The sequence below is a fragment of the Bactrocera dorsalis genome, chromosome 2, assembly GCF_023373825.1.
Source record: "Bactrocera dorsalis isolate Fly_Bdor chromosome 2, ASM2337382v1, whole genome shotgun sequence".
Classification (NCBI taxonomy): Eukaryota; Metazoa; Arthropoda; class Insecta; order Diptera; family Tephritidae; genus Bactrocera; species Bactrocera dorsalis.
The window spans coordinates 31116596-31404953 of record NC_064304.1 but is presented as its reverse complement, the minus strand read 5'-3'; the positions used below and the strand labels follow the sequence as shown (position 1 = coordinate 31404953).

Sequence of the window (288358 nt, the reverse complement as noted above, 5' to 3'; positions counted from 1 at the left end):
CTGAACAGGGTATATTAAGTTTGTCACAAAGTTTGTAACACCCAAAAGGAAGCGTCGGAGACCCTATAAAGTATATATCGTCACCTGAAATGCAAAATAACGTATCATCAAAAATTTCGAAATTGAGTGTCTTATTGATTACGCTTCACTACTCCAAATTACAAACATAATATGACACATGTTCAAAATTTTCAGATTCTTAGGTCAGATATAAACCAGTTTTAACCAATATTAAGATTTTGTTTCACTCATGTTCCATTTTATTTTGTGTTTCATTCATGCCACTGTAAATTTTCGAAAACGATGTTACGTTATTTTGCATTTCAGGTGACGATATAAAGTATGTTCAGCTGAGTCGATTTAGCCTTGTCCGTCTGTCTGTCCGTATATATACGAACTAGTTCCTTAGTTTTTAAGATATCGTTTTGAAATTTTGTAAACGTCATTTTCTCTTCAAGAAGCTGCTAATTTGTCGGAACTGTCTACATCGGACCACCATAACATATAGCTGCCATACAAATTGAACAGTCGGAAGCAAGTTCTTGTATGGAAAACTTTCACATTTGACAATGTATCTTCATAAAAGTTGGCGCAGGTTATTTTCTAAGATAATAATGTAATATACGAAGAAATTGTTCAGATCGACGTTGACATGGTATCTTCACAAAATTTAGTATAGATTATTTTTTAAGACAACAATGTAATCTCCGAAGAAATTGTTCAGATCGGCTTACTATAGCATATAAGTAGCTGCCATTAAAACCGAACGATCGTGGTATCTTCACGAAATTTTACATGGATTACTGCTTAAGGTAATAACATAATCTCCGAAAAAATTGTTCAGATCGGATTACTAAAGGATATACATATCTTCCATACAAACTGGTAATATATTTACTACAAGAAATACACCTGTGAAGGGTATATTAGCTTCGATGCAGTCGAAGTTAACGTTTTTTATTGTTTGTTGTGTCACTTTAGAGCACACTAAAATGGGGTTAAAAGCGTCATTTTCTTTTTATTGCAATCTTAAATAAGCTTTCATTGTTTTCGAAGAATATTTGGGATATATATTTTATAATATTGACCTTTATCAAGCTATACAGAGCTGAATTCTGCGTAAAAATAAGCTATAATTAATAGTAACCACCATTAGGATCACCCTATATGTTCTCTAACACTCAGCAGCCATACATTTAAGTAATCAACTATTCATACGCATTTTAATTAAACCAACTGCAAAGTTTTACGATTATGGTAATTACTTTTAAATTGCCAAACGGCATGCAAAACAACGACCCGCAATGGGCTGAAATTCTAATGCTAAGCAGCAACTTCATTTCTCAAATCGACAACATCGCTGGAGGAATAAACTTTAAAAGCAGCAACAACAGCGAAAGAAAAAGTAACCAAAATAAAAAATAAAAAAAAAACTTTTTAGTGCTGCGGAAGCAAACGCACTGCTGCGAATGCATTTCGTTAGACAAACACAACAACAACGACACAGTAGCAGAGCTACAAGCCTTCTACGGAGAAATGTAAGACACTAAAAACTACACGCGTAAAAGGAAAAAATGATTTGCTCAATGAACTCGCCGGCTACGGCAACCGGCAGCGTGCGGCAATAAACTTCACAGTTTTATTTACTTTTACACGAAAATGGCCATAAAAGCGATTGCCAACGGCAGCAGCAGCTTTTCTTTGTTGCATGGTAATTTTCAGTTGCAATGCAGCGATGCAGTAAAAACAGCAACAACAACATTTGTAATAAAATAGAAGTGCAACGCAGCATAAAGCGAGCTGACGGCACGCTGAAAAGCGCAAAAGCGTGCGACTTCACCTTAAAAATGAGGCTTTATGCGCGCTGGCCCCCTCCTGGACTGGAGGTACAAAAAGTCAAAATGTACAGGAGGCAGATGTCGCGTATGTATGTACGTATACATACATTTGCATATTCGCGTATGAATGTCTACGTAAACTGCCTGCAGCATTGTTGCGGTTATTGCAGACAGCCACGCCCACATCCTTCTTGCGAGTTATTGCAAGAACGACAGTTGCTCATACAAGTAGTTTAAGAAGAAGATATGCATGCGCATAAGTAAATATTAAGTAATCACAAAACTAGAAATTATCTATTATTTCGAAAACCTTTCAACGCCACTCACGCACTCATCTTCTTCCATCTCCCTCAGCTGCGCTGCATTTGCGAATTTTCTGCAATGGTTTGCCATGCAAAATCTTGATTTACATAAAAATTGCCAATGCAAAGCACAACGGAAGCGCGGAACAACAACTCTGCTGTTCTGCAGCTGTGAGTAACAGCGCTGCTTGTTTACATAGCACACATTTGTTGCTGCAACAAGTTCTTTGCTTTCCATATATGGCGCATGGTTATGTAGATTTCACAAATATTTGTTGTGCTCATATTGTTGTTTCTTTTCCCCCGTTTGACCCAACTTTGTTGTTTGTTTAATTTCATTATATCACTTACTATACATATTTTCTTTTGCGCTCCTGCTTTTACTTGAAAGGTAAATATTAAAGGTACCGTTCACCGTTGCACTGCTGCAATTCCAAGTAGTGCATACATTGTGTCGCCGGATATGTGTCGGCACGTTCGTTGGCGCTCGTGTTTACACTCATATGCGTCTGTTATGTTTACATGCAGTGCAAGCAAATTCATGCACATACACGCAAACAAACAAAACTAATTAGTTAATCAACATTGCAGTTGGTGTTGTCTTCAGGTGTGTCACAAGTTGTTTGATTTACGCCGCGTATTGATTGCAATTAATTAAAGGATTTTTTTCGTTAAATGCACATATGTATATACATATGTATGTACATATGTATGTATGTATGGACACCAAAAAAACTTCAAGTTAAAGAGAATTCAAGTCATGGAACGAAATTTATATGAAATTTGACTTTTATTGCCAATTCAAGAGTTCGAGTTATAGAAAAATGAAAAATATCCAACATTTTATTATTGCTTGCATAAAACAATGTCGACAGAAAAAATGTTCAAAATATAAACAATCTTTTATTTGCCACAATCACAAACAAAAACATGAGACTTTAAGCTCTGCGTATAAAGTTAAGCAATTATTACCAAACATATAGTACAACCAAATATTCCGGTCCAACGTTTCAAAAGAGAACAAATAAACAATTTTTTTCGAACATCGTCATAACAAATACTTGTAAGAGTTTTGTCAACAATGCATTGTGGTATTTATAAACAATTGCTTAATTGCGACGAAAGCTGGAGAGTATAAAAACTCTTTGTTGTGAAATTAATTTCAAAAAATATCGGTTTGCTTTCGTGTTATTTGTGCATAAATATACAGAATGTAAGAACAAAACTAATAAAATTTGACTGTTATTCTTAAGAGATGAAATATGTATGGGGAGGATCATATTTTCTTTTAATTGTACATAATTGGTATTTTTCTTTAACTTTATTCTAGTTGCCTGAATTCTCGGCATTATAATTGTTTTGAGAACAGTCAAAGAGGGAAAGAACGCATTTAAAACTTTTAAACGTTATTAAAGAAAGTTTTTTTTTTAATTATACAATAAAAAAAAAAAATAAAAAATGTGTTAAAATTGTTGAATAAAGATAAAGATAATATTGGAAGAACTAGGAAAAATTTTGATTTTTGAAAAATATCAGCTTCGTGAAAAGACTTACACTTCAGAATATCGAAATGGTTATTAAAATTCTTATTTCTTCGATCATAACCTGACAAACATACCTGAAACGGTCGTGTGGAAGAGTAGCCTATCTCGTGTCACCAGTTTATAAAAACTTACTCTTAAAAAAAAAAACAATGATTGAAGTTCTTGAACTGATTTCGTTCAAATAATTTCATGTAACCGTTATAAAAGTTTATATGTACATATATTTTTATTTATAACTAGTATATAGTAAATAAGAATTATGTTCTGAATTATTTTTAACTAAAAAAATATTATGTTTCTTTATTTCAGGTAAGAAAAGCCGTATATTACAACGTTTTCGAAAACAAATTTTAAAATAACGGTATGTTTCCATAATTTTTTTACACAAATTTAGCAGTTCCGTTAATCTACAAACAACTTTATCACTTAAATTATATTTAACACTGATAAGTAGTAGTTACAGGCACCCAATGATTACTCACATAAATATATCATTATTTTCCTCTGCAGTAAGCTTTTAGCAAAAATTGTATGATTGCACAAACAACATATAACAACGTAAAGCCAATTATTTGAAAGCGTACTCATAAATCAAATAAACTCTTTGACATTTATAAAATACCAAGTCGCTTGTTTACTCTTGCAAACAATTTAATTTAGCAAAAAATTCGCGCATTTCGCATTCGCACCGCTTAAACTTAATTATTTCCATTCATAAAAAGCAACAAATAATCTACGCTGTTATTGCCTAACTCCAGCAACATGCCTCAGCAACATTTCAGCCCGCAACATGGTGCAACGCAACGAGCGTGTATACAAACGCATGTACATTTGTATGTATGTGTGTGTGTGTGTACACTCGTTCGAAATGTTCAATTAACTGCAGTCCAGCATAATTATGGTTTTTATTATCTTTTAATTTTTTTTTTCATTTAATTTTAATTTTTTCTAACATTTTTCGTGAGTGCTCGTGAATGCATATATGTATGTATGTATGTGCATTTGTGTTTTTGAAATATAGTGTGCGCGCATTCAGTTTTTGTTAGTTTTACTTTTGATTTTCTTTGCCGTAATGCAATTGAAACGCACAAAAAAACATGTCTTTCTTCCTTTTCTTTTATGTTGACATTCCGAAAGTAGTTGTTCCACACGTGAAATGCATTTTACAGTTTAATTATCTGATTATGATTATTTGCTGGTTTTGTAGAGCATACATACTTACATACATATGTATATTGCTATTTAATATTTTTTAATAAAAAATATATGTAATATTTTCATTTTTATTTGTTATTGGTCTTTTTACTCCCTTTTCCTTCTTTTTTCTCATATCGTAATTTTATTTTCGTGCTTGTAATGAAGGAAAGTCTTAATAGTTATTAGTTAAAAAAATGTGGCACACATTAATGAGTGGCTATAGATCTCTGGATTTTATCGAGGGTTGATAATCTATTAAAATAAACAAAAAAAAAAAATTTTTAAAAAATTAATTATTGTGCGCCGCTTCCATTCGATATAATGATATGTCATTAAAATATGGTGAAACACACATGCCTAAATGCTACAAAAGCCCCTGCCTTCATCAGTGGTTTTTTTTCTTCTCATAAGACTATATAAAACTAAAATACTAAAAACGATATCCCTGAGTTACAGCTGATCTGTATATATACGGTTTGTCCGGAAAGTAATAGGACTGAGTCGATTTAAAAAACAATGTGTTAAACCAATCGTTACAGTTCTTTAAAAACTTTCAGAATAGGCTCCTTCTGCGACGATGCAGCGCTCCGAGCGCGATTTCCATGCAATGAAGACATCACGGAAGGCATTCCCCAGAATTGCCTTCAGAGCAGAGCTGCATTCTGTTTGAATCCCCTTTATCCTTCCTTTCCTTTCATCGGCCTTTTCAGGCTAGGAAATAAAAAAAGGTCCAGGCCACATTTGGGCTGTAAGAAGCGTTGTGATGCCGTCCTTGGTTAGGTAGCTGTTCACAAGAAAGGCGGTATGAGACCAAGCATTGTCGTGGTGCAACTTCCAATCGGCTGCGATGGCTTGTCGGTCCCGATTGACCCTTCGTTTGCGTCTCTTGAGTAGTTGAATACTTAGTCGACGGTCTGAGTTCAAAACTTTGCGCACACGAGTCACATTGTCGGTGTTTGTCGAAGTCGCAGGTCGCACAGCACGGTCTTCATCAGCGACTTCCTCCCGAACCTCTAAAAAGGCCAGGTGCCACCGAAAAACACCACTTCTTGCAACATCTGAGTAAGCCTGCTTGATCACATCAAATGTCTTTGTTGCAGATTTACCGAGTTTCACACAGAATTTAATCGCGTACCTCTGCTCTAACGAACGCTGCATTTTCGACTAGCACCACTCACAGAAACGTATATTATTATATTCTTGCAACATGTTGCAAAGAAGTAAGAAGGAGTTCATAGATGACCATTCACCGAAAAGATGTAAAGTACAATATCATAATTAAGGATGTAAAACTGTAATTTGATATAGAGTTTCGCAGCAGCATGGGCCCCTGGGGTCAAAAAACTTTGAACAAGCAGAAACCAGAGTCAAAATTGGACGATGATTGATATTTGATATAGTACTTTTGTGGGTTCAGCGACACAAAACCGCTAATTTGCATTTAAAACAAAAAATGTATGTAATCATAATTAATTTCATAAATTGGCTTCTTTTTTCCCGATTTCCTATGTCAATGAACATGAAAAAAGTTGTCGACCAAACCATGTTCATTGACATAGGAACCAAATTCAGGAAATATGATTTCATATTAAACACATTAGGGGTTTATTGCACTTGCCTTAAAAGAAAAAAGTTTCCCAATAAAGCCAACAAGTATGTTATTAATTCATTCATTATTTTTTCATTCATTATCCAGTATTTATTGCTAAACGTAAAAGCTGAGTGGCCGAATTATGGGTAGAACACGAAACCACTTATCTTATTAAATAAAGAAAAAAATGGGTCACAAAAACGAAACACCAAAACATAATTGGCAGCCAGTGTTTTACGAGGAAAGAGTGTAAAAAAAGAAATAATAATAATACCTAGAAAGTATGTATATATGTATGTATGTGTGATGAATAAAGAGGAAAAAATTGCTAGTGACAGCAAGCATGTCATTTGACACCAACAATTTGCCTTCTCCTTTCACCAGAACCCCAAAGTGTTGATGGGCACAAATTATCAAGCGACCTGTTACAATTATGTACTGCATATGTACATATGTACATATATACACCTATCATTTTACTTAATTTTAAAAGCGTGCTACAACAGTTCGCATCATGCAGCTTTTGTAGACACAAACATACATACACACACTCGTGCCGCAGCTTTTACCGACACATACATACATACACATATTCTTATCAAACATTTGAATTCTTCTTCGAAACTACAACAAAAACTTTGATCTGAACAAGCTTGAATCACAGCACAAGCAATCGAAAATTGGCTGCGAAAATGCATTAGCCGAGCTGGTGCACTGTGATGTGCGTTGTTGCTTTTTTCTTATTCGGAAGATGCGCATTATGAGGCGATAACTTTGTTGGCACTGAAGGTTATCGAAAAATGCCACTTTCATGAATCGAAAGTAATAAAAATTTAACAAAAGCGTGCGCTCATTGCTCTTGATGTTGCGTTTATACATATTTTGTAAGAATTTTTCACTTCATGATTTATTTACTTATCATATACTTGATTATTTATACATACTTATGTATATAGTATAATGAATCTGCTGACAAAGTCAAAGTCAAAGCAATTTTTAGCTTGGTGATGCGAGACGAATGCATACATTCTCATATAAATCAAATAAGTTTGGAGCTTTCATGCTTAATTCTGAGAAATCTAATATTAGTAAGCGGAATTTGATTTTTATTTCATCATGTGTCTTACAACTTATTTTTTATACCTTTGATAGAAGAAAATATTTTATCTTTTTATAAATCCTGCTTGTTCTGTTAAGGAAGATAGGAAACTGGCACAAAGCAAAGGTATAATTTTGAGAGCAAAATATATTGAAAAACAAAGTTGTACAAAAAAGGTATACAAAGTCCAAAATAAAAAATTAACTATGATTATTTAAAAAAATTCAATAACGTCTACGAAATTATTTAGCAGCTCTGCGAAAACCAAAAGCCTCTGATTTCACTTGTCTTCAAAAGTTTTAATATTATTAATAATAAAAGTAAGAAATATGTCAATTTTCGCTGGCGAAATATTCATTTACTTGACAATTTATGTTCACCTTACAAACATTACAAATTATTGTTATTACATTTTACCAAAAATAGTTTTGAATTATTGACAACGAACTTCAGTATAATACGAATATATGTATTTACAACGTGACGTATGCTTGTAACGGGTGATTTTTTTGAGGTTAGGATTTTCATGCATTAGTATTTGACAGATCACGTGGGATTTCAGACATGGTGTCAAAGAGAAAGATGCTCAGTATGCTTTGACATTTCATCATGAATAGACTTACTAACGAGCAACGCTTGCAAATCATTGAATTTTATTACCAAAATCAGTGTTCGGTTCGAAATGTGTTTCGCGCTTTAATTTTGTTCAGCGATGAGGCTCATTTCTGGTTGAATGGCTACGTAAATAAGCAAAATTGCCGCATTTGGGGTGAAGAGCAACCAGAAGCCGTTCAAGAACTGCCCATGCATCCCGAAAAATGCACTGTTTGGTGTGGTTTGTACGCTGGTGGAATCATTGGACCGTATTTTTTCAAAGATGCTGTTGGACGCAACGTTACGGTGAATGGCGATCGCTATCGTTCGATGCTAACAAACTTTTTGTTGCCAAAAATGGAAGAACTGAACTTGGTTGACATGTGGTTTCAACAAGATGGCGCTACATGCCACACAGCTCGCGATTCTATGGCCATTTTGAGGGAAAACTTCGGACAACAATTCATCTCAAGAAATGGACCCGTAAGTTGGCCACCAAGATCATGCGATTTAACGCCTTTAGACTATTTTTTGTGGGGCTACGTCAAGTCTAAAGTCTACAGAAATAAGCCAGCAACTATTCCAGCTTTGGAAGACAACATTTCCGAAGAAATTCGGGCTATTCCGGCCGAAATGCTCGAAAAAGTTGCCCAAAATTGGACTTTCCGAATGGACCACCTAAGACGCAGCCGCGGTCAACATTTAAATGAAATTATCTTCAAAAAGTAAATGTCATGAACCAATCTAACGTTTCAAATAAAGAACCGATGAGATTTTGCAAATTTTATGCGTTTTTTTTTTAAAAAAAGTTATCAAGCTCTTAAAAAATCACCCTATATAAGTATGGAGCAAAACGTAAATTATACACTTTCAATTTCTTACTTTTGAGGCGTGCTTTTCATTAAGCTTTCACAAGTTTATTAAAATTTATCATTATTTCGAAAACGAAAAATAATGTTCTCCAACCAAAGCGGGAAAACAATTAAATATATCTGATATTACTTGGCAGGGCACAAGAGGCTTTCAATTATGTGAATATGTATGTAGTTTTTTCTTGTGCTTTCAATTATATGGTATGTATGTTTGGACTCATGAGCACTCGAATGCAATATTCAAATTTGCTTTCACTTTTTCCTTTTTAACAGTTGCAGCAATTTATCATTCTTCAGCACTCTTTCGATGGTTTGAACGTGTTCTTTTTCATATAAAGAACTCTTTATATTTAAATGAATCAATGTCTCGTTACTGATTGTGTTAATTGATAAAGAAGTGTTTATGCAATTATGGCTTCAAAAATAATCAATTTCGATATTTTATTGTCAACTGAGGCATAATTATGCATGACTTGGCAATTAATTGTTGAATTATATCTTTAATTGAGAACAGTTGGAGTATACATTTGGCTTTGTGCAGTTTGCAGTGGAACCACTTGAAACCTTAATTACAGTGAGAATATCGAAAACTGCATTCAAATTTGATCTTGATAGAATATTTTATGAAAAAAGTATAATTTTCTTTCTCATAACTAAATCTAATTGAAAATTCGTGTGTAAAAACACATTCATCAAAACTCCAACAGAGAATACATAAACCTTTTTAGAAAGCAATGTAAAAGCGTCAAACGAAAAATGTAGGTGCGCCACAGTAGAACGAAAAAATGTAGGTTATCTTTGCGGTTACACCTAAATGGTACATACACAATTTTACAAGCACCAATTTACAATGTACACAACGAAAGTACATGCTCGAAAATGCAATGCGAGTTACATAAAAAAATACTTCTATTAAGGTATATTAAAAGCTATGGCATAGTCATACGAAATGTTATTTTGATTTTAAGATAAGCGCATATGTTTGTTTTCACAAGCAATACAAACTGATAAGAAAGACTGCATACACAGTTAATTTTGCAATCGCTTACGTACGCTGTTGTTATCGAAGAGAAGTTTTAGCTTCCGCGTGCAGTTGTAGAGTCGTGAAAGGTGTGAACTTTTTAGTTATCATATTTCAAAAGAACTACCAAGAACAAGCTTCAATATCAATGTAAGTATAAGTGTGTTTGCCCAGACATGTTTATATATGTATATAAATTCGTATATAATATTATAACACCCATAAGTGGGTCAATTGGTGCCATGCATTTTGTCAGGCAAATTAAAAAATTTTTCCAACTCAGTCATTTGTATTGTATGTAAATATGTACATAAATGTGTGTATGTACGTATAGAGTATGAGTTTTTTCACCTTTCTGTTTTTAATTGATTAACGCAAAAACACAGTTAACCCCAATATTACAATTATTATTGACAATAATCAGAAAATTTTCTTACGCCTAAACACTATTCAAAATAACAAATGTTCCAGCAAGCCATTACTGCATAAGCTTTAAAATATTGCATTGTTGTTTCAATAACAAATGTTCCAACAAGCCATTACTGCATAAGCTTTAAAATATTGTATTGTTGTTCAAATATACAGTGGTACAGTTTTGAAGCCCACTACAACCAAAGCAGCGCTGCCACCAGCACGCTTCTCTGCCCAAACGGCCATTTGAGAATTGTGCAAACATGTTTACTATTGTTTTTTCTTAAAAGACTTACCTTTTATGAAGATAATGTTGAAATCCATATTATTAAATAGCAATTTGTATAGTAAGCACTCATTTTTCATTACGCTTTAACGCACAAAGAGCGCTGCCGACTTTTGTCTTTGCCTGCGCAGCTCACTCGCGGCACTTTCATGCATTTTCAGCAATTATTTTATTAAAACATCTTGTATTCATATATTTTCACTAAAAGACACTTAGAGGATTGATATTTACCATAAAACAATTAATTTATTCGATATTAAAGCTAAAATTCACTATTTTCACAATTTTTTCACGAGCGCGTCCGAAATTTTTGCACAACAGTTGAAATGGCGGCGGAAACGGGACATCGCATAGCGTTGTTTTTGTATTGTTGGCTTGCTGTTTATGCTGTTCACAATAGAGTGGGAGAATGCAAAAATTTAGAAATTTTAAATTTTTAAATACGTAAAGCATAAATTTATGTTTATACTTAATTATATACAAATAGTCAAGTATTGATGGAATTAAATTTTAATATATACGCATTATATATTGGAATAAAAAATATATAATAATATTAATTTCATTAACATAATAAACCGAAATCTTTATTTCCAAAATTTTGTTTTAATTTCAATATTATTTTTGTATTATTTAGTAAAAATATTTTCTCTCAATTTAGTTATTTGTTTACATATTAACAAAATTCATAATACTCTATTACTTAACCCTGTTGAATGTTGTCTAGACCTATTTCTTCACCATGGCAGCACCATTTTTGTAATTGCCTTGTCCTGTTTCCGCTGTCACTTTACATATTTCGCATTTATTTCCGATTCGCGTGTGAAAATTGCGAAGCTCTGCGTTTTGTATAAAAAAAAAACTGTGAAATTAAGCATTAATATAAACATAATATTTGTTTGTTGTGCGTTTTGCTGTGAATTATTATATAGAAAAATTACTTCTTTGACCAAACTAATATTGCTTCGAAACTGGAAAGTAAAGCGTTCTCAAGTGCTACAGATCAGCCGAGACCTTGAATATGAAAAAAGGTTATAATAGGACTTCTCGCTGCTAAAAAATCTACCGCGGCGCTAGCTAGATCTTTTTAAAATGAAGAAAACGGATTAAGGCCTTTTGTTGCAGCTTCAAACATGGTAACTTTGTAGAATACAAGTATTGTGTAGTATTATAAATAAGTTAGATTTAATGTAAGAAATTACGCCAGAATAAGGACCTGCGTCCTGGGTAGTAGCGACAAATACTGTAGCTTTTTTTAAACTCGTTAATCTATATTTAATCTCACATGGTATATTTCGAAGGAAAGGATGTGAAACCAAAGTGGTCCGACATTTAATAAAAACGATTTCTACTAACCTAACTTATTGTTCGATGTAATTTTGGCTAAAAAGTTTGAGAGATTAAGTTATCTATATTCGTTTTTTTTTAATTCCTCCACTATTTATTGAAATAATAGCAAATAAATAATAATAATATACTAACACACTGAATTGAAAAGTACGATCGATGACAATCTCAAACAAAAAAATATATTAAATGCACCATTTTATGATATAACTCATCGTTATGCCCGAGTGCGTCAATGTTGCACTTGAAAAAGCTCAACTCTTGAGTGAAATTGATCGATGCAGTGAATTTGTTGCTAAGTGCGCTGAACACTTAGTGGAAAGCAAAAATTGCAATTGTCAATCAACAAAACACCAACAAATGTACCGCCCCAAAACAAATGCATTTATCGCACTTTCATGTCTACAATGGGATTAACTCATTGTCGCATGCACCCATCCGAATTCCGCTGCCATCAAATGTTGTGCGGTGTTAAAGGGGCAAATGCCATTTGTCAATCAATTGATTGCATTCCACTTTTGTTTTACAATTAACTTTTTCTGTTTGCTTCATTACAATTTCACTTGAATGCACGAAAAGCGCATAAAAATTAATTTAACTGCACTTAAATGGTAAAAATAAACGTGTGCCTGGCGCCTGGCACACGGCTAAGGTATGCACAGTGTATCTGCACAAAGGTTCACATTAAATTTAGCACTGAAAATGAATATATACATATTTATTTTTTGTTTTGAAGTGCTTAAATGCTGTAGTTTTATTCAATTATTTAATTCTAATAAAATTAGTATTCTCTGAAATAATTCTACATTCGCTCTGTTTACTTTTTAAATTAATTTTGAGTACAAAATTGCGCCTTTAATTGCAACGTAAATTATGAGATTATATTATTCCTCCATTTGGCTTTAATAAATAATCGTAAAAAACAATTATTAATCGATTTTTCTTCACTTGTTGCACTTCTGAAGCGCCAATGCTGCCAGTTAATTGGTTTATATTCTATGTAAATATGAAGGCCGTAGTAAAATAAGAAGCGCAAAAGCTAAAAAATATAGAAAATTTTAAATCGAAATCTTTAAGAATATAATTCATACAAAAATATAATTAAATAGTAGTTCAGTTTGCAAAACTTTGTTTTTCTCTATTTCAGTCCCACAAATTACAACTGTATGTAAGTACAATATTTGCCCGCATTTGCATTTTCGCTGAGAAACAACAAACGTTTTTGTTTTCAAATAAATTAAATTCGTAATGAACCGTATTAAAGAGGACAAATTGCAGCATACTTTATCATTAGTTACGGAATGCATGCCAAAGCACTCTTCAACTACTCGTATTCCATCTACATTCAATTCTTTTTTGTTGCAAGAAATTGTGAATAAAAAAGTAATATAGATTTTTATAACCTTCAAGAAAAATCACGCATCGGTATTTTAGATGTTAGCAGAACTTTTGGGCTCCCACTAGAATAACATACATATATGCCTACTCGGGTTATGGTGAGTCATTCTGCACCAAAACCACATATGTACATATGTATGTATGTATGTCCTGTATTTTTGTGAAATACACTGTAAACACACTATATGTTGTTTAGCACTTTGAACGTAAACAATATACATTTTTAAAAAGGCATTTGGTGTTCCGTGTTATCTTCAAAACATATAAAGTTAGATTTATTGATATGTTTTAACATTGAAACAATTATTGCGTTTTTTTAATTTTAATTTAAATATTTATTTAAGAGAATCGTGTAGAATAGTATTATTCAAATCCATTACCCATCTGAAGCTATGTATAGCATTTTCCTATCTTTGTGGCAATTTGTTGAAAAGAACTGAAACCGACTTGTCCGCCAAAAATTATTCAAGTCAATGTTTGATACTAATATGAAATCCGTTTCATGGAGGTCGTTCTGCATCGACCTGAACGCATGATAGTCCGAATGGGCAGGCTCTAACCTATAAGACAGGAGAGACAAAACTTTCAAGTCACTTTTTTTTCAAAAGATTTTTTTATCTTGTAACTTAATTAGAGTGATATCATGATGGAATATTATTGCTTCGTGTCTAGTCGAAAATTTCGGGTGTCTTTATCGCTTCAATTTGTTGAGTTGTTGTCGGTAGAGTTCCTCATTAATGGTTGAACCCAGTTTCAGAACCTCATAATATAGCATGCAAATACAGAGCATTATCTTGGCGTCATGTCTTCGCCGTTGATTTGACTGGTCGGACAGGTTTCACATATGATAAAATTTTTTCGAGCTCTTCTTGTGTTTCGCAACAATCTTCATCGCGTAATGCTTCCAGGTACACAAATGCAAACCTTTTTATCCGCCCAGCATGTTTTTCGCCTTCCAAACTAAAATCACTACTTTCAAGTCTTGCAAATCACTTTCAGATATACCATATTCACCATAAACCGATGATTTTCGGCTGCCAAAATAATGAAAAAGAACTCCCTGCAAAAACACTTTTTCAGGCACAAAGTTCGCCCACTTAAGTGAAAAAATAGCATATACTGAAAATGACGCACAAGGACAGTCGCTTTCCTACGCTTCTCTGGAATATTGAAACAATGGAATAATAACCAAGTTATGGCCTTCTCGTAGCAAATCGAACGAATATAATAAACTTTTAATTGCGAATATAGTGTTTCATCCAAATTAGCCGATTACCGATTGAAAACAGGATTTTCGGGACATTTTACTATTTCACTATCAAAAGGGTAAAAAACAGTTCAAGATAGGCGACAATTATGTGATGTATACGAAGAAGATTGTTGCAATATCGTTCTTGAGTATGCACCACGTTCTGGAAGTTCTCCTGAATTCAATGTGGATAAAATAAAGTCGTTAGTCGATGCAAGTCGTCGAATAAAACCTCGAGAGATTGCTGAAAGAATACATTTTTTTACGTAACCGTTCACAAGCATATGAAACGTTTAGGATTAATTTCGAAGCTTGAAACATGAGTTCGTCATGATCTGACGGAACGAAATTTGCTTCGTCACATTAACGACTGTAATTAGCTTATTATAGACGTTAAGGGGTTACATGAGTTTCCTCGGGTAAAAAACAACCTTTTTTTAAAATTTTTTCATAAAATTCAATTTTTTATTAAAATTTTAATTGTTACAAACAAACACTATTAACAAAGGAATTCTGAAATGTTTGAAAAAAAAAAATATTTTAAACTCTGCCATTGCGAGGCCATATCGGTGAACCCTCGGAAAAACGATGCGCCCGCTTTGGCAGGATGACTCCTTGCAGGATCATCTAAGGTGAAAAAACTTGCTTTAATTTGAACTTTAAATTAGAATTTGGACGAAGAAAAAAAACTGAAAATTAGATTTTTAGCAGACATATTTACACAGAAAATTAAATGTCAGTGAACATTTCGCGACATTTTTTTTAAATAGTTGTAATCGAAAAAGAAATCCATCGTCCAATCCTTTAAGAATAGTATCTCAAAGACCTCTCTAAAATTTCAAGATCGGTTGAGTAGTTCTCGAGAAGTCTTTGTAACCGACTATCAAAACACAGGTACTAGCCTCAAGCACACAAGTTCTCCAGGCTGTATTTTCGAAAATATTACTCGGATCAACTTAAAGGACAGAATTTTAAAGGTATTATAGAATTTAATTAGACAATAACAAAAATTCGATTTTTTGAAACTATTTTTTGATCCATTTTTTGAAGCTCATTGTTACTTGCGACTAAAAGTGAGATGATCATTTTTATTACTTAACAGACAGTAAGATTTCAAAAGGATCTTTTTTTTAAGTTTTTACCCGACAATACCACAATTAATTGTTATTGTGATAAACTGGACAAATTGAGTGATGCATTCAAACAGAAGAGTCAGAATTGATCAATAAAAAAAGTTCGATGACTCGCCAAAAGCTTTTGTAACTGGAATAGTATGTGTTGTCATACTATTCTCCAGACTTGGCACCTTCAGACTTATTACTTGGAGTGGTCTCTGTAAATTTTTTTTATGGCAAAATCTTCACTTCAAATCAGGATGGTAAAGCATTTGGAAATTTTGTGAAAATGGGAGCAGTCTTATGCCTGAAAACTGCAAAATGTTTTGAATCAAAATGGAGAATAATAATGTCATTAAATTTTTTACACAATAAAAAGTTTTTGTTTAGATTCAAATAAGCTAATATTATATGATTCATATATTCTTAAAAGCCTTCAAAAATTGCAGTCATAATAGGCTTTGCAACCTCTCGACATTACTAATATGTATTGCTTTGAAAGTTGAAGAAGTTCTGTAATATTCTATGGCTAAAAGTCAATTAAATACCAAATAAAATATATCCCCCTTTTTCTCATGAAATGCATTTTGACTATAAATGTAACTGATGCTGGAGAGATATTTCAGAATTTCATATAATAGCCATCGAAAAACGGAATCGAATCTTCAACTATAAATATTTATTTATTTTGTTCTACGATTTTCAATTTTAAAACTATTATATTTATTATTAATTAAAGTTCTCATATATGTACTTAAAAAATAAATAGCAAAAAAACTAACTATAAATTTTTGCAATATGAAACATTTCCAACACATCGCAGCGAATACTTATCGGCTGATCACCTCATGGAAAGGCCTTTGAACCGTAAATATTTGCAATAAATAACCGCGCTACTAAATGCCGTATATTTATAGATAATGCTCACTTCTGCAAACGTGTGAAAAGAAGGCCCGGAACGATACACCACAATACCCTCTGAAAAGCGTCACACTCCTAACCACCAAGCTCTTAATTGCTAATCAGTGATCGTAAACAAATAAAGTGGCGAAGGCGTGCGCAATTCTTCAGCACTTACTCATTAGCCTGCATCGCTTGCAATTACATGTAATGAGTCAGAGGCTAGTGCAATGAACTAACAGCGCAGACTACTCTACGATCGATTTGCAATAAGGACTTTGCGTCGCGACTGTAATGCGAGAGCGCTGTGAGTTGACAGGCGTAAGCAGGCAAAAAATCGCAATCGTACGAGTAAGGTGTTCGATTTCAAATCGTGCTGTGTACCTACAAGCATTCCGATTACCGTAATTTGTATAGAAATATTGCAGACTGTTCTGTGGGTTTTTAAATTATATGTATTTATGTTTTTTGTAGGAACTTAATATGCGTGTTAGCAATGCAAGTTTCTTTTGTTGTTGCTTTTGTGGTGTTTCTCCAACCGTAAGAAATGCCACTAATGTCAAGATCAGCACTGCAAGACGTCTTGTCATCATCTCAATTACATTGGTGCGTGGTTAAGTTATGCGCCACCACAAACGTCTACAATCGCAGAAGCACACCTACTTATGTACATACATATATGCATATTATTTAATTGTAATTATATGGAGCTTAGACTTGGCAGATGTTGGGCCGAACTTCTCTCACGAGCTTTTGTGCGGTTTTGTTGCTTCAAGGGTAAATATATAGACTATTTGAAGCCATTATATTTTGTGGTTGATGATTGGAGGATTTTATAAAAACCGTTTCTTGTCTTCTTTGCCTTCCGAGAGCTTTCAAGGAAGCAATTTTCATAAAGTTTTTAACCAAAACATTGAATTACAAATCTGCTGGTTCTCTTTATCATACCAAACTCAACTAAAGCCTTCGACATCTTCCCATATGCACATACTTACCTATGAGACTTGAATTGGAACACGCCTCCATTGCGCCGGCGCAGACGATTATCATATTTACTCGTAAACCAGTGGTCGGCATTTCATAGCAAAATTTTGCAAACTAACTTCACACGTACGCTTACGCTCTATCGTTCAGTCGTTGTCGAGCCATCAACGAATTAACATCACGCAAGACCATAGCGCAAAACGAAATATGCCCTGCGAGAAATATTTTATGGTTCTAAATGCCTTTGATGCCATGCAATGCCTTTTATGTTCCAAGTCTTTTAAAGATAATAGGGAATGTATCCTCAAAAGACAATTTGTTATTATGTTATATTATACTATTAATTAATAATTAAAATTGCTTAATTTTAATTCCAATTTCTCACTGGGCTACTTTTTTTTCGTTCTCACCAACACAGTGACAGATCCTCTCATGCCGACCACTGGCGTAAACACATATTATATAAGTACAGGGTTGTTTATTTCGCATTATAAAAGCAATTTACCGAGCCATTTTATATTAGCTCAGCGAATGACTTTAAAGCTCATATCCCATACATTTTTTAATGACCTTTAGTTCGGCTTTGTTCGTGTAAATGTTGTATGTGTGCCACTTAAATTGCGCTTTGTCTGCTTTCCCGAAACGGAAACCGTCTTGACTTTGAACTTGAATCGATGGTGAATGGCAAAGAACTCAATGCCCAAATGTTTGCGATGTCGGCAGACAAAATTTATTTTTTTTCTATCTTTCGTGGTTGTAAGTTTGTACGTAGGTAGTTGTTGGTTAAACGATTGTTCGGTTCGTTGGCGCTGCAAAACCAATGAGGCGTTGAATTTTTCGATCGGCGGTGTTTGATAGCATCTTTCGTTGCTTTTTTTGGGTTTTTTTCATTCAAATCTTTGACTCATTTTACCTTTCGTTAAATATATTCATATTGGCTGTTTATATATACATATATTTTTTTTATAATAACATACGTATATATGTAAATAAATCACTTTTATGTTGTTTGTGATTTTATTGATTTTTGGGCGTTGCGTTTCCAACTTCTGTGAAAAAGAGTTTGAAACCAATTCAAGTTTAATTTTGTTTTGATTTTAACTTTTGTTTTTTAATTACCGATTTAGCCGAATTATTTCTTAAGAATTGCGTGTGAGCTCACAGCTTGCAGTTTTTGGCGTTAGTCATTGATTGTCTTATGATCTTAAGCCTCTTAAACACATTTGTTTTGGTATTTAGCAGCTGTGTTCAAAGTTTAGACCTTTTGACTGGGATTACGAGAAGATTTATCTCAATATTATCAGTTATGTGTGACGAAAACAAGTATTATAATCTTATATTGTATTCCGTTTTAGTAAATAATTGCTTTTTACACAAATGTTAATGCATATTTTTTGCATACAAAAATTTTAAAACAAAACTGGGAGTTTATTTTATATTTATAGATTTTTCCGGTTTTAGTTTCAGCAACTTTACGGTCCAGTATTGTTTTTTTATGAATTATTATGTTAATTTTTCATTTTTACCCCCTACTTCTGCTCGTTCTTTACTTTGCTATATTTCAAGAACTTACTGATAAAAGTGAAAAAATAATTCAACACTAATTCCCTACCCCACTTACTCCTTTCCATTGATACGCACACTATTCAAATAGATACTAACAGCGCACTTTTTTCCATGAAAATTTTTGTGTTCTACTAACCTTTTTGGCAACTCTCATACAAATTCATCCACAAAATCTTGTTCCTCACACATTTGTTTCTTCATCTTCATACTATTTTCAGCTATCATTAATTCCAATACTCATTCGGCAAAATTTCAAAATCCATTCTCGGCTAAAAATACAACACCATTAAACACAACAACACAATTGTCACCAAACAAATTGCAAGAGCAACAACAAGCAACAATGAAAAATTCATCACCCCCATTGGCATCACCAAATTCATTTCGTACGAATCGCATTGCTTCGGCTTGGCAGGATCTCGTTCGAAAAGTGCGAAATTTCGATTATAATCGCGTGAAAAATATAAAAGAACATTTTCATATCGAATTCGTAACGAAGGAGAAATTTTCGGGTATGTTATGGTAGTAATTGGCAAAACGTAAATTGGAGAAATAATTTTAAAAAGATTTAAGTAGTAGTTATTAGTTTAGAAATTTTTATATAATATAATATTAAAAAAAATATTTTTCATGTTTTAATTATAAAACTTGACTATTTAGATATTTTTTTTTTTTTTGTTTAAGAAAAAATCTAAATGATTTAAACTTTCTCTCGAAGACCTCCTTAGATAAAAACAAAAAAACTGTTTCCAATATAATAAATATATGATCAGATATTGCTTCAAATTTAATGGGGGATGTTTATTATCATTCGAAAGAGCATTCTTTGGCATTTCTTTTTTGAAGATTATTTTTTTTCAAAATTTGACCGCGACTACATCGCAGATAATCCATCCATAGAATCAAATTTTCGATGAATCGTTCAAGCATTTCGACTGGTAAATGACACGAGTGATGTCTTACTCCAAGGCCTGGATCGAAGCTGCATTGTCATTTGGACTTTACATATCCCCAAAAAGAAAAAGTTGAATGATGTGATATTACACGATCTTGGTGGCCAGTCAAACGGAACAAACCGTGAAACTAACTTCTCATACCAAACCCTCGTTTCTTCTGTATTAAATGACAGCTCTTGAACATGAAGAGCATGTTCAGCTTCGTGCCAAATGTGGCAATTTTTCTTGTTTACATACCCATTGAGCCGGAAATGAACCTGATCGCTGAAAAAAATTAGACTCGATAACGCTGGATCTTCTTGGATCTTTTCAAGAACCCATAGAGCGAAGCGATGCCCCTGAGAAGCAAGCTTAGCAGCTTCAGTTCTTGCACAAACTGTATTTTGTACGCTTTCAATTTAAGATCTCTACGTAATATACGCCAAGTCGTTCCATATGTTAGGCCGAGTTGCTAGCCGAATCGACTCTCCATGGCCTTCGTGTACACTCTCAGCTATGGCTGCTATATTTTCTTCACTTCGTGCTGGACGTGGTCTATTCGGTCGAATATTATCCAATAATGATTCTCATTATGGCGTTACGAATAGCGCGCTCAGTATGACAATTATGTTGACCATTAGTTAAGCGAAGCACGCGAATCACATTCTTTACAGAACGTAAATTTTCGTAATAAAGTTGTAAACGTCGTTCAGTCGTAAGTCTTTCTATGATGAAATGTCAAACAATACTGAATATCATGACAGCTTTTCACGAGTCAGCCAAGATTTGTCAGGAGAAGGCTATTGCAAAGTACGTCTACATGGATCACCCGTTATGCTGTAGTTTTCAAAATTGTATATTTAAAAGCATACGATGTGAGGCATAAATCAAAAAGCTTTTAAACTTTCGTTTTCAGTCCGCATTTTAAAGTTCTTATTACCTCTGGAAATTAGTATATTCACTCCCCTAAAAAATTATATTATTTAAAGATCTCAACACCTAGTTCTGCTCGCACTCATCTTTTAGTTTATATTTTGCTGCATTTAAAGCTGGACAATAAACACACACGGGCGTACAAAATGAACTTAAAACAACATTTAGACGCTACCCAAAAATACCTTATTAATGCATTAACCACAAATATTTTTGATAAATTTTCATTTCTGCTGTTAGCAACAACACCAAACGCCGCGCTACTAAATAATAATAAAAAGTGGCCAGCAACTGATGGAAATAAAGCATTTTTGTTAGAGAGGAATTCAATCAAATGCGTGTTCTTTTCGCTTGTTTGCTTTGTGGCATTTTGATTTGTTGAAAGCACACGTGCAACTGGCAGTGCATCAGCGCACGGCATCTCCACCATTTACATTTAGCGTTTAACGGTAGTTTGTGTCATGCACAAGCCACACATACGCTGCCCCACAAAATGCGCTGTCTGCAACATTTCTTCGGAAAACTGTGCTGCGGTTGTGGTTTCTATTATTCGCTGCTGAAGGTAAATGCAATTGCAAGAGATCAAAGCGCATTTTATCCTCAGCAGCAGGCAGACAGCATAAAAGACTTGTCCAATATACGCGTACAAACCTACAAAGCACAACACACCACAAATGTATGTAGTGACAAGGTGAGTAAGGCTAAGTGCATAGCGAAACGGAGCGCAAGGCGAATAAATCTGCTGACAGAACTCTTGCTACAGCTTTTCATTATATACGTTTTTTTCTGACATCGTAAGGTCTAAAGTCTCAGAAAATTCTTCAACGTATTTTGTCTAAAGTTTCTCTAAAATCGTTAAGCCTAAAACATACCTTTTTGAATGTACCTAAGTTATGGCTTATATCCTAGTTACCTATGCTTCACTGTGCACTTAGCCTAATGTATACAAGAGCAAATGGCTATTGGGTGCGTCCACTGTTGCCATGATTTAAAAATTGGACCGCATTAAATTTTAAATTAGCCTTTGACTAAGCGGTCACAAGGGAAAGCTTCGATTTGTTAGCATTAATGTGAGAGTTAATTGAATATGACAGACTATACTATACATATTTTAGTATATATGCACATTAATAGTCAGGGCCGCCGAGAAAAAGCTGGACGCAGGGATAAAAAGGTGAGAGCCTCCTAAGAAAAGGATTTTTTCTAATATTTTCAAAATGTTATTAATTATCTTCTGACTTACTACTTCACTGCCTTTGAAGTACATAGTAAGTCAAATACGACGTAGCGTCATGAATACTTTTTAAGCATGCAATTTAAACTCCCCCAACCTTTGGAACGTAAAAATGAACTTTTGAGCTTTGACGACTGCGAATACGTCGGTAATTGTCTGGAACTCCAGCTTCTTGGCTAGACACAGTGTGATGAGTTTTATCGATGAAAAACCACTAAACGAATGTGTGGGAAAAGTCGATAAGTTTATGTCCCTCACTGCGACGAATCTTTTCTTCATTCCACAGTGTCAAGTATGACGTAGAAAGAATTTTTTAATTCTTTATCTTCTTTACTGCATTCTCATAAACCTCTTCTTGTATGTCGTTTCTTGCTGCTGGTAACATCGTTTCCACATGCTAGAAAATACGAGCCCCTTCGAGAACTCCGAAAGAATCGCCGCCGAATCCCTAAACTATTTCAATCTTATATAAAGGAATTGTTTTCCGACATTGCCATATAAAAAAGTGAAAAATATTACCAATTTATTTGTACATATAATTCGATGTCAATATGTCTGATTTAAGTTAAAATCCGTACACAATTTCTCACTAAATCTAAGTTCAGAGTCCAACTGCTTTCTTCAGTGAGCAAGTCTACCAACACGCCTGTGTCCAGGCCGATTCCTATCACACTACACCTACTTGCTCGTTAAAATTCCGATTTACAATGTATGTAATGCTTGTTTGGAGATAATATTCGGCCAACGATTGCTGAAGGATTACCAAGCTAACGAGTTGACGATAACAAAGATGAGGGCATTTCACGACTCGATTACAATAAATATTTGTTTATTCAGAATATATGTTTTGCTCTTGCTATGTAGTTACTTGGAGATCTAATAGGAGAGCTAAGTGAACATCTTCTTCAAAAATCTTCAAAATTAATACATTACCTCCCCTTTTCAAATGACAACCTAATCCACTCCCCGTACAGGCTTGATGCTTTCTGTTACCGCTAACGAGGCCCTGTCGAATATATACTCGATATATGTGTGTATCCAATTACCCCCACAGAGACAATTATGTTGCTTACGTGTTGACCTATAGACCAACTGGCAGTACCAGAATCAGGATACGGTCCGAATGCCGAATCAGTCATACATTTTAATCTACATGTTTCAAGAAACCACAAACATACATAAATAATGGATCCATATAATAGAAAAAAGTTTTAGAATATGAATAAAATAGTAAAAAAAGTAATGTTAAGGACAAATAATATGCCATGAACATGTTATAGAGATTAGATTCGAAAAATTTCTGTGGAGATTGCACCGTTGCCTTGGACAATAACCCATTCCCAATTTATGCTATAGCATTCCGATTTAAACGATTTCTTCGGAGGATGTCTTAGATAAATGAGCAGCTTCTTGGAGACGGGTGCAAATTTTCAGATCGATATCTCCAAAATTTTTATACCGATAGACATCGATAGACGATAGGACATCGAACTTAACCCGTCATTCGGATAATTTATATATACATACAAGTATATATTAAAGGGTCTCTGACGATTCGCTTTGAATTTTACAAACAGGGTGGCAAACTTTATTAACCATTTTAAGGTATACAACTTATTACTGTTAAATATACTACCGAAGTAAGTAAAATACATGGAAAATGAATCACCTGGATATCAAATTTCTTCACTTTTTCGCATAAACCATTTCCTTAATTTTTATTTAGATGCGACTGTTGGTAATGTCATTCAATTCGCAGTATCTTGCATACATTAACCCAATTTCGAAGCCAATGCAAATCACTTAACACTTAAATTGAACACATACATAACTACAAACTCACATTTTCAATTTATTTTAAATAAAAAATAAGTAAAATAAATAGCAAACAGAGCTTCGCCATACTTAGAATTTACTTGGAATTTTTATTGACTCGACAAGCCACACTTCGGCGCAGAGTGTAAGGTGTGTGGCGTGAAATTTAGATGAGCGATCATAAAAGTGCTGTGACTCAATGCCTATGAATTCAAATTTTGGTCACGTTCTCACAAAAGTGGAGATCTGTGTGAAATCGCTACAAAGAAGTCTTTGGAGCAAAACCACATATTGAAACCAATAAAATCGGGAAACAATCAGTCCGAACGATTATACGTATGTTAATCAATGTGTGTTAAAGTCGTTAAATTTAAAGAATCTCGATTGTAGTTAAGGCTTTTGTTGTCCCATTAAGTAATGGTTCTATTTACTTCGTACAATGGTTAATCAATTTTATGATTCCGCTAACAAAACTGTTTTCATTCAAAACTTTCTACACAAATTGAGAGCACTCTCTTGCGATCATTGAATGCGGTGTCAACGTTCAACCACAAATTCTATTTAAACAATATTCAGACCCACTCACCACATGTGAACATTAAATGCGCGTATTTGACACACTCTTCCACATTCCTGCATTCAATTTAAGTGGTCTCAACGAGATCGTGGCACAATAAACGGGAAAATGGTCGGGTTTCTATTACTAAAGTGGCTGCTGGCCGAAAAGTCAATGCAGCACGCAGCCGGCGTCAAGTATTACGCATATTGCCTCGGTTGGCGGCTCACCAGTGGGCATTTATGCCTCCTGCAATTAGCTAAATTGCTGGCAATGCTGAGTGACATGTGGTTTTGCGGGTGAGTGCGAATAATTTCGTACTAATTTGCGTTATTAACGCCTTCAATTCTCTCCTTATCGACAGCCAACATAAAAGTTATATTTATTTGTGAGCTTTTTAATTGAACGTGATTGAGCAGCAATTAAATGTGACGCGGGAATATTGCATAATTTACGGTTCATAGAGTAGTTGCCAAGTGAAACTTAACAGTTTCCGATTAGTTTGTACTCGTATGGGGCTTAGATTGTGCGAGAAATTACAAAAAATCAGCCTGCTATCAGTCCTCTATATAGTATAAGTCAATGTAAAAATGAAGCAGTGACAAAATAGACTTCGGCGAAAATAAATGATCAGGAGCTTAACAATCTTAACGATGAGAACATTGTTGTTATCATATAACTTATATATATCGTGAATAATATTGGAGTTAAAGAGTTAAAGAAGATGGATCGCTCATGCGTCGAAAGAATATCTAACAATGACTCATGTTCATTGACCACAGAAAATGTTGTTAGAATTTAATCACGAGGCTTCAAAAGCAGTGGATTCATTCATAAAAACAAAGCCATAAGGCATTGTTTGGAAATGTGGAACCGATGAAGGCACTGTGTCTTAATATTTGGTAGTTGAAAAAGTGTTTTCGTATTTCTAATCAAACTTCAACTTATTTTTTATATTTATAATAAAGTTTATGAACCAAATACATACCATTTTGGTCGACCACTTTTTGCCATTTTTCCCTATAGACATTATTCCATCAGTGTAAAACTTTTCAGATTTCTCAGCGAAAAACTGCGGCAAGTAATTTTCTCAGACTTCTTTTGAAGCCAACTTTACTCCATTAAGGGAGTTCTGCATTGACCGAAACAAATGGTAGTCGGATGGGGCAAGATCAGGGCTATATGGTGGATGCATCAAAACTTTCCAGTCAAACTCTTTCAGTTTTTGTCGAGTCTTCAAAGATGTGTGTGAAAACGAAGCCCTTTCTGTTGATCAGTTCTGTCCATTTTTTTTTCTTGCTTCAATCTGATTAGTTGTTGACAAGAAAATGTAGAATCAATCGTTCGACCAGGCTGGAGCAGCTCATAGTGGATGATTCCTTTCCAATCCAACCAAACACTCAGCACAAACTTCCGAGACGTCAATCCTGTTTTTTCGACCATTTGTTGAGCTTCACCACGCTTGGGCAATGATCTTTTTCGCACGTTATTGTCGTATTCGATCCATTTTTTGTCTCCTGTTACCATTCGCTTTAGAAATGGTTCGATTATATTTCGATTTAGTAAAAAATCGCAGATGTTAATTCCTTCCATTAAATTTTTCACAGATAATTAATTTGGTACCCAAACATCGAGCTTCTTTTTGTAGCTAGCCTTTTTTAAATGCTTCAAACCCGTTTGATGATGAATGTTAAGTTTCTTAGCGATGTCATGGCTTCTTTGTGACGGTCCTGGTCAACCTTTTCTATAATTTCTTCGAGAGGTCGACCAGAGCGAGATGCAACTTTCCCATCGAAATTTCTTGAGCAGAAGCAAGCGAAGTATTGTTACAGGAACTGATACAGCATCGTCTCCGTACACTTAACAAATTTCACTGGTAACTTGCGTGGCATTCTTCACTTTTTTATACAAAAATTTCAAAATATAGCGAATTTCTTCCCTATTTTCACTCAATATTGAACAGCTGTAACTATTTTCAACTTCCCCGAATTAAATATATTTTCAGTTAAATGAGGCCCAAAATCTCACCTTTTCAACACTATATGGTATAACACAATGTGATTGGTAGCACTGGAGATATACTTCAGGGATATCTATTGACAAACTACGAAAAGACTTTTTCGACTATCCAATACCATAAATCATTTCCAACACAACAACATTTTTTGATATAATGACTATGTTTCATGGACATATTTTAATAAATTTTACAATAATTAACGTGCCCATGTTAAAATTTTACGATATCAGAAAACGTTAGTACGTGAAAAAATTGAAAAAAATTGTTTCACAAGAAAATTACTTATAAAATAAACATTAAGACAAAAAAATATTCGAATATGTAAGCTCTCTATTTCAGAAATATTTTCGAAAGAAATTTTTTTGAAAATTTGGCTCACTCCTTTAACAGGTAACCTTTAATAATGCTTTTCAGTCACATAAGTCATATAAGTATTATAATATATGTATATGTACTTTTATTAAAAATTATATTTTTTCAACCAATTATCATACTTATCTGTATTTTTAACAATATAAACCTCATAACTCTTATATTACCTTTTTTATATTCATAAATATTCTAATTTTCCATTTAATTTTTATTTTAGGTGGCCAACTGAAAACAAAAAATGGACAAAAATATGTATTCAACGGTCCACCGTCGGGCATTTACGTGACCAGAACATGCGTATTCTTCACCGCGATAGTGACGGTTGTGGCGCTCATCTTCACCATACTCATCACATATTTCTTGACAGCCAACTCCATGACAACACCCAGGTGAGTATCAAATGCAATATCAATCAATACACACCACTCTGCAACGCATTCAAACGTGGCGCTGTTTTTGTTGTTTCATTACGATTTGCTGAATATCAATTACAAAGTCAATCGACAATATTCGAACCACACGCGATTCGTGCGAACGTTGAACTACTTGTAGTTCGCGATATTACAATTTCATAACACGTGACCGCAACAATCACTGTTGCAACACCCATTTATGACACTACCATATATATATACATATGTACTTGTATAATATAGTAATATATACCTAGAGAAAGGTATTGATATCACTCGCGGTATTTAAATCGAAGTGGAAAGTGTGAGAAATGAAAATTTACATCATCAACTATTTTACACTGGAGTCCGAGTCAAAGAGCATTTCTAGGGTGTGTTCTTTTCTTTTACATATTATGCAGTTAACTAAAACGTTTTAGCGCATATTTCTTCTTCGTTTTTTAACGCCATTTCTATTTAATTAAGCTGTAACCTCGATTGGACAATTTATGACATTTAAGGTTAGTCACTTTCTACGAAAGGTTGGTTGTTTGTGGGCGGTAGTTTTGGCTTTCATTTTGCATACAGTTTAGTTGTCGCTGTTGGTAGTGGTTGTGAGTTTACGTATGCAAAAGTGAATTCAGTCAAGTGACCCACATTTTAGATCTCTTTTCATTGTTCATCCAAGGTAGCGAAAAAAATTGTTTCCGTTGACAAAAATGAGGCGTGTAGTTTGAGCAAATATCAGTAGTCATTTAGAAAACAAGAGGAGAAAGAGTATAGGTGGAAAAGGGTAATTACTGTTAGTTAATTGACAGGATAATGAAATATTGACTTTGTATTGAAGGAGCGCCTGCTTAAGAAACGCAAAGAAGTCAAACAAAATGTGATGCCAAGGCTTTGTAAATACATTTATGTAAAACGGCTCTTGCAATTTGTAACACTTGAAGGTGTGGGATATGTTTGAATATATATATATATGTATTTGAAGAAAAGTATTATTGTAAATAAGTAAGTTCAAGTTTAACCGAACGTTTTATACTCTCGCAGCTCGCAAAGCCGAAAAAAATTCTTTTCGAATTTCAATATGTCTAATTTTTGGACCAGATCATGTTGTAATTCCCTTCTTATCGAATATAGATTTCGAGCGTTTTTCATTTCAATATCACTCCTTAAACAAAAACAACTTTCACTATATTAAAGGAATTTCTTTCTTTCCAGCTGCTTCAATGGCAACTCAAATAAGAACTCACCGCCCTTGGCGCTGTCCTCCAATTCGATTGGCCCACAATACAACAGCACTCCAGTGGCGACGGCTAGCATACTTGGCACGGCACCACATACCGCCAGTCCCATATCGAAATATGGTACTACACCACCAATCGCGCCAATCGGTGATATCAGCTTACCACCAGAGCATGACATCCTCGGTGCCGACAAGAGTAAAGCAGCCGATAGGAAATTGCAGCTACACGATGGTTGGAGACCGCTGCATTACAAGTAAGTACATGAGTCATGATGTTAAAATTTTATTATTATTAATTTTATTTATTAATTATATAGACCAAATATATTTTAAGTGCGAATTTCAAGGGCTTATCAACACAATTTAAGGTTTTTATTTAAAATTCCATTACTTTTCAAATTCCATACTTTACTCATATCAAAAGAAGAAAAAGAGTTTGTTTGCTTAGTTTGCAGTTGGGCAAGCTTTTTGAGATTATTAGCGAATAGTATCAAGAAAACCGCAATTAACTAAATGAATCATGTGTGATAAAATAAAAGAATTTTGATTTTTATACTCTTGCAGCCAGTTGCTACAAAGTATTTTAGTTTTGTTCACCTAACGTTTGTACGTATCACCTAAAACTAAACGAGATAAATATAGGGTTATATATATGCATGTATAAATGATCAGGCTCACGAGAAAAGCTGAAATCCGGTTGACTGTCTGTCCGTGCAAGCTGTAACTTCAGTAAAAATTGAGATATCTTGATGAAACTTGGTATGTGGGTTCCGTAGTACAAAAAAAATCGAGTTCGTAAATGGTCGTAATCGGACCACTGTCACGCCCACAAATCAACACTCAATACAATTTTCCATGCACTTGGCATAACATTCGACCTTCAGGGTCTTCAGTGAATGACTTTAAATGACGCAATCTCGTAAGCGGGAGCTGAAATCAGTCACAGTCAAACTAGGCTATTATATCTAGATTATAGTGGTGAAAAACGTATGAATATTGTGCCCAGAAATCTGACCGTTTACGACGAATAGCTTCATGTAAGTGTCTCCAAACAGCCAATTACTATTCCTTATGGCTCATTTCGTCGTCATATTCCAAAATCCACATCTCCTACATATGTGTTCGTTGATTGTATTGATGATGTACCTAACTAGGAATATATCCCACTTTAATGCAATTCGCATGAATGAATGCCGCCTGTTGTTTGACACCTTAAGAGCCTGTTGCAGCTCTGCTGTTATGATATCAAATGGCGCCGTGGACTTGAATGGTTTGAACGACTGGATCCCGCAAGTCATATGCCGCTTATCCACAAGGTCGGCAGAGACTGCGGCATCTATTTATGGTACTCCAAGAGGTACCTCTCCTGGATATGTATTGCTCAGAAAGGGAGCAGCAGAGAGCATTTTAAGCCCATCTTCACTCCTCAACACACGGAGATGCGATTATTGGCGAGGTTACTCCTGAACGAAAAGGGTTTATGAGGACCCTCTACATTCTCGCAGAAGCTGTTCCATGAAGTTCTCTTGACCTTTCTTGGAAATCCCATTGTACATACATAATATCGTCAGTTAACCCACTCCATGAGCCTTGCCGAATATTCGCTTGAAATATACTCCAAGTTCAGAGATTTGTACGGCCCACCAGGGAGATTTTCTTCTGCCCTTCGGTGTTCTCAGTGGACATAAGCTCACCAGTGCGGTTTTACACGTCGAGCTGAAGACTTCGTTTTCACGTCGAGTCTTAAGGCTGACATTTTTAGTGTGGCTGCTTAGTCCACCATACACGATTTCTGTTTTAACACTTCGAATATATGACAAATAAGTTTCAACTGAGTAGAAAACGTAGAAATTTTTGTGTATCTGAATATCAGAAATTAAGTCCATTACTATAAATATTATTGGCTTCAAGGCCCCGGTCGATTTTATGATCCCAGTATCTCCTCTAAAGGTATAAGAAATAATTTCTTTGATTATTAAAAATCTCTTAGATATATAAATATCCTAAGGTTAGTGAAAAAATTTTGAAAATATTTTTAATCCAAGCGTGACCTCCCTATTTGGGCTCAGGTCCAAATATGTAAATAAACAGCAACACCATACTCTTAAATAATTCACAGCAAGAAACTTAACGCAAATACATACATATAACACTGTAGAATCGCACAGTTTATAAACACCGGTATCCAAGTGAACACTAAATCCAGTAGCACCAACGCGTCAAATGAGCTCAACAGCAGTCACTCGAAATGCAACAACAAAATACCGCGAATTACTACACAGCAACGATCTGAGCGCATAGATAAGAAAAAGAAATGTTGCCAACATCCACAACAAGCAAAGCTCACAAAATAACAAAAAACAGTTAACAAATACAATCAGAATTACAAAAAAAAACAACTAAAGCGACGAGAACAAAACGAGATATCAAACAACCCGACATAAAGTGACAGACGGTAGCATTTGCCTTCGCCGCGTTCGCGCAACCATTGTTGCACTAACGGACGTGGCGGCACTGGCATACAAAAAACAAAAGCAAACACACCGCATGCATGCGCGCAATTGGCACACAAACGAACGTCATTAATATCGCAGATGCACGCGATGCCACGCGTTCGGAATGCGGTGCGGCAGCCGGTGTGAATTGAATTGACTTGAATAACTATGCAGTTGAAAAGCGCCAGCGCGGCAATAGAAATTATAGAAATCGGATGGACAGACCTGCGTTGACGTTTAGCGGCCGACAGCGGCGTAAGTCGAAGGCGTGCGGATCAACGCGCTTCAGTTCAGAGACAGTTGAGTTGAGCGTTGCACTAACGCCTTGTGCCTTGTTGTTGCGCTGGTCAAATCATTGTTGCCTCTTGTCTCGTACATGTTGATCTCTACGCTTGTGGTCTCGACGCGGTTCTTGTGATCGTGCCGCGCCGAGTCAACGCGTCAGTCCACAAGTGTAATCGGTGATCAGTGGAAGAAGTCTGTTGGTTATACATATGAAATTGTGGCATGGCAAAGGAGAATGCGGCATTTCCTGGTTTACAGCAATTACATATTTCAAAGCGTGCGAAGCAAAGTGATTGTCACTCAATCGTGTTGACTCTGTGCGTTTCGCTCGCTGATCGCTCTTCTATTGATCGTTGAGCGGGTTAGAGGTGCAGCAATGCGTTGATCGTGAGGCTTTCGTTTCTAATTCGATGTTGCAATGCGAAAGCAATCAGAAAATTGCAAAAATAACAAGAAATGTTGATGGCAGCTGGTTTGCTGTTAAACTTGTGTGCGGCACGTGCGTCAAACTGTATGTAATAGCGGTACTCCACACTTCATGTGCCATTTCGAGCGTTTGATCGCTCTCGCAGAGACTTGTTCCTCACAAATTGGATGATGCTATATATTTAAATGGGGGTTTGTCTAAGAGATTGGGCCTCATGCATAAAAACGAGTAAAAGCGCTGAGTTGAGTCAAGTGAGCAATTGCTCGTAAGTTGAGTTCGATCAAACAGCAACAGCTCTTACTCAATTTCGTATGCATAAAAATGAGTTCAAACCAATTACAATTACTTGAGCAAACTGAGATCAAACCTCTAAGCGCAAACATGTCGTCAAGTGGAAGTGAATTTGAAGTAGAGCTAAAAAATAATAATAAAATGGAAATTGACGATATTTCAAATTTTTTGGTTGACAAAATAAAAGAAAATAAATATTTACTAGAAAAAAGTCAGTTACCAAGCATAAAAAGTAAAAAAAACAAGCAATAGAAATATGTGTGAAAGAAATTTGGCAAAAATTTGGAATGGAACTGTCGGAGAAAAACATTATAAAAAAAATAGCACACATGAAATGTCGGGTTAAAAGTAAAATAGACATAAATAAAACAGGCAATAAAAAGATTATTTTAAAAAACTGGGAAGCAGAATTATCCTCATTGCTTTGTTCTGATTCTAATCCCTCAACAAACAAACTTCCTGGTAAGTGCACCGTTATCAAATTTATTTGTTTATTCCAATTTTGTTGTTGATTTCGCTCTTCGTTTATTTTTTTACAGTTCATCTCTTTCTTGGAACCAATGGCGACAACTGTACGCTGTCTGTCAATACATTAGAAGAGACATCAGCAACAACAACATCAGAAACAAAAACAACAGTAACATCAGCAGCAAAACAGCAAAGAAAGCGCCGTTGCACTGATAGCGACGATCAAACTGTAAATTTTTTTATTTTATTTTACATTTTGCTATATGTTGTTTATTTTTGAAGGTTTACAAAAAGTCAACAGCAATTTTGAGTCGTTATGAGACTGATGAGACAAGGGAGTTAAATTTTCAAAAGCTGCAGAGGCTTGTTTTGTTAAAGCAAAACAAAGTTCTTTCCGCAAAATTACAGATTTTGCAAGAAAAACTTGTGGAAAGAGGGTTGGAGTTCCATGAATGATTACAATTACTAATATATAATGAATTAATATTATATTTTTGTACATATGTACATATTTTATTATTATTTTTATTCGTTAAATAGTGAATTACATTTATTTTGTTTTTGTATAAAAAAGTGGATTTTATTAATGTTAATTGTTTTTATAAACAAAAAAAAAAAATAAAAATATTCGTTTATTTTAATTTGATAATAAATTTGCGATCATCCGCCTTTTGTTTTTTCCAGCTTCTGAAAGTCTTGTCGTTTGTTGTTCGATATAATTTCCTAATTGCCATACATCATTATTGTTGTAATCGTCGTTGATTGGAATGTAATCGTCTTTTAAAAATTTAGCTATGTTATGTAAAATGAAACAACTAGCTATTACGTGAGGCGCCAGCTCTGTCGATACACGAATTTTATATTGAAGTATCGAAAATCTTTGCTTCAATTGCCCAAAACACCGCTCTATAATGACACGTTCCTTTGTAAACACTTTGTTGAATTTTTTTTCTAATTCAGTTGTTGGGTTCCGGAATGGTGTCATTAGCCATGGACATATCCCATAGCCCTCATCCCCGAGAAGTAATGCATCGTTTGTTACACTTTGCATTATCCTACATACCTCGCTGTTTCGTAGGATGCGTGAATCGTGAACTGATCCAGGCCAGGATATGTCAACGCTAGTAAATAGTTCTTTTGCATCGCAAGTGGCCTGCACATTTATAGAGTGGAGTAGAGCCTTTTCTGCAAATATATTCGTCGCTTTGATTTTTGGGTTTTTTTATTTTTATGTGAGTGCAATCAATCGCTCCAATTGCAAATGGAAAGAAATAATTTGCTTGCCATTTCCTTTGAGCATCTTTTATTGCATCTCCATCTTTCGGGAATTTTATCCACTCGCTTGCTTTAGAAGATATAAGTTTCGCAACTTCCGCAATAATTCGCGACACAGTTGATTGATGGACACCAATATCTGTGGCTATACCATTTTGAAATCCAGGATCTGCACAAAATCTTAAATATAGTCGAATTTTATCAACGTTGCTGAGGGCACCACCACGTGTTTCTTCTGACTCCTCAAACAAATAATTAGCCAACCAGCAGATGCTACTATCATCAAACCTATGTATTTTCATTTTATTATTAATTATATAAAAAAATAATAAAAATAAGAATATAAACCTGTATAATTTTTTATCCTCACTTGCTAAACTTGTTTTACGCTGTTGATAAACTTTTGGATTTCTTTGTGGCACAAAATATTCAGCCATGATTCCTTTTTAGTGTACGCGAGTCAACTATAGGCAGCCTCAACAAAATTTGAGCAAGAGCTCACAAAAAAGAGCAAAAGCTTGTTTTTATGCATATGAAAGTGAGCACAAGCTCATCGAACTTAGTTCGAACATAGTTCGAACTGAGCATGACGAGATCAAACCTGAGTAGTGAGTAAAAGCAAATACAACAAATTTTATTATGCATACGACAAGCACCTTTTACTCAAAAAATCGAGTCAGAGCAAAAGCTCACGTTTTATGCATGAGACCCATTGTTTTACAAAAAATGTCGAATTAATTATTTAAATTATCATGTCACTAAAACCAACGTGCGAAATGGTGAATAGAACATACTCTAACCTATATATCCGGAATAATACGTATTTAAAGGAAGTTCATGAGGTGATTTCTTTAAAATTACTTTTTTAATTTACGAAAATCTTCATTTTTATGCAACGCAATTTCAGTATCGTGGGGATGTATAGGATTCAACCTGAGTAGCTTCACATAGAAACAGTGAGTTTACAAATGTATATAATGGTAATGCAGTCGAAGGAAAACTGTCGGTTCTGAGACCTTACGTCGAAGAAACCGGCGCATGTATACCTTGAATGCCCAGTAGTTGCTGAGAAGGTGCAAAGTCTTCGAATTGACGTATCTGCAAAGGAGTATGTCACCTTTTTTAACTGGAGAGACATATAGTATGTATAAGTACAGGAAACCAAAGTCGCAGATCTTACTTAGTTTATTGCATAACAACTATGTTGTCACTATGGAAGGACGAATCGTTGGTGACTTAAAGAATATAAGGCCTTTTCACGCAAAACGCTGTCATCACAAAAGTTAGAGAGATTGCAAGAGAGCTCGACATTTCTCCCAAGTCCGCTCGAATTATTTTGATAGATACTTTTGGTAGGAACAAAGCCATCGAGGGATTCTCAAAGAAGTACGAGTATGCCACCTCCATTAGCCGCGTTTTCAGGCTTCCTTAATGCTATTTGGTTAGATGAGGTGAGTGAGGGGAGAACAGAAAGAAACAAAAACAAACTTGACTTAAGCCGTTTTAACAGAAATATTAACAACCACACTGGCTCCATATTTTGCAACATTAGCTGCAGAAATTTTCTTTTTCAAAGACGACAGTTGACAGCTGACAGATGTTTGACGCGTTGCGCCCAAGCTCGTTAATCAGACACTTCGCTGGTTGCTTTTATTATAAGATACTCGTACTGAGCGCGCTTGCTAATTGATTTAATTAGTTAATGCTTATGGCAAAAATAAGTTGAAGGAGCAAACTTGTTCCTATGTGCTACAGTTTTATACATTTTTTATTGAATATATGTACTTAATATATGTAATAATGTATATAAGTTACGTTATAATAAATTAGAATTATTTGCATATTGCCGTACACCTCATGACTACCGCTGGCAGATCTTTCAAACCATAATTGAATGAATAATTAAAATCCGTTACGACTTTCCATTATTGCAAATTTACAATTGCTTTGTTATTGTTTGTGGTGGCGCCTGGTGTTTCCTATGACTCTATTGACTATTGTTGGCTGTTGCATTCACTGATGATCGCATGCACCGAGGCGGATTTTCAAAGCTTTCAAACACAAAAGATTCTATATTTAATGACGCTTGTCATTAGGTTGATATACACGAATTAAAATTTATACATACATATGTATATGGACTCATATATAACGTCGATAGTTTATTCGGCGTCATTGGCTTTATTGATTTATGGGCTAATTGTTAGTGTAGGTGCCAAGATCGCTGTAAAATTTCGTTTTGCTTTTCTAAGGTACAGAGATAAGCAAATTGAGCTGTAATATTTTATGCACTACATATTATACATATGTATATATTTAATAAATAAATATATTTGCATATCTTCATTAGCATTCATTAACAAATATTATACAGAAGCACATTGCCAGTTAGCTTTTTGCAATTTTTTCTCGCAATTGAAAGAAAATGTAAATATATTGGATAGTCGAAAAAGTCTTTTCGTATTTACAATCAATCTTCAACTTTTTTTTTTTATTTATACTAATAAATAAATAAACAAATATCATTTTGCCATTTTTCGGCTAGAGACATTATTCCATCAGTGTAAATCGAAAGTTCGAAATTTCCAGAATGGAATCGAACGTACCACTGTTGTTCTACACGAACTGATACAGCGTCGTCTCAATTTCATTAGTGCCTTGTGTGGCATTCTTCCCTTTTTTATACAAAAATTACAAAAATCTTCATTATTTTAACTCAATTTTGAACAGCTGTAACTTTCTTCCAACTTTTCCGAATTTAATTTTTTTTTTGTTAAATAAAGCTTAAAATTTCACCTTTCCAACACTATATGGTATGACACAATGTGATTGGTAGCACTGGAGATATACGACCGCAACGACATTTATTGACAAAATACGAAAATACTTTTTCGTGTAGCCAATATTAGTGTAGAGTTTAAGGAGGTTTGGAGATATGACCAACCTCCCCCAAAGCTAATTCCGTCTCCTTGCCGCGCTCTATACTGGGCACTGCACGCTCAAGAAAAACTTGATCAACAAGGTACTGTGCAAACTACGGGTTTTGCGCGCTGAAACTCCAGAACACCTGATTCTAGATTACCCAGCATTTTGTAGTAGCAGGCTCAAGGCTTTTGAATTCATCTACGTCAACAATCCGTTCATCTACGTGGACAGGGATCTGCAAGCTACTGAAATTGTTCAGTATGCTGGATCTTTGTGACATGGGAGAGGGCACAGTGCAAACCCTCAATTATTTTCTATCTATCTATAGTAAAGTATAGAGTTTGACCAAATTAAGTGGAAGCTTTTTATTATTCTTAAAATTTTTGGAACCAAGAGAGTATATGGCTTATGTTTTTACTCTGAACAGTGTATATTAAGTTTGTCCCGAAGTACAAATTTCAATTATTCACTTACTTTTTTAAAGTTAAACAAAAAACACCACTAAGCATATAATATAAATATCTCTTTTCAGCATTGTGATTGAGCCGAACATTAAAACCGCCACCAACAATGGTAGCATTACCATTGAGGTACAACGTGACGCCAATATCCCTACTCTGCTTCCGATTATTCTTGATGTGCACAATATTTCCATTTCGAATGTGCGCGTCATACGCTCGCCCAGCAATGACTCAACCAGCGATGAAATCGAATTGGATTTCGATGGTAAATACGGTGAGAACAACTCATCCTTTGTGGTGGCCGTTAGTAAAGGTATTGAGGATGAGCGCGATGTCAAGTTGATTGTTAGCATGGATTTTGTTAGTCAGATAACCGACACGCTTCAAGGTGTGTACAGAACAAGCTATACGAATTTGGAAACCAATAAAATCGAGTGAGTATAAAGAAGAATAAAGTTTTTCATATATAAATATTTATTATTTACATTGTTCTCTCTCCAAAATTCTTTTTACGACAGATGGATGGTCAGCACGCAATTTTCGCCCGTCGATGCTCGGCGCGCATTCCCTTGCTTCGATCGTCCCGACATGAAGGCAAACTTTACCATTACTATTATTCGCGATGACAAACTCGGCATGGCGTTGTCTAATATGCCGCTCTATCGTAGCTCGTGAGTTGCCCTTCTTTTTTGTCATAACTAATCGTCATACTTATGTATGTAATGCAAATATTTTTTATTGTTTCTTGTTTTTAGTGTACACCGTCCCGGCTTCACGCGCGATGATTTCGTAACGTCACCAAAGATGCCCATCTACAGCTTCGCCTTTGTCGTCTCCAATTTGGTGAAATCTCATTATTCCGACTTGGATGCAAGCCTAGTACCGCGCGTAGAGATATGGACCCGCCCTGAAAATACCGAAATGACAAATTATGCGTATTCAATGCTGCGAAAGTTCCTGCCCTACTTCGAAGATTATTTTGGCATAAAGAACCGTCTGTCGAAAATCGATATGGTGTCGATACCGGATTTTGGTTTTAGCGCTATGGAAAATTGGGGACTAATTACATTCAGGTTAGTTGACGCTTGGTATAAACGCTCAATATTTCTTTTAAGTTTTTTTGTACTAAATAATCTGCGATTTTTGTAAAGTCCTTAAGTCCAGATTGCCTCTCTTTGCAATGTTCGAGGTACACTCAAAAACTTCTGACCTCACTCTTTGATTTTCTGATATAAGGAATGCTATAGTATACTGAGTTTCGCTGAAGCTTTGAGATAAAATGAACCTCCAAGGAAATATTTTTAATTATCTCAAGATTTATGTAATAATTTTTTGTGGTTCTATAAGAGTCGGTGAATATTAGGCTTCTATAAAACTGACACCACATATGATCCTTCCTGGACAATTAATATAATTATTATATCCTTTGAAATAGGTCTCTTTTGAGTAATGGAAAAAATTTCGAAAGATTTTCATTATTGGTTCAAGATAGAGCAAAGTTATATGACCACCTCTGTCATCTCTCTAAATCTACCAAGATCATTTTCGAGTACTATTTTTGGATGATCCACATTATATTTAGGATGACTCACATATGACAATTGTTATAAGTTGAATGACCTTCACCGAATTCCCTCCTCTTAGTCAAATGCTTGAGTTTGAACTCTGTTTCGGGCTATCAAAGAGTCATATTTTAAAAACCCAGTTTAAGCCGGTCGGGCTGAAGCATTTGGTTCTAAAGATCTACTGTTGATCCTATGGATACTAGATTTCCATAAAACGAATGTACTTTTTATAAACTTTCAGAGATTCCGCTCTCCTCGTGCCCGAAGATCTTGATCGTGCTTCTTCGTCAGAACACATGGAACATGTTGCCCAGATTGTCGCACACGAATTGGCGCATCAATGGTTTGGCAATTTGGTCACACCCAAATGGTGGGACGATCTTTGGCTGAAGGAAGGTTTTGCCTGCTACATGAGCTACTTGGCGCTGAATTCCATACGTCCCGAATTCCAAATTATGGACACTTACACCATCTACGAATTCGGCGATGCCATGCAACATGATGCCGACAACAGTTCGCATTCCATTGCTTTCGATGTGAAATCAACAACCGACATACGTCGCATCTTCGATCCGATCACCTATTCAAAGGGTAACATACTGCTGCGTATGTTGAGCTCATTTGTGGGCGATGAAGCCTTCCGTGCGGCCACACAAGATTTACTGAAGTCCTACGCTTACGACAATGCCGATCGTGATGTGTTGTGGGATTTTATGACACGACATGCGCATGAGCGTAAGACCCTGCCCGATAGTCTGCAAGTGAAAACGGTAATGGATTCATGGATAATGAAACCTGGTTATCCCGTTGTAACCGTCGAGCGCCGTGATGCTGATCTGGTGTTGACACAAGAACGTTATATGTTGCCCTCGCGAAATATGTCGGATGACAGCCGTTTTGTTGTGCCGATTACCTTCGAAACGGATGAGCTACGCAAGGGCGACAATATACCTACACATTGGATGTTGGAGACTGATCGACAGATTGTCATAAGCGACGCCTTTACCTCGGAAAATAATACGGATAATGTGGTGTACGTGAACTTGAACCGTCAGGGTTACTATCGCGTCAACTATGATATGCCCTCATGGTTAGCATTGAAGAAAAAATTCACCACGCTTCCCCGTATCACACGCGCACAACTTTTGGATGATGCTTTGCATTTGGCGCAAGCCGAGTACTTGACCTATGACATACCGCTGACCTTCCTTATGGAGATCTTCACAGCCACCGATGACGAACTACTGTGGCGTGCAACGCAACGTGGCCTCAATTACCTCATCTATATGCTGCATCGCGAGCCTGCCTATGAGACATTCAGAGTGAGTAAGCGTAATTTTCGGAGTTGAAAAAGTGTATAGCAATCTATTTCCTACAGGCCTTTATGAAATTCATTGTACGCCCCGCCTTCGACCGCTACGGCTTGAATGAGCCGGACAATGAGTCGCACATACAGTTGCAACATCGCGCCAATATTGCGCGTCTCGCATGCAAATTCAACTACGATCGCTGTACAATGCCAGCGCACCGGAAGTATCGCGAGTGGATGGCCGATCCCAAACTCAATCCGTATGTGCTGTGCAACTGTTTAGACTTTTAATGCAAATTTAATAATATTTCTTTTTACAGCATTAAGCCAAATTTGAAATCGATCATTTATTGCACGGCGCTCGCTGAGGGTTCCTTCCAGGAATGGTATTTTGCTTACAAACAATACAAACGCACCACAAGCGCATCCGAGAAGGAACAGATCTTAACATCTTTGGGCTGCACCACAAAGCCATGGCTGCTCTCCAAGTATGTGATGGAAGATCATGAAATAATTTTTTTTTTAAGAAATCTTCCAGTCTCAAATACTTATATAAAATATGAAATTCATTTGCAGATATCTAAATATGACCATCGATCCAACTTCTGGTATATTGAAGCAGGATGGCGCTCGCGCTTTCCGCGCCGTTGCTGAGAATCCGATTGGTTACGAAATTGCATTTGATTTTCTGCAATCGAAAATCAAGGAAATCTCTGAATAGTAAGTTGAATATTGTTTATTGTGACATTTGAAATAAGAAAGTTCTGGTTAAGTTAGCCAAGACTCCTACTTTCGGTAAGACCCCTTTTTCAATTTGTACATTGGCGTTCGATCTTCCATCTTCGAGGAGGCATCAAACCATTCTAAAAAAAATAAAATATAAAATAAATTTACAAACGAGCCTTACTATTAAAGCTGTAGAAATTAACGGTAAAGTGTTAAAATGTGAAGTTGGCTGTCAAAAAATTGTCATGAAACAAAATTACTTAGTGAACGACCCGTAATATTTAGATAGATCTAAAAATCTGCTCCTATTTACAAAGAATTGATCCTAAAATACCGAATGTATGTTTTCTCCGCACATGAATAGTCTTAACATTCATTCAATACACGTTTCTCTGTAACTAAACCCCATCTAAATAGCTAATTTTCTGGACAAACATTTAGACGCAGCACATAACCTCACCTATAAACGGGTTTCAATATTCTTTACTATGTTTCTGTCGAGATCGTCGTATAGAAAATGCAAGGATTTTCCAGTGATGGTCACCTTTTAGGATGTTGGCCGTACCCCATTCTTGGCAATCTCGTCCACTATTGCATTTCTCTCAATGCCCTTTTTGCCCTGGCACCCAGTAAATGTGAAGTTGCTTACTTCTGGGAAAACTTTCCACTGCTTCTCTGCTTCCTAAGCAACTTCTGGCCGATATGCGATACGAGGTTACTGCCTTGATTGCTGCTTGACTGTCTACGTCGATATTGACTCTGCAATTGCCTGCAGGTTCATTATAGGCCAGCTCTACTACTTTCGCAATAGCAAAGACCTCAGCTTGAAATATACTGCAGTGGACCGACAACTTAACTTACTTGCGTTATGCCTAACTCTGGACAGTATGTTCCCACATCGACTCCATCATCCATTTTCGAGCCATTCGTATAGATGTGTGTTGCACGTAGTTAACACACCTTTAGGCCAGCCATCTTTTACTATAACCCGTCCGCTTCGTTCGCTTATTATCCATTATGTTAAGTTTTTGATTCGGGGGTCTTTAACCCATCTTTTAGACCTACCGCCAGGTACCTCATTACTAATGGCCGTTGTATTAGCCATTCACCAACTTCTGAGGATGCATATAGAGCAGTCCAACATAAGGGGATAACACCCATTAACCAGTCAACACCCGCGCGGAGGATACAGCTAAGAAGAATTTTCCCCGACCGATAAAGCATTATAGCGTTCCATGCGCTTATTCCTTGTTTTTTGTTGTGGCTGGCTTCTCGGTCTTGGAGAGTCCATCAGATCTTTCCCCTTTCGGAAATCTATTCGTGTTCGCATTACAAATTTGTTTTGCAATTAACATTCTGTAAAGATCAATGTTATCTTAACAGAGGGCATCCAAGTATATATTACCTTTTGAAGCATGCTTTCAGGCGCGAATGTGACCATGAATGATCTTTATTTTGATAAAAATTGAGTGGATTTTATTCTCATAGATGCAGCAATAATAGAAATTAGAACAATTAATTATTTTGTATGAATATATACTGTTGATTTAAGATATTTTAAGAATTGAAGCATTGTAATTGATATTGCAATCGTTTCTGTATGAATTTTATAATGCAGACTGAGATTTATAGATACGACTGTGAAGAAAATTATTGAGAAGTATGCGAAATTTTTAGAAAACGTTTATTTTTTTCTTTTTTTTTTTGAATACGTATTTAATCAAAATGTTTAATATCGAAAATCGAAAAATTTATTTTGAAAAATATATACATATATTTGTAAATCTAAGAGTGCTAATTATGCTTAACGACTAACATACCCTTTCCTCACATTTCTAGCTTCGGCGACGGTTTCTCCACACTCACCGAAATGATCAAATCCATCACCACCTACATGAATAAGGAATACCACAAAGATCAGCTGCAGCAATTTGCCGATCGTGCACGCAAACTCGGTCTGACAGCAGTCGAAGAAGCCATCGGCTTGGCCATGGAGCAAGTTAACAACAACATTTACTGGCGTGAGCATTCTTACTACCAACTGAAGGACTTCCTAGAAGCGATAGTTAGCGAATTTCACATAAATATATTTTAAGTAAAACGAAAGTACGCTGGTAGAGAGTAAGAAACAGGAGAACGAAAAGGCAAACATGCAAGAGCAGTGCTTAGGAATCTAGGAAATGAGTTTGAGCGTTATGTAAGTGGCTGATGTTTGATTGAGAGTGCAGTGCGCGTGGAGCAGACTAAATGAATGAGCGATTTGTTGTAAAAGTGTACAATCTACTCATTTCCTTTTTAGCATAAGATAGTTTACTATGTAGTGTAAGCGTGTAAGCTGTTGTAAGAGGAACCACATAGGAGCTTTAAATTTTGCGTGACAACAACAAGCAATTCACCGTTAACAAAAACAAAAATCGTATTGACATTGAAATTTTTGTATTTAAGCACACAATTGAAAATTATATATTGTAATAATATTTTGTTTTGCCAACAAAGTGATATATTTGTATAAGTGAATGTACCATATTTCCTCTGCTGAAGAAATGAAGCCAACTTTTAACTAACGGAAAAAGAGAGTGTAAAAGTAATGTGAATTTATTTTTTTAGCACAGAAGCAACGAGTATTTTGAATTATATTTTGTAATTTAAATTTATTATTAATCATTTTAAATTTGTTATAATTAATTTCAAATTTATTATTATTAATTTCGATTATTATTATTTTTTATTTATCATTAACGATTTTGATTTTGCCTTGTAAGATGATATTTTTAGTGTTTTTCTTTCGAATTATTTATTTGCTCATAAAATAATTATTTACTACTTACAAAAATGCGCGCCAATATCTATAAGAATTTAAATACAAATACAATCAGTGTTTAATGTGTGAATAAAATTCAAAATTAAGCAGCATTTAAAGGGGTTTTAGGCAACCCTGAGCATTTGAAAATTGTCAATTTGTAAATATGCTTATCAAAAGTATTGAATTTGTATGTTAAACTTCACAAAATGGCGCGTTCATATTAAAAACACTAACACATACATATAGTATATACATATACCTATATGTACACGAACGATTTGAATACCAATAACGACACTACGCCACAATAATACACTATTTACTTACATATAAATATTTAAAAATACTACCATATAATACTTAGACACTTACAGTTACACATACAAACACATCAACTATACGAAAATATTTAATTTTTATAATTATAATGTCAAATCATCAGGTCTCTATTATATAACAGATATTTTTAACATTTTTATATACCAATTGTAACTGTAAAATTAATTAGTTATGTCTACTCATATAACCACATTACAATTTAAACAACTAAATTTAATAATTGTAGTGATGTTCCTATGTTGAAGCGCATGCATACATATGTATGTATGTGTGTAAAATATATATTTGTATGTAAAACGAACTGCAAATAATTGCAGGAAAAATTTAACTATTTTACTAAAAACTAAAAATTTGGCCAGAAGCACGATTTTAGCTATAAGTTCAATAAGAATAAACATGAAAATTAAATAATAAAAAAATTATTAAATAAATAATAAAAAAATAAATAAAAAGAAAAAGAAAAACTATTTTATTAAAACATTTTCGAAAACATGTTGCATACTTATCAACGCAGTGCATTTCACAGCGATTTTGGAACTGAAATTGCTGGAACATGCCTGAGAAACAGAAAAAAATAAATACTAAAATTTCTAACGGCACGCAAAATAAACTTAAAATATTACAAAATTATTTAAAAATTTAATTTAAATATTTTTTCAGTAAAAAAAAATTTGTTTAAAATATTAAAAAAAATTAAAAACTGAATTGAAATATTTTTTGAGTAAAAAAAATTAGTTTAAATTATTAAAAAAAATTAAAAAAAAATTTAATTGAAATATGTTTTGAGTAAAAAAATTTGTTTAAAATATTACAAAAAATGACAAATTTAATTCTTTTGACAAAAACTATTTGAAATACGACAAATCTCATTAAATATTTTTTAGACAACTATACGCATGATTCAATTGCATAAGGTTGTGCTACTTTAGAGCGTTCCTCTTCTTACGAAAATATTTTTTAAAAAATAATGACAAATAACATTTTTTTCTCATGAATTTCTTGATTACATTTTGATGATTTCAAACTTTTTTTACAATTTTTTTATATTTTTTTTTTGCGTTTTTTTTAATTTTTTTTGTATTGAGTTATCACTCAAAGTATTTTCATTAGCTAAAATGATTAAAAAAACAAGACAAAAACGTTAATTTTGGCTGCGGAAGCTAACAAAATGAGTGTTTCGGTTGTCCGATAAATAACCGACCTCAACGTGAAGCTAGCGGCACATCTGAAAAAAAAGTTTCTACTTCAAATTGTGCATATTATAATAGCTACTCGCCAAAATTTCAGAAATTTATCTTGCGCAATTATCTGTTGACAGTCGTTTTTGTGAGTCTATTTCGGTGATTTCCCTAAAATGGAAAAAATTGAATATCGAGCTGTAATTAAATTTTTATTTTTGAAAGGCAATACGCCTTCACAAATCAAAGATGAGTTGGACTCTGTGTATGGTGACTCTGCACCATCGTTTACCACCGTAAAATTTTGGGCAGCTGAATTTAAACGTGGTCGCAGGAGCTTGGAAGATGATGAACATCCTGACGACCAAAAACTGTAACCACTAACGATAACATCGCTAAAGTTCATCAATTGGTACTAGACTACCGCCGGATTATAGTTAGGGAAATAGCTGAGATTATGAAGATGTCAAAAGAAACTGTTTGTCACATATTAAACCAAGATTTGGGCATGAGAAAGCTGTCCGCGCGTTGGGTGCCGCGTTTGCTTACGCTAGACCACAAACGTGCGCGCATGAACATTTCCAGCGCTCTGTTGGCTCAGTTTAGAGGCAATAAAACCCGTTTTTGGCGCCGATTGATAACTGTAGACGAAACTTCGATTCATCATTATACGCCCGAAACAAAAATCCAATCTAAACAGTGGATTGAAAAGGGGGAACCAGCCCCAAAAAAAACTAAAGCTGTGTATTCGGCTGGGAAAGTGATGGCGAGTGTTTTTTGAGACAGCCATGGAATTATTTTTATCGACTATCTTGAAAAAGGGAAAACTATAACAGGAGCATACTACGCATCATTATTGGACAAGCTAAAGGAAGAAATTTCGAAAAATTGGCCACATTTGCAAAAAAAGAAAGTCTTGTTCCACCAAGACAACGCACCATCTCACACCTCAACAGTCGCCATGGCGAAAATCCACGAATTGCGGTTCGAACTGCTTGACCTTTCACCGTATTCACCGGATCTAGCACCAAGCGACTTTCTTTTGTTTCCTCAACTTAAAACTGCGCTCGGCGGCCAGAGATTTGCGTCAAATGAGGAGCCAATCTCTTTCGTCAACTCGTATTTTGTAGACAAAGACGCCAAGTACTATTTGGAAGGGTTGCAGAGATGGGAGCATCGCTGGGAGAAGTGTGTGGAGTTACAAGGAGACTATGTAGAAAAATAAAAAAAAAATGTTGAAAAAGTCGCGTGCATCATGGTTAGGTCGGTTATTTATCGGACAGCCCTCGTAAAATGATTATATATTGTGTGTATAGGTTATATATTGGTTATATTAGTCAGCGGAAGCTTAAAAGCTTATGATACATATGTACATATACATATGCTATATGATATAGTATAGTGAATCGTAAGCAATGAACAACTCAATTTCGAAATTTTGATTATGCTTATATACTTGTAGAGTCTTCGACGTCTCCTTTAGGGTCTTACGAACTACGTGGCAAACCTAGTTCAACCTGTTCAGTTGCATAAAATATATTTTTTGATCATAAAAAAGCAAAATAGCTAATGCCAAAATCAGGAGTTAAATTTTTTTTTTTTAATTGCTTTGTTCTTCCTATCGTCACAACCTTATACATGCACACATAGCGATTGAATCATGATTATACTCCAGCAGCCATCCATCGCTTCAATTTTTCAGTTTCACCACCAACTTTTGTTGTAAATACAAACACATTCATTACATGTAATTAAAATTGTTAAAAAACGTATATTTTTAAAATAAAAATACTATGCACACTTACAGCACACGTGTGTATGTGTGCGTAATAGTCACTTAAGATAGCCATTATATGAATTAAGCCTTAGATCGCAGTGTCCTTATGCGCATAAATAGCCATCATGCCATTTACACCCACATAAACATATATACATACATGCACAAACATAACTGTGTATTTGTATATTAAATGTGAAAGAAGTAATGTATTCTTTTTTAAATTATTTGCAAAATTTCGACGCCTTTCTTACGGTTGGCTATTTTTTGAAAGACATACATACATATAAACAAATTAAAAACGAAAACCAAAAAATAAATGAATTGGAAGAATAAATATAATTTATTGTAGAGATGTAACAACAAATATATACAAATATTTGAAATTTTGCACTTTCGGTCTTTTAGACACACTATTCGAAACTAAATTAGCTGGGTTAAGTGTAAGTGTTTTCAAGCAGAAATTGTTGTAATTAAAGAAAGAAGTTCGTAAATATTTCATTATCAATCAGATTTATTGTGTAATGGAAGAAATTATTAAATAAATATGATGTAATATATTGAAAACAAAAACATATATGATTTATTGAATGCAATTGAGTTCGAAAAACTGGAACGGCAGCAGATTTGCATGTTGTTGCTGCGGAGTATAACAGTTTTGTTCCCCTAACGGTTGTTTGAACCCCCTTATAATAATCGAGTTAGATATAGGGTTATATACATATCAATTATCAGGAAATCGAAAAGAGTTTAAATCCGACTGACAGTCTGTCCGTTCGGTTGTTTATCCGTCTGTCTGTGCATGCTGTAACTTGAGTAAGTATTAAGATATCGCGATGAATCTTGGTGTTCCTTGGCACATTGACATTTTGACATGCTTTGACGGCATCTTTTCGACTTCGGCTCATCTCCGCTACGATATTCTGTCGATTGATCGTCTGTTTCCGGATCTTAGATCCAAGAATCTTCGTCAGTAATAAAACGTTACTTGACAGTCTTCGGTAAACATTGTTCCACAGACGTTAACGCAACGCTGTTTTTCGAAAAAATTGAGTGATTTTGGAACCAATCGTGCTTTCATTTTTCTTAGACCCAAATTATCATTCAAATTGGGTGTGCACATTGACATTTTGACATGCTTTGACGGCATCTTTTCGACTTCGGCTCATCTCTGCTACGATATTCTGTCGATTGATCGTCTGTTTCTGGGTCTTAGATCCAAGAATCTTCGTCAGTAATAAAACGTTACTTGACTGTCTTCGGTAAATATTGTTCCACAGACATTAACGCGACGCTGTTTTTCGAAAAAATTAAGTGATTTTGGAGCCAATCGTGCTTTCATTTTTCTTAGACCCAAATTATCATTCAAATTCGTTTTCACTGAAATTTACAATACTCCAACGATGGCAGTAAAATCTCTGACTGTATATTATTGATGTGTATGATAGCCATTCTGGACGTGGTTCGTCGTCAACGCTAAACACTAATGATTATTTGGATCTGACATTTGATACAGATGTCATGACAGTTGACCAAGCCTTGAAAAAAAATCGAAGTATGGATAGTAAAACTGTGGTTTGAAAAGTATTTAAGCCATATAACCCAACTTTTCACAGGACATATTATTTCCTCAACTCTTGGGACAGCCTGAAAATAAGTAAAATCGAATGAGAATCACAATAAATTAATGCGCCAGATAATTGAAATTTTACACCCAGTATGATACAAAAGCACTTCGTAGGAACCGGGGTTAAAATTAGACGATGGTCGTGGGTGAAATCTCATATCTTCAGACCTACCCACCTATCAAGAAGCAATTAATATAACAAGATAAGCCCTAGATACAAAATATGAAAACCCCAGTACTTACATATGTTGGCTTTTGGTCGAAAATATCGGTCAGTGTGTGTGTTATGCAATTTAAATTCAGAGATAATCCTTTTCTGCAATAGTCTGTGTTGAATCAGGTCAATATTTCTCTTAGCTCCCATATACCTAATATAAAGATTTTCGATCTTACGGGTGACTTTATAGCGCATACTTGGACATATAGTACATCGGCCAATATAAGAATTATCTTAATAAAATTGAGAGCGTGTGTTGCAAAGGGTGGGCCATCTAACGTTTTAAATATGAATTATATATATTTCGACATTGGAAACGTCAAATACCATTCGGAAAGTGACAGATATTCAGCAAAAAGTCTAAAATTTACGAAATGGGTCGCTATTCACTATTCTACAGTTCGCAGATTGGGCAGAAGATCGTTTAAGCGAGGATGGTCAAATTTACCGAAAAGTCATCTTTTCGGACGAGGCTCATTTCATCGAGGTTACGTTAACAAGCAGAATTGTCTCATTTGGGGCACAGAAAACCCGTACGTAATCGTCGAGAAGCCAATGCACCCAGCACGAATCACTGTATGGTGCGGATTTTGGTCTGGTGGAATCATCGGCCCATTTTTCGAAAATGAAGAAGGAACCGTAACCATCAAAGAGGAAGACTTGGACAACACTTGGTTCCAGCAGGACGGCGCTACGTGCCATACAGCAAACGCTACAATCAATCTTTTACGCCCTATCTTCGAAATTTAAAATATATGGCTCACCTATATGGCCCACCCTATATTAATAACAATGCATATTTGTGCTTTGAATGAATAAAATCGAGTGAAAACTTGGCAAATCTTATGTAACTGAAGGTAATATCCCGTATTATTTTTTGGTAGTTGCAAGTGTGAAATATGGGGTTATACCCGAACATTGCCCTTTTTACTTGTTTTCTATTGATATGGAAAAATCCAACTTGTCATGGCTTTATACCGTACATACAATATTAGTCCATAAGTAGGATTTCTTAGAAAAATTAACTTATCTTATATTATTGGACATGCTATAGTTTAATGCCGAAAATATGTATGGGAAATATGAATAAGTGCGCTTGGCCAAAATTTGGTGTGGAGTCGCAACTCCGATGATCTTACTGAAAGTAAAAAAAAAATCAATATCAAATGGCCTTCAGTTCGTAAAGCAACTCGGTTCATACAGAGAACTGAAGTTTATTTATTGTTTCAAGTCGACACTAGCTCCTAAATGGACGGCTTGAATTTCACAACCGTTAGTATAAAAAAATAGTAAAGTACATCCCTAATAGTTATATGCAATTGATACCTTGCTCAAAGTGGTATTATTCGTAGTCGAGGATCCGTTGCCACCAGTTACCGATTCGTTCCTGCTTGTTTAATCGATGCGACAGCAAAGTAGTTTTCGAAATAAATATTATGAAAGAAAAAGCATTTTTCATTTTCCAACAAAACAAATACATATAATTTCCAGAAATACAAATTCCATTGAAATAACTTCATAATAACACATACATAAATAACATGAATGACAAGGAAACAAAGCGGAAGCTCATCGATAAATATGAGATCCCAATAAATCATCTGGATTTCGCTTATATTGGCGAGTGTGAGAATGCACGTGAAATGGAGAAAATCGTACAAATTTTACGTTCCGGCGAGGAAGGTTATTTTCCCGATCTTACAACCTGTGCGGAAAATAAATTACGCGAACTCAAGCCGAACAGTCGACTCTTTCGTTACGAGGAAAAATTACAAGGACGTGAAGCGCTCTCCAAGCAAGACTGGAAACCGATATTTGATTGGACGAATAATATAAAGGTGAAGGACACCGAATTGTCAGCCGCCGCCGAGAAGATGGCTAAATTAGATCTAGGCGTGCCACCAGTACGTAAAAGCGGTACCATTAAACAGTGCGATGAAACTAACGAACACAAATCGAAACAAAATGGTAATGTTGCCGCGACGACATCGAAAATTTCGACTGAGCGCATCAAGTCCACCGATTACGGAAAATGGGATAAATATGATGCAGATGAGGAGTGCTTACGCATGGAATTGGCTGAGGAGCGTGTGCAGGAAGAGGTGGAACGCAAAAATCGCCTAAACAAACAAAAATCGAAATTACAAGCCGAACATGACAACAACTCAGTTACTGCAGCTAAAACGGTAAAAGAGCAAGATGTTCTGAGCAAATTCACCGATGTGGAACGCGAGCGTCTCGCCGAAGAGTCAGTAGCACAAATTAAAGTCTCAAAATAATTTTTTAGTCTTTTTTACTTGTGCCTTTCACAGATATCGTCTGCGTGGTAACGATTATTTTCGTGCTAAGGAATATGAAAACGCGATTAAGGAATATGGACGGGCGATAAGTGTTTGTGCAGAGAAGGCGGCGCCAGCATATAACAATCGCGCCGCTGCGAGTAAGTATAAGCCTCGTATATAAAGGAGAGAAATATTTTAAAAAGTTCAAATACTTATCCATTCGAATCCGAAAAAAATAATTATATGTTCTTCTTCATTGATGTATGTATACACCGCTTACGCGGTTATAGCCGAGTTTACAACAGCGCACCACTCGTTTTTCCTTTTCGGTGCTTGCCGCCAATTGGAGATTCCAAGCGAAGATAGGTCCTTCTTCACCTGGTCATTCCAACGGTGTGAAGGTCATCCTCTTCCTCTGCTTCCACCGGCGGGTACTTCGTCGAATACTTTCAGAGCTGGAGTATTTTCGTCCATTTGGACGACCTTGGATGACCTAGCATAGCCGCTGTCTTTTAATTCGCTGAAATATGTCAATGGCGTCGTATATCTCATACAGATTCTCGTTCCAACGTATGCGATATTCACCGTGACCAATTCGCAAAGGAGCATAAATCTTCCGCAGACCCTTTCTCCCGAAAACTCGTAACGTCGACTCATCAGATGTGGACATCGTCCATGCCTCTGCTCCATATAGCAGGACGGGAATAATGAGTGACGTCAATCAAAGAGGGGTCTCTCGTCCGAGGCTGTTTTTCTTTTTTCATTGGATGTGTTTTTTAAGTGGCGGGCCCTAAACCAAGCGCACAACCCTTCTCACTTTAGCTTTCAAACGGATACTCTTTGGCTACTTATAGGATTCTTGGTCGTAGTCGTGAGCTGCTTAAATCCTATGTGAAAGAATCATTTCAGGCCACTCCCAAGTAAATGGCAGTCAAAGAACTTTCCTCACTTGCGTGAACTTCTACATATGACTACATTCTCCTCTTAGAGGAGCTATTAGCTGCAAAGAAATCCGGGGTCGCTGAATAGACCATCTTGAGAACGGTTCAAACACGTTTATGAGGAGTCCGTTTGTTATTGGTTGAAAATAAATCGTGGTCATAAAACCGCTACTCTCAGAATGTTTAAACAATTTTACGAGGATATCGGGGAGACTTCTCTGTTGAAAACTAAACTGGGCTCCTAGAACCGACAACCTTGCGAACCGTTAAAAGTTTTACAGGTAAACCGTAAAGAGAGTTCTTAAACGACAATTAATCCAAAAAATCCGACCACCTCAGGAACAGTTAAATAATATTACAAGTAACCCGTACAACTGTTCGTAGTTCAGATGACCATAGAGCGAAATGCGTCTCGATAAATTAAAAAAAAAAAAACAAGAACTAAACAATCACCTCTAACATTTTCGATTACAAGAAGGTTTTCGTTCAAACTCTCCGACTATTATTTTTCAAATTTGAACTCACTTTTATAATTTTTTTAATACTTATTAATTTAATTTTAGATATAAAACTTAAATGGTATACCGAAGCTATCAAAGATTGCAAGCAATGCCTGCAACTGGAGCCGAACAACCTGAAAGCCCGCTTACGCCTAGCAGATGCTACATATGCTAACGGGGACAGGCAAGAGGTAACATTACGGTCGAAATAATTTGAAGAAACTAACCTACTCTCTCCTTCTATACAGTCCTATGCCTTATATATGCAAGTTTTGGAGTTGGAACCGGAAAATGTGAACGCCTTAAAGGCCACAGCACAACTTAAGAGTCTATATGGTGACTTTCCACCAGCCAATGCAACACGTTTACATATTGAAGAGGAGAAGAGTGCAAAAACTGAAAAGAAGAGAGAAAAGATAATTTCTAAGAAAGACACTAAAAACAAAATGTTTGAGAAACAAACTATTGAAAACACTAAACCTGTCGAGACGGCATCCTCCAACACAAGCGTTGCAACAGACCCACCCAAAACGAAACCAGTCGACTACGATTTAGCTGATTTGATTAAACCAAATCGCCTAGTCAAAAACAAATTGGCCTCCGCAGCTGCTGCTTTAAGTACCATGAAGCCAATGAAACAATCAAAGCAGCAACCCACGAAAACAACAGAAACTACTGTTCCGACAACATATCCAAACGAACTACGTTTACCAAGTGATACTCCAAAAGCGGGTGGAAAAATTTTGATCCAAGAGATTTAAAAGAGCAATAAATCAATTTATAAAAAATAATCTTTGAAACTATCTATTAGAGTTAATAATTATTTTTACATAAATACTCGCTTTAAATACAAATATATATTTTATTGCCACGTTCATGGGGAGTTTATTATGTAACGTCTTATGAAGCGCGACACAAGCTTAAAGGGACGCTCTTCGAAATCCTTTAACTGCGCCTTCGTACTCTTCACCTGCAATTCGTTATTATTTATAAACAGTTATTCATATAAATACAACGGATTTCATTGAAGCACACACCTGATCGCCCTCTAGCCGATTCAAAAGCGTTACGCACACGTCCGCCGCACGTATGCCACAGTGCAAGGTCAGCGCCGCAAACATTGGCGCCTCCATTTCGATGTTTCTTATGCCACATTCATCGTGACAGCATTTGAGGAAGTTTAGCTTGTCATCTACGGTGTACGGCTCGCCATTTGCCTTCGTGCAAGAAGCGCCGTCGAGTCGACCTTGCCCTACAGTTGGTAAAATACAAATTTAATCAAAATATTTGTTTTTTTGGATCAATATTCAAAGTGTGTACCTTCGTAGAAGCAGTCTGTGCCCATTGTATTGCCTTCGATAATATCCCAGGCATTCTGCTCCTCGGCATCTGCTACTTCCGTGCAAGCAATCAAGTCTTTACGTAATCTCTCGTCGAATTGAGCAGATCGTGCGACGCGTTCTCCTAAAATAGCCTGCAATTATGAGTTCTATAGTCAAAATCGGACCCATTTCCTTAATAATTAGATAAAACAAGCATCACTGAAAGTGGCGAAATAAAACTCAGCTCAAATAGAAATCTAAACTAAAAGTCAAAGAAATCGCAACACACCGCTTTAAGTCTACCGTTATGGAGCACGAGGAACTCAATTTTTATGGTGGATTTTAAGGTGAACATTTTGGTGAAGTGAACAGATTTTCCGGAGATTCTCTGTGGTTCAAAATGCAATAAGTCGGTTCATTAGTTTCTATAACTTCTTTATACCAATTATGATGAATTTTTTGGGTCTAAGGCAATTTATCCATCTGTCTGTCCCCCAGTTTCCGAGATATCGAAATGGAAATTTTTTTTTCACACGACTTTTTCTCTCCAAAAAGCTGCTCATCGGAACCACCGATATTGTATCACTTTTCACTTTCAAACTGTTGATCGATTAGTCCTTATATTGAATTTTTTTTATTTCACAAGATTTATTCAAGAAATTCGGCATGGATTATTGTCCAACGCAACGGAACTATCTATCCACAAATTATTCAGATCGGATCTGTAGTATATGTACATATATGTAGCTGCCATACAAACTAGCCGACCAAAATCAAGTGCTTCTATAGAAACTTTTGTATTGTGAAGGCAGGAAGAGCTTTTTTTTAATCTGTCTCTCGCTAGTTCTTTCTATTTTTAAATTGAATATTTTTGTTGTGTTATGCTTACAATTTCATATTCACTGCGCAGTAAACCATTGTAGCCCTTATTAGCGACCACAACTGTACCCGGTTTAATCCCAAGTCCGCCACTAGTGCCAATGCGTATGAAAAGCGGGTCCACACATTCGGCATAACGAACCAATTTAATTAATTCATGCAATACCACACTCATCGTGGAGCTGCCAACACCATGGCTTACACATAACACGCAGCCAACCTTCAAGAAACGAAATAATATTTAAACACATTTCATGTAATCTTCAATAAATAAAATTTACCATAAAGCCAGCATATCTGTGGCCCTCCTCGAATAAATTCCTTTCATAATCACTACCCGAATTGCCATCGTACACATTAAAGTGTATATATTTCGCCAATTCTAGCATACGCGAGTCCTTGCCGCCCAAACACACCACCTGTTGAATTAATTATATTCGCAAGTTAGCAAAAAGGATTTCAAAAATCGGTCTCACACTCAAAAGCTGTCTACGAACCTTAATATGCCCGTATTGCTTTTTAATATCAGCTGTGTTCTTAGTATCCGGTACATTTACCGCTAAATGGTATAGGAAGTCGGAAGACATTTCATCTAAGTTAGGATTTTTCAATGAAACAGAGCTGCAAAAATAGAAAATTACTTTGAAATATTAGTGACATTGAGAAAAAGATGCAACCGTATTATCAGGGATTTCAACTGAAATGGATTCGAAGTAGTGTGATATTAAAATATTACTGGCGAATCGATCAAACAACTGACATAAAAACCTTTTTCTTGCTTTCCCAAGTTTATTTACCAAAAGGAAACAGAGCTTAAACTGCGGGTGAGCGAAGGAGCGGCCATAAGGTAATAATGAAATTGAATCTGTTTGAACCGGAAAGAGTCTGACAAGAATTCCTTAAAACATAATGAGAGCAAAAATCTTGGAAAAAAGTTTGTATACCTAATGCAGTGAATGTGTGCTGTAAAGTAGTTTTTAAAGGGTTTCATTCGGAATTTATTAGTCGTCTGCATGAGGTAAATTTTGAGAGACTAAAATACCAACAAAATCGGCAAAAGGCTTATTAGAAAAACGAAAATCATTATACATATATAGTATATGGAAGTTGAGGGTAGTATCGACCCAATTTTATCTATTTTTGGTAATATCTTCTATTAATAGGCCGAATACTAAAAAAATGTTCCCTGAGGTTCATTAAGGTACCACCAGACGGATGTTATATGTTTTTTACATGGGGATAGGTGAAGTTTTCGCTTAATTTTTTCCATTTTAGGCACAGAAATACACTGTTGTGTAAAACACGCTCTTTTATTTATATATCTCACACATTGACCGATATTTTCGGTACAAAGTCAACATAAATGGGGTCCATATATTCTTGAACAGTTTTGGATACTTTTAGCCATAAGGTGGCGTACCTCAAAAACCATGCAAAGTTTTATTTCACTGGAAAGTGAAATAATCACAGGGAATTTAAAATTGTGTTATATGGGAAGTAGACATGGTTGTAGTTCCCATCAATATTTTAATTTTTACTCATTTTACAGCCTGCACGGACGGACGGACGGACAGGCAGTCACTCGGAATTCAACTCGTCTCGTCATCTTGTGTATTTATAAATACATAATCCTATACCTATATCTATCTCGATTAGTTTTAGGTGATACAAACAACCGTTAGAAGAACAAAACTACTATACTCTGTAGCAACATCTTCCAAGAGTATAAAAACGGATTTATTTTGAAGGGAGAAAAAATGTAACAACCAGTTTTAATTTGGAGCCCATCTTCTTTAAATCTGTTAGAAACGTTAATAGCTAACCTGCTTGATATGTATGCATGTACATACATCTTGTTCGCTTACTTTACTTACCGCTTTTGTGACATTTCGTTCCGTTATTTATTGCTTGTCTGAAAATTATATAAATATTAAATTCGAATTATTGTTTTAGTTTTTAACTCTCAAAATTTTTCCAGATTTTGGCAGTTAAGAATTAAAGTTACTATGTATCGAATATTTTTGTGACATTGATCTAAAAGTTTAAACTTAGTTAATCGATTTTTTTGCCTCTATATCTATCTTACATATGGGGTATTCCATACCAAATCGACCACTTTTGAACCCGACCCCTTTAGATTTTGCTGAAACTTATCCATCCTTTTCTACCCTTTGAAAAACATTTTTGAGAATTTTTTCAAAATTTTTTGTCCAACTTCAAAAAAGTTATGAATTTTTCAAAAAAATGGCTTTTTTATTTTCAAATAGCCATAACTTTTGTAGAAATTGACTTTTGGGGACCTTTTTTTTACCTTTTGTTTTTGAATGAACTTTCCGAAAAAATACACGAAAAAAATTTAACACGATCAATTATATAAAATAATCGGTAAAATCGCCATTTTTTGGAAGTACCAAAGCGGCTGGACCGATCGATTTGAAAATGTCAACTGAACTTCTAAATTTATTTATCAAGTAATGATCGCAGAAGTAAGATTTTTTACATAATTTCATTTTTTTAGCTACTCTGAAGTGCAATTTTTTTCGAAGAAAACAACTATTTTTGATTGTATTGTCAATTTGATCATAAATCAAAAACCTGTATTCATCTATAAATATTTTTTTTTTTTTATTTTTAGTATTGAGTTAATTTTAAGCCGAAAAATATTCATCACCGATAGACCCATTTTTTCTGAGGCACTGCAGAAGATTGGCTATGAGATCAAGGGGATCCCTCATTTTTAAAAGTTAATCACAGATTACTTAAGTAAATTAAATTCTGTAAATTCGCATTATTTTTATTTATTTATTAAATAGTATGCTTGTACTCAAAAACCAAAAAATTAAAAAAAAAAAACTTCTTTTTTCTGCTTTGGAATTGACTAAACCCCTTGCATATGGGCGGCTGTGAAAACACCAAATGGCAATACACTTGCATAGGGAACCTTTAAAAATCACACCCCCTTAATTTTATCTCTGAAATATTTATATACACACTACACACTATCTTACGACGTTGCCGTCGCTATTTTGGCCCCTTAAACTTTAAGCGATATAAGAAGTACTCAGCTGGTCTTTGATGTTTAATCAAAAAACAACTTCACTATACAATCGCCAGTCAATTGGAGACGCTTTAATTGGCAAGTGAAAGATTAGCGCGCACAATCTTGTAAACGTTTATAGCGCTGAAAAATCTGCAGTAGCACTTTGGCTAACAAGTGCCCGAGATAGTTAAAATATATTGAACGTTTATCACTTATCATTAATTTTTTATTATATAGGGATTAATACAAGTTCTGTATACCCCCACAACACGCTGCGCACCGTATAATTGTTTTCTAACCATAAAATAATCTAGATATATTAGTCATATCGAAGAAAAGTTTTAAAAAACTTTAAGTGGATAGAAACGTTTTTCATAATTAGTTTGAAGAACCTGGAACTCGCCGAAAGTATCCAAAATTATTATGAAGAGGCAAAGTTGGACAACACGATACCAAGCGAGGTTTCAGACAAGGCGACTCCCAATCGTGCGACTTCTTCAACCTGCTGCTGGAGAAAATAGTTCGAGCTGCAGAACTTAATCGAGCAGGTACAATCTTTTCTAAGAGTGTACAGCAAGCCAGCGACGATTGATGAACTTCGTACGAAAGCGAACGTGAAATTGCAACAGTATCGGCCGACTTATGCTTGAAAACCGTCGAAAATTGTGTTCAGCGTCTTTTGTAGCGCTCTTATTGAAAAACCCGTTATAAGTACGGTATATGTTTCACAAACACTTTGAGCAAACATATTGAAAATTTTTAAACAGCTTATGTGCCTTAAATTTGCAGTTATATACATATAATATTCGGTGCCGCCCGAAGTTAGCGCTTCCTTCGTAGTGTGCCCTTTATGTTGGCCAACGCCGGAGACAACAGTTCATTAACGCCAATTGCCGTTGAACTTGATTCAGCGCGACACAGCGTAAATTTAATGAAATAAAATTACTGTGAATTGTATGTATGTAAATACATATATTGAAATGATAGCTTTCTTATGCACACTTAATTCAGCTTATCATTATACCGTGTTATATATATGTGTATATATTACACACTTTCCAAAAACAAAATAATTGTTATTCTCAAGATAACGTCCAAGCACTTTGAATTTCAATTTAATACTGACCAAACGAATTCAAGTTTGAAATGCTCTTATTGGAAACATGCATGCCTATGTACATACATACATACATATGCACATACAGATATTTTATTAAACTCAACTCTCTTTATACAGCGTTTTCTTTTTATTTGTTGGAGCAACCGCAATGTAAATATGTGTGCGATAACGATAAAAGTTTTGAATTTGTAACATTAAAATATTGAAAATTAATATTTTTGATATACAAACAATTAATTTGCTATTCAATAAGTTAAATAAATTTTTGATTGCAGATAACGAAACTTTAGTAACTTTTCGATATACTATATACGGTATAAAATCAAGCGGTAGTTGTAAATTTCTACATTGGCGATAGAAAAAGGTGTCGGCCGATTTCATTTACTTACACATTCTGCTAAGAAAACATAAAAATATAATATTTCTACCCAATTTTATTTAGATAAGTCATATATTCAACGATTTGTATAAATATTCGGTATAAATTCAAATAAGGCAAGAAAAGACGATAACTTCGGTTGCATAGAAGCTAAAATACCCTTCACCGATGCATTTTTATACCATAAAAAGTTTATATAACAGCTATTTGCTATAGTGGTCCGATCTGAACAATTTCTTCGGTGATTGTACTGTTTCTTTTAATTATGCTGTCCGCCAAACAATAATTGATACTTGAACGGTATCTCCATTGTTGCCTAATTCATCTCTTTCGGAGTTAAGAAATTTCATAAAATTTAGAATGGTGTCATATGGACACTAAATGTGATTCTACATGGATTACCTTATTTACAAAAAAAAAAAAAACCAACAAGGCGATGCCCATTGAATATTATCTACCTCATTTCATTCAAATTAGTTCATCATACATGGATTGGGTATAAATCGCTGTTTGATAAATTATATGTAAATATAATTATGTGTTCCAATGCACTTTATGCACAGCGATATGTGATCTGCATATCCAATCATCATAAACTTGGCATGATATGAAACGATTGTGAACACATTCATATTTCTAGAGTCGATTTATTTATTCAATATTTATTTTAATTTTAATTTCAATATAAAACGCTATTATTATTGTTATTCTTTTTTTAATCTCACCTGTCTACAAGACATTACAATATACCATACCGAGCAGCACTATTATCTCATCAATACTTCGTTTTTAAACTCAAACTGCTTTGGGATATTAGCGATCACTTTGAATAACTTTTTCTTTTTTGTTTAGGATTCAAACGCAATTTAAGCATTTAAAACAAAAAGTCTAAAATCTTGCCATTTTAAATGTAAAAAGTGAGGCTAGGTGGTATGTGGTAATAACGATGCATACCTACTATATAATGGCTATGTTCGAAACTACAAAATATTTGATAACTATTAAATATATATGTATGTATATATGTATATAATATCACAAAGATAAATTTAACTAAAATGTTGATAGAGCAGGCTAACCTTTGTATCATTTCAAAAAATGAACAGATTTATGGGGAAATTTAATGAAATCGGTTTATAGTCGAATCCCTTATCATTTCTAGTGACATGCACACCTCTGGACGTGCAATATATAATGCAGCAATAATTTATAATATAATAATTATACTCAGTTAACAAAAACATGCTACTACTGTCATTTTACATGCTATTCTGTGATACTTTGACTAAGCACAAACAAGAGGGAATTTCCCTTTTAATGCAAAAACAAAATGCAAACCGTTGTAGATGTTTAACGAAAACCGCTTGTGCTTCAATAATTCGTTGAAATAGAATTACATATTTACAGACCTATTTAACGCAAACTGCAACTATTAATCAATCTTATCTGTTATATTTCAATATACCAAGTAAAGAAATAAATAAATTTAAAATACGTGTTGAATTTATTAAACTACTTAATATAATAAAATATTTGTATATTATATATGCACAACTTACACTAACTTATGTTAGAAACACCATATAAAACAAAGACTACTAAAACATAAATTAACTGCCCTTAGTTGATTGCAACAGCATTTCGCGTACCGAACGGAATACCAGACGCTCCCATGCTTCACTATAGGCCACAGCCTTTTCTGAATTGCCCCAAATAATCTGTCGCACTTCCTCTGGCGTGTGACTTAAAGGTTCAAAGCAAAAAGGGTGCCAACTCCTGTGAACTTCTGTCTCTTGTACAAAAACACCTTGTATGCGTTCAGGAAGTGCGTTCAAATTAATGTATGTATTGGTTGCTAGCTTTAATGTATGTATTCTAGGTAAAAAAGAGAGTAATTATTAAATTTTTAGCAACCGATATTTAAAATGAGCGTAAATTATCTTACTCATCTAATTGCTGAATTAATTGTTGGCGGTTGTGTACTGCCTCAGCTACGCAGCGTTGAGCTTCATTTTGCATTTCTGATATTCGCTTCTTCCAGTCGTCTATCGTTTTTTGAATCTCATTGCATTTTTCAGTTTCTTCTTTTATTTTATTTTTTATTTTATCATATCGTGCATTTTGATCATGAAAACGGTCTTCTAAGTCCGCTAAAATTATTTCAGTTAATTAGTACAAACGCATAAACGCATGTTACACAGCAGGAATCTTATACTTACTCAAATTTTCGTGATATTTATGGCTCAATTTGCTTATAGATACTTCACGTTTTTCCAATCCAATTTCACGATTTATCATCGCTTTGATGCGTTTTCCATAATCATATTTTAACATTTTGTAGTTTTTCAACAGACACCAAAGTTTATAAACAATTTATCTCATTAAAGCTCGTCGTTATGAAAAATACATTCAAATATGTCAAAGAGACGCGATTTTACTTAGCAAAACAAATAGAACACTGACAGTGTATAAACAAAACGTGAACGGTATTGCCATTCTTTTTTAAATTCCAACTTTTGCGTTGCCAATGTGTAGGAAGCTAGTTTATGTTTCAGTAAAATGGTAAACTACTAAATGTTGCTACATCGGTGCTAAATTCATTTGTTATGATCATTATTGCTTTTTTACATTTAATTAATATTAATTAATTTGGTATATAACTTTTTATGGTAAATAACTGAAACTCTTTCGCTTAATAAACTAAAAGTTTAGTACTAATTCTGATTATAAATTCTAGTATCACCTGTAATACGGCAACATCGCAGAATTCTTACATCTGATTTTTACATCTTTTGTCAGGAAAGTTGATTTCGATTTTCTGTGAAAAATAATAGTTCTTTTAATTTTATAGTTTCATGTTATAAAATAATTAGTAAATAAGTTTATTTCCATTCTTATATGCCTATCGCTGCATAAATATACGAGAAATCGTGAAACTTTTGCAATATGAGTTCGGATAGCGATGATGATGGTTCAACCGGTCGTGGCGGTGGGGGCTCCGCTGATAGCAACGCCGGTGGTGGTTTTGGAATGGACTTGACGGGCATATTATTTGGTAATATAGACTCGGAAGGAAAATTAATGGACGATGATGCCGGCAACGCATTCGATCCAGAATTCCGTGAGCACATATCTTCTTTGGCTAAGTACGTATACACAATAGCAGTCGTTGCAATTGTTATTGTTTTTTTTCTTATGGTAATGAATATTTACAGATTGGGCCTAAACTCAATGTTAAACGAAGTAATAGATACCGAAAAAGATGAAATGGATGACGTAGATGCTCCTAAACATCCAATGAGTGATTTTGATGCCTTAAAAGCGGGATTTACGAATAACGATGGCAATGAAGCTGATAATGAAGATGATGGTGAAATTGTCAAAGATGACAGTGCAATAGATTACTCAGATATAACAGAACTATCAGAAGATTGCCCGCGCACTCCTCCTTCCAATGAACAAAGCATACTTGAAGATCTTGAGGACGCAATACCGGCCTCAAAAGTGGAGGCTTCAAGTAAATTAAATTAAAACTTGCAAAAAGAACTTAAAAATAATTTGAATATCATATTAGGTATAACCAAAGACGATAAGGAACTAATGCCTCCACCGCTTGCACCTATACGCAATATGTCAAGCAGCAATAATGTTGAGAGTGTACCTAAAACAAATGGACCGGACAATGTAAATGGCGACACAAAATTAGATAAACGTATGTTTGAACGTAAAAAATAAATTATTTTTATTTATTTATTTAATAATTTTATTTTATTTCTTTTTTTCAAAATGTAGCAACAGAACGCAAGTTGGACACACCCTTAGCAGATATGCTGCCATCCAAATACGCCAATGTGGATGTGAGAGAATTATTTCCAGACTTTCGTCCCGATAAGGTTTTGCGTTTTTCACGACTTTTTGGGCCGGGGAAACCTTCAAGTTTGCCACAGATTTGGCGTAGTGTGAAGAAAAGAAGGCGACGGCGCAAGCACTCACGTGATGTGAAGGTGGGTACTTTGCGCTAAAAAATCAAAACCTTTATTTATTTATCTTGATCCTTTAGAATCCGAATACTGGTTCCGATTCCACGAGCGATTCAGAAGAGCCGAAGAAAAAGGGATTCGGATTGCACTACGGTCCCGACCCAATGCCATATCAATGCGTTTCCGATGACGAAGATAAATTATTGAGCATTACAAATAATGAAGATGTCAAACCCGAAGGCCCCGAGAGCGGTGATAACAGTGATAGTAAACCCAAAATTGCTGACTGGCGTTACGGACCGGCGCAAATTTGGTATGATATGCTAGAAGTGCCGGATTCTGGGGAAGGTTTCAATTACGGCTTTAAAACAAAAACCTCCGGTACGCCACAAAAAGGTGTTGCAACAGACACACAAGCTTTAATGCCAGTTGAAGAAGATGTAGAAATCAAAGGTGAACCCATTGCCGACGATGCATTTTTAATGGTTTCGCAACTGCATTGGGAAGATGAGGTTGTGTGGGATGGTAACGATATCAAAGCGAAAGTATTGCAGAAATTGAATTCAAAGACAATCGCAGCTGGCTGGTTGCCATCAAGTGGTTCTCGCACAGCGGGCGCGTTCAGCCAGCCGGGCAAAACAATGCCCGTATCGGGAAACACCGGAAGTGGCAAAGCGCAAGGTGGCTCGTCTTCCAGCAAGAAGGCTAATCAAATGTGAGTATGAAGAGAAGTGACATTTTCGGAAATTTTTTTTAATTAAAAATTTTTAACAAAAAATATTTCAGCCTACAAAGTAAAGTACCCGAAGCAGTGGACGACACTTGGTACAGCATCTTTCCGGTGGAGAATGAAGAATTGATTTACGGCAAATGGGAGGATGAGATCATCTGGGATGCCGAACAGATGACCAAATTACCAAAACCGAAAGTGCTCACGCTTGATCCGAATGATGAGAATATTATACTCGGCATACCGGATGACATTGATCCATCGAAAATTAGCAAAAATACAGGACCACCACCGAAAATCAAAATACCTCATCCACATGTTAAGAAATCAAAGATTTTGTTAGGCAAAGCAGGTGTTATCAATGTGTTGGCCGAGGACACGCCACCGCCACCGCCCAAGAGTCCAGATCGTGACCCCTTCAATATTTCAAACGATTCGTAAGTTGTGTCAAACCCATCTATTTTTAAGATATACAATGTAATTTCCATGTGAACTCCCAACAGCTACTATCAGCCTAAGACTGAGCCAACATTGCGACTTAAAGTGGGCGGCGGCAATTTAATACAGCATTCCACGCCAGTAGTTGAGCTACGCTCGCCTTTTATACCGGTATGTATTATTTTAAGCATTAAAATTTGTTTGCAAGCATTTTCATTTGTCTTTTAGACATACATGGGTCCTATGAAACTGCGTTCTTTCCATCGCCCACCACTGAAACGTTTCTCGCATGGTCCGTTAGCATCACCCGGTCCACATTCTGTGTTGCCACTGCTTAAGTATATCGCCAAAAAGGCCAAACAACGCGAGGTGGAGCGCATTGCGTCCGGTGGTGGTGATGTGTTCTTCATGCGTAATCCTGAAGATTTAAGCGGCAAAGATGGCGACATAATATTGTGTGAATTTTGTGAGGAACATCCACCTTTGATGAATCAAGTGCGTTTTACTATCGAATTTTTTATCATTATTAGTCACTAATGCTTTTTTTTTAATTCTTTTTGACAAGGTCGGCATGTGTTCCAAGATCAAAAACTACTACAAACGCAAGGCGGCAAAGGATAACGGTCCGCAAGACTTTAAATATGGCGAAGTGGCCTTTGCGCATACTAGTCCCTTCTTGGGCATAATACATCCCGGCCAGTGCATACAAGCGCTGGAGAATAATATGTATCGTGCGCCGATCTATCCCCACAATATCAATCCGACGGACTTTCTTGTTATCCGTAATCGCAGCAACTATTGGATACGCGCTATAAATGCGCTATTTACAGTGGGTCAAGAGTGCCCGATTTACGAAGTGCCAGGTCCGAATTCAAAACGCGCCAATAATTTCACAAGAGACTTCTTGCAGGTACGAATACGCTACTATTTTATAGAAAAAATTTGTGTTTTACTTTTAACTTGCTTTTAGGTGTTCATTTACCGCCTTTTCTGGAAGAGCCGCGACAATCCGCGTCGCATACGTATGGACGATATAAAGCGTGCCTTTCCGGCGCACTCGGAGAGCAGCATACGTAAGCGTTTGAAACAGTGTGCCGATTTCAAACGTACTGGCATGGACTCTAACTGGTGGGTTATCAAGCCGGAATTCCGTTTGCCGTCTGAGGAGGAAATACGTGCAATGGTCTCGCCGGAGCAATGCTGCGCATTCTTTAGTATGATAGCGGCCGAGCAGCGTTTGAAAGATGCCGGTTATGGTGAGAAGTTCTTATTTGCGCCACAAGAGGATGACGATGAGGAGGCGCAATTGAAGTTGGACGATGAAGTGAAAGTGGCACCGTGGAATACCACGCGGTAAGCAGGCATAATAAATATAAAATCCCTTCCATGACAGTAGGGACTACGTAACTGGAACGGAACCGGAATCTTATTTTGCCATGGGTTGTCAACTCCAAATTACTGCAGGGATCTTACTTCTACTTATCGATCTAAATAGTGTTAGATCGCCGAAATTACAATTTTTTGTCCTGTGTCAATTCCGGTAGCGTAGAACCGGCTGTTGGAATTGATTACGTCAGGGTTGATTTCGGTTACAACAACAACAACATTAACATAACTTTTTTTATTGCTTACAGCGCTTACATACAAGCGATGCGTGGCAAGTGTCTGCTGCAGCTGACTGGACCGGCCGATCCCACCGGTTGTGGTGAAGGTTTTTCTTATGTGCGCGTGCCTAATAAGCCCACGGTGCGTAACTTGAACTCTCAACCCTCGAAATATATATTTTTTTAATCGCCTTACATTTTTACCACCAGCAAACCAAAGAAGAGCAGGAGTCACAGCCGAAGCGTACAGTCACCGGCACTGACGCCGATTTGCGTCGTCTGCCGCTGCAGCGTGCCAAGGAGTTGCTGCGTAAATTCAAAGTGCCTGAAGAGGAGATACGAAAATTGTCACGTTGGGAGGTAATCGATGTGGTGCGCACACTTTCAACCGAGAAGGCCAAAGCCGGCGAACAGGGTATGGACAAATTTTCGCGTGGTAATCGGTTTTCCATTGCCGAGCATCAGGAGCGTTACAAAGAGGAGTGTCAGCGCATTTTCGATCTACAAAACCGTGTGCTGGCTAGTTCAGAGGTACTTTCCACGGATGAAGATGAGTCTTCAGCCTCCGAAGAGTCTGATCTTGAAGAGCTGGGAAAAAATTTGGAAAATATGCTGTCAAATAAGAAGACATCCACACAACTCTCACTCGAACGCGAAGAGCAAGAGCGTGAAGAGTTGTTGAAAAAGATTATGGAAGATCAAGAGAGTGGAAAGGGTGGCAAATCGAAAGACGGCAAAGATGACAATTCACAGCAGCCGGTGTCGAATCCAAATCAGGGACGTATACTTAAAATAACACGCACCTTCAAGGATAGCGAGGGCAAGGAATACACGCGTGTGGAGATTGTACGCCGCCAGCCAGTCATCGATGCCTACATGAAGATACGCACCACGAAAGATGAGCAATTCATCAAACAATTCGCCACATTGGACGAGCAGCAAAAGGAGGAAATGAAACGTGAGAAACGACGCATACAGGAGCAACTGCGACGTATTAAACGTAATCAAGAACGCGAGCGACTTGCGTTGCTGGCGCAGAATCAGAAGTTGCAGCCAGGTGGCATGCCTACCTCGCTGGGTGATCCCAAGTCATCTGGTGGCTCATCGCATAAAGAGCGCGACACACCACACAAAGAAGTCAGTCCCTCGCGCAAGAAGTTCAAGTTGAAGCCGGACTTGAAGCTCAAGTGTGGTGCCTGTGGACAGGTAAGCTATAATACAATTTACTAAAATTGAGCAGACATAACCTCTATTCTAAATTAGGTTGGTCACATGCGCACAAATAAAGCCTGCCCGCTCTACACTGGCCTACAAGGTCCTTTGAACTCATCTAATGTGAGTGTTAATGAAGAGCAGGAGGAGGAAGTGGAGAAGGAGCTCAACTGCGAAGACGATGATCTGGTGAATGTAGATGGCACCAAGGTGACATTGAGCAGTAAGGTACTGAAGCGCCACGAAGATGTGCGGCGTCGCACTTTGTTGTTGAAGGTGCCCAAAGAAGCGGTGGGCAAGAAGAAGCGACGCATGGCCGGTGACTTGCATTGCGATTATCTGCAACGTCACAATAAGACAGCAAATCGCCGACGTACGGATCCAGTGGTTGTTTTGTCTTCCATACTCGAGGAAATACTCAATGAGTTGCGTTCAATGCCGGATGTGACACCGTTTCTCTTTCCAGTTAACGCTAAGGTGAGTATATTTAACTAAGTATAAGTATATATGTGCTTACAAAATTTTGATTTCTTTTTAATGTAGCTTGTGCCCGACTATTATCGCATTGTCACTAAACCGATGGATCTACAAACCATGCGCGACTACATACGTCAACGTCGCTATCATAATCGCGAAGAGTTCTTAGCCGATCTTAATCAAATTGTTGAAAATTCAACTCTATACAATGGAGCACGCAGCTCGTTCACCGTTGCTGCACAACGCATGCTGCAGAGTTGTTTCGAATTATTGGCCGAGAAGGAAGATAAGCTAATGCGCTTGGAGAAGGCTATTAATCCACTGCTGGATGATAACGATCAGGTAGCGCTGTCATTCATTTTCGAACAATTACATGGCAAGATCAAATTGATGCAAGAAAGCTGGCCCTTCTTGAAGCCTGTCAATAAGAAGCAAGTGCGCGATTACTATACGATCATCAAGCGTCCCATGGATCTGGAAACTATTGGCAAAAATGTGGAGGGTAGGTGAAAATCTATTAAATGTAAAAATTAGATTTTTTGTATATTGGACATTTATTTGCTTACAGCGCATCGCTATCACTCGCGCGCCGAGTTCTTGGCGGACATTGAGCTAATTGCGGCCAACTGTGAGCAGTATAATGGCAGCGAATCGCGCTTCACCAAGAATGCCAAAGATTTGCTGCATTTCGCGCGCACACAACTGGAGGAAGTAAATAACGACAATTTCAAAATTTATTTATTGTAATTTTATTTTTTTGTAAAACTAACAATTTCCTCCGTGTAGTTCTCCGACCATTGTGGTCAACTCGAGCAAAACATCAGCAAAGTGCAAGAGCGTGCACGTGCCGACGCCGAACTGGACGATACATGGGGCGGCGATGATCAAGACTATGATTTCCCACACCGTACGAGTCGCTCGAGTACACCGGAAAATGATTTCATCGATGTCGAAGGTAACGAGCGTCCTTCAACATCATCGGCAGCATTAAACTCTTCTGGCTCATCGTTTAGCCGCAGTTTTGTTGGTGGCATTACCATACCGGCCACAACACCTGGCGGTGGCAGCGATATGGCACCACCACCGTCTGACGTGAAACGTGGCCGTGGGCGTCCGCGTAAGCAGCGCGACACAGTGGAGGAGGGTAAGTGCTTGCGTAAATGTTTTTTTTTATTTCTTCTTTTATTTACTCAATCGGTTAAATGGGTTCATTTTATTAATTTAGTTTTTATGCTATTTTTTATATTTTCAAAAAAAAAAATAACTTCTATCTTTGGGGTCTAATGTTGTACAGGCTACAGCCTTAACGGTATGGGTAAATTATTAAATTTATATATTTTTTGCTCCCTTTTGTCTACTTTATCACTTATATAATATTTCTGCTCGCTACTAATAATGGAATTTGAGGGTAGTTTGTGTATTGTTGTAACGGTTGTTCCGAAAAGTCCACAAAAACCCAAAACCGGGAAAAATGAGTCTGCGACTTGCAACCCGTCGGAAGCATTAATTACACTGCCATTTTTTCGAGAAGTAGTATCAAAGGATGTATTCCGACGTCAATGACCATACAACAACAACAAACTTTTTTATTCACTGAACATTGAAGGATTGGCACGATTTAGACCAGACCCAAACCTCAATGTATCGGATTTAAATATTAAAATCGTTTACGCCGAAATACTGAAAGCTCCAAGAATCGAATTACTCTTCAAATCAATATACTTAAGTCGGATTGTATTCCAAGAAATTCCCTAAAAAATTATCTTGAAGTAGTACCGCCTTCCACCAGCATCAAGAACGAAGCAATGGTTCTGTAAACACACTTAAGTAACAACGCATGCCAATCTAACTTAAATACATACGTATGTAGTTGTTCGATGACATCGTATACAAATCCTACCACCAGACTTTGTCGGAACAACCATTGCAGCAACAATATGTTGCCTTTTCTTCAAGTTGTTGGTTAATTTTAACCAATAAGACTGCCTTCACAAGAAGACTCTTACACTTACAATTAATTTCCCTATATGTAGATATACACTTAAAAAAATAGAGTTCGCTTAACCCTTAGCTGTTGCCACAATTTTTGTGACAATAAAAGGTCCTTTGTGTTTCGTCCGACATGAAACTAATTTCAGTTCCTCGAGCAAATAATGTTTCTTCTAGTCTACAACACCCTTTATTCGTGTCTAGTATTGTGACAGCAATTTTTCTCTTGTTTCAACTAAAATTTTGCTTAGATTTTTCACCTATTTTTGTTATTCTCAGATTTGCACTTTTTATTTTTCTTGTTTTTATCTTTCGTTTCGTTTACGTATCCCTTTTGTTTGTTGACATTTGAAAATGTTTACCACTATAAACACACAATTAGAGTAGCTGTTGATGCAAACAATTGTTTAATTAATTAAAAAAACAAAAACAAATACTTCCATGAGCCAAAACTCTGGGTTAAAGCGTACACAAATTCTATTTTCTAGTCAAAATAAATGCGAGCGCTGTTAAACGTGGGCGTGGCCGACCCCGCAAGGACAGCCTAGCCTCAAATATAAGTAACCCACAAAATTCCTTTTTGGAAGAAGGTAAGACTAATATTGTACTACTATTGTAAACAACAACAAAATACCAACAAAAATAGCTAACCAACAATTACACACTGCATCCAAATGATGCAAGGAGTTTTTAGGAATGCAAATCTAACAACAACAACAAAAAATTACTCCTATTTATCAAAACACACAACAAAACAAAATATTTTATAATTTTTGTTTCACTAAAACACTATATGATTTGCTCTAATTGTTACCCGTTTGGCTTTACACCCATGTTTCGGCAACTTTTTTGTTTATGTTTGGTTAATTTGAATTTGAATTTAAATTTTCCCAATATTTATTTGTATCTTTGTTGTACTTTTAGTTTTGTGGTTTTTGTAGTTTTTGTGGCAGACAAGAAGCTACACGAATCGAGATTTTCCTTTATGCCTTTACTCACACCAACAACAATTTGTACATACTCTACTACTAGTACTACTGCTATTATTTTAAGTTTTGATTTTGTGGTTATTTCCAATGTGAAATTTGCTAAATTTAAACACGCTAAAAGTTATTGTTATTTATTGTACCTACTACTAAAATTGTTGCAATTTATTTATGAATACGCTGTACAACAACCACACGCAACTCTATTTGTGTACACATTTTAATTGCTCATGAATTTTTAAAATTTATTAATTCACAACAACCAGATTTGCAATGTTCAACGGATGATGAGGAGTTTCAGGAAGTATCAGAGGATGAGAACAACGCCGCCAGCATACTCGACCAAGGCGAACGCATACAACCGAACGACAGTGGCATGGACGCTGTTGGCGCTATGGGCATGGATCAGATTGATGTGTCGCATATAAAAACCGAAATGAAGATAGAGCCACCGCAGCTCGCTAACGGTGAGTGAAGTCATTTCTAACATAATTTTAAAAGTCAATGTGTGAAATTTTTAACAACAAAATAGTGTAACTTAAGCATAGCTATAAACAGTTTCAGTTTAAATTTGTATGCATTTCAAGTGCCTTTAAAGTAATTACATTCTTTGTTTTTAAACAAATAACACGCTGCTGTGTCAGAGGAAGAAGGTGCAGAGCAACAGTGCGAGGATGACAGCCAACAGGCCGCAGAGGCGATGGTACAATTGAGTGGCGTGGGCTTCTACACTCAACAGCAGCAAGGTTCTCTGCACATTTCCATTTACCACCGTTCACCGAGCTCTGTCCAGCATTTTTATTTTTTGCTTGAAACTTATCCCGTTATGTTTTATTTTTAACTTTAATGCACCGCTCACCAAAACAATCTTATTAGCATGCTTTTTTTATTTTTTATTTTTTTTTAAGTACTTCTTTATAACCTGATACTATTATATTACCCTTTAGATGACTCAATGGATTTGGATCCCAACTATGATCCATCAGATTTCTTAAATTTCGGCAATCGTCCTGCCCATAATAATGCTAGTGATGACATGCAATCAACGCAAAATCATATGCAATATAGTAAGGAGGATGATGAAGCGCAAGCACACTTCCAAATGGACGCCAATATGTCTGATGGGGCAATGCCAGCTGAAATGTCGTCTATGCCGCAGATGCCACTAATAATGCCAAGTAATGATAACGTTGGTATAGATGAAGACTTGGCTATTTCAGAGAGTGATGAGGAAGATGGTGGTGGCGATGACAATGCAGCTGATGTCTCCATGAAGCGTGAAGTGTTCAATGATAGTGGTGAAATGACTAATGACGGCATTGATGCCAATCTACAAAATAGCATGAGTGAGCCACAGGCTAACGAAGGTCAAATGAATATGGAAACGGCTAAACCCGAACATCATCAAGACGATGACGATGACTGGTTGCACTTCTAAATAAAAAAGTTCATGCTTGCACGTTTTAATTAACCGTATTTATAAGAATTAAATAAATTATGTATTTTTATTCAAGTTAATATACAAAGTAACATCTTATTGTAATCTAAATATAAAATTTTAATATTACGCATGCGTATTTTTTTCTGTTGAGCTTACACTAATATGATAAGCGTATTGCTATCTCAAAGAGTATCTTGATTTCATCAAGTATGAAACAATTTACAACAACTTCAAGTGACCAGTAACTTTGTCGATATCTTCTACGGTTGCAGGACCAATGGCTAGTACAGTCTTCGAATTAGGTTCGATTTGTGTACGACCAGCATCACGTATCAGACATGTTGTAAGGTTGTGTGCATCTGCTGCGCGTTTAATGACCATCATTTCCGCTTCACTTTCAACGCGTAATGCAATTTTAGCACAACCGGTATTCTCCCAAGCACGTACTAGGCGTGGATTGCGTTGGATAGCTTTCTGATAAGCGCCTACAGCTCCGTGACCACATTGTGCACCTATTTTGCCCTTACCCATTTTCAGGTCATTGCGCACTACCAAGACCATTTTGTAATTGTTGCTAAAGCTAGCAAAAAACTGTAATACAAAAATTAAAGTTTGGTTAATAAAGCACCGTTTAATGCTGACTATAAACTCACACCCTCAGAGGAAGTGGTAGCATCTCCTGTTCCCTGATTAGTACTTCTTGCGCTGGCAGTATCCTGGTTGACATCATGCTTTTTTAAGGCATATTTATAACCTACGAAAAACGAGAGCAGTACTGCAATACCATTGATAACCTGCGTGGTATCCAACAATCTATTGTCTCCCATTTGTTGTATATTGAGGTTTGAGTTGTATGGCGAGTTTAAGAAAGACTTTTAATTATAGCCTCAAAAATGGAGATAATGTTAAAATTTTAGTTCAAAAACGAAAAAGTTGGATAAATGCTGATTTGAAATAAATATTCGCACAGCTTTAAACAAAGATTCCGAAATTTTGAACAAATGCACATGAATCTGACATAAAATTGGCTAATTCACAATGACAATCACCCCGACAGCCGGCTTACGTTCCGTAACTTATTTATTACGTGGACTTAACGCAGTTAGTATAACAAAATTTTAAAGAATTGACCGCTCCAATTAATACAAAAAGTGCGTAATAATGTAAATTAAAACAATTTTGAAAATATTTTCTTTGTGATTTAACTGGTCATTGATATAAAATGAATTTTTTCCAATCAGAATTTCAATGAGTCTGATATCTGATCATAACTGCGGTATAATCTTTTTCACCTTTATTGAAATTTAATTTTAACATTATTCGTTGTTTGGAGATTTTTGACAGAAGAAAACATTCCCTGTCCATACGTGAATTTATTTTGTAAAATTAAGATATATTTACTTTTAGTATTTATTTAATCCAAACTTTAGTACAAATAGTAGCAAATCCTATTTGCAACCCTGCAGAATGCAACTGACGTGTTCAAAAGGCGTCCGCGCGGCGTTGTTTGACAGAAGACGACTTCGTGGTAGCGGCCACAAAAACTTCACAAATTTGCAGAAAGAAATATTTTGTGGATAGAAAATTAAAGTTTATTTATATTATTTTAAGTTAAAAACACGTAGTTCTACAAAGGTGATAAAATGGGCTTGGGCGAGCTGTTGCAGTTTGATGAAATGCTCCGCGACTTTAACAGAATGAACAAACGGCAGGTAAATTTATGTTTTTAACGTGAAAGAAGTAAGGTGCGGGGGGTTGCGTTGTGTATTACACGTATGCACTTAACAATTGTATACAAAAAATGCATTTAATGTTAATTTCTCTTTAATATTATTCCCCCGCTTATGTTTTTAGTCCTTATACCAAATATTGAGCTTTGCGATGATTGTTTCATCGGCTTTGATGATCTGGAAGGGTCTAATGGTGGTAACTGGCAGCGAGTCGCCAATTGTGGTGGTACTCAGTGGTAGTATGGAGCCGGCTTTCCATAGAGGCGATTTGCTTTTCTTAACAAACTACAAGGAGGAACCAGTGCGTGTAGGAGAAATTGTTGTGTTCAAAGTGGAAGGGAGAGATATACCTATAGTACATCGTGTCGTTAAACTGCATGAAAAGTGAGTGCTAATTAACACAATATAATTGCTCATTTAATTGCTCATTATGAAATGGAAAAATTGTACTTATAAATTATAGGGAAGATGGTTCAGTAAAATTCCTAACTAAAGGTGATAATAATAACGTGGACGATCGAGGTCTTTACGCTCCTGGACAACTGTGGTTGACGAAAAAAGATATTGTTGGTCGCGCCAGAGGGTTTCTACCATATGTCGGTATAATAACTATATTTATGAATGAGTATCCAAAAGTGAAGGTAATGTAATTTCTTTTATGTCACATTTGCTTCAATTTAAAATTATTATTTTTTTAGTGGGCAATATTATCGATTTTAGCTATATTTGTGCTTTTACATCGCGAATAATATCCAGCCACAAATCACACAGTTAGATATAAGCAAAAGGGTATCTACCAGGCCACGTACGTAGCAGAGGGCCAACAGTTAAATTCGAAAACCGCAAACAGTCATTGCCATCGCAATCAAAATATCAATAACAACACCAAAATCGGCAATCGCAAGAGAATTGTTAAATTAAACAAGTGAATAAAAAGCTGCAAACATAAACAAAAGACCTTTGTGTGGTTGTTAGCAAAATAATGAAGTGGTTAGCGAAAATTCTTTTCACAAAAGCAAAACAAAATAAAAAATAATACGTGGATTGTAAAATTATTTGGTTTAAGTACTTCCTCGGCTATGCCATTTCATTTGTCGCGCAACGAATTATTCCAACAGTACATCTCATATACATGGTTTGTGCAAACCTTCTGTAACAAACGTAATAATACAAAGATATAAAAAGCATTTTTAAATTATTATCTAAGCACATTAAATAAAATTTACGAAGAATTTAATAACGCCAACTCTTTTTGCTTATAAAGCAGGCACGCTTATTGGGAAAAATTGTAGCATATTCGCCAAAAGAAGTTGTGTTCATGTAATTTTTGATTCAATTTAGTTGGTGTTTTATACTGTGCATTTAAAAAATAAGTCAATGCATTTAGTTTGTATGCATTTGTTAAAGACTTTGGTTTCGCGCTTTGCCTTTGTTTAATTGATACGCAATATAAATATGTAAGTTCAATTAGCACATAAATAAAATTGGCATAGACTTCATTTCCCACGGTGATTTATTTATAAACGTAAAAAGACAATTTCTTCTTGTATTTTTTGCACATTTGTCTGATTGAATTCAAATTTGAAACTGAATAAAATTAAAAAAAAAAAATACATTTTCTATAATTAATTACTAATTGATTTGAGAAGGTTGCACGACGAATTTTTTGTACCAAATTCTTTTGAGCTGCTATCAGCTGATGGTTTTCAAGATAGTTGGTTGAGAAAACCACGTTGACGTTTTTTTACTTTTCTATATTCTTTTTACTCTATTCACGATTTTAGAAACTGCATTAGTATAGGCTTTTCGCAATCGTATTGTGGTTTTTATGCAAAGCCACGTAGCTTTACAAATGCAAATGAGTTCAAGAGAGAAGAAATTATTTCCATTGCATTATTGAAACACGTTGAAAAATCATATTACAGTTACAGTCAACACTAAATATTATTTTTTATTATTTCAACACATTTTTATAAAGTTACACAACTATTAAAGCTTTATAACAAGTGCTTCTTGTATTTCACAGCTTAAGGTTGGTACTGAAAAATTATTTTATTTATATTATTAACTTATATTAAACTATTTTCTTTCTCTAGCTTTATTTAACAACTAAATATTTTGTGTCTATAGCGTCATAGACTAGCCTCTATCACCGTGTTATCGTTCATGTCTGCTCTGGAGTGCATTATTCGAGTTTGTGGCAGATTATACGAACGCCTGCTTCTTTCTGTATATTTGTTACAGGAACTGGAATGAAAAATCTTTGGCGTTTTTATGCGTGGCGAATTTTTCCAACAAAATATTAGCCTTTATATATTTTGTTCTTGCAAAATTCACACACATGTTTATGCATATATTTTTGCATTAATTGCTGACGCGTTTCACTGCTTAGACATCGGATGGTGCAGCTTTATTTCTTGAACATGGTTTCCATCAAATTTTCGCCGGGTTGATTTTTAGGGCGCGGCGATGGTGTTAGCGAGCGGGTATGCGGTGCAAGTTCATCCTTTTTATGTACTGCCGAGGTGGCAGCACGACGTTGACGAATCCTTTCCTCCATAACGCTGGGCACCATGAAACAGTTGGACTCACGGTAGATCGGCTTGCGACGATCGTTCCATGGGAACTCCCATTGGATGGGTGTGAAGTCACGGCGCCATGGCTTGCCTGCAATTCAAAAAAATAATATTCGATTCAAGACAATATTAAACACAAATCTAAGTTATGGTACTCACGTGGTTTGAACCAGAAGTGACAGGTCCAGTCTTCTTCGCCATCGTCGTCCACATCACTAAGGAGCAGTTGAAAAAAAAATTAAAGACTAAGTTAAAAGTGTACTGCATATTCGCTTACCCTCTCACATAAACCCGCACATAGCGTCTATTTTTACGGAACAACTCCAATGCTTCGTTGAAAGTTAATTCCAACGCTGGCGTATTGTTAATTTGCGTAATCTCATCGCCAATGCGCATGCCGGCACTGCGTGCCATACCAGTTGGTGTCACATTGATAATGGTTAACGGTTCGAATTGATCGATCCCACCGGTTACTTCGATGCCCCAACGTGAATCGACGAAACTCATAATGCGACGATCAGTCTCGAGCGTGTACGTCATGCGGAGCTCATATTCGACATTATCGAAAGCGTCCGACTCGTACTTGGGTAGTCTGTTCTTTGGGTCGCGCATGCTTTAAGGGATAGTTGGTATTTTTTTTAGTAAAATTTGGAGCCATTTCTGTTTTTTACGGTATATCTTTCTACCTGTTATTAGTTTTTTTTGTAAACGCGTTAAATGAAACTCAGCTTCTCAACGATCCAACAATTCCACCACCACTACGACCGATTCTTCGTACGTTTAGTATTGCTTCTGGCACTTTTTGTCACTAGCGTCCAACACAGGCACGTCCTGACAACTGCTCGACCAAAATTCAATTGTTCGCTGCATCGCCAAGTGGGTGGCATTTATAGTGAGCTGCAGCAGCAGTGATTTCACGGCCAATGTGTTTTTACTTAGTTTCAGGGTTAAGGGGTACAAGTTCGATTACACGTCATTAATTGCTTGCAGTTTAGCGCTTTAGTTTTAGCGCAATTCGTTTTTTACGGCATTAAAAATAGCAAATCCGTGACCATGTGCTGAGGTTTGCCAAAAAAATTGCATATCACCAACAACAATATAGTACAGATTACCATACTTTGTGTGAGACATCTAACTTTGCATTAAGCACTGATGATCGACAAGCGGTTAAAAGGTGGCTTCATTGTTCCCAAGCTTTTAAAATATATCCAGTATATTAAAGATATGTTAAAAACACTCTATCTTCTCTCAATCCGTGTGAGTTTCGCACACTTCCGTATGTTTTGCCCTTCTCTAGATAATTGATGTAAAACATCTTGTGAATCCCTGAAAAATTTATCATTACCTTTCCGGTTCAAATTTATAGTACGTTATTCGCTTATCTGGAGCAGGTTGATCTCTACTGTTTCGACTTTCCCTAATTGTCTTGTTATAGAAGCAGAAAACATTTCTGAAGTACTGGTGCCGAGGTGACAGTCCTTGGCCGGATAAAAATACAGGTCTGTTCCGGTTACTTAGACCCTACTGCCGTCCCTTAGTCTCTAGCGAGTAGCTGTGAACTTCAAAAACTTCATCGAATTGCGCTTAAACAGCGTCAAGTGGACTCATGGTTGAACTTGTGGACTTAGGCCGCAACGAAACTGACATATGTACCAAAAAAATAAAGAGTTTGCGAATGTCCCGTTAGATGATCGTACTATATCAGTATCAGTAGCAACTTAACGGCGTCCATAACATATGGAGTCTTTGAATAGTAAGGAAACGGAGTGAGCTGAGAACTTTTACTCATCATATTCTGTTATGCATAGATATTTACTCAAAAGGGGTCTCAGAGGCTGTTGTGTCCTTCTGATTTGAGGTGTTTTTTTTTGTGGAGGGTCCCAAACTCGACGCACAACCCTGGAGAGGGATGATTCGCATTTTTCACTTTAGCTCGCCTTCAAACTGATGTTTTTTGGCTACCCAGAGGAAACTTGGTCTAAGACTGGAAGTCGTGAGCTCCTTGGGTCATATGTAAAAGAATCGTTTATGGCCACTTCCAAGTGAATGGCGCTCAGAGAATTTTCCTCACTTACGTGAACTTCATCCTCCTGAGTCTGGTAGCGAGCGAGGGCAAGATGAAATATCTCCTGTCATCAAACAAACCGTCGTCACATTCGCGACTTGGCTGCCACGTCATTGTTGACAGTCACAACTTCGAAATCTTAGATAATTTCGTTTATATTGAAACCAGCATTAATACCAACAACAACGTCAGAATAACTGATGACAACAGGTGCAATTGAGAAGTAAATTCCTCTCTCGACGAACAAAGACCAAACTTTGCAAGTCACTTATCACCTGCGTCCTGCTTTATGGTGCAAGGGTCTGTACGATGACAGCATCTGAGGAGTCGGCGTTAAGAATTTTCGAATGCGGAATATTTATGGTCCTTTGCGCATTGGCAACTGGGAAAACCGCAGTTGATGGAACGATGAGCTGTACGAGATATACGACGGCATTGTCATCATGTAGTTCAATGAATTAATGTCATCGGAATGAATGAACACACTCCAGCTCTAAGAGTATTCGACGCGGTACTCCTCGGAGGAGGCAGAGGAAGAGGAAGACCTACACACCGTTGGAGAGACCAAGTATGGAAGAAACAAACAGCAAAAATGAAAAACCGCGTAAGCTAATAAAGAAGAAGATAGGTATTTACTAAAATTGTCGCTATGATTCTGAAAAACGACGACGGTAGTGGTGATAAACATTTTCAACTCTTCAAGAAACTTTTCACTTAGCAATAGTAATCACTTTACTGGACGTTACGAATATTCTTCAGAAGTTGAAGGTTTTGGTACACATTTCGTCTAAATAAGGTGAAAATCGGGTATTTGCAGAAATAATCCTCAATACAGACCCGGTATATTCCACTCTACTTTGATCTTATAACTCAAGAAAACATAGTTTAATAATGCACCGAATGCCAAAAAGTCGGGAAGGCTTTGATTGTCAAGTTACAGTCTAAGCCCCTACGGTTTCTAATACTACAGGCTGTAGTCCCTCAAAAACTACCATAAAATTTTCATTATGAATCTAAGTATGCATACATATGTCTTATATACCTGACAGACCACATTTCCATCCATATTATATTTCCTGGAACCCATTTTTATGTATTAAAGAAAAAGCTAAACTTGAAAATATTTTATACACGTTGCACAGTGTAGTATATATAATTTTTTAACAGTTCTTCCCCACTACTAAGGCATATATACTTAAGTAAGTACAAATGTATTGAGGCGGTTTAATCTTAATGGGAGCGCCAATTCTTGAAGTAGCACTGCAGCGAGATCACCAAAACAGAGAGCTGAAATGAGTGTGTGCACTCAGAGTGCCGGCCAGCGCCAACAATCTCAACCAACAGTCACCATTCAAGCACTACCCGACCCACGCCTGCGACGTCTTCTTGTCAGTAGTATTTTTGTCGCAGTAACGTTCGGACAGACAATTTAACTGCATTGTAATCGTAAGTGCTAAGTCAATTTGTCTCAGTGATTAGAATAGCAATAATTTATTTACAAGGTGTTGCAGAAGTATGTATGTATATATTTGCAAGTGCGAATTTATTTATACATATGTAAATATATACAGTATGTACTATGAGCTCATGTGTATAAATATGTGCTATGATAAACAAAATTGAGGATCTAATAAAAATGGTTGTGAACAGAAAATCGTTTAATGAATGACAGAAATTACTCATAAATATATACATATGTGTATGTACGTATGTATATGCGCTTGTGTTTGTGCGAATTAAATAAGTTTACTGTAAAATTATTAAACATTTAATGCAAATGTTAGAAACCAGTCAGAAAATATATAACAACAACAATTAACTTGTCATGTAAACAGTTACCGCCTTTTGTATGCTTGCTTATATTCATATTTGCTATATATGCATGTGTGTAAGTGTGAATAAGTATGCATTGTTGTTGTTTATTCTATTACCCTAGTCTCCATTTGGCCTACTTGCGTTTAGCGCATTGGAATGCATGTGTAATTACTCAATTCCTGGCAGATCACATCATCGCGCGGCCGCTAAACCCGGTCGCCCGCCCACCTACGCTACCTGTTGGTTGGTCGCCCCCAATCGGCTCTTTGGCATATCAAAGTCGTCTCGGTTAAGCACACAAACACTTGCCATTTGAGAATTTTAATTTGTTTTGATATTTTATGCAGCAAAATATTTTCCAATAAGAAATTAGCACAAAAAAAAAAAACAAAAAAGTCGAATGATTTGTTATTCCAGGCATGGTCGGGGGCCAAAGCGTGTTTGGCGATCTGTTGCGTGAGCATTGCGATGACTGCGAAAGGTCGCACAGCGCTGGCCAAATTCAACAATTCCAGGTTTGGCAATCAGTTTTTACGTGTTGTTTACTGTTTTAAAATCTGTATATACGTCACTATGTATATGTATGTACAATGTTTTTACGTAAATGGAAATATATTAAAAACAAGTAAACACGCGCTAAATGGCTTTTTTTTTGAGGTCATAAATTTATGAAGAAATATTTGTTATATTACTTAAGTAAATATAAACACAACAAGTAAGAAAGAGCTAACTTCGGGTGCAACCGAACATTTTATACTCTTGCAACTCAAAAAGAAATCAGATCCAGGGAAATACCTTAAGGTGCAAAACGTCAGGTAGAGGTTGGGAATCCAATACATATAACCCATACACTGACCGACATATTCCACATAAGGTTCGTTAGAAAAACGAAAATAATTATACATTACCAATAAAATGCTCCCTGGGTTTCATTAAGGTATCCCACATACCATCACCTATCATATGAAGTAAAGTCAGCCGGATGTTCGAAAATCCTGATATTAGTTATATAGGGGCTAGACCAAGTTTTCGCCCGATTTCAACGATTTTGGGCGCAAAGATGCACTGTAATTACTAAAACACGAATTGAGATACCGGATGTCACCCGGAAGTTCCAAAATGAAACCAAATTTCTTCTCGAAAGTTGATGCAATAAAATCCTCCCCAAACATGAGTCATATTGCTGAACTCTGGTACATCGCTATTTACTGTGTGTGTTATCTAATCACAAATTTACACATTATTTTGACTCGGGCTGGCTATCTACTTAGTTATCTAACGGCAAGCCCAAGAAATGTGCTATTGCGACGGAGTCAGAATTTAGGGAGAGGAATGTTAGATGAGTGAGGGTTTGCTGGACATGCAAAGACATGGTTGCAGTTATGCGGATTATGGATAAAGAGGAGCTTAACCTGCTACAATATTCAGAATGAGGTTGCGCAAGGGTCACTCTAGATTCTCGTAATACCTAAAATCTTTGGGATGTTGACAGTCGGAATTTTAACGTCATCGACCGTAAGGCTAAGATCCAGTCTGTATCCCTTCCTCTAGTTCGAGAATATAATCGCAGTGGTTTTAGTGGGGGAAAGTGCCAAGCTCAGAGAAGAATTAGAAAGTTCGGTGAGGTAACCGTTTACTTTCGAAAAAATGCCATTGATCGATGTCAATATCAAACAATCATCAGCGTACGATGTAATAAAAAAATTGTCTGGTGGTTGAGGGAGTATTGAAATATATAGTACAAGTTAAACAGTAACGGAGAGTTGCGTCTTTTACTCTGCAGAATCCTCAGTTTAGTCGTTGTCAATTTAGAATTATGACCACGAAACAGTAAGGCTGGTTGCAGACCGCTCAGGTAGTTCAGCCTTGGCGGAAGCATGGATTGTTCTAACATACTTGTCAGTATTGAATGATTGCCTATGTCAAAAGCTTTTGACAAGGCTAGGATGATCGTTCTCTCACAGGTTGGCTTTCGATTTTGGTAATGAAATATTCAGGACGTTAAGTCTGTTCACGTTTCAGTGGTAGGAGCACTCTTCCGACTTTCCACATATCGGGTATTTAAAGAGTGGTCAGCGTCTTGTTATAAGTCTCAGCTGGGATGTCCTCGTTGCCTTCAGCGAATTTAGCCTGTTACGATATCGATTAATTTTAGAGCAGTTGCCGCTAAATTGTTGACTAGTTTTGACATAATATTCAGTAGAGTATAGTCCCAAAAAACCCTTCTGTAAATTTCAAGCGATTCCTTGTTTTCTATGGTAAAAATCGCCTGACAAACTTTTCGTGTCATAAACAAATCTCTGCAAACACATATATTAATTGACATATGGACACATAAAAAAGGTTGTATCAATCTGGTAAAATCCATTCGATTTGGGCATGCAGCAGATAGTTTATACGCACCAGTCTGGGTTAAATTTGATGAGTATATTTCAAACTTAAATCAAATAAAGAGATTTTGGAAGGTAAGACTTGAAAAAAAAGATTAAATATTTTAGATGCGCCCTAATATATATATACAAATCTATAGAAAACCATAAATATTCATTCCCCGTTCTGACTGCTTAGGCGGACTTATGTTTGCTAAATATTTCTGATAATATCCAATGGCTTTGCTGTTGTACTTTTTCTTACAATTTATAAACATGTGCATAACAATATTTTTGGGAATTTTTATTTTTACTTATAGTTCAAATATTTTCATAACTCTCGCGGAAACTCATGCGTAAACTTTTTAAATTACTTTTATCTTATCATTGTGTTAACAACTAATGCCATAAGACATGGAATTTGGTGACTCAATTAAATGGAGGTGAAATGTCATAATAATACATACTTACACACCATATGTTCATATGCATGCGTAGTAGTAAGCACAGTTGGCTTACTGGCACTTTGAAGCAAAATACAAAAAAAAGTTTAATAAAGCTGCCGCCACAACAATTTGAAATATTTGTACAGGTGTCTACTTATGTACAACAAATGTTAAGATATTAAAAAAATACCGTTATTTATCGAAAATCTAATTTAAACTATTTAGAATTATGATATCTTAAATATAAAAATAAATCACTTAATCATTTTAATGAATTCCGTTGTATGAATAAGATATAAAATACATACATACATATGTATATGTATACATACAATAGTACTTAGGTACATACATACAGTACATATTTAAAAATCAGAATGCAAATGTTATACGATACTCTTGTTGTTTTTATCTTCTTCTATAGAACTTGTTTGCTGCATTTGCACGTCAGTACTCGTATTCTTCACCTTAACCTAGGACAACAACACACCCAGCCACTGTAACCGCGGAGCGCGTGAGAGAATAAAACTCGTACTCCTCTACTACAACAAAACCGACAGCTCAAACTTCAATCGCACTCAATACTAGCTTTTGAAAGCTACAGACACCCGAGCGCAACCACTGTAAAACAATATGGGAAATCCACTGTGGTTTATCTTTTGGTTTTTGGTCTTCTGGTTCATCTCATTCTTTGTGGCTTTCTTGGCTGCGTTCCTATACATAATATGCTATGTGTTGGAAGTGCTGTTTAGTGGGTTATCGGTGAGTATTAATAATATATGATACAACTCTAACCACAAGTAAAGCATGTTAGGGGATTGCTCATTCTGAACAGGTCAATGGACAAGTCCCCGGCCTACCATAGTATAACAATTTTTTTTTTTTGCAAAATGCGTATTTTTTTATTCAGCATAGTTACTTTAAAGGGTGATATACTGATTATGGCGACCCTCTAACTTCTTTCGAAACCATTTTTGTAGTACGATTTGTTCATTGCTTCAAAGCAGGCCTCAGTTTCGGCGATCACCTCTTCATTCCACGAAAATTCCTTTACAGCGGGCATTATTTTGAGATCTGAGAATAGAATCTGGTCGCTGGGGTCATTATAGGGAATTCGGTGGATGCGGCAGCAATTCGAAGTTCAATTCTTGGATTTTTGCCATTGTTTTCACTGACTTGTGACACGGTGCATTGCTTTTGTGCAGCATCACTTTCTTTTTCTTCAAAAGCGCTCATTTTTCAACGATTCTAGTCCTTCAAATTGTCCAATAATGCGATGTGATGCTGTTGATGGTGCTTCCTTTTTCAAAGTAGTAAATAAAAATTATACGCATGTATCCTAAAATACAAACGCCATAACCTTGCCAGCCGAGTTTTTTTCCACGCTTTGGAGCGAGTTCGCTTGGATGACTGTCGATTGCACTTCGCAGTGAAACGATACGGTCGAGTTTAATACGGTTGAACATCTCCAAACAGTGCTCCGAATCATCAACTCGTCGTTGTTTCTGATCAACAGGGAGCTCCCACGGCACTTACTTTGTAAAGAGCTTTCTCAAACCAAAATCATTTGATGTCTTTAGAGTGACTGTTATCTTGAACAACTTCACTTTACTGTCGCCTAAAATTATTTTGTGGACTTTTTTGATATTTTTTTTCGGTAACAGCCATTAGGTCGTACAATGCCTTGCTCGTTTTCGGTGCTCATTTCGCTTCTTTCAAATTAGCAAACCACTTTTCAGCTTCAACTATATTTTTTCTCTTCAAAAAGCAATATTTTATTACATTTTTTATAAATTATTTCACAATAAAAAAAATTGCTTCAATCAAAATGACATAATTTGCAAACTAATGGTCCGATTAACTAAAAATAATATATATTTAGTTCTAGTAGTCAGGCCAGGGACCAATTTCAATAGGCCTGTTATTTATAAGCCTTATTGTGAGATAATTCTTGACGAGATAAAGGGCGTTGCACCCAACTTTGAAAAAAGGTGGGCATTCAATTAATCGTACTTCTGAGGATCCGAAAGTATTGTTGCATTACTAAACTCAAGGCATATAGTTTGGTCAACGTCAGTATATGGCATAACCTTCGCTTGTCGATGTCTGTTAAGTTGGTTGAAGGTCAATATATTCTCTAAACAATAGCACATATGTATTCATGTATTCATATGTTTTATTTTTGGGTTATTCTCTGGTGCTCATACTTATCTGTTTTTATTTATGTTTGGAATCCAAACATTCCCCAGGTCATAAAGGTTTGACCACTTAATTGTCACAGTATATAAGATTATCAGAGAAAGTACGAACGAGCCGTATACAGGGATATCAGAGGTTTTTTTTTATTGATACGAGGCTTAGGCTTATCACCTAGTCTGAAGTTTATGGTACGAGTATATACGTACTTGATGGGAGATAAGTTTAAGGTAGTAAACTCCACTACAGACCTTATCAACTAGTTTCGAATCATCAATAATAAAACTCACTCTATCAGAGTACAAAAATTTCAGAGCGGTTAGAGCCTCAATTGTACCAGTATACTCGTACTTACTGTTAATTGATTTCTGATATAACTTGGCCCTATTCCTTTTTTCAGTTATGGCCAATTGCCATATAAAATTGCAATAAGTATGAATATCTTGATCTTATTTTCAAGTTTCTTGTTTGTTTTATAGATATTGTAGCGGTTATCTAATCGCCGCTTGGGTGGTATGGTTCGGGTTGGTTGTGATCGAAGTCATCTAACGGTAGGCCCAGAAAATGTGTTGTTTCGACGGGGTCGGAACATAAGGAGAAGGGTGATGCGTAGTTCGCGGGGCATATAAAGGGATAGTTAAAGTCAAGCGGGGACTCATTGCACGCTGGACATATATTTGGTATGTCGGTGTTGATTCTTGATTAGTAGTATTACAGTATCCAGAAGGAAGTTGCGCGTTCTAGACCTGTTTTGGATCGGCAAGTTTTAGCTTCTTATATTCTTCCTACGAGATTGTTTGTTAAAATCAGTTTAGGTTTGCTGAAAAGAAATAATACCGCACACACCCTCTTTATTCCAGTATTAATGGGGTAACAATAATATAACTATCCATAGTCGTTTTAAAAAAATCAGTTCTTCCAAGGCCTCTTTATTAAAGCACGAATGAACGATGTTACAGTTGATGACTAAGGGAAAGAGTAATCATAGATTCCACCTACCATTCCAGCTGATTGTTTAAAATGGAAAACAAAAATAGTCTAATATTGGTTGTTTATCCGAATACTGTGGTGATATTTAAAAATCCATATTTTTTCGGAAAATTTATGATTGTACTTTAATAGAGAATGAGAATCCCGTTGGTGATATTGCTGCAAAGTATTATCTATTATCCAAAATGATATTTCAGTTTTTTCAGACTTTGGATATATTTTTAGAACTTGGTGATACACACGCATTTATTTTGTAGTCCTTGGAGTCTAATATGAGAATTCGTGGGTTTTGTATGGAGCAAAATATTTACTTTTAATTTTTTTTTTTCGAACAATTCCAACATCCAGTGATATTCATCTGAAGATAGTTAGATCACATCAAAAAAATTTAGACTAATATCTTTGAACTATAAATGCTCGCATATTTAAGAACGTAATTAAATTTGTGAGTCAGTGATCTGATAGAAGTAAGACATTAACTGTCGCATGACATCACTTTGACGCGGTCATTCTCCGTCTTTTAATAAAGCAGTTTGCATTTAATGGCGCATTCATTACGCATCACGTCAAGAGGCCACTCTGTTCTATATCAATATGAATCTATGACTTATCCAATCACTGTGGCACTCGTAACTCATGTGCGAAACACTTTCAGTGATAGTCGTATGGGAGTGAATCACGATAGTTCTTCCCTTTTGAATTTTTTCATTTCCATATTTATTTCTTAATTTAGTTTCGATGATAAGTTCAAATGCGCTCAAAACTGTTTTAGTTTGAATAATGAGGAAGATAAGAAATAATCACTTATTGCTCTTATTAAATGAAGAACGCTCTTGAGCTGTGAACAGGGGCTTTTAATTGATGATAAAGTTCGTATATTTTTATACTTTCGCAACATGTTGTCAAGAGCGTACATAAGGGCTTTATAGGAGACAAGGAAATTCAATAGATAACATTATCATGACAATCTTTTATTATCTCAAGTTTAAAATGGCCAATAGCTGCAATTTTACTAAAAACATCGGACATTTTGTGAGGTCTAGCATGAAAATGCAGAGAGAATATTTTTGATAACGGCATGCTCTTGTGTCAAAAATGAGTAAAAATCGGGTCAATAGTTTCACTAGTCTACCTTATATACTGCCCAATATGTAAACAATCTTTATTAATCCTTTTACGGATTTATATTAAATTTTCTCAGTATGTTCAGTAAGGTTCGCCATTACATCGTGTCACTTTTTATGCAGTTGCAGCCGAACATAGCGCTTCCTTACTTGGTTTTACATGTTATTTCGATATATTATTAATTTATATTGTAAATCTTTATCTTTACACAGTGTTTGCATTATTTATTGAATAATTTAATTTCAATTATTTTTCAGGGTCTCAACAACCTTTTGTTGAAAGGCATACAATTCCCCCACTACTGCGCTGTGGGTATGATTGAATGCAAGTCGCCGTTATAAATGTTGGTCTAAAGTAAAATAGTACTTGTTTCTTTTGTTATTCTTGTATTGTTAGTGTCTATATACATATAAATATTTAAGCTTTACAGTTAAATTGTGGGATGAATTTGTTTTGTCCAAATCGTATATGAGGCCATTTAACTATTTACATTAAATGTATTTTTCTACGCAGTCTAAAATAATTTATTGTAATAAAAATGAGCTAAAATAAAATTTATTCAATATTGAGTTCATGTTTTATTAAAGAAAGTTCTGTATGTTATGAGAAAAGGTCATACAAAAAGAAAAGTATCGAATGTTAGGAGATTGTTAAAATCGGCTCATTGTGTTGCCTAAAACTCTAAAGTGTTGATGAATAAAATGCTCATAAACTGACAAAGTGACTGAAAAAACTGTCTTTTCCAATGCGGGACAGATGCTCCATCTTTTTCCGGTGGTTTGCTTTTGATTTTTTTGTAGGTTTCTCAATCTGTCAGCTCCATTCTGCAGGCATCGGAGAGGACTAGTGGGGAAAGGACCTGTGCAGAAAATCTGATTGATATCTCAAAATTGATGGACTAGTTCGCGTGTATACAGACATGAGGTCGGACAAACAGATGTGGTGCTGTTCATTTTTATATACTATACTTACCCGGCCAAGGGCTGTTATTTTAGTAATCTAACCCTGTTTAAAAAAGAAAAAAACCCTGTTTGAAAGAGAAAAAAATAACTCATATGCAACACATAACTTTTTTACACATTCCATTTTTTGATATTTCAAATCATTCTGAAGTGTGTCAAACAATATTTTTTTTATTTTACATTCTATTTTTAAAAACTTAATTCTTTTGAGAAATAATTTTCTGTCGCCAAGCGAAATTTACTTTTTTGTGACCTCGGCAGAGTAATTTTCTTTGAAAAGCACCAACTACGTTATGAAGAACCCGCTCTGGTTTATTTTCTGGCTATTGGTTTTACTTTTCTTCGCATTTTTTGTGGCTTTCTTCGCATCATTCTTTTACATATGGTTCTATATGTTTGAGGCATGCTGTGGATGCTGGAATGTAAGTAAAATGTTTGTATTATGTTGGCAGAATTATGCAAAGGTTCGAAAGCATAAATACATACATATACTCGTACTTATTTATATCGTATGAAATTTTATAATCTTATATGGAACCAACTTTTCGATCCATATCATACATGTGCATTAGATATTTTGAACTGGTTAATTAGTTTTTTCGCTTTATTGCGTCTCACACAAGATAAATTGTAATCAAATATTTTTACTGCTCGCCTAACTTTATAATTACTATGTTATTTTTCAGGGCATAAACAATTTTCTTTTGAAATGCGTACAATTTCCACATTATTGCGCCGAAGCCATGCTTGAATGCAGATCTCCATGCTAAATACTGACATTTTATAGTAAATGCTTATACAAATGTAAATGTATACATATTTGTAATATATATATTATATGGAAAACTTATAAATAAAAAAGCTTATAACGAGATATACTAGTTGTGATATACTTTTGAAAACCCGAAACCCAAGAGTGTTCGATGTCGAGTAGTCAATCTATTTGTAAGTTTTCAAAACAAAAGGAACAACGTGAATCACACAAAGCAATTTGTCCCACATTGTTTTTGTTACTGATCGCCAAGCCAGTTTTAAAAAACATATTAAAAGTAATCAAGAGAAGATTTTGCCTCCCAGCTGCGAAGTAAAAGGATTATAATGGGGGTCTGGCGAGTTTTGAGTTGAAAGCAGAAGGTAATTTACTATTATATATTTGTACTCGTTTATTACCAGAGACGTTGATAAAAGAGCCAACTTTATTTATTTTCATAATGCGTGATCCAAGTAGAGGTACTTTTTTCAATAGCCTTCGTTTGACAGTTCACGCTCGATTCGTGTCAGGCTATTATGTTGTTTTTGTTCAGTATTGTTTGGCATTTCATCACGAAAAGACTTACGCCTGATCAACGTTCACAAATCGTTCTATATACTTTAATATGAAAATCATGTTCTGTAAAGATTATATTTCGCGCGCTTCGTTCAACTAATGGTTAACATAATCGGCCTACTGAGCATACTATTCGCAACATCATCTCCATCTTGAGACCCAAGGTTCATTGTTGGATAATATTCGAACGAATAGGCTTCGTCCAGCATGCAGTGAAGAAAATATAGCAGCTGTAGCTGAGGGTGTACATGAAGATAGCGAAAAGTTCATTCGGCGACGTTCGGAACTCGGACTGACGTATGGAACCTCTTGGCGGATTTTTCGACGAGATCTTGAAAGCGTACAAAATAGACATTGTGCAAGAACTTAAGCCGTTCAACCTTCCCAAGCGATATCGCTGCGTTCTATGGGCTTTTGAAAAGTTTCAAGAATATTCAACGTTTTTGAGCCAAATTTTGTTCAGCGATGAGGCCTAATTCTGACTCAATGGGTAAGTAAACAAGCGCAACTGCCGTATTTGGGATGAAGCACAACCTGGAAAGATTTAAGAACGGCCATTTTATTCAGAAAAAAAAAAAACAAAAGCGATTTCGCGACCGTTGTCGCCTCATGAAAACCGACTATGGTATTTGGTGCCCTTAATTGAAGCTTGTGATCTCGGCAACATTTATTTTAAACAAAACGGCGTCACTTCCCACACAACGCATCAATCCTAATGAGCATTTCCTGCATTTTTAAGATTGGGCGTGTTTTTTCCGATGATTTTTGACTTGGTTGCATGACAACCTCATAAACCCATGTGCCAACGGCAGTTATAATGCTCTCCATGAATGTGGGATCGGAATTTGCATGATGAAGCATATCCAAGGAGACCTGTTTACGGTACTCTTTTTAAAAAAATCAGCATTATCAGGACGAGTCGAAAAAATACGCGTAACATACTCAAAATATGCCCCAAAATCATTCGAACGAAATTCGCTCCAGTTATCACTCAGAGATGAATTATACTAGAAGACTAGGATATAATTGCTATCATGTTTTTCTATATGTTCTATATATGGTTCTCCAAGCAATGACTTAAAATTTTTCCGATCAGGACTCGAATTTTGGCATGTCTGTTTTGGGATAAATGCAACTCAGTCATTTTTAGTTTCTTATATTCGGCCGTTGGTTATTGTACGGATCTTCTGGTAGAAAATTTTTTTGTTTCATCCACGGAGAAGAACGGATTCACTCCAGCAGTAGAGCACCTTTTCTTCAGCGTTGTGTTGGAGATCGGTTTTAACACGAAAATTATTTAATGATTTTGTCTTCCCTTTAGTTGAAATCGGTCGGCTTGAGTCAAGTACTCTATCTTGCTTGCAATTATCATTTGAGGTCTAAAAATGGCATTGATGATTTTTATTTTTCAGCAACAGCGCCACCTATCGGAATATTTAAAATTTAACTATTCAAGTTGAAATCTTTTTAGAATTTTATTTGAGGTCTTCTCATAAAAATTAGCATAGAATTGAGATATTGAAATTGTCAAACCGTAAAGTTTGCAGAGCATCAAAACCACGAGCAGTACTAAAGATATAACGGTGACTAGATGTAAGTAACGGATAGCAGGTGGAAAAAATGATAAACAATGTAAGCTAATCGTAAAGCGCTGCAATATAAACAAAAAAGCTAAAAGTTTGTACAAAAGCTCACAAAAAAGCACGGCAAGCGGTGGAGAGAATAAATTTAAAAAATATTTTAACATGAGCTGAGCATAACAGTAAATTTCTATAATAAACAAACATTCCTGAGATTACGAAATAACCAGCGAAAAGCATAGCAAAAACTGTTATACACACACCAATACCAATGCACATATGAATAGTGAGCGGACAGGGGGCTGTCAGGTGGTTATCTTGCAGCTGGCAGGTGGTTGGCGTTCGGCTGATGTGAGCAGACAAAAGAAAGCTTTAGCGGAAAAATTAATAACTTTTGCCGACCTGAGTATGCTCCCTGCCCGGGTGCAATTCAATCGTGAGTGTTCTCTCGACGCGGTTAGTGCTGAAGTTAGCGGGTCATCAGCGGAGTGTTAACTAAATATAAAAATAATAGACTAATAACTTTGAACGCTGAAATATCCTGTTACGTTGGAATGTAAAGTGTGGGAAATTTTCGAATAAATTATTAATAAAAACAAATTCAATTCAATTTTAGAACGCGTAATTTTGTGTAATAAGGCAACTTGGTATGAACTTTGCTTATCAAATTGAAGCGAGTGCATTAAACAACAGTTATAATTATGTAATTTGCAATTCCACAGTATAATGATTATTAGCAAGTAGTGACATCTACCGAAAAAGTTAATTTCTGACCATAAACTAAAGAATTTACAACTGCGAAAGCAAAGAAACAAGCAAGTAGCCAAAGCATGACAACTCGTGTGAAGTGAAAAATCTTTGTGCTGTACAAACATATGGCAAACTTTAAGAACAGCGAAAAAACATAGCATACTTTACGGCGTACGGCGCTGGAAACTCGGTTGTAGTGCCGAACTAGCGTCTCGTACGCGGCAGGCAAGCATATAGGCCCACATTTGTACATATATGTTCATATCTGTGTGTGTGTGTGTATATATATACGTATGTATCCAACCGTTAACGCTGGCGCTTCTGTGTGTGCGTGTAAACATTTCTTTTCATTTTCATTTTTCGTCGTGTAGTTGTTTTTGCACTCTACGATAAAAAACAGCTGCAACGCGAAACAAACACACGCAACTAAGTAAATATAGACAGACCTGCGCTGCCTCCGGCTTGGTGTGATCGATTTTTCGCTCTCTCGCGTTCGCGCTTATTCACATTGGCCAAGTGTAGGTCCCAAACCACAGTCGCTTTCTCATTTTAACGCTTCCATATCCGTTCGCCCTTTCGCCGCGGCCGGAACAAACGACCGGAGAAGTCTCCCAGCCAACTGAAATTACTCTGTTCAGGATAACCTCACTTGTTTGTGCCTTAGTCGGGCCCATACAACTACTAATAAACTGAAACTACAGAAATACTTGTAGAGTGAGGCGAAGAGAGCGGCAAAAGATAACAGGCAAAACAAGAAGTAAAAAAAAAACAATAAAAAGGAAAATAAAAAACACAACAACAATAGGTCAGCAGGCTTTGGCTGGATTTGTTTTGATTGTTTTCAGCAATATTGCGCGTTTTCTTTAAATTGAGCGTGTGAGTGTGTGTATGTGTGTGTGTGTGAATAAGTACAATTCTTGTTTATTTTATGCACGTGAGTATATTCCAGTATGCATTTGAGTATGTTTTATTCTAATTTTTGCAAAAAGCTGCATACACAAGCTGTATAATTGTCGTTATTGCCTCATTATTGACATATATTTTTTGTTGTTGTTTTGAGAACTCGCTAAGAATCGAAATGTCGGCGGCTGAAGCACATTAGGAACCTCAAAAAGCTTACGGAGCTAAAATGTGCCGTGATTGGTGTCGTCACTTCAAAGACAGCGATTTCGATATTAACGACCGTCCGGCTGAAGGAAGGCCAAAAACCTTCGAAGGCGGTGAATTAGAGACGCTGCTCGATGAGAATCCATGTCAAATGCAAAAAGTGCTTATTGCAGCATTGTCCAAGCCATTTAAGAGCAACTTCATGCGTTGGGAATGATTTAGATACAAGGAACTTGGATTCTTTATGGCCTCAATACCAGCAGAAACACGAAAAAGTGATTCCGCTGCATGACAACGCTCGGCCTCACGTTGCCAAACCCGTTAAAACCTACCCAAAAACGCTTAAATTGGCAGTCCTAATCCGCCCTGCATATTCCTCAGATATTGCACTGTCTGTTTATTATTTTTTATGTTCGATAGCACGTGGTCTGGCTCAGAAGCAGTATCAAGACGACAATGAAAAAAGGCTTGATTCTTGGATAGCATCACAAGAGGAATAGTTTCATCTTTATGGTATTCATGCTTTGCCAGAAAGATGGGAAAGAGTTGTGACTAGCGATGAGTAATACTTCGAATAATTCATTTTAAACCGTTTCCTTACAATAAAATTTTATTTTCAATAAAAAAACAGTGACAGTGAACAGAAGCTGCAATAAATAATATGACACAATCTTTAAAAGTTATATGAAAACAAATCATATTTTTGGTTCCCAGTAAAATTTGTGGGCTACAGAAATCATTTTATTGGCGGCTCGAAGTACTAAATGTTTTTAATCTCTCGCCTTGGTTATGGAATGAGCTTTACGAGTATGTTCCATTTGCTTTGGTTAGGAGAACCAGTACAAAATTGTTGTGGTCCCATTTTATACCGCTTGTTCCGCTTCTTTTTGTTCTCACTTGATACAGTATTTATCGAGTTTTTAGCTTTTCAAAACTTTTACTATTATTACTAAATTGTTTTTTTAGACATCTGTTTTTCAGAAAAAAAACATATATAAATTCATGGCCAAGAGTTCGTGTTTATAAACGGATCAGATCACTTCCACGCCCACAAAACACCATTAAACAAACCCCTATAAGATGCCTATACTAAGCACAAAATTTAGATATAAAGAGATAATGAGGATCGCAGTAACAAGAAGGATCGCTAAAAATTTTGAAAAAAGTATCGGAATACATTGTGACAAAGAAGCACCCGGAAATTGTAATTAAATTCTCCGGTTAAATGATATTTCAAAAAAATGTATTTTAGTAAGTTGGTAGGATAGTCTTTAATTACTTTGTCAAATATGAACACGATTTGTCAACCAGTTTGCCTGCAGCAGCTGTTTAAGAGCGTGCACCTCAGTGCAGCGATTGCGATTTTCGTATTTTTAACCAAATTTGAAATTTTGTTGAAAAAGGCTTACGGTGATTCACTTTTATCAAAAATACAATCCTACGAGTGGTTCAAGGACAGTCGATGGATCGTTGAAGGCATGCCGCGTTCTGGACGACCTTCGACCTCTTAAACTGATGAAAATATTAAAAAAGTGAAAGATATGGTGGCCGAAAATTGTCAGCCAAGTGTTGCAGAGATGGCAAGAGATCTCGATATCTTTCGCGAGTTCGTTCGCATGATTTTGGTGGATATATTGGGTATGAAACGCGATCTTGCTCGACTAGTGCCACTAAAGTTGAATTTTTTTTTAAAGAGTTCATTATGCAGATCACTTTGGACATGCTTGATCGTACAAATTCCGTTACCACATTCATGTAGACAATTATAACTCCGTGTAGTTTTTTTTGTTCTCCAAAATAAAATTGCCGCTAAAAAAAAAAAAGAAATCGCCGAAGAAGCTGATATCCATCCCCAAAAGTGTTTATGAAAAGTGTTTCGAGGACTGCAAAAATCGTTGACATAAGTGTATTAAATTTGGTGAGGATTACTATGAAGGCAACAAAATAAATATTGATGAATAATTACACATTTTGCGTTTTATTTACAATTTCCGGGTATTTTTTTGTCACAATATAAATATTTTCCTGAATAGTGCGCTTAAAGTAGGGCATCTCACCAAACATAGGAACCCCATTTCCTACAGCGAAAATAGCGGTCAATCTGACAGATATGTTATTGAAATTTAGCGAAAATCCTTTTCTGATAACAGTATGCCTGTATACCAAAAATTGGTTGAATTGTATTCCGCCGTATACCCAATGCAAAGATTTTCGAACTGCCGGTTTACTTAGTATATACAATATACAGGTGAATGCCTTATTGGCAAAATCTTTTTGTAGTTTGATTTCGAGTTTATTGAGCAAATTGATTGCATTTGAACAATGAAAAGCCAACGAACGTCACTTTCAGCCCACCGCAGAAGTTGTTTGACCTCTTTGACTTATTTCCAAGAAAAAAAATGAACATTTTCTGCTGCAGAGACTGATTGTGTCTCTTGATCGAATTTGGGGAAGTACAAAATTTTGCTTATTGCCAACTGATTGCCAACTTTATTTTGAAATTTGATTTTGAAAGCTTCGGTTATAATGGACAAAATCCGATTTTATTGTCTATTATAACCGGAGTCCATTATAACCGAGTCTATTTTAACCGAGTTTTTTACATATGTTTGAACTGGGACTTGACAAAGAGGTACATAATAACAGAGTTTCCATCTTAAGCGAGTCCATTAAAAATGGATTACACTGTATCACTATAATAGTTACAATGTATTAGCCAATGTGGGATAAAATATTGAACATGAAATTATATTCTAAGAACAGTGTATCTTTGTCCCTAAAATGGATCAAATCGGGTGAAAACTTGCCATAACCCCGATATAACTGATGTTAATGATTTTGAAGTATCCGGATATACTGCATATCGTCACCTGAAATGCAAAATAACGTATCATCAAAAAATTCGAAATTGAGAGTCTTATTGATTACGCTTCACTACTTCAAATTACATACATAATATTACATGTCTTCAACATTTTCAAGTTCTGCGCTGGGATATAAACCAGTTTTAACCAATAGTAAACAATTTTTTCACTCATGTTCTATTTTATTCCGTGTTTCATTCATGCTACTGTAAATTTCCGAAAATGTTGTTACGTTATTTTGCATTTCAGGTGACGATATGTATGTTTATATTGATATATTTTTGTAATACTGCTTGAAAATATGTTCCTGAGTATACCTGAATAATGTTAAAAGTTAGCACAATCAGTCCATACTTTTTCTGACTCAATATAACCTATATAGTGATTTTCTTCTTAAAAATTAAGTGGCTTAGCGCTTAATATGAAAGGAATTAGTTTAGACCGTGGTTCAAAGCTCATATCCCTAATGTTAAAAATTCACATTCCATTCACACTTTGTCGAACAATTAATGCTGAATTCTTTCGGAAAATATAAAGTTTTGATAACACCTGAAGGCATTTTCTTAGTTTTCTTCCCTTGCAAGAGTATGAATGTTCGGTTACATTCGAACATAGACTTTCTTTTCTTGTTTTTTTTTTGCTTAATGTTGATAACCCACTAATTAGTCATTAAGATGAAAATAAATCAAGCGATTTGCATGAGCAAGTATATAGTAAATACATATACAATACTTATAATTGCCAATCTTGAGGTTTTCTAAAAATAACTAAATTAGCATTTTTGCTGATAAGCGAAAACAAATAAATGCAAACTTTATAGGAATTTTCTGCTGTCATTGTTTGAAATTCTAATTTGCATCCAGCATATCAGCCATGCACACAAAGCTTACGCTTACTTATATTTGAAACGAGTCTACTAGTACTCTAGAAATACCCTATAAATATACATACATATGTGTGAGCAAATCAAAGGATTCTATATTTGAATGCAATCAGGGGCTCATTATAATGAAATTACTCGAAATTGTTTATTCTTTGCGATCTTTCTTCTTTATTGGCGTAGACACTGTTTACGTGTTTATAGCCGAGTTATGAACAACGCGTCAGTCGTTTCTTCCTTTCGTAACATGGCGCCAATTGAAGATTCCAAGCAAAGCCAGGTCCTGCTCCACCTGGTCTTTCCAACGGAGTGGAGGTCTTCCTCTGTTTCCCCTGGCAGAGCTGGAGTGTTTTCGTCCATACATACATGGCATGACATGACCTAGCCAACGCAGCCGCTGTCTCTTAATTCGCTGAACAATGTCAATGTCGTCGTATATCTCGTACAGCTCATCGTTCCATCGAATGCGATATTCGCCGTGGCTAACGGGTAAAGGACCATAAATCTTTCGTAGAACCTTTCTCTCGAAAATTTGTAATGCCGACTCATCAGATGTTGGCAACGTCCATACCTCTGCACCATATAGCAGGACGGGAATAATGAGTGACTTATAGAGTTTGGTTTTTGGTCGTCGAGAGATAGCTTTACTTCTCAATTGCCTACTCAGTCCGAAGCAGCACCTGTTGGCAAGAGTTATTCTGTGTTGGATTTCGAGGCTGACATTGTTGCAGCTGTTAATGCAGGTTCCGAGATCTGTAGAAAGCAGAACTAACGACACGGTTTTTGAAGCCAATGATATCAATTGCATCTCGATTAAGTTCTGCAGCTCGAATTATTTTCTCCAGCAGCAGATTGAAGAAGTCGCACGATAGGTAGTCGCCTTGCCTGAAACCTCGATTCGTATCGAACAGCTCGGAGAGGTCCTTCCTGAACTTGACGGAACTTTTGGTTTTCCGCAACGTCAATTTACACAGCTGTATTAGTTTGGCATGGTGAATATCTGGTCGGTTGTTGATTTGCCAGGTCAAAAGCCACACTTATAAGATCCAATCAGTTTGTTGATAGTGGACTTTATTTTTTCACACAATACGCTCGATAAAACCTTATATGAGATATTGAGAAGGCTTATCCAATGGTGGTTGGCGCAGATTGTTGGGTCTCCCCTTTTGTGGATTGCGCAAAGCACACTTAAATTCTTAAGGTTGGACATTCTTTCGTTCAACCATATTTTACAAATAAGCGGATGAATGCTCCTTATCAGTTCTTCGCCGCCGTGTTGTCTTATATCCAAACAAAAATATTAAAATAGCGGTAGATATTTTAGAGTGACTATTTGTAATTTTTTCTGACAAACAGTCAGCAGCCAAGAAGATCTCATCTCACTCACACGTATTGACGATCATGTCTCGGAGTTGCTTTAAACGACATGTTGGTAATGTTTTGACAGTTTGTCAAAGCTGTCAGAGAACAACAAAAATTTACTATGAAAATACAGTAAAAGTAATCATTTCAGAAAAAATTCGAGTTATGAGATTGAAAAATGGTCAATAACATCGTTCTTTAAGGTTTGTAGGGTCATTCCATCCATTCGCACATTTCTCAAAAAGTGAGATTCATTTACCATGTAAAAAAAATATGTAAACAATTAAGCCGTCATTAATTCAAAAAACTAAATCTATGAAGAATAATAATGTCTGAGCAATGCCAACAGCAGCAACAAATAACCATGCAAAAGCTTCAAGCTTTAACAGCGATTTTATAACATTTACTGAGCATTTGTAACAGCTCTCGCTTATTAACATGGACTCTCAGAATTTTATTTCTAACAAGCATACACACAAGTAAATATATTTCAAACACACATAGCGACTGACGGTATTTCGAAGCTCCACTCGCCACACTCAGCCACCCAAGCGGGGAGGGGGCAACCCAACTTTGTTTGGTTTTTGTTGTGAGTATCATGGCATAGGCAATCATATGCGCTTCGTGAGCATAGGCAGCATGTAGAACACTTTAAAAATGTTACTCAAAAGGATGTTCGGCTCAGTCAAGTTTGAGACGTTGTCGTGTTGAGACCAAAAGCGGATAAATACGCTGCAATAAACGCCAGCCGTGAACGCGTTGGTTAAAGTAGTTAACATAAGTACATATGTATAACGGTGTGTTTGTAAAGGAGCTATAGTGTATGTAAGAATCTATATGCACCATATATAAGAGAAAGCAACAAACATTTAATAGTGAGAGATTTAAATGTACTGCACAGCTTACAGTATATAGTATAACGAATGCGGTTTAAAAAATTTAGAAAACTACTAATAATTGTGCTGAATTGAAAATTGCAAAAAAATAAAATAATTAAAAATAATATTAAATTTTGTCAATTAAAAAAATATTTGTGCATGTTTTTAGTGTCAGCCATTAATGATACTCCTCAAGGATTCCAAATAAAATAACTGCGCGCTAGAAAGTATGCTACGTTATTTTGAAAACATGAAAATTTATTACCAAATGTGGATTCGTGTTTAAAAATACTGGAGTGCGAAATTGTTTCTTGTAGATTTGAGTGTAAGGCATGCAGAACAGCCCCTAATTGAAAATATTTACTATTTGTCAGTGCAATTGTGTCGAGTTTGAAAGAAGTGAAAAAAGGCAAAAACCCATAAAAAAGTTTTAAAACAAAAACAACAATACTGTACTATTTCCTCGAGTGTTTGTAGCAAATAAAGGCTGCTGCTAAAATTTTGTGCGAAAAATATATATAGGACTTTTATTTGGTGAGTACACTTTCCAACTAAATTTTACTCTATGCCATAAATTGTTTAACTTAAAATATATTTTTTACGTATTGTAATACATATGTATGTTTTCCTAAAACCTGAATTTTTTCTTGTATAAGTACTATGCCTTTTGCTAACAAAAACCAACCTAATATTTCATCCAAAATTTGAATATTTTATCAATGCCGGCTAAAAATTTCTAAAAGTGTCCAAAACTTCGTGAGATTACCAAACGGTTTTCCTACAAGGTTATCATTTTTCTTGCCTGGCATTTATTTACCTTAATTTTACATCATACTTAGTTTTTCTGCCAAAAATTCGTCCTGCGATTTTTGATGGGCAACGTGATCCGTGAAAGTTGTTTTTTGCTTGATTTTTCGACACGCGTCCCCAAACCACAGCATGACACTCATCCCCGCCACATATCGCATAATTCCCATCACAGCTTGCCAGCTCGTCAACATTTCACTCACTCCACTTTGCCCCACTGCCTCGTTGCTTGACAGCTGAGCTAGCCTACTTTTGTGTTTACCTCCTCATGTGAAGTGATACATTGTGTAAGGACTTAGGGCTTTGTGTGTTAGTGTTATGCCGTGTACTTTCTCCGTCCAAGCGAACACTTCTATTTACTTATAAGTTTAGCATTTTACTATACTATTCCCTTTGCTCAGCTATTACATTTCACTACGTTGTGCCACACATTTATCTTTTTACTTGTGCAGACATACCTATGTCAATCATACATATATGAACATATTTGTATGAAAATGTATACCTACCATATAAGCTTATAAAGGCATGAGAAATGCTCTCCTTATTTTGTTCTACCGATTGTTGTAGGTGACTGAGATAAGTGCGTGTTTATTTTTTCGGCAACTGCAACTTCACATTTTCAAAACATCCGTTACTAAAACTTAATCAGCCAGTTTGTATGGTAGCTATATGATAGAGCGATCCAATATGATCGATATATATATGTTATAGTGGCCCGAAATGAAAAATTTCTTCGGATATTGCATTGCTGGGACCATGCAAAAGCTCTCCATGTAAGCAGTTTATTTCGTTCGTTAAGTTTGTATGACATCTATGTCCGTTAGTAGTTCGATATCGAAATTTTCAATAAATGCGTAGCTTCCTGGAAGAAAAGGACGTATGCAAAATTTCTGATCAAAATTTCAAAAACTGAAGCACCCGTTTGTGTATATATAGAGACATACAGACGGACATGGCTTAACTGACTCAGCTTAGTACGCCAGTCATTTATATATACATACATGTAGTATATGTTCTTTATGGAGTCTCTGACGTTTACTTTTAGTGTAAACTTGATTTCTTTCGGCTATCCGAGTGAAGGGTTGTGATAGTTTTAGGTGCATCCGTCGTCTCAGAAATCAGACGGAGTTGAACCTAACCTAACAAATCTAACTAAATACTCAAGCTTCCCATTTTTATTTTTTGGATTTACGTTTTCCTATTCATTAAACATTTTTGAAGTGTTATTTCATTATCTCTCTCTCTCCCTCTCTCTAGCTTCCTTGTAGTTCTAATTTTTTAAATATTTTCTGCCTAGTAGTTTCGATTTTTTTCCACAATAAATATACTGTCATTACAATACTACTTTTTTGTATAGGTTTTTTAGTTAACTAAAATGTGTTGAGTGGTGAATCGAACACTCTATTGGTGCTGAACAAAACTGATTTCATCTGAGCGGTAGAGCGAGTGAGTGTTAAATTCAACTGTTCAACTTATTCGTTTCTTTCTTCATTAAGATTTTGTTGTTAAGTGAGTAAAGATCAATCTGAACGATCAGAAAAGTGGCGAACCGAAGACGTCTACTATTGTATATAGAATATGAGAGCATTAAATAATGAAATCTTGGTTTTTTTGGCATACTTTTTTTTTTAAATAAAAAATGTCTTACAGCACAGTATACAACTCTTAATCTCTTAAACACCATAAGGGTAGAAATATAACTGATTAAAGAGAGTATATCAATAGAACTCTTTATCAACTGAAAAATTCTAATTTATCAAAATACTGTTCAAACAGAAATATATTATATATGCATTATAGTTTTCGTTTCGTAAAAGATAATTTCGAAACCGTAAGCGGTATTTTGAACTGAAAAACAATAGACTTGAAACTATTACAGCTATATTCGATGAAAATTCTCATATCCCAGTCATTTGAAACAATTTAAAGTTATTATTCACTTTTTTATATTGCATTTTGAAAATTAGATGAGCAGTTACTCGAACAATCTGATTTCTACATGACTTTGCATAAATAAACTGGCACAAATCCATACACTAACACACCTATATAGTACATATCCAAACATACAGTATATATTCCTATGTTTCTATGCACACAGGTATTTAGTCCATCATAAAAGTAGTGTAATTCTATCGTCTCTGACAGGCGGAGCTTACGTGCACATGATTTATTGTTTAGAAATTTAACAACAATTTAGTCTAGTTTAACGGCTCATTGAAAGGAATACATTAAGCGAGTGCAAATCGTAAACAATAACTTGTCTACACATACATACATAAATAAATAGTGACGATTATGATAGGTGAGTGTTGGCAAATGCCACTATAAAAAATAAATAAAACTGAAATGGAGAAGTATAACCGACAAAGCAAAATAAATAAAAAATATTAGATTTCTGACGAAAAAAAAATCGCTTTTTTATGCAACCATCAAATGAGAAAACATAAAAAATTAACGAGAGCATCGAGGTGCGCTGGGAAACGTATGTGTTGGAGAGAGGAAATAGATTTTTTATACCTAGTGACCATTTGCTTAAGCTGTACTTTCATCTAAAACTTTGGTGCTGATCTGGGAAAGTGTAGAAAAGTCACACGAAGCTAAATCAGGTGCAAAAACCAAGAGTTGTCGGCCCATAATTCCGGCTTCATTTTACGAAAAGCTTCGCGAAAACGACAACTAACACTCAAAAAGTATTCCATTTTGCCAGTTGGGCCGGTCGAAAGGTATTCGGAGTGCATCACAGCTCGATAGTCAAAGAAAACATAACCTCTGTTTTTTTACCTGCCTTGACGTGGTTTTTTCGGCTTCAACTTACCTTTGACACGATATTCGGCTGATCGTCTGTTTCCGGGCCGTAAGCATAACTCCAAGACTCATTGCCAATAATATGTTTCATAACATCGTGTTAGTTGAGAAGCATTAGCGACGTTAATGCAACGCTGTTTGTCGAAAAAAAATGAGTGGTTTTGGAACGTGCTTTCACTTTTCTTAGGCCCAAATGATCTTTCAATAAGGTTTTCATTAATCTTTTCGATATTTCAACGATGCCAGTAAGATATCTGCCTATTAACCATCGATTATCAAGCATAAATTTCTTTATTTTATTGACGTGTTGATGGCCGTCCTGGACGTGGTTCCTCGTCAACGTATTCTAGAGCCTCTTCGAATAATTTCACTCATCGTAGAAATCGCCTTAGAAATATTCGCCAAATAAATCTGCAAGAAACTGAATATATTGTAATGTTCTTACAATCTTGCAAGATTCGAAACTTAACCTCATTTATTCATTAACACTACTATCTTTACATTATTGTTTTTTACTTCTTCAAAACTTTTATATCTAACATTTGTGATGAAACGGACCATTTTGAGTTTCTAATCGTGAACTGGTTTATGAGCAGTCATACTTTAGCTTGAAAGACTCTAAGACTGCATTTATGAGTTCAGAATGAGTTTATATCAAGAAATGTGAAGTTAATACCTTTTCACACAGGTGTTAATTGAACAATTAACCGACCTTTGCTCGATTAAAGCGCTAATTTAAAATGATTTTCTTTGGAATATAGAAATTTATTCTATCTATACTCTATCTTAAATCTTGTCAACTATTTCAAAAACATAGTTTCGAGAAAAACGCTTTTAAAGACGGCGTACTAAGCCTAGCGCACAAGTTTTCAAGGCTGTATTTCCGCAACTATTACTCGGATCAACTTGAAAATTTAGGACAATATGCTGGATATGTGGTAGAAATTAATAAGATAGTAAAAAACGATTTTTTTGTAACCCGTAAGTACAGTAATCTCTAAATCGAATTCAAATCGAAACTGGAATGCAATTTAGCGGGTTGTTGTCCATACTGTAAATTTGGCTTTGTTTAACTCTTTTGGTTGTTGTGTAGGCTATAAATTTGGTTGTGTTCTTCGATAAAATAGCAATCAGCTGATGCATTTTATTTGTTAGAATAAAAACAAAATGAAGAGTGCTAGCAAGTATAACAGCTGAATAGTTAATCGAGCTGTGTGAAAGCCAAAAATTGGTTTCTCAATTATAATCTTAATACTTATATATTAAAATAATTTGGCTTTGCGAAAGGACTATAAGATCGCGACACATCCAAATCGAAATAAATTGTCAAAAATCGTACGCCGGGTATAAAAGCGATAAAGAGAGCGACAGTAAGTACACATGCAAACATAATCTTAGCCCTCGCTTAACCGAATATAACTTACTAATAAATGAGCCCATAAATGACTAGTTTTAGTAGCTTTATATTATAGCAGAAGGCATAAAATAGTTCACAAAATTGGACCCCACTGGAAGTGACCACACAATATGCCTTATCGCTGAGGGTGTTAATTGCTTGACAGGCATACATCAGCTTGTATGCACCGTTATATGCGTGTGTGTCAAGTGTGCGCTCCAAACATAAATCTCAATAAGCTCCGTGGCATAATGCAGCACCACAGCGGATTAGAGAATTTTTTTTGTGTACTCAACACAAAATAAAAAGTGATTACAGTGACTGAAACAGTGCGCAGGGTGGAAAGGTTAGTGGAATGAATTTAGCATACGTGTCTAGCTTGTCAATACGTTTAAGAGCTTAACTCGATTTTGGTACATTTTAAAGTCGAAGCTTAAAGCCGTGGTTTTGTTGTTAAAAATCGCCTTTTCGACTTGAAATGTTTATAAACGAGTGGATGGTGGATTAATACTTTGCGATAATCTGGGTCACTATGTTTGACCAGCTGACACATAATTTATGGAAATAACCGTAAAGTGTAATAATTCGACTTGGGCACTTTTATCATGCTTGGAAATCTAAGTGAATGCTGATTCTTAAGTGACAATCTGCCATTGTTGGATGCGACATGAATATGACAGCGGTAACTCTCGCTTACTGAGTTTTCCATGGGCTTTATGAAAATGCATTATAGTACAAACAAGTTGAAGAAGTTATTAATGTCTACTTTCCATTCTTTGAATACTGTAATTCAGCGATTTTTATGGATTTGTGTGAAAAAATGTGTTTAAAACTCATTTTAAATCTTTGAATGGTTGAAAATTTATTTTTCCACTAAATAAAAAGGAACATAGCAAAAAATATTGACAATGTAACAAACATACATATTCATATATTTATACATATATACATATGTAAGAAAAAAGTTTAACGCTCATACAAATGACTGACTACACATACACACATTTTTAATTGGAAATGTCTTTCGCAAAAAAATAATAATAATCAAAGAGAAAGGAAGCGGCATTTAAACAACAAAGCAGAAATGACATAAGTAAAAGTTAGAAATGACTTAATGCTGTGTTTAAAAGCGCTTTCCCGCAGATTTATTGCTTACGGCATTTTAATTGTACATATTCTCTACTCAAAAGTACGTTGATGGTCAAAACTCAAGTTCATACATGAAAGTATTCATACTCTCGTGTGAGGATGTGTGAACAGTCTCCGTTTCTAGCTTTACGTATGCAGGTGTGTCGGTATTTGCACATTTGTAGGTTAGAATTTTTTTACTTTTTAGTCATCATGCAATTAAGCGCTTGAACAAGCACGAATTCCGGTTGGAGATTAATAAATTCCATAACTCAAAATTATTTAATTAAATTAATACATATGACTTGTATAAAAGATTATTGACTTGCAGAAGACCAATTAAGTTTCCAAATTGTGACAGTTGTGACTTTAAAAATACGTATATATAAGTAGATTTGGTTTCTTATTTGAAGCATTTTTAAGTGTTTCCTAATCAGATGTTAAATTAAAAAAAATATATATAAAGTGATTTAAAAAGAATTAAGTTGGAGCTGGTATTTTATCAATAATAGAGAAGATTTAATAATAATGTAATTATGTTCTTAGTATTATAGGTTTAAGAGGCACACCTTAGTGTTTGACCTGCGAAATCCAGCTTTTGTAAGGAAAACATTTTTATTTGACTATATATGTTTAGTTTTTGAAATTTGACCCCGATTTATTGCTCAAGCCAAATAATCTAATGATAAAAAAAGAGAAAGATCAGCATTTTGTAAGTTTATTATAGAATTTTATTTAGAAAGGCAAGCAGACTCGATTATCCTCAATTGATAACAAGAAAAAACGTTAACTTCGGCTGCTAGCTAATATACCCTTCACAGATGTATTTATTTTAGTAACTGTGTGTCCAGTTTGTATGGAAGCTATATGCTATGGTAATCCGATCTGAACAATTTTTCGGAGATTATGTTATTACCTTAAGCAGTATTCCATGTCAACGTCAAATGCGAAAATTTTCATACAATCCCTTGATTCCCATCATTCGGTTTGTATGGCAACTATATGCTATAGTGAGCCGATCTGAATAATTTCTTCCGATATTACATTATTTCTATGAACAATAACTCATACCAAATTTCGTGAAGATATGTATATCGTCAAATGAGGAAGTTTCCCATGCAAGCATTTGATTCTGATCATGAGGGACTAGTTCGTATATATACAGACAGACGGACAGACAGATGGACATGGCAAAATCAACTCAGCTTAACATACTGATTATTTATATATGTATATACTTTATAGGATCTCCGACGCTCCTTCTGGGTGTTACAAACTTCGTGACAAACTTAATATCCTCCTTAATATACCCTGTCTAAAAAGGCTGCATTTTAAAATTTTGGAAATACCCGCTAGTTATTTATAGTGTAGAACATACTAACTGTTAACTGTTCCATGGTAGATGACTCTTTCACTGATTACTTTTCAAAAATGTTAGTCTTAGTTTCGGAATACCAAAAAGTGTAGGTAAAATGTCCTATAAAATCTTTTTAAATAATTAAATATATATGTCTTGTTTAAAGGATTTAAATAAAAAACAATAATTAATATCTCGAGGTTCTTCCAATACGACAACCCTTAATATTATACAATAATTATTCAAATAATATTGGAATTTCATTTTTGATTTAAAAAAAAGAAAAGTGTAATTTTTTTGTATTTTGCCCCACTGTGCGCCGTCTATATTAAATTCACTCACACTATATATTACAAGCGTATCAGTGTTTGCCAGAATTTGAAATCTACATTCAAATGTTGTAATGTGGTTAGAATTATATTCTTATGAAGATTTTCATTTTTGTTTCGCAGCTGTCGGTGCCGCCCTGTATCGTGTGGCATGAAGCTTCACTTAGCTAGTCAAACAAATTATTTACATAATTTAAATGTGAGCATAGTTTCATTTGCCGAATCGCAATGTACAGCTACATATCTATATGTGTATGGTGCACTATTGTGGTCGCACACACAAATCTCTCAATTTAAATTTGAAGTTTTTGTTGTGACAATTTAAAGTACTCCGAGAATGTACTTAAGTCTCAAGAGTTGCTTATAAATGGATATAGTATATACATATACATATATGTATGTATATTAATATAGTGAATTTTGGTTTTGATATGAAAAGACAAGTAAGTGCTTACAACTTAAAATTATGGTGATTAGATGAAGCTACCGAGCATAAGAATAGTAGTGATATGTGAACAACATAACAGTACATAATTATGTGCTTATATTATTTATGATCATTTTATGATAAAGTTATGCTTATTCAAATCGTTTTCAAAGTTATATTAATTACTTCTTGATTTGTGACTGTAAAGTGAAAGAATCAAATGAAATTTAAATAATTTTGTTATTTGGAAGGTGGACGTGATTGTAGTATGATTTTGCACGTTTTCACAATATTGCATATGAATATGAGAAAAATGCTTCGTACTTACATTAAATGAAATCGGTTGCTTGGGTCCTGAGATATGTGATTTCAGGAAAAAGTAGGCGGTGCCACGTTCATCGTCTAATTTACATACTTGGGTCCATATAATACTCTCATACCATCTCGGAGGTAAAATTTAACATCTCTGGCATATTTAGTTGTTGATTAATAGAACTCCTATAGTTATAAACAGTACTGTTATGTGGGGAACGGACGGGATTATTAATATCGTCAGATCATCCGTATATTGTTATACTCTTGCCACTGTTACAATAGAGTATAATATTTTTGTTCACCTAATGATTGTACGCATCACCTAAAACTAAGCGAGATAGATATCCCAGGTTGTTCAATAAGTTTTGTCGTTTGATAAGAAAAACACAATTTTGTGATTAAAAATACCCTTTAAAATTCAGTATAATCTATTCTACACTTGCTCCAACGATCCTCCAACCTGTAGATCCCATCCCGGAATTGAGAATCTGAAAGGCCTACAAAATACGCTACAACAGCCGTTATGACATATTCATTTCATAAAAAACGCTTGCCACGCATAAATTTTTTGAGTTTTGGGGCCAAAAGGAAGTCACTGGGGCCAAATTTGGTGAATAAGGTGGTTGCTTCCCTACTTAGGGTTGTGCGCTGGATTTGGAACCCGCCACGTAAAAAAATACCCCCAATGATATTGATATCATCGGCCTCAACACCCGCGCCGTTAGTTCTGCTTTCTCCAGACTGAACAAAGAAGCAACGCAAATGGGTCTGGCAGTGAACGAGTCATCAAACAAACAGTCGTCGCACTCGCGACTTGGCACTCACGTCACTGTTGACAGTCATAACTTTGAAGTTGTAGATAATTTCGTCTATTTAGGAGCCAGCATTAACACCACCAACAATGGCAGCCTGGAAATCCAACTCTTGCCAACAGGTGCTACTTTGGACTGAGTAGGCAATTGAAAAGTAAAGTCCTCTCGCGACGAACAAAAGCCAAACTCTATAAGTCGCTCATAATTCCCGTCCTGCTATATGGTGCAGAGGCTTGGACAATGACAAAAACCGATCAGTCGACGTTACAAGTTTTCGAGAGAAAGGTTCTGCGAAAGATTTATGGTTCTTTACGCGTTGGCCACGGCGAATATCGCATTCGATGGAACGATGAGCTGTACGAGATATACGACGACATTGACATAGTTCAGCGAATTAAAAGACATGTTGTCCGGATGGATGAAAACACTCTAGCTCTGAAAGTATTCGACGCAGTACCCGCCGCGGGAAACAGAGAAAGAGGAAGACCTCCACTCCGTTGGAAGGACCAAGTGGAGAAGGACCTGGCTTCGCTTGGAATATCCAATTGGCGCCACGTAGCGAAGAGAAGCGGTGTCTACGCCAGTAAAGAAGAAGAAGGTGGATGCTAACAAACAATTCGAACTTTAATACATGGATTTTGGCCGTTGTCAAAATGCTCTCGAAACACGGTGCATTGTCCTGATGAAAAAGGTCCTGATCTAAACGGTTGTAGTAATATTCAGAATTAATTGTTTTACTAGTTTGCAAGTAATCCACAAACAAAATTTCTCTCGCATCCCAAAAAACTGATGCCATAATTTTCTTGGCCGATTTCCGGACACGAACTTGCTTCGAAGCCGAACAATCAGGTTCACACCACTCTTTAGGCTCTTGTTTTGATTCAGGATCATGGTGATAGACCCAAATCTTATCCATAGTGATGAGACGACGCACGAAATCCACTTTATACTTTTGAAATCGCTCCAAATCTTGCAGAGAAAGTCGCATTCGAATGAGTTTTTGTTCCATTGTTCGCGAGTGCGGCACCTATTGTATACACAGCTTTCTAAAACCCAAAATTTCACTTAAAATGTGGCTTACTAAACCTCTCTCTACGAGCTTCCAAAATCAGATCCTGTATTTTGGCTATGATTTCTGGTGTTTATGCGCTTTTTGGACGTTTTCCACGTGGATCGTTTTCAAGGGTTGCACGACCACGATTAATTTCAGCAACCCAGAATTACTATGACACGGCGACACTAAATGGCTTGTATACAAAGAATGATTTGACAGATTGAAATAAAACTCACATACGCTCATATCAAGAGTCTACCAACCATCAATACTTCCCTGAAACCCAGGAAACATTGTTTTTAGTAGGGTTGATGCTACCCTAACTTCCACATACTTTTTTTTTTTGACTTCAAATAGCTCATAAATTATTTTTCTGTTAATGATTGTTATTTGATCTTTCGTTTGGGTTGGGTTTCTATCTACTATAAATTTCTCTCTTTTTCCTAATTTTCAAAAGCTAGGCACTAGTCAAATAGAGCAATTCAAGAATTGTAAATGCTATCTGCAAGTTCGAAATTCATAGTTTTGGTTACATTAACTGTGGTTTTGATTAATAAAAAAGTTCATCTAATAGATTTGATGATTTTTAAAATTATGAAACCGGAAATTAACAGATACGGGATTTGTGTATTTTACATCACTCGTATTCAAACTTTCAACTGTTCAGCTCAATCTCAATAATCTCTTATATTTGTGACACTGTAGAACATTTCTGTGCCGATTCAATTGAATCAAGGTTTCATTGCTACTATTTTGCTTAAGCTCAAAAGGTTGTCAGCTTCATTTTTAGCCCTCACAGCTATTATTACAACTATTTCGGGAGCCTTTATAAAGTTATTTTTGACAAGTGCGCTCGTCTCGAGTCCAATCACAGCGTGAGAATGTCAAAAGCGCTTTATAAGAACTTCTCAATGCAACATACAACAATGAAGTGGAAATTAGTGGACTTGACTGAAATTGAAACTTTCAATTGTAATATTGTGCACACACAGCGGGAGAAGTGCATATAAATATACACATTGATGGAAATTTTGCATTGACGCAGACGGTATGTAACTCTCGATACAATACGCACACAGATACATGCATGTATGTGTATATGTGGACGTTGATATAATGCAATTCACTCATGACCATTGTGAAAGTTGGACAAAAGTAATGCGCCAACGACAGTAAAGTGACAGGAACACTCAACCACATACACACATACACTCACACACTCACTCCACAACGGACAAATTATCGAATAAGCACCGTAAATGAACTTTAGACTAAAGTTTTTGGAAGGCGAGCGGCACACCAACGCATGACATGTAGAAATAGCATAAAAAAAAGCAGCTAGCACGTCTGTGAGGGCAGCAGTTGCTGAATGCAACAATGATGATGACAATTTGCCAACGCAATGCAGCTGCTGCAGATGACAACAAAAGCTGTGCTGGAGCATCAACGGCTCGACTGCTGACGACCATGACATCTATGCCCCGCCATGCTCATGCGTTTCTTCTTGTTGTAGTTTATTTTTGTTGGCCTGTCTGCTGCAGTGTGTGATGCGCCGGTGATGTCGTGGCTAAAGCTCGTGATGACCGCTGTTGTGGCTGTCATTGTTGGCAGTCTGCTCATGTCACTTCTGTCCGCTACTACACACACACATGTGCACACATAGAGAGGCATGCATGTGCATGTGAATTGCATTTTCTGTTTAATTTGATCGCCTGGTTGCACCATGGCGTATACGTGTTAATTGAGTTGAATGCGACTATTGCTTTGGCAGACCGAAAGTTCTGGGAAAGTGTCGTGCACCGGCTGTGCACCGCGCGATTTTAGCGAGATTTTATACAAATTGCCATACAAATGTTTGTATGTGTTTGTGTGTGTGTGCATGCCTGCAGCCGATTGACATATATTCACGCGTGATTGCGAGCAAGTTGAAAGTGTGCGCGCGTCCAACTGTAGAAGTCATTTTGCACCCTCGCAGCATACTGTTTCCGTTGCTCGCACAAACGCACACACTCGCATACAAATCAAGTCCGCGTATGTAAATTTTATATCACACTTAAATTTGTGTGATTTCATATTTTTTCACGTCTATTCTGCATGTGGCGGAGGCGTCTGCTGCTTGTCGCCGACACAATGCGGAAGTAGCTCTCGCTTTGTGCTCATTTTTCTGCGAAAAAAGCAACAGCAAAAAAAATCATATGGCATCATAGCAACGCTTGCTAAATGACAGCAAAATAAATGAATGCATTTGCTGCCTTCACATTTGATCAGCGTCGATAAAAGTCATAAAAGTAATCTGCATGTTTCACGCCTCACTGCATATTGAATTCGTAATTAAATTATCATTGAATAAGTGGATTTTCGAGTGCATAGATAATACTGCTATATACTTGTACATGCTGATATCGCACGAGTCAATAGCTAATGGATTTAGTAATGGGATAAAACTTTGTACGAATAATTCTTTTATATTGTCAAAAATTCAAATCGTACAAAAATTCTTGAAACCCCTAGATACCGAATAATTTGACCACAGTATCTATAGTTGACTTTTTAACGAAAATCTCGGTCAATGTGTCAGATTTATAATGGAAATTCAGAAAGAATCCCTTCCTCATGGTAGTCTGTATTACTACTCTTTGCTCCCATATTGCCAATATAAAGTTTTTCGAACTGCCGAGTAACTCTATACCGCATATGTCAGTCAATACGTGAGTTATCGCAATAAAAATATTGACAATAAAACTACTAAATATTAAATTTTCCATTGCGTAGATGATTTTAGTTTTCTTTGAAACTTCAAATATGCTTTTAAATATCTTAAGCACATTCATTTCTACAATATATGCGTGTGCATACCTCTACAAGTGTGTAAAATACCAGATCCACATAATCAGCAAAGTGTTTCGATTAAACAAAAGCTTATGATGTGTGGAAACCATTAAAATTCGCAGAGCAGAAAGCATTTGCCAAATGAATTGAAAAGAGAGCAACGAAATTACAATAAAAGTTAAAGAGCAGACGATAAGAAAGCTATTGCGATTTCCAATTCACTGAGCATTGAATGCAGTGAATGAGAAACACATTAATACTAACGCACATACATGGTGTTAGAGACATACTTTTCCAAATTAACAGCTGCGAAACCTCCTGATTGGTATGGTTTTCAATCCGAAGGCTCTGTTGGGCTATACTTTTACAAAAATCAAAATGAATCCAAGGTTGTCGTCAGTTGTGAGCGCTATAGCTAAAAGATTCCCGACGTTTCCTCACGTCAATATCAATTGTCTAAGTACTAAAGTTTCTCGTAGGATGCTGTAACAAACCATAGAGTCTACGAATCCATCACTCCTTTAGTACAACAATGATGGACCTTTCAGTAAGCCACCGATTTAACTGATCTTCTCTTCTTCTTTGTTTGCGTAGACACCGCCAATTAGAGATTCCAAGTGTAGTAGGGTCCTTATCCATCAGGTCTTTCCATCGGAGTGGAGGTCTTCCCCTGCTTATACTGGCGAGTACTGCGTCGAATACGTCAGAGCTGGGCTATTTTCATCCATTGACCTAGCTAGCGCAGCCGCTGCGTTTTAATTCGATGAACTATATCAATGTAGTCGTATGGTACATCTCGTACAGCTTATTGTTCCATTGACTGTAGTATTGGCCGTTGCTAATGCGCAAAAGAACAGAAATCGTCAGCAGAAGCTTTCTCTCAAAAACTCGTAACGCCGCCTCAACAGATGTTGTCATCGTCCATATGTACCTCTGCACCATATAGCAGGACGGGGATGAAGAGTGACTTGCAGAACTTTGTCTTTGTTCGTCGAGAGAGGACTTTACTTCTTAATTGACTACTCAGCCTACCCCGCGGTAGCACCTGTGGGCAATAGTTATTTTGCTTTGGATTTCCAGGCTGACATTATTGGTGGAGTTGATACTTGTTCCAAGTTAGGCGCAATTATCTACGATTTCAAAATTATGACCGTCAATAGTGACGTGAGAGCCTAGTCGCGAGTACGACGACTGTTTTTTCACTACCGGATCCATTTTCTTCACTTCCTTATCAATTCTGGAGAAATCATAAATAACGGCGCGGGTGTCGAGGCCAATGATATCAATATCATCGGCACACGCCAGCAGCTATACACTCTTATAAAAAATTTTATCTGCTCTATTCATTTCTGGAGCTCGAATTATTTTCCCCAGCAGTATATTGACGAAGTCGCACGATAGGAAGTCACCCTGTATGAAACCTCGTTTGGTATCGAACGGCTCGGAGAGGGCCTTCCCGATCCGGACAGAGCCTTTGGTATGGCTCAAGTCAGCTTACACAGCCGTATTAGTTTTGCGGGTATACCAAATTCAGACAGCTTATTTTCGTGCTGTAAAATGCAGCTTTGAAACCGACGAGGAGGTGATGTGTGTCGTTTCTCTTTTCACGATTTTTTTAGATTTGGCGCATGGTGGATATCTGATTGATGCTGATAAAGCAGCTATAATACGGGCCTACGCTCTTTTTAGTGCCTAAGATTTTATACCTGATTTTGGATGTATTTTGTGAGTTGATACGAGGAAATAAGTTAAATTTTCTATATCAGTTCTTGTTCATAAGAAAGAAGAAAAAACATCTAGTAGCGAGAATGTGGTTCATCCTACCTACCATATCGACTATTGATGCGCACCGAAACAAAAAATTTTTTTGTTGGCCAGTGTAATAGATCAGCTAGAAAATAATCGTCATTGTTGAATAAGATACTTGTATAGTTTTCGTTGGGTGTGCTGGAGAAAGTGAGACAAAATTGAATTGACATAAACAGGCTTCAGAAAATGGAGCCAAAATGGTGTCGAAATTCATTAAAAATTATTGACTTTTTCGTTTATTTGAATTAAAAGTTCAATACTTCAAAAATATACCCGGCTTGATAAGAAGGAAGTAACATTTTCACGCGTATTATTACAACTTTTTGTGATCACAAATAGAAGCGCCCCAACGCTGTTTTTATTATAAACCTGGAGATGGCTTTCTGCGCCTTCAGCGAACTATGCTATTTTCAGTTTCGACTAATTCTTCGAGCGCCATTCGCTAATTTGTTGAACCGTTTCGACTTAATAGGCATAAACCCACGTACCTTCGCATTAGTGGCGTTTGGTGAATGAATTGTCCCCAGCTACGTTGTCAGGCGTCTCTTTTGCGATATCTATTCAAACTCGTTTTTGCAAGAGATTCAGGTCGGTTGGTAGCAGTCTTTCATAGGCACTCTTCATACTCAAAACGATTCATACATTTATATCTAGTATATGTACATATGTATATACATATATCTGTAATTCCATATAGAGTCAGCAAAAAAATGTTTGGCAGCGATTTCTGTAATTTCGTATTCAATCTTTCACTGCCTAATTGAGGAATTTCACGCTCTCGTACTCATTGCCAATGTCAACAACTACCATCATGTCAGCGAATATCCATTTGCGCTACTCATTTACCAATTTGATTACTGACAGTTTTTGCAAAATCGTCAAGGTTAAATGTTGCCAATGCATATACGCCTACATATGATTATGGAACCCAACACAGAAATATTGTATGTGTGCTTATGCAATTATGGATATTAAGTTAGCCTCGTGATTTTTCGGTTATTTTGGAATATTAGTCAATGCCAAAAATTGTATGTATGTCTCACTGATTGGTTTCATGCATATGTATTTGTATGGATATATATGTAAATTGGTAGCAAGGGGTTAAAAGTGGTTATGGGCTTACTTTGACTACTTCAATAGACTATACTTTATATAAAACTGTGTAGGTATTACGGCAATAGCATAGCTATTATCCTTGGCGAGAATAATTCGATGATTTATGCGTACATGCATACATACATATGTATATACATATATTCATTTTTATTTTTTACTAAATGTCAGTACGAGTATATATGTATGCATAATCTTCCGATGAAATGCCAGCACTTTGAATTTGCTGATCAGCAAAGAAATACACCCTTTCTAACCCACAAACCATCATACAGTTAGCTGAGACTCATACCACTCGCATTGGAGTATTACAAAAAATATTTGCTGATTCAGTAATTATAATAATTATAATTAATGATTATTGGTAATTGTTTTCATGTCATTTAAAAGAAATATTAACATTTTAGACACTACCGATAACACGTTTCAGTTGTTCATAATACTTGTACTAAGCTTTAACTGAACTTTACTTCATCATACGAGTATTCAGACCAAACCCTTGAAATTGTAACACTTAATGCATATTTAATGAATTCAATAACTTTATTAATGTGTTAAGTATCAAGAGATGTAATTTTCGTTGAATGGTATTATATAATTTCACTGATTACTTCACAGTATCGCATGGCAATGCTAATGACTTCTGCATTTTTATTGGCTTGATTAATAAATCACTTCATAATTTCGAATAAAAAATTATTACTTGTGACAAGCACGAAGTAAGAGCTATCGTGCCATTCAATTCATATATAACAAAATGAACTTACTTCAGCCTATTACCGAAGTTATATCACTTCAAAATCAGCGCATAAAATCTCGTCTCACTATCAAGACAAAGTCATAATTAATTAAAATTAGTTCTACTGACACATTTTAATCCTTGTGTGCTTCCTGCCACTAACTGTACACAAGTCCAAAAATTTTTGTTCCCCTGGCTTGCTCCCTTGTGTCATATGATGAGCCAAAGGCTGCCACCGACAGTTTCCAGGCAATTAGGCAATTCCGGAAATGTGCTCAAACTAACTTTTCGTAATTTTGCAACCAGCAAGTGTCAACAGCCAATGAAAAAGTTATGTAGTTTTTGTTGAAACTTTCGAATAATCAATAAATTGTTGTTTGTGTTAAATAACTTAGGATTAGCCTTTTCATTGTCGAAGGTGATTTATGAAAAATGAACTTCTTTGATTGATGGCAAGTTAGCGTATCATCTACATCGTTTACATACATAATATGTAACTTTAATAATATTTTTTTCTTAAAGATCAAGATTACTTAACCTCTTTTGTAAGCAATATTTGCAATGAAAATTTATTTCCCTCAATTTTCGAATCATTTCTTTAAATTGAAATTTCTATCACCGTTTTGGGGTTTCTAGATAGTTAAAAATTTGCCTGGATGTGCAGAGAAGGAGTTCCAATATATCTTCTTCTCAACACATGAAATTACAAGTAATGTGCAAGTTATTTTAAAAGTTTGTGGAGAAGTTGGACGTCGCACAAGCCTATTACTTGTATAAATTAGGCTATTACTGCAGATGACGGCCAAAAATATTCGGTTATCATTAAACGGTAGCGGTTCTCCTGCACGGTGACATGCCGGTATTGATCATCATGGAAGAATTACGGCCCAATGACACCGCCCAACTGCACCAACCCGTAATTTTTTTCGGGATACTCATGGAGTACGTGTGGATTGATGCCTGACCAATAACGCATATTTTGCATATAGACGAAGCCGTTCAGCTAGAAATGAGCCTCATCGCTGAATACGATTTTTCGAGGAAAATCCGGATAATTTTCAAGTGGTTGCTCAACCTTGCGTCAATTTGGTCTTGTAAGTATGTAGACCAATATTTTTTTCGCAAAATTCGCCACAACGACGTTACAGAGGTGCCCAACGGTTGAGAACGACATGTGAGCGAGTGATTCGGGTCTTCCTCAATTGATGCGCAAGCAGCAGCAATATTCTCGACACCACGGGCTCATCTTTATCTCACTGGCACGGAAGCATTGTACTGTGCTAGTGGATTCAAATTTTTCCACTAGACGCTCAGTTGTTGATCTGATAGGACGATTATGACGACCATAAATTGGACATAGCGCTCTTAAAGTTGAGGCCACTGACTTCGAATTTCGGTAGTAAATTTTAATAATTTTGACTATTGTAGGGCCGTATAACTTTTCACGATGAAATGACAAACCTTACTTAAGAGAAATGTCAAAAGAGTGGGAAAATATGGCATCGTTTGCTGTCCTTTTCGATCTACTTTAGCAGCGTTCCTATTGAAAAACCCGTTTTTATGGAAATTGCATTTCCTAAATGTTGCTCGAGCATATTTTGGTAAAAATACGTTGAAATAGGCCCACTCGTTGGCCAAATATTTCACGAAATGTAAGCCAAATTGGTTCGGACATTTTCTCCTCATGATTGGTAATACCATTTCAAAGTTCTATTGATATAAAAGACTTAAGATTACATGAGACGAGAATACCTCACGTATGCTTATAGCGCTGGAGATATGAACCGACACACCTCCGTCTGTACATATTGCTACAAAAATTGGTTGAAATTTGGGTGTCACGGCTAATATTTATACGAGCCACCCGCAATGGCCGCCCGAAATCATTTAAAAACATAATGGCAAATCTTTATCTTTATAATAAAACTAAATTCATGGTCATAACATTAAATCAGGGTTTTAAGAAACCTGCAATCTGAAAGGTTTTGGAATACGTTTTAGACAAATTTAAAGTAACGAAATTGGTATTATCAGTTTTGCGCTGAATTTCTGTATTTATACAGCAAAAAAATAAGTGTCATGCGTGTTTCGTTTTCTTGCTGAAAAATACTTTAATACTTAGTTTCTGTGAAAACCGAAAAAACTACTGATTGACGAAAACTCTACGCTAAAATCGAATCCATATTGATTTTTGTCCACCACGCCAGTTGCACTGCGGTTCGGTACTTTATACCCAAACATAAAACCCAAAAATCATAATTAAAAGAAAATCCTTAATTACTCGCAATCTTCCCAAAAGCTGCCTTCATCCACTTATTAAAATTCCGCTTAAATTCTATGCTGCCAACTTTCGCCAGAAAAATCTGCCGAAAAATTAATCAGTTTAGGCGAGTGTTTAAGCCAAGCAGAATTATGTCGGCAAGCATGAAGAAAACGAAATATATATTTTGGATATGTGTAAATATATATTTTGTATGTGCATTTTACTAAGCATGGAAAGTGGCGTGAAGATAAGAATTTTAATTATAAGATTTGCGGATTTTCCCGGCGCGCAGCGAGGTCGCGTCGGTCAAAGTTATGGCAATAAATGAAGCCGCATAACTTGGTAACGAACCTCATATTTCAATTTAATATACACATTGCAGCAACAGCGACACACACAATAGCAACAAAAACAACAACAATAACAACAACACCAAATCGGCCACTTGAGCAAAGCAAAACCAAAAAGTTATCAACGCGACTACTACCGTCGGCTACTAGGCTGAATGCTTTGCTTTGAGTGTTGTTTTTGTTGTGTCAGTTGGGTGCGCTAAGAGGTACGAAGGCGTGTGAACGAGAACTAATTTAATGTGTATTCATTTCGTTACTTTGGTATAAGTTTTGTGCCATAAGAATTCTTCACGTCACACTCTCTGCCACCCACACTCGTGCAATCAACCGAAGCACCAAAGCACCTACTTAATAACCAGCAGGACAGTGGCAACAACAACAGTAACGACAACGGCAACGGTATAGGCAATGACAACGGCTACGCACAAGGACAATAGTGAACCCGTACCAACTAGCAACAATAATAATGATAATAATAATAATAACAAGTAGCGTTATGGTTCACGTGCTCTTGAGATGGTGCTACGAAAATGCGAACGAACACACGCACTCAGCGGATACTTGGCAACTTTTGCGTCGTCTTAGAATTGCTCGAGTCGAGACAAATATGTATTCGAAGGGATACAAACAAAACGGGAAAAATAAGACATAAGCATTTAGATTATATTACTTTATTGTTGTAAGTTTGTATGAATACCGTAATGACGTCCTGGTAGGAAATTATTTATATGTTTTCAATGTCATTGGATTTGAATATTACTGACATTTCGGTTGATAGCAATATTTTAAATATGCGGTGCAGTGGGAACTCCACCAACAATAACTTAATGAATATTGCTAATAGGCGCATTGCTGCGAACTACGCTCTAAGGTTCAGAGAAGATGGGCATATGAAGGGATTCCAACAAGAACATGCTGACATGCCATCTTTCAATGTTTACGTGAAAACTTGCATCAGCGTCGCAGAGGCTACAGCTGTTTCTCGATCTATATACTGACGAGGAATATGTGGTTGGGGATGCGATCACTGGAGAAGAGGCACGGTGAACCTTTTCACGGAATGAGATTAACTGAACCACTTACACTTAGCAAAGTTCATTTTGAAGCAATCATAGGGTCTTACTGGACGTTGTTCAGTAAGCATTCATATGGTAAGGCTAAAAACCTTCTCGGACGCTAATTGTCAAAGTCGTATGGAGGAGGATGAGGTGGAAACATACAGACACTTTCTTCTCCATTCTTAAGTTTTTGAGGGACTGAGGTTGAAACATCTCTGTAATCTTTCTTTCGACGAATCAGGAAATTTAGCCGAAATTGTCATTAGGCTTTTGAACAATTTTGTGATTGAGTCAACCCTTGTGTCGATTTGTAAGGGTCTTATGATCTATTAAATAGGTGTTTTAGATACCAAAATGGAGGGGCGTGTTAAGCTGTCCAAGTGAGATCCCTGTTAGGATCGACCTCATAACCTAACAAACCCATATAATATAGAAGTCAGTTAATAAGATATCAATAAAAATAAGTTTTTTGAAAAAATCATTTTTTTTTCGAGAACAATATTCTCTTTCACAGACGAGTATATTGTATACAAAAAGGGAGAGAAAATATCGGAAGTGTATCTATTTTTCTGAAAAACTGTTCAAGTCGGATGTTTGTGCTATTTGGAAAAAAATTTGACTAAAAGCTTTGGTGGTTTCTATCCTTAACGATTATAATTGCAACTTTATATGTTGTAGATATTTATGTACATAGATTTTGAGAAGAGCTTAGATTTTTTTCCATTGTTCGAGATCAAGTGAGTTTATTACGTTTTTCCTACAGGGTCGCACTGTAGACACTCGATTTATTGTGTTCGTGTGTGCACACAACGTCTGTGTATACTGTGTTTACTCACCTTTAAAAGCACTTAAAGGATGTTTTCTTTTTCAATAATGGCAACAACAAACAAAGAAATCGATCGCTAAATGCAGCACGCAAAGAAGACAGTAAGGAAGAGTTAAGTTCGGTGTACAACCGAATATTTTATACTATTGCAACTTGCAAGGATTCAAGCCATATGAGCCATGGGAGCCAAGTTCTCACACGATTTTATTCATTCTACACACGAGTATCCACCGTTATTTGTATTAAGATAACATACATATTCCTTAATTTTAATTTTAAATCTGACATATTGACCAATATTTTCGATAAGAAGTCAACTGTAGGTACTGGGGTCCAAATATTCGGTACCCAGTCGCTTGAACAGTTTTTGTTGGATTTAGACAATAACTAATGAGGTGGCATGCTCTAAAACACTATCCGTGCTAAGTTATACCCTGATATATTATCTTGGTCTCGGAATTTGACCCCGGCTCCCCTAAGGCCCTATCATACCATCTCGGTGATAAAATTTAATGTCTCTGTTGTATTTAGTTATCGATTTATCGCGCTTTTAGTAGTTTTGAATGGTACCGGTATATGGGGAGAGAGCGGGATTATCATCCGATTGCATCCATTTTCGTATTCGGTAGGAATTCTTAAATTATATTAAATTTTCTTGTTCTACCTTAAGTGGTTTTAGAGATATATGGATGGGGCAACGCCCACTTTTTAAAGATTTATTGCCAAGTTAATGGCGTTTTGTGGGCGTGGCAGTGATTCCATTACGCCCAACAAAACAATTTTCCTTTTTTGACCAAAGAAGGCGCGTACAAAGTCTCATCAAGACATCTCAAGTTACAGCTTGCAGTGACGAACGGACGGACGAACGGACAGACAGTCAGTTACCCGGAATTCAACTTCTCTCGACATTCTGTTCCTATATATACAAGTACATTTAATTCGATTAGTTTTAGGTGATACATACAACCGTTGGGTGAACCAAACTATTATACCCTCTGGCAACATGTTGCAAGAGTATAATGAAAACATTCAATTGCAAACAAAAGAACAAATAAATATATACGCACATTTTTTATATGAAGAGACTTGAAAACGTCTAAATGAGAGCATAATATAAGTGAGAGAGCACAAAGGCATGAAATATGGTATGAAATACGCATTTAAAAGGCTAAGTGAAATTTAAAAAATGCGATACAAAGAAAAATGGAGGAAACCCGAGAAAGATATGGGTTAGAATTAACAATAAGCGCATAAAGGCAGACAAATACATCACGACTGAAGCACAGAGAGACAACTGAATAGAGAGATTGGCACACCAAGCCATGCATGTTAAGTGTAGTGGCAGGAAGGACATGTCATTGTGCGTTTGTAGGCTTTTAGCTGTTAAGTTCAAGTAAACAGTAACGCTCGCAGTTCTCATGGGTATATAAATATGTACATATATACGAATACCTATAAGATATAGGTAAATAACGAGGTATATATAGTATATATTTACATATGTATGTGTAAGTAGGTAGTTGGGGATAGTGTGGAAGAAATTGAATTGTGTACGGTATATACAAGTAAGAGCAACAGTAGAGTTGAATTCAATGGAAAGGAGAGGAACATGGCATGTTCGAATCGCTACTTCTGTGCGCACTATGTTTAGGCGCTGGTCTCTTGTCAAAAATATATACAAAAAGAGTATGCGGTTACTTAATTAAAATCATGAACTTCTGAAATCGGTGAAACGATTACTATGGAAAGCTACCAACAACAATTTATCAAATTGTAAACAACTTATAGGTTGGGATTTTTTATAATAATATCGCTCGGTCCGCTTTCAGATGAACAATACTTGGAGTAATAATATTATATAAAATTCTGAAATATATGTAATTGCTTATATTCTTCTTCTTTTTCTTTTTCTTTACTGGCGTAGACACCGCTTACGCGCTTATGGCTGAGTAAACAACAGCGTTTCTCCTTTTCACAATGTGCTCCAATCGGAGACTCCCAGCGAAGCCAGGTCCTTCTCTACCAGGTCGTTCCAACGGAGTGTAGATCTTCCTCTTCCTCTGCCTTCCCCAGCGGGTACTGCGTCGGATACTTTCAGAGCTGGAGTGTTTTCGTCCATTCGGACGACATGTCTAGCCAGGGTAGCCGTGGTCTTTTAATTCGCTGAACTAAGTCAATGGCTCATCGTTCCATCGAATGCGATATTCGTCGTGTCCAGTGCGCAAAGGACCATAAATCTTTCGCAGAACCTCTCTGAAATCGCTTATAGTCAAAATTAAGGGGTTACTGACATGTTATTTGTCGCAGAAAGAAGTATTTCACTACCAAAAAAAGAAACACATTACAAATACCCATATGTCAGAGGCAATGTTATCGCAAACACTGCCAGTATTTTGGAAGTACTAGTGTAGTTTGTTCCATTCGCTACTCTTTAAAGCTTGGTGAATCGCATATAACGCATATCTCGTTAAGTTCAACTTCAATTCTATTTCCGTTTGGTTATACCCGCCTATGTTATTTATACCACTTGTTTGTTTGATCCGTCTTTTCATAAAATTCTTGTGAAAAAACAGCAAAGTTATAAAGTTGATATCAATATAATAAACTTCATACTTTTTTAAAATGGTACATATATGAGATGTGTTCCGCAAATAACGAAATTTTTCGCTCTTGAAAAAAAATTATGAATTTATACCAGCTTTTCTTATAATAGCGGCGAAGCTCGATTTTCTTTCAGTTACCTTCATCTATTTCGAGACTTTTTAAGTTTAAAAATTCCCTTTATTTTATGAACACTCCTCCTAATATTTTGTTTTTCTATCTTTACTTGATTCTCTTTGATTTATACCAGTTGCTTGCACGACTAGAAACTCTCTTTTCGAATGGGAATTGAAGACGAATAATGTAACATATTGCTTTGTACAAGTTAATATTAAAAATGGAAATGTTATTTGTTCTTTAAAAACCTCGTTTTCTTTGTCAAATGAGCAGCAACGACATAACTCTGCTGCCAAAAAACCATAAGTATTTTGACAGTTAAGGAGACAGAAGTTTATCTTTTTTCTTCAAACCTGCCATTGAGCTTTTCATTTGAACCGTTGTGACATAACTGTGAAATAATGCGAATAAAAATGGTCTATGTTGGTATAAAACTACACATACAAAAATATATACCAGCACACACACACACACACCTGCTTCTATAAAGCTTGGTATCTCTTTGTGGCCAAAAAAAGCTCGCCCGTTTTAGCGCCATATTGCTCCTTATCCTTGCCCCATTTCAATTCAATTTGCATAAAAATATTGTGTAAGGGGCATTCATTTACATACCCATACATACACATACATATTTACGTACACATAGAGGACGTTTGTCTCTCTCATTGTAAATGTATTTTTGTATGCGACAAAATACGGTTTTCTTTGCCATTTGTGTGCACATTTTTATATGCATATATATATATATCTATGTATGTATAGGTATATAGTAAGATACAGCTGTATATGTGTAACGTACTCGTACAACGTTTCTCTGTTGCCGTTACTTTTGCTGCAGCTGTTTTGTGTTATAATCTTGTTAAGGGCATATAAATGTTTTATGTCATTTTAATGAAGCTGACCTCGGTAAATATTTTATTGAAAAAAAAAATGAAGAAATGCCGTAAAATTGCACACAAATACAGCAGCGAATTGCAAAATATATAAATAAATGAAATTTTATGTGGCCGCCACATTTACAATTTTTGCCGCAAGACCAACATCAACAAACATGATCTATATGCATACATACATATGTATATATGGGTGTTTATGTTTTTGTATACTTGTATAAGTTTATGATTTATTGTATTTTGGAGTATCCATATAAAAATTCATTGGCACGGAGTTGAGTAGAAATATAGAAGCAAAGTGATTAAAATGAAATGGTAATTTTCTCAAGATCACTGAAATTATACTGGAAAGCGGATATCGTTGATGGCATGCATCCAGAATGATGAAAATATTAAAAAAGTGAACGTTCTGGTGCTTAAAAATCGTCAGTCAAGTGTTAGAGTGATGGCAAGAGAGCTCGGAATCTCTCACGAGTCCGTTTGAATGATTTTGTTGGATATTTTGGGTATGTAACGCGTTCTTGCTTGGCTTGGCTCGATAAAGCAGAATTTTTTTCAAAAATAGTACCGTTAACAGGTCTCTTATAACTACCAATGAGATATCGGTTCATGAGTTTGACATGAAAATAAGAGTTCTATTTGGCCATTTTAAGGAGTTTGTGTTAGAACATCTGTCGAAAACGTTCGTCTGTCAGAAATAATGCGTCCAATATTCGCTTCCAATGCATCAAACGTCTCGGACCTATCTGCGTAGACAAGCGACTTCACAGAATCCCACAAAAAAAAAATCCATCGGTGTTAAATCGCACGCACTTAGAAGACAAGCCACAGGTGCATGTCGCGATAATGCACTTACCAAAAGTTTCATTAAATAAATTGATTGTTTCGTTGGCTGTATGATACTGCCGACGCCGTCTTGTTGAAACTAAAGCTCGTCCACATCAACATCCTCTAGTTCAGACACGAAAAAGTCATTAAACAGGGCTCTATAGTCTTGTAAATTGACTGTAATATTATGGGCGTGAAGATGTTTCGGTATTTGAACAATGGCTTGTGGATTATCATCACTCGAAGATGACAAAAAAATACTTTTGTCTTGATTTCATTGGTCAGTTTGAATGACAGTTAAAAGATATTTTTATCGGGGCGATATGTTCGGAGATTGGTACGCTGTATTGGGTTAAAATCTATGCTAAATTTTTTGGACATATACATATATAATATCAAATAGGACATATGTACTTTCCATGCAAGAACTTCATTTTAATTGGTTAGTTTGTATGGAAATTGAATTTCTATTAGTCTGAGTCTAAAAGGTTTGTTAGGAGAGTCTGTCGTTACCTTGTACAATAATCTTTACCTAATATATACATATATTGTCAAACAAAAAAGGTTCCTATACAGAAACTTGATTCTGATCCTTCAGTTTGTGTCAGCTATATATAAAAGGCAGTCGAAAAAGCGGTTTCCGACAATTGAACAATTTATTTTTGGAGAGGAAAAGACGTGAGTGATTCGTGGTCTAACTATTATATATTAACTATAAATATAATTGATTAATAATAAAGACATATCCTTTTGTTCTTCTATTAAAATTTTCGATAATCTTCAAAAAGTTTCTTTTCTTTGAACCTTAATCGATTTTCGAACGAACTCAACATCTGGGCACAGTCGAACCATTATACCAGGATGACCGAAATATGCTAAATACATGAAAAGTATTGACTCGAGTTAGCAGAATGTATATTACTAGCACACTCAGAATGCTTAACGACACAGTTACCGTATCTTCGCATCTATTTACCGACATATATTTGTCCTCTTGGAATTTATAAAATATTTTCCACTGCAACCTTACATATTTACATACTGAGCTTACTAACAAACATAACGTACACTTTCACAGCTGTCAAATAGTAGCTATGTACGTATGTACACCAAAGCGCACAACTCAACGCCATAAAATACTCCAGGCAATCATAAAAAATGAAGTGAAAAAGCAGTACAAAGAAATCTCAAGTGCTTAGCATACTCACAGGCGAACACACAAACACACTCACATAAATACAAATAAGTTTAACACACATACAAGCTAAAAAAGTTGCTTGTTGTTCTTTGCATTTCACGAGTGTGATGAATATTTACATTTATTGGTGTGTGTGTGTATGTGTTTGTCCTTGTTTCGTAAATCCTTGTTGTCTTCTTTTCTACACGCTTTTAAAGGAAATACACATAACCTCGCTTAACGCTGGCGCGTTTTCACGGATTCTGTGGAGTCTTAGGAGTTATCCTCACAGGATTTGAATTTCCATTCGTTATGTATGCCGAAGAAGAGGAGTCAAAGCGATTGAGAGAAAGAAGTGCTTGCTTTAAAAATTCGAAATTTAGAAGTTGGTCTTTAATTTTCGTAACGTACTTACAGGTATTTGGTTTTTGAGAAAATTTGGCGGAACTTGATATAAGAATCTTGGCCTCATTTGTATAAATTATACTTTAAATTGAGCAGAGAAATCACTGACGTTGCTTTTATTCAGTTCGTATAAAACGTCAAAGTCGGATCCTCGAAACTGAAAAATATGTCCAATTTAAAAAAATACTGGCCGGACTTTGAAACCTTGTAGAATCTATCAAATAAGTACATGTCGAAAAAAAATGGTTTAGTTCAATATCCTGTACGGTACAGGAGCTTCAATTAATCGACTTATTTTTAAATTCATACTCGAAAGAGTAAAGAATTGTAATTTTCAAGTAAGCATTATTTTGAAACATTTATCGAACTGAGTCAATAGAATAATTCAGGGTTTGTCCGGTAAGTAATAGGGCTGAATTTATTGAACCAATCGTTACAATTCTTTAAAAACTTTGAAAATAGGCTCCTTCTGCGTCGATGCAGCGCTGCCAGCGGGATTTCCAAGCCCTGACAATCGAGAAGCATGCTGCTTGGATCTCCTCCTCATCGGCCTTTCAGCCACTGGAAATAAAAAAAAAATTCCGATGGGCCACATCTGGGCTGCGGGAGCGTTGAGATGCCGGCCTTGGTTAGGTAGCTGTTCACAAGAAAGGCGGTGTAAGCCGGTGCGTTGTGGTGGTGCAGTTTCCAATCGGCTGCGATCTTTTGTCGGACCCTATTGACCCTTCGCCCGCTTGATCATATCAAACGTCTCTGTCGCAGATTGACCGAGTCTCACACAGAATTTAAACGCGTACTCTAACGAATACTATCGGCATGCACCACTGACAACTGTGAACTGTGAAGTGTGTTTAACGTTGGTTCCTACTGTCGAACAGCTTAAATCTACGGTGCTCAGAAGCACAACGGATCAATACAATGCGTTGATCAGCGCCCTGAAAACTGGGTAAACATTTTCAGTACCAAATGGCAGTGTGGCATGGACATACCAACCACCTTAATAGGGTTCGAGGCCCATCTAAAACCTCTACCGTACTATGTGCACAGCACCAGGTTGCAATGCAACTCCACATTCGAACTGACAAAGTCAGTTCTTTCCGCGATTTGGGTTTTAACCACAACCACCACGAATCTCCACAAAGGGCCAAACTCAATGAGCAGATTGGAGTTACCTTCAAGAGCTACTGCTCCCCGTGGTACCAGGTCAAAGTCTTTGGTATGACCTTGTAACCGAAGCTACAACCAATTGAGTTTCCACACAACTCTGGACTGGTGGCCAGGATCTTAGTCGCCTCTTACGACAGGCATGCCTTACCGCGGGTATATTCGGTTTCCCCCCCGAACCCTGAGGGGCCCCCCCCCTACTCGCAGGGGGAATGCACCACTGACAGAAACACGTCGCGGGAAAATGTCGGACCTAACTCTCCAGGTGCTCGGAGTCAATTGGCCTTCCGCTCGTTCGTTAGCTAGAAACACCCTCTACCGAATCCAGTTGGTGCGCGCACGCTCCGAAGTATAGTCGCGGCGGTAAAAAATCAGTCCTATTACATTCCGGACAAACCCTGTACTTTGATGCTAATTTTTCTTAAAACCACCATCGTACAATGAAGTCTTCGAACAATCAAATAGTGGTGGATTTACATATAATTGGACCGAAAGACTTGAACCACTATAACAATTTTTAATGAAGGGATTTGCAGGAACTTCACTTCTGTGCAGTGTTGTTTTCTCAATTGAAAGTTATTGAAACTAAACCCTGTAACTAACTGTCAAAGCGCTGAAATACTTAAGTTTAATGAAGAAATGGATTGTAGAGTTACTAGAGATCTGTCCCTCAATAAGGTCAACTTCTCTCTCCTAGCTATGAGGATTCTGAACAGTTGTTGTCCTATCGGCGTCCACGCTATAAATTTGATAATCTTACAAGATGAGAATCTTACAAGTAGAATCTGTCTGGAAGAAGACTTGGTAGAAACCAATCAAAATTTCTCATTTCCTTCTAAATTTCCCCATCTTTGCGAAATCAAGGGTAAAACAGATGGGCGGCCCCCACTTTCAGATATCCCATTGAGCTGGTGTGAATGGAACTTAAACACCTAAGCAGATTTGTATGGTCGTCGAGGCGCTTTGTCGCCTAATAAGATCTTATACATGATTTTATAGCTTCACAAATATTACATTTTGTGGTCTATGTGCGTACCCCATTTTGAGGATTTGCTATCGAACCTACCTTAACGTAACAGTTTCTAGAATTAATAACTTTTTTCAAACCGGGAATTAGAAGGGTTTGACTTCCTTTCCCAAAAGAAACTTTAACAGATCGGCTGCAAATTTCGACTTTTCCATGCCGAAAAAATTCTTATGACGGTTAGATCCAGCTTTAGGTTGGGCTAGGTTAAGTGGTCGTTCCAGACAGGGATCTCACTTCTGCAGCTAAGAACGCTGATCCATTGTGGTACCTAAAAAAATCCTATAAATACTGGATCATAAGACTATTACAAATCGCAGACGCGTTGAGCCTATCATAAATTTGTTGAGACGGCTAATGTCAGTTACAGGCTTAGTCTTACCTTCGGCAAACCAGTAGACCTGACTTTCGAACATATCGATTGAATTCTTTTGGCGCACTCGCACTTAAACGACACGAATTTTTCAGTCTTCCTGATATAACTGTAATAAATAATTATTTTATTTGCGTAATACATTGCAAACAACAACAATACCGCTATCAAATGGTGAAATTAAATTCATGGTACTAACTGATAGATCTAGATATTAATTTATTACAAGTGAAAAATTACTGCAATTAAATATGCGCCGATACGCAGCTGCTGATTTTCTGCGCTTAGGTCACATGCAATGCGCTAGTGGGCGGCAAATTCAGATTGTCTATCTATTAGCACAAAACTGCAGCGAAAAGGAAAACAAAAAAAATGCAAAGACAGAAAAATAAAATAATACACAGGATCATGCCGATATTTTGATTGAATAATTACACACCCACCCATTGCAAATTGACTTTTGTAAGGCAGCAAATTTATTGCACGCACCAACACATACAAACAGACATACAGCGTTTATCAAACGGAATTTTTACATACAAACCGCATTGATTCATTGTCAATTAAATAATAAAGCAGTAATGCACGGTGCGATTTACTGTTGTTGTTGTCGTTGCATTTACATATTTACATAGCAATTGCAAGTTTGATATACGAGCGCTCATACAGACACACACACACACACACACATAGACTTGTATCTGCCGCCATTGTGCGCTCATGAACACCCTTATTGCTCTATTCATGGCAGATGCTCGGCATATTTTAGCATTTAGTACTTTGTGCGCTTCGCTGCCCGGCTACTCTGGTTGCATTACATTTAAATTACTCGGCAATTAAGTACGTCCATTACCGTCGCACAGCGCTATTACTTACAATATAAACATAATTACGCTTAATTGCCGCGACGGAAGTGTGTGTTGAAGTGGTATTCTTTTATTGCTTAAATGCAGCTTAAGTGCATTGTTGTAATGCAATGCGATCCAATCTCGTCGTCGGCACTGATTTATTACGCTTGCATTATGCTCATATACATAAATGATTACGTATGCGGCAGCGCATGTTGTTGCATGCACACGAAGATGCAACAGTAGCGCAGTTTGCAAGCCTGTTTACGGTTATGCGTGTTGTTGGTATATTTATATTGAGCTTTTTCGCTGCCACCATCAGGCTCAGCGCTAAACTTTTGTTGATATTTTCTTTCAATAAAATACATATGTATTTTATGTTTTTTTTTTGCTTCCGTAGGGGGAGGATTCAAAAGATACTGCCAAGGTGAAATGGAAGCATGTACGATTCATATTGACTGCTAAGGTAAAGACAGTATTAAAAACCTATACGGTACTTGTGGAGCAGTAAGCCTACGCACTAAACTTATAACTCCGGTTGCTGTTGCTTGTATTTGGAACTGCGGGACCGCCGTTAAGCACTACTTCACAGAGTCAAGCTGCGCGATAGGTGCCTCTTCACACTCTCCCTCCAGGCTTATACATGTGGTCTTATGCTTCTTCGCTGCCGTTTTTTCATTCTAGGTTCTTTCGCTATTGCGGCCCAACCTTTCATTTCAACTCACACCGGCTCTGATCGCAGCTGTTACTCAATATATTGCCGGACGTCATCCTTTCATTTGTTAGTTCTTCTATGGTGGTTCTCTTCACTAAATACCTCGAGCAGCAGAAAAAGATGTGCTCTGAACATTGTGTTTAGTCTTCGTGGCGAAATTTGTGTGGGTATCCCCTGAAACAGCCATGGCCCTATAAGAGCCTGTCTGACCCTGTTGTCTGTCAATCCAGGCTGGTACAATCCTAATTAGCCTATTTGTCCAAATTCTTTTATCTGTCGCATCCAATTGCTTTTCCCCGCTCATCGTGACTTATCTTCCTCTCCGTTTGCAATCTTTTACCGTTAGGCGCCTATTTATGGTTTTTGCTTTACGATAGGCTCGACTTTACGCAGAGTCCATTATATCCTGTGGCGTAAGACCAGATATGATAGCAATCGCTTCGTCCGAACTCTAAGTGTGCATAACCTGGGCACAGCCTTTACCTCATTGACACTTGTTTTTTGACGCAGGGCTGTCTTCAAGAAAGGAGTTGCGTACATAAGCATTGACTGCTTAACTTTAGATGGCAGAGTTTATCTACTTCGGCCTGGGCCACCAATATTTGCCATGATTCTCGACAAGACCGCAGTGCTTGAAATTGCGCCTCGTATCGATCATAACGTCAAGGTACCTCAATTTTATTTTGCGTTGCAACGTTACGAGTATAGTCATCAATGTTCAGGGTGAGTGTTTTTAGCCTTTTTCTGCTTGTGCTAAGCACTGCCTCTGTTTTTCCACCGGCAAGCTACAGCTTAGTGTTCATAAATCAATCTTTAATTTTTCCTACGGTCTCATTGCACATGCTCTGAATTTGAAAAAGTCCTTTAGCTACGATCGTTTCGTCGTCCGCATAGCCAATTATCTGTGCTTTTTTGACAGCGATAATTGTAACACACCATTGTACATCACATTCCATAGACCTAGTACGGAGTCTTGTGGTTCCCACCTGGCACCATGTAGTTTTTTGGACCTGCTTCGGTATCGTACAGCAGTAGTCTGTCAGACAAATAGCTGCTAATTGTCTTCAGCTGATACCGCGGTGTGTTTCTTGCCTCTAATGCGCTTAGAATACATATGTGGCCATACACATATATGTACAGATGTATATGAGTTCATAATAGCGCGATAAACTTTCATTCTCGAAATATTATTTTTTTTTTAAAGTTCATGTACTTAAAGCTCATTCATTCAAATTTTGCTTGGGCTTCTTCCTTTACACTCTTTAATGTTTTGCTGTAAAAAGGGTATTAAGCATCGATACAGCCGGAGTTAATATTTACCCTTCTGATTTTATTTTTCTCAAAAAATTTTAGCGTTGTGTAATCAGCGGTTTTTATATAAATGTATATGAATGTTTGTGTGTTTTTGAGAAAGCTTTTTGTCAAATTAAAAATTCCGCTTACGACGTGCGTTCCTACAGACTCATCAATCAAAATTTGAATGAAGAAATATTTATCACTGCCGAAGTGAAATTCTACGATGAGGTAAGAATTTTTAGAAGTGTATATTTTTCGTTTTCATAAGTATAGGGTGATCCATTTCGAGGTTCTCTACTTTTTTTTTAGAAAAAAAAACAGAAATTTCAAATTTTATGGGGAATATTTATTATCATTCGAAAGAACATTCATTGACATTTATTTTTTGAAGATTACCCCTTTCAAATGTTGGCCGCGACTACTTCTCAGATGGCCCATCCGTTGACTTGTAAGTGTGGAATGACATGTGTAATGTTTTGCTTCTAGAGCTGAATCGAAGCGGGATTGACCGCATTAACTTTAAACTCTACATATCTCTACAGGACGGGCCCGAAACGTGAAACTTTCTGCTTATCGAAATGCTCTCTCAATATTCCATTGATTGATGCGATGTTTGGTAAGTGGCGTCATCTTGTTGAAACCAGAACCTTTATCATGGCGCGATAATGGTCACCTTTCACGGTTACGCTGACCACTGATATAATTTTTTAAGAAATTATTATTTCATTTTTTATTCATTTCCAATTGGTATGTAAATTTTTCTTCAAAAGCTTGACCAAAACTTAAGAGAGCTTTCAGCTGTCTCACCACTGTGATGAAAGCTCATACCATCGTCGGAGTTTAACGAAATCAAAATGAGACAAACACGTAATTCAGACCATTTCATTTTTCAATAACGGGTTTTCTTTCCTTTTTATCAAATGATAACCGATTCATGGAAGTACTCGTATTACGTAAATGAATATGGAATATGGGCGAGCAAATGTATCCATCCATACGTTCAGATTACGGTGATGTAAGCGGTCCATTTCAAAAGGCATTTTGTCCTTCGTTACGAAATGGAGAATCACATATTTACTGACGTCATAACATTGACATTTTGTGGCTGTCCGTATATTTGGTTGCATTTGTACACACATACGCATTTAGTGTCAATCAATTTGCCATGTTTGAGAGGCGGATAAAAGGCGCATAAATAAAAACTACAAACATTTGACTCAGTATAAAGATTATATACTTGCTTGCGGCTGGTACTAGTAGCAGGACTTATTACCTACTCTGAAGCATGGAACTAGTTTGGAATTATACCAGTTTACAACTAGATAGAGAAAACACAGATTTTCTGGTACATTACCTAATTATATCAGCAAATTTGCTTTCGACCCAGTTCCTAGATACAGGTTACTGGTCGAAATCTGATAAAAAGAGTATATGAAATATCGGCTAACTAGTTACTACTCAGCCTAGTTGCAAAATTAACCACAATTAGTAGATTTTACTTTAGTGTTTTGAAAACTTAAACAAATATGTACAGAAGCATACTTGTGGGGGCGCTCACAGTTTATCCGCATTTTACGATGACGTAACCGCCAATGACCAACAACATACATTTTTTCATACACTTTTTATCAACAGTCACTGTGAGTATACGAGAGCAGTGAAAATTTTCAGTTTCTAAATATACTTGCGGCTGCCTACTATAGTTCTAACACACTGAAAGTGTTTTTTGCCAGCAGACACTTCCGTCCATGCCATGTGTGAGGGTCAGTGCGTCTTATGGATGCTGCGTCACAGCCAGTTAATCAGATTACATGTGAATTTATAAGCATTTCTATGTGTGCGTAAGTTTTTCATTCACATTTTTTAGCCGCGCATACATAACGTTTTACATTTCCTAAGTATGCTGCCATCCCACCCTAATGCGGTTGGTGCCATTCACGCGCAGCAGCCGCACTTCATGTTCTAGCAATCTATACTTAGCTTTGGCTATTTTTAAAAACTGTCATATTTTAGGATTTCTCACGTGACATTGGGTTGTGTAATATTTTAGCTTGCTTGAGTAGGAGTGCTCATTGTTGTATTTATAAAGACGCAAATCTATTTTTGACACAGCGACTGATAGAATTACGTTCGAGTCGTGGTAAAGATACTAATAAAGATAATAAGGAATTTGCATTAATAGATATTTAGAGGCAACTCAGCGAGTGTTGAACAATGCAGAAATACTGTTCATTATGGAAAATAATGATATTATGCTAAAAGTAGAATACGTTCCATAAGTTGTGTTGTTAATGGAGCTCTTACGGTTGTCTATGTTTTTAGTGAGCTTGGTGCGAAATACATACTTTTGTAAGTTTCATTTTAGATGTTATTGAGAAATAGTACGACTTTGTTCATAATTTTAAAATTCTTAATTTATTCTTCAAATTTTATGTTGTTCTCCTTAAAGTAATCCCCCTTGGTCCAATACACTGAGAAATTCGGAGAGCACCATACTTCAATAACCGACTGTCACTGACAGTCACACCAACCTAGAAAAACAATATTTCGACGAATGGCAAAGTTTAAGCTAAAAAGTCTTACTATTTTTTGCCAACAGAGGAATCTTAAAATTAGTGATGATGAATATGTTGATATGTTGATAAGATAAGAGAAGTTTAAAAAATTATGGAAAAAGAACAGCAATGACTGGCGGAAGTTCTTCAATTTGGTTGTGATCGCTAGTATATAGCAGATTCCGAGCAATAGTTGGACCTAATATTGCTAACATGACTCGAAAAGGACTATGACTGTCCTATCGGCCGAACCATTTTTGGTGTTTTGCAGATGTTTTCTAAGGAATGAAATCAAGAAAAACAAGTCTACTGCTGATACATACACAACATTTTTTTTAGAGCCATGGTCCCTTTTCAGAATATTAAGGCCGGAAATTAATGTCCTAACTTTATTCAACAGGATTTTGCAATCTAAGAATGATTCGCCTCCATAACATTTATTCTAGTAAAAATTCATTAGTTAAGTATTAAGATGAAGGTTTTGTTTAGCACAGTTAAAATGTTCTGGTTTAGGTCAAATATACATCGTTTGTTCGATAAGTTTTTGACATTTTGAAGGTATTTTTATAATTCCATCCTCATTGAAACTCTTTCACTTATTGGCAAAAAGCTAGCAGAGCAATTTTCAGAAGCCTTCTTTGAGACGAATTTTTCAACTGGAAATTCATTCGCCATAGACAGGAAAGAAGATCACCGATACTAAGTCAGGTATATAAGGTGTATGCATAAGGACGCTCCAACCAAACTCCCATATACAAGGTATAATGGTAGGTGAAGTTTTTCTGGTAGACTAATGAGCTATGCATGGGCCAGTTTTGGTCCTTTGCGACAGAACAGATCATATTTTAGGATGACAGCACTTGACGCGAATTTCAACAGACTCTGTGGTCTCACAAACTATCCATCTTCCAGTGTCTCATAAGGTGGAGTAACAAATGGTTAAAGCATAGCTTGGCTAGCCACGTTCCTACTTTCTCTTCTATCGAGTGCCAGTTGAAGCTTTAAATTTTACTAAACTAAACGGTGTGGGCAAAGTTTTAGAGAACTTCTTCTGCAATGACTTCAATGTCATGATGTGTGCACAGCAACGTCAGGCTGATCAATCTATCTTGAAGCATGCTCGTCCTTAGCCACGTTTTCATGCGGCGAAGTGTCGAAAAAGAGCATTCAGAGCTTGCATTCGTCACAGGAAGTGGGCAGAATATGCGAAGAAAACTTTGAATTTTGGGAGTAGGTCTACATCGCAGTTCTTCAACGTTGTATTTTGACTTTTGCTTCTGAGTTCAATGGCACTGCCAGTGGTCAAGTTCAGCTTTGAGTTTCAAACGACGTTGTATTATCCAAAAGCTTTCGAATCTATCTATCAAGCAGTCAATAACATTTTCCATTTCTTTGGTTTTCAAAGCACATACTTTTTCGGGAAGCAGCAAACTTAGTTGAAATCCATCCAATACTTCTCTAGAAAAGCGCGATTTCACGTCTTCGCCTATTGTATGTAACAGAGGTATGTACACTGAGGATGTACCCTGCAGTATTCTTCGCAAGTTCTCACGCAGAAATTTATGCATTATGTTTGTCGGCAGCAGATTATTGGTTTTCCTTCGTCAACTTTCAGTTCTGCCACCATTTTTTCGTGTCTAATATTAAACACACTGACTCTGCACCCAATTCAATATATTGTCCATATTTAATGATATTTTTACATACGAGTATAACATTACGGTAGGTTTATGTAAAAGCTATTTTAATTTCAATCGAATATTTGCGGTATTTTTTTTTTACGAACTTTGTTCTCCTTCTCCACTCTAAACTTTAACATTTCTCCCAATTCCCCGCTCTGAATCCGCCACTGGTTGTACACATGACTTTTTCAGTTTTACATCCATGTAACTAGATTGTTCCATCGCATTGTAATTTTCCTTGACATGTTCCTCTCAAGATTATAGTTTAGGCAATACATTCGTTTTCCAATGTTGATCACGTTATCGGGTGACAGCCGTATACCATTCTTGGTCATTTCATCCACTATCTCATTGCTTTCGGTGCTTTGTGACTCAGTTGAGTCGAAGTCGTTTAGTTCTGGTCGACTGCTGCCCTGCCTTATAAAACACTTCTGGCCGATATGTTACACGAGCTTTGATTGTTGCTTGTCGCAGATGTTACTTTTGTGGTTGTTTGCTGATGTATTAAAGATTAGATCCGCAAAGACCTCTAGTTGAAATTTACTGCACTGGTCTCACAGTTTAAAAGGCTGCTTATCCCTAACACTGCACAATATATCTTTTGAAACTAAAAAACTAATTTTGGAAGTTAATATTTCTAACTTCGTATTACTTTTGTAACTTGATTAAGTGTCATTGCTGATCTTACATAAGAAGTCATAAAATTCAATATTTTACCAACTAAATCCCTGCATAAATTACCGCAGTTCCGATTATTATACAAATTTTATCTGCTCCTCTTCCTCTCCTGTTTGTTTTCTAGCGCCTCTCAATAAGCCTTGGCTCCGTTTCATATCAAAATATGTTTTGCTCGAAAATTAGTTCATAGACTACAATTTTTCTGTGTCACCGTAAGCCATTGACGTCATAACTGGGCAACCTACACACTCACATACTAATATTAGATAAAGCTCCGAAGCATGCTGGCAAATGGCACGAAAGTGCACACAAGAAACTGTGTATGAAGCGAAATTCGCAATCGGAATGCAAACAAATAAATGTAGAGTTAAAGCACTACACTAAAATCACACACACATATATATATATATATACATATACACGCTTATCTCTGTATTTCAATACAGTAATTTTAGTAGTTGCATGCAGCTGGCAACATGGTGGCTTATGGAAGTGGAACAGCAATACAAAACATGCATAAACAAAAGTATTGTGCCTTAGAGCCAAAATGCAACAGCAAAAACAACAACAAATATGGGAAAACAATGACGACAATGGTAAGAAAATGCAAAACAAAGCAAGAATTCCAAGTAAGAGCGGCACAATGGGCATATCAACGAAATTAATGGCAATAAGAGCCAACAATGCCAGCGTGCGGAGATATAATATATAAGTAAAAGTGTGCATACGCCTGTGTGTATGCATGTGCCAATGTTGCAACATTTTGTTGCGTTGCTGTTGCTGCACCGTCATGACTGCTAGCAATAAGTTCGCTACTCATGCATGCAAATACATGTGTGTTTGTATATGCACACCTACTTTTTGTTGCTGTTGCATGTGTGTGCGCATGTGAAAGTGCTTGTTTGTGCCAATTATATGAGGCCAATGGCATAGTTGGCATTATCAAGCCAACTGAATTGCTGGAATTAACTTGAGATTGACATAGTTTCGAAAAAGTTCGTACGCAGCGGACGACAGGAGCGGCAGTGTATGCCTAGGGAGGATGGTAGGAAGGCAAAAGTTCCGTGCAAAGGGTAAAATTCATGACTTCAGGCCAATTCGGCGACCGCAAATGATGATGTATGTATTTGGAAGCAATGCTGATTAAAGCGCACGCATGCAATTGCACACACACATACATATATGCAGGCATATATACATTCAAGCATATATACTACATGCATACACACAAACAATTTCAAACATATATGCACGCTGTGTGTGCGTCAGCTATTGCATGTATCGCTGGCTTGTCGGCAAACAAAGTAGCAGTGGTGCAGCTGAACAAGCTCAAGTGACGCACTTGGCGCAACAACAACCACAACAAATAAGCAGATGTGCAAGTGATTGCGAAAGTATACACAAGTACATATTTTTTGTTGTATTTGTGTTGCGTATTTGCGATTGTCAACAATGTGGGCATGGCACATATACACCAACACGTATATACAGTTGGAAGCGAAAAATGTCAGTGGCGTAGTATTAAACAAGCATTGCAAGCCAACAATAGCAACAAACGTACGTGTTCAACACATGTGGCAAGTTAGTTGGTTGGCTTGTGCGGCTTGTGCTACTGCCACACGTGGTGCTGCTGCTGTTGCCATTGCGTTGCTACTGTGGCAAAGGATTTAATTTGTGTGCAAAATCGCATTTTCGCAATTCGCCCGCAGCGCTCCGCTCATTGTTACTTGTTACAATCTCTTTTCGGCGGTGTGCGTGTGTGTGTGTGTTGCAGGCATGCAAGTGGCATGTGCGGTTGCTGTTATTTGTTTGGCGCACACAGTAGAGCTAAGTATGGCGACACGGATGTGCGGCCGGAAATTTATTTTAAATTAATGCTGAATAAAGTTTTTCTTTTCAAATAATATTTTTTTTTTCAATTATTACTTTTTTTTAATTTTTTTTTTTTGTGGCTATTGTTGTGGAAAATATTTCTATTTTTTATTTTTACTCTCGAAGCCATTAACTATTGTTATCGCGTTGGCTTTTGTTAATGCGCCGGCGTATGCGTAACATTTTCTATTGCGCTTATGTTTAAGGTACATACTTTATGTGAACAAATGTTAGAGTTTGGCGAATGCATTTGCGCAAATTATTTATGTGCAATTGCAATCTAGAAAATCATTTATTTTGTTTGTGCAATAACTATACATAGTATGCTGAATTTAAATTTAGCTGATGTATGAAGACCTCCACTCCGTTGGAAGGACCAAGTGGAGAAGGACCTGGCTTCGCTTGGAATATCCAATTGGCGCCACGTAGCGAAGAGAAGAAACGACTGGCGCGCTGTTGTTGACTCGGCTATAATCGCGTAAGCGTTGTCTACGCCAGTAAAGAAGAAGAAGAAGAAGATGTATGGCGTTGCCTAAGCCCTGCTGTCAGCATTTAATTAATACTACTCTGAAAAGAGTACTATAAAAAAAGAAAAAAACTTTAACTTCGACTGCTGTGAAACTAAAATGCCATGCACAGCTTCATTTCTCATAGCATAAAACTGTATAATTAGATCTTTATTTTGGGTTTTCTTCGAAAATTGTAGCTTTACCCTGGATAAAAACCCAACCTAAATTTTGTGAAAATAATTTGAAAAATAAAAAAGTTTTCCATACACCATGCTGGTTTTGGCCGGTCAGTTTGTATGACAGTTATATATAATATAAATATAAATATAAATAATATTTTAAAAAATTATAGCATTGCCTTGGATAATAATTTGTTCTGAATGTCGTCAACTAAAGAAGATTTCCTTACAAGGATAGATTTATTTTTATGGCAGCTGTAGCCTATAGTGCTCCGATATTGGCTGTTCCGACAAATGGGCAGTTTCTTTAGGAGAAAATGACGTGTTCCAACTTTCAGATCTGTATATTAAAAACTAAGCGCAAACGACGATGGCTGAACTGGCTCAGCTCGTCATTCTGATCAAATATGTATATACAGTGTGCATTCCAAAGTAAACAGGACTTTTTGAATCTAGCGCCCCTGGTGGCGAATCTGCTACCTCTATCGATTGTCCAGTGAGAATTTCATGACACTTCACAGATTGGAAGTGAAGTTATTGCGTTTTAAGTGTCAGTATGGTTGTGTTATCGGTACGAAAATGAGCTTCGAACAAAGAGACAACATTAAATTTTCTTTTAAAATTGGTAAACCTTTTACCGAGACGTTTGAATTGATGAAACAAGTTTACGGCGATGATTGCCTATCCCGTCGCAGAGTGCACGAGTGGTTTCAACGTTGTCAAAGTGGTCGTGAGGACATAAATGACGCCCGACATGTAGGCCAATCCGTGATCACAAGATATTCCATCGAAAATGTGCATGAATTCATCAAAAATCAGCCGAAATCATCATTGAAATTCATGGAAATGGAATTGAACATTTCCAAAGCATCGATTTATCGCATTTTGACCGACCATTTGGGCTTACGAAAGGTGTGTGCACGGTTTGTTCGGCATAAATTGACTGACAACCAAAAATTGCTCAGAATCCAACATTCGAAGGACGATTATTTGACCAAAAATCACATTTTAACCATTAACCACTCCGCGTATTCAACTAATATGGCACCGTGTGACTTCTTCCTTTTCGGAAAAATGCATTTGCCGATGAAAGCAAAGCGTTACGCAGACAGATTTCAAATTAAATTGAAGCAAATTAGAGTGCTGACGTCTCTTTCGATAACTTTGTATAATTATATAAAAAATTTAAAATCTTTTAAACCCGGGTCGAATGAGTTCTTTACTGAACAAGTTCTGTATTAAAAAAAAAGATTTTCAAAGTAAAATTTTTCGTAATGTAGTTTGGCTAAAATTTATAACTTTACCCCCATATAAATACGTTTGAAAGCTTTCTATTATTATTTTTTTCTCCGTAAATTAAACTAAAATTGTTGAATGAAATATTGATATTCCAGTGAGAAATGTAATTTCTAAAACAAAATATTTTTGTTTGTTCTGCATTTGAATACACACAATTCATATTTATTTATCAATATGACTGATTTATATTGAATTTCTTACAAAAAAACGTGTTGTTTATTGCCCACTTACAAAACGCTCACTTACCAATTGATATATTTTGTGTTACTCATACGACGTGGTGCACCGCAAACCACAAAAAAAAATTGCGGAATACTGCAAACAATTACTATACATATCGACTTTGGCTGGCGCACATGCAATTAAATCACTTTCGCAATAAAATTGTATCTGCATATTTCATCAGGCCATTTGAAATTCCAACGAAATCTCGCATTAATTTGCATTTTTGCCATTTTCATATTCACACCGAGCCGCAGCGATTTAATTGGAAAGCTTATGGCTGCATTTGCAATGCGAAATTGAGTTGCTGCCGCAGTGTGTGCGTTTGCTGATGATTGGTTTTGTGTATATTTAAAACTATGTATATAGAATGTGATTGAGATATGTATGTGTATATGTATGAGTATATGAGTATATAAAGGGTGATTTTTTAAGAGCTTGATAACTTTTTTTTAAAAAAAAACGCATAAAATTTGCAAAATCTCATCGGTTCTTTATTTGAAACGTTAGATTGGTTCATGACATTTACTTTTTGAAGATAATTTTATTTAAATGTTGACCGCGGCTGCGTCTTAGGTGGTCCATTCGGAAAGTCCAATTTTGGGCAACTTTTTCGAGCATTTCGGCCGGAATAGCCCGAATTTCTTCGAAAATGTTGTCTTCCAAAGCTGGAATAGTTGCTGGCTTATTTCTGTAGACTTTAGACTTGACGTAGCCCCACAAAAAATAGTCTAAAGGCGTTAAATCGCATGATCTTGGTGGCCAACTTACGGGTCCATTTCTTGAGATGAATTGTTGTCCGAAGTTTTCCTCAAAATGGCCATAGAATCGCGAGCTGTGTGGCATGTAGCGCCATCTTGTTGAAACCACATGTCAACCAAGTTCAGTTCTTCCATTTTTGGCAACAAAAAGTTTGTTAGCATCGAACGATAGCGATCGCCATTCACCGTAACGTTGCGTCCAACAGCATCTTTGAAAAAATACGGTCCAATGATTCCACCAGCGTACAAACCACACCAAACAGTGCATTTTTCGGGATGCATGGGCAGTTCTTGAACGGCTTCTGGTTGCTCTTCACCCCAAATGCGGCAATTTTGCTTATTTTCGTAGCCATTCAACCAGAAATGAGCCTCATCGCTGAACAAAATTTGTCGATAAAAAATTTTCGAACCGAACACTGATTTTGGTAATAAAATTCAATGATTTGCAAGCGTTGCTCGTTAGTAAGTCTATTCATGATGAAATGTCAAAGCATACTGAGCATCTTTCTCTTTGACACCATGTCTGAAATCCCACGTGATCTGTCAAATACTAATGCATGAAAATCCTAACCTCAAAAAAATCACCCGTTACATACGCATTTTAGTGCACGGGTCCACACCTTTTTGTCAATTTTCCGAAGGTGATAAGTCAAATATAGCAGTGGCGTCAAAAGACAATTATGAACAAGAAAAAACGTGAACTTCTGTTGCAACGCAGCCAGAATACCATTCACATATAAAGAAGTTGCCATACAAGAACTTGATTTTGATTGTTCAATTTGTATGGCAGCTATACTCTATAGTGGTCCGATCTAAGAGAATTTTAAGTATAGCTTTGCTTTGGATAATAATTTATGTCAAACTTCATGAAGATACCTTCTCATTAAAAAAAAAAAATTAATAGAACTTTATGCTGGTCATTCATTTAGTATGGCAGTTATAAGCTATAGTGGTCTACTATCAGCGGTTCCAAAAAATAAGCAGTTTCTTGTGCTTAAAAAAACGTGTACAACATTTCAGAGCAATTCCTTCAAAGCTGTTGCACTAATTCGCATGTAGAGTCAGATGGACTGTCAAGTTGATAGTTTTTCGCCGAATAAAAAATCCGACCGTTCCGGTTACGTAGACCAGACTGTCGTGGGAACGGACTCAGCTCGTCATTTTGAGCATTTGTACGTACTTAAATATTCATAATAGAGTCTTTGACATTTTCTGGCAAGCCTGCAGGGCTTAAAAGAGTAAAGTGTGGTAAAGAAAACAATAAACAAAAGCTGAAATATAAATCGGACAAAGAAAGCTGACATATCTGTTTTCGTACAAACAGCTATGAGTTAAGCAAAAGTAAAAAAGATTCGAGTTTATAAAAGTAGAGCAAACCTGGCAGGTATTTAATGACTTTTCCGTTCGCTGCGCTGATTTCTTGCAGTATTTTCACTTATGAAAGCAAAAGGAAAAATACGAAACTTTGAAAAACTCACAACGAACTGCAGAAAGGAAAACAATTAAGTCACTACTGCCATTGAATATGCCGCAAGGCACAATTTACGTCGTCATCAACGCCATTTCTAACGCCCATCGCTACCAATACCCGCCACCCGGCGACCGTTGTCAGCCTGCACACACACACACTCTACTTCAACAACAGAAACTTGACTTGCCAATGTACAACGCCTTCCCACAGACGAGAATCGAACCTATGCTAGCTGACTAGGCTGGGTTGTAAAAGTTGACCTTGATGATATCATCAAAACACACGCCATTACCGAAGACATATGTGTGAGTTCTTTGGCGCAAACCCAACTTCAAACACTCTGGACACTTAAGGCGCAGGCGGTGTTCGAAGTGAAAAGTTAATGACAGCGGCGGCTGACAGAGATTCGGCGCGAACGCTGGCAGCAAAAGCGACCGCAAAGACAGCGATGGCAAGGCGTGATAGCGCATAATGCTGCCACACGCACACATACCCACAAGGAGATTGGCAAAGTCAGAGACATAAGCCCGCGCCGAAGGGTTCTAGTTTGCGCGTGGTGTGGGTGAATATGAAGGAAAAACGACTTTTGCGACAAAAGCCAAGTGTGGTTATGATACGGTTAGCGAGAAAACACCACTGGTAGTGTAAGTAGATTGAAAGGCGTATGAGTAGCGCCAAAACCCACAACCACAATGCGGTTGAAATAGCGAATAGTTAACGGAAATCAATAATTAAGCAAGCGAATGTGCTGGCGTCGCGGCGCGCTGTTTGACGCTTGCGGCGTGTCGACGTTGCAGCTGTCTCAGCTGTTCGCTGTGGTTGGCGCATGTCAAACTGGTGGCAGATGGGGCTGCCAGCGCGCGCTGGGTGATGTTGGTGATAATAATGACGACGTTGATGGCGTTCGCGCAGAAAATTGTGCATTTACACACACATTTAAACACTCCGCTGCCCGCATACACCAACACATATGCACATATGTGATTTATGCATGGCGCTGTGCATACTAAAGTGCATATCTGTGTGTGTGTGTGCCAGCGCTACGCCATACTTTGCGTTTTATTCGCACATTTTTCGCATTCGTTTTCACTATTCCATTGTGCCGTCGCAAATTGATGAGGCAATACGAAATCGTAGTTTCACAGCGCCGCACACACATACATATCTACAAATACATATGTGTGTGTATGTTGTCGCTGTTGGGTAAAGCGCTGCTTGGCGGAATTTTTATTACATTGCAGATATCGTTTAATGCTTGGCAATGTGCTGCTCATGGCTCGGATATGATATCACAGCATATTGATTGCGCCCGAGTCGTTACTCTGTGGCAACATATATTCCTTTTCAAGTGCATATATGTACATATATGTTGTAGATGTATATGTTTGTTGTATGTATTGTAGCCGAGGGTGTGTGCCTGCCTGGTAATTAAGTTGCGAATTTTATTACCAGCGGCTGTCGTTGTGTGCGTGTGTGTATGTGTGCTTATATTTAATCGTATTGGTAGTCATATACTTTCAATCCTTGTTGTGGCAGCTTTATGGCCTTGGCTATAACGCGCTTTTATTCGAATAATTGCGCGATACAACTTGCCATAGTGATAAGGAAAATTTAAATAAAACGAAAAAAATTAAAATATCAAGAAGGCAATAATTTAAAAATTGTATTGGTGTTTTATTTCTAAATGTTTTTATATTAAATATTTATTACTTCTTCATACAACAGTGATTTCGAAAATCAATATTCATGACCAGATTTCTTTGCGGACTGATTGTCTTGGCATCAGCTTAGTGCGTGCCAGACTTATCTAGTTTCATGAAGCTAACTCACGTTTTGTCCTAATGAAAGACTTCTTAAAGTCAAACGATTAACGCTTCCGTGTGTGGGTGCCTCAGTATATGAGAATTCCAGAAAATATTTGTACTAATGTTGTAAATTTTTTACACCACACTTAATGTAATTTCAATTCCAATAAGATATTCCATACTATAATGAACGATATTCATGAGATAAAATTAATCGGGTGAGTAGAAAGCTTCACAACGGTATACGAAATCTGGGTTAAAATATGAATCAATATAATCCCTTTTAGCATCAACAATCACACAATAAACATAGCGACGAGAAACTGATAAGGAGCATGCATCAGTTTATTTGTAGAGTCTGGTCGGACAAAAGCATGTTCAACGATTGGAATTTAAGTGTACTCTGCCCAATCTACAAAAAGACATACCCCACAATCTGCGCCAACTACCGTGGGAAAAGTCTCCTAAACATCTCACATAAGGTTCTATCGAGCATATTGAGTGGAAGATTAAAGCACACCGTCAACAAAATGATTGGACCTTGGCAGTGGTGCGTTAGGCCTGGAAAATCAACAACCGACCAGATTTTCACCATGCGCCAAAAACTTGGAAAAGACTCGTGAAAAGAAGATCGACGTCGCTGCAACTTCGACTTGCGTCTTCCTCAATCTACTTCTGGAGATAATAATACGAGCTGCAGCACTAAATAGGGAAGGTACTATCATCAGTAAGAGTGTTCAACTGCTGGCGTACGCCGATGACATCGATATCATTAACCTTAACAACCGCAAGATGAAATATCTCCTGCCATCAAACAAACAGTCGTCGCACTCGTGACTAGGCTCCCACGTCACTGTTGACAGTAATAACTTCGCAGTCGTAGATAATTTCGTCTAACTTGGAACCTGTATAAACACTAACAACAACGTTAGCTTCGAAATCTAACGAAGAATAACTTTAGCCAACAGGTGCTAATACGGACTGAGTATTGAGAAAGTACTCTCGACGAACAAGATCAAATTCTATAAGTCACTCATCATCGCCGTCCTGCTATATGGTGCACAGACATGTATGATGATAACATCTGTTGAGTCGGCGTTACAAGTTTTCGAAAGAAAGGTTCTGCGGAAGATTTATGATCTTTTGCGCTTTGACAACGGCAAATATCACATTCGATGGAATGATGAGCTATACGAGTTGTACGACGACATTGACATAGTTAAGGAAATTAAGAGACAGCGGCTACGCTGGCTAGGTCATGACATCCGAATAGACGAAATCACTTCAGCTCTGAAAGTATTCGACGCAGTGCACGCAGGGCGAAGCGGAGGAAGAGGAGGACCTCAACTCCGTTGGAAAGACTACGTGGACTTGGCTTCGTCTGGCATTTCCAATTGCCAAAGAATGTTCTTTCAAATGATAGTAAACATTCACAATTTAATTTCAAGCTTCTGTTTTTTTCTTTAAATACTTTCTTTTATACTCTTAGATAATAAAAACCTTCACCGATAGCATAATTAAGAAGTTATGGAGCTGGTTATATAAGTTGTGTTAACTTTTGTTTTAGCTAACAGTGATCAAGTTTCACTGCCACTGCGTAGGATTTGTTGGCGGTTGTCGATAAGTGAATCAATTTCACAAGGTGTGGCTATTACCATCCAATAATTACACCCGCCCACGCAGGTGACACCACGCAAATATAAAATGAAACGCCGGCAGATTTCAAGATGAATATGTGGGTTTTCGATTTGTAAGTATATGTGCAACTATTACGTCATATATATATATACATCTCTATGGACTTATTCGCCAACGCTGCGACTGTGATCTTCAAATGCACACCAACAACCAGCAGCCTCTCGAAGCAATGTCAAGTTGGTGAATGCCACCAATTAATTAACTCTTGCCCACTTGATGTATGTCATTAATTAGGTTTGGCACAATGTATGTGGGAAGCGATGACAAGACAACACGTAGTGGACACACCTATTAAGACGTACGCATACTCACTTCACTTACAAAGGGCAACACTGACCTATGACAATAGGCAGCACTGATAGGGCACAACCAACTTAACAAACATGACAAGGGGGACAGTCGTTAAACAGTCGCCACACGTACAAGACGGTCAAACTTCATACATTCAGTTTAAAGGAACATTTAACATTTATATACATAAGTATTTTAAATAAAAGTGTAATCATAAAGTTGAACTTGAACCAAGTGCGTTTGTTTTTAAGGGCTATCCTACAAATATGGTGTCAGAGTGAGATGGTAGCCCCGCGAAAAAAAAAACTTTTAAATTGACATTTTTTATACTTATTTCAAATGAATGTGAAGTGCGCGTAAAGTTATTAGATAAATAAAAACGTTTCCGTCAATGTGTAATTTTAACTTTATATCAAAAAAAAAAAAACGTGCGAAAAGAACTGTACTTTTGCAAAATATACATATTTACATATAAAAGCAAAAGTAACGGCGTTAAGAAACATACAGACGTATAACGGGCGTCCGTAGTGGTAAAGCAGAGAAGGCAGCAACAAGGCATTCGTAGCGGTGTAAAGCAAGGCGTCCGTAGTGGTAGAAGCAGAGAAGGCAGCAGAAAAGCGTTGGTAGCGGTATAGTAGCAGAGAAGTGAACAAATACAGTAGCGGTAACCATAAGAGGTCAACTGTAAAACAATTCACAAGTACAGTTGAGGCGAATAAAGTAAGGCCATATAATTTTATATTCATATTATAATTCAATTCAATTTAATAAATTTTGTAATTTAATTTCATTTTACAAACATTATTCCAATATTGTTATTCGAAATAACTTTAATAAACTTTGTAACCATTTTCATCTTGTAACATATTGTAAAATTTTTTAAGAATTTGCAGAATTTTATATTTTTAATACGTATATCAAATTTGTAATATTTCACTTCTTCCTTTATTTGTATTGATATTGATTTTGTAATTGAATTGTTAAGAGCATTGTAAGACAATGGACCGCGAACAGATTTTAGCATTGACTGTGGACGGACTTAGGGAAAACTTGGAAAGGTTGGGATTAGTAGCTAGTGGACGGAAAACCGTACTGCAGGACAGATTGCTGGAACACTTCGGCCTGAATGCAAGCGAGGATGAGGCCGATGACGCCGGTAGTAGACGTAGCGTGAATACACCGATTGTAGAGCGATCGATGTTTACACTTCGTGATGTGGAAGATTCCATGACTCCATTTAGTGGTTCAGGACAGCCTAATTTTGAACAATGGCTACAAGACTTCGAAGATAATGCGGAAGCTGTACAGTGGAATGAACTACAGAAATATATCTACGCCAAGCAATTACTGAAGGGAGCTGCAAAGATGTTCGTACGTGGTCAAGTTGGTATTTGTAGTTGGAGTTCGTTGAAATCAGCATTGAAGAGCGAGTTTGGTACCACCGTATCAGCAATTGATGTACATCGTACATTGAGGAACCGACGTAAACGACAGAACGAAGATATGCGTGAATACCTATATTGTCTTATGGAAATCGGGAAACCTATAAACTTAGATGACCACAGCCTTATAGAGTATTTCGTCGATGGTATTCCGGATTCTAAAGTAAACAAATCCAATTTATACCAAGCAAGGTCTATCGGTGATCTCAAGGAGCAGATCAAAATTTACGAACGAATCAACGCTGGAAAGCCTCCATTCCAATTTGCAAATCCGTTCAAATCATCGTCGTCAAACAGAGTAACATCGAATTTCAATCCCGGAGATAGGAAGTGTTTTAGATGCGGAGAAAGTTCACACATGGCTAGAGATTGTCCAAAGGGCAGATTCACCTGCTACAGTTGCGGAAGAGAAGGACATAAAGCATCCGAATGTAAAACTTTCGTCAAAGCCAACAAGCCAGAAAGGGGTGCGAAAGGGAGTATGAATACAATGAGGAAGATAAGCAGGAACAGCAATTTATTATTCAAAGATTTAATTTTTACGGCACCTAATAGGATGCCCCAAACGATGTCTGCGTTAATTGATACTGGTTCCGATTTGTGTCTAATTCGGAATGATGCTTTGTTGATGCTACGGTTTGATGTTGAATTGAGTAACGAAAAGAAGTATTTAGATGGCATTGGCAACAGCGAATTGGTAACCATGGGCAGTTTTACGATATCAATGGTTATAGACAATATACCTTTGGAAGTTAAGTTTCATGTCGCAAAGGAGCGTGATTTAAGTTATCATGTCGTGATAGGGAATGATATCCTGAAACAAGTAGATTTGATAGTGACTGAGGAAGACGTTAAATTTTGCAAGAAAGGGTCGAAGCAGATAAAGGGAGTGCAGCAGAAGACCGGCAGAAGTGTTTGTACCGAAGAAGTTTCATCTGAGGCGTGTGGAGAAGAAGTTGGTGCCAAGGGGCACGTGGACGTGGCTAAAGAACTGCGTGGACACTGTGAGGTGTCGAAGGGTGTTTCAAAGGAACACGTGATGTGCGATAGAAGGCACGACATATCCGAGAATGGTGATACTGGAGAGTACGAGAGGGCAGTCAGAGAACTGCGTGGACACAGCAAGGTGTCGGATGGTGCCATCAAGAGGTACGGTGGAGAATCAGAGTCAGAGAAGCACGTGGAAGAAGATAGTGGACTTCGCAAACATGGAAGAGGGTCGAGTGGAACAATGGAAAAGTACAGCGTAAGCGGAAAGGAGCGTTTAGTTGCAGAGTCAACAACTAATAAGCGAGCCCAAGGAGCTGATAGTATGAAGCGTGGCGAGGCATCAACGTCATTATACGGAAGTGCCGATGTATGCGCTGTGAAGAGGAACAGTATGGAACAAGATAAGATTCGGATTAATGAATTGATTGGCGAGTTTGGAGACATTTTGTTGGCTTCTGATATGAGTGTAGCATCACATATCGATCTGCAGCATCTCAGTCACTCACATGCGGTGATGATAGATAAGTTGATAACCGAGTATCGACCAGCGAAGAACGTGAAGTCGCCTGTAGAGATGAAAATTGTAATGAAGGACGAAGAGCCGGTATACGAGAGGCCGAGGCGAGTATCCTACGTAGATAAGATTTGGGTCGATGAGCAAGTTGGACGATGGTTGGAAGAAGGGGTCATTAAACCCAGCACATCGGAATATGCATCACCAATTGTTCTGGTACCTAAAAAGAACGGCGAAAAGAGGATATGTTGCGATTATAGGAGATTGAATGCGAAAATACTAAGGGACAATTTCCCGATGTCATCGATGGATGAAGTAGTCGAGTGTTTGCAAGGTGCCCAGATATATACGACACTTGATTTGGTAAATGGATTTTTTCACGTGCCCGTAAGCGCCGAATCCACAAAATATACGTCATTTGTTACGGGTACCGGACAGTATGAGTTTTTGTATGTACCATTTGGAATTTGTAATTCACCAGCAGTGTTTGTGAGATTCATTCTAGCCGTATTCAGAGATTTGATAAAAGATGGGATCGTGATTGCGTACATGGATGACCTTATAATTCCTTCCAAAGATGAATTCGAGGGCATCAAGAACTTGGAAGTTGTGCTGAAGACAGCTGCAGCTAGTGGATTGCGAATCAATTGGAGCAAGTGTCAGTTTCTGGTGAGGAAAGTTGAGTTCCTGGGTTACATTATCAAGAATAGTTGCATAAAACCATCCGAGGCGAAGACGAACGCCATCAAACAGTTCCCGCTGCCACGTGATAAAAAAGCTATGCAACGATTCCTTGGACTAACCTCGTACTTTAGGCGATTCATCGAAGGTTACGCAATAATTGCGAGACCATTGTCAGAAATGTTGAAACAAGATGTACGATATGAACTAGGTGATGAGCAACTAACAGCATTTCAGCAACTAAAAGCGGCACTAATCAATGCGCCAGTTTTAACGTTATACGATCCGCGAGCAGTAACAGAGGTGCATACAGACGCATCGAAATTCGGATATGGGGCAGTACTATTGCAGAGGAATAGAGATGATCAGAACTTTCATCCAGTCCAGTATATGAGTCGGAAGACGAAACCGTGTGAGGAGTTTTACCATTCGTACGAACTCGAAGTCTTAGCCATCATCGAAGCACTCAAGAAATGGCGCGTATATCTGATAGGTATTAAATTCCGAATAGTAACCGATTGTAATGCGTTCGCCATGACGATGAAGAAACGAGACGTACCCTTAAGAGTTTCGCGCTGGGCAATGTATTTACAGGATTTTGATTACGAAATAGAGCATCGAAGTGGCACTAAAATGAGGCACGTAGACGCGTTGAGCAGAGTTTCCTGTCTACTCATGGAAGATTCATTGCGACACCGGTTAAAGCAAGCTCAAGAAGAGGACAATTGGGTTAGAGCTGTACGGAAGATTTTAGAAAAGCACGAATACGAGGATTACTATATGAAATACGGCATATTACACAAGGACCCCATCAAAGAGTTGATAGTAGTACCTTCACTCATGGAGGAGGAAGTGATAAGGATTGCACATAAACAAGGTCACTTCTCCAGTAAGAAAACACAAGACATAGTGGAGAAAACATATTATATTCCACAGTTGAAAGCGAAAACATCTCGCGTAGTAGAAAGCTGTATCGAATGTCTGGTAAACGAAAATAAAGTAGGGAAAAAGGAAGGCTGGCTGAATCCAATCAACAAGGAGGACTGTCCTTTAGGTACATACCACGTCGACCACGTTGGACCTATGGAAATGTCGAAGAAATCTTATAATTATTTGCTTGTGGTTGTCGACGCATTTTCCAAATTTGTTTGGCTTTATCCAACAAAAAACACGGGAGCAGAGGCAGTAGTTGACAGACTTAGGAAGCAGTCGTCGGTATTTGGAAATCCAAAGCGCATAATCAGCGACAGAGGCTCCGCATTTACGTCAACTCTTTTCAAAGAGTATTGTGAGAAAGAAGGTATACAGCATCTAACAATTGCCACGGGTGTTCCAAGGGGGAACGGACAGGTTGAGCGAATACACAAAATCGTGATACCTATGATATCGAAATTATGCCACGAAAGTCCTGGTGAGTGGTACAAACATGTAGAACGCGTACAACAGACTATAAACAACACTCCACCTCGTAGTACAAAAATATCACCGTTTAAGATATTAACTGGATTAGAAATGAGAGTGGCTGAAATGCCGAATCTGGAAGAGCTTTTAGAAAACTTCGCAACAGAAGAAATCGACTCAGAGCGTGAGAAAAGCCGTCTTCAAGCGAAAGAGAACATAGTTCGTTTACAAGAAGAAAATCGCAAGACCTACAATGTTCGTCGTAAAGCTGAAGTTGAGTACAAAATTAATGAACTGGTAGTAATCAAACGTACACAGTATGGATCTGGGCTGAAGCTGAAGCCAAAATATCTTGGACCGTACAAGATCATTAAGCAGTTGAAACATGGCAGATACGAAGTTGTGAAAGTTGGAGATCACGAAGGACCCGGACGCACGACTACCGTCGCGGAATTCATGAAAAAATTTGATCCTTCATTCGGGTCGAATGAAAGTGCAGGATGGCCGATTGTGGGAAGCGATGACAAGACAACACGTAGTGGACACACCTATTAAGACGTACGCATACTCACTTCACTTACAAAGGGCAACACTGACCTATGACAATAGGCAGCACTGATAGGGCACAACCAACTTAACAAACATGACAAGGGGGACAGTCGTTAAACAGTCGCCACACGTACAAGACGGTCAAACTTCACACATTCAGTTTAAAGGAACATTTAACATTTATATACATAAGTATTTTAAATAAAAGTGTAATCATAAAGTTGAACTTGAACCAAGTGCGTTTGTTTTTAAGGGCTATCCTACATGTATAATACACCTCGACTATATAGATATGTTGTGTGAAAATAAATGAGAATAAAATTGTGCATTGCTATTTACCATCCACCTCACAAAAATTCGCTCGTCATTGCTGGTGACGCGCTCGTTGACTCGTCAGTCCTTGCTTTGGCTGCACTTGGTTGAGGTCATAGTTGTGGGCCTATTGTTGGTGGCACCATTAAAACTCAGCACCACCTTTGCACTCCTTTAGGCGACCTTAGTGGCGCATTGAAAAATAAAAAAACACCAAAAAAAAAAATTCAAAAAAAAAAAATAACAACGACGCTTCAGTAATTTCGACTTGACGACCGAGTTACTTTCTTACTCTCATTTCCTTACATCCGTTTGCTTAAAGTCAGTAATCTTTTACCTGCTTTATGTATTTTCATTTTTATTCACCTTTGTTTACTTTTGTGTTTTTGTTTTTGTTTTCGTTTTGTATTTTTTGTCTTCATTCTTTCATGCCCACAAGTATTTATCACTCCTGAAACACGAAATGCGAATAATACCAATTTTATTGTCGCTTGACCTTTACCAAAATGAAAGGAATGACGAAAAGCTGCAGAGGGAAGTTGACGAACACGAAAAAAGAACATAAAAACACAAAAGCAACAATGATTATATGCCTGACGGACGAGGCGAACTCGCTGAGTGCAAAAGCATCAAAAAAGAACATAAATAAAATAAATATATAGTATATGTTAAGAGACAAGGTAAGCCGAAAGGTGCGAGAATATCAGCAAGCTTCAGAGTTGGCTGCGCAAGTAAAGGGTTCATCGTTTTGAATTATGAAAAACTTAAATTAACATGAAAATATGTCTGCTAAAAATTCCACTCTTTCGAGGCATCTTGAAAACTGTGTTGGATCCAACTTTGATCAGATATTATCAAGTTGAGTTAATTGATGGATGGAGGAGTGCACGCTTTACTCTCACAGTCAAAGTATTTGAATTTTTTTTATAAATTTCAACCTTTGCAATTGGCAAAGCGCTTTCACTGATTTATACGAGTACTGGGCTGAAGGCAAAGGGTCTGACGCCCGCAAAATCGCTAGCTGAAGTGAATCGGAACTGTATTATCATTACTGTGCTGCATGAGGAATATCGCGAAGGAAAACTTCTCATAGCCCAATGGAAATGCTTGGAAGGTTACTTCACAGGCGTTAAACTTGAAATGATATTACGCAATCCGAGCACGTCATCGTCATGTATAGCAACCGATCAAAATGAAAACTTGCGACGAGATCGGCCCAAACTTATAAAGCCGTAAAAGCCACGGTTAGCGAGGCACATCCCGGAACCAGGCTGGTAGCGGACAATAAGAAAAACATCTCACCCAGATCAAAGGCAGGGGCTGGAACCGGGCTGCACCATCACAGTTGGATGGATAATACAGTTCATCAGAAACTACACCCAAATATGCCAACTGAGGGGTGTAGGTTCGTTAAAGCTCTCGAGAACTCCACAGCAGAATCTGACTTGGAGACAAAAAGATAATGATGCAGATCTTGCCACCAATAAGAACAAATTATACGATGAAAATATTTCCGAACAGCAGTGCTATTAATTTTCGTCAGATTTCAACCCGCCGAACTTTATTAAACAAGCGAGCACTTCTAGTGTTTGGTGTACATATCTAAATTCATTACAAACTTTTCAGGATCTAAAATGTGTACCTGTCATGAGAAGAATTTTCCAGAAATCTTCGAATATTAGCAAACCTTTTAATATTTGTTGAATGCTTGCAAAACTTGTGTAGAAAGTAACATCTTGCGGTAGATGTAGAGCCTAAACAACTTACAACCATCTTTATGAAGAAATGTTATCAAAAGTCACTTTCACTAGAAAGAAAAAGGAACTTTAAGTATGATTTGTTGACTTCTCGCTTGATATAATAAATGAAATTTCTCGAAATCCCATTGTGTCACCCTTTTTTTTTGAAATATGTATTGAATTTAAAAAAAAGTACTCTAAGGACAGCAGTCCATTCGCTGCCACCTCAAATCCATTCATGCGGTGTATATTCTTTAACGGCTCTGGGCATTGGCGAAAATGACATAAAAATGTTGGTGACCTTTCGGAAATTTATTACTTAATTCAGTGGGCCATCATTAAATTTAAGGTGTTTTGCTTAATTAGAAATTTTCGCGATTTCGCGTACCGGATGGACGAACGGAAGAGCCGGTGATTGAAAGGTAGGGCCATTTGTTGGGTGGAGTTAGTGGCCGGGTATCCTTTTGCTATGTGCGTCGATTCGCTTTCGGATTTTGGTGCGGTTGGCTCGCTAGGCACATAAACAACTGAACTTGAAACAAAGCAGGACAGGGAATATTATTTTCATTACTTTTCAGAAGTTGTCGGCAGACACGCCATCAATCGAATACATTTTGGGAATTACTTTATCGTTTTTTGCTTTTTTTTGTTTTTTCTTTTTGTGAGAAGAAGTTTTGCGTGTGTCACGTTTTGGAGTAGATATTAGATTTGCTTGAATGACGTACTTATTATGTTAGTATTTCATAGATTCCAATGTCTTCTATAAATGGTGAAATGTAGGTCAAATTATATGAAAATTATGCTGAGGTAAACGATGAAACCATTTAGGTAAGAATGGTTTTAAGTTTTTCAATTTTAATGCCATCACAGCTATGCCTAGCTTTGGGTTATATTTGCGTCGAAAGATACATATTGAAAGAGTTTCTCAATACGAGTTATGGGTTAATAAACTAACTCCTCTGGATCCCTGGTGGATTTCGTCACAGCTGTGGCACCTTCAGGTCAGATCTGCGTCGGAAGGTATTGCAAGAGTTTCTCAATTCGAGTTATCGGTTAATGAAGTAACTCTTCTGGTCCTCTCATGGCCTCTTAAAAATCGGTTCGAAAGAATTTTACTTCATAGAAACTTACGGTTAATGATAATTGAGACCATATTTTTATTCCAGCGGCATATAGTGACAAAATTTATGGCACCCTTCTATCACCAGCGCCTCCTGTCGGGTAGATTATATTTTTTAAAGTACGCTTAAGCTGTCTTTCTTGCCTCCATGCGCATTAGCATAATATCTTCATAATAGTTTTAAACATAATAAATAACCTGCAACTGCCCCGCCGCCAGAGAATTTTGTCGGAAAACTGCCAGTTGCGCTTAATTTATAATGCCACTAAAATAATGCCGCCAGAATAACGCTTTGTTGCATATTTCTAGGCGGAATATTAATATTTCACAGCTTACGAATCATAAAGCCAACTTAGATACCATGAAGCGCAATAAATGCCTGCAAAGATGTGGCTTGTAGCTACCCCCGCTTAGTGGTGTCTTGTCATTTGCGGCGAAGCAGCTGTTGCGCAAAGAAATGCGTTGCAGTTGCACAAAATTGTATGACGCCACAGACTGTGGAGTCACATAAATGGCGCACTAAGCGAATTTTCATTTTCATATCGGTGACTGAGCAGCGGCGAACTGGTATATAAAGTAAAGCAGACGAGCAGAAGCCGCTTGATGGTTGCCGCACCATATTGCAACACTTGTGTATATGTATGTGTGTTCGACCTAGTGGTGACTTAAGGAAATCGTAGAGTCAGCGGTAACAGCAAAAGCTGTGGCAACCGAAGCAATGTAGCATATTTCAAATTGACATTAAAAGTGGTCGGTCGCTCTGATGGTGTAGCAACAAAAATGTGGCAAATACTAAAACAGTTGCAACAGTGTAGCAACTAACTATTTCAGTCACATAAAGTCCTGGCAAAGCAAATTATAAATCCTCTTATCTGCATAGAACAGCCAAGTTGAAGTAAAGTTCAAATGTATATATGCTATGTACTCGTACAAATGTAAATGCATACATATATATATATATATATGTATATACTTATATGTATATATGTGCATATATTGGTCTGCTTAAGTGTCTTTGCTTCGGGTCGATAACTGTGTTGAAAGTTAAGCGGCGCATGGCGCAAAAGTACTCTAAGTCGCATTTAGTAAGTGAGGGAAAAATCTCCTATACGCTGAGTTCTGCTTGTTCTACTTGTTGTTTAGTTAACCGCAAACGTTAAAAAATGCGCTTTTAAAATCACGTAAATAAATTTCCCGCGCAATTTGCAACACTACCTGAGCAGCTTCTGCTGAAAAAGCAAGTTGCAACTTGCGCTCTACTACAAAAACAGGCTGCGGTAAAGCCCTTTACAAAAACACACGATGAAGTAGTTGCACGAGGTGACGAAAATTACGGTGAAAAAACGCGGTAAGCATATAAGAGTGCAAAATAAAAAGGAAAAGTAATGTCAAGTTTTCTTTGAATGCCATTAAGTGAGCTGCAAGTCACTTAGGAGACCCCGAGCGGTGTTAAGGGCTTGGCTGGTAGCAAGCATATACCGAGGCCGGCATATATAGATTCGTAGTAAAATGTAGGAACAGTAGCATTGCGGCTTACGATGACTGGCAAACTCGCAAAAAAGATAAAAAAAGAAGGAGTTTGCATTTAAAATGCTTGTGCAGCTTGCTCATTTTGTAAAGGGTGTGTCAAAATTTTAGCATCAAACGTAAGATTTTATTTAGCATAGTTAGAATTATCGATTTATTCAATTGAAAGTGTTTTCATAGTGCCACACTATTCAAACTCTGTTGTTGTTGTAACGGGCATCTAATCCCCATTAGGCTGGCAAAAAATGAGATGAGTTGTTATCGAGGTCATCCAATGGTTGGTCCAGAAAAAGTGCTGTGTAGAGTTAGCAGGGTATGTAAAGAGGTAATTGATGTCATGCTTGGACTCATTGCATCCTGGACATATGTTTGATTCTGGATAAATAGTATTTAAATCTGCTACAGTAACCAGAACGAAGCTGCACAAGACTCGCTCTCGATGCTCGCGGTAGCTCGAGGTTTTCGTATGCGGTTGGTGGTTTGATTCCAAGTATGCAATTCACTGAGAGGGAGTCGGTGAAGATGTTAATGGCTCCACTGTGAATTCTGATCTGGATAAGTATTGCTTTATGCCAATGACTTAGTTGAGGAAGGACTTCTTGTTTCTCTTAAGAGGCTGTTCCGCTGCAAGCAGGTGACTGAATGGATGATTTCTGCGAAAGCCTCATTGAAACTTCCTAATTGGCGACTTATTAACAGCAAATTGAGATGTCAATGACTGGAAGAGGTAGTGATCGTTTGTTGCCAGGCTTGAAGTTTGTGGTGGAAGTATTATAACCTCCCACCAAACTCCCGAAGCTTCTGTCGATTCGCTATCGGTGTGCGTGTCTTGGCGTGGTGCTGTTGGGGCTCCTCTTCTATTCATCAAAGCCGACCACTTCTAGGCGGTTGCTGCCTTGATACTGTCCAATTATTGACGGGTCAGAAATAAGAGTTTGCCTGTGGGGAGCAGCTTGTAGTAAATTATTTCCCGCTATATACGTAGCATAATCTTCCTTACCCTTTAGTCCTGGCTCAACCACTGTGTGCAACGCCTCACTGTTGTCCGACAACGACCGTTTTGACCGTTTTCATATGCGATAAAACCTCACTTTTCATTGCCAGTAACCATCTACTTCAGAAAGCTATTGCTTTTGTTGCGTACGATTGGTAAGCATTCCCTCCGACAAGTGGTAGTTGAATCTCTATTGGCGTCTTGCGATCTAGCACTGGACCAATGGATTATGTGTGCGCTTAGATCCAGTATACATATAAAAGCTTTTTAGATATCACAACGGACAAAGTCCAGTATGTTTAACGTGGATACCTGCTGACGACAACCACCTTGATAGAGTTCGAGCCTGATCTAAAACCTTTGTCGTACTTAGAGTTTGGCAGCAGGCTGCAATGCAACTCCACATTCAACTGATAAAGTGTCAGCTCTTCCCACCTTCGGGTTTTAACCACAACCATCACGATACTTCTCTAGGAGCCAGTTCGCATGAGTAGGTTGGAGTGAACTGCAAGGGCTCCTGCTCCCTGTTGTACCAGAATTCAGTTATCGGAGAGACTTCGTAGCCGAAACTACTACCAGTTGAGCTTCCATAGTGCTCTGGACTGGTGACTAGATACCACAGTGGACAGACGTTCTAAGCTGTCCAAGTGAGATCTCTCGAATGATCGACCGCTTAACCTAACTTAACCGTTTACTAGATCTAATACATACTTTATTGAGGCTCCGCCGTTTCCTGCTGCGTGTTGCAGACTGGCAAAATTCATATGCTGCTCGTGCAGTTTATTTAAAAGAAGTAAGAAGGTTGCAAAGATGTCTTCTGTTGAAAGTTTTTCAATGTGGGCGTCAATTTTTAACTGTTTTAAAACATTTTTGCGATCTATTTTCATCTGCCTAATAATATTTTCTAATAAAATATACAGCGACCTGAACTGGTTTTGATATTTTCGGAGATATTTTGAGTAAGCCTTGCCACCCCATCTGGGTTAAAAATTTAATAATACATAAATAATAATCACGAAATATGGAATATTTTAATATGAAACAAAAAGTAACACAAATATTATATTTTAAAATACAACTTTGTTGGAAATTATATTTTCATACGTAACACCCTGTGTACATACTCATACATAGAGTTGAACCTCTTCGCTTGCGGCGTTTGTATGCATGGCACTGCAAGGTTGTCGCCGTCAGGCATGCAGTCACAGTTCAGCGGCTTAGAGTGAATGAAAAAAACAAAAACAAAACTGTAAACTTATCGCCTTGCGGCAAATCCAAATTAGAATTAAGACGCTGCCACAAGCGCCAGCTGCATTTAATTGCAAAGAAAAATACATTAAAATGTACCACAGCGCAGTTTCTTGGCGTTCTCCTTTGCACAGACACTTCAAGCGTGGAATAGCGCTTTTAGCACCACCGACTCGACGCCACACCATAAATGCAGCGAATTTATCAAATGAGTGCAATTTGGACTGCAACTAAGTGCGCTGTTGTGCCAGGGTTAATACCATCAATTATGCACGGAAATGTACGCAGTGGAAACGAGGGAGAGAACTAGTTGTAATAATTTTTCTAGGTTATGTGCCTACTTTGGTGTCTCAGCTTAAAAAATACCGAGTACTTGCGTAGAAAGTTATGAGATTACTGCAGTATTTCAATACTTAGTAGGGAAACAGAGGGCTAGTTAACTTCAAATTATCGAAATTCTTAGACTTGCGAACCTTGGATGAAAGGACTTATCAACTTTGAAGGACTTTACTTGTAATTTTTCTCAGTATTTTAAGATTAGTATATTAAATAAAATATATTATCCTTCAACAGGTTCCTGTGAGGATGAACAGGCAATTCTTTGAGAAGGAATTTCAGACTTTTTTAGTCAAACAATCTTGATTGATTGATGAAATAAAATCATTTTTTTTAGACAAATAAGCATCGTCTTGGTGAGAAAACGACGGGTGAAAATCGACTCAACTAAGGTTGATCAAATCTGTGTTTTGAAATGAAGTAGAGTCAAGATAATAGAAACTGTATTATATTTATTAATATAATGAATTTCGATACTCTTATTGCCGCTATATCAATTCAATATATTCTCTCTCTCTCTTCGGTTGTATTTAAAACAAAAAATGGAAATACATATTATCATTGTTTTATTTTGACACCACCATTATTTCGATTATGGTTCCAAATCAACTACGGCTGATCTGGCTTTACCTTATAGACAATAAAAAACCATCGTCATTGGCTTTTAACGAATAAGCCTTCTTAAGTGACAGTAAAGATTAACAGTTCATGGTTCTCAAAAACAGTTGAGAATGTGTAGTCGCAATGAGCCCAGACTTTTTGGTAAAAGACAGTCTACTCACCAACATTTTTGGAAAGAGTTTAATAGTTTTTTTTTTTCAACTAACGGTTGTTTGCAACATCTTAAACTAAACGAGAGAGATATGAACTGATATATAAATGATCAGGATGACGAGACGAGTTGTGGTCCGAGTGGTCAAACGGTTTGCAAAAGTTCCCAAAAACGGGCCACGATTGTACAAGCTCCTGGTCATTGCTAACTTTTTACCAAAAACATTGTTCAATTTGTGAGATATATCATAAAGTTCGGAGGTAATCCTTTCCTGATGATAGTATATCTGTATATCAAAAATGGGTTGAAGCGAGTCTTTATTTCCCCTTCGTGCCAATACCTCATAAAACAATTTTCCAACTTCCGGTTGACTTTATACCAATTATATCAGCTTATGGTTTATCTAAAAAAGATAACTTCCGAGGCAGAATGTCCTTCATAATGCCAAAGGTAACTTAAAATAACTTCATTCCAAACGTTCAGTTTATATGGCAGCTATATGCTATAGTTATCGGATCTAAAAAAATTTCTACGGAAATTGCATTATTGTCCGAGCCAATAACCCAAGCTAAATTTCGTGAAGATATCTCGTGAAATGAAAAAGTTTTCCATATAAGCACTTGACTCCGGTCACTCAGTTGGTATAGTATATAGTATTATAATACGAGGGCTGCTATATATATTTCTGGCCTAATAATGAAAATAGGAATATTTATCAACGAAAATTGTTTTTTTTTTTTTCGTTGGATTTGGCTCATCTTGGAAGACCCACACGGTCGATTGCTGTTTTGTTTTGGACTCATACGCATAGATCCATGATTCGTCACCTGTGACGATCTTATAAACGTCTTTTGAAGCACCACGATCGTATTTTTTCAGCATTTCTTTACACCAATCCACACGAGCCTTTTTTTGAGCGATTGTCAAATTGTGCGGGATCCAACGAGAACAAGCCTTTTTTAGAGCCAGGTGTTCATGCAATATCGAATGTATTCTGCTCTATCTGAAGGTATGTTACATGGCGGTCTTGCATTATCAGTTCACGTACGGCATCGATGTTTTCTGGCACAACGGCTATTTTGAACTTCACGGAATTCGTCTTTGAGCGAGCGTCGGCCACGATTGAATTCGTTGTACCAGTTTTTTAACAGTGCTATAGGATGGCGCTTCATAGCCATACAAAGATTTTAGTTCATCGATGCACTCTTGTCGTGATAATCCACGTCGAAAGTTGTGAAAAATGATCGCACGAAATTTGACATAAATGTAATTTAATGGTCACCTTATTTTTTGGGCATATTTCTAATAATTATTGTATAATATAATACTTGCATACATGCATAATATATATAAAAAAGTGCGTCTACGACCCATAATGTTAACAGTTGAACCAAATTTTCTAATAAATAAAAGTGTAATTATATTTCATCAACAGCCAAGTCGGCCTTTAAACAAATTTATTTACAAGTATATATATGTATAACGCCATTATACAAACTTATTTCAAACTTCATTATACAAAGTGAATGCGCCTGCAGTTCATCATCACTATGCAGATTTATTTTACAGACCATTTACCAGTGATTCTACATGCGTAAACTCATAGTACAAGCCTCCCACCAATACGTTTACCCGGGCGTATGAGCAACTCTAGCACCAGCGCAAATAAGAACGGTAAAAAGTGCAAGCGAAAATAAATTCATGCGCGCTGTCACTCATTGCCCATTCACTGCGCTGCTAACGCGCACAGCAAATTGTGTTAGAGCAAAAGAAATGCGGTTAGAAGAAATCATAACTTAAACTGTTTAGAACGGAAGTGACGCCCTAATCTCTCACGTTTTGCGCGACACGCACATACACGAACGAACGCACTGTCGCCAGCGCCAGCAAGAAGGCATTGTAAAGGCATTAGCCCGCTGAATGGCTAACCGAAAGGGGTTGAGTTGGTGGCACTGGTGCGACTGAGAAATACTTAAAAATTTTACTTGATACCGCAACTGCATACCAAATGAGAACACATATACACTTATGGACACGCCAATCCATGTATTTGTGTGTATGTGTAGTTGTGGCACAAGCAGTGTCTCATGTTTTGCACAAGACTCGCTGACACGCGCACGTGGGGAACTGTGTCGTGTTGCGGCATTTGGCATGCGGCATGTCGCAACTGTTGAAAATGACGCTGGTGTTTGAAGGAAATATATGAGTACACTTGCCAGCGCTTTCAAAATATTTCCTCTTAACTATATAGGTGTTTGTGTGTGTGTGTGTGTGATTTTATTATTGCAGCTGGAAAATGCAAAGTGTTGCAAGCGAGTAGGCGAGGCTGGTGTGCGCTGACTAGAGAAAATGCAAAATTTCAGTCACTGTGTGGCGCATATATATATGTAAATAAATATGTATACATATATATAGATAATATATATATGCACTCCTTTGCATAAACGAGTTGATTTGTTTAGCACACGTTTAGTGGAGCTCACTATTACGTGCCAAGCTCTGTAGAGCGGCGCTTAGCATGTCGACTTGGCTTCGTGTTTACCGTTAGTAGGAGTGTTATTGTAGAACTCAAATCGTTTAGCTTCATTTCTGGCATACATAAATATGTTCTATGGTGCTGGAAATAGTGCAGTTGTGTTAGTGGGAAATCAATCTAACGGTTTGGTACTCATATGTCTTAAGTGGCGCAATAAAAGCGACAGTTTACTTGCCCTTGATGTGTTTCATCAATAAAATTACTATCGAAATTTCATAGGCGATTGTGATAGAAAAGCTAGTGAACTATTAAGACAATAAAAGGAAACTTTTGCTCTCAGTTTTGGGAAATGGGTATTGAAACTTGTTTTTTACTGCATTATATATAGTAAAATATATGTACATATATTACAATAGGATTACGTCAGGCTTGCTTAAATGGTCGATTCTTCCTACTATAAAATTGAGCCTCATAAATCGATGAAGCACTTTGAACCTTAACCTTGAACCACATAACTTTAATAGTTTGCATTCGACTGCATGGTCAATGTCCAGTGAGAACTTCTATGAATGCGACAACCAGAACTTTACTAAGGGCAATTAGCTCAGTAAATCTCCTAGGTTCTGTTCTAGGTAAGGTCAATCACCCAGAGGCTGGCGGGCGGCGACCAACATCTGCGAGATCCATAGGCCCGGTGCTAGAACGTAAGATGACAACGCGCATCCAACTTATCCCCTTTTATGACAGGTGTTTTCCTAGCTCATCATCTTTGAACTTACAGTTATTTCGGCAAAGTTGAAAAAAGCAGCTGCACTTCGGAGCTATAACTGACACTTTAATCGCAGCCACAGGCCCTACAGCAGTCTGGTAGCTTAAAGCTAATATTGATGTAGAGTTCCTTACAGAAAACTCCCCCTCCAGTCTTCTTTCTAGCTTCGACCCATCGATGTAAAAGCTCACTGCGACTGTACCCCAAAGACTTCGCCCCGTTCATATATATGTATACTGACGTGGCATGCCGCAGATGCCAATGAAATTCGCTCTTTGGACACGTTAAAGCTTCTTAGCGAGTGTAGCCTATTCGAGCGCCCTCTACCAGACGAATACATGAGAGAACATTATTGACGTGACTACGGTTCCGTAGAGCCAAAATACCACCTTTCATTAGAAAAAAAATTCTGAATCATCATCAGTGAAAAGTTGTCCAAACTAATACTGCAAGATCGTCATGTGACCCATCCCTGCAAGATTGAGTCAACTATAGAAATTAGTGGGACCAGCAACATTACATGAAAATTTAGCCTTAAAAAAATATGTTAACGTTGGATCCAAACCATTTCGTCGTCTTAGACCAGTCCAGTTTTTCTCAAAAACTCGTAACGTCGACTTATTTGATGATGTTGTCATCGTCCATGCCCCTGCATCATATGGCAGGACGATAATGAGTGATTTGAGAGTTTGGTTTGCGTTAGATTTCGAGGTTTAGGTTGTTGTTGGTATTAATGCTGGTTACAAGATAGATGAAATTATCTACGACTTCTAAGTTATGACTGTCAACAGTGGAAATTTCGTCTTGTAGTCGTTCAATACCAGACCCCTTTGCTTCGCTTCTTTATCCTGTCTGGGGAAAACAGAACAAATGGCGCGTATTTTGAGTGCAATGATATAAATATCATCGGAATACGGCAGCAGCTGTACACTCTTAAAGAAGATAGTTCCATCTCATCTGGAGGTGATCCGAGGGTGTTGTTCCTTTTCATTGGGTCCGATTGTTTTTCCCAGCGCAGAACACTGGGGATGGATGGTTCACATTCTCTCTTTAACTCGCCTTAAAACGGATGATTTTTCGTTACTTAGAGAATACTTGGCCTAAAACCAGAAGTCGTGAGCTGCTTGAGCCATATGTAAAATAATTGTTTCTGGCTACTACCCAGTGAATGGCGCTCAGAGAGCTTTCCACACTTGCGTGAGCTTCTACACATGAGCAGTTCACTTTACTTCCAGACAAAAATAACCTACGAGCAGTTTTAGCCGTGATAACAGTTCCCTCATAGAACAGAAACAGAAAGGGTTGTTTATATTATATTTACCACTAAACTGTTATTTAGAAAATGAGTACAAACCTTCTTCGCGCTATCGTTTTGACAGTATGACTATTTGTCTTTTTGAATCGAAAATTGAAAGCTTGATCATATGATTTTATGAATGGATAGTTTTGTAGCTATTACGGAAATCTAGCGCTTTTCGAATGAGAAAAGAGCTGTAACTTCAGATTTACTTTAATATACAAAATCTTTGATCATGTGGAGTCGCCTAGAAGTAAACCTCCAACTATTTTTAAGTTGTTTTGGATATTCATTTCTATAAAAAAGCTAAAACTCAACTGCACAAAGAAATAACAATTAAAACTTAATTGCTGTAATCAAATAAATTGTCGGCAAATATTTGCCGACTTCTTTGCGTGTCGTTTTTACCGCTAAAGAGCGCCTCGCGGACAAGGTCTTTTGGGAGCTCAATAAAAGAAATTTTCGCTTTCCTGCCCCTAATGGTGTTATTTGTTTGTTTATTTTTTTTTCGTATGTTGTTGTTTTTTGGCAAGTTGTGCACGACAAAATTCGACAATCGTTTTGCATGTAGGAAACCCATTAGTTGACAGAACGCTTCGAGTATGTGAGTGTGTGAGTGCGTTTGGCAGGTGGCATAGCCAAGAATTTGCACTCAGTATGTGCAGTTATTCGGTGACTTACAACTACACAAACAAGCGCGATTGTATGTAAAGCGACTAGAAGAGCGCATTAAAAAGAGTAAATAGCGGAAAATATAAAACCTTGATTTAAGTGCTTTTTCCCAACACACACTATAATTAAAGGAACTCAGCAGCGTAAAAGCCGCACCGGAAAGTGAGCAAAATAAAATGCACAACAAATACAACAAACATGCTGGTGTGCCACGATGCAGCAGTGATTTTGAAAAATACAAATAAAAAAAAAAACAAAAAAACATTTTACGATTTTTAAAACCACTTAAAAGCATTTTCGAACATTAAAGAAAGCAAATGCAAATAAAATTTTGCAAGCGAGTGGTGAAAAGGTCGAAAAATGCGACAGCATTCGTTTAAGGCGAGCATGTGTGTGAGTGTCGGCATACTTGCAGGTTCACGTAAGCATTGTTGGTGGCTTTGTGACATGTCATGTCGTTGCTGCCCGCATTGCCACAAAATGGCCCAGTACTCACGTACACCTGCAGTTGCGGCGGCACACACATATGTCTACACACGTATGCTCAAGACCGGAGTTGGCGCGCACAACAAGTCTGAAGTCTTGAGTGCTGTCAACTGAAAATCGTTGCAAAAGTCCGGCATGCCACACATTGCACATTGGACATGACATGCCTCAGGTGCGACATGGCACAAATGGACAGGCATTTCTTCGCCGCAACAAACACACACAAACACTCATGTGGACATTTACGTGTGTGTAAATACCCAGTAGGAATCGAAGGAAGGTGAAGTCTCTCATATGAGTCATTGTCAGGATTCTCCAACGGAGTAGAGGTCTTTCTCTTGCATAGCTTCCCCGGCGAGTACCTCGTGAGATACTTTCAAATTGTCGTCGTATAACTCATCGTTTCATCGAAGGCGATATTCATCGTTGCCAATGTGCATAGGATCATAAATCCTCCACAGAATCTTTCTCTCGAAAACTCGTAACGTCGACTCCTCAAATGTTGTCATTGTCCATGCCTCTGTAGCATAAAGCAGGACGGGAATAATGAGTAGCTTATAGAGTTTGGTCTTTGTTCGTCGAGAGAGGACTTTACTTCTCAATTGTCTACTCTGTCCGAAGTAGCTCCTGTTGGCAAGAGTTATTCTGCGTTGTTGCTGTTAACACTGGTTCCAAGATAGATGAAATTATCTACGATTTCGAAGTAATGACTGTTAACTACGACGTGGGAGCTCACACGCGAATTTGACGACTAACGACTTGACAGGAGATATTACGTCTTGCCCTCGTTCACTATCAGACGTACGCCAGCACTTTTCCTACAGGCCTATCACAACTACTTTGACAATATGTGACGTGACAAGTGCATTGATATACAGAACATGCAACTGCAATGGTTTGTGAAATTCCGCAAACGTCTCTGGTTATGCCGGGTTAAATTGCATAATACAATTTGCCGCATATGTCATGTGCCAGATACTTACTTTTCCATTTGCTCAGCACAGCTCTACGCCTGCTTCTTTCCGTGCGCTGCAATCCTCGCCGTCCCTTGACACTCCGTTACTGGTATTGCCTTGCACACATTTAGCAGTCGCATTTCACAGTTGCATTCCTACGGCTCTCTGACATATTTTTGACCATCCATTTACTTCAATTAATTTGGCAAAAACTCTGTGGATTTGTAGTTAACGAGCCGGTTAAATTGAACAAGTAATGCAATTGCTGTGGAAAATTTTCCACTTTGAGAAAGCAAATCATACACTTTAAACGTAATTAAACGGGGGACACAACGGGTAGATGCTGTCGAACTTAATATTCGTTTAGTTGCTCTTTCTCTCTTGCTGGCTGCGATATATACATATATAGGGTAGTCGAAAAAGTCTTTTCGCATTTTGTCAATAGATTTCGTTGCAGTTGTATATCTCCAGTGCTGCTAATCACTTTGTGTCACACCATTAAGTTTTGGAAAAGTGAGATTCTAGTATAATATTTCAGAAAATATCGAAATATATTTTCATCGAGAGACCTGATCTCACGGAAATATTTAAAAAATTAAAAAAAGGTATGGGCATAAATCCCAAAATTCATAGAATAAAATTGAAATAGCTATGCATGCACTTGCATCGTCTTAAACTAGATGGATTTGAAAGTCAACGGCATTAAGCCGCAATCAAACCTTTAAAAACAACAGTACTAGCCAGACGAAGCAGAATCGCTGCTTTGGCTAGACAAACCAGTATACATCAGGACCCGAAAAATTGAAAAAATTGAATATCGAGCTGTAATTAAATTTTTATTTTTGAAAGGCAATACGCCTTCACAAATCAAAGATGAGTTGGACTTTGTGTATGGTGACTCCACGATCTTCATTTACACTCTCACCTACTGCTACGATATTTTCTTCACTGAGTGCTGAATGTGATCTCTTCGGTCAAATATTATCCAATAATGAATGTTGGGTCTCAAGATGCGAAATGGTGTTGCGAATAATAATCTCCTATGCTGTTGGTCATAAGTTGAGCGAAGCGCACAAACAATACTGAAAAAAACAAAATGACCGCTTGACACGACTCACGCGTGATCTGTCAATAAAAAGCTATTGAAAAAAGTACCTCTGCTTGAAAGTTCCTTTGATAAAGAGCATATGATTTATAAGGGTTTTGAAACACTGTTGTGAAAAAGTAAATGACAATCCAATTACGATGTCCATATAAAGGGTGGGCCATATAAAATATTTAATTTAAAGAGGGGGCGTAAAAGAGTGAGTGTAGCGTTTGCTGTATGCCACATAGCGCCGTCTTCCTCTTCAATTTGCTTGAAGAAAAATTCGGTTAACATTGCGCGATATCGCTCACCATTGATGGTTATGGCGGTTCCTTCTTCATTTTCGAAGAAAAATGGGCCGATGATTCCACCAGACCAAAATCCGCACCATACAGTGATTCGTGCTGGGTGCATTGGCTTCTCGACGATTACGTGCGGGTTTTCTGTGCCCCAAATGCGACAATTCTGCTTGTTGACGTAACCATCGAGGTGGATATGAGCCTCGTCCGAAAAGATGATTTTTCGGTAAAATTGACCATCCTCGGTAAAACGATCTTCTGCCCAATCTGTCAATATTTCCCAGTTTTCTTCAGTGAATAGCGACCCATTTCGTAAATTTTAGACTTTTTACTGAATATCTGTCCCTTTCCGAATGCTATTTGACGTTTCCAATATCGAAATATAAATAACTCAAATTTAAAACGTTAGATGACCCACTCTTTATAATTAAGAGAAAAATCAGGGTTATCAGAGTTCATGAGATAAAAAATTATACTTACAGCATTTGTAAAGAAATAAAAGTTTGCATTTTGAAATAAATCTGCTTGATGATAAAATATTATATAATAAAATTTATACTATTTTATTATATCTTTATTTTTTAGGATTTTAGTATAAGTAGAATAAGAGGTAACTGTATGCCTTGTTGCCGTTTGTGGGCATCTTTCATACAAGTTAATTACTCTACTTACTTTAATACAATACTAAAATTAAGAAAAAAACTTGTCAATAGACTAAGAAGAATAATATACCTTTACGCATTCAACTAAGGAAATATTCCATAACTTTTTTTCAAAACTTTTATTTACTTAAAACAAAGCTAACGAATGTTCGAAACTAAAATCTCTGACAACTCCTTGTTAAAGGCAAACTTTTGTAAGGATCAGCTTGCATTTAAACGCTTAAGACTGAATGCCAAACTTTACAACTTGCGAGTACTTAGGCTACTTAAGAAATTATGTACTTTTCGAATAAACTCGTTGCACTCGTTTGTGCAACACCACAAAATGCCTTTTTCATTTCCATTTACATGGCGCGCAAGCTGTTTGTTTGTATGTGTGCCTTTTGTTTTTGTTGGTATTTGTTTTTGCTGTTGAATTTCGCTTGCACTCATAGCGCAATTATTTTATTTTCATTTATTCTTTTATTCACCTAAATACAAAATCAACATTTTCTCTGCATTTGTTGACGAAGACTAGAAGCTAGAGCAGCGGAGTGGAGGCAAGGAATGCGAAAAGAAAATCTAAACATCAACAGACAACGGACAAATATGCTTAAGCACTTAAGTAAGCACACATGGCAGCAAGTAATGGGCAACAAGCAACATTTTAAGTGCATGGGTGTGGCTGGTTAAAACGAAAGACAAAGAGGGAAAAAGAGAGAAAGAGTGAGTTGGCAGAAGCTTGCAGTGTGTGGTTGTGGGCAGTTGCAAGCATACACTATGTACAGTTAATAGTTTATTATAAGAAAAATTTTGTATAGAAAGTGCTTTGTATGTGTGCGTGTGGGCCTGTGCGAAGTGGTCACAAAGTGCGCCTGTCGGTATGCTACTGACAGTGCAGCAAATTGAGACGCAGCATGAATGCGAAGAAAAGTTTCGAGTGATTTTTCCTGTGTGTGTCTGTGCGTGCGGTTGTGTGTTGCGAAGAGCACTTGTTACTTAGCGCACAGCTGCCATGTGCATTTTGTCTGCCCTTCTTTCTTTTGTGTATGCCACTTTCTAATTTCGAATTGTACATATCCCTTTTCTATGTCCATTTTGTGTGTCGTCGAGTGCGCTGAAATTGCATGTTAACTTATTTCCTTTCTTTGCTTTTGTTTCAATTGCAGATTGTCGAGTGCCGAGTGCAAGTTGAACAACAGCTGTACAAGTGAAACACACAAACTGGCAACAACGGTGGCAATTGCTGGGTGCTTGTGCCGCAACAAAAACGAGTTACAAAGTTTGTTGGCAGTGGACTACGCCGCGGGCAGTGAGGCAGTGTGTGTGCGCGCGTGTGAGAAATGGCAAGGGCGAGTGAGCGCGCAGTGGCAGCAGCAATAAATAAGTAAACAAAAGAAAACGCAAAACAAAAACAAACACTAGCGCGCGCGTAATTTCTTCAACAAAACTGGGACAAAGGCGGATTAACCGAGCAAACTGCAGCAAGGAAGACAAACGCGTCAGCACTAAGCGCAGCTTTCTCGAAATAAGCTTAGTGGCTTGCCTTTGTATGCGGCTGAAACAACATTGCAACAGCATTTGGCAACATTGTACCGTTGTGCTGCATGTCAACCGAGCTTAGCGAATTACGTGAGTCAGACCAGCAGGCGATTGCCGCAGCGCGCTGAGCGCTTACAGATTTAAGGCGCACACATTTTTAACTTTGCCACTAGCTGTTTGGTTGGCCCTCAGCACATTTGACAGTTGCAACAGTTGCAGCAACAGCGCGAACGGCAGTAACGTGCGTGACCTGAGCCAAGCAAAGCAAACACTGCCAACCCTAAACACGCGCGCAAATTGAAAAATCAAAGCGTGCATTAGAAAAGTAACAGTAAATAACGGCAGGTGTGAAAAGGCAAGCAAAAGAGAGAAGTGTTGGAAGGTGGTAGCGGCAAAGGCTCAAAGCTGAAAGTCAAGAGTTCAAACGCGCAAAAGCCAGAGGGAAAGCACAATCAGCGCGTCCGCTAAAGCAACAAGCATTTTCCAATTGCAACCGTACCAGCTGCTGCAGCGGGAGCGAGGGAGTTCTGAAGGGCAACCTAGTGGCGCGTACACGCGCTTCACAACCCCGCATAAATCGCTCGACACACGCTCAATCGCTGCGATTTGTGACGCACTCAAGTGGGAATTGCAGCGCGGCGGCGGTGAGTGAGTACTAAGCGCGGTGCAGCCGGAGCGCATATACAACGAGGCAATCGTGTGTGAGCGCTTGACCTGTTAGGGCTGAACTACTGTGTTGTGTAGTGACGTCATTCAATTTGCTGGCAAAAGTTGTGCAAACACCGCAGGGTTAAGCGTCGGCCTAGTTTCGCGCCATCGTCGGTCGTACAGTTGAGCGCCGGGTCGTAATACAAACGTGCGGCGTCGTTTCGGTTCGTCATTCGTACGAGATACGAGCGTGTATGTGTGTGCGCGTGCGGTAGCCAGAAATTGTTGTACATACATACACACACACACATATATTAGTTTCTATGCCCGTGCGATTGTTAGTGTGTGCGTGCGCGCCTCTTTAAACCAACACAAACACTAAACCCGGTCAGGCGTTTTGAGCCGAGCCAATTGAGCCAGCCAGGCAGTCAGTCGTCAATCAGCTGTGTGCACATCGAGTATATCGCGCGCGCATAGCCAGCGCCAGTCGAGCAGTGTTAATAAGGTGTACGTGCACGTGCACGCCGCATTCAACCGTTACATTTTGCGCACGTCGTTCGTTACATTAGCCGCTTCCGTACTCACCACCATCATCACCTGTAGTTAGCATGGCTCACACAACGTCCTTGCTGTCGGGCGCGTCGTCAGCCGCGGCGTCGCCTCTGTCGTCGCGTCAATACAGTGTCGCATCGTCGCCTAGGCTGAGCGGCGACATCGGTCGTGGTCTATTCGCCATTGTTGTGCTGCTGTTGCGTATGTCCTCCGTGTATGGCGTCATCGATCGCTTGGTGGTGCAGACATCGAGCGGTCCGGTGCGCGGTCGCTCCGTCACCGTGCAGGGTCGAGAAGTGCACGTCTACACAGGCATACCGTATGCCAAGCCACCATTAGATGATTTACGATTTCGCAAACCGGTGCCAGCGGAACCCTGGCACGGTGTGTTGGATGCAACGCGACTGCCGGCAACCTGTGTGCAAGAAAGGTAAGCGCGCAATTTCGCAAAGGTTCTAACTAGCGGCGCTATATTTCGCTCAGTCATGACAGTTGGTAAATGAAAAGCGCAAATAATTGTCTGCTGGCAGTGGCAAGTGGGGGAAATTGGTGCGCCATTGGCGGTGGCACTTGCTGAAAACTTTCAAATAATAATATATGTTAATGCGGCGCTTGTTGTTGTAGTAGCGACACAAAATGACCAGCAATTTATGGTCGTATTTTGCGTTATTAATGACAAGCGCCAGGTGCGGTGCACACTTAGCTTCTCTGCATAACGGTGTAATGTTGGGCATGCAAATTTCTGCACTATCATGGCTCCTTTATGTTGGCTTAACTGATGGCTGCTCAATTAATTTATATTTGGTTTCCTGTTGTTATATATGCGCCACCTCTGTGTAGTGCCTCCAGTAAACTTTCAGCATCGCAGATTTTTTTTCCTAATTTTCGTAATGTGCGGCATGCATCGACTCCATTAATTTGGTTCTCAAGTAGACATTGTATACATAACATATTACATAAGCGTATTTGAAGTAGACCAAAATAGCAAAATCTATCCATTAGAGGTCTTGCACACATTTTTTTTTTATTTTTTTCGGTGAAAAACTAAAGAACCCTCAGTTTGATATCGTTAATCACACAAACTATATACTAAATTGAGTTAGTATTGCTTAAAATTATGGAGAACTAATATAAACTAATATAATGAACTTCAATGAACCAAATATTCACCATTTTAGTTGACCACTTTTTGCTATTTTTCCACTAGAGACATTATTCCATCAGTGTAAAACTTTTCTGGTTTCTCGGCGAAAAACTGCAACAAGTAATTTTCACGGGCTTCTCTTGAAGCCAACTTAACTCCATTAACTACCTTAATGCATTGATCGAAACGAATGATAGTCCGATGGTGCAAGGTCAGGGCTATATGGTGGATGCATCAAAACTGCCCAGCCAAGCTCTCCCAGTTTTTGGCGAGTCATCAAAGATTGTGTGTTGTCCTGATGGAAGACGAAGCCCTTTTTGTTGATTACTTCTGATCGTTTTTTTCGATTGCTTGCTTCAATCTCATCAGTTGTTGACAGTAAAATGTAGAATCAATCGTTCGACCAGGTGGGAACAGCTTATAGTGGAATATTCTTTTCCAATCTCACCAAAAACTCAGCATAACCTTTCGAGGCATCAATCCTGGCTTTGCGACCATTTGTTGAGCTTCACCTCACTTGGAACATAATCTTTTTCGCACATTATTGTCGTATTTGATCCACTTTTCGTCTCCTGTTGCTATTCGCTTCAGAAATGGTTCGATTTCATTTTGTTTTAACAAAGCATCATAGATGTTAATTCGGTCCATTAATTTTTTCACAGACAATTCATGTGGCACCCAAACATCGAGCTTCTTTTTGTAGCCAGCCTCTTTTAAATGCTTCAAAACAAGTTGATGCTGAATGTTAAGTTTCTTAGCAATGTCATGGCTGCTTATTTGACGGTCCTGGTCAATCTTTTCCATAAGTTCATCGACTTTTTCAAAAAAATTTCCCGAGGATCCTAGTGGAAAGGGGCACCTGTGATAAATTTTTTTTGAAAAGTGGGCATGTCCGCGCTCTCTAACAAGTTTAGTGTATATATCTCCTAAACACTTAAGCTATAACAACTAAATTTGCTGAGTACAAATCTTCTGTCGACAGTGTGAAAATGGCTGAAATCGGAGGAACTATTAAGAACTATTAAAAGCGCGATAAATCAATAAATACGCCAGTGACATAGAGAGCCTTACAGGTGCTGGCGTGTGAACTGAACGATGAGCGTGGTACCGCCCACTTTTTGGTGAAGTCCCATATCTCGGGACACGAACAGCCGATTTCGACAGAACTTGGTATGTGGCAGTCGTCTTACATTTTACACAATTTTAAATTCCACTTGATTCGTTCAGTTTCGAAGACACAAATCAAGAAGTAATTAATATAACGGGATACAACTTTACTGGAATAAAGTATTTAGTGTGTGCCACCTTATGACCAAAAATTGTTAAAATCCAATAAGAACTATTCAAGTCCCTTGGTACCGAATATTTAGACCCCGGTACCTATAGTTGACATTTGATTGAAACTGTTGGTCAATGTAACGGGTGATTTTTTTGAGGTTAGGATTTTCATGCATTAGTATTTGACAGATCACGTGGGATTTCAGACATGGTGTCAAAGAGAAAGATGCTCAGTATGCTTTGACATTTCATCATGAATAGACTTACTAACGAGCAACGCTTGCAAATCATTGAATTTTATTACCAAAATCAGTGTTCGGTTCGAAATGTGTTTCGCGCGCGTGTTTTGTTCAGCGATGAGGCTCATTTCTGGTTGAATGGCTACGTAAATAAGCAAAATTGCCGCATTTGGGGTGAAGAGCAACCAGAAGCCGTTCAAGAACTGCCCATGCATCCCGAAAAATGCACTGTTTGGTGTGGTTTGTACGCTGGTGGAATCATTGGATCGTATTTTTTCAAAGATGCTGTTGGACGCAACGTTACGGTGAATGGCGATCGCTATCGTTCGATGCTAACAAACTTTTTGTTGCCAAAAATGGAAGAACTGAACTTGGTTGACATGTGGTTTCAACAAGATGGCGCTACATGCCACACAGCTCGCGATTCTATGGCCATTTTGAGGGAAAACTTCGGACAACAATTCATCTCAAGAAATGGACCCGTAAGTTGGCCACCAAGATCATGCGATTTAACGCCTTTAGACTATTTTTTGTGGGGCTACGTCAAGTCTAAAGTCTACAGAAATAAGCCAGCAACTATTCCAGCTTTGGAAGACAACATTTCCGAAGAAATTCGGGCTATTCCGGCCGAAATGCTCGAAAAAGTTGCCCAAAATTGGACTTTCCGAATGGACCACCTAAGACGCAGCCGCGGTCAACATTTAAATGAAATTATCTTCAAAAAGTAAATGTCATGAACCAATCTAACGTTTCAAATAAAGAACCGATGAGATTTTGCAAATTTTATGCGTTTTTTTTTTTTAAAAAGTTATCAAGCTCTTAAAAAATCACCCTGTATAATACAAAGTTCTTTCCAAAGTAAACAAGACTTTAAAAAAAACAGAACAAATGTTTTTTTTCCCCAAATCAATTTATTTTATTCAAAATAGTCTCCTTCTGCTTCAATACAGCTTTTTGCACGGTCCAAAAACATGTCGAACGAGTGTTTTAGCTCGTTGGCCGGTATGGCCGCTAGTTTGCCAGTGCAGGCCTGTTGAATGGCCTCTACGTCTGCATATTGCTTTCCTTTCATGGGCAAATACATTTTTCCGAAAAGGAAGAAGTCTCACGGTGCCATATCAGGTGAATACGGCAGGTGGTTAACAGCGTCACAAGCGTCGATCGATGATCTGAGCAATTTTTTGTCGTTAGTCAATTTGTGCGGAACAAACCGTGTACACACCTTTCGTAAGCCCAAATGTTCGGTCAAAATGCGTTAAATCGATGTTTTGGAGATGTTCAATTCCATTTCCATGAATTTCAATGATGATTTCGGCTGATTTTTGAGATGAATTCACGCACAGTTTCGATGGAATCTCCGGTGATCACGGATTTTGATTGGTCCACATGTTGATCGCCATTTATGTCCTCACGACCACTTTTAAAATTTTGAAACCACTCGCGCATTCTGCTACGGAATAGGCAATCATTGCCTTAAACTCGTTTCATCAATTGAAACGTGTCGGTAAAAGTTTTGCCAATTTTAAAACAAAATTTAATGTTGACTCTTTGTTCGAAGCTCATTTTCGCACCGATAACACAAACATACTGAAACTTAAAACGCAATAAATTTATTTCCAATCTATTGAATGTCATAAAATTCTCACTGAACAATCAGTAAAGATAGCAGATTCTAACGCACTATTGATGCCGCCACCAGAGGTTGCTAGATTCAGTCCTGCTTACTTTGGAAAACACCTTGTATATATAACTAAAATTAAGGGCTAATCCTTCTCTAATAATGGTCTGTATGTGAAAAATGGATTGAATCGGATCAATTTTCCCTGAGCTCCCATATACCTAATATAAAGATTTTCGAACTTCCAGTTGACTTTATACCGCTTATGTCGGTCGAGATGTGACTTATCTCAATGAAAATTAAACAGTGTATCCTTGTGCCGAAAATATATAAAATTGAGAGAAAACTTAACCCAGCCCTTATACAACTAACATCAGGATTTTCGAACATCGATTAATTTTACTCTTTGGAAAACATTTTTGAGAATTTTTTCAAAATTTTTTGTCCTACTTCAAAAAAGTTATGAATTTTTCTATTTTTTGCTAAAAAAATGGCTTTTTTATATTCAAATAGCCATAACTTTTGTAGAAATTGACTTTTGGGGACCATTTTTTTTTTTTTAAAATTTTGTTTTTGAATGAACTTTTCGAAAAAATACTCGAAAAAAATTTAACACGATCAATTATATAAAATAATCGTTTTTTTTTAAGTAAAATCGTTTTTTTTTTTTTGGAAGTTCGCCATTTTTTTTATTTATCTTTTTTCACCCCAAAAAAAGCTTCAATTAATTTGGCAACTATCCCTGCTAATCCCGGAGTCGGCCGAGTTTTTTTAATATTTTTTTTTATTTATTTAAAAATTTTTTTCATTTTTTAAATAAAAAAAATATAAAAAAAAATCGGCCCACTCCGAGATTAGCAGGGATAGTTGTCAAATTAATTGAAGTTTTTTTGAGAAAAAAAAAAACAAAAAACAAAAATGGCGAAATTTCAAAAAAATAAAAATTAAGATTTTACTTAAAAAAAAACGATTATTTTATATAATTGATCGTGTTAAATTTTTTTCGAGTATTTTTTCGAAAAGTTCATTCAAAAACAAAAATTAAAAAAAAAAAAATGGTCCCCAAAAGTCAATTTCTACAAAAGTTATGGCTATTTGAATATAAAAAAGCCATTTTTTTAGCAAAAAATAGAAAAATTCATAACTTTTTTGAAGTAGGACAAAATATTTTGAAAAAATTCTCAAAAATGTTTTTCAAAGAGTAGAAAAGGATGGATAAGTTTCAGCAAAATCTAAAGGGGTCGGGTTCAAAAGTGGTCGATTTGGTATGGAATACCCCATATGTATTTATAACATTGCTTGTATTTCGAACTTTTGATTGACGTTTTACACCTTAAAGAATTTCCCTGGATTTAATTTTTACCAGCTGCAAGAATATCAAATGTTCGGTTGCACCCGAATTGAGCCCTTCCTTACTTATTTCATGTAATTTATTGCCAAGAATTTCATTAAATTTGTCAGAAAAGTTCAATACAAATAATCCAAATGAGGAATTTAGTTAATTAAAATGATGAAATAAACATTTTTCAATGAAGGCATATGCTTTTACGAGTACATACATATTTGTATATTTAATGACACGCCCACACTGATATATGCAAATGCCAAAATACAATAGATAGACTTAAACTCGTAATTAACTTTTCAATGATATTGTTATTGAAAATTCTCTTCCGCATATTTGCTCACTTATACCGACACACATCGTATTCAAAAGCAAACGCAAAGCTAGTACAAAAACAACGAAACTAGCGTAGGTGTATTTATGTACCTATGCTAACCATTATTTGCTCGATTAAATGTAATTGCGTAGGTAAGTTTTCGATTTCCAGAAAACATTGGCAATAGAGGTATATGTATGTATCGTACATATTTGAATTCTCATTAAATCCTGTCTACGCTCCATGGCATGATTGATGGTTAATGGAGTTCATATTTACATTGTGTTCACGATTCAACACTTTACAGCAGACAAAACTAACACTTGAGTAATATATGTACATTTGTACGGTGTTTAATATGAGTACACATGGGCGATTAAAATGTAAATGAATACAGTGTGCTAAAAGTATTATTTCATGTTGGCATCACCTGGCTAATGGTAAAATGGGATCGTTGATAATCTCGCAAAAGTGTTTTAGGGAGTCTTCTTCATTACGAACACAAGTATTTCAGTGGAAAAAATATTCAGTGAATGAGCTTTATTATAGATTACGAGGCGTGGGTTAAGGAAACAAATCTGTTTAACAATCTAGAGAGGCACTGATACCAGCCGAGGCTTCCCTGGGGTAGTTTCGACCCGATTTTATCTAATAAACTTAAGGATATAATTATATTTATAACTAAGGACAGTTCTACCAACTTAGCCAAATACATACATTTTTATACTCTTATACAAGGTCTGTCGCAAAAGAAATAGGACTGTTAAAAAAACAACAAAAAATTAATATTTTTCAAAAGTTATATTTTTTTATTCGAAGTAGTTTCCTTGTGCTTCCATATAGCGTTTAGCCCGGTCAATTAGCATTTCAAATGAGTGTTTAAGGTCATTTTTCGGAATGCTCTTGAGAATGAGAGATGACCCGGCGCATTATCGTGCAACAGGCGCCAGGACCCTGCCTCACGGTTTTGTGGTCGAGCACGACGAATGTGTGACAAAAAACGCTTCATAACACTAAGGTAAAGCACAGCATTAATCGTTTGGCCAGGTGGGATGAGCTCTCGGTGTACAATACCCTCGGAATCGTAAAAACAAATCAGCATTGTCTTTATATACATTTATATGCATTTTACGACCGATGACCAAAAGCTGCTGTCACTTTTTGATCGATAACATCAATTGTAGTTATTCAATTGTCTTAAAATTTTTACGAAATATCAACAAGAGATCAAACTTTTTATTTCATATACCCACCAATAGGTGGTGGTGAAAATAAGAGAACGTGTTTTATTCATAACACTGTGTCTTTGTGCTTAAAATAGATAAATATGAGCGAAAACTTGCCCTAGCGCCTATATAACTGACTTTACTTTATATGGTTGATTTTACACCTTAAAATATTTCCCTGGCTTTGATTCTTGCAAGTGGCCTATTAACTAATCTAGACTGCTTTCACTGCCATTGGAGATTTATACAACAGCTGTTTTCGATATTCGAAAATTGACATCGTGTATTATCCTTTTCTCTTCGAAGTGTCTAAGTCCGCTGTAATAATGTAATACATTTTCTTACTGACAAACAGGTGACGCTAAATCAGAGTTGTACAAGGAGATTTCGAGTAGAATAGCTTCAAATATCCTCGGTGACGAGATTGACGAGTGTCAGTTTTGCATTGCGAAAAATTACTGAATCTAGTAGAATAGTCAGATAATCTACTTAACGGGCTAAATCGCGTGGTTAAGTGGTAGGTAGAACGTGGTCTAATGTATATATTATAGCTTCTGGATTATCATTATAAACTAAATGTACAGGTTGTTTGTTCGATTCACCACTCTCTAAGTAATTATTATGCTCATAATTTTTGTATGTGTAAATGCAATCAATATGAAAATTTCCGCTTCTTACTGTTAACTAATAAATCAGGATCCAACTATATATAATTATACAAGTATATAGGTATATATAAATATACTTACCAATAACCAAAGGACTTATCATTTTTATCTCTCCTTTGTGGCTTAATGCTGTATGACTAAGACCCATTTACCCGTCATTGTAAGCAGATATAACATTGAGGTTGCTTTTCCAGCAATAAAGCCTTTAATTTACACTGAGCGAAAAGCGACTGCTTGTTGCCGTTGAATATAAAGATAAGCTGCTTTGCTTTGCTTTGCTTACACACGCTACTAATTGCCAACTAATTGTTTGTTCTTTGATTTGACCATTGCAGATATGAATATTTTCCCGGTTTCTCCGGCGAAGAGATATGGAATCCTAACACAAATGTCTCCGAAGATTGCCTCTACATAAATGTTTGGGCGCCAGCGAAAGCGCGTTTGCGGCACGGACGTGGTGCCAATGGTGGTGAGGTGAGTGCGGCCGTTAGCAACAATTTTCAATTTATTAAAAGCAAGCTAACTAACTGTAGCACATGCTACACACATATTGCAATATTGCCAACTCATTCATTCTATTCTCATATTTCCTTACGTACGCAATTTCACTTTCAGCACTCCAATAAAGCCGACACTGATCATTTGATACACAACGGAAATCCGCAGAACACCACAAATGGCTTACCCGTGCTCATTTGGATTTACGGTGGTGGCTTCATGACCGGCACTGCCACACTCGATATATACAATGCGGACATTATGTCGGCTGTGGGTAATGTCATTGTGGCATCGTTTCAATATCGTGTGGGCGCTTTTGGTTTCCTGCACCTGTCACCCGCTATGCCCGGCTACGAGGAGGAGGCACCCGGCAATGTGGGGTTGTGGGATCAGGCATTGGCTATACGTTGGCTGAAAACGAATGCTCATGCTTTCGGTGGTAATCCCGAGTGGATGACACTTTTCGGTGAATCGGCTGGTTCGAGTTCGGTGAATGCGCAGCTTGTGTCGCCAGTGACGGCGGGTTTGGTCAAGCGTGGCATGATGCAATCGGGCACAATGAATGCGCCCTGGAGTCATATGACGTCGGAAAAGGCCGTAGAGATTGGCAAGGCGTTAATCAACGACTGCAATTGCAATGCGTCGCTGTTGTCGGTGAGTTTGGGGAAAATAATTTCAATTTCAAATTTGATTAAAGAACTCGGTTTTTATGGGATTTAGTGCGATTTAAGCAGAATTATTGAGCCAAAAAAAAGAAAAATTTGAACTATTTAAAGTTAAGCATAGATTTAGAGCGCAAAATAACTGTGCAGTTTCTTTCTTAGATGATATTTGTTTCAAACATTCTGAGTAGATTGTGGGCTCCAGATAGTTAGATCAAGTTTAGAAGTATCAATAGGTTTTTATTGCTGCCAAATAAGGCAAGAATGGTTCCCTACTTGAATAAATTATAATATTAGCAACGTGAGTGGTAAAAGAATCGTGCAAAATTTATTCAAGTGTGTGTTCTATGAGGATATGATCTAAGGTACTGAAAAAATAAAATGTCTCGCAAAAGAGCAGCTGCTCAAAAAATGTTTGATTTTTCTGATAATTTTCTAACTTTCCGGTTGGATGTTTTAACCAAACATGTTAAGGGCTTAGGGTATTATAAGTATAATTTCGAACCTTTATTTAAAAATATATTTAATTTAAAGAATTACTTTGTTCATATATTTTCCGCAGGAAAATCCACAGGCTGTGATGGCCTGCATGCGCGCCGTCGATGCCAAAACGATTTCGGTGCAGCAGTGGAACTCCTACTCGGGCATTTTAAGTTTTCCATCTGCGCCGACCATTGATGGCGCATTTTTGCCAGATCACCCCATGAAAATGATGGAGACAGCCGATCTACGTGGCTATGACATACTGATGGGAAATGTCCGGGACGAAGGTAAGTTGTATTAATTATTCAATAAGTTTGATGGTTGACAAGTTAAGGCTTGCGTGGCATTCTTCCCTTTTTATAAAAAATTTCAAAAAATAGCGAATTTCTTAATTATTTTCACTAATTTTTGAACAGCTGTTCAACTTTCCAGAATATTATTATTTTTTTGGTTAAATGAAGCTTAAAATCTCACCTTTCCAAGACTAAATGGCATGACATATAGTAATATGATTGGTAGCACTGGAGATATACGACTGCAACGACATCTATTGACAAAATACGAATAGACTTTTTCAATTACCTCGTAGTATATAAGAAAAGTAGACGGAGGGTTTAGAAAAAAATTGCGAAGAAACTAGCTGTGCTTACACTATTTTCATATGTACTTTCATAACTGAACCGTGTAAGAAATGAGTTAATTTAACCATTTGTCTGACTTTGTCTATGTATGAGAGAACTAGTCCCTTAGGTTTATAGATCGATATGTAGTTGTTCACACACTCTTTACTCGCGGTTCATTTTTCGAAACCGCCCATATCCGATCACGAAAGCATATAGCTGTTTTAAATTCTTTTATGTTATAAGAACTCAACCTGTGAAGGGTATTATAACAGGTGCACTGGTGTGAAGTGAGCGTTAAAATACAAATGTGTTGGTAGAAAACACTTCTTGTGAACGAAACCTATTTTTTTCTCCATTTGGTTGGTATGACATCTGTCAAACATATTCAATAACCTTACAATCATTGAACAAGTAACATTATATACATATTTTCATTGCTTTCAAAATACCAAATTTTGCACTGAAAAGTAATGATTTGCGGAAGGCATTCATTTTTTGTTTCCGTTTGAAGAAAAGTGCTGCAGAGTCGCATCGAATGCTTGTCAGGGCATATGGTGATCATGTTCTATCAGAAGCAAATTGCAAAGATGGTTACAGCGGTTCAGAGATAATGATTTTGATGTGAGAAATGAAGAACATGGAAGACCTCCAAAGAAGTTTGAAGACACCGAATTGTAAGCAATATTGGATGAGATAATGCTTTAAGTTAAAAGCAAATGGGAACCATGTTTAATGTTGCACAGCAAAAAATTTCAGACCGTTTGAAAGTGTGGAAAATGGACACTAATTAGAAAACCGAAAAAGCCTTTGTGGAATTTAAATGTAGAAAATCATGAGTTAATCCGAGACAACCATGAACATCGACTGTAAAAACAAATCGATTCGGTGAGATGATCTGTGTTTGGAGGAATCAGAAGAGTTTGGCATATCATGAGCTTCTGAAAACTGGTGAAACTATTATAACTAATAGCTATAGATATCAAATGATCAATTTGAATCATGTATTTATCGAAAAACGACTAAAGTGGTCCAGAAGACTCGCCAAATAAACTTTGTTACACGACAATGCACCTGCATACAATGCAAAATCAGTTCAGGATACAATCAAACTACTTGGCTGGGAGCTGCTACCCCACCACTGTATTCGCAAGGCATAGCTTCTTCGGAATAACATTTATTTTCATCGACCCATTGGCTGAGCAGAACTTCAGTTCCTACGCGGAAGTCGAAAAATGGATATCTGATTGGTTTGCTTCAAAAGATTAACATTTATATTGGCATGGTATCCACAAATAGCATCAGAAAAGTGGCCAAAATGTGTAAAAAGCAATGACCCATACTATGAATTATATATTTTTTACTTTTTCATTAAAACTTGGTATTTCATTTTCACAAAAAACGCTCATCTCATACCTGGACGCTTAGATGCAGCCGAAATTAACCTTCTTCTTATTATTTTATAATTAATGATTTTTAAATTAACAAACTATAAGAAATTAGAACGAAAACCAAATCAACAAACAACACCAACAAGGGCTCGGGGAGATATCCTCGATGCCTGGCCAATATGATGATATGCTTGATAAAATGCTTTCGGTAAGCCGGCTCATAATTTTAGACCATAGGAACCAAACTCGGTGGTCGGCGGTGAAAAAAGATATGTATGTAAGGAATCCGACAAAACGTTTTAATTTCCCAGCAGAGGAGAATGGAATAATAGTTCTGTTATCGACAGTTCCAATGGCGACATTTACATGCCATAAGATGTAGTAGTAGCGGCCGTCTTCAGTAATAATCCATATGAATTCTTTTAGCCAATTGTTGGCATAACAGAAGGTACTAAGTGGGCTTCTGCTCTAATCAGTGAGTCCAATAACCTTCTAGTGAACCTAAGTCTTCCTGTGCTGGGTTACGCAAGCAGGCAATAATTAGACTCCAAAAGAAAATGAAGAGGCACACGATTTCGACCGCTCCTCTGAAAATTCCGCTCTTTCAGGGATTGTTTGAAGCAATGGAGTGTCCATAAGGAGGGTTAAAAGAAACACCTCAGGTCTTGGAACACTAGCAACACACTAGTTGCTGGTGTACAGATCAAATATCTACTCCCTCTAGGAAAAATAAATCTTTGTAATATTTTAAGGGTCGTCTCAAGGTACTTATCTTTGGATTAGAAAAATTAATTCTACAAAAATAAATTTACGATGTTGAAAAATTTTGAGTAGATTACTAACTCATAATCCTAAAGAAAAGACAAATGAATAATATTTTTTCAAAAGTTTAGTTTCCCCATAAAAACGTCAAAATAAATTACCAACCGAAAAAGTGTGGCAATATTATTTCATTAATCCTTATTATGACACCAAAGATGCACGTACCAGCAATTAATTGTCATATATTTCACTAAAACCAGCATTAAAGTTGGTGGAAACATACAAACACACGTCCCAGGACACAAAGAAAACTTTGCTAAAAAAGTTCGCCTAATAAAGTCAACGACTTCCGGACATCATATCCGCGCCATAAGCGCACATTCCAAAAATAACAAAACTAACTAGTCTCAGAACGACAATGGAGTTGGTGTTGCTGCAAAGTGTGGCAGATGGCGCTAAGTGCACTTTGAGCACTTCAGCCGCCACTGCCTCTATGAATATGTATTAAATGTATATATGTGCGCCTGCGTGGTTGTGTGTATGACTGTGTGCCTGACTTGCAACCGCTAAAATAGACTGGCAACAGTCAACTTCCTGCCACATGCACTTCATTCGCGTTAGTGGCGCGCGACACAGTTGCCAGTTGCAACAAACAATTCATAATTTCTTGTTGTTGGCTTTGTTGTTATTTTTGTTTAGCTGCTGCTCCATTTTCCAAAATTACTTTATTTCCCCATTTGAGCGGCACTAAAGTGGTAATGGCGAAACGGGTAAAGTCTGCTTATAAGTATGTCAGTGTGTGTGTGTGTGCTGCGAGGTTGGCGAAGAGGAAGCGCGGCAGGATGCTGCATTATTGCGACTATTACTCTGACGTCAGAGTTGCCCCAGAAAAACCAGCCGACGCTGGGTTGAGTGTTGCCAGTTTAAGCTCAAAGTGCCTTGCGAGGCATTGGACGTGGGTAAGGAGGAGGAGGAGGTGGAGGGGCTTATAAAAAATAGGCCATAAAATGCGCTTGCCGCTGATGGCTGCTCTGCTGGACCGGTTGACAAGCGAACGGGGATAACAATAATATGACTGTGACACATATACACACATACATAGGTATGTATTTAGTTATGTATATATGTATCTACACAATGTTGTATATATTGCGGTGCAGAGCTCATTCGGTTGCAATGATTTCGCGCAGCTCACATTTTTTATGCTTAAATGCATCGTTTTCGTAGTTTATGACGCGCGCTCACACTATAAAAAATTGCGAAATTGCAGTATGCGATTGTGGCGCAGTAGCAGGGGAGCACATTCGCAAAATGTTGCCAGTGTTGCCATTCTTTATAATATTTTTTTTTTTTTATTACCTATTGGTCCACTGAGCATCATAAATTTTGTGTTGGTAAAATTTTTGAAGTTTCGTTTAAAGTATATTTCTGATATACATATGCACATATAGGGGGATTTTTTAAGAGCTTGATAACTTTTTTTAAAAAAAAACGCATAAAATTTGCAAAATCTCATCGGTTCTTTATTTGAAACGTTAGATTGGTTCATGACATTTACTTTTTGAAGATAATTTCATTTAAATGTTGACCGCGGCTGCGTCTTAGGTGGTCCATTCGGAAAGTCCAATTTTGGGCAACTTTTTCGAGCATTTCGGCCGGAATAGCCCGAATTTCTTCGGAAATGTTGTCTTCCAAAGCTGGAATAGTTGCTGGCTTATTTCTGTAGACTTTAGACTTGACGTAGCCCCACAAAAAATAGGCTAAAGGCGTTAAATCGCATGATCTTGGTGGCCAACTTACGGGTCCATTTCTTGAGATGAATTGTTGTCCGAAGTTTTCCCTCAAAATGGCCATAGAATCGCGAGCTGTGTGGCATGTAGCGCCATCTTGTTGAAACCACATGTCAACCAAGTTCAGTTCTTCCATTTTTGCCATTCACCGTAACGTTGCGTCCAACAGCATCTTTGAAAAAATACGGTCCAATGATTCCACCAGCGTACAAACCACACCAAACAGTGCATTTTTCGGGATGCATGGGCAGTTCTTGAACGGCTTCTGGTTGCTCTTCACCCCAAATGCGGCAATTTTGCTTATTTACGTAGCCATTCAACCAGAAATGAGCCTCATCGCTGAACAAAATTTGTCGATAAAACACATTTCGAACCGAACATTGATTTTGGTAATAAAATTCAATGATTTGCAAGCGTTGCTCGTTAGTAAGTCTATTCATGATGAAATGTCAAAGCATACTGAGCATCTTTCTCTTTGACACCATGTCTGAAATCCCACGTGATCTGTCAAATACTAATGCATGAAAATCCTAACCTCAAAAAAATCACCCGTTATTTACATATGTATGCATGTGTATCCCAATCTTCTGCCATCAGTAAAAATATATACTTATATACATTTTTCATAAACCCTTTCAAATTACCTTACCATCTTCGAATACTGTTTTTCTCGGTCTCATACTTTAAATAAAATTTGTAAATATCCATAACCCTGCGACTGGCCCTCTGTATACCTTGGTTGATTTTAACTTCTTATGTACTGAAATTCTAAATGCCTTGTAATTGTTTACTTTAATAACCATATCCGATAAAACACTTCGAACTATTCGTTTCCAGAATTTTTTAGGAAAATCATGTTTCCGAAAATTCTTATTTTCGAAATTCTTCGAACTTCGATTATCTTTCCTATTCGAAAATCTTTATTTCTAAATTAGTTTTCTTCGAAAACTTTGTTTTAAAAATTCCTGTTTTCAATTTTTTTCGAAAGTCTTTTTCTCAAATACCTATTAATTTGAAATTTTTTTTCCTCGAGCTATTTGCTTTCAAAATTTATTTTCAAATATCCTATGTTCGAATATCATTTCTTCGAAAATTTTTCTCTACTTTGGTTTTTTTCTCGAGCTAATTGTTATCAAATTTATTTTCGAATATATTTTGTTCGAACATATTTTTTATTGAAAAACTTTTTTTTTACGTATTTCGTTTTTTCTTTTATTTCGAAACTCTTTAGTTGTAGAACATTTTTTTCATTTTTAAGAAAAAATTTGTTTCGATAATATGTTAATATTTGAAAATCTTTTTTTAAAAACCATTTTTCCAATTTTGATTCTTTCGAAAAGCTTTTTTTTCGAAATTTTGTTTTTGAAACATCAATTTCTTTGAAAAACTTTTTTCCACAAGCTATTTGTTACCTAAATTTATTTTCGAATATCTTCTGTTCGAAAACATTTTTTTAATGGAAACATTTTTCTTCTGATAGTATTTAATTTTTTTTCCTCGAGCTATTTGTTATCCAAATTTATTTTCGAACACCTTTTGTTCGAACATATTTTTTATTCATAAGCTTTTTCTTTTGAACGTATTTTGTTTTTTTTTCTATTTCGAAAGTCTTTCCCTATCAAAAATCTTTTTTTCGAACATATTATTTTAGAAGTAATTTTTTCGAAAATATTTTGTTTCGATAATTTTTATACTCAAACATTTTTTCCTAATATATTTGTTCGAAAATCTTTTATATTCGAAAATATTTTTTTTCGAAAACCTATTTTTCAAAAATTAGTTTTTCCGAAAGATTTTTATTTGTATTCGAATATTTTTTGTTCGAACATCCTTTTATTGAAAAAGTTTTCTTTCGAACGTATTTTTTTTTTTTTTTTTAATTTCAAAAATCTTTTCCTGTCATAAAACTTTGGTTTTCAGACATACTTATGTAAAAGTAATTATTTTGAAAATCCCTTTTTTAATCTTTTTTTTTATAATCTTCTATATTCGAAAATGTTTTCTTTCTGATTTTTTCCTGTTTTGGTATTGGTGACTCTAACGGAATAGGATCGTTATAGAAAAAATTTATGTATTTCATTTCATATTCAGTAATCATCAAAAAACGTTCATGGCCGTCTTGCTGGTTGAAGTGTCTCTCAATCTGGCTGTGCTCAGGTAACTGCATTGGTAAATTAGCAAAATATGTGCAGGACCCTTGTAATGAATCCATGTTTTACCCCGAGTTGCCATTTGAACAAACTTCAGAACATTCTCTACAGCTTTGTATATAAAAAGAAATCTTCAGTTCCCAGCTTTTTTTTTTTGAAAGCAATAGTTGATTCAGGCTTCAGATCGATTTTGAACTACAAATTCCTGACAAACGCATATTTTCTATAGCTTTGCAATCGAAAATAAAACTGTACATATCTACTGGATATAAAGCAAAAAAGATCTGCAAAATAGTCGCTTCATATTTTTTATTTCAAAAAACAGTCTGGCATCTCTGCTTAAATGATGTGATGTATTGGCCCACTACTTACTATGGTTAAATAAAGTTCCGAGCACAAAACGAATGCAACCACATACATACATACATAGCAGACAAAAGCTAGCTTGCCCAGCTTATCAATATGAGAGAAGAGTAAATATGTGTATGTGCGTGTGTGTGGGTAAAAAGAAGGAATTGCCGCTCCGCTGGGTTATAAATGGGCACATCAAAAACATAGTCCATTGTGATATTTTACATTTGCCAACAATATTTTGCACTGGCGTGCATTTTTTCATATAAATTTGCAAACTTTGTTACGCAACGATGAGAAAACACATGCGCACACACTTTTATTTGTACATATGTATGTACATCATTGAAACAATTCCTTTGCGATAATCCACTTTTGGTAAAATGTGAATGTAAAACTCTTCTGACCAGCAGACTTATGATAAGATAACCGGAGTAAAAAAATTGCTAGCACACATTTTTCACAGCACACACACACACACACACTGAAACATATACACTTTTGTATTGTTGGACCAGCAAGCTTTCATAAATGTCTGCACTGCAAAGCGTTGTTGGCAGAATGCGATTAATTTAATTTTTTTTGCTCTGCATTTCTCGTAATAAATAACGGTTGTGCGCTGTAAAGTTGTTGTACGTAATCCATGAGTACCGTTATCATTCTGCATACTGATGCGCACATTTTACTCTTACAAGCAGCTATACAATTTTTATGCAATAATATTTAGCATATTTGAAAAAATGCATTCCTTATTTACAATGTGGCAGGCGGAGTGATTCAAAGTTGCAACAAATGTACTGTAAGTAGGAAAATATATTAGGTTTTTAGTGTGGATTGGTTTGTAAACAACATTTTTAGCAAGTTTTGATTGCAATAGCAGTTTCAACATGAGAAATATTCAAACATTGAATTGCTTTTACCCTGAATAGGCTTTATTAAACTTGCCGCGAAGTTAGCCAGAAGTCACACGGAGCTAAGATACGGCAAATATGGTGATTTCGGTACGATATTGGTTGAAAGTTTAATGAAAAACTCACTAAGAATCAAAGCGGTATGCGACGAAGCATTACATGATGCAAAAAAAAGAGTTGTCGGCTCATAACTCCGGCCTATTTTTAGGAATGGCCTCGCGAAAACGACACATAACACTCAAATAAAATTCCTTGTTGACAGTTTGGGCGGTCGGAAGACATTCGGAGTGCATCACACTTCGATACTCGAAGAAAACTGTCAACATAACCTTGATTTTTAGTGTGCTTGGACGTGTTTTCTTCGGCTTCGGCTCGTCTTAAGCATAGATCCAAGACTCATAGCCAGTAAAAATGCGTTTCATGTCATCCTGTTAGTCCGAAAGTATTGTTTAAGAGACGTTAACACGACGCTATTTTTCAAAAAAAATTTTATGATTTCGGAACCAATCGTACTTTCACTTTTCGCAGGCCTAAATAATCTTTGAACAGGTTTTTCACTGATCCTTCTGATATTCCAACGATGCCAGTAAAATCTCTGACTGTTAATCGTCGACTATCGAGCACCGCTTTTTTTATTATTTTACTAACGTGTTTATCATCAGTTGATGTTGATGGATGTCCTGGACGTGTATCATTGTCAACGCGTTCTCGACCCTCTTTGAATAATTTGTAGCAGTCAAAAACACTTGCTTGCAACAAACAATTGTCACTGAAGACCTTTTCCAATATTCAGAACCTTTCATTACCAGAAATTTGTTGATTCCGAACACAAAATTAATGGAACTTCTTTCTTGAATAATCTCATTCGTCGCAAAGATCGCCGAATGCTATTTAGGTATTTCAGAGAGACAAGCTTTTGGTACAGCTGTAACTGACAGTTACATACATTTTCTATAACATACTGTTGATGATTCAATTCGTGCGATTCTGTAACGTGAGACAGTCTCAAGTCTCTAAATTTGAGATTTTAAGTTAGAGACAATTTTTGAGACGTGAGACAATATTGCTATTCTGTAAGTGACAGTCACAAAATCTATTACATTTCATTATTCAGAGATGTTTTTATATATACATATTTAGATTAATAGAATAGATTAGTAGATCCCATAAAGAAAGAAATTATTCAATATTTGTTTACCTAGAGTTCTTCTTGGAGTAATTTCTGTAAATGTTCTAATAATTGACTGAAAAATTATTCAAGTATGAAAGAAAATAACAGGTCAATTGAAAAGTCAGTGACCTAACATAGTAAAACATTTTTTTTTTGCAAAATTCTTTTTTTATCAACATAGTTCTCTCCAAGGCTGATACGCTGCCTAAAGCGATCCTCCAATTCCTCGATACTATTTTTACAGTAGGATTTTTCTCTGCTTCAAAATCGATCACAGTTGCGGCGATCACCTCTTCATTCAACGAAATTTTTTCCCAGCGAACATTCTTTTGAGACCTTGGAACAGGAAATAGTCGCTGGGGGCCAGACCTGGAGAATACGGTGAATGCGGAAATAGTTGTTTTTTCTGACTTCTCATACCCAAATATTCCTGAATGATATGATATTCTTAGACTACCTGCTATCTCGAACAACTTCACGCTACTTTTATCCGAAATTATTGTGTAGACTTGTTTGATGTTTTCGTCGGTAACAATATGTTTTAGGCATCTACTGCGTTCACCGTCTTCGGTAGTCATTTTAACACGTCTAAATTTAGGATATCAATCCGTGATGGTTGATTTTCCTGTTGCAGTTTTTTCTCTCCAGAAACCAATAAATAATAAATCTATCATGAAATGGAAATGTATCTTCTTTAGGGAAGCAAAAAAAAAAATATAAAAAAAGGAATGCTTGAAACATTTCCTAAGTTTCAGTTTGCCAACCGAAGTATTCATGCTAGCAACTTTCTGAAATGATTTAATCTCCTTGTAACTGTTTTGAGTAGCAGTAAAGCCTCTGGCCTTAGCCACTCTGCTGTTAACTTATCAACATCGCTCTTAGCGTAACCGATTATAACAGAATTGTTTGCTTTTCTGTTTCCTCTCGATTATTTCTGCTCAAGTGAGTACGCTCGTATATTGTTATAAATTCTCAGCTCTACATTTGCCTTCCTGTGGTTAATGGCGCACAACTTTTCTCCGCTCAGTACAATCCTGTCGTAACTGTGTACATAATGCGCCTCATTGTCTTCGGCTCGCATCGTGTCCATGGCTGTTAATAACGCTGCGATCTTTCGATGTGCAAGCCGTTTCGCTGTTAAAGTGTTTGTTGTCATTGGCCGTGTTGTTATGGCTTTTTTGCTTTTATTTTCTACTATAATTTCGAAATTTTTTTCTCTAAATTAGTTTAGCGGTGCTGACGAGGCGATGCGTGAGTCTCCGCTCAGCCGACATAGAGCACACCTGGCCGTCTGATTGCTTAGCTGGTTGGGATTAGTCGTGGCTAGTCAGTGTGTGTAGAGGCTGATATGTATGTGTGTTTGTGTGCTTCTAAGTATGCTTGCGTTTGTGTTCTTGTGCGCGCCTGTAAGTATGCTTGGGTGTGTGTCGTACAACGGTTTTCTATTACTTGCTATTTGTCTATGCTCATTTTTTCATGTTTGTTTTGCGCTTACAGTTGACGTGCGCGTGCCTATGTATTTGTGAGTTCAAGGTCATTTACTGTTATTTACAACAAAAGCCAACCCGTGCGCTGTTCATATTGTATTAGTAAACTAGAAAACAGCTGGCGGCGACAACGAATAAATAAAATTGTAAAATAATAAAAATTGCGAGGCTGCGCAAAACATAACGCTTGTACAAAATGAATATTTTTTTGCACACCTATATACATATGTGCATACAAATATACATGTAGGTATACTTTTTATTATAACTTATTTCTTTTTTTGTTTGTTTTTTTAATTCCTCATCGTACTTTTTGTTGTTTTCTGCACTTCAATTGTGCCCTGTCCCGAAATGCCTTTGCTGCTCGGCTCTGCTCACTAATTCGTTTATGCTTTTTCCTCTATGTTTTTCCTCTGTATTTTTGTCATTATTACGCCTTGCCTACACACAATTGAACCCTTATTTAAAGCTGCAATTTTCTGTCCAACAAGCGCATGTTTATTTGCCAAGTTTGCCAGCTTTTTGTTACGCTTCAGCTTGTTATTGTTTCTTGTTGATTTTTCTTTCTTTTTCGTTTTTATGCGTTGTTCTGTGTATCTTCTTTGTGCGGTGAAAGCACTTGTGTTTTGGCTGCGGCATTGTGACAGCTGCTTGAAAATGCTTGTTTGAGCTTCGACAACATTAAAAATATGTTTTTTTTTCGTTGCACAAAAGCTTCCAAAAAGCCACAGAATTGGCGAGGCACGATGGCATGCTTTGTACTGCTGTACTGCGAAAGTAAATAGAAAAAGTAGAATAAAACTTCCTAATTTTTGAGTAAATTTCTGCAGTGCCGCTGTATAAAGTTGTGGTGTATAGCAAAAAGTGCTTAAGTAGACTTAGCAAACTTTTTATAATCGGATTATGATTAATATAATGGTTTAGCTAGCTAGATATAGTAAAATCTCTTGGCTTGTGAATCAAAATTTTTATATTATATGTTAATATTTGAAAGATGCTAAAATATTGAGAATATGCAATATCGCGAAGTTTCCAGCTTGTCAAGCTATATATTTTGAAGTAGTATATATGTATATAAGTAAAATTTAACAAAAATACACTCAAAATAAGTGTTATTAGTTTTTCCTAACTTAAAATGACAAACCTGTCTGAAATTTGGCCAATTATGGGTTAACTTGAAAGCTTTCTTGCCAAAAAGCTTTTATAAAAATTTCACAAATCGGCGTATGTAAATAACTAAAATACTGTAGATTAGCAATAAACGATTGAAAAGCACAAAATATTACTTTTCAGAGTTGCCACTTTTTTTCAAATTAAAAAAAATAAATTTAAATAATAAAACAAGTAAGGAAGGGCTAAGTTCGGGTGTCACCGAACATTTTATACTCTCGCATGATAAAGTGATAATCGAGATTTCATTATCCGTCATTTACATATTTTTTTATTTTGCTGTAAAATTAGTTAGAATTAATTTCTGAGAGATTTACCGATATTTTCGGTGAAAAGGTACTGAGTTCTTCGTGTTCGATATCAGGGACCTTGAAAAGTTATAGTCCGATCAGGACAATTTTTCCACAAGGGATACCTACGCTCAAATACCGTATTTGTGTAACGTTTTATTCCGCTATCATCATTGGTATATATTATACAGAGAAGGCATCAGATGGAATTCAAAATAGCGTTATATTGGAAGAAGGCGTGGTTGTGAACCGATTTCACCCATATTTCGTACGTGTCATCAGGGTGTTAAGAAAATATTATCTACCGAATTTCATTGAAATTTTTACTGTATAACATAAAAACCTAGTAGGGGGCGGGGCCACGCCCACTTTTCCAAAAAAAATTACGTCCAAATATGCCCATACCTAATGCGATCCTTTGTGCCAATTTTCACTTTAATATCTTTATTTATGGCTTAGTTATGAATTTTGGGCGTGGCAGTGGGCCGATTTTGCCCATCTTCGAACTTAACCTTCTTATGAAGCCAAGAAATACGTGTACCAAGTTTTATCATGATATCTCAATTTTTACTCAAGTTACAGCTTGAGACAGACATCCGGATATCAACTCCTCATCACCCTGATCACTTTGGTATATATAACCCTATATCTGACTCTTTTAGTTTTAGGACTTACAAACCACCGTTATGTGAACAAAACTATAATACTCTCCTTAGAAACTTTGTTGCGAGAGTATAATAAAAGTTGTATCTAAAAAAACATATATATGTACACATTTGCCATAACTTGATTTAAAGTAAAATTGAAAACGGTGTTGCCACATATTTTTTTTTAAATATTTGAATAGCAAATAATTGAAGGATGTGACATCGCTATTTGAATATAAAAAGTTCTTTTAAAGAAATATTTTTTTCACGAAATATATTACACCCTGATTTTGCCACCTGCTTCAAAAAATTAAAAACACTATCTTATATGAAAATTTTGGCGTATTTTTATATGTTGAAAAATATACAAAAAATACCAAATTTCGAAAATATTGCAAAATAAATATAAAATATGAGACTTCTTTCTAAATTTTGTGTAAGAAAAATGTTCAAAAATTTTAAATAATTAAAAAAGACAAGAAAAAACTTAAAATAATAAGTTTTAATAGAAAATATTTTTTATTAAAAAAATTAAAATATTAGTTTATAATCGAAAATAATTTTTTAATTAAAGAAATTTTAAATAATAATTTTTAATAAAAAAAAATATAAATTTTTTCTAAATATTTTTTTAAATATATTTTACATATTTTACAACAAAAATTTTTTTTTTTAACAATTTGAAATAAAAAAATAATAATTTTGCATCAAAAAATGTAGTTTTTTGCCATTTTATATTGTTCATTATTAATTAATATTTTATTTATTTTTTAATAAATTTATTTCATCTAAATGTATTTCGTTTTCTTAAAAAAATAGCAAAAAAATTATTTCTAATACATAAATTTTAATTTTAATTTTTTTCTGCCAATTTCCATATATTTTCAGTATTTGCCTTACTAAGCCACTAAGCTAAGGACTCAATTTTTGAACTTTATATAAATTTATCTTAATTAAATTACACAACAAACTATCTCCTTGAATCTACATTTTTCAAACCCATATTTTTTACGATACAAATATGTTAATACTATACATACAAATAGCGGGACCATTAAGACTCCATCATACTCGTAATTACCTCTGTGCGTTTTAGTGATATTACTCTTGTATGCGTACCTGTATGTGTGCTTCCGTTCACGCTGCGGCACTTTTGCATAAAATATTCAGCGACCAGCCCATATATTTTTTTTTTGCCAACCAACCACTTATGAGTCCTGTCTACGAGTGCTTGTGGTTACCCACACCAAACGCGTGCGGAAGTAAGACAGTGCCTTACTCAGCGTGCTGCCAAATAACTCATTCGTGCCAGTTGTGTGATTTACACTTCCGCTTGAACGCCCGAAAGCCACGCGGCCGCAATGGTGCTGACAAATGCGCATGCAAACATATGGTCGCCTGTATGAAAATGTTGCGTATACGCGGCGGGGCACATTCATTATGCCAGATTGTGTTGTTAAGTTTCTGTTTTATGTGCGTGGCAATTGTAGGTCAAGTTCGTATAAGTACATGCGGCAAAGTGTGGGATGATAGAATATAGATTTTTTGTACAATTATTGTTTTTGTTTTGGAAAATTATGAAGTGGTAAGTTGGTACTCAATACATAGAATTGTTTGAATTTTATATTGTTTATTAACAAAAAATGTTGGAAATCATATGTTGAAGAGAAAATGGGAAAATCTTATAGTAGAGAATTTTTATTATTTATTTTATTTAACTATGAGTATTATATCGAGCTGTGAAAGTATAAAATTAATTGTTTATTGTAAATTTAAAACTTGAAAATTAACACCTAAAACTTAAAAATTAATCCTAAGACTTAAAATTTAGAACTAAGAACATAAAACTTACTACTTAAAACTTAAAACTTAGAAATGAAAACTTAAAAATTAGAACTTAAAGCTTAAAACTAACTTAATACTTCAGACTTAACACTTAACACTTAAAGCATAAAACTCGAAACTTAAAACTTAAAACTTAAGTGGAGCCCATTTTTTAAGCGCTGTTGGAAATCACGAAATATTTAATATTTTTCAAATATTTTTTTGTATATTCTTAAAATATGTTAAAACATGTCATTAAATTTTGATGCAGTATCTTTTTTTTCAATTGCCAAAAATCGCTTATTTAGACTATCACATTAATGTGTCATTTAAGTGCACCTTTCAGACCAAAATGTAAATACTTCATTTTTTTTTTTGCAAAAAAAGTTAAATAACTGCTTAATAAAATTTTTTTTTATATTTAATTTTTTTTGAATATTTTCCTTTAAGAATTTTATAATGTTTCTTTTCCGCACTTTCCATTTTCGCCTTCAATCAAACTCTTTAATACAGAAAACCGCTCTAGACATGTATTATTTACATTAAAGTTTATTTTATTTTATTTTATTTATTTACTTTTGTATGCATCCTAAATTTTTGCCTTGCCTTCACTTTTGACAGCATACAACAAAAAAGTGTATAAACGAAAAAATTAAAATGTCACTCATACGCCGCGTGCGCCGCTTACTAGAAAATGCTGGTTAACATGCTTTTCTGGCATGGTTTCACTTTGTTTTTAATTGTCACACTTCCGCCGCATTCACATACTGCGGCACATTCAACCAGCTGCAACGAGGCATGAGGCAAACGCACGAGTGACAGGTAGATTGCTGGTGGTAAACAAAAAAATGTGACAGTCATCAAAAGCGCCAGCCGACAACTAAAAGGGGGAACATGTAAAAGACAAATAAGAAGAAGTTTCACGCAAACATATACATTTGCATATATATATTAACACAAGCATACGAGCACATACGAGTGGCGGGCGACGAGCCTCTCCTGGAGTACTGCTGCTCTTTTAAACACGGCGATAAATACGCAGGTAGCGTACATATTTATGGTACATATACATATATATGTTTGCAGTTATGTATGTGTGCTTAGGGAATGGTGGGCAAATGTGTATAGCCTGCTTTCGGGCACTCTGCATGCCACGAGGCAGCGACATGGCACGTGTGCCCTAAAATTGCGAGTAATCACCAAAAAACGGGAGCTTAATAACATAAAGTACATAGCAACAACAACAACTTTGGCGGCAAAGCAAGCAAAAAATACTTATATTAAAAGTGCTAAAATATAATGAAAAGCTGCAGTGTATAAGTTGTTGGGAGCTCAGTGTGCTGCGGCAAGCTCAAATGCATACTTATAGTATATGTCAAAAAGAAAAATTACAGGGTGATGCAAATATTCGAAAAGCTAAAGTGACGTAATGAAGTTTCAAGTTTTTTTTTCATAACAAGGGCTTAAAAATTTCAAAAATTTGGCCCAAATGGCTTTGAATTAATAAAATTTTTACATGTAAGTTTTTATCGCAGCAGCAATTTGTCATATTTTGAATGGCAACAAGGAAAAATTATTATAGCTTCGATGTAGCGTTTCGCTTGTGCATTTCTGATAACATGGAAGGCTATAAAAAATTCTTCATTGATTTGGATCGGTCAGTTTGTATGGCAGCTTTATGCTGTGATAATCTTAGCTGAACAATTCATACTCAAATTATAGCTCTGACTGGGACAATAACCCTTATTAAATTTCTTAAAAATATCTCATCGAATAAAAAAGTTGCTCGTAAAAACACTTGGTTTCGATCGTTCAGTTTGTATGGCGGCTATATGCTGTAGTGATTCGATATTGGAGATTGCATCAAATAAGCAGCTTCTTTGTGCGAGAAGGACGAGTGCAGAGTTTCAGATCGATATCTCAAAAACTAATATACTCCGTAGCAACATATTGCAAGTGTATAAAAACGCAAAAAGCAAGCATTCGAACCACCCTACCTTTGAGTGTCGAATATATTTACTTACATATACTAAATTTCGTGAAATACCCCGCTTGGGAACAACCTTTTCGCTGACTTTCCAAGTGCGTTTGTAACATGAGTGTTGTTTGCATACACATGATACAGTTACAAGCTCACTTGCATTGCTGGAAATATTTTGTTTCACTTTTTCGCCATTCTTTCTGATTTTTTTGTTTCAAAGTTGCGCTTGTTCTGCAAAGCTGTTTACTTTTTCATTCGCAATATGCTTTTGCGCCTTCGCTTTTGTGTAATTTTTACGACATTTTTATAAAAAATCTCAAAAATGCCATTTTTGCACACGAGGCTTGCATGTTAGTGTTATTTTTTAGGAGCATATTTAAAGTTAGTTAAGTTTGTCATGAGCGGACAAAGTTTTGTGTCACAGCTTTGCATTTTTGTTTTTACTTTAGAAAAAAATCTATTTTGTAGTTAATATATATGAAATTGAGGCTGTCTAGGGCTTTTTCAAAAATTGACAAAAGGAACAGCAAACGACGGTATATTTTTCCCGATCTTTTGACATTTTTCCTCAGTAAGGTTAGTCATTTCATCATGGAAATATATACGATCCAACAACAAGTCGAAATTATTAAAATTCACTACCGAAATTCAGAGTCAGTGGCCTCAACTGCAAGATACATATTGATGATATATGTATGTATACATATATGCTCTGATAGTTTTGGAAACCGGTTGAAATAGTTTAGGTAGATTTTGCGCATCTAGAACGCCGCAGTCACGTCCTTAGCCAAATAAGCTATGAGTGCTTACTTGCTGCATAGTCCTGATTTGGTCAATAGTTTTCTTTCTAATGTTTCATACTGAAGTTATTACTGGTTACCCAAATTGTAGATATGTGTACCATAAATTGTCCTTCCATATGCAAGGGTCCTTAAAATCTTATTATGAGATTATTTACAATTGTTCCATTGTATTTGCTTTCCTCTAAAGCATCTCTATTACATTTATCTTTCTATTTATCTTGAATAGTCCTCAAGATTCTTTCTCGAAGAAATTATTCTGGGTACTTTTAATGTATTACCAATGATGAAATAACTATAACCAGTTCTAAATCCCTGTTCTTTGTATGTTGAGAGAGTTGCTGCATCGTTATAATTATCTCGTGTATGGTATTTTGCAGGAGGAACTTAGCATAGTAATCTGTTTACAGTTTCAGTAAGGACAAAACTTGTCAACTGAATTCTTTTCATATATATTTTGGAATATGCCCATGTTTTTCTGCATTGTTAGAACCATAAAAAATAATACTGAAGGAGCTACTTTTTTTAACATAACGAATAATGCTTTTGAGGAGTTAAAACCGCTAGAAGGCACGAAATTCAAGTTATGACTAAAAATCGTATTGATGAGTCTATGTTTAAAATAAATATAAGGAAACCACAAATAATAAATAAAGTTTGAATAATTTGAGGCACCAAAGATAAAGTGTTATTAAAAATTGATTATTTGACCCCATTTGGAATATATTCAAAATTTGTGCTTTTATAGTAAGGCTTCTACGCTAGATGTCGCTGTAGTAAAATAGTACGAGTATTTTTGGAAAGATATGTCGATCATCGCTTGTTCATGCATTTTCGAACACGACAAATTGGCATGAACAGTTTCTTTTTAACAAAGGCCGTTGAAAGGGTATACTTTGATGACAAATTATGTACTTGTTTAGCTCAGTAATGGTTAAGAGCAAGTTTTAAATAGGTTGTAGATGGAAATAAATAATAATACCAGACAGTCTGTGAGAACCAAAGCTAAATTAATTAATAAATTTTGAATTAACTAGATTAAAGCAACATCAACTGTAACGAAAGTGAGATGCTTAGAAGTATATAGTACAAGCCTCCCCCTTTAAGTAACATACTTTGCTAGTACTTTTAAGATTCATAAATTCTTTTTTATTCTCATACATTTAAAGCCTGAAAGTTAATATATTCAAGTTTTTGTTTCATCGATAACAAACACTTGAAATTTGTTAACGGTATCATTCCACTCACTTGCGAAATACTTTTGATGAAAATATCGACTTTAATCAGCATTAAAGCATTAGAAGATGACAAAGCAAACAATTTCGCACAAAAGTAACTGTATACCCAGCCAAAAATTGAAAAAAGAAAGCGAAAAAGTGTGTAAACTCTGAAAAGTAGCAGACGAGCACTGTGCCTAGCAACAACAAAAAAAAAAAACAAACAACACCCATATATAAACAGTAAGAAATACACTTACACAAGTGCAAAGATATATGTGTTGACACATATACTAATGCATGTGAAGGCGAGTATGTGAAGCACTGAAAAGCATCGCCGCAAACGGTGGCAACACTCGCTAATACATATTTTCAATTTACATGCGCTCAAGGACATACAAAGTAAATTTTATTTCAACGCAAACACTATCAGTCAGCAGTGGGCATTGTGCGACTACTCAGCAGCGAAGAGCTAAAGGCAATCCTGGAAGCAGCGCCGAGCGAAGCAAAAGCTATTGTTGCGATGTTCTTCTGCGCTACTTCTTCTTCTTATTCTTCTTCTTTGCTGCGGCATCTTTAAATATTTATCTTTGCTATACTATTGTTATTGTTGTTTGTTGCCATACTTTTTTCTTCGTTAACTTTTATTGTGTTTGCCGTTAGATAGTGTGTTACATGTATCTGTAGTGGTGTCGGACACGGTGATAGGCATACGTATATTTACGCTTTTCAAACGAAAACTGCATATGTTTGTGTGTGTGTTGTAGTGTGTGTGTGTTTGTTCTTATTGTGCGTACAAGCGATAGCGGTATCGATTTCTACAAATTACTTTGCTGGTAAGTTCCCACTCTCAGCAATAACAATAACAAGAATTCAATATATATAATTTTGATATACATAAATATTAATAGGCGTAGATACATAGTTATATACATACATATGCAGGATGAAATTGATCGGTTTATTTGCGGGTGCAAATATAATTTTGAAAATTTTCAGCGAAAGTTCAAGTCACTCTTGGAAGTTGTTTGAATTATACTCTGCCTACGTATCCAGCGTAATATTCATTTGGCTATGTATTTGGAAATTATAACATATAATATACTCGTAAGTGGGTGAATTGGGCAACTACGGCTACTTCGCATACAATACAACACAATTTGAAATTTCTTTTTATTCCTTCACCTTCCGTAAACAAATCAAGAAGAAATTAATATAATGGGATACAATTTTGAACCAATAATTCCTTTTGAATATTCCACTTTATGACCAAAAATTGTTCAAATCCAAAAACTATTCGAGACCCTACAGTAAGTACCGAATATTTGGATCCCAGTACCTAAAGTTGACTTTTGATCGAAAATATCGGTCAATGTGTGATATATATGTAATTGATTTTCAGGGATAATCCTTCTATGATAATAGTATTCTGTATGTCAAAATTTGATTGAACTTCCTTTAGCCCACATATACCTAATATAAAGGTTTTCGAACTTTCGGGTGACTTTGTATCGCACATATCGGCCAATATGTGAGTTATCTTAATGAATATGAGAGCGCGTGCTTTACTGATAACAGTGTATCTTAGTGCCTAATTTGGATAAAATTGAGCGAAAACTTGAGCGAGGGCCCATATAGCAAATATATAACAACCGGGTGACTTTACTCCATATCAGTGGTGTTGGCATGTGTGCTATCTTAATGAACCTCAGGGAACATTTTATTAGTGTGTGGCAATTAATAGAAGGTAGTATTGGAAAATAGATAAAATCGGGACGAAGTCAAGAAAGTATCGAGAATTCTTTATTTAAATCTCCCGCTTATATAGAAGACAGGGAAATTTTTCCTAGATTGGTACAGCTGTTCTCAATTATGATGCCAAAAATTAGCAAGCGCGATCTGTCAACCAGGTGTTTATAGCAACTACTTATTTCAGTCGACCTCAGTAGTGTTTGTCGGTTTTTACAATGACCGAAAATATTGATCGACGTAAATTTTGTGTTGCAAACGAATTTTCGAGTGCCGATATATTGAAAATGTTGCAGAAGGCTAATGGTGAATCTGCTCTCTTAAAAACGCGCACTTACGCTTGGTACAGAGCATTCAAGGAGGGTCGGGAGACCGTCGAAGCCATGTCTCGTTGTGGACGGCCTTCAACGAGTGTGAACGATGATAACATTAAAAAAGTGAAGTAGATTGTTGCCGAAAATAGCCATGTGAGCTTGAGAGAGATTGCCCACAAATTGGAGATGTCACACGAGAGCGTACGTACGATTATGCATGAAAAATTGGGCATGTAACGCGTTGCTGCAAGACTTGTTTCGATAGAGCTGAATTTCTTTTAAAAAAGGTATCGAGAACAGGTAGCTGCAGACATGCTGGATCTAGCCAATTTGGATTCCAGCTGCATGGAATGCATAATTACTGATGCCAAAACATGGGTCTTCGAATATGACACACCTACGAATCAGCAATTATCCGAATGGCGGCCCAAAGGTGCACCCAAGACGAAAAAACCACGCCAAAGCCATTCGAAAGTGAAGGTAATGCTCATTATTTTCTTCGATATTCATGGTGTTGTTCACTATAAATACTTTCCAACTGGTCAAACTGCCAACAAAGAGTATTATCTTGGTGTTATGAGGCGCTTACGAGACGCTATCCGTCGTAAACTTCCTATTTTGTGGGCTAACAATTCGTGGATTCTTCACCATGATAACGCACCATAGCACAAAGCCTTCATTGTGAATGAATTTTTGGCCAAACACTCAACAAATATCATTGAGCAAGCACCGTATTCACCTTATATGGCCCCCAGAGACTTTTTCTTATTCTGCACACTGAAATATCCACCACGGGAAACACGATTCGATTCAAATGAAGACATCAAAACAAATTCGACGCGAGAGCTGAAAGTCTTCCCGGAAAGTGACAATAAAAAGAGTTTTGACGATTGGAAGAAGCGTTGGCACATGTGTATTGCTTGGATGCTACTTTGAAGGAGATAAAATAAATTTGGATGATGATCGAAAAAATTTTGTTTTATTTATAAATTACCGACACTTTCCTGGCAGGGTGTATTATGATTTTCGTTTTTCTAACAAACCTTTTGTCGTATAAGTCGGTCACTCATACAGAGTTGAACTTCCATAACTCGAACTCTTGAATTGGCAATAGAGGGCAAAGTTTATACAGATTTCCTAGCATAACTCGAAGTCTCTTTAACTCGATTTTTTTTGTGGATTATGGTGATTCGAGTTAGGGAAGTTCAACTGTATATATATATGCTTGGATTCCATTCCTCTGGTTGACGGTTCGCAATTTAAGGTATTCCCATAGTTTTGATTCTTGCAAGAGGTCGGAGGTCCCAATGTCTCTTATGTACACACTTCTTGGTCAAATAATTTCATGGATAACGGAACCGATAACAGTAGAGATGAATTTTATTATTTTCATACCGAAATTAATTATATAAAATTATATATGCATATAAGTATGTAATCATGTTAGCTCTTTCTACCACAGCCTTTTCACTTCCTTTAAAGGTTATTAGGTTAGTATGAAATGATTTAGCTAATTACACTTACATTTTCTTTTGACATTAATTACTTTACTCTTTTCACTAAAATTACAAGAGCACTTTCTTACGCACATACATATGTACATGTGTATACACACATACGCATATAAAGTAAAATTTGGTATATATACACATCTGGAAACACAAAAATGCAAATTAGCCTTAAAAGCGGTATGTTTCTCACACACACACACATGTATAGAAATGAGTGAGTGGCGCTTATCGCACTTGATGTGTAATCGCAATCGCAAGTGGCAACCGCGGCGCGTTTAACACATTAAGGTGAAAAGTGGCACAGCGTGATAACAGCGTCCGACACACGCGCCCAACAACAACAACAATTAAATTTTGACAACAACCCACAATGCGAGTGAAACAGTGGTACACCCACTGCACACACACATAAAACACCAACTAAAATACGAACACGAACACAAACACTTACACCCACACATTCATATAAGCATATACACACATATACATCCATACATACATTTTCGTGTATGTGCATTTGTTTTTACATTCTGTTAAATTAAAATTGTGGCCGTAATCGTATTAATCTCTGTGCCGCAGCGCCCAAAAGTCGAAACAGTTGAATGCATGACAACAACAACAACAGTAACCAGAACAACAACAACAAAACAGCTGACGAAACAGATTAATGTGCGCGAACGAGCGAGCCTGCCGATAGCACCGCCAGACCGGAAGTGTACTTTCTCATGCATTTGTTATTTTTGTTGTTGTTGTTGTTCTTGTTGTTGTATATAATACGTTTTCGCTTACCCGCTGTTGGCATACTTTAACGATGCCATTTACATAATTGTAATTTGTTAAAAAATACGAACATTGTACTTGTGGTGGCGCGGCGGCGAATCCCGAGCGGATGTGTGTTCGTCGGCACTTTGAACAAAAACAACAACAGCAAAGCGTAAATAAAACAAAAAACAACAAGCCGCAAAGTGTGAAGCACATGGTGGAAGCGCAATAAAATGTAACGAGCTGCAAAAATGTAAAAAAAACAACAACAACAACAACGAATTGTGGTATTAAAACTTTTAATGTGGAAAAAATTTAACACATTCAGCAAAAGGAAATTATGGTTAAAGCATGCGAATGCATAATTTTGTGTCCAAATGAGTTGAGTGATATACATATAAATGGAAATTTCATTTATTTACGTAAATTTCAAATGTAAACACACTAATATGCATAGATAGTTAAATGTGTTGGAGTTGAAGGCCACAAAGGCCATTAATTGCTTTGGCGTACAATAACTAGAAAAAAACAGAAAACGCTAAAAAGTACAAAAGTTCCTTAAATGAACTTGATTTTGCTCTGTCAGTTCGTAAGACAGTTATATCCTACAGTGATCAGAACAGTGGCCAGCCACTGAGAGAAATGAGAGACTTTATTCTTGTTGCTGTTGTTGTTGTTGTAACGAATACCTAATGAGCCATTAATACCTTCACCGACTCCCTCTCAGTAAATGGCAAACTTAGAGTCGAGCCAGCAGCTATTTCAGGCAAACAGCTCGAGTTGCCGCGAGAAACGAGAGTGACCTTTGCCCAGCTTCATTCTGGATACTGTAGCAGGTTAAACTCTTACTTATCCAGAATAGACCCTGACAGATCAAAGATATGTTCATCTTTGCAAGCCCTGCTAATCCTACATATCTGACACCCTTCTTCCTTTGGTCCGACCTCGTCGTAACAGCACGTTTTCTGGGCCTACCGTTGGAGAACGTCGATGACAAGTTATGAAATTCTTACCACCCTAACGGGGATTGGGTACCCGTTACAACAACAACAACAGAAATGGGTTGAATTGGATCAATACTTCCATTAGCTCCCATAGACCTAATATCAAGATTTTCGAACTTCCTGTTGACTTTATATCATAACGAATGATCCAAATAGAGGTACTTTTTTTGAGTAGCCTTTTTATGAGTAAACAGTCATTTCGATTAGTTTTCCTTTAAGTTAGCGAGAGGATTGTTTATTATCTTCAAAGCGTTCATCCAAAATAAAATGCCAGAGAAATAATTTCCATATTTCATTTTATTATTAAATGGTCCAAAACCGGTTCCTTTAGGCTTTTTCTATGGTAATATACATACATATGATCGTCATTTCCCAAGCATAAACTTCTTTTAAGCTCTCTCAGAGGTATCTTGAATATTATAACAAGTTCGAGTTAGACACAAAGTTGTGTGAGTGGATTGTCTGACCAAAAATAGTACTCGAAAATGAGGGTTCACAGTAATAAAAAAGTACATCTACTCTTGAATGCTGTTCCTCAATAACAAAAAAGCACAAGAACGTGGCAAGGAAATTGTTCGAAGCCAATGAAAAATATACAAATCGTAGGTCCGAAAAATTTCGAAGACGATAGCAAAAGTAGATGAAACAACAGCAGCAACATCTACATAAACATTAACTTATAAACTAATAAGGCAAAACAGTTAGAAATAAGAAAAGCATGCATTAACTTCAGGCGCTCGCACGTGCAGCATGCCTTCGTATGTGTGTGTGTGTGCCCTTGTTTGTTACTCGCACTCACAACAAGTAGTTGGATATGCATCTGCATGAGGGTTTGTGCAGTGCATCTATTGTTGTTGTTGTTGTTTTTTGTTTGTTTTTATAATCATCTTGCCAATGTTGCTAATAAAGTACTTGGTGCTGTTACAATTCATAACAGTTGTCGTTGTTGTTGCAAATTTTCTTGTTGTTGTTGATGCCGTTGTATTATTGTACTTGACTTGCTACTCTTGACATTGTTTACAGCTGGCGCATTGTCGACTGGTTGCACTTGTCAGCTGCAGCCGCAAGCAAATACCGTTAGCACTGCAGAGAAACGTGTTGTCGGCAAATTAGTGTGAAACTAGGCGGTTAGGGTGTGCTATTAGTTTTTAATTTTGCTTGTGTTTGAGGGGTAATGCTTCCATATTAGTACTTAGATACGGTTTGGCAGAAATATTAGCTGGATAATTACGGGGAATTTGATAACTGAACAAAAATGGGTTTTTGAGGAAAAATTATGTCTATGAAAATATGAAAATTCGCGTAATTTAGTGAAGAGATTTACACTGAAAAAATACTAAGATATATTTGTATTTTTTTTTTTTCAAAAAAAGAGCAGAGAAACCCCTTGATTGAATTGCTCAATATTTTTCAATTTGACTCTTTAAAAAGTTTTTTATTCGGGCTAAAAGTGAAAAGTGTGAGTTGAGATCCAACACCTTTCACCTATCCGTGAAAAAGCTCACTGTCTCTCTCCTACTGCGAGTTCATCCTTTCTCAAAGGTATGTGGGCAGAGAAACGGCAAGTAATCCAAGTATCTTGTAATGAAATCAAAGTGTGTGAGAATTCCAGGATGCTCAGGTTTGCAGATATCGAATTACCCAGATTATCTTAGTCTGAGAGCAGCTTTCACGGCCATATATCTTCTTGATATGAACAGCAGCGTCCGTTGAAAACTCGAACATTTTTTCGCGAATATAGTATTTTCCAACATCTTCCACCATATAAAAATTTCGTAGAACAGCCAAAAAACTAGCTTTGGTGGTAACACACACATTTAAGCAATGGGTTCTCTGCAACAGTTCAGGGCAAGCCCTATGTATTTAACTCTGTCAGCAGGCCGAAGGCACGTTTCTCCCATTGATGGTAGATGCGCCTTCGGAATGTGACACGTCCCAATAAATTAAATCAATTTGGCCTAGCTAACTAGTTTTAAGCAGCGGGAAAAATACATAATTTTTTATAAAAACTCAATTTAACCAGAGAAAAAATGTCCATATGTACCGTTATTCAAATCCACTAAATTTTTTAATTTCCACCGGCTCCAGCACAACTTCTCAAAAGATGAGTTAACCGTAACATTAGATTTGCAATTTTTCCACTGGAATCAGTTGCGTCCTCTCCAAGTAGCGTGTGTGTGTGGGTGTGTGCTTGTAGACCTTTGTTTAGAGGGGTTTATCTCGTTTGCAACAACATTAGCCTTGACATGCATTCGCTTCTATCACTCATTCACGGTCGTAAACGCTTCGCTCGGTTTATTGTTTTTTAAGTTTGTTGTTGTTATTGTTGCTGTTGTTGTCATTGAGTTAAGTGGCCCATAGGCAATGCTTGATAACAATTTACCAGTTGTGAGCATTGAAGTGCCTCTTTGTTGTTGTTGTTGTTGTTTTTGTTTCTTTCCTTTTGGCGTGGCTTCTGCTGTACTGGCGTTGCCACGCAAAGCGTTTTCACGTGCATAATTGAAAAATGTCAAAAACACACACAAAGCCATGGCGCATAATTAATTATGTTCGTGTGTGCGTGTGTATGTAAGTATGTATGTACTTGGAATTTTCCGCTAAATAATATTCTGCAAATTTTTACTACGCGTAACGTTACGCACTTTCGCGGCAATGTGAAACAACAATAATAAAAATAATAACGAAAGCAAAAACCAAAACAGAAACAAAAACAAAAAGAAAAAGAAAAACAAAGGCAAACCAAATTGACTTTTCAGCATCGCTTAACCAGTAAGTCGTATTTTTCGGTTAACTCGCCAAGCTTCCTGCCATTCACTTCCCCCCAACACCTGCCTCTTTAGCAATTTGCGTTTAATTTTCACCGTGTCTGCATGTCCTTGGTGTCGGCGGTTGGTCGCAGCGCGCACCGTTAAGCTTTGCTGCTTTGTTTGCTTTACGTTTTAGCGTTGCGGAGTTGCCACCCGTTTGTTGTTGTGTCCTGCGGCGTTGCGCTGTTTACCGCATCCGCATAATCCCGCCGGGGACGCTTACTGGGGAAATGAAATTTTGTGAAATGACAAACTCAGATAAATGAACGAAACTTTGTGTAAAAGGAAATATGCTGCAAGTATTGAAATCGTCGAATGATGGTAGCAAGTTTTTTTAGTAACAAAAAGAAAACTTCGGAAAAATTGTGAATGCAAAATCCAAAAAACTAACGACAATAACTTGATGGACTTGATTGCATACGAAACTGTTAGAAAAAAGGTTGGGCCATCTAAATAACGTGACGGAATGAATTTAAGAATGAGAAGGGGCAACAGAAAAAAAGTGTTCTATTTTGTTACTTCTCATTCTAAATTCATTCTAACATTGCATGTATTTCGCTCCTACGATCCCGGTCATCTCTGTCACAACCCAAACCGAAAATACTAACTGTAACATTTGGCGATATATTTTCGTATCTTTATATATATTATTCTTGCTTTCGCAGTATTTTAGCCAGTGGGGTAAACATTTCCTTAGACAGTATAAGTATACATTATCTGATCAGAAATGAAACGGACTGACAGACAAACTGCAGTGCCAATGCTTAATTCTCCCCACACTTGTTATAAGCCTAGGCTGGGATGGCCTCGGTGACTTCAACAAATTTAGTTTTTTCGGTTTTGGCTGTATTTTGGGGCACCATTTGCTAGATTGTTGAATAATTTGATGTCATATTCATACACCCACTGTTCGTTCTCAATATTGATGCGTGTAATGAAAGTAGCGTTCTCAGCTCAGCTGTGATTTCGGTCAATATGGTACGAGTCTGGCATTTACATGCTTCATACCCAAAACAGTAATCAAAATGTTAACCAAAATTTTAACCGAAATATTATTTCCTTAATGATTCTGTAGTCATGATTTCGTTGGAAAAACAATATCTTCAGTGATATCGTCGTTTTACTTGTTTTTTCATAGTAAAAGGAAAGTCAGAAAAACCTCTCGCGTCAATAGAAAATTAAGTAGTATAGATTCTGTTTGCGCGGGCAGTTCAAATGGACCACTTAAATTTGATTAGATGGTACACACATATTTGTCTGTTCGTTATTTCCCAAGTTAAATTATTTTCAGGCACTCCCTGAAGTTTTAGCTTTGCTCAGCTTTAAACGTGGCAGCCCTTTATAATCATAATGACTCTAATATATTAAAATCAATTCTTTATTTTGCATTAAGCCAGTAAGTCTAAAATTTCGAAAATATAATATTATTTTACATCATTTTGTGCTCTACAAAAAAGGTTTTACTGATTCGATAAAAACATTCCTTAAAAGTTGTACGGAGTTAAAACTATACTTCAAATGCACTGAGAATTCTTGCTGTACACCGTGTCGTATGGGCAACACACAATCCGTTCCCACTACAGTCGGGTCCTAGTACTCTGAAGCGACTCTGATTTTTATCCGATCAAGGACTGTTAACCATTCACCATACCTCGAAATTACTTCAGGATTTTTTTCTGCCGCTACAAGAACAACAGCAACATAGAACTTTGAATGCAAAAGGTCATAAAATCCATTGGAAATGTAGAATGATTTCGGAACAGTTCAAACTGAATGTAAATAGCTTCTTTACTTTATATACTTTTTTAAGGATAAAACTGAAACATTAGTGGCATGTGCAAAAAAAAAACTTAGGAAATAGCTAATATCCTAATCGTACCTATTTCGTCACCTAAAATGCAAAATACCGCCACATCACTTTTCATAAGTTTGCAGGCGAAGGAAAAACGATATAATAAAAGTCACTCATATTAAAACAAAATTTGAGATTTGGTTATAAAATTGTTATATACTGGTTATAAAATGGTCATATATTGGTCATAAAATGGTTATATATTGGTTATTATATCTTACAGCGGTTTTCAATTTGTTTTTGATGATACGCTATTTTGTATTTTAGGTGACGATATATACATATTGCTTTACCATCTCGTCTGTCTTTGTTATAGCTGAGATTCATACTAACATCCAACAACATGAATTGAGAGTTTTGAACATTATCTTTCATAGAATAAAAGTATGATATCGTTAGAGTTTTACAAAATTGATTAGAATTTTACATACATATATTCGACAGAGAGGACTGGACAGTGACAGTAAAATTAAAGGTGGTACCATCCAATTTCTAGTTTAACGCTAGTTAGGAATGTACTACTCTTCTTAGATAAGTTATACAATGACGACGTCGAACTTATTTTGTTCTAATTTTAACGGGGATGATAGATAATTGCAGAAGTCGATAGCAGATAAAACTTTCCAATGTTCGATTCTTTTAAGAGCGGTTACATAAATTGAAAATGTTTCATATTTTTTCTGAGCCGATGAATGGGTATGACACAAGGTTATTTGAACGCGGAATCATTTGTGAAATGCCTTACTCGTCTCCAACGGGGATTAAAGACCACGAAAACGTTCGTGCCTTAATATACTCTCTAACTATGTAGCTGTAACATGTACATATTTAAACAATTTAATATGCTTTTCATCAAATTTCTGAAAATTTTCCTTTCTCCCTTTAATCTCTTACACAGGCACCTACTTTCTGCTTTACGATTTTATCGATTATTTCGATAAGGATGAGGCGACTTCATTGCCGCGTGATAAATATTTGGAAATTATGAATAACATTTTTGGGAAAGTAACACAAGCGGAACGCGAAGCAATCATTTTTCGGGTAAGTACATACCATACATAATTGTAAGGAACTCTAAATATGCATACCTAGATATACATATATAGCGTTTAACGAGATTTCTATATACATACATATATGTATCTTTAAGGCTTAATAACACAAATGCGTACAAATTAAACAACGTATAAAGGAATAAAATGCTGCGCCTTTATAAATTTGCTTCAAATTGAAAACCACACATTAACTAGCACGTATTTATATGTATCCAGTTAACAAAAATAAGTTGCCAAATTTCTTGACTTCATGCTGAAATCGGTTTTTCATTTCAATTCGTGGAAAATCCTCTTATTATACCGTAGACTGACTGTGTGGGGTGTGTGACTTCAAGTTTCTGCTAAAACTTTGATGGACGCAGCTCAAATTTGACAGACTTTGTCTGGTATTATATATTTTTGTGAATAATGTTTACATTATTTAGTAGGAATAAGTCTTGGCAATGTTCATTACTTGGAAAAATAATATATCGTTATTTTTTTCTATAACGGTTATGAATGATTAGGAATCGGTGCAATATTTATACGTTTAAATATTCTAAAAATAAATTTACAAGTAAGTAAATACTTGTTGGAGCGAATTTTGCTGCTTTACCATTTGTTTTTAATTTTTAGCCTAGAAGTGCCCTTGCTACTGCGATCCCCTATGCCAAATTACATTGTTATACTTGCATAATATATTAATTTAGTGCTTAGCATTTTTTAAGTTTTCGTTTAATGGCGTTTTGTGTGTGTGGAACACATCCTCACTTTTTTGCTAATAAACAAGTTTCTCGGATTTTAATTCGTTTTCTAATTCTGATAATTGCTATGTATTATACATTTACAACCCTACGAGTATACCTAAATACTTTTAGGTGGTACTAACAATCGTTAGTTGAACAAAACTATTATAATCTCTAGCAAGATTTTAAAAATAATTTACCGTCGACCTGTAGGGCGAAAGAGGAAGGAGAGGTGTGTGCTTCAATTTTTCAGGTTAAAAACGGCTTAGCTCGACTTCCGACAATATTAAAAGTTTTATAGAAAAAATTTATTTATATGACAAAGTTGAAGCTAATAAGCAGGTCTGCAATTTTTGTAAGAACGCTTTTTTCACATAACCTCAAATTATGAAAAATTCAAACATCCAATATTTTTGCGTTTTTTATTTTTTTCTTGTACAAAAATAAATTTTCTTTCACGAAATTTCGTGTACCTTCTTATGTCACACACACATCGTAATTTTTCTAAGGTAAAATATTAAGAAAGAAACCTCACTTCGACCTAAAATCGGTAAAACCCTAATTTTCAAGACAAAATTCACATGTCAAAATATCAGATTTTTTTAAAAAGTCTATAAGCTTTAAATTTTCTGAGATCCTTACTTACTGATAGTATTAAAAAATATACATTACTAATTCTTTTCAGCAAATGCAAAAAAGTGCCCACACATTTCGAAATAATATTACTAATATTTTTGACTACCCATCTTTGCTCTTGGCACCGTATTTCTCGTTTAAAGTATGACCTAGCATGAACAACTCCAACATACATATCGGCTTATAGCTCTTCTATATCATTATTAACTCTCGCTTACAAATGAACGAATTTCAACGGATCTTAAATTTCGAGTGGGATCACATTAAACGAATATAGCTATGGTATGACGTGAGATTTTTCTTGTTCAAAAATATATTTTTATCGAAAAACCATGACCATGATAAGCCTAATTCTGTACATTTAAAAATTTTGAAAATTTTGTTTTCTTCGAATTGGAGATATAAGTTGATTAATGTCGAGAAATCACTTGGAGGAATATATCAAAATTTTGCTTTCCTAGTGCGTTCTTTATTATATTAATATAACATAACCAAATATTTTTTAACCAAATTGCTCTTGCTTGTTGCGTTAATACTTCCTATCCTTTATTATCAATAGCAATGCCTCTATAAATTGCATGTTTCCTCAAAATGCTCAATTTTCAAGTACATTGCACATTTTCCATTCACCAAAAAAAAAACAAAAACACCGATCTTTTGCAGTTGTTCCTTTACACAGTCAATTTGCAACATATGAAGCTGTATTACAAGGAGGCCAGCAGCCGTCAGTTGCACCAATCAGCCAAGTGTGCAGTTACTCATTCTTTACGCAAGAATGAAACTCAATATTGGCACAAATGCTGGTTGGTTGACTTTAATAAAGTCGCATTTTTTTCACTTTTGGTGGCTGGACCCTTTAAACTAGGCGCCTGAAAATCGCCGTGTTGACATCATAGAGTTAGCAGAAGAGCTTAACGTCTCTTATGAATCGACTAACACATTTTGGTTAAAGTCTTGAATATGAAGGGCGTCAATGCTGAAACAGAAAAAAAATTAAATTCGCTGAAGGCACTGGGGTCATCCCAGGCGGGGCTAATACAAAGTGTGTGGGAAATTGGACTAAACGTTGGCACATTCTTATACTTGTAGGTTCGGAAAGGCAAAATAAAGATTTGTACTAAAATATTTGAAAATGTATTTGGCAGTCTGGGTCAATTTTGATCAAATTGTATAGCCACTACAACTATTAGCGCAAATATTAAACTATGCACTAGGACTTTTGCTCTACTCTTTTTGATAAATACTGTTTCAATTCAATTCAGCACTCTTATCAATTCAAGGACCGTAGTAAGCACCAATAAGGGGAAATGCTCTCTGCTAGGATATAAGAACCTCAGGAATTGTTTATGCATCTGCTGCCTATCTGAGATGATACTCCATATAATCATATTCCGAACACTTTAATTTCAATTTAATTGTTGATGACATTCCAGCACCCCGCCGGTTTTACAAGTTAATCAGCGCCAATCTGTGCCAGTGCCAGCATTCGAATTTCTTTTTTACCCGTTTTAATATCCAACGTATATAAAGCATTGTACTCTGCCTTCATTGTTGCACGCACATATGTACATACATATCTCCGCATGCATGCACTGAATGGCTCTGACAGTTGCGCTAATTGGCAACTCTGTAATTGCATTGCATTGTGCGTGACCATTCCATACACATATGTCCCGCTGTGCGTATGTGTGTGTGATGCAAGTGATGGATGTGCTGCATGTCCGTTCCGTTCCTGGACGCTGATTATTCGATTGATCAGATTTGCTGCTGATTGCCTGATTGTTGATAGCCTACTTATGTACTTATTTATTTAAATGCCTGCATCTGTTTGTGTGTGCGTGAATGTGAAACACCAATTAGTGTTGCGAAAGCTTTAAAAGTAGTTCTTTATTATAAGCCTTTTTAAAGAAGCTGAAATGTTCACTTAAAATGAAATCTAAGAATTCCATATGTTTCCATATATTTGAAGTTGAGGTTATGTCGGTTAGATATTGTATATTTATATATAGGAGAGTATTAATCGACAATGGGCTACGATTCAGCGAATTTTTGGTGACCTGTCACACTGAAGTTCAATGCCGAATTCCTAATTTGCTAACTGCTTTCCTAATGAAAATTGATAATTCCAATATACCTATATGCAGTAATCATTGCTGAAAGATATCTGGAATGTGCAGTTGTATCTCATAGACTTCGAAACGAGGCATCATTGTATCTCTTTTCTTAACATATTCAAATGAGATCACAAAATGTTGGATGAAATCTCTAGTCGATATTCATTAATCTGACGAGACAGATGCGCTTTTTCCAGATCATGTTAAGCTCTTATATATTTACTTAGCATGTCGTTTACTTCGGGGTCATTATTAACCCCAAGAACAATATCAGCTTTGAAATCCAACGCAGAGTCACTCTTGCCAACATGTGCTATTTTGGACCGAGTAAGCAAATGAAAAGTAAAATCCACTCTTAGCGAACCAAGACAAAGCTCTACAAGTCTCTAATTACTTCCATACTACTATATGGTGCACAGGCATGGACAACGGCATTGACAACGGTGAGTACTGCAGTCGATGGAACGATGAGCTGTACGAGAAGTACGGTGACTTTGAAATAGTTCAGCGAATCAAGACGCACCGTGAGCGCTGGTTAGGTTATGTTGTCAGGATGGAAGAGAATACTCCAGCTTTGAAAGTTTTCGATTCAGTACCCGTCAGTGGAAGCAATGGAAGTGAAGGACCTGGCTGCTCTGATTATCTGGAATTGGGCTCAAATAACGAAAAGGAGAAGCGACTAACGCGCTGTTGTCGACGAAAACGTTTTGGTTCTTCAAGGTTGTATGTATGGATAATTTGTCTTGGTTTTGTCTTCATTCGATGCCAAAGTCTTCTGACAAATCTGACCAGTTGTTTCTTAGGCGGCTCTTGGATATCCCTAAATACTCTGGGGATATTATTTTAGTATATAATTAGCTCAAATGACTACGGAAGCCGTGAGCCAATAAACATTTTGATAAACGATCCAATGAAGTAGCTGTTTTTCCTTCATCGTAGATTCTTCTTTGCTTACTAGAATACTCTTACATTTTAGACCAATTTTAGTACATTAACCACTTGAAGAATGGAAAAATGGTCTTATGATATGAAATAGTATTAGATCGATTCGAAGTCAAATATGACACCATTTGGCAAAGAAAAAATTATTATTTCACCAAGTAACGCACCGGCGCAGATCTCTAGCTTCAATTAGTTACTGCTAAATTGGTGGAACATGGCTACTCTGTACGATATCCTTTTGTTTCCAAAATGGTAAGGTCACTCTTAGAAAAGAAATTTTATTCGAAATAGTTGGTTGTCCACCCTGCTTAGGTCCCTAAAATACATATTTTGACGCGTTAAAGAAGTAAAGCTTATGGAGCGAGCCAAAAGGAGACTATGTTAAGAAACAAATTTTTGTTTTTTACAAATTTCGTTTTACTGTAGACTGTTATCTTATCGGTGCGTGTCTTTTAAGATTAGTTCGTACTACCAAATATACATATATACAAATTCACTCCTATACTCCTCTCAGAGAAACACTATAGGTATGTATGTTTTCATTTTATCAGTCAATAAGTGATTGTAACTGAAAGCTGATAGTGCAAATATTATAAGAAAAACAAGAAAAAAGTACACTTCGGTTGTACCGAAGTTTCAGTATCCTTCAGAAGAGTATTTTTATAACATAAAGGGGTATAAAAGGACATTCATGCTGATTGTGATTGGTCAGTTTGTATGACAGCTCTAAACCATAGCGCTTCGATCATAATAATAAGTTCGTAAATTGTCTTAAATAATAATCAATGCAAAATTTTATGAAGATATCTTGTCAACTCGGCTCCTTACGCTGATCATTTATTTTTATGCTTTTCAGGGTCTCCGACGTTTCCATTTGGGTGCTAAAAACATCGTGTCAAAATTAATGCACCCTGTTCGGCGTGTAAAAGTGCCAAGTATCGGCTCAGTTAATTTTCATGCGTACTCATGTACGAGATATAGTGTACTATACAAATATACATTTACTCATATATAATTGGTTTTTAATTAACTTGACTAATATACCATGTAAGTGGTTACATGCCACTGCAAATGCCACGTGCCTCACTTCATTAGTGCCCACTTCATTAATTTACAGTAATGTCTACTAATTGCTGTTCGAATATTTTCAAATGTGGCTACATTGACTTTCTGTAAAACTTAATTACTCTTGCATTACTAGTATGCTCCCCTAATGGATTACTAAATATTGTAGCACAAATACTCAGATTCCATTGCAAATATTAAAAACGAAGTGGTCAAAAGCTGCAACACATGCAGTCGGATGTAAGTGTGCGAGTATACATTTTATACTGTAACATATAATGCTCATATGCGAAACATAAGATAACTGTTATGAATAACTGTTTAATTTCCCTTTTCGATTTAACACTTTCTTCCTGTGGGCTTTACATTTTGATTGTGGTTGCAGCACACCTTTAATCTGTTTTGTGCGCAAATTTATCTGTGCTCTGTTGTTTTGTGGTTTCGGTTGGGATATGAATTGTGGAAGAGTGCAATTTCCGTATTGCTACGCTTTTATCTATAGTTGTGTGCAAACAATCAGCAAGGAAACAGAGGCATAATATTCATGTGTGGCTTTGTGGCACATGCAGCCCTATTTTGACTGTATGGTTACCAATAAAATGAAAGCAATAAATAAATAATTTATAATAAAAAAAAATTAATATTGGGCGATCATACGTTTTATTGTTAGATATTACCTAAAAGTGTAATTTCGCACTAAAAAGTGATGAAAGATATAGACTTTACCAACAGCAGTACTTTGTTTTTGGTTTAGCTTAAATATCATTGAAATAAGCAAGCAAGTGTAAATTATTATCTCCCAGACGCACTGATTTTTTTAATTAAAATATTAAAAAGAATATTCCATTTCGACTTGAAATCGAAAAAATCACAATTTTCAAGGAAAAAATCTTAAGTCAAAATTTCAGATTTTTTTAAGGAAAAAGATTTTTGTTTGTGGATTTCTTTATTTTCTGATGGTGCATAAAATATATACATTGCTATCGAAAAATTTCTCAGAAAATACAATAAAAACCCCAACCGAATTTACTTAATCGATTAATGACTCGATTATTCAATATATGAACCGATTTGGCAAATGGTAAATATCTGGCCAGTTGTTGATTTTCTTGGCTTAAAGTCACACTGGAGGATGGACTTTTGACTCGGAGAGGTCTTTCTCGATTCCGACGGAGCTTTTGGTGTTGCTCAACGTCAGCTTACACAGCCGTATTAGTTTTGAGGAGATACCAAATTCAGACATCGCAATATAAAGGCAGCTCCTTTTCGTGCTGTCAAAGGCAGCTTTGAAATCGACGAAGAGATGGTGTGTGTCGATCCTCTTTTCATGAGTCTTTTCAAAGATTTGGCATATGGTAAATATCTGGTCAGTTGTTGATTTTCCAAGCTTAAAGCCACGCTGATAAGGTCCAATCAGTTTGTTGACGGTAGGCTTTAATCCTTCACACGGCTGATTTTGCTGATTTTTTCTTCAGAAAAGCCAGTACGAAAACTATATTTTTTCTGAGAAAATTTTTAAAGCAGATGTTAACTGTTTTTTTACCATAAATGGGATTATTGTGTTCAAACACATTTAAAATACTTTCAAATATTATTACTATACATACATCGTTTTAAACATATATGTTATTACGTAAATAAAAAGTGAAGTTATCACAATAATTGCTTTCTCTAGGGACGCTATCACCTTTTCATAATGCTTTCGAAACAGCTTCAACAAATATCAATAAATTGCCACATTAAAGCTCCCCTTTGCATAAAAAAATTATGTCACTTACCGTATCATTGTGCACTAATTACTTTATCGCGGTCAACTCGGTGGCATATCGAACATGTCCACTAATGACCGATGTGACCAATGACCAGTCACTGACCAATATTTGCACATATTTATACGAGTAAATAAATGCAGCGCACGTCATTGGTAATGCAACACATTGTTGTTGTTTCATATTGTTTTTGTTGTACGTAAGTGTTATTGAGAAACAATTTCAATTTTAATTTGTTGATTTATTGAATGGGCTGCTTATTGCAGCAATTTGCCGTTGTGGTTTTTGCTAAATGCTGTCAGTCGACTCTATCGATTTATTTAATTAGGTAATAATTGGTTATGCAGTCAAATTACTTGCAATGATTACATTTCAGGTGTACGGCTTTTGGTATGGAAATTTTAATTGAACTGAATTAAATAAGTACTGCGTGAAAATTCCTTAATTGATGTGAACTAAGCAAGATTTTTTTTCATTTAAATTTATTTTTTTGTTATTACTGCTATAAAAGTAATATTATTTACATATCGTGCCTTTGCGGATGCTTTATTACTGTCAATAAAAGTCTATTTTCTGCCCACTCATGTAGTCATTTGTTTTCAAGTCATAATTAAACTAATATGTAATTAATTTCTTTCAATGATTTCATTTGTTTTGTATTTACAGCACACCAGCTGGGTTGGTAACCCCGGTTTGGAGAATCAGCAGCAAATCGGACGCGCAGTTGGCGATCACTTCTTCACCTGCCCTACTAATGAGTATGCCCAAGCGTTGGCCGAACGGGGAGCTTCCGTGCACTACTACTACTTTACACACGTAAGTAGAGAAAATTTAATTTTACACTGTTCATAAGTTGAGATTGAAGGAGAAATTTTCAGATTTCTAAAGAGTTCACTGATAACTCGATTTTTTTTAAGGAAATATTTATATATCTGCCTTTTGTCATCAAGTAAAATACAAAAGTCGAAAAGATACTTTCATTCAGTGGCATCACTTATGAAAGTTGCTACTAAACTCATATGAAATCATACATAAATATTCATAATTTATAATTTTTTAGGTGTTCTTCCTAACAATCTTCTATAAAACAACAATTTTAACTTTGATATCCCCGTTGAATCCAAATTTAGTTAATATTTTCAAAATATTAGCACTATTCAATATAACGGGTGATTTTTTTGAGGTTAGGATTTTCATGCATTAGTATTTGACAGATCACGTGGGATTTCAGACATGGTGTCAAAGAGAAAGATGCTCAGTATGCTTTGACATTTCATCATGAATAGACTTACTAACGAGCAACGCTTGCAAATCATTGAATTTTATTACCAAAATCAGTGTTCGGTTCGAAATGTGTTTCGCGCGCGTGTTTTGTTCAGCGATGAGGCTCATTTCTGGTTGAATGGCTACGTAAATAAGCAAAATTGCCGCATTTGGGGTGAAGAGCAACCAGAAGCCGTTCAAGAACTGCCCATGCATCCCGAAAAATGCACTGTTTGGTGTGGTTTGTACGCTGGTGGAATCATTGGACCGTATTTTTTCAAAGATGCTGTTGGACGCAACGTTACGGTGAATGGCGATCGCTATCGTTCGATGCTAACAAACTTTTTGTTGCCAAAAATGGAAGAACTGAACTTGGTTGACATGTGGTTTCAACAAGATGGCGCTACATGCCACACAGCTCGCGATTCTATGGTCATTTTGAGGGAAAACTTCGGACAACAATTCATCTCAAGAAATGGACCCGTAAGTTGGCCACCAAGATCATGCGATTTAACGCCTTTAGACTATTTTTTGTGGGGCTACGTCAAGTCTAAAGTCTACAGAAATAAGCCAGCAACTATTCCAGCTTTGGAAGACAACATTTCCGAAGAAATTCGGGCTATTCCGGCCGAAATGCTCGAAAAAGTTGCCCAAAATTGGACTTTCCGAATGGACCACCTAAGACGCAGCCGCGGTCAACATTTAAATGAAATTATCTTCAAAAAGTAAATGTCATGAACCAATCTAACGTTTCAAATAAAGAACCGATGAGATTTTGCAAATTTTATGCGTTTTTTTTTTAAAAAAAGTTGTCAAGCTCTTAAAAAATCACCCTTTACATATATGTATGTATTTAATACATATATTCTTGTTTTGTCGGAGCGTATACGTAACATTTGAAATTCAATAAATTCAATGGGAAGTTCTATGCCATAACTAATCTTGTTGACTTGATTAAACTTATGGGGTCCACACAACTTATTTTTTGACAATATCCGCAGGCCGATAACAAAGATTTTTTTTTTTAATTTTGAATTGGAAATTTTATTAATGTATAAGTAGCATAGTTAAAATATTCCGGTTTAAGTTAAAAATGTACCATTGACCTCGAGATTGATAATCCAGTAGATCTCCTGTGTTCTATTAGTGCCCAAAATAATTTTGCAGTCGCACAGAAGCGGGTCGTCGACCAGTGCCTACTAAACGCATGAAAGCTCCATTGGTTCAGCTACGACGCAAGATGATAATGAAGACCTAACTCCGTCCGATTCTGAAAGAAAAAACTCTACTTATCCTAAACCTAAGATTGACACAGAGCTCCTTACAGAAAACTTCTCCTCCAACTGTACCTCCTAGCTTCAACCCGTCCGTGATAAAATTCACTGTACCTCTTCTCCAGCGAGTGCTCCTCATCCACAGAGAAAATACCACAAAGACTTGCCTCTGTGACGCAGTGATCCAAGTTTTCAGGAATGCTACTTTTCAGGAATCATGTTTTTTTTAAGTCCCAATGGGTTCTTTACTTCTTGGAAAATGCTCAGCAGAAGATAATTGAGCTCATATTGGAAAACTCGGACAGTATATTCATAAAAAATTATTCTAAAAGTAACCTCTCTTCTAAAGTGTTAGGCTTATAAGCAAAGATTATCGCAGTGAACTTCCCTCGTTATCCAAAAGATCCTTGAATAATCTGTGGTCGAATGTGGTTATCGAAGTATTGGGCTAATTTGAATTTTGAGTTTTGAATAGAGTGAAATTTCAGATACTACTTTTAGTCTTCGCCATGCCTCGTAACTGGTCGTAATGTAATCGTGGGATGTGCAATGAGTTTGAGCTCCCTTGTCTTCATACAGTTTAATGTTGGTTGGCACCCTGGCATGATTCTAGTGGTTTTATATTCTTCAAATCGTTGGTCTGATATAAGAAGCTTCTCAGCTATAATCGAAAATATGTTAGTGGACACCAAAGAACGAGTATAATAATCTTTTTTTTTTTGCAAATAGCTCCGAACACATTAAACAAACTCAAATGAAATTTCAACTATTTTTTCTGCATAAAAAGCAAACGGAAACTCACACATACATACAAAATTTAAGTGCCAAACGAAACCCACTTCTCTCCTCGTGTAAACGAACACTTGTTGGTATTGACTTCGTTGCAATTGAAAATGCCACATTTTCAAGCTCCTGGCTGTGAGTGTTTGTTTGTTGTTGTTCGCTGCAATTACCAACGCAAACTGAACGGCAACACATATACTCACACACGCACACCTTCACATTTATACTTATATGCTTATTTATGCTTTTCAACAAAGTTGTCCATGTGCTGCCTATAGGTCTGTGGGTCTGTGGGTCTGTGGGTCCATTGAAATTGCTGACACTGTGTACCTTCAAGGGTGCTGTTGAGAAAACGCGCAGCTGTGCTGTACTTTTTTTATTTCCATTGAGAGCTAAATTGTGTGGTGAAAAGCGCCAGAGAAGCAATGAATAAAGCGAGAAGGCCAAAGTGTAAGGCCCGCAGATAGCGGTATTGCTATAAACGAATGCATGTTACATACTGACATCTGCATTTGTGGGTGTGTGTGTGTGAGTGTGTGTGACAGTGGCTTTGCCCTCCGCTCGTCATACTGCACTATTTGCTCGGACCGTTGGCAGCAAAAATAAGGCAAATAAGAAAGTTTATTTATACAATGTAATTATTAATGAAATGTACACAACTATCTGAGCAAATACACAAACGTATGCATAACGGCATATATTCGCAAGCTGGTGACATATGTACTTGCTGTGTGCGTGTGCTTTGAACATACAGTGCTATCATAAGTGTGCTCACAAGTGACAGGATACGCACCTGTTCTTATATGTGTGTAAGTATGTATTGACAGGTATATGTCTGTAAATTTTCTAAGTATGTATTTATGTACATTATCAGTTGCGATTAGGGACTTACTTAAAACTAAGAGTGAAATTTATTGATTCTTAATTAATTTTTGAATAGTTTTGAGAACAGCACCGAAGTTATGTTACGCAACGAAATTCCGTCACGATCATAGTAGTTGATCTAAATATCCAGGGGGAAAGTTTAAGCGTTTTGCTAACTTTTTTTTAATTTTTTTGGTTTAAAACAAATCATATACAAAGTTAGAGGGTTGCCAGCTATTTTAAATGTTTAAGCCAGATATGTAATTAGCCAAAAAGCACTTAAATTTTCGCATTTTCTACGTTAAAAAGGTTTAATTTGTAAACAATTCAAAAATTTTTTTAGGAGTATTGCCACCTGTCTAAAACTTTCATTCTATTTAATTATATACTAAGTACCAACCAACTGAAGGCTTAATCGATTTTAGTACTTTGATTTATTCGTGGTTGCCACTTAAGTATAAATATTGTGTTTTAAGCAAAATAAATTTAATAATTTTTTTGAAGTTGCCACCTGTTATAATTTTTTTTTCACTTATTGATAAAAAACGAATTGTTATGGTAGTGATATCAATCTTGGCCGTTATTGAAAAATTTATGTCGGAGGTATTTGCCACCTGTTTGAAATTTGCAAAAAAGAGTTTTCAAAAAAAGGGCGCAAACAGGAAGAAAAGGAAAATAATTACGTATTTTCATGGAACACTCTTTTCTCTTAACATATAAAGAAGCATTTATGTGGAAGATAATTGCCACCTGTTAGAAAAAAAAATATACTGAGCTTGCAAAAAATGGGCACATAACCTGTAAATGAAATTTTCAAGGAGCACTTCTTTCTCTTAACATGCCAATGAAGAATTTGTGTAGGAAATAGTTGCCACGTGTTTTAATTAAAAAAAAAATTAAAACGGGCACAAAAGTGTGAAGGAAAATTGTTAACGGAATAATTTTTCTCTTAACATAAAAATAAGCATTTATGTGGAAAATAGTTGCCACCTAATAGAAATTAAAAAAAAATTGATTTTCAAAAATATGGACTTATAACGGTAGGTGACACTTTATGAAAAATTTCTTTCTCTTAACATGTTAAAAAAGAATTGATGGGGTAGATAGTTGCCACCTTTTTGAAATAAAAAATTAGGTTTTCCAAAATATGGACGTAGAATTTGAGAGGAAAATGATTAAATATTTTCAAGGAACATTTTTCACTTAACATGCAAAGAAGCATTTATGTGGAAAATAGTTGCCACCTGTTAGAAAATAAAAAAAAGGTACTGAGTTTGCAAAACATGGGCGCAGAATTGAAGGTAAAATTTTCATGAAACATTTCTTAATGAAGAATTTATATGTAGAATAGTTGCCACCTGTTTAAAATTTTTAAAAAACATTATTTCCAAAATACCTTCATGCTATCAGAGTTGTATTGTAAATAAGACCATGTTACGGCGAAGTATTATATTTTTTACACACTTTTCATTTCTTTCTACATTTCTACGAATATAAATAGTATATTGATATACATTTTATATATATTTGTTCCTGTACGTATATATTTACTTATTTGTCCTCCAACTGCATTCAGAACCACAATAATTTAATATTTATTTATTCAAGTTAACCGGCTCTTAAAATAGTACAATATATGTATGTGTAAGAGTAATAGATGTGCACTTAATAATCTATGAGAGTCCACTATGTACTTAAATAGCAAGTGCTATTTACTTTTGCATACGCTGCAAATACCCTGTCGGAATGTAATGTTGTTTAAAATAAATTTTGATTTAATGTTATTAAATATTTTAGAAATTAAATTTTATGTAGGCTTATAAAAAATTACAAGAAGTTAATATAATTCTCTGACTTTTCGAAAAAAAAAATATTTTTAAATTTTTGAAAAAAAAAATTGTTTTGAATTTTTTTGTAAAAATATATTTAATTTAAATTTTTAATAAATAAATAAATTATTATTATTTTTTTTTTCATTTAACAAATTGATATTATTTATTATAATTGTATTTTCCCATTCGTACAAAAAATTTTAAATGTATTAAATTTTCTTACTGGCTCATTTATCTGCCATTAAGAATTTGTATGCCAAGCTGCAATGCTTCCTCCATGGCAGTATGACTCGATCAAACGTTCTGTAAGCGCTGTATGCCGTCCAAAGGGGATACACTACATCTACGGATATGTAAGCACACACGCACACACACACACAAATAAGTTTCCGATGTAAGTACACAAAATGCTTGCATTTCAAAGGCAAGAAATATTAAATGAGTGACACATTCCAAGCTCTGGTATAAAGCAATGAACTGTCTCTCGCCATTTGTGGGTGGCTTGTGACTAAATGACAGTTGTTACTTCTTCGACATCACCTTGACACAGTTGGCCGCGGTGAAGGAATAAAAGCTTCGGTGGAATTTCATGTAGATCTTAGTGAATTGTAACATGTAAATGAAATGTGTACCTGTATGTGTGCGTGTTCAAAACGAAACTTTTGTAAACAACTTGCCATAGTAAACGAATGCTAGAGTTTCCACAGAAATTTTACAAATAATCAATAAAAGTGTGAATAATCTATTAACTAGATAACTGATAGATACATATCACGGTAAATAATTCTGATTTATTTGAGAGCCGAGAAAAATTGCTGGAAATATACTGTTTTCATTTTTGAATTATGTTAAAAAGTGAAGGGAATGAAATGTCTGTTTTTCAGTGAACCGAAATTTACGAAATCTAATATGCATCAATCGCTTAAATATTTAACAGGAAAATCCATCAGTACTTTGGAAGCGTTTAAGAATTTATAAGACTCTCCTTTTAAGGAAAAAAGTCAGAATGCATATTTAAGATTTAATGAAAATAAATTCAATATTTTTCTATTAAACTGAAGATTTTTTTTATTTATCATTGTAGTTTCATAATGCATTTCTCATATAAACCCTTGTCTCTATTCACAAAAACAATTGGGGCAGTAATTTTTCATCCGCTAGGTAGTAATCGCTTGACCTTATTCTCAATCTTCTGTGCGACAGAGTGATTAAAACGGAATGGGGCAACGCAAGAGAAATGTGAGTAAGGGAACCCCACATAGTGGAGTTCTCTCTCCTCTTTGATGGATCCTGGTCGTTAACGACCTGTTAAAACAATTTGAGGATCGTGGATGCCGGGTGATTACCTATGCAGACATGTAGCACTTAGTAAAACTGAGTTGGTTTTATTTACTAAAAGATATAAGATTCCGGTGTTGTCCTCTGGCTCTACGACACCATAGTCAAGCCCATTATGTTCTATGGAGTATTTATGTGGTGGAAAGCTCTTGAAAAAATCACACTTGCAAAGCAATTCGAGAGCCCTTAACACAAACTTTGACTTCATATCGGAACCCAAAATTCTGGCGGCTTCTTCTCTGCTCATATACCGACGAGGGAGTTTTTCGTGGAAATAAGCCGTTGGAGGAGAGAGGCAGTGAGCTTATTTACTTATGGGTCAATGCTTGGGGGGAAGGTTGTTGGAGAGGTTTACTGTCAGTCTCCAGCTTCAGACTTCCTAACTATTGCAGTGACCTCCAAGCCGATGTTGCAGCCATTAAGGTAGCAGTAGATATGCTGCTCTGTAGTGCAGCCTCCTTCAGAGAGGTGACCATTCACTCAGACAACAGAGTGGCGATACTAGCCTTGAACTCATTTACAGAGCGTTCAGAGTTGGTTGAGGCGTACCTAACCTCGCTATGAATATCATTGAGTGTCTTTGTGATAAGTCTGTTATGGGTGCCGGGCCATAGCGGAATCGCATGAAATTGCAAAGCTGATGTGCTAGCAAGGAAAGGCACTCTAGAACCGCTATCGGTAGAATAAAAGCGAGTCGGTGCTCCCGTATCGTATTGTGTTTTATTTCTAGATAACTGGGCTTCGCCGCAGCTTTGCAAACTCTCATCTATGCCCTGGGTGCATGCGCTGTCGCAAAACCCTTTTGGCCCAAGATCGATAGCGGGAGATCTAGTGATTTCTTTAACCTCAGAAAGGCTAGCTTCTCCCTAGTTGTGGAGCTTTTAATAGGCCATTACCCTATTGGCGTCCATGCTGTAAGGTTGGGATTCTTGCCCGACACCATTTGCAGAAGCTGTTTGAAAGAAGATGAGATGGAAACAACTCAACACTTTCTTCTTGAATGTTCCGCATTTGGGAGGTCAAGAATTAAACACTTGGTTGTGCATACTTTCAGACATCCCACCAAACTGAAAGAAATGGAAATTAAACGTTTTACTAATATTTAAATTCCGAGCTGTTCGTAGTAAAAAATTACATTTAAATAGTTGAGTTTTGTGGAGATACGAAATTTGGAAGTACAGCCATAAACGCAATCTCGGAAGAGTGGAATTTACAGTTTTTCTGGAGGTTTAATTTTTTACCTGCTTAAGGAAATTCAACCTAGGTCTAATACTAAAGTGGTAAGGTCTAATGAGTTTGCGTACGAGGAACTTTCATTTCAATAGATTCAAGTGTCATTTTGACTAGACAAATTTGAGCTGGTGAGGCCTATCAAAAGGCATAATATCATACATACTACCACATACATATGTATATCCGCCTTTCTGGTGCACACCTACACACATATATGTGATAAATAGTCTCTACTAATGTTTAGTCCCAGAGCTATGGACATGTGCTTGCAACACACGCAGGCCAAACTAATCACATAATTCTAACACAAATATGCACAAACACTCATATACTTACATATACATACATACATATATCTCATATTTAAATTAGAGTGTCGTTACAAGTAAAGGGTGAGGACACATTATATATGCCAATGTTTTACTTTCGCCATTCACCGTTTGCTCGGTCAACCGGTCTGCCTTTGAATTTGTGCTGAATGCCCTGAATGCGCCCCGGTGACTTGTGGGTGCGTTCGTCGGTCAGAAAACTGGGCTAAAAACTCACAAACAAACAAACTCGTGCATTATTAGCTAGCTTCCCAGCTCCGGTTGGTTGGTTGGTTGGCGCTTGTGGGTCAACAAAATTAAATAGCCATATAAGTAGCGCGATAAGCGCAGTGGTAGTTGGTGCCGATTTTGGCAGGGGGGCGCGTGGTGTGATGGACAGCAAGTTGTTTAGTTTGTTTGCTGATTGCTTTCTGGGCGAACGTGCGCGCTTTTATGTGTGTTTATGTTTATGAGCGCGCGTGTGTTTATGTGTGTGTGTGTGTGTGTGTGGGAAGGTGTGTTCATTGTCATAATTATGGTCAAGGACAATGACCGAAATTCTCACTGTTGTGACATTGTATCGCATTGCCTGCGCCTCTCGTTGTTTATTTTTTGCTGTATCGATTGTCTCTTCGCTTCGCACACTTTGCGCGTAGTCACGTCGCATCCTGACCCGGTGCTCTGCCCAGGGGCCGGTCGTTCTCTATGCATAACTCACGCAATGCCACGCATTCCTGTCTGTCGCTCGTAGCTGATATTGTGTTTGATTCTTTTTTAAAGTTTTTTTGTTCAAATCACACCAATTCCTCGTAGCGCCGTTAACGTAAACTTAATGAATACATTAAATTGCCAGCAGTCCGGAATATTTATGTGCGACGATTTTCATTTTCATTCGTTGTGGAGTTTGCATTGATTTAATGGTTTGTCAGGGGATTGCCTCGGAGGTCAAGTACTTATGGTAGCGGTTGTCATTATGGACTTTGAATCCTGCGTTGTGAAAACAGGTATAGTAAAGTACAGCACATTTAATTGCATTCGCATTTATTGCGATCCAAGTGTTTATTAAAGTGTCTCTTCGAATTTTAGCACAATAATTTAAATACTAATGCAGTCTTAATATCTTTAAAGATGGAGTTTCATACTTCATTTATTTAAATTCTGCATGTAATTATTTGCATCCGATGCTTATAATTATCTGAAAAAGAGAAACTTTTGCAAAACTTTCCTTTTGTGTGTGATTTCAGTGCTTTCACTATAGGACAGCTATATGTCATACAAACTGAGCGATTGGAATCAAGTTCTTTAAGGATTCTTTTGCGCTTATGAAGGGTATTATAGCTTCGGTGCAATCGAAGTTAACATCTTTTCTACTTTCTGCTTATAATAACGTTTCAACTAACTACTCATAATTATAATGTGGCTTAATTGTGGCAAGTCCATTGCAAAGCATACCACAACTAAACGGTTGAGAGGTCATCAACTAATTTGCCAGCTAAAGCAAGTTACTTAACAGTTTCCTGGAAGCCTGGCTTTGGAGTGGTCAGTGTGTCTACACATTGATGTACTGATATAGATGATATGTAGTCGAAATACACGCTACAGCATAAGCATGCTTAAAGGAGATAAGTTAAATTACTGCAAAAGCGAAATTAATAGCATACATTTAGGCACATAAACACTTTGTAAGCAAGTATGAGCGTATTGACACATACAGGGAAACCAACAACCGACACACCTTCACATAAGCACAGTCTAATAGCTTCTGGTTAGTTGCTGATAAAGTGTACATACATACATACCTACTCACATAAGCTCTAATGCTCTACCGACAACCATATCACATCATTGGCAGTCAGCTGCCTCACATTGCGTAGAGTAAGCAGTTAACACACGCACCGCTAGAGTGTACCCCTGGAGAGCATTGCCGCTAACCTCTTTGCTTTGTCGTGTGTGTAAGCTCAAGCGAGCGCATAATCTTCAGAGCCTTGTTATATGGAGTGAAGCGAAGCGCACACGCCAAACCACACTTCCATACGAACTTGTCGGATATTTACGAGATGGCAGCTTAAATGAAAATGCGAGAAATATTATAACGGTAATGTGCCCCGGTTGTGGTTTGCCTAACTATCCGACACACATGTGGATAAGCCATATCGCAAGAGAAGGCACACGTTTGGTCCAGCCGGTGAACGACATCGCCGCAGGTCAACATGTGGTTGAGTTAAGGTTACTAGATCATTGCACATACGCAATTGCTTGTGGTGGTGACATTTTGATTTTTTCGCACATTTTTGTTTAATTTAGGGGTCGGAGTACTTTAGTTTATATATTTTTTGTTTTATTTTTATGAGTAGTGTTAGAAGCTAGACCAGAATTGGTTGTTATTGTTTTTTTAAGCGAAGATAATGTGTCGTTGTCCAGGATGAGATTCAAAATACGAATGTGTTTTGTTCCAAGTTGTGGTGATTATTACATCTGCACCTGGTCGCCAACGAATTGCTGAAAAGACTTGAGCAGCGTGCTTATGGATGGAAAGCATTCACCTGCAACCTGTAGATACGGTAAAGTATTTAGGGCTCGAGAGAGCAAGAAAAATATTGATTGCTTTAAACTGCTTCAGTTGAGCCAATAGTAAAAGAAGTGGTCTCTCACCGAATATAGTCTTCTGGCTCTCCGGCCCTATAGTCTAGAATATTATATTCCATGAGGTCTTTGTCTGGTGGAGGGCTCTATAAAAGACCACACTTGCAAAAGATACTCGTTAGAGCTCAACAGTGGCGCTAATCAGCATATGTGGCAAGTTCCACACCAACCATAGCACTTTATGCCATTCTGCAGATACTGCACATGCACCCAACTCTGGTGGCTTTTTCTCTGTCGACACACAAAAAAGTGAGTTATGGGTGAAGTAGAAGTAGGGGAGAGGCAGTAAGCTTCCTTATGTACGGTTAAAGCTTCTGGGGAAGGTTAGTGGTTTTTCAAGTCCAGAATCATCGACTTCTTTATATTACTGATTTGGAAAAGAAATTTTCTACGGTTCGGTATCATTAATATGTTCTTCCAAGAGTTGCGAGGTCTCATTATACAATATAAAACAAATATGAGTTCAAACTGTATAACTCCTTAATATCTCAATATACACTACATAATATAATTAGTAGTCCATAAGTACGGCTATTCAATCCCAAAGAAATAACGAAATTTAAATGCATTTATACATAAAATTTTTGAGGTTTATCTGCCTTATTAAATTTTTCACCAAAAAACCAAAATACACTTTCCAAAATTAAAATTCACATATGAATCGTCGGCAGCTTTGTAGAGCAATTTCCTAAATAGAATATATGTATATGTGAGTAAGACGTAAATAAAAGGAAAATAGCTGCAGAAATTACAAATTAGGTAAATACAATCGACCCATTTGTGACACTACTCTACCCATGGAATGATGAAGGGAAGTTCGAAAGTCTGAGTGAGACTGTCATTGAGCGAAATGTGTGGCTGGAGAGGGTTGATAAATTTAGATGGACAGGTAAGCAGCGAACAAATAATTTAGTTCTTAAGTGGAAAATCAAGTACAAAGTTAGCTGGTGAGGGCAGAAATAGTTACAAATGTTTTTATTTAAAGTATATATAATATATGTATGTATATGTAAGCTAAAAAACGTATGTGCAAAACGTGTCTGAGTTGAGGCTATAAATAAATGTGGAGGAAAATTGCATAAATATGTCCTTAAATTCGGCAAATAAATTTATTACTTTTATATGTTAGATATAAGAATTTTCAGAAAAATTTTTAAGAATAAATAATTTTAAAGTTGTTACAATAGACTTATATGCAAAAATTACTTATCATCTTCAAATTTAAAATAATTCTTATTTTTTCTCAATAAAAACCCACAATACTAAAACGGTTTAATTATTTTCTTATATGCTTTCAGCGCACTAGCACCTCCTTGTGGGGTGAGTGGATGGGCGTACTGCACGGCGATGAGATCGAGTACTTCTTCGGTCAGCCATTGAATACATCGCTACAGTATCGGCAAGTCGAACGAGAGCTGGGCAAGCGGATGCTGAATGCCGTTATTGAATTTGCTAAAACTGGGTAAGTACTGGCGATCGCTGCTGATGAAACTTTCAATGTGTTAATAATATAGCAATACAGCATTCGAGCAGTAAGATAAGCACACACACACACACACACATACACTTGCACTGGTTGCTTTATGAGCATTAATATGGCTTGGCGTGCAATAAAAAGTGTTGAGTGGCCGGCACTCGAAAGTATATTTGCCGACGCAAGTGGATTTGAAGTGCAATTTTAATTGCAACAGTTTTCGACTGTAAACTCCTCAAGCGGAATGGTAGCAGACAGTTTATATGTGTTTGTGTGTTTATAAGTGTTTGCTTGGTTTTTGTGTTGCTCATACGGCTCGGTGGGCAGCAAAGTTAATTCTTTTAAAGCAAGTGCTTTTATTTATTTTTGTAGCACACTTTAAAGCGTAATGAGTAGGGTTAGTTGAATTTTGTTTATATTCAATTTCTATTACTTCAAAAGTAATTTTTAAAATTTATTTTCCAATACTACTGCCTTTAATGCATTTATTTTGATATATTCTGCGTAATTTCATATTTTCTTCAGCTAACGAATCGCATTTATCAAATCAACAGTACGGCTTCTGCGATTAAATTTGATTACAGTTCTGCTAACATTGCTTAAGTGAATTCGTCAATGCATATCATTGCATTATATTTGCGCATGTATGTGTGTGCAATCGGCAAGCTTAAGTAGAGCAATGGATTTTTTATTATTTTATCAATTTGCCGACGATTAATTTATGTAAAGTGGTATATTACTGAGTTTAAGACGTATTTATTTGAAAACGCTAAAAAAATATTCAAAAAATATTTACCAAACGAATATGTATATGTAAGATAAAAAAACAGACCGATTTCAACGAAATTTAGTACGCACAATTTCTTTTTATATCTCAACAACAACCATTCCTACTTCCCATATAGCAAAATTTTTCACTTTCGAGTACACAAATATAAAAGTATTTAATATAACGGGATAAAAACTGTTCAAGCCGCTAGGTACCGAATATGTGGACCCCATTATCTACAGTTGACTTTTGACCAGGAATATCGGTTAATGTATGAGACATATGTACCTTTAAAATTCAGACAGAATCCTTTCCTAACGATAACATTTTTTTGTATCAAAGATGGGTGGAATCTCACCATATACTTAATATAAAGTTTTTCGAACTTCATGGTGACTTTACGTTGGATATATCGGCAATATTTGAGTTGTCTCAACGAATATTGCAGAACTGTTTTGCACAAACCAGTATAAAATAGGTGCAATTGGGTGAAAACTTGACTAGCCCTTGACCTAATATCAGGACTCTCGAATATCCGGCTGACTTTACTCTATATGATTGTTTTTTGGTATGTGGCGTGTTAATAGTATTTGGTATTGGGATAAAATCGGGACGATACTACCCTAACTCCCATATACCATATCGTCAACTAAAATGCAAAAGAACGTATGAACACGATTCACTACTTCAAAAAACATACATAGATGTAAGTGCATATGTCCAAAATTTTAAGGTTCTCCTATCAGATATATGTAACCCAGTTTCAACCAATATTAAAATTTTGTTTCACTCATGTTCCATTTTATATCGTGTTTCATTTATTCACCTGCAAATTTCCGAAAATGTTGTGACGGTATTTTACATTTTAGCTGACAACAAACTAATTTTAGGTTTTCTAACAAGCCTAATGCAAAGAACGTATTACGAGTATTACAAACGCTCTCTGCCTTTTCTATCACATACGATCTCTGATATACGTTCTCTGCTCTGCACATACGTTCTCTGGTATGCAATACGAAAGCTTTTTACAGGCTGCTTTTTTGGTGGTATGCACGGCTTTCGTTAAGTTTATCTAGCGTTGAACCAAAGCTTCATTTTGATGTGAAAAGCTTGAAAAGCTACTATATTTTTAGTCTCGTTTCATTTTTATAGCAGCTTTTTATGGTAAGAAAAAGTTGGTTTCAACCTTCGCAGCTTTCGTTTAAAGAGCATTCTCAGTGAAGGGATGATGCCTATACACCATGCGGAGGAAGACAAATACACCACACTATAAGCGAACTGAGAACAGATGCATAATATGCGTGCTCTCACATGAATTGTAGCCATTTCAACATAAGATTATTTAGTTTTTTCTTCAAATTTGCGGATTCTTTAAAAAATTTCATAACTTTATTTTCCATAACATTTAAAATGCAAGAGGGAAAATAAAAAAATATTAAAATATGATATGTTCGCTGTATATAATTACCAGTGAGAGCAGATATGACAGGAATGAAACGTATTTTGCACCCTCAATCGGCTTTCTAATCAATACGCAATTAGGTGGTTCCGTGAGCAAGTCTGGAGTTGGGAGTAGCTTGGGCTTAGCGGATTCATGTTCCGCACTCCGGCTTTTGATGCCGCCCCCTATTAAAAAAAATCATATGTAGATTAAAGTTGTTTAAGAGCAAATGGTGATAATCCAAAAAAAAAAAAATAAAAAATTTATATCAGTTTCTTTTCATTTTCAGAAGAGAATTATTATATATTATTAATACTAAAATGAAATATTACTATATTTTTTTTTATTTCAAAGGCTTGAAGAATGGCTTTAGAGAAGTATTGTATTTAGGGACAGGATATAAAAGAATATAAAACATTACAAAATTTGTATCAAACAAATCGTTATTAATAAGGTCCAAGAAAAGAACTCGCTTTTCTTTTTGAGCCAAGATTTTTCGTCAATATATATATATATTATGTATGTATATACATATGTATATATTTTTTTTATTTTGTATCCTTGCTAATTATAATTTCAACTCTTCTTTACAGCAATCCCGCCACAGATGGCGAAGAATGGCCAAATTTTACAAAGAAAGATCCCGTGTATTATGTCTTTTCAACCGATGATAAAGAGGAGAAGCTGCAACGTGGCCCACTGGAAGGACGTTGCGCATTCTGGAATGAATATTTGCGCGAAGTCCGAAAATGGGGATGTAAGTAGCAAATATTTATATAAATGTTATTATTTTAGTAAAATTGTTGATTGTTAAGGTTTCATTAGAATTTGGATTATGATTTTTATTAAAGTTTTGAAAATCTTATAAAATTTTATTTCGTTCGTAACAGAACCAGCAAAGATAGTAGAATATTTAAAAAAGCTGTTTTTCTTTTCTTTTCCTAACTTACTTTCACAAAATATATTTTAAATATTTTAGCCTTGGTTTCCTAGCTATGGGTATATGTATTTTGAAGTAGTATAAATTTGTGTGTGCTTTATAGAAATCGATTTGATTATGGGTACTTAAATAAACTGATACTAAATTGATCTCTGTGCAAAATTAAGTTCTTGCGTGTTGTAATGGGGTCTTAGGTAGCCGTTTCTATTCTAAAAAGTGTTCTCTCTTGCTATAATTTCACTAATTGAATATCACGATAGACGATCAATATTTTTAGTAAGTTGGTATACTTTTTAATTTTTGTAACTATAAAAATATTTCACATATACTTGTATTCAAATCCATTGAAAAATTTGAGTTGCCAACTTTTGTTAATTAATTTGAATTTTTTTATGTGATTTTTGAAAAATAGCAAGAATATGCAAAAGAGAAAAATGTGCGAGCTTAAAAAGTTTTTACCAAAAAATGTATAAAACAGGGTTGCCATATTTGAAGAGTTTTCAATTCTTTTCTATAATCAAAATAATGCTTTCCACATTTCCGAAAAATTTATTTCAAAAATGTACATATGATACCCCATAACTAAGAAAAGGGTTGCCACATTTTTTAAACATGTATGAAAGAATACTGCAAAAAATAATAATTTTTATAAATTATTTAGTATTCAAATATAAACAAATATTTATTGAAACTTTTAGCAAAACTAGAGTTGCCACGCATCTTGAAAATTTTTTAATTCCTTTTACGTGAACAAAAATTTGTGTCCGCGTTTCTGAAAACTTAAAGAAATTTTAAAAATTTATAATAATCCTTTCCATGAAAAGGGTTGCCACATTTTCAAAACTTTTTTTTTAAATACTATAAAAAAAATAATTTTTATAAATTATTGAACACTCAAATATATACAAACATTTATTCAAATGTACTTATATAGCAGGGATGCCATATTTGAAAATTTTTTAATTATTTTTATGTGTTCAAACATTTATTTTCTGCATTTCTGAAAAATTAAAGAAATTCAATCAAAGATAGACACCATTTCCATGAAAAGGGTTGCCACATTTTTAAAACTTTTTTTTTTTAAATACTGTAAAAAATATAATTTTTATATATTATTGAAGAACTCAGATATCTACAAATATTTACACAAATTTATAGCAAAAATAGAGTTGCCAATCATCTTTCAGAGATTTCCAGTATGTTTTATAAATGCTTGCCGAAGAGCAATATACTGCACGTGACAATAAATTGCTCATATTGAAACCAAATTAAATCTAGAATTTCGATTATAATCTGAAATTCTATACAAAACTCGCTACTTAATGCTGCATGTGCGTTTATTTACTGCACACGCTTGCTCTAAGCCATAATAAATTAATTAATCTGACAAGTCAGCAAAGAAATTTTCGAAGAAATAAAATGCACAGACTGCGCGGCGCAGCGCTTACTAACTCTCGGGGGTCCCATAGAGAATTTACTATCGAAAATTTGCATTGCTAATGAGAATGCAGCAAAACAACCAAAACATGCTAAAACCGCAAGTATTTGGAATAGAAAAATAAAAATAAAATGCAATTTCTAGGCTTCAGCTGGCAACTCATGAATATCGATAAGCTGAGAGCTGAGATAAAGACACTCAAAATTAGCTGAATGCTGGTAACGATGCGGTTGCTATACTTTTGTTTGGTAAATTTCTAGAAAAATAATAAAAAATTAGTTACAAAAATGAGGACGTTTTGATACAACAACAATTGCGATTCGGTGACACCTGTGCCAAGATATTTTTTTTCTCCAAAAAACAAAAGAACATGAAAAATCAATAATAAGAATCACAATATGTTAATAAAGCGAATTGAGAGTTGAGCGCGGGCCATAAATCGTGCATCGTTTTCAATACTTATGTACGATTTGCATAATGAAAGGCAAAAAAAAAAACAGAAAAACAAAAACAAAAGAAAAGGAAAAATCATTTAAATGCAGCAAATTAACGGCATCACTCACGTAAGATTAATTGCCTTATGCTGTGCTAGGCGGCTTGCTGCCTGCCGCTGGCGCATGAAACTTGGACGCGAGTGACTCATGACTGCCAAAGCGCGACTTCAGCTTTAACATCTCGGTTGTCTCGGAGCTCAATGGCGTTCGAGAAAGTTGATAAAGGGAAGACAATTGATCAATATTCATACGTGAAATTATAAATGTATGTGTGCGTACATGTCCAGTTATCGCATGGCACGCGCAAGCCCCTATTCAGATTGAGTCGATGACTAATGCCGCGCGCTCGGCTCGTGTTGCAACTAATATTGATTATTTATTGCAGCGTTGAAAACCGCAAACATTCACGAATTTACATACATTTATGGGGTGCGTATAATCAAACCATTAATCTATAGTTGGGAGCAAAAAAGAAATTCAGTGTGGTTATGTATAAGGTGTTGCTCATCTCTCATTTTTCATGCTGATTTGTAAAGAAATGTCTTTTATGGCATTGTGGTCACATGAGCATCACATTTTTGAGATTTATTGGTCTTTAATGAAGCAAAATGTGGTTTGGATATTGATTTCTAAGAATTTGCGCATTTTTGGAAGATTTAGTTAGCGATGATCCCTAATTAAAATTCCAATCTTTTATATTGGAATTATGAAAATTAATTTATTTTATATACATATCTTGCTACATAATGGGAAGAAATTTCAGTTTTTAATAAGTGTAGTCTAATATTAAGCAGAGGAAGAATACTTGTATGGGTATTCACCGGGCTCTGCCAGAAAAATATTTTGTTTCTAAGAATTAAGTAACGAACACGACGATTTAAAGGAAATAACTCCTTCGAAGAACATCAGGTTTTCAAATACAAATACGTATATTTTTGTTTGCAAATGCGGAGACGAAAATACAAAACCTTATTTCTGACATTTCGAAACTCTCCTTCCAGATGTTTCATTTGTTAGGATATTATACAATTTGTTAGTATACTACATACATAGTTTTTTTGGATTGTATAGAAGGTTTTTATTACGGCATATATACGGTCGACCTACCTTCAAATTAAACACATTTAAGCACTCAAACATCCTGTTGTGAGCTAAGAAAATATTCTCTCAGATGTCTGAATCCTAACTTCCTACAGCCTGCCACAACTTAATTTAGGCGGCTAATATCTACCCCAACTAATTCGCTGGGGCCATAAATAGTATGGCAACCGAGTTGTTTCAACTTTAGTTTGACGAAAGCTGAGCAGTGGGGAGAGAGTGTCTAAATGTTTCCCCTTTATCTTTCTCCTTGAAACTTTGACAAGTAGCGTCCTCCAAAATCTTTAGCCTTACCTCAAGAAGGCTAATAGGATAGTGTTTAGTTAGAGCACTTATCAATATAGTAATGTGAGGCTTGCTAAGAGCTAGTAGTTCATTTGATCTTCTAAATTCCACTCTGAGCTTTCCCAACTCTCAAGTCCTGGTTGTTGACCAATACTTGCTGAGCTCACGCGAGTCCGATTAGATCCAAAGCCCGAATGTACGAAAACAGGGGAGCAAGTGCTCGCTCCCACTGATGGAATTTGGCTAAGGGAGTCCTTTCTTGCAATCTCGTCGGCTTTTAAGTTTCTGATGATTCCATTGTGGCAAGGCTCCTAGACAAGTTAAATATGGAAATATCTTAATGCTATTGCTATTGAGGTCATGGATTCCTGACTAGATTTCAACTCATTGTTAACGTGCTCAAGATCTCTATACGATTGCATCTTTCACTTCTGAGAAGTACATATGCAGCTACGTTGTAGGTTTCCACATCTACACTACATTGGGCAGGCAGTCTGAAACAAGAGTTGATTGAGAGCTCCCGACAGAAGACACCTAATCTAACCTTCTCCTTGAGCTTCGATCCATCCGTGAAAAAGCTCTCGGTACTTCTTCTCCAGCGATTCTACTTCCCATATCTTTCGGAGAATATGCAACTAAGAGTTGATTCAGCGGGACAGTGGTACACGTTATCAGGGATGTAATCGTAGTGGGATTTCTGAATATCCCTCTCTGGTCCTTTTTCCGGAGTCTGATGGTAATCTTTGCAGCAAGGAATACTATTCTTATAATATCTCTATTTTTTGAAGATCATTTCGACTGGTCACAGGCGAATAACACGCGTGTTGTTTTGCTCCAAGGCCTGAATCGACGCGGGGTTGTCCGGATAGGAAAAAGGCTAACAGTGTAATATCACACTATCTTGGTGGCCAATCCAACGACCCAAAACGTGAATAAATCCATTGATTGATGTGATGTGTGAGAAGAGGTATCATGGAGCGAAAACGGTCGTCATTGACGGTTACGTTATCACGGACATCATTTTTGAAGAATATGATCCGTTGATTCCACCGGAACACAAAAAAACACCAAAGCTTTGCTTCTTCTGGATGAAGTGGTAGCTCCGATGTCTTTCAGGTTGCTCTTCGTCCCGAAAGCGGCAATTTTGCTTGTTGCTTAAGCCAGAAATACACTAGTTGTATTTTGTGCGATTTCAATTTAAGATCTCCATATAAAGGTCATAAGTCTTTCTATGATCAAATGCCAAATAATACTGTATCAAAATCACATCACAGCTTGACACGACTCATGCATTATCTGCCAAAAGAGGCCATTGAAAAAAGTACTTGCCTTAATCAGGAAACGAAGCTACAAAAGGTTACACATGGACTAAATAAAATGAAAAAAATCAGTCAACATAGCAGAAATTTCGTGTTTTATTTTTTCACTTTGTGTTATAATATATTATTTATAATAGCAGTTGTTCAAAAGAATGGGTCTACGTGCTAATGGCATCTTAAGCAAAAATCTTTGCCTATCAGATCTATGCCTACTCTTAGTATTACTTTGACGCTAGAAATTAAGCGCGCCAGCTTTCTTCGATTACATTATTCTCAAAAGATAGGCTTAAAAGCCTAAAAGGCATATCAAATAGACCTCATTTCAACACATACATTTACATACACATGCTTACATCAATGAGTTATAAAAAACGGTATTAGCATAAAACTGGGCGAATTAAATATTGAAACATTCAGAGACGAATGTAAGAAATGAGGCAATAAAAGAAACGTTAAATATTTATAAATGTGCGTATGCGAAATTAAAAACTGCTCTGAGGCACTAACCTTTTACGTAAAGGCCTAAGGCAACGTTAGTATACATTCACGCATACATACATTCATTTACAATGCCAAGCGTTACATGAAACTAGCGCAGCTGTAAACGAAAGGACAAAACGTGCAAAATAGAGAAAGAAATGACGAAATGACATTCGGCGCGAAACAACTCGCCAACACCGCTCAGCATCCGCTCCACCTGTCGGTCGCGCATCCACTTTTATAACCACCTATAACTACTTTTATGATCAGAATTATTAATGATAATCCAATGGCTTGGAGTAGAAAAGTAAACCAGCGGCCGGCGAAATAAATGAAATTCAGCAACAATAATAAAATCGAATGAAATTTGCATAAATTTAATAGTTACTGTACCTCTCGCTATTAAAATTTATGCCGTTTGGTGTGGTTTTCAAAACTTTCTCGAAAATTCGAGGTTCAATATTCGTTTAAGAGTAATTTTTGTTGGGGAAGGTGTTTCTTGCATATAGCTAACAAAAACTGTAAATAAAATGTAATATCTGTACTTCAAATATTTTCAATTGAGATGTAGTAGTTTTTCTTAGAGCAATGTGTCCGTTTTCCCAATTGAATTAACCCATATTTAGTCCCTCATAATGCGACCCAAATTAAAGTCTAAACGCAGTAAAAGTGCTCTGAAATTTACTACTCAAAAAGTAGGATCCGCCATCTCTCTTTCGCTTCCATTCAAATCTGCTATGAGAGCGATAGATCAGTGCCTTTTTGGATAAAAAATAAAAAAATTAAATTTTATTGTTTTTTAAAGTCGAACCACAAATGTTCAAGAACCCATATACCGTATATGCGAACCTCATTGCATATGGTCGACTTTTTGCCGAAAATATCGGTTAATCTGTGAGATATATTATTGAAATTTGCGGAGAAAGTTTCTTTGATGATGATTTTATATCCTTGTGGCAAAAATGTGAACAACCGTATGAATACTTTCTATAGCCCCACATAAAAATTTTCGAAGATTCAATTGACTTCTTAACGCAGACAATATAGCGGCCAATGTGTTAGTTATTTTAAAGAAATTGCGGAGCGTGTTTTTAAATATGAATAACATTGATTTAGATTAGACCTTGATCCAAACCTCATATGCGTAATGTAAAAAATTTCCATCCTTTGGTCGAAAACATAACGGTCTTTCCCCACTTTTGTTCCTGCCAAGTAGCAAAAGTATGAAATATACGGTTACACCCGAACCAAGTGCTACCTTATTGTATTTGCTAAAAGTTCCTTGTGACAAAAATAAGTAACATCCATGTGGGTAATATTTTTCTCCGAAAAGGGTTATCATTACCTTTTTACGTGTTATTCCAAGAAATAGCGTGCCATTTCGCGTAAAGAAAACGAAAAGTGATTTCGAAGTTGTCGTCGTTATGGAGATTAAGTATCAAAATCATCCGAGTATGCGTGTGCTTTGAATACTCATATAGCATGTGAGTATGTATAGCGGTGCTAAAACAGTGCTTGATCTCATCGCGATCGCGCAGACAGTTGGGCGCTGTAGCGCTGTCGCCTGCTGGGACAATATTTATTGCTAAATCAAAGAAAGAAGCAACAAAAGCGTAAAAACAACGATTTGATATTAGATACACATGTAAATACATAATCGCGTGTAGTTCTTTATTGGTGTCATATATTTTATAGTGTTCTGTCGCACATAATCAATAAGCGTTTATTTATCGTTCGTGCAGTATAGTACATTCGCATTTTCGGCAGTTTTCGAAACAGAAGAGCTAATCTTTCACTATTGTGATATGCTCATATGCATATTTTATATATATATAGACTTCGATTTACATATCTTACAAGCATACATTTTGGGGTCACTAATATGTCTTTGTCACAAACGCAGGCGATGCGTCACTTTCGAACTGAATATAACCATTCCAGAGACGATGAGCAAAAAACTTGAGCTTTCTTGCTTTAAATATGATTAAAAATCGATATACAATTATAAAGCGATATGCAATTATATTGTTGCAAAATGATTTTTAAATTTCTCTCGTTAGTCGTCGTCGAATTGTCTTCGAAATTTGTGCCTCGCGTCTTTACTGCGCTGCTCGTACATTGACTTTCTTGATTTGGCTGATCTCTTCAATTTCTTCGATTTCTTCAAAATATTCAAAATAATAATAACAAATGCAGGCACATGTGCTGTATAATTAATTTAATCGATTTAACGCGATAATGGCGCACGATAAGCAGGCGAAACTGCTTCCATAATCCGTTAGCTTAAGGAATAGCAAATGGTGTGGTCAAAAAATATGTGTATGTATTGAAAATTATCTAAAAACTAAAATCTGCCACACTTTTGCATAAATTTGATAATTTTAACGCTTAGCGATAAACCGAAATTAGCTAAGCTAATCGATAAGTGCAGAGCATATAGAATTTCGAATTTTTTTAGTTGCTTACACTTCATATAAAATTTGTTGTTTTAGTTTATTTTTATTTCGAAATTATCACCATATTAACTTTTTTGCTCTTCACTGTATTGCCATCGCTTTACGCATTTCGCTAATCCGCTTGAAAGTGGAGCAATATTATTAAATTTCAGTCATGCATATGTATGCAAGCGTTTTGTAAATTTTTTCCTCCTTTTTGTTTTTGTAATTATGCAAACCCCAATTTATGATGCTCTAAATCTCTCCAATTAATTTGGTAGCATTATTGAAATTCAGTTGCTACTAATCGGTTTTCGAGTAGGATTCACGCTTTCAGCTACTGTTTTTGCAGTTTATTATCTCGAAAGCCATATTTTGTTGGACCAAGTGATGTCAGTGGACATGCATATAGATAAGTATGGTTCACAGTTTTATCTACGATTGCAACATTCAGGTGTGCCAATAAAGTGTAAGAAATTCATAATTACTTACTGACAAAAGAGGACACGGAAATTGTAATTAAATTCGCTGAGTAAATGATATTTTAAAAAAATGTTAGTTGCTAAGCTGGAAGGACTGTTCTTGATTACTATGCCAAATATTGCATGTATAAAAACATCGAATAACGAATTTGTTTAAAATTTTGTATTTCTAACTAAATATTGTGTGCGGTATCATTGGGAATGTTAGAGAATATCACTGGGAGATTCAATTTTATCAAAATCACAAGCCTACGAGTTGTACAAAGCCTTCAAAGAATGTGGAGAGATCGTTGAAGCAGGACGACTTTAGACTTCTTCAACTGATGAAAATATTAAAAAAGTGAAAGATATGATGCTTATGAAAAGTGTTTCAATGACTGGAAAAATCGTTGGCATAAGCTGGTGGAATAACATTGATGAATAATTAAATAGTTTGTGTTTTATTTACAATTTCCGGGCACTTTTTTGTAACAAATATATAAATTTTCTCACTAATGTTCAACTAGATTAAGCAAAAATCCCAGAAATCTCAAATTGTGAACTTAGAAATGCAATTACAGGGCTTAAAGTAAAGAAAGCACCAGATTCGATCTAATTACGGCTGAAGTATTAAAGAGTTTCAATACAAAAGTTTAGTAAAACTCAATCTATTTTTTCAATTCATCAATCCTTCTGATACGTTTTCCAAGCCTTTGGAAAGGCTTCTCATATAGTCTTGCCATATAAACCAATTGCACTACTACCACACAACTCAAAACTTTTTGAAAAGTTAATTTTTCAAAAGTTAAAACTTATAATCTATGAAGAGCAGTTAAGGGGGTATTCTGATCTAAATGCATGAATTTTAGGCATTTTTTAAACTAAGATAAAGAAATGAAAAACTTGTTTACTATCCATTTTTTATATGTTTTTTATTGACATTTTAATAATATAAAAAAAATTGCAAGAAAAAAAACCAAAATTCGTCGAGATACGGGCTGGTGGAGCAGGGGCTTCAAAAAAAAAAAAAAACGGCGCGTCCTGGTTGACGTGATTTCAACCGTTGTAGAGATCTAAAACACAAAAAATAAGAATATTCTTCATTAGTTAAAATGTCGTTATCGGGTTGACCATTTTCAAAAAAATAGCAAAATGGCGTCGACTTGAAAAAAAAAATTTGTTTGACTAAATTTTTTCGACTTTTCGAATTTTTTTAAAAATACTTCAAATCAAAATTTTTGGAAATCCAATCCAGACACGATAGAGCATTGTATAAAGAAGATATATATCAAATTTCAAAGGAATCGGTTCAGTAGAACTTGAGATATCATGTCAACCACGCCAAAAAAAGTACTCTCGAGAAAAACGCGTTTAAAGTTTAGAAGACAATTCTAGTCAACACGGATGTTACGTCACAAAATCAGCTGTATCTCCGAAAATAAGTCGAAAATCTAAACTTTCAAAATATGCAAAAAAAATCAATTTTTTCAAAATCCTAGACCAGAATACCCCCTTAATCCAACGCATAAGCTCTCATTTAGAAACCAGAATTTAACCACGGAACTAGTTCATAGTATAACATACAAAATAGAAATAGCCCTGGAAGAGGGAAAAATGTGTTCATCTTCGTTCCTTCACATTGCACTAGCTTTTGGCAAAGTATGACAAGAAAACTTTATGCAAATATTATGTTTGTGTTTTCCGATTGAGTATTGTGCTCTTCTAGTAAATAATCCAAAAATTTTGCCATGTTTGAAAAGGGAATGTATTCTCTAAATTAAAAGAAATTGAAGCAGGCGTGCCGCAGGGAAGTTTCTTAGGGCTACTTTTGAAAATTTTGAATATAAGAGACTTACAGTTAGCACTTAACAGTTTGACTGCCACTTTCGGCAATTTGTACCTCTTTACTGACAACTTAAATGCCGAGAAAATGACAAAAATCTACAAAAAGGCTTTACTGCTATCTGCCAAACGATGATTCATCAGAAAAAATGAAGATTGGATTCTGCAGGAGGACAACGATCCTAAACACCGCAGCAAGCTCTTTACTCAGTCAACCTGACATCGTTACATTGGATTGGCCGTCGCACTAGAATTCGCCGTCAAATTAGTAGAAAGCATGCCTCGGATTATAATTATTTTTATACAAATAAATTAAAAAGTCGATATGCTTCGTGCGTTCAACATCCAAAGTAAGAAACGCAAAGAGGTATTGTTAAGGCTGGTACATCAGAAGTATTGATATTAAAAATTCTTTATAAATAAAACTGAACTAAGTAGGTTTTAACAGAGCGATATGCATATACAAGTATTTCTCTCAGTCCGTAATTCAGGCAGCGATAATACGCAGAAAAATATTGCAAATAGATTGTATCAATTAACCTTTTACATTTTTTATCATTTTGTAGAAAAAATACAAATTTCAAAAAAAGCCATACAAAGAATTTATTAAAGAAGTAATCATATTAAAATAAATCAACCAAATGTGTAAAAAACTACATTTTCCACGAAAAAACTCTCGGTTAGAAAATTCTCAATTAACGCATGCCTCACAACACAATAGTTAATCAATTAATTTTATTCGTAAAAATGATGAATGATCACCAGAAGCATTGACATTATAAATAGCAGCGATAAATATCGACTGCAGCCATGAGCGTGACAAAAAGCTATAGTTACATACAAAAAAATACCAAGTAGTAATAATTTCCTTATGTAATTTACAGTAAATTGTGCTGGTAAATATTTATTAATATTGTTGTTTTTTTTTTAATTTAGAATATATACATTTTAATGCTCAATTGTGTTTGGGAACGCATATTTTATACTTTCTAGATTTTCCAAGTGCGGGATATACATAATTGCAACGGAAGATCATAAACGATAATTAAAATAAATACATACAATTCTTAAAATAATCAAGAACTTTGGTATGTACAGTTTGTTAATTCTTCCCATTTCTGATTGATGTGGAGAAACTGGCAGACTATAGTTTAGCGGGGTGTTAATGTCAGACAAACAAATAGATGAAATACCTTAATCGTTGAAAAAAACTATTAGAAACTTGTGCTGCCTTAAAGAAAAACTACTTAGTCTTCAACTGAAAAAATATTGCATTAGACTATGTTCAAGGTACAAGAGTGTGATCCATTTCCAGGTTTCCTGCTTTTTTTTTCTAAGAAAAAACATAGAAACCAAATGTCGCCGAGATTACGAGATTCAATTTCAGCCATCAAATAGCCGGTTACCATAGGGCGAAGGCGGTCGTCATTGACGGTTATGATCTCACCGGCATCATTTTTGGAGAAATATGGGCCGATGACTCCACTGACCCATAAACCACACCGAACTGTTGCTTTTTTCTAGATGAACTGACAGCTCTTGAATCTCTTCAGTTTGCTCTTCGTCCCAAATGTGTCAATTTTGCTTGTTCACAAACCCATTGAGCCAGAAATGCCAGAAATGGGCCTCATCGCTGAGCAACATTTGGCCTGAAAACGTCGGATCTTATTGGAACTTTTCAAGTGCTCATAGAGCGAAGCAATGTCGCTCGGGAAGGTCGAGCGGCTTCTGTTCTTGCACAAGCCGTATTTTGTACGCTTTCAATTTAAGATCTTGTCGTAAAATGCGCCAAGTCGTCAGTCTGAGTTGCTGTGAACAGCACCGAATCGACTCTACAGGTTCTTCAATAATGATTATTGGGTCTTAAGATGGGTGATAATGGTGCGAATAGTACGTTCAATAGGCTGTGCGAAACACATTTCTTTACGTGAATTTTTGTAATAAAGTTGAGCGATTTGTAAGCGTTATTCAGGCGTAAGTCACTCCATGATGAAATGCCAGAAACTACTGAACAAAATTAGCATAACAGCTTTACAGACCTCATGCGCGATCTGTCAAGAAAAGGCTATGGAAAAAGGACCTCTACTTGGAACACCCGTTATATATTTTATTTTTTTATCTTATTATCTATCTATAAGAATCTTCTTTGTTCTGAGGATCATAATCCACCGTAAGACTAATACAAATGCATCCTTATATCTAAGAATTGGTTGGTTAAGGATTGTATATAGGAGATGGTTAAGAAAATGGAAATTTTAAAATTAAAATTTCGTGAATTTGGGGAGTCCAATTGTCAAAAAAATGTTACTATGTTGATATGTCAGGCCCTGAAATACAATAACAACTTTAGCTGTATTCATCGCTTACTTTGTCTATAGCAGCAGTAAGGGGTAGACTTGCTTTGATGAGCTTGCCGATTTACCTTTGTTAATAGTAATGGATCAAAGAATTTGTTGGTGATTTTTTTTTTTGAATTTTTTTTATCAAAAACAAAACTACAACGATCTAACACCTTCCATATTCGCTAGATATGGCTTCGTGTAACTTTTTTTCGATTTCCAAAAAATAAAAAGAACCTTAAAGGGCCGTCGTTATATTCAGAAAATCATAAAAAATCGCTGAAAGAGCTAAACCCAATCCTAAAAATTGAGTTTAAGAAGTATTTCGACAATTGGAAGAAGGGATGGGTACTCTGTTGGAAAGTGAAAACATAAACTGCGCGATCAACTGAAACAAATCGACATCGGGTGTACCGAAAAGTTGCCTTTCTCCAGATAATAAATATATTTAATTTGTGTTTATGATGAATATCTGCTGAGTTAGAATTGTTAATTGAAATTACTTCGCTATATAAAGCACACCTTGAGACACCTATGGCGCATAATATCGAATGGATATTCATCGTGTCCACATTTGCTGTATAATATGTGTAGCCAAATAAATATTAATGTCCAGTCGTTTTTGTTACGTGTCAGTCGTCTCTCTGTCTATTAATTCACGGCTTTGATTGTCCACTCACCATTCTGTTTACTTGAATTGGCATTACTTTTCCTTATACCAGCACTGTTGCGGCGCGTGGATAGTCTGCAATCGCCACCAAAAGCACCTTTCCAAATATGTATTGGTGTGTGTCTGTTCAATTTAAACGAATGTAAAACAAAAATAACAACAAAACTGCTGAACAAACAATGAAATTATCAAATTATGAATATCAAAGGAACATTAGCCATTCTGCCGCAGGCAACTCGCCCATGAACAAACCTAACCATATCAAGAAATGCTTACACCTGTGCATGCGAGCGCTCAGCCGCCGGATAATGGATACAAGAGTGACAAAAAATATAGTCATATAGATAAATCTGTTGCCGCCGCTGGCTACAAATCGACATTGTTGGCTTATTGTCTTGTTTGTCTATTTGTTGTTTTTGTTTGTTTTTTGGTTTTTGTTCGACAATTTATTCAATAAGTGCGGTTAGCTGTTTTGGCATTAGCTGTCGCGTGCAGTTAATGTGATGCCAATGCCAACAACAACAAGGACAACAACAACAACAACAGAAAGTGAAATATAACATACAACAAAAGTTAAATGGCAACAAATATGGGCAATATGATTTTTTGCTAATTTAAATTTTATATAATTTCGACGAACGAATAACCGTTGAACCCGAACGGACGAAGAGAGACACCAGCAAAAGACCAGCACATTTGCATGGCATGAATAAATAGCCAAAAAGGGGCAAAACACGAGGTTCGTTTAATAAAAGTTACTAAAATGAAGCATGAATACGCCAGTCAAATGATAATTTCTACGAAAAAGCTAAAAAAAAATGTGGATACTGCTGCTAATATAGTCAAAAAAGTGGGCAGAAGAGCGGTGCAGCCGAAGTAGGGGCGACACAACATTGGGAACACGTGTGTCAAACGCTGCGTTTTAATCTTACTAATTAAAGCACGAAAAATGGTGTTCGGCGCAGCGCATAATATGCAGACAGACCCACAGTCTGGCGAACGCGCAGTCCGACCGTCATGTAGAGGGACCGCCGAAACACCGAGCCAACAGGTTCATAAAGCTAAGGCGAGCGTGGCAAGGTAGACGCGTGTCGATTTGTACTGTGCTGTATGGCTTGGCTGGGCATAGAACTGCCTGGCAACACACCCGGCGCAGCTTTCGCTCGGCGCTCTTTCGTTGCCGGTGTGAAAATCGGGTTGCCAGTGTTAGATAGTCGACCGGCTAACTGGTTGGTGTCATTAAGAAAGGTGCCGAAGGCGACTGCTTGTCACTGGCTGCGCGTTTGGCACAAGCATCAGCTGGATGACCGCAAGCGGCGACGACAAAGTGTCTGGCGCAGCGTTTTTGCCGATGAGTGTGCGGTGCTGAAAAAGCGCAAAAAAAAGGGTATAAAAGAGTCTATACTCATTTATAAAATTGGCAATGCCCGTTTTTATTGGCTGTTTTTTAGGCACATGGCACGTTACGGGACCATATTTCATGCCATTGTTCTGTTAGAGAAATTTATATGGGGGGATTAAATGTGTAAAATGAAACAGTAATTAATATTTAAATTGCTATGAAATCAAAATTGCTTTTTTCTGTCGTTGGGGCATATACATACTATTGAATTTGTTTATTATTTCTATTTATTTTGTTTTTTATTTAATTTATAAGTCTGTGCTGTATTGCCAAATGGAAACGATTAAATTTTATAATGCTATCTGTGCAAAAAGTGGTCCATATAAAGGGTGATCTATTTCGAGGTTCTCTATTTTTTTTAAAGAAAAAACGCAGAAACTTCAAATTTAATGCGGAATGTTTATTATCATTCGAAAGAACCAACTTTTGCATTTATTTTTTGAAGATTATTTCTATCAAATGTTGGCTGCGGCTGCGTCTCAAATGGTATCCGACTGGTTTCGACTGGTTTCGACTGGTAACCGGCGAATGACACGCTCGATGTTTTGATCCAACATCTGAATTGAAACTGAATTGTCCGCATAGACTTAAGACTTTACATATCCCCATCATTTTTGAATAAATATGAACCGATGATTCCATCGGCACACAAATCACACCAAACCATTGTTTTTTTTGGATGGAATGGCAGCTCTTGTATCTCTTCAGGCTGCTTTTCGTCCCAATTGCGGCAATTCTGCTTCTTTACATATCCATTGAGTCAGATCATAGCTAAACAAAATTTGGCTCGACAACGTCAGATCTTCTTGAACCTTCAAAGAGCTCATATAGCGAAGCAATATCGATTGGGAAGGTCGAGCGGCTTTAAGTTCTTGCACAAGCTGTATTTTGTACGCGCTTTCAACTTAAGATCTCAACGAAAACGGGCCAGGTTTTTCCATACGTCACCGACTCGACTTTTCACGGTCTTCGTCTACACTCTCATCTACGGCTGCTATAGTTTCTTCACTGCGTACTGGACATGGTCTATTTGGACGAATATTATCAAATAATGAATGCTTAACCGAAGCGGGAAACTCATTCTCTACACAACGTTAGTCTTAGTAATAAAGTTGTAATTCCAATCGCCATTTCGCCATACCAGGTTTGAACTTTAAGGTGGATGCATTGGAACCATTGGTTGGGTAATCTCTCGAAATTTCTGACGAGTCAATACCGATCGTTGTCCTGATCAAATACAATTCCTCTCCTAATAACCAAAGCTGGGCGTACAGATCCGAAGAAGAGTTTGGCCGTAAGGGAGCTCCTCATGGTAGATGATTCCATGCCAATCCTACAAACACATAGCAAAACCTTTTTCGCAATACAACTACGCCTGTTTTCACTTGAGTTGGTCGTAAGTGATTCAGTCTGCTTCAGAAATGGGCGATTTATTTGGCAGCATGGAAACTCGGTTCATAAGGTTTTTTGAGTTCACTTGTGTGGCAACGATAGATCGAGCTTCTTTTTGTACCCATCCCTATTTCTATGATTCCAAAAAATTTTCTGTGCAATGTTAAGCTCTTGAACACTCAAAACCGTGCTTCCATGACGATTGACATTTTCCATTACTTAATCGATATTTTCGATAACTGAACTTTCAGAATATGGTATATTAGGTTGTCAAAAAAGTCTTGCGGTATTTTCGCTAGTTGGCGCTGAAAGCGCATAGTTCTAGTTTTATTCGTCGCATCAGGTCATGCTATATCTTTTTGGAAAGCTCATTTCACGTGCTAACACGTGTTTGATTGATTGTCGTTTCTTTTAAGTTGTTCGTGAGTTATAGCGTCGCAAACATGGACCAAAATAAAGAGAAAATACGGCATATTTTACAGTACTACTACGATAAAGGCAAAAATGCATCTCAAGCCGCCAATAAAATTTGTGCAGTTTATGGACCCGATACAGTTTCCATTTCCATCACACAACAATGGTTTCAACGTTTTCGTTCTGGTGTAGAGGTGGTCGAAAATGCGCCACGCTCCGGAAGGCATGTCGTCGAAAATTGCGATAAAATCGCTGAATTGGTCGAAAGAGACCGGCATAGTAGCAGTCGTAGCATCGGTCAAGAGCTGGGCATGAGTCATCAAAAATTCATTTCAATTTTAATAAAAAAAAAGTATTCAATAAAAATTCCGCAAGACGTTTTTGACCACCAATATTTTTGGCATCAAGATTATTTGGCAGTGATATTGCTCATGTTATTCATATTCATATTTTCCTAATGCCGTACAGTGTATTCCGATATCAAATTAACGCTATCTATTGAAAACTAAAGGACTTACTTTTGCTGTGACTATGTTTCGTGACGGTTTTTGTTGTACATTAATTAATTTCCTCACTATATTGTTACAATTGAAATGAGAAAGTCGTTTTGGCAAAGTGAAAATATTCCATACAGCATTCAGATTACCGAAATTAAATAATAAATAAAGTGAAAAATCATATGAATGGAATTAAACCAGAGTTGTACTTTCGCCTTACAGGAAATTTACTTGGATTCGGTGAAATAAATCAGTTTGATGGCTCTACTTTGTATAGTATAGTAAAAACAGTATATTATTTGTTATTGTCACACGGAATATATTTAACTTTATTGCCTTTTTGACATTTTTACAACTTTGTTTGTGTTTTGCTTGCAATTAAAGATTGATATGGACAAATTTTTGAGGTTCAAGAAAAAAAAATAGGAACGAAACTTAGTTTCAGGCTTCAATGAATATATAACTGAGTATTTTTATACTCCAGCAACATGTTGCACGGAGCCTTTTGTTTCCTAACGGTTACCTGAAGATAATTGATATATGTAGATATACGAGGTTTGACAATTAAGTAATGAGACTGATTTTATTGCCGCGCTTGTGGTAAACCTGTGACCTTGAAATTAACTTTCTCTTTTTCACGCATCCCTCCCTTCTCCATTGATATATGTACCATCGCCTGCTGCGTCAAGTTGAGTAGACGTGTGTTTGTAGTGCTCGTCACGAAAATGGAAAAACGAAATCAAGAGCAACGCGTCGCGATAAAATTTTGCGCCAGATTGGGCGAAACAGCTTCTGAAACGTACGCTAAAATTGTAAGAGGTATAGTGATAGTGCTCTACGACCCGGAAACCAAACGCCAAAGCTCACAATTTTTGTCTGCGCGGGGGCCCCTCAAAGCTCGCATGAGCAAGTCGAAAGTGAAAACGATGATTATTGCCTTTTTTGTTAGCCGTGGAATCGTCCACAAAGAATTCGTTCCACCGGGGAAAACTGTGAATCAAGTCTACTATTGCCAAGTACTCGAAAGATTGTGAAAACGAGTCAACAGGGTGCGCCCACACATCGCTCGTAACTGGATCTTTCATCGCGACAACGCGCCGTGCCACACCGCCCTTAGCGTGTCCCAGTATTTGGCCTTCAAAGGGATCGCCGTGTTGCAACAGCCGCCTTATTCGCTCGACATGTCACCCTGTGACTTTTTTGTTTCCTAAAACAAAATTGGTGGTCAAAGGAACCCATTTTGATCGATTACGGACATTCAGGCGGCCGTGACGAGGGTACTCGTGGACATCCCAGTCGAAGCGGTTCAGAAATGTTACGAAGCATGGAAAACGCGCTGGAATCGCTGTATAGCTACCCAAGGAGACTACTTTGAAGGGGATTGCAGAGTTGTAGAATAATATTCAAATATACGGTTTGTATGGAAACAGTCTCATTACTTAAATGTCATACCTCGTAAATTATATGAAGTGTACTTGGCCCCTCTCCGAATATGTTAAATTTATATATCTCAGAAGCCACTAAAGTTATTTCAAACAAACTTGCTGAGAAAGGCGTCCACTCTTCTTACAATGGTTATACCGGAAACTAATAAAGGTCCGATAACTCAATAAGTAAAGCTTCAGAAGCATTAAGCTTCTTAGCCAAGGTGGTGCGTAAGGTCTCTATAAAAATTTTAAAAATTGGACAATGCACTGTCCACCTTTAGATGAAATCCTATATCCTAACCTCGGGAAAAACTCCTCTGCACTTGAGGTAGTGGATTGAATAATATTCTTATCTTACGGCAATAGAACATTATTGTCTATAGTTAGTATTTTCTTTGCGAAAGAACGGTTGTAGTGAAGTAGCGAAGTGCTCGTGCATTTCGGAAACTCAAATGAGGACTCCGCATGTTGGCAAGCTGGGAATATGAGAGGTCTCGGGCAGGGAAACACAGAACTTCTCCACTACTTCCTTATAATCTATACCAATTTATTGCGGAACCTTCTCTTGATTGTTCTTTCTCAGCTCATATACCTACGAACGATTTGCGGGCGGGAGAGAAGCCGTTAGAGAAGGGATGCAGTGAGCTTTTTCACGGATGGAAGGAAGTTAAGGAGAGTAGGAGGTTAATACTTCTCTCGGGTGAGGTATCCATCAACTCTAGTTTTAGACTACAATATTTAGACTACAATGTCACTGTAGCTAAGGTGGATGGCTGCTGTCAAAGAAGCGGTAAAAGTACTGCTCCGAAGTTCAGCTTCCTTCGAAGAGGTGTGCATTCACTCCGTTGACCGAGTGGCTGTACTCACTTTGAACTTTAACCGATAATATCTTTTAAAGAGTTAGAATTACGAAAAATTGTCAGGAAACCTTTTTCAGAGCATTCAATTTCCTACAAAACCCATAAAACGAAATATACATATTATATTTCCAGATAATTAGAAGCGAGATATATATTTTTCTATCTGATGGTAAGAAATAATAATGGATAACGGTTAGGCGTAGATCTTCCCGTTACAATTAAGATCTTATACTTGGAGAGCCTTTCTTAGAGCTGTCATCAATTGATTTTTATTCATTTTTTTTTTACCCACCCTAATATACATACTAGTGTAGGCATAAACGCATTTACAAATAATAATTTGCCACTCTTGTCACAGTCCAAGTAGCTTGTCTCTTCAAATATTAATGTGTCGGCCTGTTTGACACTTGCAATTGTCAAATGTATGTATATGTGTGTGTGTATGTGTCACCGGCATTTACACACAACTCGCGCGCCAAAAATTATTGCTCAAATATGTTTGTAGTTGTGTTTGTACAATATGCTTTTATTGCTATTATTGTTGTTGTTGTTCACATTGCTTTTACAACAAAATTTCTATTTTTGTATACATTTTGCGTACAACAATTGCGTACCGGTTTGCATATGTATGAGTTTATGTATTGTGTTCCTGCGTTTGTTTGTATAGTATGTACATATGTAAGGTAGTTTGTGCCTTTTGCAAAATTTGTTACAATTCAATTCAAAAGTGTTGATTGTTGTATAATGAATATTATATGAATAAAATCTTTGCAAAATTTGAGCGTCTCAATTCGAACAAAAAAAATTAAAAATAACACACTTTAAATGGCAGTAATAATCAAATAATATAAACACGCCACGAGGCTATAAAGTAGTTGTAAAAAGAAATAAAAATGGCTTTCGCTTCGTTGTTGGCTCTTTTTGCCGGCGCATTAATAGGTAAGTAGCGAATGCTGAGTGAGAAGCCCAAAAAAATTTGAAATTTTTAACAACTGCATCAATCACACAAATTCGCACATATTTTCACTTGTTTTTTGCCGCTTTATTACAAAACGTTATTTACATACATATGTACATACATACATACTAATACGTTACCATATTTTTTCTCGCTTTTTTGTTCTTTATTTGCATTTCTGCGTTGTTTACAGTACGAAAGAAGAAAATACATTTGCTTCGGTTGCAGTGAAGATCGAATTATTTTACAAAAAAACGTTTCCATACAAGAACTTGATTATATTTCATCAAGTAAAAAAAATTTCGTACAAGAACTTGATTTTGATCGTTCAGTTTGCATGACAGCTATATGCTATAGTCGTCCAATATTGGCGATTCCGACAGATGAGCAACTTTTTGAGGAGTAAAGAATGTGTGCAAAATTTCAGAGCGATATCTCAAACAAAGTTGGACGAGTTCGTATATATACAGACTGAGAGACCGAAGGACTAACATAAAAAACAAAGCATATGTATTGTGTCACATACTATTAAGTATGAGCAAAACATAAACAAATGACGCAGATCACTCAAATAGTATTACTTGCTGACAGTTTGGCCAATCGGATCGAATTCGAAGTGCACCATACTTCGATAATCGAAGAAAACTCTCAACATAAACTTAATTTTTGAATTGCTTTGATGTGGCACTTTCGGCTTTCGCTCACCTTTGCCACGATATTCGGCCGTTTGATCGTCTGTTTCCGGGTCGTAAGCATAGATCCAAGACACACCGCCAGTAATAATACGTTCTATGTCATTCTAGTATTCGGAAAGCATTTTTTCGTAGTTTTAACGCGCCGATGTTTTTAGGCCCAAATGATCTTTAAAATTAGCTTTCATTTATTTTTTCGATATTCCAACGATGCCAGTAAAATCTCCGACTGTTAATTGTCGATTCTCAAGCGACAATTAATTTATTTTATTGACAGTTGATGGCCGTTCTGAACGTGTTTTGTCGTCAACGCGTTCTCGACCTTCTTTGAATAATTTTTATCAAAAATAATTGCTCGCACATAGGCTTTCAATTTTTTTATCGCTGTTATATTGTTAAAATCTAAAGCTATGTATTCCAGTTTGAACCATTTACCTGAAAGACAGAGCAAAACAACTTGTTAAACTCTATACTTGCATTTGCGATAATATCCTTATCAAATCTCAACCAACATCCTGTCTGTTGAATGTTTTTTTACACCAGCTGTTTGTCCAATAGAAATCACATTATATGATAAATCTTATATAATATAAACCTCTACCTATAATATCTCTCTAATATCAAATCGTCATTAATTTTATTTTTGCTAATTGTTTTGGTATGTTATGAGACGATTGAAAAATAACTTTGCAGTCTTACGTTGTTGCCGAGATCTTGAGCTTCAATTTCAGGCGTCAAATAGTCGCTTATCATGGCGCGATAATGGTCGCCATTGACCGTTCCGTTCTCACCAGCATTACTTTTGAAGAAATATGAATCGATGATTCCTCTGGCCCACAAACCACACCAAACCGTTGTTTTTTTCTGGTTAGAATGGCTTGTTTACATACCCATTGAGACAGAAATGGATCTCATCGCTGAACAAAATTTGACTCGAAAACTTTTAATCCTCCTGGAACTTTTCGAGAGCTCATAGAGCGAAGCGTTGTCGTTTAGGAGGGTCGAACGGCTTCGGCTCTTACACAAGTTGTATTTTGTATGTTTTCAATTTGAGATCTCCACGGAAAATGTGAAAGTTGTTCCATATGTCAGTCCATTATTGTGAACGGCGCCACGGTCTTCGTGTACACTCTCAGCTGCGGCTGCTGTATTTTCTTCCCTAAGTACTGTCTGAGATCTATTCGGCCGAATATTGTCCAATAATGAATACTGGGTCTCAAGATGGGTGATGGTGTTGCGAATAGTATGCTCAGTAGGTCGATTATGCTTACCATAAGTTGAGTGAAGCGTGCGATATCTATTCTTCACAGAACGTGAATTTTCGTAATAAAATTAAAGGATTTGTAAACGTTGTTCAGGCGTAAGTCTTTCCAGTATATTATATTAAACAATACTGAACAAAATTAACATGAGAGCTTAACACGACTCACGTCTGATCCGACAAAAAAAAGGCTATTGAAAAAAGTACATACATATACTTGGATCACCCGTATAAATTATTAACACATTCTGCCAAATTTACTATTTATTATTGTTGTTAGTTTTTCAAAGTCTTCCTAGAATATATGTGATCACCGTGCTATAAGTATACTCATAGTTTCTTAAATATTTTGATATTTTTGACAGAATTACCACAGCTGATTCGAATGATGGTTCTTGCCCGTGAAACTATTTTTTAACTGATCCTTTTGAGATCAAATAACGATTACATTGAGGATTATATTTTTTTAGATATACATATTATATTAATTATGTTATTTGTTCGAAAATACATTTGATGCTGGTCATGAGACCATAGAACTCGCTTCTTGGATATAAAATTGGCAACTGATTTTTTTCATCGTCATATCAGCAACTTAATTGAGAACGTCCAAAAAACTGTTCTCGTTGGCATTTGACTGATAGTACCACATGCTCTCATACATACAATTTTGCTGACGTATTATTCACGAACTCGTCGATTTAAACTACCGCCATTTAGTACCGATATAACGAGCATATGTAGAAACATGAATTCTTACTTAATTTATTCGATATATTTGCACTTTGTGACTTAAGAAACTTAAATATGTATTTATTTTGGGTAACTCAACAAAAAATAATTTTGGACATAAGAAATATTAAATGGAACTATATAAAATCATGCGGGTTGAAGTCTATTTGTGTATATACATATTTGATTCGCTTATCATTGGGATGTTAGTAATAGCTCAAGTGATACTTACATACATAATTCGACATTTTTGACATAGCTTTTTGGCAAAAGCATCAAAATTGTGATAAGCAAAAACCTTGGGAGCTTGAACAAATTATAATGTCTTTCTATAGTCCGGTTCAAATTTGATCAAGTTAGAAACAAAAACCTTAAGAGCTTGAAAACAAATTTTGTCTTACACTCTGGTTCAAATTTCATTAGATGCAGAGCAAACCATCTTGAGAGCTTGAATAAAAAGTACATAATACGTATAGTTTTTGTTTTTCGGAAGAGATCTCGTGAAGAAAATCTCACAATGGATTCTTGTAAAAAATAATTCCCAAATCCGTTAATTTATATTTTTTTATAATTTTATAAAAAAATGCTTTATATTAATTATTTATATACCTATTTTAGTGCTATATACATACATATATGTTCATATGTCTTATCATTTACCAACATTGAACTATATTCTGAAAATAAAGTAATAGTTATAAGTTTACAGTTATTTTCGCCATACAACAATAACCACCAACTCTCTCTATCTTTTTTGCAGCGCAATGCGAACTCAAACCATCATCCGCTTCCTCTCTGCAACAAAAGCAACTACACTTGCTGCTGCAACAAAGGAGCATCGTGACGTTCATGTTGGCGCTGTCACTGGTCTTAGGCATTCCGTCAGTAAATGCATTTTTCTAAAACACAAGAACAATGTTAGGAGCGCACAAGTAGCTACAGACAGGCAATAAATGCAAAAATTTACAACAACAAAAAAAAGAACATGCATATTATTATTAAAAAAGAAAATATGAATAAGAATGACAAACAATTTATTATTACCAACTAAAGAGACACATACACACACACACAGGCGCACACATACACACACACATAAAGGCTTATAGCGAAACGCAAACTGAAAACAAATCAATAAATTTGTAAAGAGCATTCATTGTAAGAAGTGTAGTTAATGTAAGCGTAGTTGCAGTTGGACGGAAGAGTAGTATAAATATATATGTGTGTGTACATATGTATGTTTAAGCAATGTTAGGCGTCAATTTTGTTTAATTGATATAAAACGCACACAAAAATATTTAATGGGACATGAAAATGCGTGTTAGAAAATTCCTTACAAACATACTATTTATATACACACATACATACATAACAACGAGTAAATGCATTTGTATTGCTTATTCGGAAGGCCTTGTGCATATCAATGTGTAATAAAAATGTTTAAATTTAATTTTTGAAACCTATTTTTGAGTCTAAGTAGATTTTCGATAGAAATTAAAGCGTTAAGGTGTCCATTTTAATTTTAAAAATATTATAAAATATTATTTATATCAAAAAACTATATTTTGTAAAATTTTCGAAAAGTTTTTGCTAAAAACTTATTAAATATTGAAAAAATCGCAAAAGCTTTGAAAAATAATTATGTAATATTAAATCTTATAAATATATACATTTTCTTATTAATAAATAAAAAACTTTTAATTTAATAAAAATAATTTATTTTTTAATATTTTATAATTAAGAAAATAAAATAAATTGTTTAATTCATTCAATTAATTTTTTGTTAAAAACATATTATGTATTGAAATATAAAATCGTAAAAGTTTTGAAAATTAATTAATATTAAATATTATTAAATATATAAATTTTCTCATTAATAAATTTAAAAAATTTAAATTTTTTATAAAAATAATTTCTTTTTAATATTTCCTAATAAAAAAAAATAATTTTTTTAATAACTTTTTTTATTTATAAATCTGTTTTGAACAATAAGCACTCAATTTTTATTAAATTTTTCTTAATTTCTTTTTTCATAATTTGTATACTAATATATTTTAAATTTTTCCCCCGATTTATTATAATTTTTTTGTAATAATTACAAAATTTTTAATTATTTCTTTTTACTATTTTAATTTCATTAATTTTTTAATGAAAAAAAATTGATTTTATATATTTTTTAATTATATTTATATATTATGTTTTTTTTTTGTAATAAATACTAAATTCTTATTTCCTTCTTTAATTTTCTATTTAATTTTTTTAAATTATGTTTCAAATAATAAGCTTTTAATTATTAATAGTTTTTAAATTAAATTTTTAGGAATAATTTTAGTTTTTTTATAATGTTTTCAAATATTTTTTTAATAATTTCTTCGTTAATTTTTAAATATTTGCTTAAAATAATGTTTAATGTAGTAATTTGATATTTTTATTTTTTAATTAAATTAAAGTAAGAAAAATAATATTTAAAAAATAGTTACATAAAAAATTAGTAATTTAAAAAAATAATAAGTTAATACATATTTTTTTTTTAATTACGCAATTTTTATTTAATTTTTTTTAATCAATCACATTTTTTCCCATTAAATTTTTTTGTTTAATTATTTAAAAAAAAATTTAAAAAAGGCTCAAGAAATTATTTTTTTTTTTCAAATTACTATATTTTTATATAATTTTTTTTTATCAGTAAACTTTTCCCATTTAATTTTCTTGCAATTATATTTTTAAATAAAATTTTCCGATTATTTCTAATACTTTTTAGTTGTAAATACTTTTTTTAATAATATTATTTCATAATTATTTTTGGAAAAATATTTTACAAAATTTTTTAGCATTTTTCAAAACTTTAATTTTTTTACAATTTATATGAACAACAATTTTTCTGATAAACAATTTATTTACTATAAACCAAATAGTTAGTTTCGCTATAATTTACAACGCCTTCAACGTAATCGCGCGCACACACACACACCCACATACATTAATACACTTTTTTACCTTTGCGGCAGCTGCCGAGCAGCCGAAACACTTTAGCTTGGAGAACCAAACCAAAGTAGTTACATAATTGTTTTTTATGAGCCAGAAGGCAGATTCCAAAACCCTAAATGGCACATACAAACATGCATATGTATTTGTGACAATTGAAAAAATAATAAAATTATAGAAAATTGGACTACCGCAAGCATAGTTTTGTACAATCAACTAAATTTCGAATACGAAGTTAAATTAAAACTAAATATATATAAATGTTTAGCGACATCAAAAAAAGTATGCAAATTTTGCAGAATATTAAAGATTTTATACCTAAATTGCGATGAAGCGATGAGATAAGAGATCGCTAAGAAAATTTAGAAAAAAATAAATTTGGTACTATTAAATCATTGTGGGTACAGGTAAACCTCAGATGACATGGATGCGAGGTTGGAAATATGAATAATTCAGAATTTTACGAATAAAGAAGACGAGTTTTATATTAAAAAATCTTAGACTGAATTACTATTATTTTTAAAATATTTCATTTAATTTTCAAAGCGACGAGTAGAGACAAGAAAAATGCTACATTGATATTTTATAAGAGAAGGATTGAGTCTTATATTGACACTTGAATACCTGTTTGGGCAAAGCGTTAAATATCGGTGAATAAAACAGAAATTTGTTTATTAAATGAGAAGGCAATGGTATGTATTTTCAGTTTTTCAATAGTGTTTTGAGGTAAAGAGATCTTAAAATCGGATCAGAAAACAAGGTTTGGGCATTTCACGTCTTCTCATGTTCTAGGCTCCAGAGCAAGCAGACGCGTTTGACTCAAATATGGTCCAGAAACACGTCAAAAATTGTTAAACTAAGAGCTGGCTGGTTAGTGTGGGGATTTCAACGAGTACGAGATGTTGGTAGTATGTTAGGATGAATAATTGGTACTAAAAGTAATAATGCTGGCAAGAGTTACGCGCATATACATATATACATAGATTAGAGAACTCTCGCAATTTGTGTCAGGTGGATAAATTTTTATAACAATTAAATGATGGATAAAAAATTTCCCCTTCTGTTTCTTATTATTTTTATTCTTTTCTTATTATTAATAATAAAATTTTATATATGATCTAGTTTTTTTGATATTTCAAACCGATCTTTATATACATATATCCATAAATTATATTGAATCAGCAAAATATTGCGCAATTTTATTGCTTAAAGCATGTTTTCCACAGTAGTCCTTGTTATATGAGGTTTGCCTGTGAACGATATTTATTTCAAATGAACAACAAATGGTTTACACCCCCCTTATTGTATTTTTGTGGGACGCTAACAATAAACGTCACAACAAAATTAATCAAATTATTGAACTGAATTGTCATGATACAGTTTGTATGCTGATTGTTTCATTTTGTCACTATTATTACGCACAGCAACTGTCACGAACAATAACAACTCATTTACTATATACTTTATCAATTCGTGAGTAAAAGTGTAATTTAGTTTTTCAAAAAATTACGCTTGCCAATACAACACCAGCTTTAATTAAATTACTTTGAACTACATTTTCGCAACAACAACAATATATCGTATTTAGTGCGCAAATAAGCCTTTAGCCTTTATTCCATATAGCTTTCCCTTCAGCTGTGCTGTAGAAACTAAAAACAAAAACGAGAAATAATTAGAAAGAAAAGAATATAAGAAAAAAAAAATGAAAATTAGTAACCTATTCTTATGGCTGACAAATTAATTGGATTTTAATAGCGTAAAGGAGGCGTATTGCATTAGGAGCATGTTGCAAATTTGTACAATAAACTAAATTAGTGGCACAAATACACACATAAATGCATATTATGAAATAAAAACAATAAAAAGAGAATAGGAAAAGTTATATATTAATATAAGTATGTATATGCATGAGCATATATGTATGTATATGTGTGTATGTGTTTACATGTAAAACTAAACAAAACTTATGTCGAGTTACTAGAATTTGAAAACAAAGCTGTCAAGCTGCAGGCAGTTAAATGTTAAAGTTAAGGTGTTGAAAAATATTAAGATTAAAGTAATTAAAAAAATTAATAAAATTAAAAAGATAATTATTGAAATTAAAAAATTAATAATTTTTAAATATTGAAAAGATAGTTAATGAAAATTAAGAAAATAATTAATGGAAATTAAAAAAATTATTGATGAAAATTAAAAAAAATTATTAATGAAAATTAAAAAAATTAATTAATGAAAATTAAAAAAAATAATTAATGAAAATTAAAAAAATAATTAATAAAAAATAAAAAAAAAATTAATAAAAATTAAAAAAAATAATTAAGAAAAATTAAAAAATAGTTAAGGAAATTAAAAAAATAATTAATGAAAATTAAAAAATGTATTATGAAAAATTAACAAAAAAATTGAAATAATTAAAAAAAAAAATAAAGTCTAAGCTATTTCTATATATGAAAATGAATTATGCACTAAACGAAATTGTAAAATGAATTGCTAAGCAAACACTTTTTATATAAAGGCATAAGCAGTCTAGCAAAAGTGTGACAAATATTTATATACACACACATATATACAATATATATTTATATATATTCCAGTATATGGTATATATATGGCGCAAAACATATCAGTATATTATTATAACGACTATTATTACACTTATTAAACCAAAAGATGATATTATTAATATGAATTTGTACTCAACAGTTTTATAAAATTGGCTCTTATAGAAGGAAAAAAAAAAAACAAAAACAACTGCAAAAAAAACAAAAACTATGATTATCGCCGAGGCATGTATTGACGAAAAGTAAAATAAATAATATTAAAATTATATATACAAACCCATATATTTAACCTTAAGCTGAATATAAAGAAAGTTATTATATACACACACACAAATGCATACATACAAATGTATGTAATAGTTTAAATTCATAAAAATTAAGCATTAATAAGCGTTTGCAATGTCAATGAATTACTAAAACAATAACGGTATATCTGTATCTCCAGAGAATTAAAAAAACACACACACATACAAACACACATGCGCATGAAAAACACTCACATGCATTAGTAGTTAGTTACATAAGCACATACCATATATAAGCAAAAGTAACGCAAAATATATACAGTTATGCATATATACATATATATATACTTATACATATGTGTGGTTTAGTTACACGCACACACACAAACGCATACATGCATACATGTCGTTGAACTGTAGTGTACTCAATTATAACAACTATTAAGTAGTTAATTAACTAGATAATTATCTATAAAATACATATATACATTATTATATATACATATATATATAAATATAATGCATATCAATTATAAATACTTTTAAATGAAACGTGGATATTCTGTTTACGAAAGGAAAGTCATGCAAATACAGATATTATATAGTTCTAAGACTAGTGCTGTAACTAGTTGCACATTTATACTTACTTTACCAAGTGTGTATGGCGCATTAGGTTAAGTGGGACACAGAAATAAAAATGAAAAAAAAAATAATTATAAATATTAATATATATTATCTAAAAATATATATATATAAATTATAAAAAATTAATGCATAATTGTTAAGCAAAAAAATTGTAATTTAGTGAACATCTGTGTAAAATGAAAAATAAATAAAACGAGTTATGCGAAAAGCAAGCAAAAGTGTCATAAACTATAAATAAAATATGAAATTTAATAAAAATGTATTTTAATTTGAAAAAAGAAAATATTTAAAATTAAAAAAGTCTATTATTATTTCTAAATAAAACCCAAAAAGTAGTGGAAAAATTGTGTATTATTTAAGTCCATAAAACAAAAAAATGAGCGGTTATACGCTTGAAACTGCAGCGCGGTAGGTTAAATAAATGAAATAAATAAATAAATAATAATAATAATAATGATGATAATAATAAAAAAATAAAAATAACAAATATCAAATATTAAATAATAAATCAAGACAAAAAATTTTAAAACCAACGTAATAAATATAATAAATACCAGAAGGAAAAAAACAAAAAAATAATAATAATTAAGCGTTAAAACTAAAAAAAGAATAAAAAAAGATTAAGATGCAATGAGTATATGCAGTGTAGTAGTGTACCCTGATGCTTTTCTATTTGAATACTAAGTATTTCGTGAGCAAAAAGAAAAAATTATATAAATAATTAATAAAAAAAATTATATAAATAATAAATACAATTTTTATATAAAACTTAAATGTAGCAAATTAAACTAGTACATATTAGCATCCCTGCCTAACTAAACGTATAGCAGTTATGCCCTAGAACCTCATTCATATATAAATGAGAAGCTTCTTTTATAAATTTCAACATCAAAAAAAATTACACAACACACTTGTGTGATGTTAGAAAATGAAATATGGAGTTGCGCGGTTTTTGCTGGTATTGCAGCAGAAAGCTCAACCAATTGACAGTGTGGTATAACATAATGACAAACGGCGGAGTGCTATTCAATAATAATTATAAAAAGTATAACCTGAAGACTAGCTCTAATATTATTTTTGCTTTTAAAAAATATGAAAACATTTCGTGTAAAATAATTTTTTTTTAAGGATTGAAATTTTTATGAATATATTTCGCTTATTTTACGTTACCTCAACCGTGTTCTTAAGTTTTCACTCTCTAAGAGAATGTTATTAAATTTAATTTTTACCTGCAAGGTCACTGGTTTAACCTTAACAAGTAAGGCTACTGTTTAAATAAAAACAAATTTTCTTAAAAAAATTATTAAAAAAAAGTTCTCTTAAAAACATTACTTTTCTTCAAAATAAAATTGAATTACCATTAGCTGCTTAAACCTAAATTTTTTTAATATTTTTCTTAAAAAAATTATTAAACAAAAAAATTATACAAAAAATATTTTTTCTCTAAAAAAAAAAAAAAAAATTTTCTAAAAAAAATTTATTTTTTTTATGAAATTAAAAAGCTATATATTTTTAAAAAAATTTGTCTTAAAAAATTATTTTTCTTACAAAAAAAAATTTAATTACCAGTAGCTACTTAAGAGAGGAGCCTGCTTTATAGGCTTAAAAAGATCCATTATTTTGAGAAGTTTTTTGAGAGGGAAAGAAATTATTGATTACAACTAGATTCCTAGGGTTTATAGCTATATATTTAAACATCATTCACAAATTTTTTGGATACGAAATCTTTGATATTTTGTCTTTGGGAAGCAATTGACCGATGCATCTCGCATGTGCATTTGTGGCGGGGAGGCTGTAAATTCTATCGGAAGCAAAAAATTCAAAGAGATTAATATTTTCTAAAAATTTATCTTCTAGTTAAACTAAAAAAATTCAAAAAAAAAGTGTAACATTTAACAAATTTTTTAAAAATTAAAAAAAAGTGGGTTTTTGACCAAAAAAATTTTACTTTATATTGTTTAAAAATATGTTCAAACTTGACTTTTCTTAGTTTTTTTTAGTTTAAATAGAAGATAATTTAATGCCAAAGCTTTTTTTCTATCCTGCTCGCCAATTAAGAAAAATCGTAAAAATAAAAAACCGAGTAATTGCGCGTCAAATTTTTCGCTTTCTGTCCAAGCGCTCGTATATCTGCTAGACTCTCCGTCACTATTTCCTTTCTAACTTTAATAATATTTCGAATTCCCATCTATAACTTTGGGAACATATTCTTAAATTATTTTAAAGAGGTTTAAGCAAAAAAAAAAATAAATTCGATTTTTTGAAGCTTCTAAAGCAGGGGGGGAGCCTTAAACCAAAAATATTTATTTTTCTTAAAAAAAAATTTTCTATTCAACAGTTGCAACGTTAACTAATTGCATTTCTTTGCAAAATTAATTTTTTATAGTTTCTGAATTATTTTTTTTTACACGAAAAATTCTGCGAAAAGCTATTAAATCGCAATATTTTTTTTTAGTGACAATGCTAAGGATTAACTTATTATATTAAACAACTGGGTTACTATATTTTTATTGAGGTTATACACTAAAGTAAAATGAAAGATGAAATATGAAAACATGAATCAAAATAAATAAAATCTGCAAAATACAACAATGATAACAATGTGCTGTCAATTGATTGCTTGCCAGCGGAGTAACTGCGTGCACCATAATGCTATAATTAAACATCCGTATGAATATGTATATATATCTATAAATGCTATACATTAAACATAATAAATATTTATATTTTTATACAAATAAATAATTAAACCTAAAACTATATTACGTACTTGACACAAAAATAACATTTCAAACAAATGAAAGCTGCAACAAATGTAGACGATTATTTATACCTTGTACTTTAAAGCTATATTGTTTTGTATAAGAAAAAATTAATTATTTTTTTTTGTATTTTAATTTTGTATGCACAACTTTGCATGTACTATATGTAAAAATAATAGTAAATTAATTAATTAAAAAATAAATTAAAATTAAAGTTAATTAATTAATTAAATTAAAAAAAAATTAACGTAATTAATTAATTAAATTAATTAAAAATACATTAATATTGTATGTATGTATACAAATCACTGCTTGCGCATGCGCTAAGCCTCCAAGCGCTCACAAATAAATATAAAACAAAATTTGTTGAACTCCGTTCGTAACGGAAGCATACTGCTTCTTTCTCCACGTTGCTTCGTTGTAATGCCGATTTATCAAGCAAATTTGTATACATACATATATATATATAAATAAAATCAGCCGATTATGTAATAATATATACTCGTATAAATATATACATAGTTTATAATTAGCGATGCTTTCACTACTACATACATGTAGACGCGATTGAGCTTTTATAATTTATTAGGATATTTGATTTAGTAACATGTTTTTAAAAATAGATTCATTCTGAAAATTCATTCATTCTAGCACACATATCTAATGGCTTAAGCCTCTTTCTTATTTTTACTACTTCATTTTTATATTCTACGGATATATATGTATTTGCACATACATACATAGGTATATGTAAGTATATATTTTGGTTTTTAATCTGATGTGTCTTGTTGTCATTTATGTATACCCGGTTTTGTGGCTCAAACCAAATTTATGAATGGCAACCAGGCTACTTGTTAGCTCTAAATTTAAAATATTACTATTTCTTACTTTTTTTAATTCATATAATTTACCACAATATTTTCGAAATTTTACACTGAATGGAACGAACAGAATTTTACACAAAAAAATGCATAGATATTAATTTTTTATTGACATTTTTTTTAATTTAAAAATTTTTATTTTAACTCTTAATTAAATGTTTTGTTTGAATTAAAACTTTTTATTTGAAGCAAGCATTAATAATTTGAACACAAACGTTTCCTTCACTCTCTCACACGAAAAAATAAAACTACCAGCGTTAGTATACATACACATGTAAAAAATAACCACACTTAAGGCGATGAACTCTTTGTTTTTGCAATTAAAAAAATAGCAACAATTATACATACATACATATTATTAAATATAACATAAATTATATCAGCTATGACATCTGATAATAAAAGGTAAATGTGTAATTGAATAAAAAAACGAAAATGACAGAGCGAAGAAAGCGTTGGAGAGTTCACAATGTAGAGAGCAGAGAGTGGCGAAGTAGGAATGCAATGCAAGCCAAAGCATACGGATAGCAACACTTGCATTGCACTGTGTTTAAACGCGATAAATTCAATAAGGAAGCACACAACAACTACAAAACTACAAAACAATGTAAACAAACAACAAAATAGCCGATGACAGATGAAACAATGTTACTCAAACACTCAAACACAATAAATGAAACAAACGAAAAATGCACGAACGCGCACATTGCAAAAAAAAAAAAAAAACAAAACATAATAAATAAACGCTGAAGTGCATGCTCATACATGCACAATTATGAATGCAGCGGCGTTAAACGGTTAATGTAATACAATGTTATATAGTCGTAATAATTAAATATGCAATTGTAATAAAAATTGAAATGCATTTGAATTCAATAAAACGAAAGCTGTGTGGCATTTGAATGCCCGTCAATAAAAATGTATAAATTAATGAATTTATGATATGAAAAGTTTTGTTGTTTGCTGAGAACAAAAATAATATTACAATAAAAATTATTGAAAAAATATCAGACAAAAACTGTTTTTATGTACAAAATGCAGAAAAAGTAAATAACACTAAAAAAATAATTAAAATAGAAAATAATAATTTAAATAAAATGAAGTAAAATAAAATGAAAAATAATAGCAAAATGATAACGCTTTAACTTCAACTTTAAAAAGTTATCAAATTCATTGAATATTATAAATTAAATTCTTATAATGGTTTTGTGTCAAACAATTATCAAATACATATCACTATATGGCCTATTTTTTATTTACAAAATCGAAAATGACAGCAACACGAACGCAAAGCGACACACCGTTAAAATTGGACCGGTTTGCCTATGATACATATGTACATGTATATGTATGTATGTGTGGGTATGTCGCTGCTGAGTTGATCATTTTGCTAAAATTTTAATTAGAATTTATTACTGTACGATTTTTAACATTTAAATATACATATATAATGTATATATAACAAAAGAAATGTAAATTATGTGTTCTTTAACGGTAAAGATATTGAATTTGTACGACGTTATATAACTTAGTTAACAACTACCAAACAAATGTACGATAATAAAAGAATAAGATGAGTACATTGACAAAAGTAGCGCCAATTTATTGCAAATACTGGTTTAAGCGAAAGCTGCATACTTTAAGGCGCTTTAACCCATGAGGAAGTTAGGTTGCTAGAATGATACATTTTTTTAGCTGTAATTTTAGTGCTTCTATTAACTTGATAAAAGATATAGAAAATAAAATAATGCAAAATTAAACAAATAACAAAAATAGATAAATAAAAAAAGTTAAGTAAAGTATATAAAATAATAAAAAAAAAATTAATGAAATAAAAAAAAAATATTAAAAAAATTGACAAAATAAAATTAAGTGAGATAAAATATGAAATTAAATTAGAAAATTTGAAATAATAGTTAAAATAAATTAAGGATATAAAAAAAAATAAATACAAAATAAAGATACATTAAAATTAAAATTAAATAAAAATAAAATAACATAAAATAAAATAAAATAACGCAAATTCAAATAAATTCTTACAATAAGAAAACACAAAAAAATAAAATAAAATAAACTGAAGCAAAATAAAATAAAGTAATAGATAAATAAAAAAAAATCAATAAAATAAAGCAAAATATAATATATATAAGAAAATTAAAAGCTAAAATAAAATAAAATAAATAAATGAATAAAAATAAAATAAAGTCTTAAAATAAAATAAAACCTAACAAAATAAAATCAAATAATGCAAGTTAATTAAAAATAAACAAAAATAATAAAAAAATTTATTTAAATAAAATATGTAAATTACTATAGTTTGAGTAAAATGAAATAAAACAAGACTAGGGAAAAAACGAATTAATAAAAAATAAAATAAAACAAAATAAAGTAAAATAAAATTAATTAAAATGAAATAAATGAACAAATTAAAAAATAATAATAATAAAATCAAATAAAATGAAATAAAGAAAAGTGAAAAAATAATCAAAAATCAATATAAAATAAAACAAATGAAAATAATATAAATAAAGCCTATATAAAAAATTAAGTAAACATAAACCAACTTAGTTAAAATTAAGGAAAATAAAATAAAAAAGTTCAGTCATCATTAAAAAAAAAATAATTTAAATTAAAGTAAATTAAAACTAATAAAATTAAACTTCATAAAATTTAGTGCATAAACACATATAACATAAATTAAAAAAAAAAAACAATAAAAAATTAGGTAAAATGAATAAAAATTAAAACTAAATAAATAATTATAAAAATACATAAACTTGAAAAATATATTAAATATAATAATACCGAAAAAATAAATAAGTAAATAATGATAATTTTAAACATTGTAAAAAAATTACATTACATAAAATAAAATTAATTATAAAAGAAATTATATACCACACAATAAATTAAGTACAACAAGAAAATTATTCAAACAAAAAAAAACAATAAAAAGTAAATAAATGAGTAATAAAATTTAATAAAAATATGTATAATATAAAATTTAAATGTAATTTAATTATTTATTTTTAACTAAAAAAGTTAATAATAATTTATTCAAAAATATGATTTGAAATACATGAGAACATAATTGAAGCCATACTTAATACTAAAAAAAAAATATAAAAAAATAAAATACATTATTATTAATGAATAAAAGCATAAGTTTGTACATTGCTGTAAACATTTTTTCACCAAAAATCGCATAAAAGCATAAGAACTAAACTCCTTGCTTTGAGTATGCCAGAGAATTAGAAACGCTTAAAACGTAGTGTGCATTAATAACAACTTAGAAACGGAAATATTTATTTGTTTTTGTAAAATTTTTAATAAACCAATCAAAACCGTTAAAGTAGACTTTAATAGAGTTAAATAAAGCATTGCTTAAAAATACAAATAACAACTAAAAATAAAACAGCGAAATGAAAAACAAAAAAAAATATTTTTTCTTTTAATTTTTTATGAAGTTTTTAAATTAATAACAAATTATAGCTGAAATATTAGTAATATGCATAAAGAAAATTTTAGTTAACTGCTACAGCCAACGTACACACACACACAAAAAAACAACAATAAACATAAAATGAAAATATTTGTAGTAAAATAAAATTGCCTAGCTAAATTAGAAAAATTCTCTAAAATAATTTAGAACTTCATACAATAAACCGCAAATAGCCGTGACGGAAGGAAAACATAATAAAAATAAGTCTAAGATATTTATATAGTGAAACAGTCTAATGGAGGAAAATCAGCGAAAAATAAAATTCAAAATACTAGAAACTGCAAAAAATGTCAATAAGAAGAAATACTTAAAAATAAAAGTAAATAAATAATAATAATAAAGTAATTAGCTATTAGAACGAATAATTAAATGCTAAGACAAATAATGCGTGAATAATGATTACTTTCTAAAATAAGTCAAGTAATCTCCTGTTTGAGTGTTCAGCAAAAGCAAGCGATATTACTTTCGAAAACTTTTGTAAAGGAAAATCAGGAAGACAACAAAAAAAAAAAAAACAAATACAAAAATAAAACAAAACGAAAACTATACACATATTATATATGAGTCAAATAATAAGAAAATATGTTTAATGAAATTATAATACTAAAACAAAAAAAATAAAAACAACAATACAATAAGAGCACTAAACACATATTACAACTTTGGAAATACAGTCTACAAAATACAATAATTAACACAGTAATTTAAAGCATAAACTAAGTGAAAATCGACATTAAAAATAAATGTCAAAATATCTCAAATTCAAAACATGCAATTTCAAATACTTAAAAAATAAACAAAACACCGTTATACAACATACAGTAAATACTAAGAATTACTTTGTAAATTACTACAATTATAATACATAATTCCATAAGCTAAGCAAAGATAAGGGTTATGTAGCAAAAGAGTCTTCAAGCAGAACCTAAAATAAAATCTCAACAGAACCTAAAACACAATTCCGTAAAAACAAATTTCTAAAATTATTAATGCAATAAGTTTTAGAAAACTACAATAACAAAAAAAATTAAAATCCACACAAGAACCCAAATTTAATTTCAGAAAATTATGAAAGCCAAACCCAAAAATACCTTTGACAGCAAACAAAGCAAAAATCCCCTCAAAATGATTTCGAAATAAAAAATAAAACAAACAAAAAAACAACAAATTAAAGTTATCTAGTGAACATTTTAAGATATAATCTAAATCTGCTGCAGCAAGTAATCCACAAATAAGTAAATATTCATTAAATAATGTATAATTGATTTATATATATACACACAAATATATAGAAATGTGCGTATCTTGATGCATATATACATACATAATATATCAAAGATCAATGCTAATGCTACAACAAAGCTACAAACAATAATTATAATTACTTAACTGATAATGATTACATATATACACACACAAAACACATACATACATGTGTATTATGAGCATAATACTAAAGAATTATTAAGGTATTGAAATGTTGGTGATGGCCAATCAACTGAAATAATTTACTAAATCAATAAAAACAAATTCATATTATAATGTACTGTCAATGAATTGTGGTTTTATTTTGGCAGTGAAACAGACAGACGACAGTATTCACTTTATTTGAGAGGCATCAATATGTTGTGGTATTTGTGTATATATAGAAGGGAGATAAAAACAATTCAAACGAGACTATAAATATAAAATTTAACATTTTGGGAACGATTGCTACCGACGTTTGACACAATGCCTCACGTTGGAGCAGACCCCGCTTGGCAGCTCTTCCAAAAGTGTCAGGAAAATTGTAGAGCACACTATGCTTAGTATAACACAAAACTGCCACTAATCAATGCCCAAGACTTCATTTAGAAATAATAAAGCAGCAGTTTACGGATGGACGAGAAATATCGCTCAACTTAGATGCATGAGATCTAGATGCAGATTAGCAGCACCCGAAAAAGACGAGCAATATCAAGCGGCGAAAAAGAGCTTAAGCAATCCATCGTGGCAAGCAAAAAGGAAAAATGGGAGCAACTAAACGAGGAAGTTAGCAAAAACCTTTGGGTATAAAATAGTTTGGAAGAAGCTCGGCGCTCGAACCAAGCCACCTTACTTAAACGCTGCCAAAATGGAAGGCATCCCACTCGCAAAAAAAAAGTCGGTAAACCCGAACAAGCTATAAGACTTTCGAAAATCTCCAATTCACGCTTGAGGAATTGGCAAATTCAAAAAAAAATTGCCCGACTAGTACAGAATCCCAGCAGAAATACTCAAAACAATCGCCACAGAACGAACCGCAGTACTCTTAAGTGTGTATAACGCCTGCCTCAAAGCTGGGATATTTCCTGAAATTTGGAAGAAACAACGTCTTGCCCTAATCAGCAAGGGAAAAAGGGATCCCAGCTTGCCATTAGCATACCGCCCACCATGTATGATCGACACGACGGGAAAGCTCTACAAAAAACTACTTAAACCTAAACTGAAAGTGGTTATCAATGAAGCTGGCGGACTCTCTAGCAGACAGCATGATTTTAGAATGTCAAGTTTATACGCTGTCCGAAAAGTCATTGAAAGTGTAAAAGACGCACAGCCGATGATGCCCCGAATACAAGCAAATAGTTCTGTTGGCGACTTTAGACGTTCGAAACACCATAGACGGTATAGAAAAAAGGTTTTAGAACTGAAGACTTGTGGAACATTAGTTATGACGGAGTATTAGAACTTCAAAGGTCGGCCCTGCGGACGACATACCAGCAGTAATCACAGCCTGAGACACAGAAGGAGCCCGAAGGTAGTTAAATCAGGTCATGATTCGGGTGCAAACATGGCTTCAGTCACATAACCTCCAGTTCGAGCTACTACTGCAAGAACATAATAAGTTTTCAAACGACTAGGAATATTCTAAGGACACATTAAGATTGTGAGTTACCTAGGTGTAAGATTGCACTCCAGATTAAACTGCTGGGTACAAATCCAGTACGCCGCAGAAAAGGCAGCGAAAAACACTTCCTATCTTAGCAGACTAATGGCCAATATAGGAGTGCTCACACAAGAAAAGAGAATGTCTTAATGTCAACAACCACCAGCGCCTTGCCATACGGAGCAGAGACTTGAGCACATGTGCTAAAGAAGGAAAACCAGCGTAAAGTTTAGGTCAGAGTTGCAGCAGCTTACCGAACTGTGTCAAGTGATGCAATATTAGTCATAAGTGATAATGTTCCCATTGGCCTTCTTACGCGCGATTTTCGCATGGCAACGGAGATAGGAGAATGAGAGTTGGGACAGATGGATGACCAGATATATAAGAGATTTAAACTTATGCTCAAGACTCAAAATTTCGTTTTAGTGACCTGCAAGTGGCACATACCGTTGCTGTGACGACAGGTTTGATGATGAAGGCATTTTCCACCCCACACCCGCGAAAATATAAATACATATATATTTATATTAGAGTGATTCGATTTGATTAATTTGTTCGAAGATTGTAACATTGCCACAGGCAATTACCTTTGCCAAAACTAGTGAAAATAACTTGTCAAAAAAAGTTTTCTATACAAGAACCTGATCGACCAGTTTATATGACAGCTATATCCCTTAGTGGTACCATATCGGTGGTTTCATCAAATAAGCGAAAATGAATGCTAATGCCTCTAAAACTCCTGCACTCAATTTGAAAGGGGTGAGCTTACAGCTCAAGAAGGAAGATCCCCTTCCGACGAGCGTTCTCGTTCTTTTCGGTCACAGGCCCGAGACACTTGTCCAGTTATTCGTGCTTAAACATAGTAAAATTCAAAAACTATGTATTTGTTTCGAGGTCATCTTCTCCTTCTTTAGATTTAATTAACGCTACTTACAATCTGCCATAATAGTTTATGGATATTAATTAACTTCAGATCATTTTGGTAGTCTCCGTGATATAGTTTATTTTTATTTGTTTTACGAGTAAATGCTTGCGTTTGAAAGCATAAAAAAAGTTATCTTAATTTTTCACACTCCTTTAATGCTTTCTTTTGAATTATCATATTTCCGTTTAAGAATTTTGTTGCTACTTGGATTTGAGATTACTTTGGTAGTCTTAGTTATGTAATTTCCATATTTTTTGTGCTGACTGATCGCGCTTAAAAGCATGAAGAAAATAATTTTAATATACATATTTTAACGGTAATTTCTCACACTCCATTAATGCCTTTGTTGATTTTGCGAATTTTCGAAAATAACTCTGATTAAAATTATAATTGCCATTTAACGGTTTGTTTTGAGTCTGCTTTCCTCAAAAGGTTAACATTTTTGATTTACAAACAACAGCGAGCACATTTAATGCTTTGTGTGCTGACTGATCCGTTAATAATTTTGAGTTATAAATAAGTAATCAAGTTAATGTAATGCAAGTAAAGCAAGTAACTTTCCGCACAGTAGGCAAATTATCAAATTAATTATGTAATTTGTAAGCGCACTGCAAGTGATTTAATTTCATATTTATTACCTCATGTGTGTCTATATGTCTTCAGCGCTAACTTTGCTCAGACTAAATAATCATTAAACGAATGCTTTATCGTTGGCGCACTTATGCCTGCTCATTGTTGTTGATAAACCGCAAGTGCCGATTGAGTGACTGTTGAGTTATTAAAATGTGGTGTCAATGCGTTTCACGTGCTACTGAAATTCATTAAAAAAAAAAATCGTTATAAAAACTGAAATTATTTTTTGTATTTTTATTGCAAATGTAATCAGTGTTGCTGAAGAGTCCGGCTCGCGGCGATTAATGAGCTGCATTCTATCCTCATACAGACATAATAATCAAATACAAAATATGCAATTTCATTTCTGTGTTTTCCATTCATCCATAAGCCATTTTCATCCACAATTACATTCGTCGAATCGAATTGCGGGGAACCTGTATGTACTTGTATGTGTAGTCGTATTTGTACCTTAATCATTGCTCAACCAATGAGCTGGAACAATAAATGCGGTGGTATATTATGCATAGCTTATTTAATGGGCGACTACATTGATAAATTATTCACTGGTTAGAGATGGTTTTCAGGTAAATACATGAATAATTGTTGTTGTTTTTGTAAATAAATGAGCCTCAAACAGGTCATACTTAGTGCCTCAAGGCAAGCCGGAAGCTGCGGATAATAATATGCATATTGTTTATGTTATGTCATGTGGGTACAAGCATACATATGTGCATATGTACCTAGCAGTACAACATAGAAGTTGCCGGCAAATTGTCTAGAATTTTCTGAATAAAAGCGAACTAGTCCGAAAGGGAGCAGATTTGTAAGACTTTTGGAAATACGGTTGAGAAAGAGAACACAGAGAATATAGAGAAGAATATACAAATTAAAATTGTTGAAGAAAATATGTATGCTTAGTGGTCCGGTAAGAACAATATATTCAGAAATGGTAGCGTTGCTTTGGACGTTAGTCCATGCCACATGCATTACGAGAGGGTATCATAAACCAATAAAAAAAGTTCACCACACCATACAATTATTTTTATCGACCAGTTTGTATGGTCGGATGGAAAATTTCATATCAACATCTCAAAAACTTAGAAGTTGGTCTGCTTACCTGTATTCACAGACGTACAGACGAACATGGCTAAATCAACTTTATCGATTTCGAGGCAAACTTGCTAGTAGGACCAAAAAATAGTAAGAGTTGATTATTAATTCTTAATTTATTCTTCAAAATCTATGTCGTCTCTCTCAAAATAATCCCCTTTAGCCCCAATACACTTTCTAATTCTCGAAATACTTAGTTGTTAAAGTCAGTTTCAGGAATAGCCTTCTATGAGTGCAGCGATTCTAAAAGGTTCCTCCGGAGCGGTTGTTTGAGTTTGCTAAGTAGACATTAACACGACACTGTTTTTCGAAAAAATTTAGTAATTTCGGAACCAATTGTGCTTTAATTTTTCTTATACCCAAATAACCTTTCAAAATGGCGCGAAATTTAAAATGAAAAGTTAAAATTTTTTGTTCACACTAGTACTATATATACCTTGATTATGCTACAAAAATATTCGCCTGACTGGTTTCGACACTAGTTTCGGAGTGGTTCACAACTAGTTGATTTCATTGCAGGACATGCATATGGATATGGATATATGTTTGTGAAAAATACATGCAGTAGTGCTTAGCAGATTAACAATGAATAATATTGTATTAATATTAAAGCTTTACTCTCGAATTGTCATACAAATACGAGTACCGATTAATTTTCATGCCCTACATAAATAACATATTAATTAGAAATTTATAATTCGCTGCAGGCTCTCTCACGTATTCCAAGTTGTCCCTGGTACAAAGTGATAATACTGCTTGTGTATAATTAAATCTTTTGACCTTTTTGAATAACATGTAAACTAATTCGCACTATTTCTTACGCAATGAAATGAAATAGTAAAGACGGAAGCAGGATTAGTCTTTTACTGAAAGATTCCAAATTATCTCATTGCAACGGTTCTCGCTAGAGAGTCTTTTTATATGAAGTTAGAATCGAATTTTTTGGAAGTTATGCACAATTAACCCGCTCAAATCGTCCGGAACGGATGAAATCATTCCAGCCTGTTGCAAAATAAGCTTTTTCCAGCTGTGCTGTGACTAAAGGTGATTTTTATGGGATCCCGAAGTTCAACTGTTTGTCACACTCAAGGAAAGAGGCTATGATAATTTCCATATCGAAAGCAGGTAGGAACAAACCAACTTAAATACCAAGTTGCCTTCCTTCCTGTTGAAAACAGCGCCCCCTTAAAATTTGTCTAAAGCGCAACACTAAAAGCATATCCGTAGAGACTGCGCTCCATACACTAGTATACATTAAAACTAAAGGACCCTAGAGGATATGAATTCGATCTTGGAGTGTTCCTGGAGATTTCTGGAGTAGTCAGTTTAGTATCTGCGGAATGTATTCTGAGTATTAAAGCTCCCAAGAAAATGATAAATGCTGACGACATATTCATCTTAATAACAGGAAGGCGTCTACATACTATTAGCATTATTATGACCACCACTTATAATACAGTTTAGAATTGGGCATCGCAAGCGGAAAGAGGATAGATTCCGCTTGTTTTCATTAAAAAATAGAAAGTTCTTCCATGAAGGCTACAATCGATGAATGGAGCATAGCTCCCTCAAGGATCGCACAAAATACCTTTGAGTAGTCTTAGACAGAAAACTGTTCTGGAAGCGCAATATGGATGAAAAAGTAAGAAAGGCCAGCAATGCCTAACATACGTGAAGCCATTTGGTCAGCAGAACCTGCAATGTTTCTCCCCCTCTCATGCACTGATACTACACCGCGATTGTAGGACCAATTCTTCTCACGCTACGGTGCGTTAGTGTGACGGGGAGACTAACGAAAATCTACTTACGGAAAGCCAATGGAATGGCCAATGGTTCAGTCGTCGCTGCGCTGTGCAGACCGGGAGCACTAAGAGCTATTCTAATGGTGGCTTTTGAACTTGTGCTAAACCTGCCACCCATGGACTTCTTTGCCGAGAACTGTGAGGCACATTCGGCGGAGCGACTACTGGTTGCGGGAAAGGACCTTCAGAAATAGCTCGGTGGGTAACGGCGTTTTGGAAAGCATCAACTGCATTTCCACTTTTAAATTGAAAAAGAAGGTTCAGAGTAAACATAGAAAATATGGTTGACATATAGGCATGTTAGCAGTGGTCTTTGTTTGGTAAAGCTGCGGAGTTAGTCTACTTTATAACGCATTAACAAGCAATTCCACAGTAAACATCTACGTAGACAGCAAGCACCAATCAACACAGTAACCTAGATTCGATAGTGCCGCCAGGAACAAGCTTTTCTTGATAGCCAAGTCACAAAGGCATCGATGGTAATGAGAAAGTGATAGAGGAATCTATAGTGAGGTCACATCTATTAAAATTCGCTTCAAGCGCAAGCATCCTAAAGAATGACTACTTCTTCATTTACTACGTCCATCTGGCATCGCTAAGGACAAAACCTAGTCTATGCGTGGCTCACGAGCCCACGAGAGTAATCTAAGCCCCATATTATTTATTTTTTGAATGATTTATACTTAGTACGCTTTACCTAAGTGGGAGCTGATTTCGTATTTCTTGTGGTATCTATATTGACTTAATTCTTATCAAATTAACACCTCCAAATTAAAAATTCGTCAGCTGGAATTCATAAAAGCCCAAATGAATCACTTTTTGACTGTGAAAAGTCTTCTGCTAATCGAACCAGCATCTATGATGAAAATCCAAAGGACACCCATACACAGACAGCTGCTACGGCGTGTATTCATATCAGTAACTCTTGGCTTTCTACAATGCTGTACACTGCGAACTAGACTTAACTTAACATAGTTTAGCTTAACTTGACTTGACTTTACTTTAACTGAACTGAAATAAATTTAACTTAAATTAACTTCATTTTAACTCAACTTAACTTGACTTGACTTAACTTAACTTAACTTGACTTGACTTAACTTAACTTAGCTTCATTTTAACTCAACTCAACATAACTTAACTTAACTTGACTTGACTTGACTTGATATTCCTATTTTTAAAAATATGTTTAGCTATTTTAAAATTAAATTTTAAAACATTCGTGTCAATAGTCGAGTAGATAATACAAAACTAATAAGTTTTCTAAATCGCTTCTCAGCGAAGTAAAGGCATATACTCTACGAAATTGACTACAAAATGCACAAAACAAAAGAATTGTTCGCACACCTTGGGGAATACTTTCTAATTAGCTGACCTGCAACTCAGCGGCATGTTTCTAACCTCTCCTAAGAACACAAATAACCGGCTGTCATAAAATTTAATGAGCGTCATTTTAATGTGTCTCATTAACGAATCAGCGGCCAGAAAAGCTGAAAGCTAAGTTGACTTTATCGGAGATCACAACGAAATCATATAACACACAATACACAAACAAATTCAAACGCCACTATTTTCATTTGAATTGTCGATGCTAATGATACAATAATTTCCATGATACTGAAATGGTTGTCGCTGATTAAAACACAGGATGTGCCCTCACTTCCAGTACAGAGATGTTCTACTTCTCTCTCGCGCGAGCTTAGCGCCGCTCAGCTGAGCTCGCATGACAAATCCTTCGCATAATGCGACACCGCAATGAAGGGATTTGATTTTCGCGCCTAAATCCATTTTCATAATTCATAATTTGTGGCGGAGAATCCGAAAGCTAAGCAAATAGTCAAATCAGTTAAAAAGCTAACAAGGTGTTGACGGGCTGTAGGTTTGCGCGTGGTGCTGAAAACTGCCGTTTGTTACAGTGCTAGAAGAAAATGGAACACAAAAGTAAAAGGTAAAAGGCAAAAGGCAAACGGCAAATGCCAATGACACTCACTGGTGCGACTGGTGAAGGAACGCTGAGCGGCCGGTGATCGGAAAACAAATCCCAGCATTTTACCACGTAAATTTTCCGTGTAAACATTACTGTACCGTTATTCGCGCACCTTCTCATTTGCATTTACGCTTATACCTTTGTTTTTAGTCTCTCATTTCACTTCTCTGCGGAAATGTTATTTGTTTCTCTCGAGGATTTGACTTTAAATCGCCTGTCATTATTCAGCACGGCTCATATTCTGCTTTGTGTAGACTTTTATGTCTGTGCCGTTGTGTGTGTGCTGTAGGCGTGAATGATCATAACGGTGCTGTAATGCGGTGGTGCGACCTAAGCACATTTTTCATTTTTCAGATTTGCGAGATTTTGGCTTTTAATTTTAATTAGCGCTGATTAATGCGTACGCCTTTTCACGTTTCGTATTTAACGCCTCAGTTTCATTTAAATTTTGAAGGTTATCTTTAAATATTTCTCAAGAGGGAGTTAAGGTCGTGTTGTATATGAAAATTACTTGCGATTGTTTTTGCATTATGAAAGCGTGTGGGTGCTGTTAATTGGCGGAGCACTTTATAGATAAAGTTTAATTTTTTAAGTTTTAAATTACACAATAGAATATACAAATACAGATAAATTTAGATTTACATATACATATATAAATGATCAGGATGACGAGAAAAGTTGAAAACCGAGTGAGTGTCCCTACGAACAAGCTGTAACTTGAATAAAAATTGAGTTATATGGTTGTGAGAGAGATGCTTATAGTTGTGAGAGTTATAAAGGGTGATTCATTTTTCTTTTTCTTTAAAGAAAAAACACAAACTTCGAATTTAATGGCAAATGCTTATTAGCCTTCTCAAGAACATCCTTTGGCATTCATTTTGTGAAGATTATCTCTTTTAAATGTCGTTCGAGCATTTCAACTGGTAATTGGTTAATAATACGAGTGATGTTTTTCTTCAAGGCCTGAACCGAAGCGGGCTTGTCCGCATAGACATAAGACTTTGCATTTTCCCACAGGAAGCAGTTTAACGGTGTGATATCATAAGATCATGGTGTCCAATTCACCGACCCATAACTTGGAGTTACCGAAGTGTTCTCTCAATAAGTCCATTGATTGATGCACTGTGTGGAAAGTGACGCCCTCTTGCTGAAACTAAATGTTGCCGAGATCACAAGCTTCAATTTCAGGCACCCAATAGTCGGTTATCATGGCGCGATAACGGTCGCCATCGACGGTTACGTTCTCACCGGCACCATTTTTGCAGAAATATGAACGGATGATTTCAGCGTCCCACAAACCACACCAAACGGTTGTTTTTGCTGACTGGAAATGCCGGCTCTGAATCTCTTCAGGCCCATTGGAACAGAAATAGACATCATTGATGAACAAACTCGTAAAAGTCGAATCTTCTTGGAACTTTTCAAGTGTTCATAGAATGAAGCCTGTTCACTTGGGTAGGTCGAGTGGTTTCAGGTCTTGCTGTAATTTAAAACGTAAAATGCAAATGCGCAAATCAAATTCTTTGAAAATCAAGGCTTTTCAAATTATTTTATGTGAACAAGCCGATTGCTTCCTTGTTAAACGTATAGTATTATAAGTTATGTATCGAGGACGGTCAGATGATAACTTAGCCTTACCGCACGAATATGTTTCTACCTTCTACATTAACGTTGTGTCGTATTCTCTCGTTGTCTACTGTTCTTCGATGGCGATTGTCAAAAGTTTGTTAAATTAGCTTCACGTGACAAAAGTCTACGATTCCATATTCGAAGCAATGAGTGGTAGATATATGAGGTAGTAGGCATCTAAAATAAACCCATTTTTAATATCCTCCTCAAAATGTATATTCATAGCTCTTAGCTGGGCAATAAGTGTGACCCTAAAACCTCTTCACAGCAGTGCTTGCGACTGTTTGACCGCATTGACCGTAACAATCGGTAAAACACGGTTCTACTTTAGCGATCAAGAAACAGTCAGTCTCAAAATGGACTTTTTTGTAGACCTCCAGAAAACGTATTTTTTCAGAGGAGTTAAAGAAGTTGGAGCAGCGCTGGGTCATATGCAGAGAGCTAAAGGCGTCTATGTTGAGAAATAAATTGCTATTTTTCTAAGTCACTGAGTAGTTGTTAGTTAGTTCTCGTATGTCATTTTTGAAAAGTATGTTACATTTTTGAGTAACTGTCACTGAAAGATATTTCATTCATAGTGGCAATAAAGTAGTAGGAGAATAAAAAGTTTTCAGCTGGGTGGCGCTGCAATAAAATTGCGGTAGACATAGAGTAAACGGTACAAATTGATTCCATAAAAATTAAAATTAAATTAAAATGTTTACGTTTCCACAACACTGTAAGTACTTGTGAGTCCATTAATCTCAGTCTCATTTAAACTATTCAGAAAAGTGTGAACTCATTAGTAAGAAATGCCTTAAAAACACTGCCAAAGAACAATTAGTGTCAGGCTCGCCTTAAAACTACACTTCCAAGTGCTAAGATTCGAGTCGTAAGAATAGGCATAGTGGCTTAATAAATTAGTAGCCATACTGTAGCCGCAGGCGAGCGCGTGCAGGAAGCTCCACCACACACAAGCCAAAATGTGGCAATTAAAAGAAATTGCCAAATCGCACAGGTGTCATTTCAGACATTTTAATCCCACCAAAGAGATTTAAAAATTAATTAAAAGTATTGGCTTTTTTTCTCTTATTTTTCTTTTGCACGCAAATTCAAAGTTTCAGTGTTTGTAAAATATTTCTTCCTCTTCACTTTACTTGCAGTGGCCATAATGAAGGCGGTTCATGTGCTGGAATTTCTGTTTATTTACCTGAAAACTTGGCTAATCAGCGGCTAAGTATCAGCAACGTGAGTGAAATGCAAATGCCAAGCTGAGCGGAGCAGACGTACCTGAGCGTGTTTGTCGAGAGGCTGGCGGACCGGTGAGCAAGCGAGCGGTGGTGAACACTTGCTGTTGAGTCGAGTGTTTGCAATTATGTCCCCGAGTACAGCAACTTGTCAAAGTAAATACTGTCGCCTAGGGACTGGCCAAGAATAATACGCAAACAAATGCCTGATAACTGTGTAAGAAAAAGAATATCAAATTGAAAATAAGATAGAGTAAACAGCTTATATGCGCAATCACGAATTTAATTCAACCACAAACGAGACAAAAGAGACTTCAGTCAAGTGTAGGCAGTGCAAATATTTACGAGGGTATGCAAAGTATGAGCATTCACTGGATTTATAAACAAATCGTATACAAATAAACAAAAAGCAGGTATACATATAGGTAAATAAATAAATAAAACTTAAACCCTCAAGTATTGATTAATATCAAAGCCAAAGCATTTTCGCAAACTTCCAAGCACCGACCATGACTTTAAGTCAGAGCCACAAATTCAATTACGCACCCAATAATTATAAAAATTCAGCTTAATGTGAGATCGATAAACAAATCGATAGTAAAATAAAAATATTTATTATTAAAGCAAATGCAAATAAACCGTAAAAGTTTAAAGGCACTGGTTGAGAATTATAAAGCAATACGTTTGGCCACAAAGCAAAGCGACAGACAGTGCTGTTAAACGGACTCAGACTCTTTAATATTATTGTACTTGAATCTGCACGTTGCTTTTCTGGATTTCGATTAACAGCGCTAAGTCTTTGGAGAATTCATAAATACAGAAAGTAGAACTTACAACGCATAAGCTTCTGCGTCACTAGACTTTGTACAGACGTCATCAATTGCAAAGCTCTTAAGCGACATTGCAATAACTTAAGTCACCACTGATGTTGCATATTTTAATTTAAAAGCTAAATGCGACAACGCACTTGTTTGTGTAAAAATATATAGAGTACGTATGTACTTATGTATATTGTTAGTGCAAGAATCAGTGATATTGAAATGTAACGAGAAAACATGCGACAAGTTACTCACGGCAACGTTTAGTGCACAGTGGTTTCGGTTGGCTTTATTTTGAACATAATTATATTTATTTTGGTGGAGTAAAATTAGTTTTATTTCAGTAATATTTTTTTTATTTAAAATATTGGTACAAACATTTAGTATGAAAAAAAAGAATGCCTGGTGTCTTTGTCTGCAAAATACGAGTTCACGAAAGAGATTGCCTCCTCATTTGACGAAAATCTCTGGCCGCCGAGCGCAGTTTTAAGTTGAGGAAACAAAAAAAAGTCGCTTGGTGCTAGGTCTGGTGAATAAGGTGGAAGGTCAAGCAGTTCGAACCGCAATTCGTGGATTTTCGCCATGGCGACTGTTGAGGTGTGAGATGGTGCGTTGTCTTGGTGGAACAAGACTTTCTTTTTTTGCAAATGTGGCCGATTTTTCGAAATTTCTTCCTTTAGCTTGTCCAATAATGATGCGTACTATGCTCCTGTTATAGTTTTTCCTTTTTCAAGATAGTCGATAAAAATAATTCCATGGCTGTCCCAGAAAACACTCGCCATCACTTTCCCAGCCGAATACACAGCTTTAGGTTTTTTTGGGGCTGGTTCCCCCTTTTCAATCTGTTTAGATTGGATTTTTGTTTCGGGCGTATAATGATGAATCCAAGTTTCGTCTACAGTTATCAATCGGCGCCAAAACTCGGTCTTATTGCCTCTAAACTGAGCCAACAGAGCGCCGGAAATGTTCATGCGCGCACGTTTGTGGTCTAGCGTAAGCAAACGCGACACCCAACGCGCCGACAGCTTTCTCATGCCCAAATCTTGGTTTAATATGTAACAAACAGTTTCTTTTGACATCTTCATAATCTCAGCTATTTCCCTAACTTTAATCCGGCGGTTGTCTAGTATCAATTGATGAACTTTAGCGATGTTATCGTTAGTGGTTACAGTTTTTGGACGCCCAGGACGTTCATCATCTTCCAAGCTCCTGCGACCACGTTTAAATTCAGCTGCCCAAAATTTTGCGGTGGTAAACGATGGTGCAGAGTCACCGTACACAGAGTCCAACTCATCTTTGATTTGTGAAGGCGTATTGCCTTTCAAAAATAAAAATTTAATTACAGCTAGATATTCAATTTTTTCCATTTTGGGGAAATCACCGAAATAGACTCACAAAAACGACTGTCAACAGATAAATGCGCAAGATAAATTTCTGAAATTTTGGCGAGAAGCTATTATAATATGCACAATTTGAAGTAGAAACTTTTTTTTCAGATGTGCCGCTAGCTTCACGTTGAGGTCGGTTATTTATCGGACAGCCCTCGTACACGTTCAGTGTATATACTTAGACTGCCCGCTATCTCAAACAACTTCATTTTACGTTCATCCGTTATTATTGTATTTAGCAAATCTTAAAATTGTGTTATAAATCCACTACTTTGAACCACTGTACAAGCTTTGATGCATGTCTGAGCGACACGACGTGTCACTGTCTAGTTGTCTGGCTTTGTGAAAAACGTGCCATTTTGGGAATTTCGCGAAAACACAGACAAATGAATTTATGTATTTGCTCAATCAAACAAAGAGTGTTTAAACAATATTGTTAATAATAAGAAAGTATGGCGAGACGTTTTAACAAAATATTTTTATAACCGTAAAAAGTGCTTCTATGTTAGCGAAAGTAAACTATTATAATGCTTAAGAGAGTATAGTCTAGAAGCAATGAGGCGACAGACTTGATTAGCAGTAGAAACGGCAAGGCTGTGTATGCAAATGTGATTGAATGCTGGCGGAAATGATGTAATAAGCTATTACGAATAATTTGTGATGAGCATGATGATTTGAAATGTGAGAAAATATTTATTGAACTAAAATAAAATGATATCAACAGCTGCAAGCTAATTTAGAGGACTCAAACCAAGCAAGTTTGAGAGTGAGTTGGCTTCCTTAGATTTATTTAGATACTAAAAATATAATATATTAAATATACACATACATAAACGTTAATAAAGAACATATTTACCCTGCAGTGTATTATGAAACATAAAACTAGTTACCAACTGCTTTAGAACTAGTATGAGTACTTACTGACAGGAGTTATAACTAGTTTTTGCATGGTTTGCTCTGTAAAAGGTCTTCTAAAATTGATATTTTTTCAATAAGCACACGAAAAAAATTCAGATACAAACTATGGTAATAGAAAATAATATAAATTTTAACTAATCAGTTACCAAACAGGTAAATAATCAGTAACTTAACTGGTTTTAAACTAGTTTGTTCCTGGTATATAACCGAATGAAATCTGATAATTTTGATAATTTTCTTCTTATAACACTTGATGCCCACAATAAACAATATCTTGTGTTTCAAACTAGTTCTAAAGTAATTTGTAACTAGTTGGTTTCACTGCAAAGCACATACAGCACTATAAATTTAAGCAGGATAATCCATATCACATATCATTACTGTTGTTAATAAAAAACTTAAAGCTGAAAGTAAGCAAACTTTAAATAAGTGAAAAGCAATTTTTTAATAAAAATATGAAAAAAGCTAATTATACTAAATTGTTAACAGCTAATTGTACCTACGTCTTCTTCGTCAACATATTCTCAGTCATATAATGAAATAAAATATTAAAAATTATTTAAAAATTATTCAAATACTAATGATATTAATGTACTATAGCCAAATGAGCAGTTTTAAAATATCCAAAGCTCCATTTTAAATATACTATATATATAGATATATATGTACATGTACCTAAAAGTTTATGTGATAAATACAGGTGTGAAAACTTTAACCACAATTTAGTGAGGACTAACTGCATATGCATGCATCAGTGTTTACACAAATAGATAATCTTCCACAATAAAGACTTAAAATAATCAAGCGCAAATTGACTTTTGGTGTTTCAGTTAACTTTCTTGTCACGAAAATGCTTTTTTGGTAAGTAAGATCACGAGATTCCAGATTATGTTATGCTATTTGCTGTTCTGAACCACATCCATATAGGTATATCAAAATCAGGAAATTATTCGATTTAATTGATTCTTAAATTAATCAATAATGAATGTATATGTATTGTTGTATATGGAAGCAATTTTTCTGTGTTTAATGAAAATATTCTCTATTAAAATCAACTACTTACGCCTCTCATACTTAAAAAATATATGCCCATTCTATGCATTTGACTTACTATATTTTAGGATGTCCCTTGTATGCATGCTCAGAGATAGCTGCTTATATTAAGGATCTATTTTAAGTTAAAAGTTTTACCGAAATTCGAAAAAAGTCTTCGAAGTAAGGTAGTTTCGCAAGAAGTTCTTTATTTGTGGGAAACGCTATAGCATATAGCTGCTATATAAACTGAAAGTGATCAAAATCATTTATATGTAAAATTTGTTTAGTTGACGAAATTTAACAAAATTAAAATTCTTTTCTAACACAACGCTACGTCATCCTTGAACCTGTGAAGAGTATTATGCATAGCTTTGTTGCAGCCGAAGTTAAAGTTCTTGTTCTTAATTAGTGACTTTCTCCATCGTCTCTAACATAATCGTGGACCGGCTGAAATATGTCTTCGGAATGCGTCAAAAAAATTAGTAGTTATCTAATGATCGATCGGCAAAAATTCGCTACTTACAATCTCAATCTGGCTCCTGTCAGAGTCATTACATTGCAGGCAGGTGGCTCCTGGAGAAGGCTGACGTATTTTCCCAATTATCATCTGATGTTGGACCCAGAAGTACGTGAATGGGTATTACAGCGGCCATTGCTAATGAAGTACCTGGTGGTAGACATAAAACGCTATGGGTACAGAAATCCGAATCAAAACTCAACAAAGAGGAATAAAAGAAGTACGCGGTCAGTCCACACGTTGGGGGGAGACGAGGCTGCTACCACCGGTGGGCACAGCGACCTTAGGAGTTGTGTCGCCAGCGGCCACAGTTCCACTGCAACAGGAGCAGGTTGCGCTGGTTGTAGTACTACTGCCAAACCAGCTTTACAGCGCCCGCTGTAAGCATTAACGCGAAAAGGAAGAAGAGCTTCTCCCTTCTCCTGTACAGGCGTCCGAGGGTTCCAACTCTCGGAACAAGAGAGGGCTCCGGAAGAAGCCAGGCAAGGAGGGGTTGAAGGCAAAAGCGAGATACTAGGCGGCGGATAAGGAAGTAGAGGTGAAACGGCTGGCTTGGGCTGCAGGAAATGTCTAGAGCAGGGCACCACCAGAGGAAACAATGGAGCATCTCTTGTGCACTTATCCCACATTAACAAGACTA

At 35.7% G+C, this 288358-nt stretch overlaps 9 protein-coding genes and 3 long non-coding RNA genes across 38 annotated transcripts in view; 7 read left to right on the top strand and 5 right to left on the bottom strand.

Annotated features, from left to right (window-relative positions):
* The window catches only part of LOC105231941 (aminopeptidase N), a 186356-nt gene extending 140963 nt beyond the window's left edge, over positions 1–45393 (top strand). For 4 of the 10 annotated variants that reach the window (XM_049449248.1, XM_049449247.1, XM_049449245.1 and 1 more), the window contains 11 exons: positions 19533–19826; positions 27397–27568; positions 28793–29071; positions 37516–37878; positions 37963–38115; positions 38200–38517; positions 39251–40331; positions 40388–40578; positions 40639–40806; positions 40895–41038; positions 42884–45393. In XM_049449248.1, the coding sequence (XP_049305205.1) occupies positions 19533–19826; positions 27397–27568; positions 28793–29071; positions 37516–37878; positions 37963–38115; positions 38200–38517; positions 39251–40331; positions 40388–40578; positions 40639–40806; positions 40895–41038; positions 42884–43139 (3419 nt within the window). In that variant the 3' untranslated portion in view covers positions 43140–45393. Of the gene's footprint in view, positions 1–13249; positions 13271–19532; positions 19827–27396; positions 27569–28792; positions 29072–37515; positions 37879–37962; positions 38116–38199; positions 38518–39250; positions 40332–40387; positions 40579–40638; positions 40807–40894; positions 41039–42883 lie in introns of all 10 variants that reach the window. The other 6 variants (XM_049449253.1, XM_049449250.1, XM_049449249.1 and 3 more) reach the window with 2 other exon arrangements.
* Positions 31338–33253, top strand: LOC125776553 (uncharacterized). The gene is made up of 3 exons (XR_007421813.1): positions 31338–32777; positions 32855–33012; positions 33066–33253. It is a non-coding gene; the product is annotated as an uncharacterized LOC125776553 (long non-coding RNA).
* On the bottom strand, positions 33387–37471 carry LOC125776554 (uncharacterized). Its single transcript, XR_007421814.1, has 2 exons — positions 34407–37471; positions 33387–34346 (listed from the first exon to the last, which is right to left on the bottom strand). It is a non-coding gene; the product is annotated as an uncharacterized LOC125776554 (long non-coding RNA).
* A 4965-nt stretch (positions 45394–50358) lies between the features above and the next one.
* Positions 50359–53583, top strand: LOC105231942 (sperm-associated antigen 1). The gene is made up of 4 exons (XM_049447899.1): positions 50359–51233; positions 51298–51425; positions 52772–52899; positions 52957–53583. Exons 1-4 carry the CDS (start codon positions 50527–50529, stop codon positions 53467–53469), a joined length of 1476 nt encoding a protein of 491 aa, XP_049303856.1. The 5' UTR covers positions 50359–50526; the 3' UTR covers positions 53470–53583.
* Positions 53482–59092, bottom strand: LOC105233253 (uridine phosphorylase 1). 4 transcript variants are annotated; one of them, XM_049447900.1, is made up of 8 exons: positions 59005–59092; positions 56784–56821; positions 55407–55530; positions 55191–55328; positions 54920–55129; positions 54029–54182; positions 53746–53960; positions 53482–53678 (listed from the first exon to the last, which is right to left on the bottom strand). In XM_049447900.1, the coding sequence occupies exons 2-8, from the start codon at positions 56795–56797 to the stop codon at positions 53583–53585; spliced, it is 951 nt and encodes a 316-aa protein (XP_049303857.1). In that variant the 5' UTR covers positions 56798–56821; positions 59005–59092; the 3' UTR covers positions 53482–53582. The 4 variants fall into 4 exon arrangements, with proteins under 4 accessions (XP_049303857.1, XP_049303858.1, XP_049303859.1 ...); XM_049447901.1 differs by having other exon boundaries at positions 58974–59086; XM_049447902.1 differs by lacking the exon at positions 59005–59092 and adding an exon at positions 58747–58846.
* A 1831-nt stretch (positions 59093–60923) lies between these two features.
* On the bottom strand, positions 60924–61883 carry LOC105231869 (kinetochore protein Spc25). The gene is made up of 3 exons (XM_011213361.4): positions 61668–61883; positions 61394–61598; positions 60924–61323 (listed from the first exon to the last, which is right to left on the bottom strand). The coding sequence occupies exons 1-3, from the start codon at positions 61780–61782 to the stop codon at positions 61059–61061; spliced, it is 585 nt and encodes a 194-aa protein (XP_011211663.1). The 5' UTR covers positions 61783–61883; the 3' UTR covers positions 60924–61058.
* A 334-nt stretch (positions 61884–62217) lies between these two features.
* Positions 62218–72431, top strand: LOC105231872 (transcription initiation factor TFIID subunit 1). Of its 6 annotated transcripts, XM_011213363.3 has the most exons (21): positions 62218–62594; positions 62664–62965; positions 63023–63160; positions 63241–63452; positions 63509–64143; positions 64215–64595; positions 64662–64767; positions 64825–65091; positions 65162–65506; positions 65567–65949; positions 66231–66342; positions 66411–67406; positions 67464–67889; positions 67956–68391; positions 68458–68600; positions 68676–69033; positions 69184–69198; positions 70367–70468; positions 71131–71331; positions 71509–71610; positions 71812–72431. In XM_011213363.3, exons 1-21 carry the CDS (start codon positions 62395–62397, stop codon positions 72300–72302), a joined length of 6351 nt encoding a protein of 2116 aa, XP_011211665.2. In that variant the 5' UTR covers positions 62218–62394; the 3' UTR covers positions 72303–72431. The 6 variants fall into 6 exon arrangements, with proteins under 6 accessions (XP_011211665.2, XP_011211666.2, XP_011211667.2 ...); XM_011213364.3 differs by lacking the exon at positions 69184–69198; XM_011213365.3 differs by lacking the exon at positions 71509–71610.
* On the bottom strand, positions 72351–73323 carry LOC105231871 (probable peptidyl-tRNA hydrolase 2). The gene is made up of 2 exons (XM_011213362.4): positions 72959–73323; positions 72351–72896 (listed from the first exon to the last, which is right to left on the bottom strand). The coding sequence occupies exons 1-2, from the start codon at positions 73130–73132 to the stop codon at positions 72525–72527; spliced, it is 546 nt and encodes a 181-aa protein (XP_011211664.2). The 5' UTR covers positions 73133–73323; the 3' UTR covers positions 72351–72524.
* Positions 73324–73800: 477 nt separating this feature from the next.
* Positions 73801–75534, top strand: LOC105231873 (signal peptidase complex catalytic subunit SEC11A). The gene is made up of 4 exons (XM_011213370.4): positions 73801–74017; positions 74160–74419; positions 74499–74676; positions 74734–75534. The coding sequence occupies exons 1-4, from the start codon at positions 73949–73951 to the stop codon at positions 74782–74784; spliced, it is 558 nt and encodes a 185-aa protein (XP_011211672.1). The 5' UTR covers positions 73801–73948; the 3' UTR covers positions 74785–75534.
* Positions 75535–75954: 420 nt separating this feature from the next.
* Positions 75955–77481, bottom strand: LOC105231874 (uncharacterized). The gene is made up of 4 exons (XM_011213371.3): positions 77298–77481; positions 76889–77224; positions 76771–76826; positions 75955–76702 (listed from the first exon to the last, which is right to left on the bottom strand). The coding sequence occupies exons 2-4, from the start codon at positions 77221–77223 to the stop codon at positions 76446–76448; spliced, it is 648 nt and encodes a 215-aa protein (XP_011211673.1). The 5' UTR covers position 77224; positions 77298–77481; the 3' UTR covers positions 75955–76445.
* Positions 77482–80056: 2575 nt separating this feature from the next.
* Positions 80057–89453, top strand: LOC105231875 (uncharacterized). Of its 4 annotated transcripts, none has more exons than XR_007421511.1 (4): positions 80057–80189; positions 83731–84068; positions 87875–89001; positions 89266–89453. It is a non-coding gene; the product is annotated as an uncharacterized LOC105231875 (long non-coding RNA). The 4 variants fall into 4 exon arrangements; XR_007421512.1 differs by having other exon boundaries at positions 80062–80193; XR_007421513.1 differs by lacking the exon at positions 80057–80189 and adding an exon at positions 80250–80379.
* Positions 89454–91897: 2444 nt separating this feature from the next.
* LOC105231876 (acetylcholinesterase) lies at positions 91898–286981 on the top strand. Of its 7 annotated transcripts, none has more exons than XM_049449428.1 (11): positions 91898–92042; positions 99645–99861; positions 170691–172693; positions 180433–180571; positions 180713–181249; positions 181820–182027; positions 211200–211342; positions 219274–219423; positions 231444–231607; positions 234423–234586; positions 258026–258300. In XM_049449428.1, exons 3-11 carry the CDS (start codon positions 172320–172322, stop codon positions 258166–258168), a joined length of 2022 nt encoding a protein of 673 aa, XP_049305385.1. In that variant the 5' UTR covers positions 91898–92042; positions 99645–99861; positions 170691–172319; the 3' UTR covers positions 258169–258300. The 7 variants fall into 7 exon arrangements, with proteins under 7 accessions (XP_049305385.1, XP_049305384.1, XP_049305383.1 ...); XM_049449427.1 differs by having other exon boundaries at positions 91917–92049; XM_049449426.1 differs by having other exon boundaries at positions 91995–92133.
* The last annotated feature ends 1377 nt before the right edge of the window (positions 286982–288358 follow it).

What these genes read in the sequence shown, in the direction of transcription:
- LOC105231942 (XM_049447899.1), top strand. Translation starts at nt 50,527, where the DNA reads ATGAATGACAAGGAAACAAAGCGGAAGCTCATCGATAAATATGAGATC. An exon ending in TAACAATCGCGCCGCTGCGA is followed by an intron (nt 51,426 to 52,771) that starts GTAAGTATAAGC and finishes ATTTAATTTTAG; the next exon opens with ATATAAAACTTAAATGGTAT. An exon ending in CTAACGGGGACAGGCAAGAG is followed by an intron (nt 52,900 to 52,956) that starts GTAACATTACGG and finishes CCTTCTATACAG; the next exon opens with TCCTATGCCTTATATATGCA.
- LOC105233253 (XM_049447900.1), bottom strand. An exon ending in AGCAATACGGGCATATTAAG is followed by an intron (nt 55,329 to 55,406) that starts GTTCGTAGACAG and finishes TTAATTCAACAG; the next exon opens with GTGGTGTGTTTGGGCGGCAA. An exon ending in ACAGATATGCTGGCTTTATG is followed by an intron (nt 55,130 to 55,190) that starts GTAAATTTTATT and finishes CGTTTCTTGAAG; the next exon opens with GTTGGCTGCGTGTTATGTGT.
- LOC105231869 (XM_011213361.4), bottom strand. Translation starts at nt 61,782, where the DNA reads ATGTTAAAATATGATTATGGAAAACGCATCAAAGCGATGATAAATCGT. An exon ending in TAAATATCACGAAAATTTGA is followed by an intron (nt 61,599 to 61,667) that starts GTAAGTATAAGA and finishes AAATAATTTTAG; the next exon opens with CGGACTTAGAAGACCGTTTT. An exon ending in TTAATTCAGCAATTAGATGA is followed by an intron (nt 61,324 to 61,393) that starts GTAAGATAATTT and finishes TTTTTTACCTAG; the next exon opens with AATACATACATTAAAGCTAG.
- LOC105231872 (XM_011213363.3), top strand. Translation starts at nt 62,395, where the DNA reads ATGAGTTCGGATAGCGATGATGATGGTTCAACCGGTCGTGGCGGTGGG. An exon ending in TCACAAGAGACTTCTTGCAG is followed by an intron (nt 65,507 to 65,566) that starts GTACGAATACGC and finishes ACTTGCTTTTAG; the next exon opens with GTGTTCATTTACCGCCTTTT. An exon ending in AGTGTGGTGCCTGTGGACAG is followed by an intron (nt 67,407 to 67,463) that starts GTAAGCTATAAT and finishes ATTCTAAATTAG; the next exon opens with GTTGGTCACATGCGCACAAA.
- LOC105231871 (XM_011213362.4), bottom strand. Translation starts at nt 73,132, where the DNA reads ATGGGAGACAATAGATTGTTGGATACCACGCAGGTTATCAATGGTATT. An exon ending in CTACCACTTCCTCTGAGGGT is followed by an intron (nt 72,897 to 72,958) that starts GTGAGTTTATAG and finishes TTTGTATTACAG; the next exon opens with TTTTTTGCTAGCTTTAGCAA.
- LOC105231873 (XM_011213370.4), top strand. Translation starts at nt 73,949, where the DNA reads ATGGGCTTGGGCGAGCTGTTGCAGTTTGATGAAATGCTCCGCGACTTT. An exon ending in GTCGTTAAACTGCATGAAAA is followed by an intron (nt 74,420 to 74,498) that starts GTGAGTGCTAAT and finishes TATAAATTATAG; the next exon opens with GGAAGATGGTTCAGTAAAAT. An exon ending in ATGAGTATCCAAAAGTGAAG is followed by an intron (nt 74,677 to 74,733) that starts GTAATGTAATTT and finishes TTATTTTTTTAG; the next exon opens with TGGGCAATATTATCGATTTT.
- LOC105231874 (XM_011213371.3), bottom strand. Translation starts at nt 77,223, where the DNA reads ATGCGCGACCCAAAGAACAGACTACCCAAGTACGAGTCGGACGCTTTC. An exon ending in GTGCGGGTTTATGTGAGAGG is followed by an intron (nt 76,827 to 76,888) that starts GTAAGCGAATAT and finishes ACTGCTCCTTAG; the next exon opens with TGATGTGGACGACGATGGCG. An exon ending in TCACTTCTGGTTCAAACCAC is followed by an intron (nt 76,703 to 76,770) that starts GTGAGTACCATA and finishes TTTGAATTGCAG; the next exon opens with GCAAGCCATGGCGCCGTGAC.
- LOC105231876 (XM_049449428.1), top strand. Translation starts at nt 172,320, where the DNA reads ATGGCTCACACAACGTCCTTGCTGTCGGGCGCGTCGTCAGCCGCGGCG. An exon ending in GTGGTGCCAATGGTGGTGAG is followed by an intron (nt 180,572 to 180,712) that starts GTGAGTGCGGCC and finishes TTTCACTTTCAG; the next exon opens with CACTCCAATAAAGCCGACAC. An exon ending in GCGAAGCAATCATTTTTCGG is followed by an intron (nt 211,343 to 219,273) that starts GTAAGTACATAC and finishes TTGTATTTACAG; the next exon opens with CACACCAGCTGGGTTGGTAA.